Consider the following 288,358-nt stretch of genomic DNA (forward strand, 5'->3'; position numbering starts at 1 on the left):
GGTGAATTCCTTTCTTGACTATGATTCCCAATTAGAGCTTATGGTATTGGTTTCTTTCAAAACTCCAGTGTGAACAGTTTTATAGCTGCAGGCCTCCAGCTTCTCCCTTCCAGATCTTCCAAATGGCTCTTCTCCATAAGCAGTGGCCTTACCATGCCTTCCTGGGTTGGCTGTATCGGAGTGGTGGCCTCTGACAACCTAGCATGAGCTGATCTATGGGTGTGCTGAGTCCACGGGGCCCTCTGGCCCGGGGCACGGAGGTGGCTCGGCAATGCTAGTCATTATTCTCACCAATCACCAGCTGTTTGGCAATGAACCCTCCATGGCAGCTTTCCCTCAGGCCTTTCCTTCCGGCTCTGCTTTTTGTCCTCTGGCAGCGCCCCGGAGGGCAGCTTGAGACCTTCCACAGCGGTGGGCACTGTGCCTCTTCCTGAGTGGCTTCTTGAGGTCTTGTGCTCTTTTCCCTGGGATTCCTCCCCCTGTGACTCGCCCAGCTTTGCGCCCTTGTACACGGCGCCCTGGAAGGGATTTTGCAGCATGGATTCCTAACACGCTCAGATGATCAGTCACCCAGTTCCCACCATCTTTTGAGGATATCTTCTCCTATCCCCAGGCCCTCCTTCCTGCCACTTCCCGGGTCCATTCCTGCCCCTGTCCCTAACCCAGGACATCCTCTCCGAGCTGCACAGCTGGACAGTGGTACCGAGTAAGCCCCATCATTAAATGGCTGCTGTTCTCAACTTTGCATCTCGCTCCTCTGTGCTGGTGCGTCCTAGAAACCTGATAAGGGCACTCGCCCGCCTTCCAACTCTCTGCTCCCCAAACACGGGCTGCTCCCCGGTAACCGCCCCCCCCCCCCCGCCGCCATGCAGCACGCTGTCTAGAGGGAGCTTTTGAGAGCCCGTACCTCTGATGGTCGGTGGGGACCCAGAGAGTGGCAGGTAGGAGGGGATGAAGGGAAGGATGGGAGAGGGCAAGGAAAGGAGCACCGCACATGCTCAAGTTCAAGAGTTCCAGACGACGCCAAACAGGAACGGACATTCTACAACGTCTGCTCTTGTGGCCGGAGCAACATGATGCAGTGGCAGCATCAGAAGCTAGAGGAGGGACCCCAAACTTGGAAGAAGGTATACACGTGGCAAGTTAAAGAACGGAAACAAAACACTGGTACTGTTTTCTGTAAATCTCAACTTCACGTTCTTTTTGCCTTTTTCTTTTTCCTCAAAACTAAAAATTGGTCAATTAAAAAAAAGAAGAAGAAAGGCCAGAGCCACAGGCAGGGCACAGGAAACAGACTCTTCCCCACTGCCCACTCCCCTCCCTCCCCTGGCCTTGGCCTCCTGGGGTGAGGTCCCGTGGCCAGGCATTGGTTTGGAAGTGGCTTCATAGTCTTGTTATGGAAGAGTCCTTATCCTGCCCGTTCTGTTTGTGGTCTTCTAGGAAAGAAAAGAAAAGAAAAAGCTTGTTTCCAAAACATACATTTGGGATTACCCACAAGAATTCAAGAACGGAGTCTCAGTTTCCTCACCTATAATGAAAAGGATACCATTCCACCTCCTGCATTTGGCAAAAGCCAGCTGTGAGGAGCAAATGAGGTGATGGAAGTAAAGAAACTCTGTAAATGGAAGGTGGGCACAAAGATCCTAGCTACGAAGGAAAGCAAGGGGGCAAATCCTGTGGCTTCGTGGAGCTCCTCTCCAGGAGGGAGGACCGGGATAATGAATCTGTCTTTGTTTTTCTGTTTTTGTTTTTTAGTCTATCTTTTCCTAACTAACTCACAGACAGCACGGAGAATTACCTAAGGAAAAGGTATAGTGCTGGGTTAAGCACAGAGGCTGTGGGTATACAGGTTTTGGTTCAAGTTCCTTCATCTTCATCTATAAAATGAGGATAACCAATTTGTCCCCAACCTGACCAGGGTGTTAAAAGGTTGAAAGGTATGTAATGTATGTGAGCGGCAGAGCACGGCGCCTACAGAGGCAGGTGTTGGTATTATTATGACGTTCATTTAGGCTGACGGCTAGCGTTGTGGGTTCCCAGCAGGTATGCCTGGAGTTGTGGGCGACTGCACACGTGCCTGCTAAGGGTGAAAGTGGAGTCTCCGGGTGCACCCAGCAACCCATGCAGGAGGCCTGCCATAAACAGGCAGATTGCCCCCCCTCCCCGACCCTACACAGAGGAGGTGCTGCAGGTGCTCTGGCACAGACGGGCCACAGTGACTCACAATGGTGGAGATCTGAGGACACAAAGCCGTTCCCTATACCTTCACCCAGACTCTATCCAAGATTTGTGGGGAAACTCCAAAGGCCAAAGTACAGAAAAGCACACTGTAATTTGGTATCTACGAAACCTGTGGCACTTCTAAGACAACGTAACAGCCATATATGTATTTTCTCCCATCATGTAGGACACACACGACCCTACTCACCTACCCTCCCTGGCCTCCTCCAGACGTGCACACACTCCACTGGAGCAAATCACTTCTATGCTGACTGTTTTCACACCTCAAGTTTATAAAAACTCCTAAATCTACCCTGAATAGTCCCACCGTGAAAACCACACTCTGAATGGTAGCTACAGCTCACCAGAGGCCTCAAGAAAGTGCTGACCAATGTCCGCCATGAGCAAAGCCCTTTAGTCAACAGCTTCTTATTTAATTTTCATAATAACCTTAGGAGGTAGGCGTCGATTCTGCCATTTAAGAGATGAAAAAGGGAGGCTCACAGAAGTAATCTTCCTAATATCATACAGCTGCTAACAGTAAAAGCTAATACCTGTGTCAGGTCTCAGGCAGGGGCTTTATGTCTATACATTAATTTAATCCTCACAAAAGCCTTATGAGATAGGGGCCATAATGACCCCCATCTTATAGGCGAGGAAACTAAAGCACAGAGAAATTAAGTAACCTGACCAAGGGCACACAGCTAATTACGAGAAGGCCTAGCGTTAGAAGCCAGGTAGCCATTTTCTTAACTGGACGTGAGATGTGAACCAGGGTCTGACCCCAAAGCCCCCATTCTCTCCACCCTGCTGATGAGCCTACGGACTTCTGCCCCCCAGGAACTTACCTGTCGGCTGTGTCCTGGGCTGGATATGCTTGAAGGACTGGATTGTGACAAAGCTAGGCTGCTATTTTTCCCAACCTGAAAGACACCAGTGAAGCCCTACTCAGACACGGGAGCCAGCTTGGGAGAGACCCACCGATGCCGAGAGTCGCCAGGGGAAAGGGGGAGGCTGCACGGTACCTCGCGGGCTCTCCTCCCGTTGTGTGGAACTCGTGTTTCCATCTTAAACGGCAGAGAAAACGAGTATGTTTCAGGGGGGCCTTGATGACGCCCCCCTCATCCCACAGGGAACGTGGAATGGAGGGGAAATCTTAATCCGCTTCCCAGGTGCGCAGACTGCAAGCTTCCGGGAGGAGGCCCAGCTTTTGCACCTGTGACTGCAGTCCCAGACCCATCTCGTCTCGAGCCCTGACTCCCCTGGACCAGCTGGGAATAAATGCCTGCGTCTTTTTCTGAGTCAGTTTTCCCGGCACACTCCTTGCTGTTCCTAAGAAAAATGGCAAGAGGCATGGGTCTCCCGCTTCCACTGGGAGCCTGAGCGGGCCGGTCCTATGACGCTGCCCTGGGGGCGAGGGGGCGTGGCCGTCGGGCTCCTCCCCTTTCTCGTGATCGAACCTGGGCTCGCGGTGGGCTGGAGTACGTTACGGAGGCAGCTCCTATGCAGAGTCCATCCTCTACTTCAACTCGCCTTTGCGTAAAGACGTCTGCCTTACGTTCGCAGTCTTGTTTTTTGTTTAATATCTCTGCGGCAAATTCTGGCCTTACACCGCCCGATACAATTCAATAGATCCCCAGTTAGTCCCCAAAGCACGTTTACCTTGAATTTCTCAGTCTCATGCCATGCCTCTCCCAATCTCCTAACAGAATCAGCACAGATTCCAAAGGCCTTCCCCCAACACCTGGTGACCCTGGCCAAAGCCTTTTCTTAATGGCGTGGTGACAGGCACCCAGGTATCAGCTGCATTAGAGAACCAGTATTGACTAGATCCAAGGCAGCCATTAAATTCATCAGCTCTTTTTGATTTCCCTCCTGATGAGCACTCTCTGAAGGAGGCTTGTCTGCTCCTTTCATCACTGTTTTTGACTAATCTATCATGCTTACTAAACATTTCATATGGTCTTGGCACACCAAAGAATCAACAGTGGCACATTTACTCAATACAGAGGCACAGAGGTGAAAAAGTCCAGACCCCAGAGCCAAATTACTTGGGTGTAAATCCCAGACCTATTATTTACTCGCTGTGTGACTTTGGGCACATTGCTTAACCGTCCTGTGCCTTGGTTTACTCATCTGTAAAATGGGGGTAATAACAGGTGAAGATTAAATGAATATATCAAGTGCTTGGAACAGAGCCCATCCCATAAGTAAGTGTTAGCTGCTAGAACTTCATCGAAAACGGATGACACTATAGCCTTGCTGCTCAGGGTATGGCCCGCACACCAGTGCCGGGGCACTGCCTGGAGCCTGTTAGAATTGCAGACTCTCAGGCTCCGCCCCAGACCTGCTGACTCAGCACGTGCATTTTACTGAGACCCTCCAGTGATTCATGTGCACATTCAAGTTTAGGAAGCCCCGGATCGGCCCTCCATCCTGAGACCTGGAAGTGGCACCGACCTGTAGTTTAGTCTCGGGGGGACCCTGTGGGTGCTGGTCCCCTCCCCTGCACCCCTGGAACTGCAGATGTGTGCGAGTACCTGGGCTCTGATGAGAGGACCTATGTCCATCCCCCATTGCCACAACCTTGGCCTCAGTTGCAGCTTGCCTGGCCCTTGAGATCCAAACTTGCTGTTTCTTGTGGGTTTACCTGTGTTTTGTGAATCCCCCTCAAGAGGTTGTCTTCATGAAGTTTTAACAAGTCTCACACAAAGATGATGCAAAACGTGAAAACATCTTTTAAACAACTGCCTCTCATGTCTCCAAAGTCCCCATCCCCAGGCGGGGCTGGCCCCACTGCCTTCTGTGGCTGTCGGCCTGGGGCTGCTGCTACCATCCGTGCACGCTATCCTGGGAGGTCCCTCTCGCTGGACTCAGCTCGAAGAGACCCCAGGCTGTTCCCCTACCCGCCTTTGCTCCCTCCTCTACACACAAACAGTCGGGTGGGAGGGCTTCCTAAGCAGCCTTCCCAGCTCGAGAGGAAGACTAGACTTGAGGATGAGAACAGGGCTCGAGGGAAAGAAGCACGGGTTCTTCTTGGATCATGTCCCATTCCCCCAGCTCCCCTCACGGTACACCCCCCCTCTGTGTACAGTGGCCTTGAACACTTCTAGGCCGGCTGGTGTGAGCTGCAGTGATACTTTAGGAAGGAAAGGGTTATCTTAGGAGTAGGAAGCCTGGTAAAGTGAGAAGAAGAGTCACCGGAAGCATGCGCTCCCACCCCCCAGGTGGGACCCAGGTCATCATTTAACCTGGCTGGGCCTCAGGTTCTTCCTAAGGGGATGCCAATAGATCAGATAAAACTGCTTGGCAATAGACCTCTTCAATGATATCGTCCTCAGAACTCCAGATATACAATAGAGTGAGGTGATGGAACTCAGAACCTCTCTGTGCCTCAGTTTGCTCATCTGTAAAGTGGTGATTACAACTGCATCAACCTCGCTGGCTTGCTGTGAGGATTGAATGAGGTGATGCTCATATAGGACTCAGCACAGTGCCTAGTGTGTGGGCACTGCAGGAAGTATCTGTTAGATAAATTGCTCTGAGAGCAGAGGGTGGAACTGCCCACGGGGAGAACGAGAATGGGACTCATGCTTGCGTTACCTGTCTGGGTCACCTGCCTGGGCCACACAGCTAAGGGGGGTGGGGGGGCGCTGCCCTGCTCCCCCTCCCACCATCCCCGGGCGGTGCCAGAAGGCTCCTGGAAGGACGGGTCCCTTACCTGCCGAGAGGAGGTGCTGTTAACGGGATCGGGCACCGGTGCAAGAAGGCTGGGTGGGTTCTTTCTGTGAACGCTATTCATTCCAGGCATTTTAGTGATTTTACAGGCTTTGCTACTAGAACTTGAGTTCTTACGCTTTTTTCCTTCTGATTTGTCAAAAGAGAGGGGCAGAGAAGACACGGCATTGTGTGAGGCCAGAGAGAGGTCCCCTGCAAGGGAGGGCACAGAGAGGGGACAGGAGTCACTGCTGCTGCCCCCCGAGCCCATGTGTCTCACTAGGTCCGTAGGGCCGCCGGGCAGCGAGGTCCGTCCTGAGGGCTCCAGTCTGGCACTGAGTGGGCTCACCCCGTTGTTTGAGTTGTGCACAGACAGACTGTTGTAGGGAGGGGCTGCCTGATAGGAGTTCAAAGCTGAACTGGCATTCAAAACACAGTTCTTTTTGTGGGGCCCTGATAACGGGGACGAGAGGGATGTCTGCAGGGAGACGGAGGGAGAGGGGGAAGTCGAAGACGGCGGCTTCCTCTTTTTGTTACTTGGAGACTCGTCGCTACGGGCGGACAGGTCTTTGACTTTTGAGGATTTGCTGGTTTTGGTTTTGGATGGCTTGTGGGATGGGGAAGGGATGACAGCTGGTATCGGGGACACGGCGGATGGGGCCTTGAAGGTTGAGTCCATGATGCTGAGGGTTGCGGCCACATGAGGGAAAGCTGTGGTGTGTGACATGAGGGCGCTCGGGTCCGGCGATGTCACAAAAGCTGCGTTGGGGAGCATGGCTGATGTCATTATGTAAGAAGAGGTGAGTCTCGAGCTGATGGGAGCTGAAGGAAGATACACAGCACTGGGGCTGCTGAAGGGCTGTAAAACGGAGGCTGGAACAGGGGTGGTGATGTGGGCTGCTGGCGAGGGCATGGGGCTATCTGCCGCAGGAGGGATCTTCCTGAACATGAGAGAAGAGTGAAAGAAACGGTGAGAAATAGGTTTGGCATCGCTCCAGAAGCTCGACTAAGTGTGAGCATCAGGGCTACAGAGAAAACCCTGGCGGAACCAGACAATGGAAAATGAAGCCTTGAAGGATGGCAAAATCTGAATTATGGCCCTTCCCTACAGTGTCCCCCATTGCAACATCCAGCAACCTAGTTTTAATCACTTTCAGGTTTTCAGATCCTTGTCTCCACGCTTGGCTACTGGATAATGGCTGATTTGGGGTCATGAATAAAAGGCGAATGTTATTTAGAATCGAAACTTCCCCAGCAGTATCCCCCTCTGTTGTTTTCTCCCCTGGCAGTGATGAAGGTGAGTTTTAATGAGAAGGGGTCATTTCACATTCAGGTCCTGGCTTGAAGTAAGAGGCGTGAGGACGGGGCTTGGCCACCTGCACACGTGGGCCGGAGCGTCCCCTGGGCCCCTGCAGCCCCTGCCCCTCAGGGCCTCCCACCCCTCCTGTGCCGTGCCTCCCCACCCTGCTCTTGACGGGAGGAGATCTGGGAGTCACCTCTCTCCTCACAGGCCAGAGTCCCCCTGCCCTCGCTGCCCGCAGCCTCTGGGTTACCCCGTAGAGAGGCACTTCCACGTTAGCTCCCGGCGGTTGGCTCTGTTTTCTTCCCCCATCACCTCACCCTGCCTCCACGGTCACTCAGGAGCTATCTTTGGGGTGTGGCTGTCCTTCAGCAGGTCTTCCTGTCCCTCTGTTAGGAAGGGGGAAGGGTACAGGGACCCTCATGGATTCAGACAAGGGGATCAGGAAATTCTAGCTTGCTCGGAAGATAAGTGCAGGAGAGCCTGTGAATGGGGCGGAGGTCTTCCCGAAAGCTGGGGGCACCTGGGAGCAAGGTCCCTGCCGCACGCTCCGTGGAGCCCAGGCCAGCCCCGGGTGGTGGGTTACTCTGGGGGCCTCCCTGCAAACTCCGTCTTTTGACGTGTGCTGGAAACAGCTTCTACTTCCAAACCGTGGCTTGGGGCCATGTTGCTGCTACTCTGGGGGTCCCCAGAGGGGCCCAGGGGCCTCCGGGTCACCATGTCCCTGACTTTTCAGGAAAGGACACTGACCTCAGGAGCCAGGTGAATATTTTCAAACTGGTTCTTTCCTGTTTCTCACCTCGCTCCCCACTCCCTGTTTCTGCTGGAAATCATGTTCCCTGTAGCTGGGCTCCCCAGAAATAAGGAACGAGCTCTGCTTCGTTCAAGAGCTTCGAAAACAGCTCTTGAAGGCGGGCAGGTGTGAAATGGGGCCTCCCTCCTCTCCTTGGAGGCCACCCTCCCAGCGGCAGCATCGAAACGAGGCAGGGAGCGCTGGAAAGAGGCCCTGCTGAGGAGGAAATGCCTCTCCTAGCCCTGCTCTGAGGATGCAGTTTTCTGCCTGCAATTTGGTGAAGCCCATGGCTTCCACCTCTAGGGTGGAATCCAGAGGAAGCCTTGAATATATAAGCGCAGTGTCTTCGAAAACATCACACTGAGGAGATCAAATATAGGAGAAAAATACTGCCAAATCCACTGTGGCTGTGACGGTGTTTGAAAATCTATTTTCTCTCGAGCCTAAAGAGGGTAAAAGATCCTGTCAACGCTAAACTGGGGTTCCATTAGTAGTACTTGTTGCAATGAATGAATGACTGAATGAATGGATGGATGGGAGGGTGGTGGATGAGTGAGCAGGTGACTTCTCAGCAGCGACATAACTATGCATGCCAGGCAAGGACTCCCATTAATCAGATCGGAAAGGTCTAAACACGCCCTTAGAACTGTCTGGCACTGCACAACCCCTTCCTAACAGCGCCAGGGCCCATTCCTCAGAGCGTGTGGTGCCAGCACACCGCACCGTCTCCGCTGGCCACTGATTCCTGGGATTCTCTAGGCATCCCACTCAAGTCTCTCCTTCACTCAAGTTTCGTACCAGATTCTCTAGGCATCCCACTCAAGTTTCGTACCAGATTCTCTAGGCATCCCACTCAAGTCTCTCCTTCACTCAAGTTTCGTACCAGCTAAAGTATGGATAGGAGTCCATGTGGGCGGAGGTTTGGCAGTGACTTGTAATAAAAAGTTATTTACAAATACCAGATGGCTCATTTAGAGAGGACCCCAATCGATGACCTTAACTGGGATCTACTCTGAGTGTCCTGATTTGTTGTTTTCCCGTCGGAGAGAGTACACATCCAGGTTGCAGCTTGTGCTGACCGGCAGAGCTGAAGTCCTCAGCGTGCCCTGGCTGACAGACACTCAGCACCGGGGTGGATGCTCTTTTTCTGCAAACTCTCTACCTCTTTGCTTCCTCTCCCCACTCATCTTTAATGGACAGCAGAGTCAGGAGGGGAGAAGGGGTAAGGGAGAAGCAGGGAGAGGGGCATGTGGCAGCTCACTGTCCCCGGGGACCCCTTCCCCCCACGCTAGACAGTTAATGTGCTTTTCCAGGTGCCAAACGGCAGTGGATTTCAGCTTGGCGGGCTGTGTCCCAGCTGAAGCTTTGCACGCTGGCCTAGGGAAGTCCCATACAAAAGCCCACAGATGCGAATAAATTCCAGTGCCCATCCTCCCCTGCCAGCTGGCATGGAGATCCAGATGCTGACCTGGCTGAAAGAGAATACTGTGTTGGCGTCTCCTGATGCAGAGTTAAATGCTTGTTAAAGAAAAAAGAGTCTTGGCCGTTCCTTTTCTTCCTAATGTCTTCCACGCCCCCATCGGCTGCCATCCCTCCAGGTTCGGGCCCGTCGGGGCCTGGGGTTTGGGCAGTGAGGTTGAGAGGGCAGCGGGGTGCTACGCTCTGCAGAGTTGACACCCAGGCAGCCCCAATGTTGCTCAGTGACAGCAGATTGGTTAGGCAAGTCCTGAAAAGGGGGGAGGGACCTGATGCCCTGTGGCTCGGGTTTCTGTGCCTGAGGAGGAAAGGAATATGGACTTGAGCTGACAGGACACCAGGCAGCGAAATACAGATCAACACATTCCTTCCACGTGCCCGGGATTTACACTTCCACAACACAGGAGAGCACAGAGCTGCAGAGTCACCGGCGCTGGCTGCCGTGCTGGGGGACCCGCGCAGAGGGATAAGTCACCAAATACCGAGAACACAGTAACCCCGCACGCAGCCCATCGGGTGCTCTTTAGAAAGGACACAGGTAGATATCGGGGTGCCTCGTAGATATCGGGGTGCCTCTGAGACACACTGGGCAGTCGCTTAAGGGAGAAGAAAGGATAAGCTTCTCTTGTGGCCCTTTCCTACTTCACAGCAAGTGTCAATGTGTTATCGTCCCAAGTCTGCTATGAGAGCTGACTGCAGGCACAGTGGGGCTTACTTCTAGAAGTTCTGGAAGCTCTTTGGGCATCGTAGTGAATAGGCGCTGGGAGGCCATCATTGCCTGGGAGAGTGGAGCAGACCTGGGAGAGGGGAGGTTTTGAATTCTGTTCCCATCCTACCCTACTTCTCGGGAATGCCTTCCTGGCCTCGCCTGGGCTTCACTGGGGGCAGGGTGAGGGGTTTAGCGTTGGCTCTCCTGGACCATCTGGGCCTAGAGCTGAGGAATCCATGATTCTGTGGATTATGAGATCTTAAAAGTTCACCTTTGCAGGACTGGGGGCTGGAGGTAGCCAGGGGCTTGGCCTTGCATTACCAAGTGGCCGGAATGGCAGCTCCTTACATGCTATGGTTTGAGAGGGTCTAGCCCGTCACCCTGTACAATAGCATTTCCCTAAGTCAAGAAGGCTTTTCCCCTTTTCATGAATCTATTAAAATGTAAATACATCGAGAGGTGTTGGAGAATAAACGGACCATAGAGAAATGGGACATAAGCTGGGTTTAGGGTAGAGAGAAGTATGCACAGAGGTGAGGAGAGAGGCCTATAGGGAGGTGGGAAGGGCCAAAGACAAGCTTAACCAACTTGGCAACATGGCCCCTGATCTGCCCTGTTGGTTGCGGTACGTACTTTTTCACAGGACATTGAATAATTACAAGTTGGTCCATAACCGTTAGGAAATTTTTAGTATTGACACTGTAGCATTAACATTACAAACTGAAGCGTATTCTTAATATCCTTAGATGGTCTTAGTCATAGCAAAAAGGCCCTTTAACACTGTTAAATAAACGAGGTCTTATCTAATCCCTTTTCATTTAGTTTAGAAGATTACCAACACAAAAGGGATCTCCAAAGAAGACAAAGCACACCACACACTGTCTCTGAAAAATACAGGCAACCAAGAAGAGGGGCTGACATTTAAGAATTAATCACGAACCCCGATTTCAGAATCATTTTGTTCAATAAAAAACCAACTAGTGGGCTTCCCTGGTGGCGCAGTGGTTGAGAGTCCACCTGCCGATGCGGGGACACGGGTTCGTGCCCCGGTCCGGGAAGATCCCACATGCCGCGGAGCGGCTGGGCCCGTGAGCCATGGCCGCTGAGCCTGCGCGTCCGGAGCCTGTGCTCCGCAACGGGAGAGGCCACAGCAGTGAGAGGCCCGCGTACCGCAAAAAAACAAAACAAACAAACAAACAAAAAACCAACTAGTGACATTCATTTAGAAAGCTGGGGTTCAGATAGTTGTGGAGCAGCTCAGATCTCATATTGCACAAAAATCGCTCACTTACTTCCACATCTGTGAATTCAAGTGTTTTTCTACCATGGAGTTTAGTGCGAATCGAAAACGGTCCCATCTTCTATCAAACACATAGTACCCTCGTCCCATGAGGCGACTCCCGAATGAGCAAAACTGTCAGGGGGAAAACAAAAACCATTTTAATGTTGATTACAGGTTAATAAGCTAATATAAGCTCTACACAGAAAAATAACATTTGCATAAAAACACACAGGGGTACAGTTTTCCTCAAAATAAAGAAGCAACATAGTACCGAAGCCGAAAATATTTCTGTGCTGCTTCAGTTTGAGCTCCTAGATTTTCGGCAGAGCCCACAGGGTGACTCAACAATAGTGACATTCAGTCTTCTGTAGCACTGAGGGCTACCTTCTCTATACCTGGCATTGAGCCAGTATTTCAGGTTGAAAAACCAAACCAGACCAAACCCAAACCAACAGCAACCAGTAGCCGGGTAGTGTGTGAGCACCACGGGCTTGTTACAGGGGTCATCTTCTCAAGGAAGACGGGGGTTCCCTGCTTCCCATCACGGTAATGGGAATGGCTGGTTCTGAGCTTCTCCTGCCAGTGGGTCCTACCGTCCCTACCTGCCATCAGCGGAGCCGGCTCCCTCCCAGCGGGGCTGAACTCCCTCCTCTCCTGGTGCCGTCTCATCTCCTCTCCCATCGGCGCGTCCAGGCTGCCCTGGGACACACCACTGCCTCTGCGCCCACGCTTCTGCTGCCCCCTTGGCCTGCCTCTGTCCCCTTCCGTCTTCTCCCGGCCAAGTGCAACCCTCCCCTCCCTCAGGGCCCTGATTAAGACTCCAGTGACCTTCATCTGACTCACCTTGCCGCTCTGAACTCCCACAGACACCTACACATACTTCATTACATTCCACCTGGGAATCGCTACGCGGCTGTTTTACATTATACTGAATGCTTCTGTGCCTGTCTTGATGATTATAAACGTATAAAGGTCAGGGACCCCATTCTCTTCTTCCTCCTCAATATGAGGAGAGTACAGATTTAGGCTAAAGGATGGATTACAGAGATAAGGTCCTACAAAGTGTTCAGAGCGAACTATCACACTTAACACACCGGGCTGAAATAGGAGCAGTTAGATGTTTGATAAACGTCATTTAATGATGATGTTAGGACAACCAGAAGGCCAGCAGACAGAAATGTAAGAAGCGGCCTCTGAGAAGGTGACATTTGCCTGGTCAGAGCTCAGGCGAGTCTGCAAATATGACTCTATAACTCAACTGCAGCTTTTCCCCCTCCCCCAGGCCTCTCCCAGCAGCTCCCTGGCCTCCATCCCAGACACAGTGCTGGGTTGGCACTCATTCCACAAATCCTTCCTGGAACCAGCCTTTGGAACAGTTCTTAGGAGGAAACGCGAGACCTTCCCTTTGTTTTGTTTCTGCTTATGTTTGGGGTGGGGTTACCCTAAAATCTTGCCTCCCATCAAATCTGGTACTCCTGATGAAAAATTCTTTTCCGCACATTAAGGGCTTACTGGCCAAGTACTAAAACATACAAAGGGAGTTCTCCCGCGTGGAAGCCAGTCCCCAGCAGCATGTGGGAGCCGGTCCAGGTCCAGACATCTTTTCTTCTTTCATCTCCTTGCTAAAGACACCCTGAGCAAGTGTTCATTACAAAAATTGATTTAATGTATCAGTTGGCCATGAGAGAAAGGACAAAGCAAAGAAACAAATCCACGGCCTTTCCATTTAAATCAGCAAAACATGAAGGGCACACAAATCTGCCAGGCTCTGAGCTGAGCTAATCCACTGTAGCCTGGCGGCTTGTCATTTGGACAAAGATCTTGATGTGCTCCAGAGTCTGGCCTTCTGGTAGAGAGCCTTGTCTCACTTTCAGACTTGGAAGCTGGAGGCCTCTTACTGTCTGTGCTACCTATGTCTCTAATTCAACACAGATGCAACGCTCAGTGCCCCAGAGGCTCCTGTCCTTGGTCGCCTATGATGCCCCGGGTAGGGCTGTAGATCCTCGCTGCACCGGCCACCGTGGCAGACCCTACTGGTTGCCAAGTTCATCAACTGCTACCCCACCCCCAGCTCTCCCTGCCTTTTCCTTGCTAACAGAACCACACTTTTGTTCTGATCTCTGACACGGAGCAGTGAGCAGGGAAGGTAGGTCTCTCCCCAGAACCTTGGGATGAAATCATGGCAGGTTTCATTCGGTGTTAACACAATCCTATCCTCCTCTGCCACTGACTGGTATAGGGCTGGGCACATGACCTACTTCTGGTTGATGGAAGGGAAGGTCTGCTGGGGGTGCTCATAGGAAGATTTTTCTTCCCTAAGAAATGACATAAGATAGCATCTTAGAAGCAGACTCCCTTTTTGTTTGTCCCTTACCCCCCTTTGTAGAGTGCTACTGGGTGAGGATGTGATATTGGAGCTCGAGCTGACACATCCAGACTGTGCGTGAAAGGCAAAGAGGGTGGCAGAGATTCTCCCTCAGCAGCAGGACATTGAAGAGATGCTGAACCGAGCCTGGGAGCACTCACCTCTCGACGCCTTGTTATACGAGACAAGTAAATGACTGAAGCGCACACACTGTATGAGTTGTTTCCTATTACTGGCCATCAGAAGCATTCCTGACGGTCCCTACTTTTGTACTAGCCAAGAGGCAAAGTCTCAGGCTGTTGCTGAAGTACAGGTCACCATCCTCCCCAGAAACAGGAAGTGAATTTGGCCTTCATTCATCACGCTGATAGAAGGCAGGAGGGACTCACTCTATCGTGATGCACGGTTGATTTCACCTACACAGTTCACGCCATCTTGGGACAGTCAAAGCTAATCTTGCAGGGCTCAAGCTGGGAACAGAGCAAACCGGCTATGGGGTCCGACGTTCCCAGCCTCCCTGGATTCGGCTCTGTGATGGAAGCACCAGGCAGTCCCTTCTTAAGTGCCCGTAGGGCAAACACAAACGAGCCTCCAGCTCATGCCTCCCTACACCACCCACCTCGATTTCAATGACCTTCTGAACTGTTAAAGTGGATTCTTTCAAGGAACTGGGAAGAAACTGATCTTTTCGTTAATCAGCAATCACGCGGACATGAAATGCTTCCTTCTTTCCTGCACACACACACACACACACACACACACACACTCAGATCTGGTGCTATATCCTCACACCTACTAATAACAATAAAACTCAGAACCAACAGGGGAGCAAACCAGCCAGCACTGGCACCTGGCACACTGCTCAGAGACAGTTTCCAAGGCAGGTGAGCTAGACCGACTCTTGAAATCAGAGGCTCCCCGTGGATGGGCAAGGCAGGAGGGTCAGCTCCCCATGCTCTGCTATCAACACCGTCTCTCGAGCATTATCGCTTCAAGGTGGACCACAAATACTCAGGTGTTTAAAGGATTAAAATCAGCTGGAGCCCTTACCTTTCCTTCTGTGATTTTCAAGGGGATTTCTAAGGTAATCATTCAACCTCAGGGGAAGCCCTTTCGTAAAACACTGTCCTGGAGGCCTGTCCTTAGGAAGGATGCCATTGTAGGACACAGTCACCTAAATACTGCAAAGTACAGGGGGAAACAATGCCTGGATGGAAACAGAAGGGGGCCTACCGCAAGAGGTCTGGGGTGGTGGGTGGAGAAATGACAGTCTAATAACTTCTCGGATTCGTCGGCTCCGTCCATCTCCCCTTCATCACTTGACAGTCGGCTGGCGAGGTCACCTCCAACTGGGGGTAGAGGGGGTTCCGGAGTGTAGCCACTGTGATTTGAAGACGTGCTGCTGCTTATGCTATTTGCAGATGATGGTCTAAGGGCAAGAGAGAGCAAACAGAATAAACTTTTCTGAGGGAACAAGATCCACCCAGTTTCACGGAGCTCGGAAGGCAGACCAATTAGCCTTCCAGATACATTAAGGAAGGCGGATCAATGGCAAATCTGCACAAGGGGGAAATTCAGGCTGAGAGGGTTAGCAGCGACCAGCTCTCTACAGGTTGGAGCTGAGGCTCTGCCCTGCTTGAATCTGGGCATCAGGGACAACTCCAACAGTGTAAGAGCAATAGAAAATACGAAAATAGCAACCAATGTGACAGAGAGTTAATTTAACTTAAAACGAATCTTCTAGAACTCAGTTACAACTATTCATTCATTTGCATGTAAGTAATTTGTACTTGCCCTGAAGTTGTTTCTCTTTGAAAGTGGACCTGATGGGAAGATCAACCAGATAAATAGGTTCAAATCAATCAACAAAATATCAGTGATGACAAAAGACAGCCCTACACACACAGCTACTAAACTCTGGCTTTATGAAATTGTTACCATACCGGCCTGAAAAAATGTTTTGTCCCAGCCATGGGGCCACAAGTTCCTTTTTCCCCCACAGCCAAGCCTGTTTCTTAATATATCAAACCACATGTAGTTTAATTGTGTCTTCTGAGGATGATTGTTTCCGTTTAATTTTTGACAAGCCTCTAGACCCACAGGCTGGCATGGCTGACTCAACAGTAGGTGTTGAAGAAATATGTTTCTCAATGAAGGAATGAATGAATTCTATGTGTATAACCAATCCAACAGATCTCATCTCAGTTACGGCTAAGCTTATAGCAAAGCAGCATCGGTCACAGTAAGAGGTGGTAGTAATGCTTCCTGAGCAGTAAAGTGCAAAAGGAAACAGACACATCAGGAGAAGAGTTAGAAGAACCGTCAGAGCTAGTTGTTAGTTGTTTTCACTGCTCTCCACTTTCATGAGGTGATTGACCAGGGAGAAAGATTGGGTGAAAAAGAAGGTCTGGAGAAAAAAAAAATCAGGAGCTTAAAAAAATAATAAAAAATAAATAAATAAAAAGGTTTTCTGTGTTCTGCTTTGAAAGCTGCCCCTTAAGTAACACGAAGCACCTTTCACTCATGCATCTCCCTTCTCCCTCATTTTCACCCTGGATTCTTTGTTGTTTTGAAATCTTTCTAGGTGTCAAAGACCTGAGTTCGAACCAGATCCCCAAAGCACGGTCATGTAAAAACAAAGCCACAAAGGTAGAAACAACCCAAATGTCCATCAACAGATGAATGGATAAACAAGACAGCTCTACAAACATAAGACACTAAACTATGGCTTTATGAAATTGTTACCGTACCATATATCCACACAATGGAATATTAAGTCTTAAAAAGAAAGGAAATTCTGGACTTCCCTGGTGGTGCAGTGGTTAAGAATCTGCCTGCCAATGCAGGGGACAAGGGTTCAATCCCTGGTCTGGGAAGATCCCACATGCCACAGAGCAACTAAGCCCATGCGCCACAATGACTGAGCCTGTGCTCTAGAGCCCGTGAGCCACAACTACTGAGCCACAAGCCACAACTACTGAAGCCCGTGCGCCTAGAGCCCGTGCTCCACAACAAGCCACTGCAATGAGAAGCCCGCGCACCGCAATGAAGAGTAGCCCCCGCTTGCCGCAACTAGAGAAAGCCCGTGCACAGCAACAAAGACCCAACACAGCCAAAAATAAGTACATAAATAAATGTTCCTTTAAAAAAAACAAAGAAAAGAAAGGAAATTCTGACACCTGCTACAACACGGATGAACCTTGGGGGCATGATGCTAAGTGAACGAAGCCCATCACAAAGGACAGTTACTGTATGACACCACGTGTACGAGGTACCTAGAGTAGTCAAATTCACAGGGACAGAAAGTACAACAGCGGTCCCCAGGCGCTGGGAACAGGGAGTTAGTATTTAATGGTACAGAGTTCCAGTACTGGATGATGAAAAAGTTCTGGAGATGGCTGGTGATGATGGTTGCACCACTATGTGAATGTAGTTAATGCCACTGAACTGTACACTTAGAAATTAAAATAGTAAATTTCATGTATGTGTACAATGCTGCAAATAAAAAAACCCCATAAAACCCCACAAACAAGGCCACAGGTAGTTTTCCAGTGTAATTACAACAACTCTGTTGGTATGATAATTTATTATTGACTATCACCTTCCCACCCTTATGAAAACAAAGATGCCATTCATTCTACACGTTAAAGGTCTATAGTCCAGAAAACACAACGCCCAGGTGCATTCCCTACACTCCTGGGTCAGAAGGGACAACAGCCGTTGCCTGTTTACAGCTGAAGACCCAAACGGTAAAACAATTTTGATAACATCAAAACATATAAAGAAAGAAAACAGCATTCGTAATCCTGCCACTCAAGATCAAGTGTTACTTCCATTTTGGTTTATATCCTTCCAGACCTCTTTACTGTGCGAACAGGCACATGCACTTTTTTTAAACATCTTTATTGGAGTATAATTGCTTTACAATGGTGTGTTAGTTTCTGCTGTATAACAAAGTGAATCAGTTATACATATACATATATCCCCGTATCTCCTTCCTCTTGCATCTCCCTCCCACCCTCCCTATCCCACCACCCCTCTAGGCGGTCCCAAAGCACCGAGCTGATCTCCCTGTGCTGTGCGGCTGCTTCCCACTAGCTATCTATTTTACATTTGGTAGTGTAAGAACTGGATCACATTGTACATACTATTATGCTTTTTTTTTAACTTAGTGATGTTGTAGAAATCTTTCCATGTGTAGAAATCTATCATCATTTTAATATTCCCCAGTATAGTATTCCATAATATGGACATATCATAATTTATTTAACTACGCTATTGATGGACATTTAAGTTGTTCCCATACTTTCTGGTAGACTCTTTTTGAAGCTTTCCCCACCATATTAGGACCTCCCTATCCTGCGGGAGATAAAAGCCGGATTTTGTTGTGTGATACTAGTACCCTAGTTACAAAGGAAAAGATCTTTACTCTCTAAAGATGCATTTGGAAATTTAGGGTGAAATACCAAGATATCTGCAATTTACTTCAAAACATATCAAAAAATGTAGATGGGGCTTCCCTGATGGCACAGTGGTTAAGAATCCACCTGCCGGGCTTCCCTGGTGGCGCAGTGGTTGCGCGTCCGCCTGCCGATGCAGGGGACACGGGTTCGTGCCCCGGTCCGGGAAGATCCCACATGCCGCGGAGCAGCTAGGCCCGTGAGACATGGCCGCTGAGCCTGCGCGTCCGGAGCCTGTGCTCCGCAACGGGAGAGGCCACAACAGTGAGAGGCCCACGTACTGCAAAAAAAAAAAAAAAAAAAGAATCCACCTGCCAATGCAGGGGACACGGGTTCGAGCCCTGGTCCAGGAAGATCCCACATGCCGCGGAGCAACTAAGCCCATGTGCCACAACTACTGAGCCTGTGCTCTAGAGAGCACGTGCCACCACTACTGAAGCCCGTGCGCCTAGAGCCCGTGCTCTGCAACAAGAGAAGCCACCGCAATGAGAAGCCCGCGCACCGCAACGAAGAGTAGCCCCTGCTCCCCGCAACTAGAGAGAGCACGTGTGCAGCAACGACGACCCAACGCAGCCAAAAATAAAAAAAATAATCAATTTATGAAAAATGAAAAAGAATGTAGATGAAGTCAACACAGTGGCAAAATATTAAAACTGTTAAAACTACGTAGGCAGGTATTCATTATACTTTTCTATTTTTCTGTACATGGGGAAATTTTCACAACAAAAAGTAAAAAAGAGAGAAAAATAAAAGAAAGTGAGTTAGTAGTACAGGCGTGTGCAAGAAAGTGGCTGAAGAATTCACTGTTCAATGGGGCGGATGGATCGAACACATGCATCTCCTCTGTCCCAAAATAGTACAGTCGTAGTAAAGGGATAAACAAGGCATTAGCTCTGAAGAACAAAGAGATCAACAGAACTGTGGTGATCATCATGGTGATGACATCCTAGTCTCCATTTAACCCCTTAAGTAATAATGGGAATCTCATTCATCTCGTTAATGATTGGTTTGGGAAAGTGCATGAGAAATAAAAGAAAATGTATTTTTTTGCGGTGTGGGGGGGTGGCTTTTGCAAAGATTTTTCTCACTTTTAAAAAGAGAGGGCTTCCCTGGTGGCGCAGTGGTTGAGAGTCCGCCTGCCGATGCAGGAGACACGGGTTCGTGCCCCGGTCCGGGAAGATCCCACATGCCATGGAGCGGCTGGGCCCATGAGCCATGGCCGCTGAGCCTGCGCGTCCGGAGCCTGTGCTCCGCAACGGGAGAGGCCACAACAGTGAGAGGCCCACGTACGGCAAAAAAAAAAAAAAAAAAAAAAAAAAAAGAGAGAGACACAAGGAGGGAATTCCCTGGCAGTCCAGTCATTAACACTCCTCACTTTCACTGCAGGGGCCTGGGGTCGATCCCTGGTCAGGGAACTAAGATCCCGCAAGCTGCACAGTGTGGGCACAAAATTTTTTAAAATTAAAAAATAATGGGCAAAGGACCTTACTGTATAGCATAAGGAATATCAATATCCTGTGATAAACCATAATGAAAAAGAATATGAAAAAAATGTATATATATGTATAACTGAATCACTTTGCTGTCATTAACACAACATTGTAATTAAACTATACTTCAATAAAAAATAAATTTAGGGACTTCCCTGGTGGCACAGTGGTTAAGAATCTGCCTGCCAGTGCTGGGGACATGGGTTCGATCCCCGGTCTGGGAAGATCCCACATGCCACGAAGCAAGTAAGCCCACGTGCCACAACTACTGAGCCTGCGCGCCTAGAGCCCGTGCTCCACAACAAGAGAAGCCACTTCAATGAGAAGCCCGTGCACTGCAGTGAAGAGTAGCCACTGCTCTTCGCAACTACAGAAAGCCCATGGGTGTCAACAAAGACCCAACACAGCCATAAATAAATAAATAAATTTATTTTTAAAAAAAGTTTAGGGCTTCCCTGGTGGCGCAGTGGTTGAGAGTTCGCCTGCTGATGCAGGGGACACAGGTTTGTGCCCCGGTGCGGGAGGATCCCACATGCCGCAGAGTGGCTGGGCCCATGAGCCATGGCCGCTGGGCCTGCACATCTGGAGCCGGTGCTCCGCATCAGGAGAGGCCACAACAGTGAGAGGCTTGCGTGCCGCAAAAAAAAAAAAAACTTTTTTTAAATGAGCAAAGGACTTGAATAGACATTTCTCAGCAAAGATATATAAATGGTGCCAGCAATCACATGAAAAATGCTCAACATCATCAGTCATTAGGGAAATGCAAATCAAAATCACAATGAGTTACCACTTCACACCCACTAGGACAGCTATTAAAAAAAAAAAAAGAGACACAAGGAAAAGGTGGTCTCCACCTTCATCTGGACCTTTTTCCTCTGGAAGTGCTGTAGCCATCTTGCTAATGACATTGAAGATGAAGCCAAAAGATCGAAGAGGGTGGAATAAAAGAAAGCCACAGAAGGAGAGCCAGAAAGAAATCATAAAGATCAGATCAGAAATAAATGAAAAAGAAATGAAGGAAATGATAGCAAAGATCAATAAAACTAAAAGCTGGTTCTTTGAGAAGATAAACAAAATTGATAAACCATTAGCCAGACTCATCAAGAAAAAAAGGGAGAAGACTCAAATCAATAGAATTAGAAATGAAAAAGGAGAAGTAACAACTGACACTGCAGAAATACAAAGAGGATCATGAGAGATTACTACAAGCAACTATATGCCAGTAAAATGGACAACGTGGAAGAAATGGACAAATTCTTAGAAATGCACAACCTTCTGAGACTGAACCAGGAAGAAATAGAAAATATGAACAGACCAATCACAAGCACTGAAATTGAAACTGTGATTAAAAATCTTCCAACAAACAAAAGCCCAAGGCCAGATGGCTTCACAGGCGAATTCTATCAAACATTTAGAGAAGAGCTAACACCTATCTTTCTCAAACTCTTCCAAAATATAGCAGAGGGAGGAACACTCCCAAACTCATCCTACGAGGCCACCATCACCCTGATACCAAAACCAGACAAAGATGTCACAAAGAAAGAAAACTACAGGCCAACACCACTGATGAACATAGATGCAAAACTCCTCAACAAAATACTAGCAAACAGAATTCAACAGCACATTAAAAGGATCACACACCATGATCAAGTGGGGTTTATCCCAGGAATGCAAGCGTTCTTCAATATATGTAAATCAATCAATGTGATACACCATATTAACAAACTGAAGGAGAAAAAACGTATGATCATCTCAATAGATGCAGAGAAAGCTTTTGACAAAATTCAACACCCATTTATGATAAAAACCCTCCAGAAAGTAGACATAGAGGGAACTTACCTCAACATAATAAAGGCCACATATGACAAACTCACTGCCAACATTGTCCTCAATGGTGAAAAACTGAAACCATTTCCACTAAGATCAGGAACAAGACAAGGTTGCCCACTCTCACCACTATTATTCAACATAGTTTTGGAAGTTTTAGCCACAGCAATCAGAGAAGAAAAAGAAATAAAAGCAATCCAAATCGGAAAAAAAGAAGTAAAGCTGTCACTGTTTGCAGATGACATGATACTATACATAGAGAATCCTAAAGATGCTACCAGAAAACTACTAGAGTTTATCAATGAATTTGGTAAAGTAGCAGGATACAAAATTAATGCACAAAAATCTCTTGCATTCCTATACACTAATGATGAAAAATCTGAAAGTGAAATTAAGAAAACACTCCCATTTACCACTGCAACAAAAAGAACAAAATACCTAGGAGTAAACCTACCTAAGGAGACAAAAGACCTGTATGCAGAAAATTATAAGACACTGATGAAAGAAATTAAAGATTATACAAATAGATGGAGAGATATACCATATTCTTGGATTGGAAGAATCAACATTGTGAAAATGACTCTACTACCCAAAGCAATCTACAGATTCAATGCAATCCCTATCAAGCTACCACTAGCATTTTTCACAGAACTAGAACAAAAAATTTCACAATTTGTATAGAAACACAGAAGACCCCGAATAGCCAAAGCAATCCTGAGAAAGAAAAACACAGCTGGAGGAATCAGGCTCCCTGACTTCAGACTATACTACAAAGCTACAGTAATAAAGACAGTATGGTACTGGCACAAAATCAGAAATATAGATCAATGGAACAGGATAGAAAGCCCAGAGATAAACCCACGCACATATCATCACCTTACTTTTGATAAAGGAGCCAAGAATATACAGTGGAGAAAAGACAGCCTCTTCAATAAGTGGTGCTGGGAAAACTGGACAGCTACGTGTAAAAGAATGAAATTAGAACACTCTGTAACACCATACACAAAAATAAACTCAAAATGGATTAAAGACCTAAATGTAAGGCCAGACACTGTAAAACTCTTAGAGGAAAACATAGGCAGAACACTCCATGACATAATTCACAGCAAGATCTTTTTTGACCCACCTCCTAGAGAAATGGCAATAAAAACAAAAATAAACAAATGGGACCTAATGAAACTTAAAAGCTTTTGCACAGCAAAGGAAACCATAAACAAGATGAAAAGACAACCCTCAGAATGGGAGAAAATATTTGCAAATGAAGCAACTGACAAAGGATTAATCTCCAAAATTTACAAGCAGCTCATGCAGCTCAATATTAAAAAAAACAAACAACCCAACCCAAAAGTGGGCAGAAGACCTAAATAGACATTTCTCCAAAGAAGATATACAGATTGCCAACAAACACATGAAAGGATGCTCAACATCATTAATCACTAGAGAAATGCACATCAAAACTACAATGAGATATCATCTCACACCGGTCAGAATGGCCATCATCAAAAAATCTACAAACAATAAATGCTGGAGAGGGTGTGGAGAAAAGGGAACCCTCTTGCACTGTTGGTGGGAATGTAAATTGATATAGCCACTACAGAGAACAGTATGGAGGTTCCTTAAAAAACTAAAAACAGAACTACCATAAAACCCTGCAATCCCACTACTTGGCATATACCCTGAGAAAACCATAATTTAAAAAGAGTCATGTACCACAATGTTCACTGCAGCTCTATTTACAATAGCCAGGACATGGAAGCAACCTAAGTGTCCATCGACAGATGAATGGATAAAGAAGATGTGGCACATATATACAATGGAATATTACTCAGCCATAAAAAGAAATGAAATTGAGTTATTTGTAGTGAGGTGAATGGACCTAGAGTCTGTCATACAGAGTGAAGTAAGTCAGAAAGAGAAAAACAAATTCCGCATGCTAACAGATATATATGGAACCTAAGGGAAAAAAAATAGGTCATGAAGAACCTAGGGGCAAAACGGGAATAAAGATGCAGACCTACTAGAGAATGGACTTGAGGATATGGGGAGGGGGAAGGGTAAGCTGGGACAAAGTGAGAGAGTGGCATGGACATGTATACACTACCAAATGTAAAACAGATAGCTAGTGGCAAGCAGCCGCATAGCACAGGGACATCAGCTCGGTGCTTTGTGACCACCTAGAGGGGTGGGATAGGGAGGGTGGGAGGGAGGGAGACGCAAGAGGGAGGAAATATGGGGATATATGTATATGTATAACTGATTCACTTTGTTATAAAGCAGAAACGAACACACCATTGTAAAGCAATTATACTCCAATAAAGAAAAAAAAAAAAGACTAGGTTACCAAAAAAAAAAAAAAGAAGGAGAGCCAACCCCTGACCTTTGGGGACTGGTGCCCTTTCACCTCTGGACTTCTTGTCACCAGTGGTAATTACTGAAGTGGTTAGTAAGCAAGATTTTCTGCTACTTGCACCTGAAGTGTCCCAAGAAGTGTGAACAAGAGATTTTACCCTATTTTTAGAAGACAGACTGTGGCTGGAGAGTGTTAACTGATGGGAAAGGAGCTGACCTACCACAGAACCTTGAGAAGCAGGGCACCTGGAGCAGCTAGAGCTGCACAAGTCATGGGTGAGGTGAGGACCAAACATAGCGAGAGAGCTGAAAGGCTCAATCTTCTGTCGTTGGACCCGCAGGTCATCACTTCTACCTCGCACGGTCACGTGACTTTCCACTGCCCCTGCCAGCCCCCTCGCCCTCCGATCAACCCTCAAAAAGAGAAACTGAACCAGAGGGACTCTAGACGTGGGGCCCCCAGGCTCAGCAGAGACCAGGAGGAGGCACAGGGCTAAAAACAGGAGGACTGTGGGCTGCCCCTGGTCAGATCCTCAGTTGGCACTGCCAGAATGCCTACTGCCAGGTACGTCAGCAGGCAGGATTCTTCCCTCCGGAAACTGAATGGCCCCGGAGAAAAGGCTTCCACAGCTTGCCTTTGGGAATATTCCAACAAAAGGCTGACTGGTGACATGATGACCTTTTGGTTGACAGTCCCCCAGAGACCTCCAATGAGCCTGTTAGAGCCTCTCTTTTAAATACGAGTGGTTAGAGATAACCAAACATTCCCAGACATCTCCAACATGAGCTGACCAACCAAACAACAAACACATGAACACATATATGAAACAAACTTGGGGGAAATGAAGATAAAGGAAAAAAAGAGGAGGGACTTCCCTGGAGACCCAGTGGTTAAGACTCTACCCTTCCACTGCAGGGGGTGTGGGTTTGATCCCTGGTTGGGGAAATAAGATCCCGCATGCCGTGCAATCAGATAGAAAGAACCAGATCCTAAAATTTAACAAGTAAATCGTAAACTATTTAATATACAGTTTTGAAGAGTAAAGTAAAAAAATCTTTTAGAAAGTGGAACAAGAGATTGAGAGACAACAGGAGAAAAGAGGTAAGAGGATGAAGAGGTCAGAGCAAATGATCCAACATCCAACTAACAGGAAGTTAAAAAAGAGAATAAAGACATAGTGGGGAGAAAACTATTTAGCATGTAACATGGGAAAATATCCCAGAAACAGGTGTTTCCAGGTTGAAAGGATCTACTGAGTACCTAGTACAATGAATGAAAAAAGACCTACATCAAGGGGGATCCCTGGGAAATTTCAGAGCCCCATGCTTCAGCAATTAAAAATGGAATCAGAATGTTATTAAACTTCTCAATAAAAACCTTCGATGCCAGAAGCCAATGGAAAAATTGTCTTCCATCTTCTGTAGGGAAATAATTCTCAATCCAGTTATAGACTCAGAGAGATGATCAACTAAGTGTGAGGGTAGAATACAAACATTTTCAGGTGTATAAGGATTCTAAAAATTGACCTCCCATGTCCCTTTTCACTGGAAGCTAATGGAGAAGATAAGGAGTAAACCAAGAGAGAAGGTGGCAAAGGGATCCAGGAAACAGGTGCTCCAACACAGAGAGGGTCAACAGAGTTCCAGGATGGTAGGAACTACTGTTTTTCACTCTAACCCTTTTAGTACTATTTAGTTTTTGAACTATGTGTCTATACTATGTTGATTTTAAAAAAAGAAGTTTCGTTAAGAAAAAAAATTTTAGAACAGTTGAAACACTCCATGGTAAGTTCTAGTTGCCAGACAAAAGAGAGGAGACCAGGGGAAGAGAACTGTGGAGAGTAAAGCTGAGCATGAAAACTGCGAGCTGCAGAGCGGAATCAGCTCTGAGAGCCAAGACAGAAACATGAAGGAAGGACGCTGGGCACATGTGTGCACGTGCACAACGGGAAGGAGCTCTGGATCTCCGGATCTCCTCGTTTTTAGACTTGTGTCCCTCAGGACATGGGCACCCTCCTGGTGATGACGGAATGGTGGATGCTTTCAAGACCTCCTCCCAGCTCTGATCACTGCCCTCCAGGGTGGAACCTGGAGGGATGGAGTGCGCTGGGACCAGCTTGTGTCTCAAAAAAGCCAAGGCTTGGAGAGGATGATGGGGGAATTAGGCAACTGGCCATGAGAAAGTGTGGAAAAAGTCTCGCAAGTGTTAAGCTGCCGTCCAACCTTTCTTCCTCGGCACTACATTACCCCTCACCCCTCCACTTACCAGTCTGGTCTAAAGACAGTGCATGTGATGATGGTCCCTGTCCAGTTACACCCAGAGAAACTTAAAGTCCCCTAACCCCCACCACTTTGAGGAAGCACGAGCAAAACAACTGACCTTAACTGAGTCCTACCTGTACGTAGGCACGTCACATACCTTTTCTCACTGGAGCTACCCTACTGCCTTAGGTGCGTGTAACTATGACCTACATTTCTCAGATGAGGACGTTGGTTGCCAAGCTAATAAAAAGTGGTCATGAGACTTGGTTCTGCCTGCTTGACTTCAAAGGCCCCCCTGTTGAGAAACGAGTAGGAAAAGCCCAGGGACAAACAGAAGTCAAGGAGAGAAATGGCTTCCACTTTGGCGATTACACCATGTCATGAAGTAGCTTTCACTCCAGACTCACCTCTGCCCTTTGTCAGGTATCTAGGACCTTCGGCCTCTTTCCCTGCCGCCCTTGTCAGTCTTAGATTCACTGGCATTTGCCAGTTTATACTTTAAGGGGAGATGTGTGAGCATCTGTGAGACAGAGGGGGATGTGCCCAGATCTTGGCAGCAATTACCTCCACAGCTGACCCTTCCTCCCTCTGCTGCCCCCCTTCCCCCAACCCCCGCGCCTTTCCAACAGAGTCCTGATGGCTTTGGTTGGCCTGGTCATTCATAGCCCTTGGGCTCTGTGGGGCAAATAATGTTTCCTTAGAGTTGGGGGCAAAGAAACAGAGCATACTGGTATGGTATCCAAGGGCCCCCAGCTTGAAGGACAGAGGCCAGGAGGCCAGGTGAATGGAAATCAGGTAGCGCTGAGGCCTTCACGGGCTCCCACTGCTTTCCCATTGACTACCACTGACCCCTACTACCAGCTACCATGAACTGAGTGCTTATGATGAGCTTGGTATTTTATCTCACTTAATTCTCCTTAGCTCCGTCTGACAGTTGAGCAGTTTGAGGTCAGAGAGGCTGAGAGACACGGCCACGTTCATCTAGTTAGCAGACAAGGAGTTGAGCCTTGCACTTCCAATCCTGTTCCAACCCTTGCTAGCTAACTTTCACTTTTCCAATCCTAGACCCAAGTCCCTCTTTTAGGAACCCCTGACAGGATGGGTTGCAACTCAAAAATAGGAGAACTGGAATATTTTCAAGGTTACCGAAACTATATTTAAGATATAAATTCACACACTGTTAGCATTTCCTACAAGAGAAATTCACGATTGGGAAGGGATAATCATAATTCCATTCATGTGTGACATTTTTTTTTGGCCCATTATAGATAATGAGTGTGATTGAAACATCTATTATATTTACATCGTTAATATGAGGGAAATAACTGCTTTAAGTCTTATGTGGGTATGTTTACTTCTGATCATGCTTTTTCGATCTCTGATGGCATGGGGTCTCATGTGAACCTAAGACAACTGAAAAAGGACGTTATTTCCCACTAACTGTGGAACAGAGTTCACCCCTGAGTTTTCTGGTGCGTTGAAAAGCGTCCTCAGAAATTATTCTCTTACCAACATTTGTAATGTGCTCCTTGGCCTCCCCTTTTCCTTCAGAGACATTCTTTTCTGCTGATTAACCTCACCCTCTCTCTTTCTTCTATTTCCCTAAAAGAACATAAACACCTGGCATTTCTCTATTGACAAACATTCCCCTGAAAATTAAACCAAAAAAAGGAACAGAAAGAAGCAGCTCTTAAGGCTCCATTGTTGCCTGTTTCATTTTTTAACGGCTGCCCCCAGCTTCTCTGTTAAGCCAGGTACCACTGCTTGGGTGCGAAGTGCCTGCATCAGTCAACATCGATGGAGAAATGTATAATAAAAGAGTTTTCAAACTGGGGTTCCCTGGAGTCCTTGGGGAAGCTGAGGTGATCCCTTGGATGGGCTGGGGGACAGTGGGTTCTGGGTACACGTGTGATGAGAGCAGGGCTGAGCGGGCTTCAGGTGGAGGCAGGTCTGCTTTTATATCGGGTACCGTGTAAGGTTCTGTGGGAACAAAAAAGTTCCATCGCCACCAAGAAGTTTGAAAGCTACTGTAGATAGAATTGAAGCCCCTTCCAGAAGTTTGGAGCAGAACTGTGTCCCCAAGGGTAATATCCTTCACCAACATCTGGCATCACAGTGAGAAATCATAAAACGATCTTGGAAAATGAGGGGTGGCAAGGACAGCGGTCAAGTAAACAGATGACGACAACCACCCGACAATGGTTATGATGATGGAGATGTGTGGGTGGTGACTCCATCTGACTCCGTCTGACTCCATCCATCCCCCCAGATGCCTGAGGCTGAGCTTGGTGATTCCAAGAGAGGGGCTCCAGGTGCCAAACTGGTCAGGCTTGCACCAAAGTGTAAGGCATGAGAGATCCTGGTAGGTCAGTAACAACTGTCATCAAATATTTGCTTTTGCTTTAAAAATAAATTCCTTCCCCTTCTTTTGTAACTATATTCTCTTAATGCCTACTTGCTGACTGGACAATTACTCTTTGAGACTCACAGTGTATGCATTAAAAATCATCAGAGGGGACTTCCCTGGTGGCGCAGTTGTTAAGAATCCACCTGCCAACGCAGGGGACACGGGTTTGAGCCCTGGTCCAGGAAGATCCTACATGCTGCAGAGCAACTAAGCCCGTGCGCCACAACTACTGAGCCTGTGCTCTAGAGCCCGTGAGCCACAACTACTGAGCCTGTGTGCCACAATTATTGAAGCCCGTGCGCCTAGAGCCCGTGCTCCGCAACAAGAGAAGCTACCGCAATGAGACGCCCGCGCACCGCAGCAAAGAGTAGCCCCCGCTCGTTGCAACTAGAGAAAGCCAGTGTGCAGCAAAGAAAGCCCAATGCAGCCAAAAAAAAAACCCCAAAATCATCAGAGGATACTAATATCTGCACTTATATTGTGTTATTAATGTTTCCTTTTTATGATGCTATGGATATTTGAGTCTCATCTCCTAAACTCCAAATTCTTGAAAAGCAGGATCTAGTTTCATTCATCTCTGTGCCCCTGCCTGAGGGTAGCTAACACAGTACCTTGCTTATGGAGCAAGCACTCAATAAATATTTTTGAATGAGGGTTTCCTGTCCTATCACCTGGAAATTGGTCTGTGGCTCATTATGGCACTCCACTGCCTGTCAAAACACACATACATGGATTTTCAATCCAAGTGGAATTTTTTTTCTCCCTCCCTCTTTTTTTTGGCCACGCCGCATGGCATGTGGGAATCTTAGCTCCCCAGGCAGGGATCGAACCCGTGCCCCCTGCAGTGGAAGCCTGGAATCCTCACCACTGGACTGCCAGGGAATTCCCCCGGGTGGGTTTTGTTTTCCATTCTTTCCTTTCTGTCCAGGACGACCAAATAAAACCCCAAAGAGGTGGCTCAGCTTTCTTGGTATGGAGGGAAATGTAAGGACAGACAGCCCTGTCGCGGCAATTTTCCCTTTACCCTGACCATTGGAGAGTTGTGGAAAAAATTCACAGAATATCATGGCAAGTGGGCTCCTAAGCTGTGCTGACTACCCATCCCCCCAGGCTTCCCCCACTCTCTGCTCCAGGAATCTTCAACTAATCTAAAAACTCAGGTGACCAGAAAGTTGCCTGGTGGTTGAGCGTCACCCTTTCAGCTATTTATCTCTAGCTGACTCTGACTCCGGGAAAACACATCCTGGCGGATACAGGTCTGCTATGGAGGATGACGATCTCGGCAATGACGACCAGGTTGAGGATGACAATGGTGATGGAAGTAACATCCACTGAACGCTACGTGGCAGGCACTGGGCTGAGCCCCTCACACCCATTCTCTCCTTTCAACTTCACAACCACCTCCCCAGGTAGGACTCTAACGACTCCCATTTCACACGTGATCCGACCACACACGACCCAGCCAGGCAGGGTCACTTGACCACGGCCTCAAGGCTTCTATCGCCCAGGTGGGACTTACCTAGGAAGCACAGAGTTAGGTGGCCTGGATTTTGCAGGGGACGCGACTTTAGGTTCTGGGCCCAAGCTCCCTGAAGATCCCGGCAGCGAGTCCTGCGCTGGCCCGGATGGGTTTGGAAGTACTTCCCTTGCAGAAGTCAGGAGATGCTCTTTATCTTTAACTTCTTTTTCCCGGGACTTGGCTTTGTGTTCCGCCAGAAGGAGGTCAAACTGCTTTTTCCGGCCTGGGACTGCCCTCCGATGGCTTAGTGAATGAGTCTAAGGAGAAGAGAGACGGAAAGCACAGCCTCTTTGATCAGCGCATAAACCTGCTTCCCCAGGCCCTCCATTTCAGAAACAGCAATTCATGGGAATTTAGAGGTGCTTGAAAAGTCAACTTCAAGGCAACAGCTCCTGTTCTGTGGCTGGGAAGAGGCGGAGACCACACAAAACGCAACCGTGCCCTACGCTCCTGGCGTTAAGAAGCCAAAGCTTCCTCCAAAAAATGGCATAAGATGACGAGCTTCAGCGCAGAACCCATGAGAACCTCTCTGATGAAAGGCAACGGTGAGGGCGTGCTGGAGTTAATCCAGGTGCAGGTGGGAGGCTTGCTTTGGCCCAGACACACAGAGCCACCAAGCAGAGAGGGCCACAGGCTCCATCCCAAGAGGCACTGGCAGTTCAGTATGAAATACGGGGCTGGGGGCCACCCACTGGCGGCCGCCTTGGGTCAGCTGTCCCCCGGCCACCCCGCTGTGGCTGGATCAGGGGCACGGCGGCGGCTCGTCCTCCCCTCCGGGGCTGCCTTTCAGGGCGCTGCCACCGCCGCCGCGCTGCTCCTGCATACATTAAAACGTAGCAGGGTTTAGAACCGCCTGTGAGTGCCTATAAATACAATTTACTGTCTGGCCTCACAAGTAACAGGGGAAGCCTATTTTTTTATTTTTTTTTTTCCCTTCTTAAAAAGCCAGCCAGCTTGAGGCAGGCGCTCTGCTACCATGGAAGAGAAGAAAGCATTTCCCTTACAAAGAACAGCTGGGGGTCATGTCGAGGCTCCACACCCTGCCGTGTGCAGAGAGTGGCATGCAAACATTTCGACAAAGGCCCCAGCGAGAGCAGGAAGTATTTTTTATGGAAAGAGAAATACCTTGCAGGTGAGGGATCTTGTGCAAGGTTTCTTTGTCTCGGGATCCAATACTCCACAGTGTTTATTTGGGTCAAATTCTCTCTCTGGTTTAAGAAACAAACAAAAAATATAAGAAAAAAGGAGACTAAATAGGATTTGGCATTAAGACCACATTTTTAAAAAAATGCACATTTGCACCAACAAGTGAGACATTGTCAGGCAATCTGTTTTTTTTTGGGTTTTTTTTTCCAACCGGCTGCTAAAATGCTTCCAGAACCGCTGGGGGAAGATGGCGCTCCCCTCTGAACCCAAGAATTCCCAAGTCCAGCGGGAGGCGGTGGGGAGCAGAATGTACAGGGAATGGGGGGCGGGGGTGGGCGGCGGAGGGAAAGGAGCCAGATGCTCTCACACCTTCACTCCAAACGATTCCCCCCGGTACCTTTGGGCAGAGGTGGCTGCAGACCAGGGAGAACCACCTGAGGCCCAAGGGCCACTTTCCGCCCCCCCCGGGTAGCTCCAAGAATACATCACCCACCCCTTCCTGCCCTGACTCCCGAATAGTTTTAGCCGTTTAAGTGGGAGATTATTCCTTGACACGTCAGTGTGACCTGCCTGTCTCAATGCTCTGCAAAGTCCTCAGCACGAGGCTTTCCACGCAGCCTTGCCGGCCAGAAAAATCATTTCCCGGATTCAGGAACATATAGGCAGGGGCAGGGGCAGGTGTGGGCTTTACACTGAGGCTGCACCTGAAGGTGCAGAGAGGGCAGGGCCTGTCAGTGTCACAGTCGCTCCGCCCCTGGACTGAGGCCTGATGCTCCACATGGGAACAAGCCGGGTCCCTCGGGGACCTGCTGAGGGAGGCGGGCTTTCCCCAGCTCCTGCCTTCCCGCTGGACTCCTGACGGCTCATGTTGGGGTTACTTCTAAGGAATCTGCTCTTTTTAGGCCCATTTTGGATCCTTCACCCCTTCTGGATTACAGAAATGCTCTCCTCCCCTGGAAAACGAGGGTATGTGCGACAATCTCTTAAGGACCCTTCAGGCTTTCAAGTTCCACCTCTTGATGACCTGTGCCATTTCTGGAAGGCACCCAACAGACACCTGAGTCCTGCAGGGCAGGAATGACATAGCTCTTCTGAGCATCCAGGGAGACGGGCAGCAGCATTGGCGGGTGGGTGGATGGGTGCGCGGGGGGTGTAGATATACTTGGTGGAATGTCTCCTTAAGGGCCTCCAATGGTTGCAAGCTAAAAAGAGGTTACCTTGCCTGAAAAACTGCCTGAACTTGGTGGAGTAAGCTCTGACCATAATAAATGAACGCACTCTATTTTTAAAAGAAGGTTTGGGAGCTGTGGAGAGGTTGCAACAGTGGTGATGATGATGTTTGCAATAAAACCGTTCTCATATCCAAGACAGATTTCCTGGTTGACTATCAGAATGCACCCTGCCTCTTTCTTTTGCTTTTGTCTTCTTTGTTTAAGCTTCATTTTTAAGAAAAGAAAACTGCTAGGCCTGGAGATGTTCACTTTCCTACGAGCCCTCTCTGCCCACCGAGGAGGGTCTGGGTGCCAGGCTCCAGGCCGCCCGGTGTGAGTTCTTTCCCTTGGGCCTGGCGGAGTCAGACCCGTGCCCAGATCCACACTGGCACTCGTGCTGGCCTGGAACTGAGCAGGTTGTTTGGCTGGGGGTAGGAGCTGGCTGCCAAATGTGAAAGTGAGAGAGAAATAAGCAAAAGACCCAATAAGACAAAACCACCAACAAAATGCAAAATCCCCAAACACAAAAAAATGCCCGAACAACTTCAGATTAAGGTGCCGGCTGGAAGCCATGGTCATACTTCTGCCAGGAGGAGGAAGCCCGGCCTCACTGCGCCCAGCCAGGCCTATTGGATTGCCCCCCTCTGCAGAGTGAAGATGAACTTTCCCTGCAGGGAGACAGCCAGGAGTGGGGCGGGGTGGGGGGGGGGCTCCGTCCACACAGTGAGGCCCCCGCCCTCAAGAGAGCGCCAGGCTCTGCCTTTCTTTCTGGACAGTGGGTGGAAAGGACATGGAGAGATTTTCAGGGTAAAATAACTCTGTCATTTGAATGCTTTGGGCCTGAGGTACTTTTAAGAAGTAAACTTTTTAAAACTGACAGATGTAAGATAGAGAAACTGAAACACAGATAAACACAAAGTAGAAAATGAAAATGACCCACAATTCTTGGGGCGCTTAGGAATTATGCTCATACCAGAGGACACAGCTTCACTTTCACAGGGCAGCTTACCCTGTACGGTGGACCCATGAACAACGTGGGTTTGAACTGTGCAGGTCCACTTACACGCGGATCTTTTGCAATAGTACATACTGTAGTTCTACATGATTGGAGGTTGGCTGAATCCGCAAATACAGAGGAACTGCAGATACCGAAGGGCCAACTAGAAATTACACAGGGATTTTTGACTGCGTGGAGGGTCGGCACCCCTAATCCCCGCGCTGTTCAAGGGTCAACTGTATTTTCTCTTTTCTGGTTGACATTTGATAAATGCCCAGAGTGTGTGAAGAAGTTATAAAGTTTATAGCTTTTCTTGTTCTTTTAGAGAAAGTAAAACTGCCAGATTTCCTTCTACAACAATCCCAAAGCAAATATCACCCACTTGGGGGCCCCTAAGTGCAACCATTGTCTTAAGGACTGGCCATGTGCACCTTTCTGGGTACCCTGAGGTACTCAGGCAACCAAGTAGATTGGAGAGAGGCCCTTCAACGCCCCATCTGCTGCGCCAGTCCAAGCGTTCCCAGATGGAAATTCCAATCTGCTTATGTGGGAAAGGCAGCTGTAGCCCCAGACCACAGAATCAACCTGGAAACCAACGAGGCCAAAGGATGGAGATGGGCAGACAGCACCAATGCGACTGTCCCAAGCCTGCCCTGAGCTACTGGGAGATATCACGGTGGATTGCCCGACTCTGCTTTCCGGAACCCAGGGGCAGTTCGGCCTGTCAGTGTGAGGACAAGACCCTCCGAATCCACAGACTGCTGAGGGGTTGCAGAGCCTCCTGCCTCGGGGTCACTAAGGTAACTGCTGCTCAGTGCTGAGCCGAGAGAGGTACCGCATCTGGCCTGGGATTAAGAGAACCAGTTCTCCCCTGTATTTTTAGGGGCGGGGGAGGTTCCTGTTTGCAGGTAAACTCCGTGTCTCCCTTAAAACGAAACAGACCTGCTCAGTGATAAGAAAGCATCACTCTCTCGTTCTGGACGCAACTCAACTGCAATCTGATCACGAGCCAGACTCGAAGGACACAGACACGTACCTGAAAGTCTCCTGTAAGGCTTGTTGTTGTTTTTGGTGCCATTTTGGTGTTTCTTGTCTATGGTGGCAGACAGAATTCCTTTGCCATTTAAGATCTTCTCTGGGGAAGGTGGCACTGACTTGGACATCAAGACCGGCTTAATTACAGGTGGGGTGGAGACGGCAGAGGATGAGGTGGAGCAGAAAGTGACCGCAGTAGTGGTTGCAGAGTTCATTTTGACATTGGCACCATCTGCCTTCACTAGGTTAGGAATTTTCTCTAAACTGACTACGGGAACCGGAACACTGAAAAATAAATGAACAAACACACACAATTGCCTTCTTTGATTCATCTGGTACGCCGAGAAGATATCCCTGCTTATCGTTATCAGGACACTTCCTTATCACTTATTTATACTCCTCCTATACTAGAGCAGCAGGATTCCAGTTCTGACGGGAGGGAGATGCACGCCTTGGAAAGGACCAATAGCGGGTGTGAGGCTGGCACAGCGCCAGGGATGGCATCAGAACTGATTACCTCCTGGACCGGTTGTCCCCGTAGATCCTGCAGCTCCCCCCTTTCTCAGTCCCTTTAGTCTGTAGTCTCCGAGACGGCACCTTAGGCAGAACAAGGCGCCTGCTGTGAAGCTCAGGAAGCGATGCTGTCTGTCCACGAAGGCCGCTGTGCCACGGAGCCGCGTGCTGAATCACGCCCCCTCCCTCCCCGCGGCTCGGCTGGTCTCCCACCCAGGCGATCGGGCCTGACATCTGTTTAGCTCGGAGCTCACACAACACGGAGGCATGGCTGCGGGCCAGCGTGCCACGCTATACACTGTCAGAGGACTTCTGGATCACTCATATCCCGGGGATGGGCTCAAATTGAGTGAGCCGCCATGGAACATTATCTAATATTCCATTTTAGGCAGCTAGTTATGTAAATAGGCAATTCTCAAGGCTGGCAGGTGAGAGGATGAATTTTAAGAAGACAGAGCACAAAGGTGTTACGTTTGCTCTGCAGAGTCTGTCACCTTAGCCCCACTTCCCTGCCATTTCTCCTGCAACGGATATGCATTTGATTTCTGTGCATTTCATGCTGGATGACCCTGTGTCTGGGGGGCGGTGGAGAACTCTGTCTCGGGGTCTGAAAAGATGAGATGAGATGAATAAGCTTGGTTTCGGTTCCTGAACTAGATTCCCCTTCCTCCTTGCAGGGGGGCAGGATGTGAACAACTTCAGCCCCCCCGAGTCATTTCTGAGATGACAGTGAAGCCGACTTAGCTCTCTGAATGCCAAATGGGCTAGAAGAGGGCTTAGACATGCCTGCAGACCATGGAGGACATGAGAGACAGGCTGGTTTTGCAGTTGAGGAGTCTTATCTGCCCACATGGCTGGCCGGCTCTCCCTTCCCTAAGATTCATCCACAGATCATTTCTTTGATCAACTTGTTCATGACATTATTTCAGCAACCCCTCAGCCCCTGCCCCTTTGCTGACTTTGGAACAGGATCCCGCGTGTTATTTATAGGCCTTTGCTAGTAAGCAGGGCACTCAGGGGTGGAGCAAAACGCTCCCAGACTTGAGACTTCACCCCAGGACCACGTGCTTTCTTGTCCCGGGGAAGCGTGCGGTGGGACTTCGAGTCCCACGTGAGGGGAAACTGGAACAGTGGTTTTTAGTTAGACACCAAGTCCCTGACGGTTCAGCCTTTGATGAGTGTTTCAATCACCGAGATATAGCTGCAGTGCTGCTACTTTCTAGTTAATGGCAATTCTCAAAGCACTCCCCTATCGCTGAGGAAGAGCACAAGAAGCCCTTGAAAAGTCAGCACACTAAGAAGCTGCAAAGATATTACCTGGTGAAATTAGTGCTGCATTCTTGATTTCTTCCAAATGGTAAAAAATGCAAAGCCAAGGGATTATGGAATTCGTCCAGGCTCATTCCTTCACTCAATTTTAAAAGACACAAATTATAGAAACCAGAGTCGCAAAGAGATGTTTGTACACTTTGTTCACAGCAGCATTATTTACAGTGGCCAAAAGGTGGAAGCAACCTAAATGTCCACTAATGGATAAATGGATAAACATAATGTGGTATATACATACAATGGAATATTATTCAGCCTTAAAAAGGAAGGACGTTCTGACACATGGATAAACACTGAGGACATTATGTTAAGTGAAATAGGCAAGTCAGAAAAAGGTGAATACTGTATGATTCCACTTGTATGAGGCACATAGAGTGGTCAAGTTCACAGAGACAGAAAGGAGAATGGTGGTCGCAGGGGAGTATCCAGTTTAGCGATACCATTTAGCGGGTATCGAGTTGCAGTTTTGCAAGCTGAAGAGCCCTGGAGATGGGCTGCGCGACAATGTGAATGTACTTAATACTCCTGAACTGGACTTTAAACATGGTTAACGTGGGAAATTTTGTTACATGTATTTTACCATAGTTAAAAAAATTTTTTTAATGTACAAACCAAAAAAAACCCCCACAAATTACAAACTCATGTAACTTAAATTATACTTCAATATCCTGACTTTAAAAATACATATTGGGCTTCCCTGGTGGCGTGGTGGTTGAGAGTCCACCTGCCGATGCAGGGGACACAGGTTCGTGCCTTGGTCCGGGAAGATCCCACATGCCGCGGAGCGGCTGGGCCCGTGAGCCATGGCCGCTGAGCCTGTGCATCCAAAGCCTGTGCTCCACAACAGGAGAGGCCACAACAGTGAGAGGCCCGCGTACCGCAAAAAAAAAAAAAAAAAAAAAAAAAAAAAAAATTATAAGAGCCTGCTTAAAAAGCTCTTGTTGATTTATCTGTCACCCTTGTTTTGACCTGCAGACTTTTATTTCTTTAGAAAAAAGTTAAACTTCAAGTGTTGATGTGAACACATGGACTAGTAGCCAGGTGAGAGGATTCTCTAGCACGTGTGGGGTCTCCTCTGATATAGTTCCTTGTGAAGCCAAGTGAGTTCAGGAAAGGAAATTAGGACCTTCACGCTCCAGATCCAGCTCTTGTCCCATGAGCCGGTCTGAGTTGAGTGCTGAGTACTCATGAGCTTAGCAGAGATATGATGTTGGGATAGAATGATCCAGAGCAATTAGACCAAGTGAAATAAATTTAAAAACCGAGTCAAGTGGTCCTCAGATGCTCACAGTACAGCCTGTGTTTCTCCCCTGAGGTCACGGTCCAACTCCAGCAAGTCCCTTAAGGCAGATACGAGAGCACAGGTGCAGCGGGTCCAGCCACTGGAACGGTGCCACGTGACTCACCTCTTTGATGGTGATGCTTCTTCCTGACTGCGTGTTAGTGACTGAGCTTGAGCCAAGCCGGCGGATATGTGTGACTGATCTCCTAATTTGGGATTTTCTCCACTACTTGAGCGTGGTCCACTCACACCCTCTACTGCCAACGCTTCCGTAACTCCAGCTGGACTTCAGTCCCAGTGCCCAGAGACAGGATGTGGGACTGAAGTGCATCAGAAACAAGAAGGGAAGGCTGATGTGTGGTCCTCTTGGATTGGAATGGGGGGTGTTAAGGAAAGAATGTTTCAAAGGGCTCCAAAGACCAGGTGAGGAGTGGAGCCACGGCGTAAACGCCCCTGAAGCCAGGTAAGCAGCCACTTGGCACTGGGAGGAGAAGGAAGATTGAGTTGCTGGGGTGGGAATTCTGAGGGTGTCCACTAGCTAAGGGAGAAGGGCTACAGACAGACAGGAGGACAGACTGCGGACCATCTCTGATCCTTTTTTTTTTTTTTTTTTTTTCCCGTACGCGGGCCTCTCACTGTCGTGGCCTCTCCCATTGCGGAGCACAGGCTCCGGACGCGCAGCCCCAGCGGCCATGGCTCACAGGCCCAGCCGCTCCGCGGCATGTGGGATCTTCCCGGACCTGGGCACAAACCCGTGTCCCCTGCATCGGCAGGCGGACTCTCCACCACCGCGCCACCAGGGAAGCCCTGATCCTTTTCTCTTTAGCATCCATTCTTTCCCCCAAAGGCTTTGGGCTTCCCCTCTAAGGCGACCTGCTTGTGGCCTGAGTTGAGAAGGTACTTCTGCTGGGTGTTAAGAGAAGACAGGGAAGCAGGAAGCTCAGTGATAGTAGCAAGGGTCAAACACATCCTCAGGAGAAATGAGAGAGAGAGAGAGAGACAGAGACAGAGACACAGAGAGAGAGACAGAGAGAGAGAGACCTTCCTAGTTAACCTCGCCACCCTCATTCCCCAGCATAAATGTCAGCCACTGGTCCAGCTGAGAATTCAGTCTCCTTTCTTCACTACTATTGGCAACAGCCCCCAGACCCCAAACAGATGAACAAGGAGCAAATGATCGCAAGAAGGTACCACACGATTTGGAAAGCCAATCCCAGAGGTTTGATTGTTTTCAGCCCTGGCTAACATAAGACAGTACTGAGAGCCCCAGGTCCTGTGTCACTTACATACAGACCCCCGCGTGTGTGAGGGAGCGCAGCTGCCCTAACCCTATCACCGCAGGACTGCCTTCTCCTTTCTCCCATTGGCCCTTTTCCCACTCCCCTCCCTCCTCTGCCATCACCTCTCCCAGCCAATAAGTACAGTGTTCCAGCCTGGGCAGCAGACCCTGAATAACAGGCTCACTTTTTTTTCCATTTGGAAAGAAGCCAAAAGATTCTGACCCCTGATGTCACAGTTTGAGCATCTCCCACTTTGTGTCAAATCACAGGAACCCCAGCACCTCCATGTGCTGCTAGGAGCTGGGAGGGGTGGAGAACTGGCAACACCCAGATGACTAACTAAGCAATTGATTAGCCTCTTTGCTTAGTTCCCCTGAAGTTTAACAAAAGCCCCTCAAGTTCCTTCCCTTTCAGTCTTAAGGGATGCACTTATACACTCACAATTAGTTGTATTTATCAACTCACTATTGTCCTTTCTTTGAGGAGTAAGGTTTGAAAGGGAAAAGACGTGTCCCCACTCTTTCCCTGCTGCTTTCATAATGACTGTTTTGTTTGCTTGGGATGAACTCTCTCAGGGAGCCCAGGGCTGCAGCTTGTCCCCCTGCTGTGTCTAATATACTGGGAGCACTTATCTCCTTGTTGTCTCTGCGTCTCTGTCCCGAGTCCCCAGAAGGGATCCCACAGCCGAGAATAGTCCCCCCTCATCTTCCTTGCTGGATCTACCTTGCTTCTTTATGCTGCTTCGGCTGCCGGCGTCTTCTTCCTGGGTGCTTGGCCTGTCTGAATTTACCTTTCTGGACCAAGGAGAGACCTCTGGCTTTAAGAAAAATGGTTCTCCTGGCACCAGGTAGATTCCCCTCCCCGCCCAGTGATGTCTGCAAAAGAGCAGAGGTGGAGAATCTTAAGGTGCCGTTTCGAGGGCCACCAACGTGTTGCGGGACAAGCTGCTCTCCCTCCAGCTATGCTTTCCTGGCGATCATGATTTATCCTTCCGTCATCAACAGATAAGCCTTCAAAGAATGGTCCAGGGGCTTCCCTGGTGGCGCAGTGGTTGAGAGTCCGCCTGCTGATGCAGGGGACACGGGTTCGTGCCCCGGTCTGGGAAGATCCCATATGCCGCGGAGCGGCTGGGCCTGTGAGCCATGGCCGCTGAGCCTGCGCGTCCGGAGCCTGTGCTCCGCAACGGGAGAGGCCGCAACAGTGAGAGGCCCGCGTACCACAAAAAAAAAAAAAAAAAAGAATGGTCCAGAAAATCTTTAGGCCTGCAGAAATCATTGCCAGCCCTGTTCCACTTAGCAGCACAGGGGAAAGATGGAGTTCACAGGCAGGAGCCTGAAGACATATGGTATTTGTGCTGTAGGTTACATGTCTGGTGAGAGTTCTCAGCTGTCTGATTTCTTCCCACCAATTCCTTCAACTAAGGCCCATGAGCCTGTGTTTCTGGTCTGGCAGAATTTTGAGGATCTCTGACTCACTGGCTGATCCTTGAAAGGGTCATCTCACCCAGCCTCTTGCCTTCCAAGAAGGGATAGTAGGTAAGTCATCCCAAAGCAAAAGGAATTGACCTCATCTTAAAAGGCCCTCAGAGAAGGAATTCTATTTGGCTCTCTTGGATGCATTTTGGGGGCTGCTATCAAGCCATTAAGTCAAATTTGGATTCTTTAAATTGAAGGAATACTTGGGACATTCTTGAAGTCTGGGAGTCAGGCAATCCCTAAGAATCAGCCTAAATAACAGAGCTGTAAAGTCCTATTTTGGTACAATAGACACAGGAAGTGCTATATAAATCCTGACAGATGAATGCATAGTATTTTTTTCAATCTGGAAAACGTTTGGGAAGACTTTCAGAAAGCCAATTTGTCAACACCTGAAGCAAACAGTAAACAGGGTAATCAACCACCGAGCATGGGAAATAAGGAAATCTGCCAGATTAATATTATTCTGTGGCTGAGTGTCAGGCCTGGTGGGCAGAGAGGAAGCAGCATGCATAACCTCTCCTGGCCTTTGCACAGTTTTGGATGCCCTCCCACATAACACACCCCCAGCAAGCTGGCAAAATGTGGTTAGACCACACAGCTACTGGGGGTGAGTGGCCCTGGCAGCAGAGGCAAAAAAAGATTGGTTAGCAGGGTCTCGTGCCAGCCCAGAGTTGTACCCACAGGAGCTCGCAGGGGCCCATCGCTGGCCAAGAAGATTAAAGTGTGTCAAGAAGATTCATCAGTGACTTGGGTGATAGGTCAAGATCTCATCCATCAGTTGGGGGAAGAGGCGGTGAGTGGCTGGGAAGAATGATGTGGGACTTTCCCTTAGGAGGCAGGGGGACATGAACAAGCTGACTCGGACAAATTGTAAACGTGGCCAGAGGCAGGTAAGATCAAACCAGGGAGAACACGTAGGGCTGAGTTGGGGGTCTGTGCCTTGTCATTGTTCTGGTAAGGTCATAGGATGTGGAAGGTGTTGCAAGATAATTTACGATAATGGTTAGGAATACAGGCTTTGAAATCAGACAAACCTAGATCCAAATCCTGCCTTTTCTATTGCTAGATGCATTATGGTGGGAAAGCCATCTGACTTCTGTGGGAATTAAAAGATGGCGGCCAGCCTGGCAAGTGGATGAGCGCTGGCCTCTGTTCCTCCTCACCTCCTCGGCAGGATGGCCTCGCCGTGCAAAGCCCAGGCAGGCATGTGAGGCTGCCCTGCCTGGCTCATCTCAGAATTTCACTACTCTGGCTTCAGCTTCCTTATCGGTAAAATGAAGGTCATGACAGGTATTTGAAGTGATGAACCGAGATAATACATATACAGCGCTTAGTGTGGTGCTTGGGCACATAGTTGGTCCTCAATACATTGTAGCAAAAACAAAAAGGGGGAGAGGATCATGCCGTCCCCTCTCCCTACTGCCCCTGATGCTTCTGGGGTGCAAGTCACTGTCACGATCAGAACTTTTTGTCCTCTTAGCCCTTCTGGTCCCATGATGGGGGGAGGGGTGGAAGAGGATGTGGGGGGCACGAGTGGAAGATGGGTGGGAGCAGATGGCCCTCCATATTTACCCAGAGTGGAGGACCACTTCTTGGGGGTGCAGAAGGGGAAAGACAGAGCTGAGTAAGAAGCCTTTCCAGCCTCAATCCCTTTCCAGGAGCCCTCAGCCCTACTTCACCATCCCACCTGCTTCTCTGTCTCTGGTCTCCTAGGCACTGCCCAAGCCTGGACTAGTGGTGAAAGCTCCCACCTGCATACACATTCTAGAAGAGTGAGAGGAACTCCAGCCTCCTCTCATACGAACATGTAGTGTCCTGCAACCCTGACTTGTGTGAGGCAATGGGGGTCCTTGCTGGCCCTAAAACGCCTTCTGGAAGAAGAACTGTATGTGCCCCCTTCTAGGCTGCTCCGCATTCCCTGGAAGCAGGAAGTCCCAGCATCAGCCTCTGTTTAGTGTCTCTGGCACTTCTGTTAATCAGGGCTTCCCAAGGCACGGAGCTCAGAAGGTGGTCTCCGAACCCAGTGAGAGATCAATGGGCACTAAATGCCTTGACATGCCTGGGGAGTCATAAGACCCCAAGACCGTGGGAAAAATCGGCAAGCCAGAGGAGAGAGGAAGATAACGAAGGGAAGACAGAGTCCTGGGACAGTAGGGTACATGAAGCTGGACAGGCTGTCTCCGGAGTGCACTGGGGACCAGCCTGCCTGCAGAGGTGCAGCCCCGGGCAGTGAGTCCGGGTGGAATTTAAGACAAGCCCAGACCAAACCAACCCTACCTGCTCAGTGCCTTTCCTTCTACATGTGAGAACGAAAAGCCTCACAATGAAAATGAGTACCCAGTGAAATTCTCATCAAGGCATAAACGGTATCAAGGGCCTTTGAGGGCAGGATGTGAGATGAGAGGGATCAGGAAGCAAGTGGATTCTGGAGGGAGCGCTGGTGCAGGGCAGAACGGAGCCCCCAGCGCCGGCCCAGGCCACACTCGGCTCAGGAGCTGCCAGTGGGCGCGCTCCCGCCTGCAGCCACCAGAGGTCACCGGCTCCCGCTGCTGGAGCTACAAGGTGCCCTGCCTGCCGGGCCTAGCCCTCGCCTTCCAGAGCCCGCGCGGCCAGCACCTTCACTGCCTCCCTCAAACCCTGCAGCCAACACCGCCCCCGAGGGAGAGACGGGACCCGCACAGAACATCTTCCATCCCCCTGCCAGGGAAGGCGGGCAACCGGGACCGGGGCTCAGGCCCTCAGCTTCTGCTTTCAGGAAGCTTGTTCTGAGCATAGCATCCCGGGCTGCTGTCAGCGCCCCAGCCTCTGCTCCCAGCTTCTTGCACACGGCCACTTCCCCAGGAAGCATCTTTCCTCTCGACCTCTTCCTCCTTCTCCGTATTGGAATCCAGAACTGGGCAGGCAGCCCCGCACCCAAGCCACCTCCATCCAGAAGGCCAAGCCCTACAGCAGACTCAGGAAATGCTTTGCCCCGAATTAAAAACACTTTGTGTTTTTAAAAAGCTCTACGTTAGCAACATCACCATCCAGTTGGAGACCTTCCCCCGTGTTGTCACCCTTTCTGCGTTACCACTTCAGGCCTCGTCCTCACCGTCATCACGGCTTGCCTGAACCTGTATCGAAATCCCATCATCATCCAGCCTCTCTCTGGGCTCAATCCACCTCCACCAATGCAAATCCGACCCTGCTATCCTGCTGCTTAGAAGACTTTGTGGGCTCCCCACTGCCCAGGGGACCAAGTCCAACCTCGCAGCTGGCCCCCGACGGTTCCCGCCCCGGGCACCTTCTCCCAGCGCCTCGCGGGACTCTAGCTCCTGGAACACTGTGTCCGTTCGCCTGGCTCTGGGCCTTTGCGTGGGTGGGCAGCTCCCTCTGCTGCGGTGCCCGCCTCCCTCCTCAGGGTGAACACGCCCCCATCTGCCCTGATCCTGGTGACGGGACCTCTCCTCCCTCAGTGCTGGCTGTGCGTCCCTTGGTCTTTCTGCCACACTTATCACCACAAAGAGCAAGGTTTTAGCTCTAAGACTCTGTGGCCCGGCCAGACCATGAACTACCCGAGGGCGGGGAGCTGGACCAAGTGCATACATCACTCTGGAGTTATCCCAGCGACATACATACTATTTAGCACTTAGGCTCAATCAGTGTTTGATGACTGACTCAATGTTTGCAGTGAAGGTTAAATCACATAACACACTACGAAGCAAAGCAGCTCTCTAGCAGCACAAATGCTTCAGGAAAGGACCAGCCTTCAGCTGTCTCTCTTCCTGGTAGAAGCGCCATGGCGATGTCAACACGGCGGGGGTGTTGTCGACCTCCCCCCATCCCTCACGCCTCTCCCTCGCCCTTGCCAGGCACACACTGAGCACTGCTAGGCGCTGGGCGGTAGGCTGCGCCCACACGGGAGGTTGTGTTTCCTCCTTAATTTATAGATGAGAAACCTGAGGCTTAGAAAGGTTGACCCAGGGCATTCGTTCAGCAAAGTGAAGGACGAGAAAGGGGCTGAACTTCAGGGAGCTCTAAGGGCGGGGATCCTTATCACAGCCCCAGCTCCATCCCTATCCAGCTGCGTGTGCCACCTCAGGGAGCCACTTCATCTGTTTCCTCATCTCATCACCGAGTAGCCTTGAGGCTCAAAAGGGAGTGGGGCTATTGGGATTTCCCTGGCGGTCCGGTGGTCCGGTGGTTAGGACTCTGCACTCTCACTGCTGAGGGCCTGGGTTCGATCCCTGGTTGGGGAACTAAGATCCCACAAGTCTCCCGGTGCTGCCAAAAACCAACAAAAAACAAACAAAAAGGAACTGAAAAAAAAGGGAGTGGGGCTACGAAGGCATCTAAAAATGACAATGTGCTCTGCAGATGTGAGGGACCACGGTTACCAACCTTCACGGCTCAGACTCTCTCTCTCCAGTCAGGCCACCTCTTTTCTCTCCCCAGCTGTCATAGCCTGTATTTTCCTTCCGTAGACTCTGGTCTCTATTTTTGAGCACTTCTGTGACTTGACAAGGTCAGTTGAATTTACACCCAAGGAGCTGTCCATTGTTCTTCTGAAACTCAGGGAACAGGCAGCACTTAGATGCTTAAGCTCCAGGTGCCTCCCTGTCCTGGCAGGGACATTACCCCCTCCGGATGCCTGAATATCCTAACCTGCCTCCCTGCCATCCTCGTACCCACCTGCCCTTTCTATCCTGTGGCTCATCCTGCAGTCCACTCACCCTCCCTCCCTCAGCCTCTAACCCATTCCTACTCCCTTGATACCCACACCTGTACCACTAGGGGCAAAAACTGCCCCCCTCATCTCCTGTGTGAGGGGCTGGATCTGTACGTGGGAGTCCAGGGAGGGACTTCTGTGGAACGCCACACCACCTCCTCACGTCCCTTCTGCGCTGGGTTTTCCTCATAGGGTCAAGCGCATCCTGGGACACGACACGCAGGGGCTGTGCTGTGGTCATGACTGTAACTGCGGCCTCTAACTGAAAAGCAAATACCTCTCCCTTCTTGCCAGAGCATAGAGGGTTTTTCCTTTTTATCACCCAGGACCTAGCGCTCTCTTCCTAACTCTAATAAATTGTAACGGAGAAAAAGAATGCCACGATGGAAAACGGCACCCTGATTTCTCCTCGAGGACTCAAAAAGTCATTATTTATACCTGTTGCTTCCTTTAGCATCTCTGCGAGGAAGAAGGAGGAGCAGCTGTACTTCACAGACCCCTTCCTTCGTTCACTCACTCCTCGTACATTCGTTTATGAAATATCTGCTGGACACCAGATTCCATGCTACAAAATGGGCATGCAGCAGAGGGCAGGCGAGGATAGAGATGCAAACAAGTACCATGTATGATGGTACCTGTTAGAGTGGTATCTTGAGTGTTAATGGGAGCTTAGAAGAAGGAGCATCTCAGTCTGTATAAAAATCCAGGAAGGCTTCATGGAGGAAGTGATGCTCATGCAGAGATTTTAAGTATGTGTAGGGACAGGCAAGGAGCTACAATGAGATCGGGACACCTGGAAAATGAAATGAAGGGGTTAAAACATTGGCAGTAGCCGTTGGACAGGTGGGAAATGCCAGATCATATATCTACCTCCAAAGGGGTTGAGCTTCTGTGGGCAAATAACCGAGGGCCACTGAAGAATACTGAGAAGGGCAGGGGCACTGCAAGAACCCTGCTGAGGGATGTGGGGTGGTCGGAGCGGTTAGGTCACCTGGAGGGTCTGCTGCAGCCCTTTGGGTCTCTAGAATTTTCCAGCCTCAGCCAAAGTCCTGAGGTCACTCCCTACGTCCTGTGGGAGCCATCGATACTGAGCCGTGGTCTTGCCCCCAGTTCACGCCAGCACCAGGCAAGAGCCACAAGCCAGCCTCGTTTCTCCCACGGGGCCTCGCAGTTATCACTTCCTTCTCCATAAAGCGGCGGGAGAGCTTCCAGAGCGCTCCTACTGCACAGCCTCCGCCGCCCAGGAGCACACGCCTCCCACCCCGAACACCCACAGGAGCCCTACCTCTGTGAGAAGGGGGACCCCTCCTCCACCCGCCACCGGGCACTTGCAAGGAGACCCGGGAGCTTGCTGATTTTTCTCTTGCTCTGGTTCATTTTCCTTCTGGAGCAGCAGGCTCATCTTCTGCATTTTTAATAGCTGAGCACATTTAGCATTCAGCACACAGTGGGCTGATAAGGCCCAAAGGGAAGGCAGCAAGCCACGCACGGGAGGAAAACCTCCTCCCCGCCCCCGCCCACATCAGTGGCTTTGCGGATTTGAGCTCCCCCATCTCCCACCGCGCTGGACCAGGGTGGCTGAAGTGGCAGCTGGTAGGAAAGTCAGACCGGCTGATGCAGACCCCGTGTAAGGAGCTGGTTCTCTGGATGAGCAGCGACTCATAAGAAAAGTCTGAGACCCTCGTCCGAGCTCAGAAAGAGCCGGTCGTAATTCTCTCTTGACTTCACCTGGGAAGTCTTACCCACCTCCCTCCACCTTTACGGGCTCCATGGGCTTCGGGCAGGGTATTCTCTGGCCTCTGGCTCCCCCAGGGGTGGTCCCCATGGGCAGGACGGTGAATTAGTGGAGAAGGGCTCTGAGAGCCTGGGAGCTGGGCAAACCGTGGGTGCTGCTAGGCAGATCTGCAGGGGACAAGGCTGGTAGCCCAGGGATGCCCTGTTTCCCCCTTTCTTCTAATGCAGTTACTTTTTAACCTCTCCAGGCACAGAAGGGAGAAAACAACAAATCCACGGACCATTTAACCTTATGTGAGACGGCAGGAGGTGGGCCTGAACTTAGGAGCGGTGTTTTATGGCCGGACACGTGAATTTGAGCTACTTGGAAAAGGGCGTGTTGCTAACCTGCTGTTAATCTCATCTAAAGGCCACGGCCCACCACCTGCAGACACGGCTTATGCTTTGGCCTTTAGATGCAGAGCTCCTGGAAGCAGGGAACAGAGTTTGGGCAGGGGATTCTCTACATGGCCAAACTGGGTCCTCTGGGTCTGCCCCCACGAAACCCCTGGCAGCAGCAGGCGAATGTGAGAAAGCAGAGAGTTCCTTCCACCTTGGAATTTAGCAACTCCTGAGGGGAGGACAGCATTAAAGAGACCCAAGGAGCCACCTTCACACACCTGTGAATGAAAGAACCAGAGAGTTCACCTGGCCCAGGTGTCCAGATTTGTGCTGTCTGATACAAGAGCCACGAGCCATTTGTGGCTACTGAGCACTTAAGATGTGGCTGAGGATCTGAACTTTAATTTTTATTTAATTTTAATTCATTACAATTTAAAAATAGGTACTTGATTCAGTTATAAGAAAATGTTTTAAGTATGTTTTGGAACAACTTAGTATGCAAATCTATTTTATAATCGCTGTTTTTTTTTTAATGAAGTCTAAGTATGGATCAAGTATTTCCAGTGATAATTTGGTGTCCAAGTTGAGATGTGCAGTAAGTATAAAACACACACAGGATTTTGAAACTTAAGAAAAAAGAAAAAAAAAAGAACAACCTATCTCACTGATTATATATTGAAATAATACTGTGGTTAAATTAGATTTAATAAAACAGTGCTCAAAATTAATTTCACTTGTTTCTGATCACTTTTTCCAGCGTGGCTACTAGAAAAGTTTAAATTACCTGTGTGGTGCACATTACATGTGATTGGACAGTGCCAGTCTAAACAATTCTAGGTAAAGGGTTAACCATCTCCAGGAATGGAAATCTTATGATGCTTTCCAATGGTCAGATCCATTTCATTCACTTCAACAAATATTTACTGACAAGGGGACTGTGCTTGCTGAGTGTGAGGACCTGCCATGTGAGAGGCCCCGCAATCACCACGGAGCAGGAGGAATACAGAGGTCTAATCTACAGCCCCACAGAACGGGTCCCGGGTAAGGCAAAACCGAAGTGCAGCGGGGGTTCAAAGGAGACGCCAGTGCATCAGGTGGCCGGCAACAAGGAAGAGAATAAGAGAGAAAGGCTTTGAGGAGAAGGTGGTCCCTGGGGTGGGCAGTGAGAAGCGGTCAGGGTTTGGGCCAGGAGAGAGGGGACAGGATGCCGTGGAAGGAACCCTGCTTCCTCCGGTTCCTCCCCTCCTCGGACCCCATTCTCCAGGGCCCTGCTCTTCTTAATACGCCACATATCTTCCCGGGAATCCCCATCTGTATCACGGCTTCAATGCCTGCGTCTACGCTGACAACTCTCAAATCTCCATTCCCAGCCCATGCCTCTCTCCCGACCTCTGGGCCCAAACACTCAATGCCCAGCGGACATCTCCATGTAGATATTTCTCAGATACCTCAAACTCCGTGGACTCCCCGGCTGAACTCATCCTCTCCTCTCCACCCTAGACTCTGGCCCTTTCTGTCCTTCTCTTGAGGAAGTAGCAGGACCAGTCACCCAGCTGTCCAAGCCAGGAACATTACCCTAAACACGTCCCTTGCATTACCAGCCCTAAGACAACCAGCCCCAGAGTCCTGTGGGGTTTTCCTCAGTACCTCTCCCACCTGGCCCCTTCCACACACGTCCACTACTGCTGCCTGGGTCCAGGCTGTCACCATGCCCCACCTGCGTTATGCAAAAGCATCCTCACTCTTCTGGCTGCTTCTTTTTTTTTTTTTTTTTTTTGCGGTACGTGGGCCTCTCACCGTTGTGGCCTCTCCCATTGTGGAGCACAGGCTCCGGACGCGCAGGCCCAGCAGCCACGGCTCACGGGCCCAGCCGCCCTGCGGCATGTGTGATCTTCCCGGATCGGGGCACGAACCTGTGTCCCCTGCATCGGCAGGCGGACTCCCAACCACTGCGCCACCAGGGAAGCCCTCTGGCTGCTTCTTCAGTGGCCCCTCATGCCATCCTTTACACTGCTGTCGGGGGGTCTTAGTACAATGGAAAACTGCTCCTCTAACAGCTCCATGCAGCTTTCAGGGTGAAGCCCAAATTCCTGAATTTAGCTCATACAGCAGAACTTTATAACCTGGCCCTCATTCACCTACTCAGTTTCAGCTCCTGCCTCTCCCCACAAGCAAGTACTTCTGCATGTTCTGTTCCCCTTGCCTGGAACACCCTCCCCATTTCCTTAAAAAAAAAGTTTTTTTTAAATTGTGTTTAAAAAAAATATATCTCAATCATAAGATTTACCATTCTAATCCACTTTTCTTTGTCTAGGTTATTCCTATTCACCCTTCAAATTCAGCTCGAGTGCGACCTCTTCTGAAAAACCTTTTCTGAGTCCTCAGCCTGGGTTAGGTGCCCTTCTGCTGTGCTACCAATATCTTAGCTCTTACCACATTGTATTCTGTGTTAGCTTATGTCTCTTTTTACAGACTCCCTAGGACAGAGTGTGTGTCTTTTTTTTTTTTTTTTTTTTTTTCTTTTTGCGGTATGCGGGCCTCTCACTGTTGTGGCCTCTCCCGTTGCGGAGCACAGGCTCCGGATGCGCAGGCCCAGCGGCCATGGCTCACGGGCCCAGCCGCTCCGCGGCATATGGGATCCTCCCAGACCGGGGCACGAACCCGTATCCCCTGCATCGGCAGGCGGACTCTTAACCACTGCGCCACCAGGGAGGCCCAGAGTGTGTGTCTTATTTAATGTTGTATTCAAGGGCACAGTGTACAGTTGTGCAGGTTACAGACTGCACTAGATGCCTGGCTGAGGAAATGAGTAAGAAATGAAGACCATTAGCCAATTGTGCACTCTGGTCCAGGGCTGTATCCAGGCCTTTTTCTAACTTGCACAGAGGCGCCATAGGTGCCAAGCCCTGTATATCTTCAGGGCTTGTTATAGAGCTGGCACATAGTATTATAGTAGGTGCTCATTAAACGTTAAATTGAATAAAGAGGATGGATGGTTTAGGCAAAGGGACCAGGGGAAGACATGGAGGGGACGCTGGAGTAATGGGATGTTACTGAATGATCAAGGTTGGATTAGGGGGGTTTGCAGTCAGTTTTTAGAGGGTCCTTATAGATACACCTCCTCCTAGATGTAGGTGCTTGGCTTTTAAAGGGGAACTCAGTTCTGGTTCTGCTTTTTTTTTTTTTTCCCCTTTGTGCACCCATTGGAATAGATTCTACAATATATAAAGGGCTGAGACCCTAACTCTTAATTCAGTAGACAGTGAGGAACCTTAGAGAATCTTTGAGGACTGTGTCTTAAAAATCACAAAATATTCAGGCTTGAAAATAAGACTCAGAGAAGTTAAGTGACTTGTTCAGGGTCACACAGAAAGTTAGTGGCCGAGCTGGGCCTTGAACTGGCTTTCCTTGCCCCTCCAGTGCTCCTTCTTCCACGCCGCCCTTTGGGGAAGGCTCCCTGAACTGAGGCGGGCCCTGGAAGCCCCCAGACCAAATCCTCCCAGCCCTCCAATAGGAGTCCCCAGTGACGGTGGGCAGGGGATGGGCTGACCGGAGGTGAGAACGGGCAGGAGGTTGCTGTGGTCAACGCTCAGCCTTACTCAGCGTGCCTCCCTTGATCTGTCTAGATATCTACCTACTTGAAGTTGGGTAAATTGCCCAGGAGCTTTCTACTCTTCACACAAGGTCAGTGCTCTAGTTTTTGGAGGCCTTTTTTCATGAGGGCTTATTTCCCTTCTCGCAATCCTTTTGGTTGCTTTTCTTTGGACCCTGGCTAGTTTTTGTCAGATTCTTTCAAAACCACCTTCTGCCGCTAGCTGAAGGGGCCTTGCGCATAGCAGGGCTTAGTAAGTGCGTGTTGAGTGGGTGTGACCCGAACGTGGAGGATGATCTAACCTGAGCGGTCTCCCTCGAAGCCTTGCCTCCTGGGAGAATTCTTGGCGCTGCATCTCACCCTCCTGGGACCACGTTTATCAGTTATCATTTATTGCATTCATGCTATGATCTTCCATGACCCCCGAGTCTCCTTCTGACTTACTCCCCATGAGCCCCCTGCCCAGCTTTCCTCATTTAGCTGCTCTATAGCTCATTTCTAGACTCTGAATAAACGGTTTTATCCTTTTCCATTTTCAACTTCAGTCTGAGTCTGAAGAGCCATTTCCCTACTTTTTCCGGGAGACTGGGCTTCTCAACCGGTACTCCTGGCTATAGGGACTCTGTCCTTCGGCACACGTGATAAGAATGATGACAAAAACATTATCATCAAATATTTATTGAACGTGTTCCCTGCTCCAGACATCACGCTTCCTGCTTTTATAAAAATTAGTTCACTTCATCCTCACAAAAATCCTGTGGGGTAGAGATATCAGTAACCACATTTTACAGATGAGGAAAACCAAGGCACCCCAAGGTCACCCACCTAAGATTTGTATACAGGCAGTGATACAGGAAGCACTTACATCAGGACACCAGATGCTGCCTTGGCAAACAACCTTTCAGGGGCTCTCCGAGGTCACCCTAAGAAGGACACTCACGCTACCAGCAGGCAGGCCCAGAGGCCACCAACTGTCACTCTCAGGCCAGGTCTTCCCTAACCAGCTATGTCCTTTTACAGCACAGAGATCCTAACACTCAAGAGAACAAAGCTCGTCCGGGAGCCCTGGCTGCGTGACAGGTGCCTCCTCTCCTTGACAGCCATGTCTAAACCTTTCCTGTCCATCACAAGAGGCCCCTTAGTTGATCTGGCATAATTAGCTCTTTACAAAGTCATCAAAATTGCCGGCGTGCAGTGACACACCAATCGATGGCTGATTTTAGTCCACAGCTTTCCCAGCTATGAATGTAAGTGTAATTACACGTAAGAAAGTGTAAGAAACGTAAGAAGTGTAAGAAGACATCTTCTGTAGCATGAATGAACAGAAGAGGTTTTCTCTTTAGATATATAAACGAACAGAGCCCACACTTATCCCTCGTCTGCCTTCACGAGGCCAGCAAGATAAGGCTAGAGGCTCTGTACTAAGCCGGTCCCTAAGGGTTCCAAGTCGGGTCCTTGGCATTTGAAGATACTCATCTTCTGCTTCCTGTCCTCATTTTCACTTTGGTTTCCTATCTGTCCATTCCACAGGTAACCTTTTCTGACTTGTCGGTAAAGACAGAGATAAAAAAGTGAATTAGGGCTTCCCTGGTGGCGCGGTGATTAAAAATCCACCTGCCAATGCAGGGGACACGGGTTCGAGCTCCGTTCCGGGAAGATCCCACATGCCACGGAGCAACTAAGCCTGTGCGCCACAACTACTGAGCCTGCGCTCTAGAGCCCGGGAGCCACAACTACTGAGCCTGCGTGCCTAGAGCCCGTGCTCCGCAACAAGAGAAGCCACCGCAATGAGAAGCCCGCGCAGAGCAACGAAGACCGAACGCAGTCAAAAATAAATTTAAAAAAAAGTGAATTAAAAGCCTCTGATTTTTCACAGTCACCTGCAACCAGCCCTCTCCCACCCCATCAGGTCGCAGGCAGCGACATTCCCTTTGGATTTCCTTTCTTCCTTCCGCCATCAGCTCCCAATTACCTGCCTCTGCTGGCAGCTTCTTCACAGAGTGCAGACCAGGCTGCTCGTGATGGGAAGCTCTGCGGGGGGCCTGCCTTCCAGGGCCCTGCGCAAGGACCAGGGCCTCAACTCCCTGCGGGGCAGACTGGCTGTGCTTTTGATTATTTATACCAACACTTCTGTTCACTGGGGTGGAAAATTGAGAGGTGACCGTATAACTGAGCAATATTTCCGTTACCCTCTTCTTAGACACAACTTGCCTCAGCTCTCAGGAGTGGAAAAAATTCCCCTGTCGGGCAGACAGTCCTTTAAGGTGGGTGCCCTGTTTCTCCTGGTATTTAGGTTTCTCATCCCATCATTTTGGATTTCTGTCTCTTCCCTCCCCACTTCCCCAAATTCCTGGACGTGATGCCCAGGAACAAAGCCGCTGGGTAAACACTGTTTCCTGTGGTGACAGGGACAAGCAGCGAGCACCCGACACTCACCATGCTTTGTCCCTTGATCCCTTAGCTGAAAAGATTGTGTGCTGTTTGCTGCTGGAGGTTAGGAGATTGTCTTTGGGCGTTTTGAATGGCTTTGAGGAGCTGCTGGCAGAGGTATGGCCGCTGAGACAGGCTTTTGTTTTCACCTGTACTAGTGACGTCCGGGCATTGGAGGGTGGAGACGCCGGAGAGGGAGAAGGTCTACACATTGAACCGTGTCTTCTCTCTACAGGGGGAGAAAGAACAGAACTCAGCACATCATCTGTAGCAAGTGAGTCACATGCATACGCGTGTACATAACAGGCAAAGGGGAGAGTGCTGATCTTGCAGTGTAGGTCCCCGAAGCCTCAGTTCTGACCTCAGTTCTAGTTTGCTTGACATCATATCCCACCAACTAGCAGTGATTACCTTCTGAATCTCTGTATCAAGTGGCAAGCTGAACTCACACGACAGTTCTCGCGGGAGGCATTTACCAGGCGGTCCTTCTGCAAAACCACTGCCACAGGACTAGCAGAGGGGATGCCCCGTGTCATGGGAACGTAGTGAGAGAACCACACAGCCCAAGCCATCCCCAGACAGCCACTCAGAGGCCACATGGTCCCTCGGGGCAGTGGGGAGGGTAGGACTTTTCACATAACAAATAGCAATTTCTCAAACCTGACCCCTAGCAGGAGCACTTAAGTCACAAGGACTTGTGACATTCAGCAGGGCTGAATGAAAGGGTCTTCTAGATCCAGAAGGTGGGCCAGCATCTGTCCACACGCCCCTGTGGCCTCTCCAGGGCTCAATGAGGTCCAGGGCCACAGGTGCTGGGCCAGGACATGCAGGAGGATGTCAACGCTGAAGGCAGAATCCACAGGTCTGGGGCCTGGACGTGGGCAGCCCCTTCCTGGGGCTCTAAGAGAATACCAGCGCCCTGGGAGACATGCCCCACTTGTTCACCCTCGTTCGGCTCCTGTGGTCTCGACTTGATGGGCAGGATAAGAATGCTGACCAAGAGAGTAGGTGCACGAGGTAAAGCTCTGGTGTACACCCACTACGGTGGCTCCTAACTGTTACAGGGGAACAGATGTGACAAACGTTAAGGACCCTTCCCAAGAAAAATGCCCCAAAACTCTGCATACAATTACAGGAAGGAATCCCGAACCCCCAAAAGACAAACGCTCTGAAATCCTAAGTCCGCTCTGGCTCCCTCGCACCTACTACAAAGCCTCACATATAGTCAGTGCCTAATTACTATGTGTTGAATAAATCAATGAAATTATAACAGATCTCCTCATGGAAGGACTAGAGATCACAAAGCTGGAGATCTGGGTTGAATGTGATAACGAAGAAGATGGGGGCCAAGATCCCACTCTCCCTCCATCTCCGAGCTGAGTCCCACTTTTCTCATTAGTGAGGCATTTCTGGCTGCTGTTCCAGGTACCCTGGAAAGAAAGCCAGACTGACTATGGCTACGAGGGACAAGCCTTTGGGCTTCCTCTGCACTTCCTGGTACCAATGGGCTGCCAGTTTGTCTCCAAGCCGACTGCCTCTAATCCTGTGATGAAGCGGGAATTGGGGAGCAGGGGAAAGTGGATTTTAGAGGATCATCTGATTGCTGGGTGTTTTTGCTTGGCCAGAGTTCACAGGTTGCCTGCACTGAATAACTTTACTGGGGAATCTTTCTTCACTGAATCAGAGGAGACCTTGCATACATGCTCAGGTCCCAGAGCCATCCTGTTCAAGGATCTGAAAACCAAGAGCTAGTTCCAGGGCCTCTGTTTTGATGTAGTAGAGAGAACCCTGGGCTAGGAGCCAGGAGATCCAGGCTCCAGTTCCAGCCACACCACATTATTAGGCCTGGAGTTCACCACTTAAACTTTCTGTTTCCATGCCTTTATCTGTAAATGAAGTGGGTCCCTAGATGGCCTTGAAGGCCTTTTTCTACTCCATTATCATAAATACAAGGCATACTTACACCTGATCCTTCACTTCCCATCTCTCGTGATTCCTGAATGTCAGAGCAATAATTATAGCACAAGTATTGAAATATTTTACTCAGGCAGGATCTTCCTTGGAGGAATTCATCCTTTGTAAAATTGTACTGGTCTTTACAACCCCTCTGACACGGGCAGGAAGCAGCCAGCCGTCTCCACCCTCCTCAGGACTGACTGGCTAAAGAAGACCCAGAGAGGCGAGGTGACTAGCCAAGGTCAGGGTCAGTGGCTATGAGAGGAATGGGGCCTCTGTGCTATGGGCAGGGGCTTAGCTGCTTCTCAGGAAGGCAGGAAACGGGGTGTACTGTGACCAAGATGTGAAGCCAGGGAATTCGGAAGCACAGGACTTAGAATCACTGAAGGTTAGAACTGGATCTTAAAAGTCAGCTCATCCCATCTGCTTGCTGATGGATGAGTTTATCACTTAGAGAGGTTATCAGTTACCAGCCTGCAGGGCAAAGCTAGTCGGTGGCAGGGTTGAGTTCAGAACCAAGGCTTCTCACTTCAAATGCATAGTTCTTTCTGCCCTTCAGAAATGTCTTGCTCAGCAATTTTTTTTTTTTTTTTTTTGGCTGAAGTTTCCAAAACTAAAACAAGACTTTGATTTTTACCACTACTGTTTTGGATTGCTCTGCAAACTTCATTCACTCATTTGCCCTCGTGGGCTCAAGCTGGCAGAGGGGGTGGGGGAAGGGATATGCAGAAGTATTCCCCCATTCTGGAGAGATAAGCCTTCATAATGAAGAGAAGTTTTATTTTGCTAAACTAAGAGTGGAAAATAATACCAGTAAGCAAAGATAAATCACAAAGAAGCGTGACATTAAGGACAAAAGGAATGGGCGAGACCAGGGGTTCCCAAATCACCTCCAGAGAATTACGATTAGTGACCCTGCCAAGGCGTTCTGCTGCTAAACTCACAGAAAAAATTAAATCAATGGATCAGCCTTCTTCTTGGTTTTATATTTTAGTCCCACAAATTTTTCTTGAATGATCAATGGAAAGAACAAGTTGCGAACGAGAGACTATTCATCAAGTTTGGAAGACAGTCCTTTACCCTTAGTTCGTTTTGTTTGGTTTTGGTTTTTTTACTGTGAGATTTTTGTATGGTAATAAACAGATTGAAGCAGCATTCCCTCCTTGTGAAACTGTTTCCCGTTGACCAGACTGAATTAAATCTGTCGCTACTTCAAGGTATCCCACAAAGAGGACCACACGTCTGTCCCCTCAGCTTTGAGAACGAGCTTGCCAGCCTCCGGTGCAGGCGACAAAGCCTATGTAAGAAGTTAAAGTGGGGAAACAGGGTCAGAGTGATAGGAGCTTCACTCAGGAGGTGAGCATCACACTCACTTCATTTGGCTAAGCTTTTGAAAATGCGTAGAACTGATGTCCGGGTAGGAGAGAGTTACTAGATTTTTCAGAAAGATGTTATTCCTATTCATTCTGTGTTTCTCTAGCCTGTGAAGACCCGCCTGTAGGTAACTGTTGGAGAGGTCAATAGGCTGGTGATGGGAGAAAACAGTCTTAGTTTCTTGTAAAAAGATGTTGCCAGGCAAGTGGAATGTCTCTGGGTAAAGTGTTCCAGATGTACATCACAATCATTCTGATATAAGAACTCACCTACTTTGGGCTTACTCATCCCCGCCCTGCATGCTCCCCCTGCATTTTGGTCAAGGGGCTGCTTTAGGTAGAGCCCTATAATTATTCTAATTCCATTTGCCTTGCCCAGAAACAGTTTACAGAACATTTATTTTTTACTCACTATTAAAATATTCTACAGACTGAAGCAATCTTAGAGAAAAAAACCCTTTCTCTCCAGATCTTCTCATTCTCTGTTCATGTATATAGATGCATTAACAAAACAGTAATCAATTGATATTTTGGACTATTCTTTTTCAACTAACATTATTCCATTTCTATGTTTCTAATTCCCATATATTGGTCATTTTAAATGGTTAGGTAATATTTATTCACTGACATCATGCTTTAGATTACTTAGCTATTCTCCTACCACTTACTGTCTGGCTTTTTTTTTCTTCCTTTCTTTTTTTTTTTTTTTTTTTACAATTTAGTTAAAAAGTGATTTGAGATTGTTTCTTTGAGGTGTAGTTCCCAAAGTGAAAAAGGTTGCGATAGTTTATAGCTTTTGCAACACCTTTCTTTCCAGATCGTGGGACAGAAAGACCAAACCAATCTATTGTGCTAATGTTGAATGTGAGTACCACTTACCTACTGAAGTGAAAACAGAAAATCACTGTCAGGCCACTCACGCAGAATTAAACGTCCACTACATCAATAACAACCTCAGTGACTGACGTGGGATCAGCAACCTCTGGTCTCACCCCTTCTGTCCTTTGGCCAATAGTAATAATAACTTATTAAGACTTTCCCATGTGCCAAGAACTCTACTAAATACTTGAATTACCTTAGTAATTACCTAGTATTTAGTTCTTACAATACCCTAAGAGAGGTACAATTATTATATCTGTTCTACAGACGAAGAAACTGAGGTTAGAGATTCAAGTTGACCAAGTTCATGGAGCTAGGAAATTGGATTTGTGGATGTCTTCAGAGCCTGTGGTTTTAACTCTGAGCGCTACCACCTTGAAATCCTGGAAGATGCTGCCGCACACAGGGAGAGCCTGGAAGGCTGCTGGACACCTCCCCTCCCCATGGAGTACGGGCATTTCAGCAGGGCACCTGACTCTCCTAGGGAGAGGGGGAAAAACACCTAATGTGGCAGCTTTTAAGGTACCCATCAGCCATAGCCTGAGACCTCAACCCCAAAGAAATGACCAAAGAAAGGAAAAACCAAATCCTTTTACTTTTTTTGCATTTCCATCACAGGAAATCCAGAGCATGGCCTCAGCCACTGGCTGTTCTAAGACCACTTGCTTCACTGTGTACAGCCTAACCATCCATGAGGGACTCCAGGGTGCAATCCCAGAGACCAGCTGAGCAGGGGGCTTGCAGACACCATGTGGGGAGCCCTGGTGTCTCCACAATCCTCTCGCCTTACTACTCTCCACTGGGAAAAGTCCACCAGGTTCTCAGGCCATTGCATCTCAGTAAAAATTCGGAACCCTCCCCTCCCCCCATGCTTATTCACTGAGATAGTTTTATACTCACAGCATCAGTGTCCTGCATTTAAAACCTCAGCACAGACGCCTCACGAATGGCTGAGCCGGCCGCCAACACCCAGTGTGGTTCCCTGTACCAGTTTTAGAAAGAACGCATTGGGAATTTTCCAATATGGTGTTTAAGGGATCAATCCCCGCCCCGCCCCTGCCCCCAACAGAGTGTGCGCACCACAGTCCCTTGTGGCCCGACACGCTTGTGTAAACTCACTTGGGCTTAGGCCAGCTCCTGGCTTGCTCATTTGACAGTGCTGAGTCTCTTTCAGCCCTCACCTCTGAGAGCAGGTGCTTGGCAAATCATTAGCCGGGTCCTATTTTATCAATGGATTCTATCTGCTTTAGTAGCTACGGTCAGGATGCTTTCCATAAAGGACAACCCTGAACTCCAAGGGACCTTCCAAAAGTAAACTGGAGCCAGAGGGTGAGGGGCAGAGCGCACACCCTGGCCCGGGGAATCATGCAGGAACCACGCTAGCTGTATCTTGCAACCACTTGGTGAGGGGGTGAGGCAGGTATCCCCCCATTTTACAGCTGTGGAAACTGAGGCAGGTTGCATTTCGGAAACCTGTCCAGGGTCTGTTAAGGCTCGGAAGTGGAGAGAGCAGGGGTAGCATCTGAGCTGTGGTCTCATTTGCCACAGTTGTAGCTGGGCACTAAATATAGTGCCATGGTGGTTAGAGGGGGGATATTGAATCAGCTTTCCTCAGCAGGGGAGGAAATGAAGACACAGGAAAGTCAAGTGACTAAGGCAGGCAGCAAGTGGCAGGCAGAGGCGTGCCAAGCAGCTCCTGTGCCAGGAGTGCTTGTGAGCTGCCCAGGAGCGCACTCCCTCCTCGGGCTGCGGTGCCTCTTTGAAAGCTGTCAGGGGGCTTCCCTGGTGGCGCAGTGGTTAAGAATCCGCCTGCCAATGCAGGGGACACGGGTTCGAGCCCTGGTCTGGAAAGATCCCACATGCCATGCATGGAGCAACTAAGCCCGTGTGCTACAACTAATGAGCCTGCGCTCTAGAGCCTGCGAACCACAACTACTGAAGCCTGCGCGCCTAGAGAAAGCCCGTGCACAGCAATGAAGACCCAACGCAGCCAAAAATAAATAAATAAATTAAAAAAAAAAAAAAAAAGCTGTCAGGGCCTGAGTGGCTGGGGAGGTGTTCCTTCAAGCACGGGTGCCTGTCACCAGTTAACTTATACTAGTTCTTCTTTACCCCTCTTCACTGGCTACCCAGATGGGCAACACACACCACCTGGGGCCCTTTGACAAAAGCCACTGTGGGCCGGTGCCTACACTGCCCGTGCCAGCTCAGTTCTCAAATCCCCCTAGGCTTTGGGTTGGTTTCTCGGCCATGTGGTCACTCTGTGCCCATTCATTCAGTTAGGAAGAGAAGCAGCATTCCTTGGGTGCCTACTATGTGTCAGGCACTGAGCAAGCTACTTTTACACCTACCAGCTCATGCAATCTACCCAACAACCCCCTAAAGTGGATACTGTTAGCTTCCTCGTTGTAGATGGGGAAATTAAAGCTTAGCAAGATTATGAAACAAGGCCAAGGTCACAGTGACCTTGGCAGTTAGAAGGTGAGCCCAGGCCTGCCTGGCCCCAGAGTCAATGCCCTTTCCACCATGCCACCCTCTGGGATACTGTCTTTCCTCTACACGTAAGCAATACAACTTGTCTGAAGATTCTAACAAAGCGTCCCCGATTTTCAGAGCTGGCCCAGGATACAGCTCTGAAGTTAGATAACTTGGGATGCTTTCTACATCTCCCTCTCTGAGGCATTCCCCCACCCCACCTGCACTCTTCTATTGGTTAGTTATACTAAGGTATACATTTCTGGTATCAACCACTGCTGGGTAGGATTTGGGGAGTCCCAGGGACTTTCCAGGGCCCTGATGTATTTCCATCAGCCCCCAAGGATGCCCTCACTAGACGTTTAACCTAGCTGAAGGAGAAACCCACCTCAGCAATATAGACCAGTGGGGAAACAAACACATGTACACACTGCTGGGGGTACTTCCAAGGGATGACAGTTCTCTGGAAAGCAACCTCGTGTTGATGACATCGGTTCCAAAGCACTCACAGGGCTTCCCTGGTGGTGCAGTGGTTAAGAATCCGCCTGCCAATGCAGGGGACACGGGTTCGAGCCCTGGTCCGGGAAGATCCCACATGCCGCGGAGCAAGTAAGCCTGTGCGCCACAACTACTGAGCCTGTGCTCTACAGCCCGCGAGCCACAGCTACTGAAGCCCGCGCGCCTAGAGCTTGTGCTCCACAACAAGAGAAGCCACCGCAGTGGGAAGCCCTCGCACCGCAACGAAGAGTAGCCCCCGCTCGCCACAACGAGAGAAAGCCCGCGCACAGCTACGAAGACCCAACGCAGCCAAAAATAAATAAATAAACAAATAAAAGAAATCTATTAAAAAAAAAAAAAAGCATTTGATCTGGTAACCTGGTAATTTAGTCTGGAAAATAGACCTCAAGGAAATATCCCCCCGCCAAGAAAAGTTCAAAGATATTCTCAGCAGCATTGCTTACAATAGTAAAAAATACCATAACCAACCTGGTCTATGATAAAACAACTGAAAATGACAGGTATGAGGGTTATCTCCATCTAAGGAAATGTGTATGTGAACCAGTACTACCCAAATTCACAAGAAAATTTATAATATCACCAGTATATGCAAACACTAATCATTACTTTATAAAAATGTAAAACATTTAACATATATATATATGAATATATAACATAGATAGAAAAGGAAAAAAGGGAAGGATATAGGATGCCTCTATTTTTGTTAAAGTTGCTTTTTAAATCCATAAAAGAAAAACAAACAACAACAACAACAGAAACACTAACACATCCTTAACCAGAGAGGCCAAAGGGGAGAAAACAGGTGCAAATACAAAAGGAGGAAAGAGAGAAAAGCATGTGTTAAAGTCACACCTCATTCATTCATTCACTCATTTTTTTAAAGCATCTCTTTGGCACCTACCATGCACCAAGCACCGAAAGATAATGGTGGTGATAAGCCAGACACTGCCATGGCCCGAGGGTTCCCTCAGGGAGAGGACACACTCTCCAGGTCCTGGCTGGCCACCACTTGGTCACCCTGAGAGTAGAGAACAGGGTCCCCTCTGAAGGTGGGCTGCCACCTGGAGGACCTGAGGCCAGTGAACAGCCTGCCTGCCCCATGGGACAGAGCTGCCATCCTCGCCTTTTACTGCCCCAGCGATTCCCGTGTGTCTGGAGCCAATATGGTAGTGGAGGCATTGACAAGGAGTCCCACCTTCATGGTATTAACTTCTCCGTCAGAGTGACCTCGGCCCCAACCACCGACATACCCACTGTGCAAGTCACATGAGCGTAAAAACAGAACCACCACAGCTAAGGTGAAGACCGGTGGCTTCCAGCTTTACGATAAGCTGTTGGATTCTACCTTAAGATGGCACAGCTGATATCATCCCCGCTCCAGGGCCACTGGAGGGACAGGAGTGGCAGGCAGCCGGAAGCTGGGCAAAGCTGGGGTGTCTTTGGTGGGAAGATACAAGAACGGGGATTCCCAGTGTCTAAAATACCTGAACAGCTGGGCCGAATCTTCCCAAGACTCTCTTGAGGCCACATCAGTGGCCTTTGCCCAGGTGCCTTGGGCTAAGCACATGAAAAGCCCTGGGCCCTGTCACAGGCATGCGTGGTCCACGCCTCAAGGAAGGGCCGCAGGATCCTGAGGCATGAGGTCGGGAAAGAGCCCAGGCCACTATCCACCTGAGACCTCCTGGTGCCGCCCAGGGCTCCTCTTCTTAGGACAGCAGGACCAGGGCTCCCAAATCTGTATTTTTTAAAAAGATCCCAAGGTAATTCTCTTGCTCTACACAAGCTTCGGGAGTCACTGGAAATGTGGACCAAACACTGCTCTCTTTGGAATCAGAAAGATCTGGGCTCAAATCCCAGCTCTGTCACTCATTAGCTCTGTGATTTGGGCAAACAACTTAACCCCCTGAGCTCCAGTTTCCTTACCTATACAGTGGGAACAATAATGCCCACATCATAGGGTTACGCGTGGGACAGGTGCCCCTATAGTACATTGAGGCCCCCCATCTTAGCACAGGTCCCATGCTGTAATTGCTGGTTTACTGGTCTAGGCGTCCTGTCACTGGACACACGGAGAGCAGATGTCCTGTGCCCTCTCTCGTCCCTGGCATTCAGCCCAGGGTCCGGCCTTGGTAGGCACTCACTACAGTATCACTGTTGAAGAAATGAGAATGTGAGGATCGATAACACATGGGAGGTGGCTGCCCGGGTGACAACTCACAGTAGGCACTCCACATAAGTTCCCCTAACACACACAAATGTAGATTAAAAAAAATACAAGCAGTAGCTTTCCTAAGGGGGCAGTTCCCTACCTTCTCCCTGCCCCTGAATTAAAACTATCCATTTACAAGAATCCTACGGGAGCACAACTGTTTAAGAAATATTGGCTGAGGAAGGAGAGGCCAGGGCTGCTGGATTCCTGTCTGTACCGACCTCCAGTTTCAGGAGTGCAGGCCACAGTCTCTAGAGGCGCACAGTCCCAGCTCACTGTGAAGCTCGCGGCGTCCCCCAGGAGAGGCTTCTGTGGTCCGACGGCCGTCACAAATAACGGAAGCATTTCTGTTCTCCTTGGAGTGGCAGTTGGCAGTGGCAAACAGGAAGCTGTCTTGAAGCAGGGTGTGGTTCTTTCTGTCCTCTCAGTGTACATGTACGGAGACACCGCTTATTTTGCCCCCTCCAGTCCCCTTCTCTTTCCTTCTGCTCCTTTTTTTTTTGAGGAGCAGAAGGTCTGAATTATTTCGGTGAAAACACAGCTTTTTACAAGATTGAAGACCAACCATCACCACCGTACAAACGAAAACCAAGGGTAGGAAGGAGTCTAAAATACAGCAAGGGTCTATTTCGCTACCATCAGCTACTTGCTGGGGACACCGAGTGAGCCCCCGGCTGTGCGTGAGTGGGCCTGAGCCCTCCCTCGGTTTCCCCGCGGGCACGCAGGAAACCAACCCCGCTAGAAACCAGGCCAGGTGCGCTGCCAATCGTGCTCGGGCGCCGCCAGTCCGCCAGCTGGCCGGCCACCAGCGTGGACTCAGGGACCACTGTGTGCACACACCGGACCGAGGACCATCCGCGACGAGTAAAGAAGGAAAAACCACAGGTTGCCAGTTTCCAGCAATTTTTGAAGTTTGAGTGAGAGAGACCCGAAACATTGCTGAGCACCGCTTGCATATAAAAATGACCAAGAAAAATCAGTAGCGAGTAGGTAAATGCATCAAGTGTGTTTGGAGCTGCACATAAATGCAGAGGACTGGTGGGGACGGGCTGGTCAGGTTCAGTGCAGCTGCTTCCCAGGGCTAGGAGAGGTGTGCTAGAAAATTTTCCACCCCACTCCTCCCCAGGCCCCGAGGCTGGCGCCTCCAGAAGGCCTGTCCAAAATAGACGGGTCCCCAACCCAGCCTCCTACTCCGGACCTCGTCCTCAGGCAGCAGCTCTCCCCACTCCGCCTCAGCCCTGTCTCAGCGCCAGCCCACAGCCCAAGGGCACCGCCTAAGCTCCGCCGCGGGCTTGCTGAATGGATCGTAGGCCAACAGCACGCTCTGCTTGCCGTGACCTGGGCCCAGCCCCACGCCATCCTGTGTGGCAAGCGTGCCCTGTGCTCACACTTACACATCCCAGGGAGACAGCCTCGCTGTTTGGATAAGGGGGCTGAGCCCGGGACACGCTGGGCAGCGCAACTCGTGCGAGCCGTTTCCTGGCTCCTGGCTGAGCGCCCTGGCCAGTCAGAACGCACCGCTTCCCCTTTAAGAGAGCACGCCCAGATGCGATTAGGGAAAGGCAGAAAGAAAAGCCCGGAAAGACCAGGGTCGTATCCCGAATTTGGCAGATGAACTCAGGCGCGCGCACGCGCGCGCGCACACACACGGATCTGAGCAGCCTCCGTATGGGAAGGGTCAGGGCCTTCCTGCAGCCCGACTGCACGATGGCCCCTGCAGGCTTCCCCGGGGACCAGGCTGAGGCCAGGGGCCCACGCAGCCCGCAGGGGCCTCAAGCCTTTCTGCCTCCTTTTCCCTCAGGGCCTGTCTGCCCTGATGGGCAGAGTCCACTGCAATACCCAGCACTATGCTTTGGAGAGAGTAGAGACGTCATTATAAAGATTGAAAATTACTTTTGTGGGACATTTTAAGTATGAATTCAAGCGGAGAGTTTTCATTCATTCCTTATATTTAGAAAGTTTATTCCCTGATCTTGGCAAGGGATAGTAGATTTGGGGGGGGGGATGTCTAAAAAAGACAATGGGTCCCAAAAGGCCACATGCTGTATGATTCCACCGGTACAAAATAGCCAGCATAGGTAAATCCATAGAGACAGAAAGCAGATTAGTGACTGCCAGGGGCTAGGGAAGCAGGGAGCGGGGAGTGACTGCTTAAGGGGTACAGGGTCTCCTTTGGGGGTGATGAAAGCATATTGGAACCAGGCAGAGGTGACGGTTGCACAACACTGTGAACAGACTGAGTGCCACTAAATTACAATTCAACTGAGCGTGCCCCCTGCACTCAACACCACCAGAGGCGTGGACAAAACACCTAGGCCACCCCTCCGGCCTGACCTCTGGACACACCCCTACCCTCACCCCAATAAGGAACAAGCTCATGCGCCCCCCTCAGCGAGCAAGCAAGCAAGGGAACCTGTTGCTTGATCTTGTTAGCCCCCTGCTGCAGCAGGGGTCCCAATAAAGCCTTGCCTGAAAAAAAAAATTACAATTCAATGCTTTAAGATGATTAATTTTGTTATGTGAATTTCACCTCCATTTAAAAAAACAGCAGTTTAGTGTGTTTTAGGTATTTTTATTTTCTTTTATCTTCTACTAGGATCTCTCCTATGTTTCATCCAACGTTTCTTTGTAAAACCTGCCTATTACCTGATAAATCTTAAGTTAACCCTGGCGGAAGAGTATACGCCTTTTAATAAGGAAAAATAAAAACAAACCTCGAAGAGATAAAAGCTTTCCAAGACTCAGAAGTAAGCCTCTACTGGAGAATTTCAGATCATGGGAAGATGGCATCATCTCAGACCATGGCACGTAAGCTGGGCAGTGCTAACTTGGCCTTTGTAAGGCTGTCTCGGGTTGGGACCATCTCCAGCAGCTTGATCATATAACCAAAGCCAGAGAGAGGGAGTCTCCCATGGGAGAACTATTCAAGGAGAACATGATTTTGGGTCTCTGACTTTGGGCTTCCTTTTCCCCTGTCGCAGAGAGAGTTTCTTCCCAGAATATAGCAGAATCTGTTTCTGGCTGGGAAAGGGCTAGGCCGCTTGGCAAAGCAGGACTGGTTTCTACAATTCCATTTCTTTGGAATGGAGCCAGTGGGAATGAGGGGGTGTGACTCGACCACCCACCCAACCCAGCCCTACAGAGAGGGCTGGAGACCAGGTAAGGCTGTGCGCCGTATCCTCCAGACTCTAGGCAAGAGAGTCAAGGGCTCATGGGCACACTTCCCCTGCTCAGGGGACTGTCAAGAGGAGGCCTGCTGAATGTTGCAATGCTCAGAAGAAGCACAGATGAGAGAGCAGGCTCTGCGGCCCGGGAGCCTGAGTCTTCCCAGAGACAGCTGTGAGCGACTTTCCTAGTATCTGTTTGCTGAGAGTGCCAGGATGACCTGGGGGACAGAGATGTGAACAGCTTCCACGCGCCAGCTCTCCCAGAGCCCTCTGGTCCTTGTGAAGTACCTTCCCTTCCCTCTTGCACTGTTCTCTCTCCTCATCTCAGGCGCCTGGTAATAAGTAGGTGGACTAGGTTTTCAGCAAACAGATGGCTTAAGAAAATAAGATGGGGACTTCCCTGGCGGTCCAGTGGTTAAGACTCCACACTTCCACTGCAGTGGGGGCGGGTTGGATCCCTGGTTGGGGAACTAAGATCCGGCCTGCCGCGTGGGGTGGCCAAAAGAGAAGAAAGGAAAAGAAGATGCAATATTTATACTGCTCTGGCATCTGAGGAGCCGCAAGTTTAGAACCTTAATGCTAAACACAAAAACAGGCTGGCTCAACCCAATTAAAAAATGGGCAGGGACCTGTCTGGTGGCGCAGTGGTTAAGAATCCTCCTGCTAATGCAGGGGACACGGGTTCGAGACCTGGTCTGGGAAGATCCCACATGCTGCGGAGCAACTAAGCCTGTGGGCCACAACTACTGAGCCTGCACTCTAGAGCCTGTGAGCCACAACTACTGAGTCCGCGTGCCGCAATTGCTGAAGCCCACATGCCTAGAGCACGTGCTTCGCAATGAGAAGCCCACTCACCGCAATGAAGAGTAGCCTACGCTCGCCGCAACTAGAGAAAAGCCCGTGTGCAGCAACGAAGACCCAAATGCAGCCATAAATAAACAAATTAATTTTTAAAAAATGGGCAAAGGACTTGAACAGACACGTTTTCAAAGAAGATAATCACATGAAAAGATGATCAACATCATCAGTCATCAGGGAAATACAAATCAAAACCAACAAGATACCACTTCACACATACTAGGATGGCTACATATATAAAAAACAACAACAAAAAAAGCCCCAAAATGGAAAATAACAAGGGTTGGTGAGGATGTGGACAAACTGGAACCTTTGGACACAGTCTGTGGGAACGTAAAATGGTGCAGCCTCTATGGAAAACAGTATGGTGGCTCCTCAAAAAATTAAACGTGGAATCACCATATAATCTTGCAATTCTTCTCCTAGGGTACACACCCAGAAGAACTGAAACAAATCCCTGTATGTGAACGTTCACAGCAGCACTATTAGCAATAGCCAAAAGGCAGAACCAACCCAAGTATCCATCAATGGATGAATAAATAACAAATTGTGGTATATACATAACACTGGAAAATTATTCAGCCATAAAAAGGAGTGAAGTACTGATACATGTTACAACATGGATGAATCTAGAAAACATTACGCAAATGAAAGAAACCAGGCACAAAAAGTCACATATGAATTCTATTTACATGAAATGTCTAGAATAGGTAAATCTACAGAGACAGAAAGCAGACTGGTGGTTGCCGGGGACCGAGGGGAGGGAGAGGGGGAAATAACTGCTTAACGGGTATGAGGTTTTATTTTGGAGTGATGAAACTTCTGGAACTAGACAAAAGTGGTGGTTGCACAACACTGTAAATGTACTCACTGCCACCCAATTGTTCACTTTAAGATGGTTAGTTTTACGTTGTATGCATTTCATCTCAAAAACAAAAAACCCCCAAACTCTGCAGAAAGTAAGGGCCAAGACAATCCACAAACAGAAAAATCAGTTTCAGAATAACTGAGTTACCTTCAAAAGCCTTCTTGGAATCACCTAAAGGAAATAATCTTTAGGTTAAGGTAACTAAGGCGACCAGCAGGAGAGAGCACATAGGCACTCACTCCAAATCGGAAGTCCCTAAATGTGACCGATTCAGGTCCACAAAGAAGTGTTAATTTGTCTTGAACAGACAGCTGCTCCCACCACCCCACACACGGGCACGAAGGCTGCCCTGGCCACTTACAGATGGGACTCTGAGGCACAGCTCCCCTCTGCCAGCCCCCTCATTCCCGATACAGCCATCACTTCCACCGAAGAGACTCAGGTCTTAGACCATGAGGTTGGGACAGGGTCACAGACTCCCAAAAAGCAAGAAGAAACCCCACAGGTAATCGTTCTCTGCTACCCGCTGCTGGCCCCTTCCAGGGCTGTTAGCCTCTTCAGAGCTGTAGCCAAGGGGTCACCCAGCCTGGCTTCTTCTCCACTGCAGGCCCCGAGCTCTCCAAGTTCACAACAGGCCAGAAAGCACCACCGCGGGACAGTCTCCCCTACGTGAGCTGCTCTGTGATGCCCGCACATCCATCCCATTTCTGCCCTGTGGGGGTCACCTTGAACCAGTCCAGTTTCCCTTCCATAGGACACCTTGCCAAATGTTTGTTCCCCGAAACCTCTTTCTCCGGGATAAATACTCCCAGACATCTTTTAAAATCACTCCTCACAAAAGGTCATTTTCACTATTCTCCTGATCTCTGGGTCCCCTTTGGCTCTGACTGCGCTTCCTAAACTGTGCCACTCAGAAGGGAGAACATCACAGGTAAAGTCTGGGCAGCTCCCAGCTGTCTGTTCTGGGTATCATTCTCCTGTTAAGGCCACCAGACATCCAAGCTAGATTTCTTATTTCTTTAAAAAAAAAAAAAAAATATTTATTTATTTTATTTGGGGCTGCGTTGGGTCTTCGTTGCTGCGAGCGGGCTTTCTCTAGTTGCGGCGAGCGGGGGCTACTCTGTTGCGGTGCGTGGACTTCTCACTGCGGTGGCTTCTCTTGTTGCGGAGCACAGGCTCTAGGCACGTGGGCTCAGTACTTGTGACTCGCGGGCTCTAGCGCGCAGGCTCAGTAGTTGTGGCGCACGGGCTTAGTTGCTCCAAGGCATGTGGGATCTTCCCAGATCACGGATCGAACCCGTGTCCCCTGCATTAGCAGGCGGATTCTTAACCACTGCGCAACCAGGGAAGCCCTAGATTTCTTATTTCTGAGGGCTGCATCACCCGAGTCTTATTTCACATGCTTTACTGCCAAGCTGCTTATCCACAGGTGTCCTTTACAAATGTCATCTGGTCGGAGTCAGTCCACTGCTCTGGCCTCGGGAGATCTTTCTGGACTCTGACTCATTAATATAACTCTTCTCTCTCCTAAATCTACTGCTTGAAAAATTGGATAATCCTGCCACTAATGCTATTCTTCTTCCAAATCCTCCTTTATAATGTGGAAGGGGACAGGGCCAAGCGTGCAACTCGATCTATCCCCCAGGGTGACAGCGACCTGTGCACAGTACTCCAGAGGTGTGACTCTACTGAGCTACCTGCCATTCAGGGCAGGTGTGTCACTTGGCCACACTTCATCTTCACTGGTACGGATCCCATGGATGACTAACAAATGAGGCTGACAACAGCCCTCCTGCTACCAGCGGTTGAAGGACTAAAAGAAAAGCTCTTAGCAGTGCCTTGCACACGGTAGGCAATCAAATGTGCCTTTATAACTGACAAGAAACACAATGATAGAAGAAAACCGGTTTTCCAACTCCCAAACTACCCTCCTTACTGGCAACCAAGTATAGACATTAGGCAGCTGAAATCGATACAAAAAGAATCGGTGCCCAAGGGCTGGTGTCTGAATCCCCACACCCTCCTTCCAGAATCTCCACGCTCTGAGGTTAATAATATCACCCTTCCAAGGCTATAGGAAGGAGTCAATGAGATCAGGCATGTAAAAGAGGTTTAAAAGTTGAGTCAGGCTATGCAAACATAAAAGAAAAGTATTATGATTATTACTGCTATAAATCTCTCCAAGATACCACTTCCACTAGCAGAAACCTGCCTGTTAAGCCAAGGAAAAACCGACACATGCACTCAGGCTGCCAGAAGGCAGGTCTTTCAGCTCAGAGCAGCTGAACTCCTGCAAAGCAACTTCCCTTTCCCAAGGATGGCAGGACTGAGAGGGTTTGACCAATTCAAATGCAAAAGCCCAAGGGCGAGGATGACTGGGAAACTTTTCAGTATTCACTGCCATCCTTCTCCAACACAAAGGCCTGTGGGTTCCCTTCATGGCCCTTCATTCACTCTGGCCACGAGGTTATCTATACAGTGGGATGGGGGCACCCGTAGTCACCGCTAGCTGAGAGGCACACAATCCGACACACACCTCCAACCTGAGGCCTTCAAAAGGTCAGTCTCCAATCCCATCCCAGCCTGACAGACAGGAGGAGGAAAAGGGGAGTGTGACAGGGGCCCCATCCATAGGGGCAGATTGGAATCAAATCAGAACAAAGAGTTTCTTAACCTCTGCACTGCAGCTGGTGCATCCAGTTTGGATGGGGGCACTGAGAAGGCGAAGGTCTGATGGATAATGTGCGTGCCGGAGCTTGGGCTCCCCAGCTCCACCGTGCAGGCTGAGCCCCCATCCCATCTTTATACTGGGACCAAAGGGCTCGACCTGTCCCCACCAGCTCAGCGGGGCTACCGTGAGAAAGCACAGGCCACGCTCTAAACCGTGGAAGACCGAAAACAAGTCTCATCGTTATTCTCCGCAAGGTTAGAGGAAAAAACTACACAAAATACAAAATAAACCACCTCACTTTATAGAGATGAGAGAAACATGGAGGAGAAAAAGAAATCCACTCGTGGCAGCCCTGGGCAGTGAGAATTATGTCACGCCTCGGCCTAGGTCACATATACTACCTTGGAAATTTCCGTTTCGACTGTCCATTTTCATTTCATGTGTTAAGTTGGTGATGCTGGGGTGGGTGGGTAGTGGTGAAGTTTGTCAAGGAGGGACCCACATACCTGGATCAGGGGAGACTCCCTGCTCAGAAGGCCTTTCACAAGGCCCAGATGATGGGCCTTTGTGATTTGTTTGGTTTAAAATATTTAAGCCGAGGCCCAGTGAAGTGTCTCATTTACGACGTTCTTCCTGGACCATTAGACGGGGATTCCACACTCTTACGCTGATGAACGTGCTACGTAGCCATGCAAATTCCGGGAGCGCAGACACGGAGATGGGAGGTGCTCAAGGTACGCTCTCAAGGGCCGAGTTAATTACACAGCCATTCAGGGGGCAAAGCAGACCAATTTTTAGCCGACTGTCTGGTAAATATTATGGGAAGCCTTTTCATAGAGTGCTAATGCGGGCTTAGTGATTTCGATCGTGCCTGGCTTCAGTTCTCACGCAAACACGCACGCGGTCCCCAAAGATGCTACCGCCAGAGCCAGAAAAATCAAACAGATTTCAGCCAATATGCTATCTTGCCGTTGAATATTCTTATTTCCTTTTAGTACTATAAACCCTTCAGTATCACTGTCATTTACATGAGGACAAACTGGAAAACCCACTCACTTTCCAGCGACCGGTCTTCCTCTGCCCCTCCCCCAGGCTCTCGGCAAGTCCCGCCGCCCGGCTTCTGGGCCGGCTGCACTGCTCCCCAGGGTTGGACAAAACCACCACCACGAACCCATTTCGGACGTTTGAAACAATACCCAATCACTGCATCCATTCTCCCAGAGCGTCCCAGAGGAAATGGCATCATTACTTTCATTTTACTCCGTTTGTGACCAACCAAAAGCAAACAACGCGTCCTGAGACAATTATCAGGGTATCTGATGTCGGCGGCTGGACAGTATGCTCGGGAATGTTATCAAATGACCTCGCGGAGAAATTAATTTTCAAGAGCTAAAATAACCTTCTGCTGCACATGCCCGGCCGTTTCTCTAAATGCAGAAACGGATTTCACTTTCAGCAGTTAGAAAACTCTCAGGCATGCCCGTTTTTTCAAAAAAGTCTATAAATAACCCAGGATCAGCAAAATTTATGCAAAACATCCTGCTAGAAGAAATGTAAACTAAAACCACTTACAGAGAGACTCGGGCTGCCAACTTAATCTGATTCTACGACGACTGTAAACACGTTGCACTTTTGGAACCTGAAGCGATCCATATTAGCACGGATGCCATCACAGAAAAGAAAAAGAAAAAAAAGGAAGCAACCGCCCCCTTCCCACACTAAACAACAACAAAAGCCCGGCCCCCAAACAGAGCACCGTGATTCGGGGTTCGGGGTTCTGCACGGTCCAGGACCCGACGGCTGACCAGCTGCAGTCAGTACCAGCTTGCACACGCCAACTGTTTTGACTACAGGCACTTGTTAAACACAGAGTTTCAGGTCCTACCAGTTGGACACCAGAAGTTCATAGAACTGACCCAGTGCCAAGAACAACAAGCCCAGAAAGCGAAACGGCTGCCTCGTGCGCCGTAGTTTTTGTTAACTGTTTATGCAAGCCCCAGAGCAATTGGGTAACAATTAAGACAACCAAACTTAAATAACAAAAGCAGAAGATTACCACCTCGAAGGAAATGTAGATGTTAGCAGATAAAGGTCAGACTTCAACCGAGTTTACTGGTGGGGTGGGGGGGGCGGTTTCGGAGAGAACCGGGTGGGGGGAGGGGCAGGTGTCACATGACGAACTGCGGTTATTAGCAGAAGGAACTGGGTGCTTCCTTGAAGCATCTTTTACTTAGAGGTTGACTCAGATTTTGCAAATGCTGAGGCCTTGGTACGCATCTGGGGTGATTGCAGAAGCACTGGAACTTGGATGTTGGTAAATCCCATAGGAGAAAAAAAGGGGCGTGCCGAATGCAGTTTTTGAGACTCGGAAAGGGACTTCCAAGTTCCCTGCTCGGTGCAGCGAGGCCACTGAGCCACACAGGAAGCAAATGATTGAGGCACATAAGAAACAAATGGAGGGATAGCGTCCCTGGGCTTCTCTGATCTGGTCCTGACAAAGGTTTCCCTTTCCTCTTTGAGGTTAGGGCTGCTGTAGCCAACCTTCCTCCCTCATCCAGACTGGAATCCGTGTTCTCTTACAGGTAACAGTGAATCGAGTATTTTCATTTGGCAAAAATAAAATAAAAAGGAACACTTAAATCACGTCTTTAACAAAGTTTTTCATTTCTTTCCCAGAATGCATTAAGCACTATTTCATTTTTGGACCAAGACAATTGACCAGACGAAACTTTAGAATTATCTGAGCATTTGAGAAAAGTGATTTCCAAGAGAATTGGGCTGCGAATGTAAGAGTGAGAGATTTTTAATTGCTGAATGGGTTCAAATCTAACCTCTGCCCCACCCCCTTCCTATCTATCTATCTATCATCTACCTATCTATCTATCATCTATCTCTGATTTGAATAATATGTTGCTCCTTCCCCACTCCAGAGGTTTAGGGGAAAGTAATGAGTAGGTGGAAACAGGTTGCTTATAAAAACCATCGTAACCACAGGCCAGGTTCATGTTTATTCTGGAGAGTAAATGTCGTTCCCCTGGTTCCGGGGGTCACCAGTGCAATGTGGTGGATATGAACCCACACAGTAGCTGCGCCTTCCCTCCCAAAGGAACCTACATTTTCTTACAAACTATATGCAGACATGGTTTCACTGGGATCTGAAACGGAGCCGCCCTGGAGTGAAAGCCAGCAGTTTGCCTGACGGATCCAGAGACAAGAGCACAGGCAGCTTGCAGCCTCCCAGACAAAGGAAGGCGAAGCGGGGGGGAGATGTTGGGGGAGGGGGAGAGAAGAAGGAGGGAAGGGTCGGGTGGGACAAAGTAAGGCTCACACCAGCCCCCGCCCCCTGGATTGACAACTGACTTCTTAAAGCGACCCCAGAATCTTGTGAGCCAGGCCTCTCACTTAGAACTCCACGGCTTACGTGTCTCCTCCCTGCGCATTCTATTATTTGATTCTCAGAAACATCCTAGGAGATGAGAGAGGGCAGGTATGATTATCCCTATTTAACAAAGGAGGAAAACGGAGGCTCAGAGAAGCCTTGGTCTCAGCCCCACGAACGGTGACTGTGCTGGTGTGGTGCTTTATTGCCTGCAAAGCGTTTTAAAAGTAGTGGGCTTTATTATTCCCATTTTCACAGACAAGTAAACTGAGATTTTGGAGAGGCTACAAATCACATCCAAGGCCACACTGCAAATCATCAACAGCATCAGGTCTCCTAACTCCTAACCCAGTCCCCCCTGCTTGCCTCTATCATGTTTCCAGAACACACAATGATAGAGCTGAAAAGGCCAGTAAAGTTGTTTTATTATGAAAGCACAGCATCTCCCTTGATTTTCTCAAACCTCCCTGTCTCCATGGTTTTTCAGTTCACAGATTGCAACTCCCTGAACAAGGAGGTTTCCTCTCCACACTGTGGGGAGAGCTCCGGCCTTCTGCACTCCCGAGCTATTATTTCAACGCAGAGCAAACACCTCCACCCAGTTTGCACTCTGTCTTCCTTTGATTTGATTAGTTCACCCACGTGCTAATCCCTGGCTCCTCACCTAACCCCAGTCTAAGCAGCCACCGCAGCGGATGCCCCAGCAGGCCTGCCAAGCTGTATATTACATAGCCTGCATCTCCAAGGTGTGCCGTCTCGTATGTAGAAGGGATCTGGCTACATCTTTTCTCCAACATGTGTTTCAAAGTTACGCTTTTGCTGGGTTCTTTTGTTACAGAGGCTGATGAAAATAATGGACCAAATGAAGGCTGTCACTGTTAGGTTCCTTGCCTGTGCCAGGTGGACACACTCCCAGCTTGACAGAGGGTGACATTAGTATTCTATGACACCCATGAGCGGGCTCATTGTAGGTCTGGGGCGTTTCCTCTGAGGAGATAGGGTAGTGAGTTTGCCGTGGGGTTTGTAGGAGTGAATGGGGACGTTTGTCAGGAACCCAAGCACTCAGAGACATGATCAGAGATGCCAAATGGGGACTGCAGGACGGGAGAGGTCAGGAGGTGATGATCAGAAAGTTCTAGAATGTTTTGCTGCCACTTTATGAACCTACCTCTCCCCCTTCTTTCTCCCTGAAAACACAGCACAACAAAACATAGGACCAAAAGCCAGGGAAGCTGGATGCCAAGGTGGACTTCATGTTGAATGTCACTAAAGCAGCCTAGGTCATGAAGACTCATCAAATCCACGTGCCTCTGTTGGTGGGAGAAGCTCTGTGATTAGATGCAATGCACAGGTGGCACCTCCCACCGGTTTATTTGAAGTTGTTTTCGTAACCACAGGACATTTGCATCCATGCTGCCTGAAAAGAATATGGGGCCTGGGTAAATCAGAACAGTCTCAGCAGGAAAACTCGCTTGCTTACAAGACACAAAGTGAGGAGAATACTTCCACGTACCTTGTGACTCCTCTGAGCACAGAGATCTTTTTTTTTTTTTTAAAGTAGGACAAACGGTTTGACAAGCACTGACATATGTAGGGAAGACAGGATAGGCTATTTAAAATCAGAACTCCTGAAAATCTGAGAGGCATGGCCTCCAAATCAGTAAAATTAGTGACAGTGGGCTAATAGAGGAATATGGAATATTAGCGTTAATTAGTTGTTGTAGCTGGTACCGGTGTGCTTAGGTAGTTCTATCATAGGCCAGACAAACAGCACTCTGCTCATGGATATGGTGATTTTGGGAAGGCTGGTGAGTACAGTACATCCAGCCCGGAGGACGACAGTGATGGAAACAAAGCTGGGGTCCCCTGCCCAGGCTCTGGGCATTTAGATGCCCCTCCAGGGAAGGGAACTGCATCAGAGTACATATACAGAGAAGGAACCTGGGCAGGACCCAGTACGGTCTTAAAAACATGGCCTGGATATGTGGAGAGCTGGTCAAAAAAAGGACGGAGGCCTGAGCTGTCAGGAGACAGAGAAGTAAGGTAAGCATGGCCATGACTGTGGCCGCCATTGGCTCCAGAACTGACTTCACCCCTGATGTTGCCCTGTAGACTTCCAGGTCAGGACCTGTGGCTCAGCTGGGCACTCTTCACTTTTGCCCTGTTACCTGGGTTCATAGGGACTGGACCAGGCTGCCCGATCGTACCTGGAATTGGCTTTTGGCCTAATCCTTTGTAATGTGGACTCATGACCAAAGCCATGGGTACAGCTTTGCACATATGGGGCCACAGACCCTAGATTCTTCAGGAGAGAGCCAGTTTCAACCAGCCTTAGCTGGTACTGCACCACAATTAGAAAAAATGACTTTATATTTAAGGTCAGTAAATGTGGGTTGACTAAAGTGTGAACCAATGGACCTCATGTTCCTTGAGGGCCCATTGTGAGTCTCACTTATCTTTGTCATCCAGTGCCTGGCCAGAGCCTGGAAGGCTTGCTATATGTTTTAAATAAAGGTTTTGAATGAATGAAGTTCCACTTAATGTGAACCATCATGAGAGATGTATACCTTATTAGGTACACCTGGAAGGTGAATATCTTTTTGTTAAGTATGTATAAAATTTGGTATTTTAATTAATTTTGTTTTCATTAATTGTTTTTTTTAAAGTACAATGTTTTATCTTATTATTATTTTTTCAGGTTCCCTTTTTTCCCCCCCAGTCAAAGTTGGTATTTTTAAAAGTTGTACTGTGGTTCAAGTTAGGGAGAAGGTAGAAAGGCTTTCCACTTAAGAGTAAAAATACTAAATCTTCAAAAAAATTGTAGCCACTTTGTAACAGGAATCTTTCCAAAGATCTTCATTCTCTTGTACTTTGTCCTCTTAAATGGTATCCTTTGAACATTATTTGATCTTTTTTTTTTTGATAACTCAAGGTCACTGTTAAGGGCATTCATTTCTATACTTTGCTGCAAAATAGTGATATCAGGGTCTACCATAGCTTTCAAACTTTTGGACCCTGATCCATCTTAAGAAATGAATTTTACACGGCAGCAACCTAGTATGCACATATGTATGGGATAAAAATTCCAAAAGGTAAGCTTTATCTTTACTAAGTGAAAACCACTCGAACATTTTCTCTTGCTCATTCCACGGTTTAAAATGTCGGTCAGGGATCCCTGAAGAGATCGCCCCACCATCACGAGGGGTACCTGTGGCGTACAAGCACCAAGACAGCACACGGGGCTTTTGTCCCTGCACAAAAAGGGCTTCAGCGTTCCCACTTTCGGCCTTTTACTTTTTCCTCTGCATCTGGCGCCACTTTTATTTTGTCAGGGCCTGACTCCACAGTCCTAGTCCACAGAGTTCTAATTTGCCAAACCTGGAAATCAGACCATCCAGCTTGCCAGTATTACATCTAAACTAAGTGTAAAGTATTGCTCCATGAAAGCCTGCGGCGTGCCCCATGGATGCCTCGTGGGGCTGGGTGTTCTTATGTGCTCAGAGATCCTGGCGGGGCTCCCAAGAGCTCTGCTCAGTGGCGGAGTTCCTGACACTGAGGTGTTACTGGATGCGCCATGTGTAAACGCCTGTGTGTGAACGTGAGTGTTTCTCCTTTGAAAGGAGTATTCTGATGACTGAGCCTCAGGCTGGAAGGGCTATTGAATAACAGAGGCTCCTGGCAGCAACGTAGCTTCGTGAACGACCAGCTCTGGGCTCCAGTGTATGAGGAAGTATTCCCTAAAGTAACTGACCCTACTTCAGGCAGTTTGTAACAATGCAGCATTTCCATTTGGACTCTGAGCTGCCCTTTGCCCTGTAATTTACAGCTCCTCCTAGAGTATACTTCAGCTCTAAGGAGTCTTCTCAGCTAAATGCAAACTAATATGTATATGAAATGCCTCCTGGTGGAATTTTGAAGTGGGGTGTGCGTGCGTGCGTGCGTGCGTGTGTGTGTGTGTGTGTGCGCGCGCTGAGGGGGTAGATATATTGATTTTTAAAAATTACAGCAAAGGGGGTAGATACTGTGCCCTTAAAGAAACGCAGATAACAAGCAATCAGGCACTGGTTAAATAAACTATTGGAATGCTGGGAAGCTATAAAAATGATGATGTAGATCTATATTTACTGAAATGTGTCCACAATAATCGTAGACGGAAAAAAAAAGTGGATTTCAAGGCAATGTCTATAATAGGATTCCACTTTTATTTTTTAAAATATAAAATATATGCACACAGATACACATGTACAACACACAGACAAACACATACATATAGAAAAAAGACTGGAAAATTTTACACGGAAATACTTTTTTTTATTTCCTGATATGTTGGCAGTTTTTACAATGCACTAATTTTATAATAAGAAAAAAAAGCAATTTCACTTTGAAAAAGTAAAATTCTACATTATTATGCAAAACAGTACTTCTGTTTGGGGGCACCCCACCCCATTCTCACCTCGTGACTGTTCCCATGGGAACACTGGCTACATCCACGCATCCATCCACAGGGCAGCACACACAAGCTGAGCTTTCACACTCGCCTCTCACTAGTTACGACGTCTCCTCACACTTTTGAAAGAGTTCTACTCATATATAGAGGGGTAAGTTGAGTCTTTATTGGAAAATTTTCACATTAATGCACATGAAGGCAAAGGAAAGGCTTGTGGTTTTACTTTTAAGGGTCATGTTCTCTTCCCTGATGGAATTAGGGGAAATGTAAATCCCCAAGCAGATGGCTCTGCTAGTCACCTCTCTGGCAGAAACAGGCTACCGGTATCTCCATTCTCCAGGAAGACAAGGAAAGAGCTGACGCCATCTGGATTCTGAAGCTAGTTTTCTTCCAAGCCAGAGTCGATTCAAGGCATAAACCGACGTTGGATTTAACAGGAACAATCCCTAACTTGTGTTCTCTCTACAAAGTGTATTCACATCCAAGGGATAACATTCACCTTCATAGTGTATTCACATCCAAGGGATATCGCCCCCAAAAATGACTAGGAAGGAGGGCAAGCAAGTGTGTTATTCTCAGTTGACAAATGAGGAAAATAAGATTTATCAAGGGGAGGCAGTTTGCCCAAGGCCACCCTATTAGAGACAGGCTTCAAACCCAGTTCTCCTGGGTTTGTTCTCCATGTTTTTTGCCATTGCATTCTCTCTATAAGCAGAATAACCATATAGCTATTATCCTAACTGGACACTTTTGAAAGTAAAAAGCGGTGCATTTAAGCATGGGCCCCAGAGCATCAGGTACAAATTGTGACTCTCCCAGGCAAACCAGGACTTATGGTCACTTTAGATATAATCCGGCCCTCTCCCCCGCTGCTCCCCCCATCATACCTTTTGAATAGGAGAGAGAAATGGAACATGGTTACATGTCTAATTTACCTTAAAGCACTTGGGTGCGTACATAAATAAATACAAGAGAAAATAAGAGTACTTGAATGTAGCTGGTGTTTTATTGTGTTATGAACCAGTTGGTCTAGGCTGTACCTCTAGGGGTGATCAGCTCACATGCTATGAAGAATACAAAGTCTGGATTCGGCAGCTGCTATAACCCGAGAAGGTCACACTCCAACACTGGCTCCTTTAAGTCCTTTGGCTCTTTGGATAAACGTTCTGAACATAGAAAATGGGCTTTTGTTGCTGAAACTTGTGACTTAGTATAATGAACGCTAGAAATGGGTTCTTACTGGTAAAATTCAAGGTGTTCAATGCATGTAGCCTGGCAAAAAATCTTTAGCGACCTCCCTACCCTTGTGTAAACAGGGCACTTGAGGCTGCCCTGTGTGCAGCTGTCATATTAGGAGGGTTGAGGACAGCATGGTGCTGACTCAGGGAAACAGTCCTGTCTCTGGAATATTGCTGCAGCTGCCTTGAGGGAACCGTTTCTACAAGGTATGGTTGGAACAGCTCGATGGAGAGAGGGCTGGGGCTTCATCAAGTTCACCAAATAGGTTGAGTGAACTGTTTTCTCCCTACCTGATAAACATTTGTGTGATAAATGCCTGTACCTGCGGCAGACTTCAGTCTAACACTCTCATTCGTTACCGCCTGGTGGCTAGGCTGTTGGGTAGAAGCTAAGTCTCACCACCTCAACCTATTTCTACCAAAAAGAGCCAAGAGTTGTGCGTGGTCAAACCAGCCCAGGTCAGTCCAAACCAACATCCCTCTCGGGGAGGCTAACACAGGTAGATTTCAGCACAGGATCCCTTAACACCTGGTCCTCTTTGCCAGGTTATGAGCTTCCTGAAAGGGAACACCAGCTCTGTCTTGTTCACTACTCGAGCCCTTAGCCTCACACAGTGCCTGCCCATAAAAAGCGTGTGATGGGTATTTGTCCAGTGAATGGGTAAATGAGTAGGAATTCTGTTACTTCTAGAATCGATTTCATTAACTGTAAGCCGCGATTGTTTGTTACTCCACTGAGGGCAACTGACCCTCAAAAATCATAATCCATTGCTTGCCCCGGATTAAGTTAGTACCTTAAAAAGCAATAGATAAACTGGTATAAAAACCACTGGGATTACCTTGTTTTACTCCTCACCGAAATGTGATGAGATTGGTATTATCATCCTCATGTTCAGATGAGGAAATCAAAGACCAGAGAGGCTAAAACTTAAGTTAATAAAGCCAGACCCAAGCACGCGCTGCTACCCAGAGGTGGCCGTCACTCAGCTTTGCAGGGATTTTTTTCTTTTCTTTTCCTTTCTTTTCTTTCTTCTTCCCCCCACCCCCGTTTTTCTTTTTCTTTTTCTTTTTTTTTAAACTACTTTTACTCTGCTTACTTTATATCATGCTATTGAACACACATCTTTTTGGCACTTCACCTTATTATTATTTTTTTAAATTAATTGATTAGTTTTTATTTTTGGCTGCGTTGGGTCTTCATTGCTGTGCCCGGGCTTTCTCTAGTTGTGGCGAGCAGGGGCTACTCTTTGTTGTGCTGCGCGGGCTTCTCATTGCAGTGGCTTCTCTTGTTGCAGAGCATGGGCTGTAGGCGTGTGGGCTTCAGTAGTTGTGGCTCGCGGGCTGTAGAGCGCAGGCTCAGTAGCTGTGGCACAGGGGCTTAGTTGCTCCGCGGCATGTGGGATCTTCCCGGACCAGGGCTCGAACCTGTGTCCCCTGCATTGGCAGGCGGATTCTTAACCACTGCGCCACCAGAGAAGCCCTCATCTTATTTTATCAAATGTTTTTTTCTGGGAGGAAAGCTGGATGGATGTTGGAATATATGAACCAGCTTTCTGGCTCTTCTGCTTTTAATTATTTGGATTGACACGTGACACTGAGGGATGTCTAATGGCCTCTCGTGTCTTTGAGCTGCGGGAGAATCTACCACAGCTCTGCTGGCCTCCAGGGCCCCAGGCCCTCGGCGGCTCATCCGATCCCCTCCCCATCCCCCCACCCTGGACGACTGAGAGCCTTTGTTTTCTGCCTCTGGGCGCTGGTGCGCAGGCTTCTCTCCCTGGAATGCTTGTCCACCCTTTTGTTCTTCACCTTGGCTAACTCTTTGTTATTTTTCAAGACCCAGTTCAAACATGACCACATTTGGAAAACCAAGGAGCGCCCTGTCACCCTGCACCTCTGCAGGTCTCACGGGAGTCCCTTCTCAGTGCTCCCAGGCACACTGCACACACCTAGCGCGTGGCTCTGGAGCCACCGATGGACCCGCCTCTCTCTTCCTCTGCGCCAGCAAGAGCCGAAGTCAGGGGCCTTGCCTTAGTGCTGGCGCGCAGCAGGCACTCAAAGTGTGTTAGAGACAGTGAATGGATAAATCAGGAAATAATTAGCCAACTCACAGGAAAGCACACGAAAACGCAGGGGTCAGCAGGCCAGCAGTTTCCAGAGGTCTGAGGGCCAGCTAACCTTAATTACTTGTTTTAGCCAGTGGGCTCCGAAATAATTTTTGAAGCCTAAGGGAATGAGAGTGGGTTTTTACGAGAGGCAACAGACTATTTAATTCTGAGCGCTTGACTCCCTTGCCTGTTCTAGAATAAAATCTCTGGAGAGATTTTCCCAATGCAGCTAGGTCCCACTCCCTGATGCTGGGCCAGCCGCTGGCCTCCCCTTGGGGGCTTGGGGTGATCAGAGAGCACCCACATGACAGGCTGCACTGGCAGCTCACAGAGCTCTCGCCGGCTCTGGGTGCCCATCTAAGCCAAGAAGTTAGCAGGTCCCAGATGCAGGCCAGCACATGACCTGAGCAGGGCCACAGCTTGAGCCAACCGTGGGCCTTCAGCCTAATGAAATAAACAATTCCCAGCATAGCCTGACCTTTCAGAATGTAATGCTTTCTAACCGCACTGTGTAGATAAAAATAATTTAGTGATTTCCTCCCACTAAACTCTTGGGCACAAACCAAGAAATCTGCAGTGTGGCTGCTCTGATGCTACTGTACAATTGCAAGTATTTAGGCTTCTCTGGGTTCTTATCAGTGTTTATCAGCAGGGATGCACCTGGCTTTTTTAAAAAAATTAATTTACTTATTTATTTATTTTAAAAATTTTTGGCTGTGTTGGGTCTCTGCTGCTGCGCACGGGCTTTCTCTAGTTGCAGTGAGCGGGGGCTACTGTTCGTTGCGTGCGCGGGCTTCTCATAGTCGTGGCTTCTCTTGTTGCGGAGCATGGGCTCTAGGTGCACGGGCTTCAGTAGTTGTGGCACGGGGGCTCAGTAGTTGTGGCTCGTGGGCTCTAGAACGCAGGCTCAGTAGTTGTGGCACACTGGCTTAGTTGCTCCACGGCATGTGGGATCTTCCCGGACCAGGGCTTGAACCTGTGTCCCCTGCTTTGGCAGGTGGATTCTTAACCACTGCGCCACCGGGGGAGTCCCGCACCTGGCAGTTTTGGTGGGATAATTCTTCCCTGGGTGGAACCACCCCATGCACTGCAGAGGGTTTAGCACCTCTGATCCAATCGACGATATGACAGCCTCAAAATGCACATTTTCAAGCATTCCTCGGGGTGAGAGGAATTGTGAGTACTGGGATGCCCTGTGGGGTTAGCTGTGATTCATTTTGCAGCAGGAGAATCTTGGAAGGACTGCAGAGGCCACGCAAACCAGGGGTGGGTTGGGACAAGGCCCAGGGAGTCAGAGCACCTGACCCAGGGGATACTCAGACCAAGCGCTGTCTTTGGGAGAAACCAGAGGTCCTGAGAGCGGTGAGGATGCCTGGGTGCCTTGAATGAAGAAGTCAGGCCAGTGAGGGAGTTGGCCTCACAGAAGCAACAGATTGGAGACTGAGCAGAGGTCAAAGTGGTACAAAAGGGACAAAGAACGAGCGGGGAGAGGGGAAAAGCCAGGGCAACGGCTCTGAATGTCAGCTACAGTCAGCATCCATCTCTCAGCCTTCAGGGGCATATGTAACAAAGGGACCCAGAAGGCCACTGATTCTGGACAGCACTAAGGCTTTGAAGGTTTCATGTACCAACGAGCTCTCCTCCCTTGCCTGCTCTTAAGAGAGCAATGGCAACCCGACAGCCACCCTATCACTGCCACCAGCACCTCTGTGTCACATCCTGCAAACGTGACCCACCGCAGACAACTCCCCAGTCACTCAAAGTGACCTTCAAGGGCATCTTGATCACAAAGGGGGGAGAAGCTCTAAAGCCAGCCAGGGAGAAAACCCCGCCAAGGCGCCGGGTAGGGGAGCCATGGGCACAGGACTCAGTGCCAATCATGCCCGTTGAACGGCTAGATGCTCAACAGCCCTAGTAGGGGGGCAACGGGCAATGTTGCCGGGAAGCTACTTATTCTTTTGTCTCATCTTCCTCACTTGTTTTAAATGTGTTTTAGCTTTTGCTCTGTTGTTTGCACCTTTACAAGCAGCCCTAGGTCCTTCTGCAACAACGCCGGGTCTAAATAAATAAAGCGAAGAAATAAGATATGTGACGGCACCGTCAGCACCGCCAAGCTGAGCGTGAAGTGTGTGGGCTCCGATCTAGGAGCCAGGAGGTGTTCTGCAGAAGTGGTGCAAGGAGGAGGGGAAACTCCCCGCGTGTCCTGGAGAATATAGAGGAGACCGGCCTGGACCCTGGAGCCTGGCTCCTGCCTCGTCCCTGCATCGAGGAGTCACAGGGCCTCACACAATTTACTACCAGCTCAGCCTCAGTGTCCTTGTCTTTTTTTTTTTTTTTTTTCCTAACATCTTTATTGGAGTATAATTGCTTTACAATGGTGTGTTAGTTTCTGCTGTATAACAAAGTGAATCAGCTATACGTATACATATATCCCCATATCTCCTCCCTCTTGTGTCTCCCTCCCACCCTCCCTATCCCACCCCTCTAGGTGGTCACAAAGCACCGAGCTGATCTCCCTGTGCTATGCGGCTGCTTCCCACTAGCTATCTATTTTACGTTTGGTCGTGTATATATGTCCATGCCACTCTCTCACTTCGTCCCAGCTTACCTTTCCCCCTCCCCGTGTCCTCAAGTCCATTCTCTGTCCTTGTCTTTAAAATGAAGGATTTGACTGGATGACCTCAAAGGTCTTTTTATGCCCAAGCACTGCAGCTCTAAGTGGCGCCCACACTTGGCTCTATTCTTTCCCGATACACTGCACTTCTCCAAGGGAAGTGGGCCCATCAGGGCTCCTTCCAGAAATGTTTCAGTGTGTGATGACAAATGTCAGTTGTACCAGTCACCTGAAGAGATAACTGGTCACTCCAAAGAGATTAATGCCCCATGAAAAGAAATTGGGGCACTACTCATTTGGGGGTGTGGGAAGCCAGGCTTTCATTGGAAAATTTAATGATCAATTTTCCCATTGTAAAAATGGGATAAAGACATTGGCCTTTATCTCCATCCACTGATCAGGTAGTAAGTTCCCTCTTAAATAAGTTCTGTTATGGAAGGTAATACCACATCTGTTTGTACAGTATCTGTGGCTGCTACAGCAACCATTATTAACAATCGAAAGAATATTATTAAGCATATGCCCAGGAAATGGAAGCATTGCTAATGTTCTTGGACATTCTTCTCGTAGCTGTCCATTTAAGACTTCAGCCTTATTTTGGCTCACAAACCCGAAGTCACCATTCCTACTTGTACACAGATGGCTTCAGACACCTGTTGCTTTTAGGGCACCTGGTTCAAAATGTTGGAGAAGAGTGCCCTATGGCAGTGCTTCTCGAGCTTTAGTGTGCACATGGATGACCTGGGGGTCTTGTTCAAATGCAGATTCTGATTCTGTAGGTCAGTGTATTAGTCATGCCTTTTTATTTTTCTGTATTTCTGATGCTCTGACATCTTAGGGCCTTGCTGACCCTGGGCTGGCCAATTTCTACAGATAGGAAAGGACGCACACCTGCAAGTGTACTTTTCATATGCAAAGCGACACATCCAAAGCTCCCCACCCCTCCCCTCACAACCAACTCTTTTATCCAGCTCCTACCCACCAGGCCACTACTCCCCTGCCCCAATCACCCCAGGGTCGGGTACCAGACAAATGGAGACAGCCCCTGCGTCCCAGAACCTGCTTCAATTATTCAATCCAGCCAATCCTAAGCCTGCTTGTTCCGCCTCACGCATTCCTTTCCGTGGAAACCACAATCAAGGCCCTTGTCCATGTTTTCCCCACTCCCTCTGCCTTCTGACTGACCCAGGTGCTTCCCTGTGTGGCCCTGCATGCCTTGGGATGCCAAGTCTCTTGGGAACTGTGAATAACAAAGTGTCTTCTCAATGGCAATTATCTCCTGATCTCTTGGCCTCACCATGTCTGAATCATAATAAAACCTACATCTTCAAACAGCCAGGGGTGGGGCCTGGTGAGGCTGATGCTGCTGATACGAGACCGAGACCGGCACTTGGTGCAGGAAGGCTCTACATTACTATGCTCCTGTCACGAAACAGGGTGCTACAGCTGGGCTCTGAGGGGAATAACTGCACTGTATACATACATGTCTGACTGCATCAGAGCCCAACGTGCTGCAGGAATGAACTGGGCAAAGTGGCTGAGGCCACTGCAGAGAGAGCCCTGGGGATAGGTGCTAGCGCTTCTGTCTTCCTTCCCAAATGATGTGAGATCATGAAGCCTTCCTAGATAGAAATTAAATAAAAAGCTGCAATGAAAAAGGAAGCAGGGCCCGAGGCCCTTAAACTATAGCAGGCACAGTGCCAATAAGGGTGACTCAAGGCCCAGGGGAGAAGTGTTAGGACTCCCGCAGGCCAGCTCACGTATGATAGCTGTGTGCTATCTAAGCTGTCTGATGTGGGTCCTGGATGTCAGGCGTGTATCCTCAGGAAACCTGTCAGGAGGCCCTAGAGGCCTTCTAGGGTAAGCCTTGAGGACCAAGCAACTTACTGGTCCCCACAGCAGGAAGCTATCCAGGTAGCCACCAGCCTTTCTGTCCAGAGGCATATGAGGGCTCTGCAGACCTACCTCCCCTCCTTCAGGGAGACTCAGGGCTTACAGAAGTGGCCCAGATAGGATCTCAAACCTTTTGACTCTAAGGCCAGAGCACTTTCCTCCATCCCAGGACATTGTGGCTCCATGTGTTACTAATATAAGCAAATCCTGATGAAGAACTATCAATTGTAAGTACTTCACATGGCTTATCTCATCTAATGCTCACAATTCTAAAAAGTAGCTGCTATTTAAATCCTTATTTTCAGGATGAGTAAGCAAGTCCACAGAGGCTAAGTAGCTCGCCCAAGCCACCCTCCAATTGGTAGGGTCAGAACTTAAATCCAAATTCTGCATCCAAGAGCCTTTGCCTGCCTCCATAGCGAGGGCAGCGTTATTCCAGGTGGAGGCCTCGGATGTGCAGCCTCAGCACCACCTGACAGCAAATGGTCTCGCCCACCTACAAGCTCTCCAGGCCAATCTGCTGCACGCTGAAGTTTGAGAAGCCCTGTATCAGAAGCAAACCTGATGGAAACTCATTTCCCGGGTAGTTACAGCACAAGTGTAGCTCTAACTACAGGTTTCCCTGCTTAGCCTAATGCTCCGTGAGCCAGCTTGGCGTGCCAGAAAGAATAGGCACGGGTTCAAAACCCAGATTCGGCAGAATTACCAGCTTGGAAACTTTGGGCTAATAATTTCTCTAAGCCTCCTTTATTCCTCATCCGGAGAATGGAATGTAGTATCTACTTCCTACGGTCCATGTGGTCATCAGGTAAGATAACTAGATAAAGTGCGATGCCCCATATCTATACCCAGGAAATGCTCTGAAAATGGCAGCCCCAGTGATTCCTCAGAGCTTCCCAATTTTCTAAAATGCATGTCCTTTTGTATCATGCTTTACAATATATGAATCTTGAATTCCTTTGGTGGCCAAACTGAGGGCAGCTTTCAGAAAGATTAAGGAAGCTATAGTCTTGGATAGCTGGAGTAGTGAGCTATCCAAACAATGCCTAAAGGCATTAAATTAATACCCATGTGTGGCTGGGGCTCCCAGTACTGTCAAAAACCCCAAGGGTGGGGGGAAGTGCTCACTGGAGAAGGGTGGAAATTCACATTTAAGCACTAGCTCTGTTTCTATCTCTAGTCCCTGACTACTGGTAAAATGGTTAGCACTGGCATGTTTATCAAAAAACATACCCAGGGCTTCCCTGGTGGCACACTGGTTGAGAATCTGCCTGCTAATGAAGGGGACACAGGTTCGAGCCCTGGTCTGCGAAGATCCCACATGCCACGGAGCAACTAGGCCCGTGGGCCACAACTACTGAGCCTGCACGTTTGGAGCCTGTGCTCCGCAACAAGAGAGGCCGCGACGATGAGAAGCCCGAGCACCGCGATGAAGAGTGGCCCCCGCTTGCCACAACTGGAGAAAGCCCTCACACAGAAACGAAGACCCAACACAGCCATAAATAAATAAATAAATAAATAACAAAACATACCCAATCCCATAACCCCAGAGGTGGAGCAGGGATAATGGTGGTGAAAAATCAGCTCTAAGCATAGACCAAATACTGCAATGATGACCCCAGTCCTTTCGGGGCCAAACCAGCCATCTCCAGCCCTATAGCCCTCACATCTCTGCTGTGGCTGAGGCACCCCAATCAGACACCAGCACGCTCAAGGCATAGGCAAAGAAAAGGGAACCCCCCTTCCCCAAAAAAAGAGAAGGAGAAAAAAAAGAAAGGATGTGGGAGAGGAAGAAGGCAACCTCAGGGAACAATGATGCGGTTCCTAAGCAGCCATCAAGTATGCTTTCCAATTGGGAGAAGAGGGTATAGGTAGAATTTAAAGGATTTTTTAAAAGATTAAAAAATACTAGATCTATTACATAAATTAAAATCCCATTAGGACATGTTAGTCACTCTTCATATCTTCAATGAACGGGTCCAGGCAGCAAAATGAAAACCTGAGCAGACCTTGTGTTTCCCTTATTCCCTTCAGGATTTGGGGATCTCCACAAAGGCAGTTAGTCTGTTTTGTATGGGGGCCTGCTATTTTCTGATCCTTTTAGATTTGGGTGCGGAAAAAAATTCAAACCCATAAAAACTCCAAAATCAAAGTGGGTTCTCATGTACCTTAACTCTGGCACTGCTATCAAGTTATTTGTTCATGAAAATTTTTAAAAATCTAATAATTATATAAGCAATGAGTATGTAATAAAGAATTCAGAAAATTCAGATATGAATGAGAAAAAAATAAAAATTACTCACAGTCACTACACCTTTTTGTTTAAAGATATGCATAGATACATTTTTTTTTTTTCCCTGCGGTACACGGGCCTCTCACTGTTGTGGCCTCTCCCGTTGCAGAGCACAGGCTCCAGACGCGCAGGCTCAGCGGCCATGGCTCACAGGCCCAGCCGCTCTGCGGCAGGTGGGATCTTCCCGGACCGGGGCACGAACCCGCGTCCCCTGCATCGGCAGGCAGACTCTCAACCACTGCGCCACCAGGGAAGCCCGATACCTATTTTTTAAAAATGTGATTGTACTGAGCACTTTGTATTAAATGCTGTTTTCTTCCCATCATGAGCATTTCTTTATGTCATGAAATATAAAAAAATTATTTTTAGAGGTCTACTTAGTATCTAACAGCCTTTACTGTTTGGCATTCATATTGGTTCCAATTTTGTTTTGCTATTATAGATAATTCTGTACTTAACATCCTTTAAGTAAGTTCTTGCACACATTTCTATATATTTTTTATATAAATTCCTAGAAGAAGAATTTTTGTTTGCAGGCCCTTGATACATGTAGTCAAATGCCTGGCAGAAAGGGAGTCCCTATTTACACATCCACCAGCTCCACAGTCTGTTTCTCTCCTTTCTCACTAACACTGGGTATTATTAATTTCTAAACATTTACCATTTGGGACTTCCCTGGTGGTCCAGCGGTTAAGACTCCACGCTCCCAATGCAGGGGGGCTGGGTTCGAATCCTGGTCAGGGAACTAGATCCCGCATGCTGCAACTATGACCCGGCCCAGACAAATAAATTAATTAATTTTAAAAAATTTGCCATTTTGATAAGTGAAAAATACTCTGCTATAATTTTTATTTTTACCAGTGAGGTTGAACATTTTTCATGTCTGTTGGACACTTGAATTTCTGCTCTTATGAACTGCCTATTTATACCCATTCTTTAGTATCTTTTCTTTTTTGTCATTAATCTGCAAGAACTTTTATGATAGTAAGAATATAAACAACTTAAAATCAGGCCTTGAAAATAATTCTTTCCTAATAAGACTTAAACCCTTAAGTGGTTAATAACATCGTGCATTAAAAAGTTTTTCTTGACAGAGGAGAGGACATGGGGGAGGTAAAGTTTAAATCAGATGAAATAATCTTTGTCGCCCAAGCTGACCCTGGAATTCTCTTAAAATCTCTCCCTTTTTAAAACAACAGCAACTACAACAAAGCACCGGACAAACCCATAACGACAGGGTGATCTCTTAGGGTGAGACCTGTGCCTAAGCTACGTAGCCCCCACGCCCTCCCGGGTAATCTTGCGGCAGGACATCAGTTGGGGGAAGAGCATTCACGCGGGCACCTACTCACATGGCGCCAGCCCCAGTGGCCACGGGAAGGGCAGGGCGTTTTGCAGAGGTTCTTTTTTGGATTAGAGCCAGCGAGTCAGTGGCCCGAACTCTGAGTTCCTGTGTGCCACTTGGCATGAGCTGAGTGATCCGAAAAACCCATAAAAATGATCCACCTCCACCTTCAGGGTGGACAGGACTTAAGATTTCAGGAAGCTACAACACTGCTTGCTCGACTCACTGTTCCAGCAGCAGGGCCTTATCCACCTTTTGGTGTGGCTGCCTGAGGGCTCCCCGCAGAGGCGGGCACAGACCTGTAAACTCTGGAATCTCCCAGGCAATGAAACACCTCTTCACACACAGTTTGCATCTCGGCATTTGCTAGCAGGAGGAGAAAATGTGGCCGTCCTGGTTGGGAGGGTGGAGGGCGACGACTGATGGGAGGCACACAACCACCCTGCACTTGGAGCAGACCCAGGTCACTCCTTGCAAGGCAGGTATTCAGGTTGGATGCTTACCATTCACATGGGCTCTGAGTCTGCCAGGGCATACGTCCCGGTTCCGACTCTTCAAAAATAGAACAGGAAGTCCAGAACAGAAGGAAGGCTGCAGCACAGGAGTACAGAATGGAGAGGAAGGGTTTATCTTGTGTGTGGGGGTCTCCGACTAAGCAAAGGAGCACCTGCTCCAGGTACAGAAAGACATCACAAACAGGTGAATGGAGGCCGGGTATCACGTTGCCTGCCGCATTTCCATGTTATCTCCAGATTCCAGGATAAGCAAGAACGGGACACAGACCAGGCTCCAAGGGTCGCCAGGCCCATGAGCCTTACCCACTACAAGAGAGATCTTTCTTTTCTTTGGTAATCAGTAGTTGAAGGACAGGTAAGTGAAAAGAAGCTGACGAAAGATAAAAAGGAGCGGATGGCTAAGGAGAATGTTTGGTATTTTGGCCTTTTGGGCACTTATCCTGCCCCCCGCCCCCCCCCCCCCCCACCCCCACCACCCGGCCATCTCTTCCACTAACAGACCTTGTTTTTCCTCTGGGGAACACCCTTCTCCCACACTCAGTCCACGAGGCGTCCACGGGGTAGACCCTGCCCCACCTCTGAGGGCTTGGGAGGCCCTCTCCAGGGAAAGTGGGTAGTTTTTACAATCATTATCCTAGGCATTTGTGTAAGGCCTTATAGGTTAAAGAGCTTCCATATACAACATTGCTACCTGGGGCTCTGGGTCGTTCTGGTTTCCTAAATTCATGCATAACCTTGTCACTTGGTTCTCTAGGTTAGGATTCCAAAGCGCCCTGCGGCACTAACTGAACCCCAGAGAGGGAACCTAGGAACTTTCGCTGTAAGCATCTTGGCCACAAGTGATTTCACTGCAGAACTAACTGGCCGTAAGGCAATCTTGACGTAGAATATAACATAACTGGTTGACAGTTTGGTTTGACAGTTTGGTTTGAACTGGTTGACAGTTTGGTTTCATTTCTCCACTGACGCAGGACTCTCATTTTTATATCACATAAATCTTAGCCCTCATAATGGTCTATACGGTGACCAGTAGACGTGTGGTCTTAAAATAGTGGATGAGAACCATTACGTATATCGACTCAATAGAAAATACAGTTATAAAACTTGTGGGAAGTGTGAAATAAAAGCGTGTAAAGCTGACTGCAGACTAATAAAAAATGGTAACACATCAGTTTGCAAATCCCTCACTGATTTGAAGATGCAGAGTTGAACCCATGCTTTGCACAGAACTTTGGAACATGTATCGATGGACATGTGATAGTATACCAAGAACACACAACAGTGGAGAGGTTTTCACAATGCAACCCAGAGCTCAGTTACCAATGTGCCTCCTAGTATTTGGAAACTGATACCTCTCCCAACGAAGGAAGAAATTTTAGTGAAAAAGACAAAATGAGTTGTGATGCTGAATGAGGAGACGAATCAACAAGCAAAAAAAAAAAAAGTATAAAATACTGTGAATGAAAGACTTGGAAGACAAGTGCTTATGTACAACCCACAAAATAAAATCAGTTACTTGCGCAGTATTGCCATGAATCTACACACATTTAAAATGTATTCAAATATTTTGTATTTCACAATAGAGACTAATTTTGTTACTCATTTTTTGTTTCATTATGTGTTTTAATGTTTCTCTGTTGTGTTATTTAATATTGTTATCACAGCCAATTAGTTATGCAGTGAAAATGTTTGCAATGAAAATGCCTACGGTGAAGATGTCTACAGCCAAGATGTTTATGGCCAAAATACCAGATACACCAGAGACATACCCTAGGGCTTCTGCTTACACTGGAGCAGAAGCAAGTACAGTGGACACTGGTCAGGGGTCTAGGCCTTCTCAGAAAGGAGGACTAAGTCTAGGAATGATTAGATTACATTTTGGGCGAATTTGACATCTATTTATTTATTAAATTTATTTATTTATTTATTTATGGCTGCGTTGGGTCTTCGTTGCTACACGCAGGCTTCTCATTGCAGTGGCTTCTCTTGCTGTGGAGCATAGGCTCTAGGTGCGCAGGCTTCAGTAGTTGTGGCTCGTGGGCTCAGTAGCTGTGGCTTGTGGGCTCTAGAGCGCAGGCTCAGTAGTTGTGCCGCATGGGCTCAGTTGCTCCGCGGCATGTGGGATCTTCCCAGACCAGGGCTCGAACCCGTGTCCCCTGCATTGGCAGGCAGATTCTCAACTACTGTGCCACCAGGGAAGCCCCGGCAGGTGGATTCTTAACCACTGCGCCACCAAGGAAGTCCCTGGCATCTATTTAAATTGGGGGTGTTCCTGGAGCTTATGGGGGAGATGGGAAGACTTAGGATTTGGCAGCTCCGTAGACAGAGGAGAGACTAAACCCCACAACTCACAGAAGCAGCAGTGGTATAAGGAGTGCACAGTGCTTCTGAAGTAGATTTCTGCTTTTCAGCAAGTGGTAGTGAACAGGAAGAGCCACTGGGAAGGTCTGGCCAAGAATGTGTTCAAAGACTGAGCTGCCAGAGAGCCTAGGAAAGGGGCCTCTCTTCAGCCGTGCCGCAAACTCTAGAGTCTTCCAAAAGCCAGGGTGACTGGATAGTCCCTTAAATGTCTTCTGGCCCTATAACTACTAAAGCCGAATTGTATCTTAAGCTCTAAGAAACTTGGGGTCATGGGCTGGAATCTAGAACCTGAAATCTACTTCTTTAAATAGTGTGAACACCGCTGTGGAAGCCTGACATCTCGATCCTGGTACACCCTTGGACCACAGTTATCCTCAGCGCAGGTGGTTAATTCATTAATACCTGCAGAGCGTACACTTGAACGGGCGGAGCCCACATGGCTCTTTTCTGATTTAGCAATCCGGGCACCTGTTCTTTGCCTCAGAGGAGCTGGTGTCTTTCGGGCATCCACTGGGGAGGCCCAGGGTGTCCTCCACCTGTGTGGCAGAGCCAAAGCAGACCCTGGCGGGGCTGCCATGGGCAGCCCTGCCTGCCTCCACTTGGGCAAAGCCCCTTGGCAAAGGCCTCCTATGGCCTTTGCGTTCTCTTGGGACCTCAGGCTACAGGAACTTCTCCTCCACGCGCGTGGCTTCTCTGTCCTTGTTCTGACCCCACAGAAATCCTCTGTGAGGAGACCCTTCACCCACCCCACAGTATGGGCAGCAACGACCACAGGCACCCAAGCCTCTGGGTGCTGAACGGCAGGGCCAGGACGCAGCTTCAGATGTCAGCGGCCTTTCGGCCCTACCTTTCTCTCTGTCCGCTGGGCAGTCAGCTGGCCCCGGGGAGAGAGGACACATATAGAGAGTCACAGGGTGACAGGGCATGGAAGCCAGCCCGTATCTCTGACTGCTGATGCCCACCACACCCTCCAGCTTCCCACGAGGGCAGCAGAAGAAGGGAGGAACTGAAGGCCCGATTCCCATAAACGTACGGCTAGGGGCAGGGGACCGCAGGACACGGCACCAAACTGCTGTAATGATTCCCGGATCATTCGGCACAACCGGCTTTGAAGCAGCTCATCAATAACCATCCTATCCTCCGAGGCCACCAAAAGGCCTGCTGCAGGCCAGCTGGAGAGCAGCCAGCCTGGCCCCGCAGATCCTGCTCGCTCACGTGGCGCATCTCTCACAGCCACTCCTGCTGGCCTCGCCGTGGGGGGAGGAGGCCTTGCCCCAGAGCTGGGGGTGGGGGATGATGGGGACAGGACATGGGCTGGCACTGACATGGGGGTCATTCCTCTGTGACCTCATTTTGAAAAAACTGTGAACACCCCAGACAAGAGGGGAGAACCGTCCCAGTGGGGAACTTGGAAGAATTCCCAGGGGCTGGCTTGGCAGCCTCAGCCCACTGCTCTGTCCTGCCAGACGCAGTCCACAGGGTCCCGTCTTCCCGTTGGATGGCTCCTCATCGTGAGACCACATGGCCCGCTATGGCCTTTCCGCAGCGGCCCCTCTCAGATCCAACTCTGACTGTTGCACTTTTGGGAGGGAAACTCTCAGGCAAAACTCGTTTTGGAGAAACTTTTTACACTAATGAGGACACGGTAGCCTAACTGATAGTACAATAGGGTCTTTCTCCTAAATCCGTACCTCTAAGTTTGTGTACTCTTGGAAGGGAGCGGTGTTCCCTCTTTTTAAGAGGAGTGTGTCTGTGTAAGCATGTGTGCCCGCACCTGGGTTCCCAGCTTTGCTTTCACTCTGCTGCATGTCCCAAAGGTAATGGTCACAGGTAGTGGTGATTCTGCTTCATCACACAAGCTCCTCTTCATAGTGACTTCAAGATGCATTTTAATTCAGTAACGGACACTGACCTACCCTCAGACATTAGGAAGGCAGAGCTGGGAGGGAGACAGACCGACAGAGGGAGCACGTGCGTATGCCTGCACATGCATACATATTTGCAGTTGGGTCTATATTAAGAAGATACAGAACTACTTCTAGTTTTCCAGCATTGTGGCCCCAGGTCTCGACATTCTTGCTCTTTGGCTGCATGAAATGGGGTATATAATTTTGTGTTGGGGTGTCCTCGAAACGGGGCTAAGAGGGCTCAGGGTTACACAAACCTGGGTTTGAATCCTGATTCTGCCACTTGCTAGCTATTGGTCTTTGAGCAAGTTCCTTTTCTCTCTGTGCCTCAGTTTCCTCATCTACAGATTGGGAATAATGAGAGTCCTTCTGCAAAGCATTGCCGTGATGACTAAGTAAGCTAACATACACAGTGCACTTAGAAATTTTCCTGGCACATCGTATGTATTCAATAAATATTTGGTATTATTTGTATTATTATTTAACAAATAGCAGATGGTATTATTATAAATAAAAAGGGGTGGAAAGTTGGACTGAATCATACCTCAGGTCTTTTGCAGCTCTGAATTCCCACAATTTTATGGTATTTTTTATGGAAGATTCAATGGCTCCTTTGAAGGAAGACACCAGCCAGAGGGAAAGAGGCCACAAAGAACTCAGGACGAGGCTGCTCATCCAAGTCCCGGACCTTGTAAATGCATTTGGTGGTAAAGCCCATGTGTTTCAGGTTGGCATAAACCAGGATGGCCTCCAGCCCCGTAGCTCCCTCCCTGTGAATGCTGCAGAGGGAGGAGGTCAAAACTCTTTTTGTTTGGCCTGTTTGTAGATTCTAGCTCCACCCACAAGCTGCAGCTCCATTATGCTGGGCTGTTTAGCTGGGCTATGGGGTTAGAGCTAACAGGCTTCATGTGTCCACCCTGCCACTTAGCTATTCTACTGGCTGCCAGTAGAGTCGCTCAGTGTCCAGGCACACACAAAAACTGTTAGAACGAATAAATTTAGTAAAGTTGCAGGATCAATACACAAAAATCCGCTGTGTTTCTACATACTAATAATGAACTATCAGAAAGAGAAATTAAGAAAACAATTCCATTGACAATTGCATCAAAAAGAATAAAATAGCTAGGGATGCACTTAACCAAGGAGGTGAAAGACCAATATATTGAAAACAACAAGACAAGTGAAAGAAATTGAAGAAGACACAAATAAATGGAAAGGTACTCCATGCTCATGGATTGGAAGAACTCATATCGTTAAAATGTCCATACCACCCAAAGCATTCTAAAAGATTCAATGCAATCTGTATCAGAATTCAATGGCATTTTTCACAGAAATAGGACAATCCTAAAATTTGTAGAAAACCGTAAAAGAACCCGAACTAATCCAACTAACCCGAACTAGCCAAACTAATCCTGAGAAGGAAGAACAAGAGGAGAGGTATCATGCTCCATAATAAAAACATAAAAACAGATACATAGCTCGACTGAACAGAACAGAGAGCCTAGAAATAAACTCATGCCTATACAGTCCATTAATTTATGACAAAGGGGCAAAGAATATACAGTGGGGAAAGGATACTCTCTTCAATAAATGGTGTTGGGACAACTAGACAGCAACATGCAAAAGAATGAAGTGGGACCACTTATACCATCCATAAAACTTAACATAAAATGGATTAAAGATTTGAATGTTATCCCTGAAGCCATAAAAGCCCTAGAAGAAAACATAGGCGGTAAGCTCCTTGACATAGGTCTTGGTGATGATTTCTTGAATCTGACACCAAAAGCAAAAGCAACAAAGGCAAAAATAAAAAAGTTGGACTACATCAAACTCAAAAGCTTGCACAAGCAAAGGAAAATCATCAACAGAATAAAAAGGCAACTTGCTGAATGGGGAAAATATTTGCAAATCATATATATATGATAATGGGTTAATATCCAAAATACATAAAGAACACATATAACTCAATAGCAGAAAAACAAATAACCTGTTTAAAAGATGGGCAGAGGATCTGAATAGACATTTTTCCAACGAAGACATACATACGGCCAACAGGTACATGAAAAGATTCTCTACCTAATTTATCACCAATGAAAGGCAAATCAAAATCGCAAGGAGATATCACCTTACACCTGGCTATTATCAAAATGACAACAAATAACAAGTGCTGGTGAGGATGTGGAGAAAAGGGAACCCTTGTGAACTGCTGATGAAGCCACTAAGGAAAACAGTATGGAGGTTCCTCAAAAGATTAAAAATAGAACTATCATGTGATCCAGCAATTCCACTTCTGGGTATTTATCTGAAGAAAACAAAAACACGAACTTGAAAAGATATATGCACCCCCATGTTCACTGCAACATTATTTACAATAGCCAAGATATGGAAACAACCCTAAGTGTCCATCAATGGAAAAATGGATAAGGAAATTGTGGTATGTGTATATATATATATATATACCATTATATATATAAATAATGAGATATTGTTCAGCATAGAAAAGAAGGAAATCTTGCCAGCGGCAACAACATGGATGGATCTTGAGGGCATTATGCTAAGTGAAATAAGTCGAAGACAAATACCATATGATCTCTCATATATATGGAATAAAATATAAATATGTACACATACACACACATCCCAAACTCACAGATGCAGAGAACAGATTGGTGGTTGCCAGAGGTGGGGGGTAGATAAATGGGTGAATTGGTTTTGTTTTGTTTTTTTATAGTTTAAGTAAATATAATTAAAAAGATTAAAAAAAAAAAATTTGTCCCATTGGCACTTGACTTTGCTGCGAAGCCGGGAGGAACAGGAGAAGGGATACTTGTCAAAAAGGCTAGATTTTGGAAGTGAAAGTCATTGCTCAATGAGGGACTGGATCTTCCTTTGATGGGAACAGAATATTTGGGTTTAAAGCCTTCTCTTTCAAGGGAACCAAAAGATGGGGTGTATTAGTTCCCTAGGGCTGCTGGAACAAAGTACCACAAACCGGGTGTCTTAAAGCAAGAGGAATTTATTTTTTCATAGTTCAATAGGCCAGAGGTCTGAAAGCAAATTGTTGGCAGGGTTGGCTCCCTCTGGGAGGATCTGTTCCAGGTCCCTCTCTTAGTTTCTGGTGTCACCGACCATCCCTGCCAGTCCTTGGCTTGGGGCTGCCCCACTCCAGTCTCTGCCTCTGGGTTCACGTGGCTTTCTCTACCGTGTGCCTCTGTCCAAACCTATCTCTCCTTTCTCTTGGGCTTACAGCCCACCTCATTCCAACACAGCCTCATCTTAACTGTGTCTGCACATGCTATTTCCAAATCAGGTCACATTCTTAGGTAGGGGTGGGGAGGATTTAACCATATTTTTTAGGGTGCACAGTTCAATCCACTACCCAGAACAAATAAGATTCAGAATACAGCGTTGAGGAGAAAAGGAAGAGAGAGTTTACTGTTTGGCCACTGATCAAACAAGAGAAATCCCCTCCGCCCTGAGAAAAGCTAGAAAATAAAAGTGGAAGCAAGCAGACCCTGGCCATCTCTGCACTCCCCACTCCAGAGGCATCTGGGGCAAATTACAGGACCACTGGGAGAATGAACCCCCATAATTAGTATGCAATGAAAGCTGCTCCAGAAACCTTACAAAGAAAATCCTTTTTTTTTTTTTTTTTTTTTGAATTCTTCCTCACCTCGTCCTCAGATGGCACCGTCTCTGCCTTCCCACACTTGACAGGTTATGTGAGTGGAGCCTCTTCGGAGGAATCTGCTCTTGGCATGTGAAGCACATACCTGATTCTGATTAATCGGAATGGGGACATGGTGAGCAACTTTTTAATTTAATTTTTCCATTTCTAATGAACTAGCGGCACAGCAAGTTATTAGCTTGCACACATCCGTCCTAACTCCCAATCATCTAGGCAATAACTCCAGGAGCACAAAGAAGGCTGTGAGAGGGAAGCTGGGAATGCTGCACACCTGGCACGTGTGGAAGGATTGAATCCACTGTTCGTATTATTTTAGGATGCTTAACAAACGCCTGGTCCTCCAGGTAGCACAGAAAGTGCCTCACTCGCCATTTAGTGGGACCAAACCAAGACTGAGCCAAGGGTCAAGGCCATGGCTGGTGGAGATGGTGTGAGCAAACGCAGGGCAGCAGCATGCCACCCTCACCTCTGTCCCCTTGGGGCCGGGCTTCATGCCTGCCGTCTGACATGTACTCCACCAAACAGGAAATGAAGGTTCAGAGATGCAGTGTCCAACTCTGCAGATGCATCCTGGACATTTCCAACCTGCCCGATTAACTGGATGGCAAAAAGGCATCCCAGTGCCCAGCTCTTAGCAGATGATCCCACATGATGGCTGAATGAGTGAACTCAGGAGCTTCCTACTCATCAGAAGCATATGCGAGGCCAGGAAGAACCTCACCTTGCATCTGCCATCGTGGTGGTCCTTCTGTGCTCTGGCACCCCAGGCCCCTGTCAAGCAAATCAGGAGCTCCTGCAGATTCATACAATTGCTGTAGCGTCTACTTAGAATCAGTGACTGAGAGTGGATAGACCACTATACCACAATGTCCCTCTTCTAATAAATTAACTATTAACATTTTAGAAACACTTGAAATCATCACAGCATGAGGTTCTTTTAAATAACACACAATGAGTCTTATTCCCTAGTTACTATTCTCTAGGGAGAAACATTAAGACAAATTAAAAACTAGCAATCTGATCCTCTTCTCTGTCCCATTCAGCCACAATATAAAACAAGAGGTTTTTTTTCTAGCTTGAGTATACTGATGGGTAATTTGACAGTAGCTGTTAACAATTAAAATGTGCATCTCTATGCTTCAGCAATTCCTGGAGAAACACTTGCATATGTACAAGAATGTTCCTGCAGCACTGCTGGTAACAGCAGGGTGAAAATTCTATAGAATGAAACTCACGAGGCACAAAGCCATACACAGACTTGAAAGACATCCAAGTTGAATGGTTTGGAGAATATCAAGTTGCAGAACTTATGTACGATACCATTTATGTTCAAACATATACAGCAATTAGTCATTTTCTATGGGTATATATATATATATATATATATATAAGTGGATATAAATGCAAGAGAAAAGCATGCACAGACACATCCCAGATGAAGAATAGTGTTTACCACTAGAAGGGGAGCTTGGCTTGGAGTAGTATTAAAGGGGACTTTAATTTGTATTAATGTATTACTTGTATAATGTAAGAATTACTTAAAAAAAAACCTCAAGAAAATAAAATGAAGTATGGGGCTTCCCTGGTGGCGCAGTGGTTGAGAGTCCGCCTGCCGATGCGGGGGACACGGGTTCGTGCCCCGGTCCGGGAAGATCCCACATGCCATGGAGAGGCTGGGCCCGTAAGCCATGGCCACTGAGCCTGCGCGTCCGGAGCCTGTGCTCCGCAACTGGAGAGGCCCGCGTACCGCAAAAACAAAAAGAAGTATGATCGTACTACATTGTTTCTCATGGTGGTTGTTCTCTGTGAATTTATTATCTAAGATAAATTGATATTTTTTCTGACATAAAATGTAAATTAAAGTGTGCCCTTAGGTCTCAGGAAGGAATGCAGATGGTGACAAGAGACGCTAACTGTATTACAAATGTATGAAACCAACCTCACTGAAAAGGGCTGGGGAGAAGTGCTGACCTAAGTAGCTTTGGAAATGAGTCGGTAAGACTAAAGGCACATCAGCAGTGTACTCTCACTGACAGAGCTGTTTCCCATTTGTACAGATAAGCAAGGGGAGGAGGCTGGAAGAATCCATATGGGAACAGATTAGAGTTGGAGACATCAGCATGAACTCATGTTTACCTCAGTATAGGTACAGGTGGTTACTTATAGAAATACGTATAGATGTGTATATATACACAGGTTAGTAGACACACACATATTTTCTTGCTCTGTCAGCTGAGAGGGCCTAGAAGTAACAACACTCCAGTAGCAATATATTGGTTTCAAATACCATTCTTCAATCAAAGGAACCAGGACTTCTTGGAGAAATGGCTGATTCTAGGAAGGGGCAAGATATACAAGAGAGCCTGGGGTATCTTGTGCCAGAAAGTAAAGAATTGCTCAGGGGCTTCCCTGGTGGTGCAGTGGTTGAGAGTCTGCCTGCCGATGCAGGGGACGCGGGTTTGTGCCCCGGTCTGGGAAGATCCCACATGCCGCGGAGCGGCTGGGCCCGTGAGCCATGGCCGCTGAGCCTGCACATCCGGAGCCTGTGCTCTGCAGTGGGAGAGGCCACAGCGGTGAGAGGCCTGCATACCACAAAAAAAAAAAAAAAAAAAAAAAAAGAATTCCTCAAAAAATAAAAAACCCTACAATAATGGATGGATTTCAAAAGGACCCAGGAGCCAACTGAAAGAGCTCCCAATGGCCAAAGCTGGAACAATTTGAGTAAAACAAATAAAGCAGTATTGGATTTGAATCCAAAATATAAAGACCCATGAGTCCACATTGATATAAAGAAATAAGTGAATAATAAACAAATGGGGGAGAAAGAGATTTCCTTTTCAGAAGCATTCCAAGGAATATGTGTAGATACTCCATCCTTAATGAGGGAGAGCACAATTCCCATTCCTTAAGTGTGCACTTCCTTCCAAAGAGTATTGTACAGAAAAGTGGACAGTGGAGAAGCTTGACAAACAGACCTCAGCCAAGTGACCCAGGGCAACATCAACGCTGATAAACCATGCTGACAGTGTGATGCTGATGACGCGAGGGAAGGGCACCTCTGTGGTCTTCACCCCTAAGACCCACAGTCCAAATCTAATCATGAGAAAAAATACCAGACAAATTTCTAGAGGGGCTTTCTAAAACTACCTAGCCAGTACTCCTCAAATCCATCCAGGTCACCAAAAGCAAGGAAAGTGCACAGCCAAGCGGAGTCTAAGGAGACTGAATGTAATGTGCTGCCCTGGATGGGATCCTGAAACAGAAAGACATTAGGGAAAACGAAGGAAATTGAGATAAACTATGGACTTTAGTTAATAATAGTGGATCAATATTGGTTCAATAATTGTAAAGTATACCATACTAATGTAAAATGTCAATAACAGGGGAAACTGGCTGCAGGGTATGTGGGAACTCTCTGTATTACCTTCTCAGTATTTCTGTAAGTCCAGAACTGTCCTAGAAAATAAAGTCTATTAGAAAAAAACTGTTCCTTTAATGTATACATTACTTCCTATTCTTTCTTTTTCTTTTTTTTGGCTGCGTTGGGTCTTCGTTGCTGCACGCGGGCTTTCTCTAGTTGTGGCGAGCGGGGGCTACTCTTCGTTGCGGTGCGCGGTCTTCTCATTGTGGTGGCTTCTCTTGTTGCGGAGCACGGGCTCTAGGCGCACAGGCTTCAGTAGTTGCAACGTGTGGGCTCAGTAGCTGTGGCTCACGGGCTCTAGAGCACAGGCTTAGTAGTTGTGGTGCACGGGCTTAGCTGCTCCACGGCATGTGGGATCTTCCCAGACCAGGGATCAAACCTGTGTCCCCTGCATCAGCAGGCAAATTCTTAACCACTGCACCACCAGGGAAGTCCCCCTTTCTTTCTTAAAAAAAAAAAAAAAAAAAAGCCAAAATCTACGTACTGATTTCAAATTTACAAGGATAGATCAAGGGATTTTTAACTTGAGAGAGATTTTAGGACTAGGAGGCCAACCAGCTGAGACTACAGCTGGAATGAATTTGTAGTTTGATTAAGTATTTTGGGGCACTTGACCCCCAAGGTCTTTGCAGCACTCGGTGATGGCCACTGAGGTCTTGGCAAACCATGTGTGCAGTTTCCCTAGAATGAGCATTTGTAAGTCAATGAGAGCCAACTAGAGCCGGTGTTGGGTGGGGATAAGGTCATTGCAGCCTCGTGTGTAACTCTTGTTTATCCTGTCTGCCCCCTGAGTCATCCCACTAGCTACTGGTTTATTTTTATTTTTAATTTTTTGGGCCATGCCTCATGGCATGTGGGTCTTTGTTCCCTGACCAGGGACTGAATGCGCCCCCTGCATTAGAAGCGTGGAGTGTTAACCACTGGACCTCCAGGGTAGTCCCTAGCTGCTGGTTTAGATGTGGGCAATAGCTGGTGAGAGCTAGAGCAGGGAAGGCCTGTGGAGACCCATCACTCTTCCGCTCAAAATCCTTTAATCTCCTGGAACTGTCTGCCACGTTTACTCCCCGGCAGTCACACTGGGCTCCTAGCTGTTCCTCAAACCCGCCAAGCACGCTCCTGCCTCAGCACCTTTGCACCTGCCGTTTCCTCTGCCTGGAATGCTCTTCCCCTGGAAAACCTCATGACTCATCCCCACCACTTCTTTTGGGTCTCTGCTCAAATGTCACAGTATCAGAGAGACCTTCATGGCTAAAATAGCAACCCGTTCATCATCACTCTCTTTCCCCTCGCTGGCTTAATTTTGCTTTCTCCGTACTAATATGTTGTCGATTTAGTTGTTTCTTATCTGTCATTTCCAAATAGAAGGTGATTTTGATGAGAGCAGAGAGTTTACCTTTTTTTGTTTACTGTTATATATCACTCATACCTAGAATAGAAACTAGTACTCAGCAGGCACTGAATAATATCTGTTGAATGAATACATGAATGAATGGGAGACTTTTATAATAATTTGGTGAAATCTGGTGAATAATATGTTGATAAATAATAATAATTACAGTCACATTGTATTTCTCAGCTCCTTCTATTCTTTTTTTTTTTTTTTTGCGGTATGCGGGCCTCTCACTGTTGTGGCCTCTCCCGTTGCGGAGCACAGGCTCCGGACGCGCAGGCTCAGCGGCCATGGCTCACGGGCCCAGCCGCTCCGCGGCATGTGGGATCTTCCCGGACCGGGGCACGAACCTGTGTCCCCTGAATCGGCAGGTGGACTCTCAACCACTGCGCCACCAGGGAAGCCCTCCTTCTATTCTTTAAAGCTTAGAAAGTTACCCTTCTTCACAAACTCTTGTTTTGGTACAAAAGTATATGCATACATAAGTGGATTATTCATTCAACAAATATTTATTGAGTGGGTCCTATACATCAAAGCACAATGGTAGGCACCACGGGTACAAAGGTGAATAAGACCCAATTTCCAACTTCCAGGAGCTCCATTCATTCATGCATGCATGCATGCATGCATACATCCATCCATTCATCCATCCACTCACCCACCCAATCCTTTTGAGGCCCTGCTAATGGTCAGACATTGCATGTCTAACCAGTATTAGGTACATCACGTTGTCTTTCTCTCTGGATTGTTAACCCTCCTAATAGCAGAGAACTGAATAATTTAGCTGTAGCTCTGCCACTAACTAATTATTTGACCTTGAAAAATCATTTGACCCCGAAAAATCATAATTCTCTGAGTATTAGTTTCCTCGTCTGTAAACAACGGTTTGAGACCCCCTTGACAGCCTGCCTCACAGCACTGCTGGGAATGTCAAATGAGATGATCCAAAAATAAATGTGCTTTCTACACCATGAAGTACTAAACTCATGGAAGGGATTCTCAGCCAGTAAATGTTAAAAACAAAACTAAAACCCAAACAAACAAAACAAAACCTCAAACTGAACCCTTTGCTCAGACCATTTCTCAGGGGCCACACATCACTCAAAAATTCTATGGTTAAGCAAAATTCAGGATAGGCAGCCCAACTCCTGTTAAGGTAATCCTTTGCAGATTAAGTAGACCATCAGTAATCTTTGGTTAACACCTGATTCAAGCATGTACCAGCTCTTCCCACCCTCGTCCCCTCCAGCTGGTGGTCTGATGTCTATTGTGTGCTGTTCTGAAGCTTTAGCAGCCCTCCGTCTCCTTTTATTTATTTATTTTTAAACCTTGACTTGTATATATATGTCCATGCCACGCTCTCACTTTGTCACTACCAAAGGTAAAATAGATAGCTAGTGGGAAGCAGCCGCATAGCACAGGGAGATCAGCTCGGTGGTTTGTGACCACCTAGAGGGGTGGGATAGGGAGGGTGGGTGGGAGGGAGGGAGACGCAAGAGGGAAGAGATATGGGAACATATGTATATGTATAACTGATTCACTTTGTTATAAAGCAGAAACTAACACGCCATTGTAAAGCAATTATACTCCAATAAAAATGTTAAAAAAACAAAAAACAAAAAACCTTGACTTGGCTGGCTCTGGAGTTTCTTATAAGATGGAGCTTGTTAGTAAATGAAAGTGTTTCCTGAATGTTGACATATAAACATCATTGACCAGTCCAGGCCCTCTTCAAAGGGAAGATATTGTAAGTCTTCCAAAGTCTAATCAAAGTGAATAAGCAGAGAGATTGGGGGTGGGGTGGGGTAGGAAGGAGGGGAGAGAACATGAGACAAAGCACGGAGGCAATGGAGCAAGCAGAGAGAGGATACCTATGAGAACAGCCTGCCTAGAGCCGTGACTGCATTTCTCCATAAGCTCTGGAATTTCCTACACTGTCATATTTGTGCTCTCTTCCTGATGGGGTACATGACATTGTCAGCATTAACTGAAAAGGTGGAAGCTTTCAGACAGAGCTGGCAAATTTATTCTGTGGAAACAAAGACTCACCCTTCCTCTGTGTTCTCACCTATAAAGGCTAAAACAGTTTCAAATTAAATACCTGGAAGAAATTCTTTTTCCCTCAGCCTCTTTCCTCCTAGATGCGCATGTCCTGAGCTACAATTACAACATCTAAAATAATAACGATGGTATCCGCTGGCTCCCCTTTATAGAGCCCTTGGCTCTGAGCCAGGCACGGTGCTAAGCATTGTAACAGGCATTGCCAACTGCCAGCGGCCCGGGAGGCTTCTCTGCACTGAGACTCAGTCTCTCTTTTGGGACTTTCCCCCATTTATTTCAGGGTCCAGAACCGTCTGCCAGTTATGTGCCTGCCGATGGAAGCTCAGCCCTGTCAACATGCTGTCTCTCCTTGTATCGTCTTCTTTTTTTCTTATGGAAAAAATGGAAACATACAAAAAGAGAACAGTACAGCAAACGCCCATGTGCCCACTACCCAGTTTTGACAATTAATATTTTGCCAATTCTATTTCATCTATTCCCAACTCCCAACTGTTCCTTTTAGGGAGTATTATACAGCAGGTTCTTTTTTTTTTTTTTTTTTTTTTTTTTTTGCGGTACGTAGGCCTCTCACTGTTGTGGCCTCTCCCGTTGCGGAGCACAGGCTCCGGACGCGCAGGCTCAGCGGCCACGGCTCACGGGCCCAGCCGCTCTGCGGCATGTGGGATCTTCCCGGACCGGGGCACGAACCCGTGTCCCCTGCATTGGCAGGCAGACTCTCAACCACTGCGCCACCAGGGAAGCCACCCCCCCCTTAATTCTTAACTCAAGAATAATATACTCAAATGGTAGGCTGTGTCTAAACTCTCTCTCTCTCTCTCTCTCTCTCTCTCTCACACACACACACACACACACACACACACACACACACGAGTAGGCAGCAGAGAAAGCCGCATGCTGCTATGTGACCTAGTGGCAAGTTGCCTAACTTCTCTATATACCCAAAGGTGAGGGGTTCACCTGTAACGTGAGGGTCATAAGAGTCCCTATTTCATTGAGTTGTCATGAAGGTTAAATGAATTAGTACAAGTAAAGCAGAACTGTGTGTCTAGCACAGGGTCAGTGATCGACAAGCATTAGCTATTATTATAATGGAGGAAGTTGGAAAAGCTTATGGTCTGCCACGTTGGAATGAGAAAGAACATGTATTCAATAATTACCAATTTGGAGAGGAGTAAAAGGATTATAAAAGCATTGTATGTGAAAATCTATGGGAATGCATTTGAAAAACTAGAGGAAATGGAGAATTTCCTAGCAAAATATAAATTATCAAAATCACCCCCAAAGAGGTAGAACATCTGAACAGACCAATAATCACAGAACACTTTAGATAGAGTTTAATAAAAAGATACGCTTTTTAAAAGCCTTCATGGTCTTGTAACTGAATACTATGTAGTCTTCAAAAAACAGGTATAGCCTTTCTTATTCAAACTATTTCAGCCCCTAGAGTAAGATGAAAATTTCCCTCGATTCGTTTTATGAAGCCAACATGACCTGAATATTCAAACCTAAAAAGCACATGTCTCTTCTATCTCAAAAGCTTTGAGGAAAAAAATGACCCTAACAAAGAAAGACGGGGAAGAAAGCAAGAGTCGTACACGACATGCTCTCGCTTGAGCAGTAGGTCTCCACCTGGATGCGTGTAAGAATCACCTAAGCAGCAACAGGACCCACTCCCAGAGATCCTGAGCTTATTAGCCTGGGGAAGGGCTGGGCCATGGATACGTTTTCCAGCTCCCCAGAACCGCCGCTTAAGGTAACTAGAAATCATAAATGCACAAGCCTGGTTTATGGTTCCAAGCCAGCCCAGCCCAGCAGCAGAGGGAGGAGAGACTTTCCACCAATCCTTTGAAGTGACCAGAGCTAGAAGAGGCAGCCGTTGGCCACAGACATGCCAAGCCTCCCGTCAGAGCCTAAGGGGTTCCACAAAGCTGCAAGCGTCCTGTACTCAGAGACCAAAGACCTAGCCAGGAACAAGACCACTCATATTTGTGAGTTCTGAGCCAGCAACCTCGCCTGCGGCAAAGGAAGGCCAGGAAAGCCCACAGAGAGTTTTAACCTCTGGAATCCAGTGGGATTTTAATGACAGACCTGTTCATGATCGTGCTGGAAGGTCACTGAGCCCACGTGGTGAACAGTCCCGTGAATAAATAATTAGCAGTGTGTGCGCACCATTGATCCACGATTTTAGCTCTCCCCTTTCATCCATTCCCAGTTCCTGGATTCGGCACCAGCGTGCACAGCACTGTAACTACCCGCGGCTGAAGCCTCATCAAACCATCCTGTTAGCACCACGGAAGAGAGAGGGATGCCGGGTCCCACTTCTCCAGAAGTTGGGGTTCCCTGACTGGGACTCTAGGGTCTCTTTTGACCACCCATCCTCCTCAGAACCCAAGACCACCCTGTTAGTTTCATCATCTGTCTTCAGCCCCAGTCTTAAATGTAAATCTTGTTTCTGTCCCGTGCTTCAATAATTAATAACAGGGCAACTTGAACCATTCTTACCATAAGACAATATAAAAAGGGAACAAATGAGTAGATCGTTGGCTTGGGTTTGGTTAATTAATATAGGAGCAATGCAGGGAACTCCCTGGCGGACCAGTGGTTAGGACTCCGTACTCTCACTGCTGAGGCCCTGGACTCAGTCCCTGGTCAGGGAACTAAAATCCCACAAGCCCCATAGTGCAGCCAAAACCAAAACACAACAACAACAAAACCCCACAAATACAGGAGCAATGCAAACTCTATCCCTGTGTATACCACGCCACCTCCATCCCCAGCAGGAAATCCCACTGGGCTCTCACAGTCACTACATCATTAAACAAAGGGAAAGAAAAGATGAGAAATGCCAAGGGCTGGTGATGAAATGGTGCAACGTCTGGTATTTGCTTTATAATACTCCCTAGGGCTTCCCTGGTGGCGCAGTGGTTGAGAGTCCGCCTGCCGATGCAGGGGACGCAGGTGCGTGCCCCGGTCTGGGAAGATCCCACATGCCGCGGAGCAGCTGGGCCCGTGAGCCATGGCCACTGAGCCTGCGCGTCCGGAGCCTGTGCTCCGCAACGGGAGAGGCCACAACAGTGAGAGGCCCGCGTACCGCACAAAAAAAAAAAAAAAAAAAAAAGGAATTAAGGGGGAGGGGGAAGGAATAACAACCATGTGGGAGCTGTGGGTCCCTGCTCAAAGCTCTTAACTAGGGCATATGGTCTTTTAAGAGTTCTGTGGCTGGAAGGTGACAAGATTCCACTGACAGAGTGGCCCAGAGGCTCCGGGCTGTGAGCCCCAATGATTAGATGCGTTCTGTGCTGTGTGACCCTTTTGGTGACTTGGTCCAAGGTCACCTGACTGCCCTGAAGACTCACTCAGACGATGAGAGAAGCTTGCATCAACACTGCAAGGTGGACAAGAGGAGGTATGAAGAAAATAACTGCACCTCCTTGGAAGAGGGGAGTGGTCGTGACATTCTGCTCAGAGCAGCGACACATTGTGCAACTTTTGTATGAAAAGATATATTTAAAAGATCTTCCAGGACTGGCTCTCTACTCCTTCCAGAATAAAATCTGAACTCTTCAGTGTGGGCTTCAAGGATTTCCACCACCTGGCATCAACTGACGTTCTAAGCCAATCGGCTACCGCTCTCTGCAGGCACTCCTGCAGCATCAGTCAGACTAAACTGCGGGCTGTTGATGTTCTTGTGTGTCTGTCTCTGTGCCTTTGCCCATGCTGTTCCCACCACCAGGTATGGATTCTCTTTGTCTCTGGAGGATCCAAATTTGATGAATACTTCAAGTTCTAGCGTGTCATAATACTGTTTTCAATTCTCTCCTCCTGTAAGTAAATTATATCAGCACTGACATACAGCTTACCATGAGTGCCTGCACTTTATATTTGTTAACTCATTTAACCTACAAAACAACCCTATGAATTAGGTACTACTCTTGTCCCTATTTTAGAACTGGGGAAACCGAGGCTCAGTAAATTGTCCAAGTCCACACAGCTAGTAGCAGAGCTAGGATTTGATCCCAGGCCACGTGGCTCCGTGCTCTTAACCCCTCTGCGTAGCACCTGTGCCTCTCAGCAAGCACTAGTTATAGTGACCTTGGCACGTGCCTTACGTCCCCTACAGAACAGCAAGGTCCCCCAGGAAAGGCTATGGGTGTGAGCCTGCTGTCCCTCTAGAGGTGCCCTGATTATTTGCTGATGGATGGAGTTAAGCCAGGGCTGTTGGTGGCATTGCCACCTTTATCAGGAACCTTTCAGAGGAAAGTGCAGGTCTCGGTGGATGGGCTGGGGAGGGCAAGGGGGAAGAATCTGGAACCAAGGTCCTTGCTGTTGAGATACTTAAAAGTGTGGGTAGGGAGGCCAACCTTTGATAAATGACACAGTGGAAAATCACTGCTGAAGAGTAAGCAAACGCAAATCCACAGAGTACAAACTGAGGCAGGCAAGGGAGATGCTGGCAGAGGTGAGGAAGCCTGCAGGTTCTTGGGGACCTGGGGCCATACCTAAGGCCCTGTTACACAGAGTGTGGTCTCCAGACCAGCAACAACGGGGGAGCCTGTTTTGAAACGCAGAATCTCAAAGCCCCACCCAGACCTTGGAAGCAGAGTCTGCATTTTAGCAAGACCCTCAGGGGAGTCATATGCATGTTAAAGTTTGAGAGGCACACCCAGAAGGCCAGACACTCAGGCCCACCCCCAGAGGCTGTAACTTAATTGGTTTGGGGTGGGGTCAGGGCATCCATATTTTTAAAAACCTTTTCAGGTAATTTTACGGCAAGTATTCTGGGTCAGGACCTCAGCTTAGGCTTTCCCTGGAGACCTGTGGAATGGAAAGATAGAACAGAGGAGGGCAAGGGACGGAAAATCCCAGCTCTGCCACTAAGGAGCTATGTGACCTTGGGCACGCCACTCAATGTCAAATGAAGAAGGTGGCTTAGATCAGTGGTTCCCGCAACTCAGAATCAGAAAATACACATTCTTGGATCAAGTGAATTTTAATTTGTGGGCCTGGGCCTGAAGATTTGGCATTTTAAACAAATTTCCTAGGGGCTCCTCATGCAGCTGCAGGGCACCAGTTTTGGGGGTCAGTGGACAGATGACCTCTAGGTCTCTTGCTTTAACATTCTATGCCCTTGGAGGAGCATTTTGCTCCAAGTTCTGAAAGCAGTGATAAGTACATGTCAGTACAGGGCAGTTGAAACACTTTTTGTCTGCACTGTAACTCACGGTAAGAAATATAAGTGCTTTTCATGGCGCTCCTATATATACATATATATATATATATAATTTCCAAAACAGAAATTTCATAGAACATTGCTTTCCCTTACTATGTGACCTACTCTATTTTCTCTTTTCTCCTCTATTTTATTTTTGAATGCATCACTCTATTGATTTCATGATCTACTACTGGGTCTACTATCTGTGAGAGAAGGATGATGACTTTGCCAGGGCCAGAAAGCCAGAACCTGTAAGCATTGTCTGGTAGGGGACATCCAGCTCCATGACGACCAGTCTAGCCCATGAAGAACCCAAGGGGCAGCGGATCACAAAGCGTGACACTACAAGAAAAGGGCATTGGTTGGGGAAGTCAGAAGTGAGAAAAGGGGTTAGTGGAAGGCCAGAGGAGTTTAGCAATAACCACAGAGGCAATGTGCATGACTTTAGCTTCTAGACCAGAAAGGATCACAGGACATTTACAGCAGTGGTTCTCAACGCTGGAAATACATCAGAATTACCTGGAGCACTCTTGCAAAAAGCAGGGGTACCAGGCCCTACTCCCAGAGACATCAAACCTCCAAGCCAAAGTTCTGCCAAGTGATTAGACTCTGCCTCTGAGATGGAAAACAACTGATTTATGAGTTAAAGAGCCAGGGTCACTCCAACAAGGGCTTAATTTCCAAAATATATCAACAGCTCATGTAATTCAATAACAAAAAAACAAACAACCCTATCAAAAAATGGGCAGAAGGCCTAAGTAGACATTTCTCCAAAGAAGACATACAGATGGCCAATAGGCATATGAAAAGATGCTCATCATTGCTCATTGTTAGAGAAATGCAAATCAAAACTACAATGAGGTATCACCTCACACCGGTCAGAATGGCCATTGTTAAAAAGTCTGCAAATGACAAATGCTGGAGAGGGTGTGGAGAAAAGGGAACCCTCCTACACTGTTGGTGGGAATGTGAGTTGGTGTAACCACTATGGAAAACTGTATGGAGGTTCCTCAAAAAAACTAAAAACAGAGTTGACAAATGATCCAGCAATCCCACTCCTGGGCATATATCCAGCCAAAACTATACTTCAAAAAGATACATGTACCCCTATGTTCGTAGCAGCCCTAGTCACAATAGCCAAGACATGGAAGCAGCCTAGATGTCCATTGACAGATAAATGGATAAAGAAGATGTGGTACATATATACAATGGAAAACTACTCAGCCATAAAAAAGAATGAAATAATGCCACTGGCAGCAACATGGATGGACCTAGAGATTATAGTACTAAGCGAAGTAAGTCAGAAAGAGAAAGGCAAATACCATATGATATCACTTATATGTGGAATTTAAAACATGACATAAATGAACTTATCCACGAAACAGAAACAGTCTTACAGACATAGAGAACAGACTTGTGGTTGCCAAGGGGGAGGGAGGGTGGGAGAGGGATGGATTGGGAGTTTGGGATTAGCAGATGTAAATTATTCTATATAGAACTGATTAACAACAAGGTCCTACTGTATAGCACAGGGAACTACATTCAGTATCCTGTGATAAACCATGATGGAAAAGAAAAAGAAAAAAAAGGAGGTAGGGTCACTTAATACAAAACTGTGGGTTCTTTCATTTCTTAATTAAGAGGTTTCCTATCTGTGAAATGGGGATACCAACACCTGCTTTAGCAGTTCGTCGTGAGGATTTTTTTTTTTTTTGCTGTACGCGGGCCTCTCACCGCTGTGGCCTCTCCCGTTGCAGAGCACAGGCTCCGCGGCCATGGCTCGCGGGCCCAGCCGCTCCGCGGCATGTGGGATCTTCCGGGATCGGGGCACGAACCCGTGTCCCCTGCATCGGCAGGCGGACTCCCAACCACTGCGCCACCAGGGAAGCCCCGTCGTGAGGATTAAACAAGATAAAGTGAGCTTCTCTGTGAATCCAACTCCCTCAGTGGACTAATGAGAACACTAAGCTCCAGAGAGGCAGGTGCAAGTTCACAGCTGGGCAGCAGCAGAGCGGAGATGACGCTCGGCTCCAAATGCTAATTCTGCCGTACCATGGGGCTGTCTCTGGATACAGGAAAAGAGCCCAGAGAAAACTCAAATGGCTCCGAATAGCCCCTTTTCCTCTTTCCCACACGGAACTTCAGCCCGAGCACGGGGCCAGTGGAGAGCCCCTCACACAAAACGAAGCCTTAGTTTTCTTTACCCAGGACCAGGTCATACCCCTCCCTGCAGCATGGTCCAGGCTGGGCTTTCAACGTGGTGCTGATGGTGTTTGATTTTTTTTTTTTTTGTGGTACGCGGGCCTCTCACTGTTGCGGCCTCTCCTGTTGCGGAGCACAGGCTCCGGACGCGCAGGCTCAGCGGCCATGGCTCACGGGCCTAGCCGCTCTGCGGCATGTGGGATCTTCCTGGACCGGGGCACGAACCCACATCCCCTGCATCAGCAGGCGGACTCTCAACCACTGCGCCACCAGGGAAGCCCGATGGTGTTTGATTTTGATGCATTTGAGCTCAATGTTGTTTTCTGATCACAGCATTAGGAATGCAAGATATGCCTCGTGGCGAAAATGGAGTCGGAGGATGATTTTTCGCCCCCCTGTGTGGAAGGTGAGTGGGAACGGGAGGTGTGGGGTAATGCATCAGCCAACTGGAAGGCAGTTTCCATAATTGGGACACGAGGGGCTGAGGGGCTGTGAACGTTAGGGATTCAGTTGTGTCCCTCTAAACAATGTTGAAGTCCTCACCCCCAGTGCTTGTGAATGTGACCTTATCTGCAGATAGGTTCTTTGCAGATGATCAAATTAAGAGGAGGTCCTTAGGGTGGGACCTAATCTAATAGAACTGTGTCCCTGAAGAAGGGAATTTGGACACAGAGATAGACAGATACACACAGGGAGAACACCATGGTAAGATGAAGGGAGAGACTGGGGTGATGCACCTACATGCCAAGGAAGGTCAAAGGCTGTCTGCAGGGCTTCCCTGGTGGCGCAGTGGTTGAGAGTCCGCCTGCCAATGCAGGGGACACGGGTTCGTGCCCCGGTCCAGGAAGATCCCACATGCCGCGGAGCGGCTGGGCCCGTGAGCCATGGCCGCTGAGCCCGCGCGTCCGGAGCCTGTGCTCCACAACGGGAGAGGCCACAACAGTGAGAGGCCCGCATACCGCAAAAAAAAAAAAAAAGAAAAAGATTGTCTGCAAACCAAAAGCTGGGGAGAGGCTTGGAACAGACTCTTGCTCGCAGCCCTCAGAAGGAACCAAGCCTGCTGACACCTTATCTCAGACGTCCAGCTTCCAGAACTGTGAGACAATCAATTCCTTTTGTGGTACTTTGTTACAGCTGCCCTAAGAAATGAATACGGTGAGTGTCAAGATTCTTGTTCAAAGAACACATTGTCATGTACGGAGGCAAGGAGACCCAATTGTCTCCACTGGAGAACCAGAGCTTCAGAAGAGGAAGCACGTGCTGTCCCATGAGTGGCTTTGTCTGGTGCAGGAACCTAGCCTTGAGAAATAGCCTGTGTTTTAAGTTCAAGATTACTAGTCTCTTCATTGGTGTTCTCAAATATGCCTGGGTATGAGCAAAATCCAGTTTTCTCACTGACCTTCTCATCAGTACAGTAGGCAATTACTCTTACATTGTACATAATATATGCCAGGCACTTTTGTAAGTGCCTTATGTAAACAAAACTCACTTAATTTTCACAACAACCCTATCATGTAGGTAACTATGATTATGCCCATTTTACAGATGAAGAAACCAAGACACAGAGAGGTAAAGTAACTTCCCCAAGGCTGCACAACTAGAAATGTTGGAGCTGGGATGTGGACCCAGGCAATCTGGCTCCAGAATCTATGCCCTTAAACACTACAAAAAATGGTTACCACTTGCTGAGGGTTCATCCTGATGCTATTCTAAGTACTTACATTCCTAACCTATTTCACATTCACAACCATTCATGTAAACTTTCAGACTGTTTATTTTTTCCATATTCATACTTCCAGGAAAGCTACTTCCATTCCGAATGAAAAAAAATACACCACTTCCCATACACATACATACAGTCTGGTCCCTCCAACAAAACAGGTCACTGGCTGGTGATCCTATAGCTACCCCTAGTGGATATCTCCCAGTGTCCACTGCTTTCCTCCCCCTCTCGACACACCCATGCCCATCCCAGCATCCAGCCCTGATCCTCCAGCTAAAATGATGAAGCGAATGCTTCTTTGGAGACAGCCAGTCTCCTAAGGCCAAGCTCACTGCTTTCCAAACGAGGATTTGTTGGGGTTTTTACTTTCCTGGTTGGAGATGAATGGGACTCAGCCTCCCAGCCACTGTATGTGATTTATATTTTGGTACAAAATAATAACTCTTGCTTTTACTGAGGGAGTCCAAGAGGGGGAAAGGAACGGCAGGAGAGCAATGCAGAGGAGATGGACGGAAAATACAGGACGGAGACGAGGAAAAACCAAGGATGACTGTGCATCTGTGCCAGGAACTGGGGCCAGGAACGCAGCACACTAGGCCCACTGCCAGAAACTGGCAGAGGTCAGGCAGTCTGCTGCAGAGCTGGACTTGAACCCAGCACTCCAACCGCTGCACCAGGGGTGGGCGGCGCAGCCTTGCTTAGCGGTTCCTACAAGAATGAAGTCTTCTCTTCGAGAACGCTCGGCTGGGTAAGGAGGTGATGATCGCCACCGCATCTGTCAAGTCCGCAAGGCAATCTTTCCGAGATTCCACGTGCCCCTGCGGCCGACACTGAAAAGGCAGTGACGGTTGTTGAGGTTTCTTCGCTTTGGAGGTTGACGGCCACGCCGTGTCACACGCCGCCAGGCGGTGCCCACACACATGCACTTGGGCCTTCTGACTCCTGGCCCACTGCCACGAAAGCTCACGATGCCAGAGGCAGCAAGGCTTCCTCTCAGAATCAGCCAGCAAGACGCCCTGGCGGTTACTGGTTCCCTCTGACTCTGACAACTTCTGAGGAAATAGATCTTTCCGCCTCAGTAACAATATAATTGGCCTTTGAATCTCTGCAAATTATGCCCTCGATGACAGCAATCCTGGATGTTAATCAACTATCAATCACTGACATGAGTGGAAAATGGAGCTAGAATCTTTATTCAAGCCTTGTTTTTGAGCAAAGCCAAGCAAGGGATTTTGGAAAAAATGCTATGAGAGATTTTGAAACAGCACAGTTGAGAAAGAGTGTGAGCTGGAGGCCTGGGCATAACTCCCAGCTCTGCCCCTAAAGGCACGTGCTCCCCAGGCCTCAGATCTCCCATTTGTAAAACAAGAGAAACATCCTCATCCCTCAGGTCACTGCCCACTCAGGCCTTACACAGAAGCAGTGATTTATCAGACACACTCAGAATAACGGGGGAGAATAAGTCTACTGGGGAGAGGGCCCCCTTTCTTGCCAAAATGTTAGCTCAGAATGTATTTCACACATGCCCTGTCCACACCAGGTGCATGTTCTCTTTTAAACCCCATCCAAGCTTCTCAGAGATCGGGTGCTCACCCAAAGGGCTGTCCTGGTCTCTGGTCATCCTTGGCCCAACTTCCCAGACTCAGATCTTACCCCCTTTTAAAGAGCCTTCCACCCTCCAATGAAAAACGTGAATCTAACCGTGAGGAAACATCAGGCAAACCAAATCGAGGGGCATTTTACAAAACACATGACTTGGAGTCTTCACAAGAGTTGAGGCTGTGAATGGCAGACGGAAGGATGATCCCTGAGTAAAGGAGACTGACTAGATATGCTGACTAAACGCACAGGTCATCCTGGATCTCTAACTTTTTTTTTTTTGCTATACAGCATAATTGGCAAAATTTGAATTAGGTCCGTATCAGTGATATTCGTTCCCTGATTTTGATAACTATACTACAGTTACGTAAGAGAATATCTTTGGAAATACACATTGACATATTTAGGGGTAAAGGGACATGATATTTGCAACTTACTCTCAAACAGTTCAAAAAAGTATAAAATATATAAAAAATGTAAAAAAAAAATATATATATATATACACACCCGTATGTATGAGGAGGAGTGTCTGAACTATTTTTGCAACTTTTCTCTAAGTTTGAAATTACCTTCCCCCCACCAACCCAGAACAGCATTCCACAACTGATTGCACTGTTTCCCTTTCACTTTTGCGAATGTCCTTATAATGTGTATTTTTTTTTCATGTGGGTGGTGTACAGGAATTCTTTTTGTACTCTTCATACCACTTGACTTACGGGCAAACGATGTCACTGGAAGGGTCCTCTGAGATCACCTAATTCAAACCCTCCAGGTGATGCGACCAGGCCCACGGGAGGGGCCTTAGGCTGGTTGTCACGCAGCTGACAGTGCCTGAGCTGACCCTGGATTCCAGGTCCTGACCCCAGCCCAGCGCTCTTTCTTCTCCTTCACACGGCTGCAAACAAGTGACAACTGTGACAAGACATCGATCCCCTCGGCCTTTGGGGCAGTGGTTGGGGCCCTGTCAGGATGGGGCTGGAGGCCCTGGGGTCCTTCTCTCTGTTTATTCCAGAGGAACCATGGAATGAAAAATGCTGGGCAGCTGCTCTAATCTCATCTGTCCCCGGGGCTCTAAGGACCACCTATATGCTAATGAGCCTCAGACTTGTCTCTCTGACCCTGACCTCTGTCTGAAGTCCACACTCCTATATCCAGCCATCTGCCAACGCCTGCCCATGGAATTGGCACGTCTAATGTAACACGTCCAACACCAAGTGCTAGATTTCTCCCCTCCCCTGCTTTCCCTTATCTCAGTCCAGCACCACCATTCACCCAGTTGTCCAGGCCCAAACCCAAGGGCCACCCTTGGGTTTGGTCCAGGCCCAAATCCTGCGGTTCTCTGACACCTCACAGCCAAACCACCTGCAGATCCTATCAGCCCACCTTCCAAGGACCTCCAGAACCTGCTTTTTCCCAATTCCGCTGTCACAAGCCTGACCCAGGCCACCGTGATTTCTTGCCTGAACTTCCCCAGGCACCTTCTGATGGTGTCTGACCCCAGCCTTCCCCTTTCCACTGTGTGTTCCCCACCCAGGAACCAGCATGAGCCTGTCTCTCCCCAGCTCAAGGCTGTCCAAGAACTTTCGTCTCACTGAGAATCAAACCCAAGTCCTTACAAGGGTTTAGCTGACTGGGCCTCCCTGTGTGGGCCAGCTCCTTTCGCGCCATGCTTCACCTACAGCAGCTCAGGCACCCGGCCCTTTGCTGTACAGGAGCATGACCAGCTAAGCGTGCGCCAGCTTCAGGGTCTTCCCCCACGGCCCCCTCTGCCCAGTATCCACAAGACTCTGATTTCACGCAGGGCCTGGCCTCAAGCCTCTTCACACAGGCCTTCCCTGACTAGCTCATGTATAAGAGCACACCCTGCTCTTCCTCACACTGACTTTTCTTCTCCTGGCATCACAGGCTTATTTGTTTACTGTTTCTATCCCCTTCTAAGTTCCTAGAGGCTGGGAATCTATTTGGTTCCCCCTGTATTCCAGCCACGGCTTGGCACATAACAGGAGCTCAATATATATTTGTTAAAGTAATGAATGAACCCATTAAGTCAAAAAGGCAAGGAGCAGAACAGTGTATATACTGATAATACACACCCGTTTATTAAAAAAGGAAAAGAAACAAGCACATCTATGCTTGCCCATCTTTGGGAGGATTTAACAGCCATGGCCTCTGGGAGTGTGAACGGGTAGCTGGGGACAAGGGGAGAAGGGACATTGGCAGTGTGGACCCTTTTGGTACCTTTTGAATTTTTTAGCAAGTACCTGCATTACTCATTGGATGAATTAAAAAATATACATACATATATCAAATCATTACATTATATACCTAAAACAAATACAATGTTCTGTCAATTATATCTCAACAAAAAGTCCCCGTGTAACAATTCCTCCCCCAAAGTGGTGTAAGGGACACTTCCACCAGTATGTGAAAACATATATAAAATCACGGTACACAAATTCCATATGTCAATACATAACTTAAGAAATGACTTTCTGGGACTTCCCTGATGGCGCAGTGGTTAAGAATCCGCCTGCCAGTGCAGGGGACACGGGTTTGATCCCTGGTCCAGGAAGATTCCACATGCCGTGGAGCAACTAAGCCCGTGTGCCACAACTACTGAGCCTGCGCTCTAGAGCCTGTGAACCACAACTACGGAGCCCACATGCTGCAACTACTGAAGCCTGCCTGCCTAGAGCCCGTGCTCCGCAACAAGAGAAGCCACCGCAATAAGAAGCCCACGCACTACAACAAAGTGTAGCTCCCGCTCGCTGCAACTAGAGAAAGCCTGCGCGCAGCAACGAAGACCCAACGCAGCCAAAAATCAATCAATAAAAAGAAAAAGAAAAAAGCAATGACTTTTTTTCATTGTAACACCGTTCAATGTAGTTTATCATAACTCAGGTTAAGAGACATTACATCTTGTGCCTATAGTCACAGTTCTCAGAAAAATCCCACGTATGCAAAAGTCCGTTAGAGACCTAAATAAAAAGTAACTGAAAAGAGGACTAAGAAAGAAGAAACAAAGGCAGATCAGCTTGGGCTTCCCTGGTAGCACAGTGGTTAAGAATCCACCTCCCAATGCAGGGGACACGGGTTCGAGCCCTGGTCCGGGAAGATCCCACACACCGCGGGGGCAACTAAGCCCGTGTGCCACAACTACTGAACCTGTGCTCTAGAGCCTGTGAGCCACAGCTACTGAGCCCACATGCCACAACTACTAAAACCCACCTGCCTAGAGCCCATGCTCCACAACAAGAGAGGCCACCACAATGAGAAGTCCATGCACCGCAACGAAGAGTAGCCCCTGCTCACTGCAACTAGAGAAAGCTCGCGTGCAGCAACGAAGACCCAACGCAGCCAAAAATTGAAAAATAAATAAATAAATTTAGGAAAAAAAATATAAAAAAGGCAAATCAGCTTAATGGCTTACTTGTGGTTTAAAAAAAAATATATATATATAATATGCATATATTATATATATATATATAAAACATATCCATACCTCCCAACCCCAAAGTCCAGCCTGGGTGGGGCAATGACTTTTCCAGGTCTTGGAGTCTTATGACTCTCTGTTGGACCTGTTAATGTCCTGGCCATCCACAGTCCTGATCATAAAATAATTATGAGAAGACATGGTCAGAGCAGACTTAGCTTACGTTTGTGAGAAGGGGCAAGAGGCAGTGGTGGAATGCTGGACTTGGACTTGGAACACCTGGGAGAGGGGCCCAGCTCTCTCTCTGCTTGAGGGACTCTGGGCAAATCACCTGCATGGCTTCAGTGAGTCGGGGCGTAACAAGGGGGTATAGAGGCTGGATCTCGGAGGTCGCTCCAGCTTTAGCATTCTGGAGTTCCATTTGGATCAGATGTTACCTGCTGGACCACACAAATGGACAGACAGGTGCTAGCCTCTGCGATCCATGGAGACACAACCCCTATGTCGCAGGGATACTCCTACTGGACACTGATACAGCTGCATGTCCTCTTGGCTACCTGAGCTTGGGGATGACTGAGCCAGAAAGCTGAGGCTCACCCTCGTGCTTCCAGAGGCTTCCTCCTCAAGCCTGGGGCTTGAGGCTTTTGCACCTCTGCATCTGCCAACTTGGATTACCAAGGGAAGTGCTCTGGGCACTGCTGCACATGAGCTGAGGAAAACAACCTGGAGCCGGGCGTGGACAGGGTTGCCTCTGTGTCCCCAGAGCTGGGCCCACCCTGGGAAATCAAGGGCAATGTCGGGTGGTTTTGTGAACCAGAAGGGCAGACTAATTAAGGTGAACTTCCCTTTCCTCAAAAATGCTGGCAAGAAAAAACTGTGCAGGAGAGCTCTCAGTGAGTTTGGGGAAAGGCCCTGAGTTGGGGAAGGGTATGGGAGTGGGAGAGGCAACTCGTGGACATTGGACATCAACTCTCAAATGATCTGTAGGAGGGGAAGGAAGGAAATGGCGCGGATGCTCAGGAATTGGCCTCTCACTTCGGAACGCCCCATGTTACTGTTTTCCTTATTAGATTTGTCTTGCTAACTATTTTAGCAGAAACTAATGTGAAGATAGGTCTGTGCATGCCCTCTGTGCGTGCCAGTGAATTGGTGGAGAGACGTTTAGGAGTGTGCTGGGTTTCAGAGGGGGTTCCCTGTGGAATCAAGGAATTCTCTCTGGATAGTCCTCCAAATCCAGTTTAGGGTATGGTTACTGTCTGGGAGAGGAAGAAAGGGTAAAATGAAAATACTGCAGTCAGAAAGAGAAAGACAAATACCGTATGCTAACACATATATATGGAATTAAAAAAAAAATGTCATGAAGAACCTAGGGGTAAAACGGGAATAAAGACACAGACCTACTTGAGAATGGACTTGAGGATATGCGGAGGGGGAAGGGTAAGCTGTGACAAAGCGAGAGAGAGGCATGGACATATATACACTACCAAACGTAAGGTAGGTAGATAGTGGGAAGCAGCTGCAGAGCACAGGGAGATCAGCTCGGTGCTTTGTGACCGCCTGGAGGGGTGGGATGGGGAGGGTGGGAGGGAGGGAGATGCATGAGGGAAGGGATGTGGGAACAGATGTATATGTATGACTGATTCACTTTGTTATAAAGCAGAAACTAATAAAAAATAAATATATATATATAAAAGAAAAGAACATACTGCAGTCAAACGAAAATGAGAAAGAAAATATGTCTTTCAAAAGGAGTCTGATGATGACTATGGTTTGATTTTCTTAACCAATACTTGCTTTTAAGTCTAATTCTGCCCTTCTTTTGAAAACTCAGGAGTTCTAGACTTTGAAGTTGTCTTTTTGGGCGGGAGGCGGGGGGTCGAAGGTGCACAAAGTTGTCACAGTAAGAAAAGGGCCACTAAAAGGGGCTGTCAAAACTCCATCTCTGGATATTCAAGAAGACATGAGACAGCATTTAGGCTGGTGGATTCAGATTGAAGGAGTGGCAGAATCACCCACAGAATGGGGGGTGGATGGGTGGGGTGGGGCCTGCACTTCTTTATTTCAAAAAGCCCCAGAGAGGACCGTAATTCAGTCCAATTCTCTGCTGTCTGTCACCTCTGAAATCCCCTCCCCCAGGTCCAAACTCCCTGCTGAGAATGACTATTGAACACATGGCCTAAAAAATGAATCAGCCTGTGAAGTTTCTCCCTGCACTATGGTTATAAAATCTTACTGTACCTGTAAGAGCTGTGCCCCATAGGAACCTCCTAGGCCTTCGAGTGGAAGAACTGAGGCTTTATCTTTTTTTTTTTTTTTTTCCTATTTAAGTGCATGCCAGCACAGACTGTATAGACTGCAGGCACTTCAGAAAACAGCTGAGATGGAAAAGTCTGTCTTGACACCAGAGGAAGATGAAGTCCCCATTTCCCAGCTCCAGGGCCTGCTCTGTCATCCACCCATTGGCACTTCAAACCATGTCTTTTGTGAGCAGCTAAATATGACAGATAATATAATTTTATATTTACAGTTGTTACACTTTCAAAAACGCCACCTGTATCCATCACCATTCTCCAAATCCGTAAGGGGGCCCCTCACTGCTCCTTAAAAGAAAGCCCTCACTCTTTGAAAGTGGCTTTTCCTTTTTCTCAGTTGGCGTCCAAAGCTTTCAGTGGTCTGGCTCCAAGGTGATCTTCCTAACTGCCCTCTCCCATCCCCCCTGCAACCTACTTCTATCACTTCGAGGCCCGCTTCCTCACTGTTTCATATTCCTCTTTAATGTGGTAATGACTGCAGGGAATTGTGTCATTAGGATTATGGATACATCTTAACTATTCCCCAGTTGCTGAATTTTTTCCTGTTCCTCTTCTCTGAATTTTGCCAGGATGGGTGCAAGGAATCATCTAGGCCAGTGGTTCTCAGTTCTGGCCAGTCACTGGAATATGGGATTATCGGGGGTGGGAGGAGGGGGGACTGACTTTTTTTTTTTAAGTCGAGATATAACACGCATACAAGAGATGCTACAGGGCTTTCCTGGTGGCGCAGTGGTTGAGAGTCCGCCTGCCGATGCAGGGGATACGGGTTCGTGCCCCGGTCTGGGAGGATCCCACATGCCGCGGAGCGTCTGGGCCCGTGAGCCATGGCCGCTGAGCCTGCGCGTCCGGAGCCTGTGCTCCGCAACGGGGGAGGCCACGACAGTGAGAGGCCCGCGTACCGCAAAAAAAAAAATGAGAGAGAGATGCTACAAATCACAAGCGTGCCACCTGATGACTTTGGATGTACAAAACACCCTCATGTAACCAGCACCCAGATCCAGAAACAGAAGCTACAAGCACCTCAGAAAAGCTGGGGTAAAGGAAGCTTTTTAAAAAATTCTCATTTTCGGACCCAATCCTTTGAGATTCTGATTCCGAAATGTGAGGTGAAGCCCAGAAATGTGCATGTTTAAGATCTCCCCAGGGGTTTCCCACGCACCATCAGGCTTGGAGTCCACCAATCTACCAAAGGTTTCCAAATTGCCCCTCAGGTGTCACCCTGGGGGTTGGCGGCAGAGACAGGGAGACGTCAGACCTGCCTTCCCCTTCAATCAGAGCCGCGGGTATCTCTTTCTTAAACAGGATCTCCCTCTAGATAAGAACAATCCCTTAATCCTCAATTCCGAAAACCACCTGTATCAGTCGGCGTTCAATCCAAGAAGCAGAACTACTGGATGGATCTGAACATACATGTATATGTACCTGTAGATCTACGGGTCTATTCCAGTTATTGGAGCTTTTGCAACAGCAACTGCTGGTTAAATGACCTCTATGAGGCTGTTGTTTTTGCATCTGATGCTGGAGCATGAAGTCCACAGGGCAGGCAGAGGGAAGAAAAGAAGGATGGAAAGTGGCGGAGACCAAGCACAATCTGGAACCCACAAGCCTTAACTGGAACGCCATGAAGATGGACTGAAACTCCTGTCCTTGTTGCCTTTGACTTTCATGCTATGCATGTCCCCCCAGAAGCCGGGGCCCTTCATCAAGGAGCTAAACACACAGACCTGGCGCAGGAGTCGGAGAGGCTGAAGGAGGATCCGGGGAAGGTGGAGCAATTGCAGGCCTGGCTGCTGCCCGTGACACCGAGGTGAGCTGCCGACAGGCAACAACGCATGTGTTACAAAATGGCTGCTGCTGCCCCTCCGTCCTCCAGATCTCCCCGGATCTCTCTGTCTCCAGCCAATGAGCAACCCACAGGACAGGGAATTCTGGGAAATGTAGTTCAGCCCAGCCAGGAGTCAACACCTGACCCGCCACCATCACCCCTCTGATCGTCGATTTTCAAGCTTGGCTGCACATTGGAACCATGTGTGGCATTTTAAAACTCTGACGCCAGGCCTGCCATCAGGATATGTGAAAGCTTCCCAGGTCGCCCTAATGTGCAGTCGAGGCTGACAGACCGACGTGAACCTCAGTGCTATCCCCAACCTGGGGCCACAAACAATAAATTCTACTCTCGTTTTGTCCTAAGAGGAGCATTAAAAGATCTGGTTATTTTTCTGAAGGTCCTAAAATGTTGTTTTTCTCTTTACCCTACCTTCCGGCACCTGTCTGTCCTGCTTCTTGAACCTAGCCACAACCCTCCTCAGCACCCTGGCTGCAACTTGGACGAAGCCCTGCTTGGTCATCCTCCTGGTCTAAGTGGATCACGAGCACGGTGGGCAGACCCTGAGATCATCCCAGAGCCATCAAGCTCAGAGTGAACCGGACTCTCAGAGGTTTTCACCATTAAGCTTCTAAATAAAGCACCTCTTCCTCCTAGGCATAGGCTAATTAAGTGACTATAACAGCAAAGCGGTCAGTGAACACTTAACCACTGTAACCTGAGCCAGTGTTGGCAAGAGCCAGTGCCGTGGGCGCGCAAGTCGTTGAGCTGCCACCGCTGGGTCCTCCTGCTTTTCTTTTTGGCAGTGCCGCACGGCTTGTGGGATGTTCCCCGACCAGGGACTGAACCTGGGAAACGGCAGTGAAAGCCCGGAGTCCTAACCACTAGGCCACCAGGAAACTCCTGTTGGGTCCTTCTTAAGGATGGCTGAAAGAGGAGCCCAAGAGGGGCCACTGCAGGAGAGGAAGTGGGAAAAGAGGTGAGGGCTGGGAATAGCATGGGTTCAAGTTCCCGCAAGGCCACTAACTAGCTGAGGAGCCTTGGACAAATCACGTGATGCTTCTAAGCCTCAGTAGCAGCCCTGCCTCCTGCATGGGGTCATGGAGAGTATCAGCAGAGGCAAGAGATGTGAGAGGGCTTGGGGGGAAGAAAGTCCAAAAGCACAGACATTTGTGCGTGCAAGGCAGCAGTGTTAACTCTGTTACAGCACTGGTGTCAGGGAACGGTGATCTAGCTTATGGATTATTTAGATCCTTGCTTTCCTTTTTCTATCTATGATGTGGTTATTTCTAATGAGGTCTGCTGAAGTGTGGGACTCACACCGTTAGTTAAAATAAGGGCTTTGGGATTTCCGTTGAGTTTCTATTATTTAAGCTCTCCCCCTCCTCCCCATTTCAGCAGACAGTGAAGACTGCTGGGCCACGCCAGTCTATATTCTGTAAGTTTACACAGAGAGAACCTTTCTACGAAACAACAGCAAAATAACCTTTCACGGCATCTGTGTGAAATAAAACAGGGGAAGGACCAGGCAGGGCTACAATATTTTTACTGACCCATATCTATTGTTTAAGGTAGTTTTCTGTGACTGAATTAGATTTGAAGCTCCCTGAGGGCAAGGGCTGACTCTTCATCCCCCTTTATTTGGATTTGCAACAGGGCCTAGGGCAGTGCAGCAGAAAGGATATTGGACATGGGAAGCCCAAGTTCCAGGTTCTAGGTATAGCCCTGCCCCTCAAAAGTCATTTTAATCCTTCTCTCGGCCTCAGTTTCCTCCTCTATAAAGTAGGAGCTACCAACTTCATGGGATTTTTTTTTTTTTGCGGTACGTGGGCCTCTCACTGTTGTGGCCTCTCCCATTGCGGAGCACAGGCTCCGGACGCGCAGGCTCATCGGCCATGGCTCACGGGCCTAGCTGCTCCGCGGCATGTGGGATCTTCCCGGACCGGGGCACAAACTCGTATCCCCTGCATCGGCAGGCGGATTCTCAACCACTGCGCCACCAGGGAAGCCCTTCATGGGATTATTGAGTAGTGAGAATTTAGACAATGTGTGGGGAAATAATTCTGTGACCCCAAAGTGCTGTGCCAGTGGGAGAAATGTGATAAGAGCTGTCACTTCTCAAGAATGAGATGTTGGCTGATTTTCTCCTTGAGGACAGGGAGGCACAGAGCAGGGCTGGTCAACCCTGGGCTGCAGATGAGGAGATGCTCAGGGGTGGAGGTGATCAGGAAGGTGATGTCCCCAGGGGCCTGCAGAGCGACAGTGGTGGCTTTCTCACTGCCCACCTGTGCTCCCTCTGCTGCTGCAAGCTGTATGTTGGCCCGGTCCCTTGTTTATTCATTCATTTGTTCATCAAGTGTTTACTGAGCATCTACTCTGTGCCAAGCCCTGTGCCAGAGGTTGAGAATTGAATGGTGAGCAAAACCAGATGAGGTTCCTTCCCTCACGGAGCTGACCTACCCTGCTGATTCCCAAACAGGTTTGGACTCAGGCTTATGCACTGACGGAGCTGGACAAATAGCTTCATGAAGCCTCAGGGGCAGATACAAATGTTGTGTTCTAGAGAGATTCTAGATTGAAGCTGAAAAATATCAACACGTTGAGGCCAGGTCTGCTAAGAAGAAGAAAAAGAAGAAAAGGTAAATTCCCACCAACCCCCTTTCGGGTCTTCCCTTACTGGGCTCCCACCTCAGGTTTCCAGAGTCTTGTTCTTTCTGACGCCACCCTCTACTGAAACAGACTCTCGTCTACCTTATTCACACTAAGTTGGTAAATGCTTTGGTGAAAGCCTTGAGGTAAAGGAATGATGTCCCAGCTGGAGGGACAGGTCTGTCAGAGGTCACCCTAAAATCACACTAGGGTGGCCACTTCAGACTGGCTTTTGCAGGGACCACAGAGGTGGAGAAAGTGGGGGACTAACAGCGGGGGTAAGTAAAGTAAGCAAACCCCTGTGGTATTTATTTGTTTATTTTATTTTATTTTTTGGCTGCACTGCGCTGCTTACAAGATCTTAGTTCCCTGACCAGGGATCGAACCCAGGCCCTCAGCAGTGACAGCCCAGAGACCTAACCACTGGACCGCCAGGGGATTCCTCCCATGGTCTTTAAAGGTGACCCCAGACCAGGGAGGAGTAAGGGCAGGAGCGATGCAGTTGTTGTCAGGAGTCTAGCTTTTGATTAGGTGAGGAGGGTTTGCAGGGCCTAAGCCATTACGAAAAGCAAGAAACTAGACAATCGGGCTTCCCTGGTGGCGCAGTGGTTGAGAGTCCGCCTGCCGCTGCAGGGGACACGGGTTCGTGCCCCGGTCCGGGAAGATCCCACATGCCGCGGAGCGGCTAGGCCCGTGAGCCATGGCCACTGAGCCTGCACGTCCGGAGCCTGTGTTCCGCAGCGGGAGAGGCCACAGCAGTGAGAGGCCCGCGTACAGCAAAAAAAAAAAAAAAAAAAAAAAAAAGCTAATTAAGAAACTAGACAATCAACTGTATAAATGAAAGGGGCCTTCAGCAACCAGAACCCAGAAAACTTCCACCAATCGACACCCACGTGCAGCAACGAAGACCCAACGCAGCCCAAAATAAATAGGTAAGTAAATCGACACCCACGTGCAGCAACGAAGACCCAACGCAGCCCAAAATAAATAGGTAAGTAAGTAAATAAATAAATTTATATATATATTAAAAAATGACCCTCTTTTCCTTCTTTTTTTTTTTTGCGGAACGCGGGCCTCTCACTGTTGTGGCCTCTCCCGTTGCGGAGCACAGGCTCCGGACGCGCAGGCTCAGTGGCCATGGCTCACGGGCCCAGCTGCTCCGCGGCATGTGGGATCTTCCCAGACCGGGGCACGAACCCGTGTCCCCTGCATCGGCAGGCGGACTCTCAACCACTGTGCCACCAGGGAAGCCCTCCTTCTCATTTTTGACTAAACCGCCAGACAATCCCACTGGTGCATTTCCCACTGGAATTACAGGACTCCTCTTCACGAGAAAACTAAGACATATTTTATTATAAGACACACCCCAAAGCCAAATTCCTGAAAGACTGTAGGTAATGTGAACTCCAAGCGGACTCATTAAATGAAAACTTTGTCCTCCAAAATAAAGCACAGACACTCAAACCCACACAAAACAAATGCATCACATTGGGAATGATTAGAAGGCAAACACCCTCGTAGTGGATACCAGGTGGAGGAAGAGAACCTTGCCGGCCACCAGGGCCCCTCTGTGCGTCTGTCCCAATCGCAGCCCCTCCCTCCTTCCAAAGTAGCCACACTCTTGACTTAGGGTCTTTACAGTAAGTCCCTACATACAAACCTTCAAGGTGCAAAATTTCAAAGATGCGAACGTGCGTTCACGTGTCCGATCGTGTAAGTCAGTTCACGTGTCAGGCGTGCACTGTCATGTGTGTGCATCCTCTACAAGTGGTTGCGCTTTTGTGTGCTTTACAGTACTGTACAGAGTACAGTAGTACAGTATCTATATTTCAAGCCCAGGATGTCCGGAAGCAAGCGTAAAAGCAACAGTGATTTAACAGGTACAGTGTAGCTGATTGTGTTAGTTGGGTACCTAGGCTAACTTTGTTGGACTTACAAACAAACTGGACTTATGAACGCACTCTCGGAACGGAACTTCTTCGTATGTAGGGGACTTACTGTATTTCCTTGTGTTTATTTATGGTTTTATCACCCTAGTGTGTATCCTTAGACGCTGTTGTTTAGTTTTGCCCTTTTAGATGTCTTTTAAGCTTCTTTCAAGTGACCACTTCCCTCCATCTATTTCCCATACAGTTTATCTGTTGAAGACTCAGGCTGTCTAACCTGCAGTTTCCTGCTGTCTGGGTTTTGCCCTTGGTGCATGCCAACACATCCAAGAGCATGTATTCTTAATGCAAATAATCACCTGTTTAAAAAAAACCTGTATGCAAGCTATGTTCTTAAGGAGGGCATGACCCACCATAATCGCTTTCTCATGAGTGTGTGGGCAAAGGGAGCTCTCACAATAGAAGTAATGAAGCAGGGAGAAAAACGTGATCTGGGGGGAGCTCTCTGTGGAACTAGTGATTTTTGAAATTTTTTTTTTTGCAATTGGAAGTGACCGAGGAATGCTTCTCTTTAATGTCTTCCACTATAGTTTGCTTTAGTAGGAAACACATTTGCAATGGGCTCTGGAATCACGTTATGCTCCAGGGTCCAGGGTTGTATCCCATTAGGTTTTATCAGAGATGATTGCATAATAGAAGCCTGGATGTAGTAAAAACCTAAAGAATCTAAACCACTAACCAGACTCACCAAATGTAATAAATATAAGTGATAGATGAAAGGGAGATAGATCTGGCCATTTACTTATGGTTTGGAGAAATAAAAGCAAGCTTTAAATTTTTTTCTTTAATCTTAGCAGGCAGTCACATGAACATACTTATTAGCATTTTCAAAAGGCTTTATCAAATATTGACTTAATAAAGAAATGTATCCACTTAACGGTGACCTCCAGACACCCCCGGTAAGTCCAGGACCCTAAATGATATGCTCCAGGGCTATGGCACCCACACAATGGACAAAAGAAATGAACAGTGTCGTACTCGGAGATGGAAGGTTTTTTAACGCTTAAACTTAAATACGTATGGGGACTGTTTTGATTTGCACAGGGAAAAAAAAAAAGCTCCCAAACTGATGGATACAATAAAAATATTCAAAAGTCAAGGACTTCTTAAAATATACACACTACTATATATAAAATAGATAACCAACAAGGACTTACTGTATAGCACAGGGAACTATACTCAATATCTTGTAATAACCTATAACGGAAGAGAATATTTAAAAAGTATATATATATTTATATGTATATGTATAACTGAATCACTTTACTGTACATCTGAAACTAACACAACATTGTAAATCAACTATATTTCAATTAAAAAAAAAAGACGAGAGATAACAACAACAACAAAAGTCAAGGCACTCTTCAAACCCAACAGGCCACAGACACAACCTTTAAAACTTTACTACAGGGCTTCCCTGATGGCGCAGTGGTTGAACGTCCGCCTGCCGATGCAGGGGACACGGGTTCGTGCCCCGGTCCGGGAAGATCCCACATGCCGCAGAGCGGCTTGGCCCGTGAGTCATGGCCGCTGAGTCTGCGCGTCCGGAGCCTGTGTTCCGCAACGGGAGAGGCCCCAACAGTGAGAGGCCCGCGTACCGCAAAAAAACAAACAAACAAAAAAAACAAACTTTACTACAGCATTAGTTGTACAGCCACAAAAGGGGCCTGAAAGACACTGGGGGGATAAAAGTAATTAGACAGAGGCCTTAACTGGTCCCATTCTGGTTCTCTATTCTTCTTGCTTTCCTTGGTTCTTTTAGGGATTGTATTTGTGAAAGAAATCAGGAGTGTGCATCCTCCTCACTGTTAGCAGTGGGGCTGGGAAGGAGCAGTGGTGGAAGATAATCAGAAGAAGGACTTAGTGTAGATTTGACAGCCAGACTGATTTCTCTGCTGGGCTCAGGAGTTTCTAAAATCTGCTGGTAAGATTGGCTCCTGTTCTTAGCGTGTAGATGCTAAAGTGGTTTCCAACCCTGGTTTTTACAACGCTCTAGGGCATTTCCAATACAATGTGTGTGTTTAAAATTCTCAAAACCAAATTAATCTGAATTCGCTGAAAAGGCAAATATGATTCAGAAGATTTTTTCTTAGTTATTGTCTGGTTCACCTTTCTGAAACGCTTCATACTCCTTCTTGGAACTCCTTCCTGCCTGGGCTCTGTGACCGTGTTACTCTGATGTTTCAAGTCTAACCCCTTGCCTTCCTGGCTGGTTCCTGCTGCTGCTCCAGGCCTCATCTCTGGATCACTAAAAATTCCACAGAGCTCTTCCTTGAAGGCTTTTCTTGTCCCTGCCCCCCAGCTCCAGCCCCCACCCCAAAGCCCTTCATGGACTCCTCAAGATTTCCAACTCCAGCCTCTAAGAGCTCCCCGCTGTACGAAATACCCACCATGTGAAATTTCTCAAGGGGAGGCTGGGCTGGGGCCCAGCAGTGATGCTCAAAGATAGAGCAGAACTTGGAAAGGGAGTTAAATCTACCATGGCTTCCGGGCTTCTATGAATTCACTTCTCAGGCTGGGTTGGGCTCGGCCTAAGCACGTTACACGCATTATGGCATTTAATCTTCACACCACCTCTCTGAGGAAGCACGATTATACCCATTTTCCACACTTGAGATTTAAGCTAGGAGAGGGCGGGCGCTAGTTGAAGCAGAGCTGGGCTGTGAGCCGTCACACTCTTCCGTCTGAAGCAGGGGATTTTGTCCTTCCGTCTCTGGACAAACAGACTGGCTGGATCAGGGCCTGGCAGGAAGGTGAGTCCAAGCCGCCATGATGCAGGAGTAACCAATCAAAAGGACTAGGAGCTCAGCTAGAGTGTGTGCGAGTGTGTGTGTGTGTGTGTGAGTGAGAGAGAGAGAGTGTGCGTGAGAATGTGTGAGTGTGTGTGTGAGTGTGTGAGAGTGTGTGTGTGTGTGTGTGTGTTAGAGTGACTTAGTCTGCGTGGAAGGTGGTGGTAGGTAGTGAGGTACGATCAAAGAGACAGGAAAATGCTCACAGGAACGAGCGGTGCCCTCAGATGGATCTCACACCACAGGTCCCTGCCTACACATACAGCCCTATTCCGACTAGAACGCAGGGAGTTAAAAATGAAACAGCCCTTGAAACGGAAACCAAATTATCCATGGCAATTTATTAAATAACTAAGGTTTTCTAGGCCTTATTAAAATAAATGTTTAGTGTATTTTCTTATCCTCTGACGTTCACTTCTGCGCTTGTCAGCACCTGCTGGCAGCAGCTGGAGTAATCTGGCCAATTTTGCTGTATGTGCAAATCAATTTGATTTCCCCCCAAAAAGATAAAAATCAGTAAAGTGATTAAGTTACAATTAAGGCATGTCATTGAAAGCACAGATAACAAGAAAAGGCTGAACAGGACACGCCCTGAGGTCACCACTGACTTCCTTCTACTCAAATTAGATGATTTTTCCCCTCATTCTTCTTGCCTGCTCTACTGTATAGGATATTCCGGGTGATCACCACTCCTCCTCCTACTTCTGGAAATTCTCTCCTCTTCTGGCTTCCATCGTGCTGTCCTTATGCCAGGTTCCCTTCTTGGCTCTTGTACTGGTTCCATAAATGATAATCTGTTCATCCATCCATCCATCCATCCATCCATCCCTCCATCTTACAGATATTTAATAACCCAGTGTGCCAGGCACTAGGAAAAAGGATGGGGCATATTTATGCCTGGTTTTACAGTTGAAAATGCTTTTATATTATTTCATTGATTTCTTGCTACAACCATGTGAGGTGGCTATTGGTACCTCCATTTTACAGAGGAGGAAACAGGTTCTGAGAGGATCTGGGATTTATTCATACCAGCATAGCCAGCAGATGGCAGAGTCTGGACAGGAATTCAGGTTTTCATGCCAGTAAGAATTCCTAATGGCATTCTCTTACATACTGGTCAAGTAGAATTTTGCAACTAGTGTCATTATTATTCCTAATTAAATGTCATGATGCAGTCAATACATATCTATTGAAACTGTGCTAGGCTCTGGGGGATGCAAAGTCTGGGTCCCCACCCTCATAGAACTTGTGGCCTAGTAGGGGAGACATTAATTATATATTTACACCACAAACATTTGCTTTTAAGGTATGAGGGAGAGTGGACCTAGTTATGAAAATCAGGAAGTCTTTCAAGAGGAAGTAATCATTAAGATGCATTCTGAAGGATGAGTCAGAGTTTTGGGAAGAGGGGATGAAAGAAAATCATATACAGAGAAGGAAAAGCACGTGCAAGGGCCCTGTGGCAGGAAGACCCAATGTGCTGAAATTTTAAACGCCAGCTTGACTGGCATATAGAGACTGAAAGGGAGCCCAGCACAGGATGTGGTTCAGACCATGCAAGACTTTGTCGCCATGACAATGATTTTTACTTTTAGCTTCAGAGCAATGGGTAGACACAAGTTAAGAGAGTGACATGATTAACTTCTTTGATTCTAACTTCTGTGTGCAGAATGAATTGTAGAGGAGCAAGAGTGGAAGCAGGGAAAACAGCTGGAGGGCTTCTGCAGTTGTCCAGGTGAGAGGTGATGATCGCTCGGACCAGGGTGGTGGTGGTGGAAATGGTGACAAGAATCCCACGGGTGCTCCTTGCTCTGTTCCAGCCCATTTTCTCCCTAAACCCTGTCACCAGAGCGTGCTCACGAATTTGCAGTACGTGGAAGCTTGTCCACACTTCAGGGCTCTGCGGGAGTCTCCTCTCCCAGGAAGCCTTCTCCAGATAATGCTAGTCCTCCGAGATCTTTCAGAAGTTGAGTCTACCTTCCGTATGGTTCCCTTCAAACCTGCTTCTTCTCGATGGCTTGGCTGTTCTCCGATCGTTTCCTGAAGATGCCTTCATTTCTCTTGTCTTGCTTTCTTCCTTTGGAAAGTAAATGCTTTGTTGGCATTTGCTGAATGGTGTCAACAGGGCTCCTCTGGAAATGACATTAGTAAATGATTACTCATGCCAAATGCCTTTTTTTGTTGTTTTCTAAATTAAACACTGGTTGCTTTAAATCCGTCTTCATGATCTTGTTCTATCGAAACGTATGTCCCAATTTTTCAATTCTTTCCTCTAAACTCTTTTCCATATATCTCCTAGTAGAAAGCAGTTTCAGGGGGAATGGAGTGTGTGGGGGGGTGCGGTCAGCAGGGTCATTAAACAGGAGCTATCTGACCAGAATTCCTATGCCTCTGAATGGGGAATTTGATTAATCCTTTCCACAGGCACCATTAGTCATGCCTTGATGGAATCTCATTTTATAGCCCTTAATACAGGGACCCAATTTATCCACATCACACTGTATTCTAATACTTGTCATCCAAGTTATTAGCTATCTCCTTCTCAGTGTAAAATCATCAGCCAGTTTGATTAGCTTATTCCCTGGGGATGATGGGGAAGATAAGAAGAGACACAGTACAACATTGACCACCAAGGGTTTGGCATCCTCAACAGCAGACAGCTAAGTGGAATCCACTTACGGAGCTGGGATGGCCACATAAACACCTGCCCCCCGTGAGAGGGTGTCTGTGTGGTACCCAGGACCCATAGCCACAAAGGGTTGGCCGTGGTCATGCCTGGTGGCACTGAGCCCTCATCCTGAGTGGGATCACTTCAATAAAAAAGAGTGAGGCGGGCTTCCCTGGTGGCGCAGTGGTTGAGAGTCCGCCTGCTGATGCAGGGGACACGGGTTCGTGCCCCGGTCCCACATGCTGCGGAGCGGCTAGGCCCGTGAGCCATGGTCGCTGAGCCTGCGCGTCTGGAGCTTGTGCTCCCTAACGGGAGAGGCCACGACAGTGAGAGGCCCGCATACCGCAAAAAAAAAAAAAAAAAAAAAAAAAAAAAAAAAAAAAGAGCAAGGCTTCTCTCCCTCCTGCTTTCTAACATCCCCTGCCCCCCAAATATCCTTCCCGAGAGGAACAGCTCAGAAGAACAGCTCTTTATTCCAGGACATCACTGCGGCCTGAAATCCCTGTTCTTCCCGTCCTGGGGACCTGGCAGGCAGAGAATCTAGAAGGAGACGCACAGCACTGTTTATCGCTCTCTCACCAGCACAGAGTTGGCTCTAAGCAGCCAGCCTCTTCTCCCTCTTCTCTGGAACCAAGCCTGAGCCCTGGGGCTCAGAGGTGGCTTCAGTCCTGTCTGAGGAAGAGAGAAGGGGCCCGCGTGACCCCTATGGGATGGTGGGCTCAAAGCCCTCAGAGAGTTTCCAATGCCTTTTCCCCTCCCCTACCACCCATCCGCAGCTCAATCAGGCAAAACTCCCTCAGCCCATTCTGGGGTCCTTTTAAAAGCTCCCACCATTTTTCACCAAAGATCCTTTATCAATCACCCTCGTGCTTTTCTGAGCCCGGCAAGAGGAGGATGAAAGAGGCTCTCTCCTTCAGGAGGTGGAGCCTCACTCCCTTCCCCAAGACTATGGGCTGGACCTAGGGACTGGCTTCTTCTAATGGATAGCATCAAGCACAAGTGGCTGACAGTGTGTCACTCCTGAGAAGAGGTGACAAACGGCCTTTTGACTCCCCCGCCTCTTCCTCAGATCGTTGGCTCTGAGGGCAGTGAACCGCTATGCTGTCAGCAGCCCTACGGGGAGGCCTAAGGTACTGAAAGCGAGAAACCGAGGCCTCCTGCCACCAGCCAGGTGAGCGGGCCACCCTGGAAGTGGGTCTTCCGGTGCCAGCCAAGCCTTCGGATGACAGCAACCCTGGAAGACAGCTGGACGGCAACCTCACGAGAGACCCTGAGCAAGAACCACCCAGCTAAGCTGCTCCCACGTCTTGACAATAAATAGTTATTGCTTTAAGTGGCTAAATGTTGGGGTCACTTGTTACGTAGCAGTAGGTTACTAATACACTCTCACTACCTCAGAGGAAGGCTTTGGTCCCCTCCTTCCCTTCAATTGCCTTCTCAGGTTCCATCTGGATCTCCTTTCTGTTCAGGGAGTCTGATGTCCCTCTGGTGCGCTCTACTTACTGTCTGTCCCCGGCCTCTACTGTGGGTCCCCACAGTCTCGAGGGCTCTTTCCCGACCAGAGGGGGAGGTAAGGGAGGAGCTCCCCCGTGGCCTGGGTTTGGAATTCTAGCTCCTTGCCTACGATCCAAAGTGACATCTGGCATTAGGAGAATGACCCTTTGCAGAGAGCAGCCTTCCTCAGGCCACGCAATTCCCTCGTCTGTGAACTCGGTGGGGCTTAATGACTTGACTTAGGCCGACAGGCAGCAGGAAAAGACTTTGCAAAATAACCAAAATAACGTGTCCCCTTATGTATCATATGCACCTCTCCTGTACCCTTTCTGCTCACCTGCAGCTTCTGCAAAAGGTCATGTCTCGTTTCAACTTTGCAGTTAAGTGCATCTGACACTAAGTGTGGATTCCAGAACTGGATGGAGATGTAATCTGGCTTAAATGTTGCAAGGTGCACCCCGCTACCCCAGCCCGCTGGCTGTGTCCTGCCACAGTCATAAAGGAGGAGGAGATCCCGTTCTCGCTTCTCTCATAATCGTACAAGAGGCACAATGTAGCTTTTGATAAAAAAATAATTCAGGCAGCTCTTCCATCTGATCAAACCCTAGCAATTTTATATCTCAGTTCTACGGGGCAAGGTCAGACAGTTGTAGATGTCAATATTTTGGAAGGCTTGGAAAAGTGGAGTGGCCCTCAAAGCAGTGGTTCTCAAAGTACAGCCCCTGGGGGAACAGCATCAGCATCACCTGCTGGCTTGGTGGAAATGCAAATTCTCGGGCCCGACCCCAGACCCACGGAGGCAGAAACTCTGGGGGTGGGACCCAGTCACCTGTATTTAAACGAACCCCTCCCACCACCCCAAAGGAACAATTCTGATGCACGGCTAAGGGCTGAATATCACTGACTTAAAGGATTAAATATCTACATCATTCATTCATCCATTCATTCATAAGACGTTGACTGAGTGCCTACTATTTGCCAGGCACTCTGGGGCGATGAAGCGGAATTGGAAGGAACTCCTTCCTCAAGGATTTCATAGTCTTCCCTTCCCTTGCTTTGTGACAAAGCGTGAGAAGAGAGCGGAACTCGAAGACCCTGATTCAAGGAATGGAAACCACTCCTTACATGTAAAGAGTCTTTTCAATGGACAGGAGGCACACCAAAATTGTTTTTTTTCCAGGAATGATCATACTCTCAAAATAGTAACTTTTCTAAAGTAAGTAAATGTGTGGGTTTAATATATCATGTACAGCTGGCTCAGCCTTTTTAGCTTAAAAAAAAAAAGATTATGTGATCTCACCATGAATGAAATGCAGAATTACCTTCAAGATTCACTTCGTTTTGTGCCTTTTTTTTTTTTTTTTTTTTGCGGTATGCGGGCCTCTCACTGTTGTGGCCTCTCCTATTGCGGAGCACAGGCTCCGGACGCGCAGGCCCAGCAGCCATGGCTCACGGGTCCAGCCGCTCCGTGGCACGCGGGATCTTCCCGGACCGGGGCACAAACCCGCATCCCCTGCATCGGCAGGCGGACTCCCAACCACTGCGCCACCAGGGAAGCCCTGTGCCTGTCTTTTAATGAACAAGCTATTCTGTTGTTTCATCATCTTCCATGAAGTCACACTTCCTCCCCTCTTTTTCTGTAAGTAAGATGCCTTATTCAGCCTTAGAGCTAAGATGTATCGTGCTTCCTATGACTGGGCTCGATATCTCTACATTTGTTAACTCAATTTGATCCTCCTCAACCTTATAAAGTAGATGCAGCAAACAGTCTATAGGTGAAGAACAGAGGCTGGAAGAGGCAGGAACAGGAACCCAGACCCACCTTTGTTTTTTTTTTGTTTTTTGTTTTTGTTTTGTTTTGTTTGCGGTACGCGGGCCTCTCACTGTTGTGGCCTCTCCCGCTGCAGAGCACAGGCTCCGGACGTGCAGGCTCAGTGGCCATGGCTCACGGGCCCAGCCGCTCCGTGGCATGTGGGATCCTCCCGGACCGGGGCACGAACCCCTGTCCCCTGCATCGGCAGGCAGACTCTCAACCACTGCACCACCAGGGAAGCCCCAGACCCATCTTTTAACCCCACACAAATTATCCTGTGCTGTCGTCGAAGCCCCACTGGGTCATTTTGCTGCTCATTAATTGGGGGAACATAAAAGGAAATATAGCCTCCCCTAGAAGACTACTAGTATGAAGCACTGGCTAAAGCTCAATTGGGGGATTTATTTTTAAACATTAAAGTTCACGCTGCATTCCTCCGTCAGTACCACGGGTCATGAGGAACTGGCCACCAACTCTTCCTGGTCACCGGCACCGGTGGCCTGTGTGAGAATCTGCTCAATGCTCAGCAGATCTCGCTTTGAGAAGATGCTCCACATTGGTTCCTTTCTCAGGCCGCTTCAGTGACGTTCAAGGATTCACTGAAACACTATTGGGGCAGATCAATTTCCTGTGGTTAGGCATGAAGTTGAGTTAATCCAGCCAAGCCTGAGCCCTTGGGATGATGGATGCCCAGTTAACCCAGCTGCTGCAGGGGTGAAAGGTATCACTGGTGGCCACAGAAGAAACCAAAGCTGTCTGGCTGGACCAGTAACACACTCAGCCCCTTGACACAAGCACAGGGCCTGCCCTGGCCAGCCAAGTTCATCCACCACACAGGCCTAGCGTTCAATTACGGGGGCGTCACGGTTCACCCACGAGGCAACTAAGAGGCACCAGGAGACCGCTTCTGCCTGTTGCATTCTTGGGAATAACCCGGTGACTTTAGTTTTATGCAACTGAGAGAATCTGAAGTCCACGTGGGCTGTGTAGAAGACCACACAGGTATCTTTCAAGCCACATACAGAGCAGGCAACTTGAGGTGAACCCAAACACACCCTCCTTCACCATCGGCTTTCTGTAATCAAGGCTTTGTGGAACATCAAGTCCAACCCCTAGTTCTAATTCAGGGGTGCTTGTCGGCTTCTGCCGAGACACTGATTTGATGAGTGGCATTCCATGGAACTACAGACAGGAGATGCTGAGCTTCCCAGTGTTATGATTTATTTCAGGATTCTGAAATGGGGAACGCACCTATCGATGGCACACTGGAGGCTGGGAGATTCTGAGAGAGCACTTCACGCATATAAATGGCACACGCGAGGAAACAATTTGCTTATGGTTACAGTGCCGAAGCTGGGGACCATCCCATTGTGCTCACCACCCTCACGGAGTGATGGCTCCACGGGAAACCGCTGGGATCAGATGATCCTGCATTTGGACACCCCTACGCCGCCCCATTTATCTACCTGTGACAGGGACAGTGCTGGAAGAGAATCAAAAGATGACAAATTGTTTCTGGTTTTAAAGGAGCTGTTCAGGCTGGGTGTACTCCCGGGGGGAACCAGGTTTCATGCCAGCAGCCATCACTTCATTCTGTTATGAGGCCACATTTTGGCAAACACCAACCGGCAGATGATTGCTATCTCCTTTCACCAGTGGATTTAAAGACACTTGCTCTGAAAGTCTGAAATCCAGCCATTCTGAAGATGTGTACAGCACAGAGCAGACCTGCCCACACACTGCTGTAAGGCAGGATGGCAGGCATTAGACAAGAGTTCCAGATGAGAGGGATTTTTTTTCCCCATGTTGAGGCAGACAGATAACAGGGGAATGATTTTGTAGGATTCCACAGCAGAGATACAATATCAGCAAATGACTCTGGGAAAGACTGCCTTGTGTAAGGAGATAAAAATTCCTAGGATACTGGCCACTGGAATCTGCTTTTGTGGATACAGACCTCCCTCCACCCCAAGCTTCCAACTTCCCTGGGAGCAGGGAGAAGGCACATTGGAGTTTCAAGATGGTTTCAAGACCCGAGCATAACCTGAGCCCTCCACCATGCCTCTGCTTACAGCCGGTGGTCCAGCCAAGGCTGGGCATCATTCTGGCTGTGACCCGTCTTCCTTCTTTCCAGCTGATGCTTCCTCTCTGGGAAGGACCATATAATTCATGGTTGATACACTCAATCCTCTGGAGGTGAACGCTCCTCAGCCCATCCACTTTGTGTTTCTTCTCCGCCATGTGCTGGAATTCGCAAGGCTGGAGAAGTGTCTCGCTACGCTCACATATACAGGTGCCAGGTGCCTATTCTAAGCATTGTGCTGGTATCTACTCATTTTATCCTCCTGACAGTCTTTGAGACAGGTACTAATAGTATCCTCATTTTGCAGATGGGGAAACTGAGGCACAGAGAGATTGAGGCTTCGGCTGAAGGTCACCTAGCTGGTCCGTGGCAGAGCCACAGTCACGCCCAGACAGCTTGGCTTTAGACTCTGGCTGGCGCTAACCCCTTTGCTGCTACCTTTCCAACACAACCAGCCTTCAAACACAGCAGCTGAAGCCCACGTGGGTCCTGGTTAGGCCAGGCCTTTCTCCTTCCCAGGCCTCTGGATTCAGTGGATGCCCGGAGCTGGAGCACAGAGCCTGCAATGTGAAAAGACACAGGCTCATCTCCAATCCCCCTGACTGGTTTCAAAGTTCCGGCCAGACGTCCAAACGCTTATTCTGTGTTTGTTTGTTTTGAACATTCCACCATGATGCCCCCAGATGCTTCACAGACGGTCTCTCTGTTCTCCTTCCTTAGGCGAGCATCTGGACCCCTCCCCGCACACCTCCTCCCACCTCTGGCAACACTCCTGCTGCCAGGGACTGATGTTCCCTGCCTCACCTCATTATACATTTCAGCTGAAAACTCCTATTTTCCACGTGGCAGCGAGGAGTATTTATAGCACAAGTCACATGCCAAGGTGTTCTCAAGTTTATCATTTGGAATAATAACTTTGGAGCACAGTCACCATGCCCATTCCACAGATGGGTAAGGAGAGGTGGGAGGTCACAGCAAGGTTTCCAAGGAGTCCTAAACTGCCAGGTCTCTTGAGCCACTTCTATACAATCCTCTCTCCAGATTGCTTTCTCTCATCTTCCTGTTTAACAAACTTATCGAAGGCCTGGGAATGAGAGATGCTCTCAAGATCAGGTCGTACTGTATCTGTGTCTGCACCCCAGTTCCCAGAAGACTAACGAGCAATCTAAGGTCCAGTGGCAGGAACATCAATGCTTAGCTTTCTGCCAAAACCCATTCTCATTAGTAGGCTTACATGCATGAAACACATATGTGGAGCTTTCAGTCTGCACAATTCTCTCATCACCCGTTACAACTAATCAGAATGCTGAGCGGATTTATTCGCATGCAGAACACAATGAACCGCCTTCAGCGTCTGCTGAAATGACTGTAACCTTCTTCTGATGGAATCCTCAGGCCAAGAAATGAAAAGGTAGATCATAACCTTATAGGCAGACTGAATAATAATCCTTCAGAGTCAACACTGTAAGACTGTTTTTCAAATAGTTATTAAAGAAAGCTCGTGGGGCTTCCCTGGTGGCACAGTGGTTGAGAGTCCGCCTGCCGATGCAGAGGACATGGGTTTGTGCCCCAGTCCGGGAGGATCCCACATGCCGCGGAGTGGCTGGGCCCGTGAGCCATGGCCGCTGAGTCTGCGCGTCCGGAGCCTGTGCTCCGCAACAGGAGAGGCCACAACAGTGAGAGGCCCGCGTAACACACATTAAAAAAAAAAAAAAAAGATAAAGAAAGCTCAGATCCCAGGTGAAAGAGATTCGAGAAAGCCAGAGGATGTGTTCATTGCCCGGAGCCTGGAATTAGAAACTCCAAAGGTTGGAAGTTTCATAAAGGTGAATTTGCCTCCAATCGTGGACACACTATTCGGTGGCTGCTGTGCATTTTTTTCACTGGGGTCTCTGTTTAGGGCAAATGCCCTGGGGTGAGCGTCAGGAGTCCTGAGGACTAGTCCCGGCTGTGCCCCTATCGGTTGTGTGACGTTAGGAAAGTCGCTAAACTTCTTTGAGCTCCCAAATCTGGGGAGCCAGCCCCCAGCAGTCTACCTTACTGAGTTGTTACTCGAATCAAAATGAACACGCTATGAGAGAGTGCTTCGTAAAGACGCTGTAGATATTTCTAAAGATATATGATCACCCTCCAAAGGCGGTAGTGAGAACAGAAGTCTCTCATCTCTGTTTTCAAAGGAATCACCTTCTAGACAGACTGCTGAGAAGTGGCATTTGGGAGTGCGACCGCGGAAGACCGTCTACGTCACAGGATTCAAAAGCAGGCAGGAGCGCACTGTTTCACTCGTTCACCATCTCTGCTTATGTTTGCCCTTGAGTCCTTATCTCACCATCCAGTGCGATACTTGGAGTACTTAACAGGCACCCAGTGGGCGCTCATACATGTGAGACAAACCAAAGGATGCTAGTCTAAAGATTTCAGTCCTTCTGGTGCAGAAAGGTCATCCGTGGGAAAGAAACTGGGGGGATCTCTGGGAGCCTGAGCCTAGGGTAACTAGCCAACTTGGACTTGGATTTCTGGAACAAACTGGTCACTCGACCTGAGCGTCATATTTGAATATGCAGTTTGCCTCCTCCCAGCTGGCAGGGAATAAAGTATCTGAACTACGGGAAGTCTGGTGGAAAGCATGTGTGTCTCTGAGTTTCTAAAGAGTTTATCCCTAGAGATTTATAGCCTGGGCATTTCCCCTCTCCTTTTGCCCCTATTAGTTTCCATTTCCCTAGCTGACACCATCTTTTCACCGTCAGGAATCCAACAGACTCACATCCCTTCTATTTTTCCTGCATCACATTATCACCTCTAAGATAGATCCCTGGTCCCTGCTGGTGGCTTCCTGCCACTAGCTAAATCTCCTACCTAACAGCTCAAAGCATTCGGTGCAAAACTGCAGCCTTCAGCAGGGCTTGGACCTGGAGCTGCTGGGCTTGCCCTGTGCAACATTCACCAGGAACACACGTGTGCTGCAGAATTGCCATCTGGATCGAGCACTGACTGGTGCACACAGCAGGGAAATGACATTTTGGGCCAGTGAGGAGATGGGATCAGTGGGGATTTCCCCTTTAAAAACTTACAGCAAAAGCCTGCCTGAGACTATTCAGTATTCATAAGTGGAAAGCAGAGATGGCGTTTCTGTTCCGCCAAGAGCAATAGCTATTTATCATAGCAAATGACTGAAATAGTTATACGTACAATGCTTTACTCAGTGCTGTAAATTACGGTATACAGAAGATTAAACTTAAGCCTAATGCTACCCTTGAGCTTCAACAGCTGAGTCCTATAAATGGGTACCCGTTAAGAAGACAGAACCTTTTTCCTGGTTACTGTTTAAAAGTGTATCTCTATTAAAAGCTTGTCTTAGACATAAATTACCAGGAAGCCTGCCCCTGGCCCCAGGCAGGCTCTTCCTCGGGGCACTGACTCACAGAGTCACATCTAAATGACACAGTGACAAGCCTGAGAGTCAAAGCATGTGCTGTGCTGACCTCCAGTGGGATGGAGGTAAGAGGGACTTTGCATGGGTCTGAACGAGCACTTACTTCTGGCTCTGGGCCAGGAGAGGGGTGGGAGGGCTCTGCAGGGCCTTAAGGAGATCTTCAAAATTGAAACGATCCTGAACCCCATCAATCCAAAGAAAATGCTTCTTTTGGAATCTGCCGTTCCGTGAAGTATCAAGGAACCTTGACCTGGAGCCGAAGCCCCACTTTTAACTAACTACATTTTATTCTCCAAGCACTTGCTCCTCAAAGTGTGGTCCATGGACCAAAAGCACCAGCATCACCCGGGAGCATGTTAGAAACACAAACCTGCTGAATTCAAATCTGCATTTTAGCAAGAACCCCCCAGGGGGCTTATATGCACATTAAATTTGGGGCATCAAGGGATAAGTAAACAGGTGTTAACAGGGAGGAACCCCTTGATTTTCACACTGGAAATCATTACAAGTGACAAACAGGATTTATGGGAACAGGTCCTAAGAGTGGGCTGTATGATTCTGAGTTCTCTTTTGTCCAATCCTACTTCAGAACATTTTCAGGAACTTGAAAGGTTTTTATGAGCTGGGAATGAATGTATCACTCTGAACTAGAGATATGACCCGAAACACCCCAGGGTGTAAAACAGAGTGAATTAGCAAAAAGTTCATGCTTTATAAATCAATCAGAATCCTCTTGGGAATCAGGAGGCTGAGAACGCATGGCAATGTTTTGAGCCAGGATTTCAATTCTTTGTTATAATTACCAGTTGACTTTAAGTGGGATATGTATGTAAAAATCTATGTTGTTTGAGAAGATAGAGATCCTGAACAACCGTATTCTTTATGAGAAAAAAATTATCATTCAGTATACATGTTAAAAAACCTAATGCACTAAATAAATAGATAGATTTAAATAGATAGATAAAGAAATAAAATAAAATCTATTGTGGCCAAGCTAGCAGAGGGAAAAATGGCAAGACGGTTAAGAAAACTGCTAATTTAAGGGAAGGCAGGAAAGGAGAACAAAAACAAATAAAATGCAAGGTACACAGAATGCAAATTAAAAGACAGAGATAAGTCCAAATATATAAAGTAATCACAATAAATGTAAATGGATAAAACTCACCTATTAAAAGACACTATCAGATTGGACTTTTAAAAAGCCAGCTATATACTACTTACAAGAGAGACACCTAAAACAAAATGACACAGAAAGGTTGAAAATAAAAGATTGGAAAGAGATAAGGCACATACACATTGACCAAAAGAAAATTAGGTGGCAATGTTAATCAGATAAAATAGGACCTAAGGCAAAAGCGTTAATAGGGACGAAGACTCCACCACTAAAATGACATGAGTCATAAACTTACATGTATCCAATAGCACAGCCTGAAAATTGTACTGCAAAAGGTGTTAGAATTTCAGGAGAGACTGACACACAACCATAATAGGAGACTTAAAACTCCCTTCTCAGAAACTATAGACCAAGCAGACAAAAATGGTGAGGATAAATAGGATTTGAATAACAAAATAAACAATTAATATACGGAACCCTGCACATAAAAGAGAGATTATTCCAGTGTTCTAATAACATATGACACATTAAAAAGAAAAAAGCATGATCACAAAGGAGATATCCTAAGTTATAAAACAGGTAACATAACTTTCCCTGGCCATCACAAATGAAACTAGAAATCAAAAATAAAACAAGGGGCTTCCCTGGTGGCGCAGTGGTTGAGAGTCCGCCGGCCGATGCAGGGGACATGGGTTCGTGGCCCGGTCCGGGAAGATCCCACATGCCGCGGAGCGACTGGGCCCGTGAGCCATGGCCGCTGAGCCTGTGCGTCCGGAGCCTGTGCTCCGCAACGGGAGAGACCACAACAGTGAGAGGCCCGCGTACGGCAAAAAAATAAAATAAAATAAAAAATAAAACAAGAGTGAGGGGCCCCCTCACCACCCTTTACATTTGGAAACTAAAACTACGCTCCTTAATTACTACTTGGCAATGATGTGATTTTTTTTTTCTATGTGTGGCCTAGTTGCTATGGGACCAGGTTAATTTATATGACATTTGTCATGGGTATCACCAGAAACAGGAAACTCCCCAAGCCATTATAGCTTCATTATTTTGTACTTTGAACTCAATTCTAACCCAAAGGGAAGGTGAAGTACCTGACTCCAGGAAGAAAAGAACGGGTGTGCGTGGGTTAACTACAACCTAGTCGTACAGCACCAGAAGCTGCTCTTGGCCCATTCCCCAGACTGTGCCCTATTCTACCACACTATACCCATCTCTTGCTGCTAGCCACTACTGGCTGGACGCAGAGACTGTCCTAGAAGTGCTCTAGTCACTTGGGAAACGGTGCTATTCAATTGATGTGGCATCCTACAATCAGTAGGGTTCTGGAACCGAGCAAATTCTGTAGTTAACAGTTTACATGGGACCTTCTGTCTGCTTGTTCACAGGGCCAAGCACTTCTTAAAAATGATCGCGGAATGCTGCACAGGAGACACACAAGAAAAATATAGGTCCATGTGTCCCTGGGGTAGAAAGCAGTCCCCCTGAGAACCACCCCCCCCAAATCAATCCCAAACCAACCACTTCCTCTGGACTGTGCCGTCAGTTCAACACAAGTCCAGTGCTGGCTGAATAATGAAAGAAATATTAAAAAGAAAAACACCAAACAACCTAAAAAGAATAGAATGCAGGATGGGGTGATACTGATCAAATCACATTGATGATAGGTCTGCAAGTTCTGTGGGCCAGCGGGGGCGGGGGAGATGGAGCAATAAGAAAATAAAAGAGAGGCCCAGAGCTCCTCTGCCTGTGCCATGGACACCTGTGGTGGTCAAAACAGCCCCGTGGTTCCCTGGCTCACAAACAAGCCACAGAGTGGGGGCAGCTCTCAGGGGACCGCCCCCCCTGCCCTGGGCCTCCTCACTGGTCTCCCAATCCCTCTCAAACATCACCAACACTGCCCCCCATTAAAGAGTATCCGAGGCAGAGGTGTGTCATCAGCATAGAGGCTTCCCACCAACTACCCCCTCGGGTGAGTGTCACAGTGGTAAGCACATGACACGGGCAGCTGAAAAAGTGGCACAAGAATTTTCAGAGCTGCTGACCAGATCCTTCCTCCTTCAACGCTCCGGTGACTTATTTCATACGCACCTGGAGAGAGTGCCGCCATCAGACGATGCCCTAGAGCTGACTGTCATGGAGGTCACTGAGTCAGGGGTCAGTTGGGGCTGGTGTTAATGGGACCTCACTGCTGGGGACTAGGCAGCAGGGCTCCTGATGGAGGTGGCTCATTTGAGAGGGGTACCTAGGGGGTGGGGACAGCCACTTAGCGAGACGAGTGGAAAATTGCAGCCACCGCACCAGGGAAGCCATACTCATCTGAGAAAAATGCATCTCTGGAGAAGCCTCAGGAATTTGAAGAAATAATTCCTGGGAGAGAAAAGCAAAGCATCTACGATGCTAATAAACAAGCAAGTAACAGGGTTAGTCAGAAACCAAACCTTAGACAGAAATCCATAGTTCCAGTTTTGTAAAACAAAGACCAGAGTTGCTTTCTCTGGAAAAAAAAAAAAAAATTCATTCCATGTGAAGTAAGATTCATCATAGTGAAATTGTTTACTTATTTTTTCATTATTTACTCCCCTCGATTTACATTTTCCCCCGGATGTATTTATTTCCCATGCGTCTCCTACACAGCAATTCCCCAGTGTGCACTCATTTTTCAGTAGTGCCTGGCCCCATGAAAGACCAAAGGAAAGGCCTTGGGCAAGCTCTTCACTACAGGATTTCCTCAATTCCAGTATGCCACCGATGGTAAGAGGCCACATCAACTTAACAGCACCTTTTCCAGAAGAGAAAAAAAAAGCCCTGCCATAGTAAATATACACATGATATGGGAAGAAGCACTTGGACTTTAGAAACAATAGGGCTGGGAACCTTCTTTAGAGACTCCCTGCCCACCCCCCCTACCCCCGCTCCCGCAGCCCCAAGGTGAGCCTCTACACGGTGCCTTATATGTGACACTTTGGGAGGGACCTCTCAGTGACCCCAGGCAAAGCACTCAGAATCAGCTCCCTGGAGCTCCCCTGGTGGCACAGTGGTTGAGAGTCCGCCTGCCGATGCAGGGGACACGGGTTCGTGCCCCGGTCTGGGAAGATCCCACATGCCGCGGAGCGGCTGGGCCCGTGAGCCATGGCCACTGAGCCTGCGCGTCCGGAGCCTGTGCTCCGCAACGGGAGAGGCCACAACGGTGAGATGCCCGCGTACCAAAAAAAAAAAAAAAAAAAAGAATAAGCTCCCTGAGCGAATACTCCAGATGTTCTTCCAAAAGGAAAACTGTGATGGTGGAGTGGCAGTTTGGATGGGAGTTGGGCTCCAGCATTAGGGCACGAGGTGAAAAGGATGGATAATCAAGCCCACCTTTGAAAACCCTTCCACTCATAAAGTACAGTAGATATGGTTTGGGGACAGTGGGCTTTCTTCATGGCCAGTTTCTCCTCCAGGATTGGAAAAGACCTTTGCTTCTCTGCTTGGACACCAGATGAAGGAGTGGGCTTGTATGTGGCACCGCATTATTAATCCAAAAAAGTGCATTATTATTATTATTATCCTCATCATCACCATCACCCAGTGCTCGTGGCTGAACTCTGATAAATTAAGAGCGATGGGACTCCAAATCGAAAGAGGTGCATTTTTGTTTTTTTACTGCAAGACCTCTGAGTGCTTTGATGGACTAATAGCTGCCGAGAACCTCCAGAGGGTAATCTGGCGTGTGGTCTTTCCCGAGCACGTGTGTGCCCCCCAAACTCCAGCTCTCGGAGCACAGATGCACTACCATGGGGAGAGAACACTGCTTCGGAAACCCTGTTCTGCTCACTGTTTCGCATGGGGACAAGGCCACAATGACCTTTCGAATCAGTGCTGGCAACATTCTTTGCTCGGATTTAAATAAAGCGATGGCTGTTCCCCTAATTTTTCTCGGTTGATACAGCTCTGAGGAATGGAATGGAGCAGCCCATACAGCGAGGACAAGCCAGTGATGAGTCAGAAGCCGGGGGTCATGTTACAGTGTCAGCCTTCCAGAACTCAGCTGTGGTCAGGGATCAAAGGAGCAGCCTCACCCGTGCTCAGTGAGGAAGGGCGGTTCCCCTGCATCAACCTCTCCAACTGTACCTGAATAGAGACAGTCATTCTCTTTGAAGGAGCAACATCTTCTAAACGAATGTCCTCGCTTACCCATGGCATTTGGCTTACTCACAACTGGGAAGCCAATTTCCTTCCATGCTCACTTTCTCCCTCCTTTCTTCCAAGATTCATTTTTTAAAAAGCGTATTGAGCACCAACTGTAGATCCAGCATTCATCGTGTTAACTCAGGGAACACAATGGTGAGCACGATGACAGGGCTCCTTGAAATGCCTAGTCTGGGGGGTGTGTCAGTGCGTGCGCCTGTGCATGCAACAGGGGTGGATAAGTAAACGAGCATTTGCAATGGCTGTCATATATGCGAATCTTGGTAAAGTGGGGAGTGCCAAGAGATTGGGATTGGAAGAGTCCTTCTTTCTCCCTGTCTGGGCCCCAAGTCAGAAAATGTGCTCCAGGCTGGGACTCAGGGATGCAAAAGACACAGCCTCAGCGCTTGGGAGCTCAGTACCTAGTGCTCACAGGTGACTGCTGCACAGTGATCGGTGCCATAGGACGGGGGGATGCAGGGGGCACAGGGACCAGCTGACAATTTAGTCGGGTGGTAGCTGAGCTCAGCAGAAATGTAGAAAAACACTTAGGGTGTTGCTAGCCTAAAAAGAGGTCTATCAGTGATGGAAAAATGAAGTCATCTGTACTTGGAAAAAAAAGCCAAAGACATTAAAATGGCTATTGTCAAGGTCAACAGCAGCCTTTAGTGGCAACTGGCAACCTCTTCTCTTTTCTCCTCTCACTCAACCGCTTGGCATTTGACTGGCTCTACAAAACACTTTCTTCTCTTGGCTCCCATGTTGTCATCTTCTGCTGCTTTTCCTACCAGGTCACTGGCCATTCCCCTTCTAACTAACCCTAAATGTTGACCTGTCCCTTTCCCACCTCAGTCCACCAGCAAATGCTGTCAGTTACATTTCCAAAATAGATCTCAAGTTTATCCTTTGTTATCCATCTTCACAGCTATGCATCAGTCCCTATGAGGTCTCCCAGGCTACAAGCAGCCAGAGTGACCTTCTAAAAACACAAACCAGATGATGTCTTTCCCTCACACAGGGTCCTCCCGTGTCTTCTCACCACACCTAGAATGAAGCCCGAACTTTGGGCTCTGCCCTACAGGGCTCTACAGTAATGGTCCCCCCCACCTCTCTGAAGCCCTCAAACACACCTCACCTGGTGTGCTCTACCTACGGCTCGATCGCGTTATTGTTTATCAATACATTATTTAACCTACCAGAACACAGGCTTCAAGAAACCCACACTTTTTTTTTTTTTGTGGTACGCGGGCCTCTCACTGTTGTGGTCTCTCCCATTGTGGAGCACAGGCTCCGGACGCGCAGGCTCAGTGGCCATGGCTCACGGGCCCAGCCGCTCCGCGGCATGTGGGATCTTCCCTGACCGGGGCACGAACCCGTGTCCCCTGCATCGGCAGGCGGACTCTCAACCACTGCGCCACCAGGGAAGCCCTAGAAAACCCACACTCTTATTTGTCTCACTCACCACTGTATCTGCAGCATTAGAACAATGCCTGGCATACAGTAGTTGCTCAATAAATATTTTTAAAATAAATTAACGAATCAAAGCTATGTGACTCTGGAGAATGTAATCCAAGAGATTCAGCCTTCAAGAAACAGGCTTGAATGAGATTATAAGTTTTTTTTTTCAATTAAAGATGAATTCAATAACACTAAAGTAAAAAAAAACACTAAAGTTATGAAGATCTTCTTAATCTATCTCTAAATTTGAGCTGAACCATTATATCTGCTATGTTTTTTTTTTTTTTTGGCCATGCCACGTGGCATGTGGGATCTTAGTTCCCCTGACCAGGGATTGAACCTGCGCCCCCTACAGTGGAAGCAAGGAGTCTTAACCCTTAACCACTGAACCACCAGGGAAGTCCTTGGTTTGTTTACTTGTAAAATTTTACCTGGTTCACAGAAACATGCAAGAAAAGGGAATTCCATTGAATTTAGAGGAAACCATCTACTGTTTGACGGGGGGAGCGTCTCATGGATCTGCTCATTTGCTGGAGATGAACAAGAAGCTACAGATAGAACTGATGGTGGTACTCACTCCACCTCTTCTGCAAGCTTGCTTCTTTTTACTTTTTGATATTTAAAGGTCTATGCAAATGCTGTGGCTCTCAAAACATGGACTGTAACTGACTTATGCCTCCTTTCTGAAGTCCCTCAAAACTGTGCCCAAGTTCTTTACCTAAGCCAACAAGCAGACAAGGTCAGTGGGGCAGGTTAGAAAGATGAGAAAGAAACAGGGAGCTCAGGTGCCCCCAAGCACTACATTTAGTCTCCAGCATCCTACAGGGGACCAAAACAACCTTTCTGTATGGAAGTGTAGTTACACTGCTGCAGGGAGTTTGAGATCCAAAACATTGAACGAGTACAGTGGTTAAAGTGATCTAGAGTCAGACATAGATTAGAACCTTGGTTCCGCCACTTACATCAGTCTGATTTTGAGGAAATTTCTTAAATCCTCAGAGTCCCCCTGTCCTTGGCTGTGAGATGAGAATACTACGACCATAGCACCTTAGGGTGGCAATAGGATTAAATAACAAAAAGCTTAGCATATATACGTGCTCAATACGTACATTAGCTTTATTGTTGTTTTTGGAATTTTTGTCTGCCATTAGCAGAGAAAAAAGAAAAGCCAGGGTTTGGGACCAGGTCAGCCTGCTATGTCCTAGACACACCTTTGATTCTAATTTGAGCTGCAGTAAGTTCAAAATACAAACATTTGAAGTGGAGCAAAATGTGGTCCCACTTTATTATAGATTCTTTCAGTTGTAATGCTTGATTTAAGGCAGAACCATTTGTTAGTCCGTGATTTTTTTCCTTAGAGATCTTCTTATTATAGGGCTTTCCTTAGGATCTCTCGTATGACTGCACTTTACCAGGGACAATGGAAAGATGAAATAAGAAGAAAGAACAGCAGACATTGTTTCTGATCGTAAGGAACCTGAAAGATCTATCAAGCCAAGAGTTAATTCTGGATCGGGGATCCATTCATCAAATTAAGGTTAAAAAAGAATCCCACTAACAAAATCAAGTTTGCACAGATGCACTTGTTCTCGCCAAGTCTTATTAGTTAATACTGTCTGACTTGACAAAGAATATGTTTGATGAGACCAATTTACTTTAATTATTTTATACGTCTCTGGTATAAATAATCTAGTCTCATAAAAGACAACTCACAATAACAACAACAGAAATTTAATCTCAACAAACACATTCAACTTAATTGACCAAAAACTCCAGCCCTGCTCTGTGGCAATCTACACTTTCAGAAAGGAAGTTCTGGCAGGATAATTAGCCGGTGATGATACCCGGGAAGCCCAGGGGCCCTGACATGGGGAGGGGCTGACTTTCTCTAGGCCTCAGAAGCACAAATGGTTTGTTTCCTCCTCAACCAGAGGTCACCCGGAGATAGACAAAATAAAAAGAACAATTGCAGGAAACCTTGGAACCTCATTAATGAGGCTTCCATGTGTGGCACTGATGGGCTCTGCTGCTCTTGGTACCCACCCAGCATCGGCATCTGGATGTGGACGGGAGGGATGGAGGTAACAACCTCCAGCAGCCAATTGCTGTCACTCATTTATTTTGCAGCTCAGCCCCTTTGCTTCAGCTCACAGTTCATTAAATTCTACTGCATCATCATCAACATGCAAAATAGCTACTTGAAGGGCATTCAAAAATATAATCAGAAAAGGGAATAAAAAGCCCTCTCTGAGAAAGAGGGACAAAAATTAATCCTCTCTTGTCTACTGAGTGACAACTAGGTTCTTTGGTTCTAACATGTTTATTTTTTAAGTACCAGTGACATCCAAGGATTATCTCTGTCTGATGGATGGGGTGTGGGGCTGTATAGTTCTCTGCTTGGAGGGTGAGCACCAAATGTGGCTGAAAAATTCTGAAGGCTCTGTGTATATGGATGGGTTATTTCTTTTGCCATTTTTCCCCCTTTTTTGATTTTGAGGTGGGGAGGACTGCAACTTTATGGACTTCTGCAACATATCTTGTTTTATGCTTTGAATATGACTGTGATGGGGAAATTATCCTGATGACCCGTGCACACACACTCATTTGAATGTGGAGGAAAACTTAAATATAGAAAAGCACAAAATATGATAGGACAAATGGAGATGTTATATTTTAGGGCAGTGGTTTTCAACTGGGGGCAATTTTGTCGCCTAGAGGACACTGGCAATTCCTGGAGACAGTTTTCGCTGTCATGACTGGGGGTGGGGGCTGCTACTGGCATCCAGTGGATAAAATACAGGGAAGCTGTTCGACATCCTACAACACACAAGACGCCCCCATAACAGAATTATCCAGCCCCAAATGGTAACAGTGCTGCTGCTGAGAAACTCTTCTTCATGGTAGTTCATTAGGTAAATATACTAGGAGGTAAGGACAGAAAAAAAATCATAACTCCTTTCATTTAGGCAAATCATACAACTCCATAAATGCCCAACCCAGTGACAACACCACAGCTTGGATCCACCTATTATTCTTCCCTTTACTTATAATATTTCAAATTGATTAAACATATGCAACTACTAAAAGTAATAAAAATATGTTTCCATTGCAGGTATCTTGCATTTCCTAGTTTTTTTTTTTTTTTTTTTTTTGCAGTACGCGGGCCTCTCACTGTTGTGGCCTCTCCCGTTGTGGAGCACAGGCTCCGGATGCGCAGGCTCAACGGCCATGGCCCACGGGCCCAGCCGCTCCGTGGCATGTGGGATCTTTCCGGACCGGGGCACGAACCCGTGTCCCCTGCATCGGCAGGCGGACTCTCAACCACTGCGCCACCAGGGAAGCCTGCACCTCCTAGTTTTGAGCTTGTATACAGGCTTGTGGACACAGATGGGACCCCCCCCCCACTCCCACACACACACATGCACACACCACACACAGAGGATTCTTTTCGGAAGAAATGGCAATACCACTCTCTCTGGGCTGAGGTTGGGACCCACAGCATTGACACAAGAGGAAGAGTCACAAATGTCACCTTCACACTCCATGGTAATCATAAGTGAATATTCTCTGGGAAAGATTTCATTATAAATCTCTGTAGCTTATCACTTGGTTAACAATAGCTTAACTGTTTTTTTCCTAAAGCAAACTTTGTTCCACCACTGTGCTAAGTACTTCCCACATGCGAGTTCCTTTAATCATCACAACGATCTTACGAGATAAACTACGATCCCATTTTAAGAATAAGGAGACTGAAGCACAGAGAGGCAAAGTAACCTGCCCAAGGTCACACAGCTAATAAGTGGAAGAGCTGGAACTTGAATCTAGGCAGACTGACCCCAGGGAGGCTATTCCCCAAAACGAGGCTGCTACATCGTGTCAGTGCGTCAAGCCACAACTTGGGCTGGACAGCTATGAGAGATAGGGATGCCTGCTGAATGGGATCAGGACGCCCAAGGCAAGGTTTTTTCTGTTTTCCCCTTTTCTACGCCTAAATAACCTCATCAACTAACCTAAGGGACTTCAGAAACAAACCAATTCCTCAAAATCCTAGATCTCCTGGGTAGAGGTTTAAAAAGTATCCAAAGGGCCCGTGTACAGAGGAAACAGACCTAAGGGGCCCACACAGACAGGGTGGCACAGAATATGGCCTGCAGGGAGCCCCTACCCCTACGCCAAGCAGAGGGTCTCCTGAGCAGTGGGCATGCCTACTTTTTACGTCTCGGACACCAGCTTGGGGTACAAAGTCAGGAGCAACAGGAAAGCAGACGGCCCTGGGAGCGGGGCTTCACATGACCCCCATACGGGGAGGCAGCCAAGGCCAGATGGACCTCAGCAGGGACCCCAGAGAGACACTGGGAGCTTCACGGTAGTTCCAAAGGAGCTGATACTGGGGCCCCATGTGAATGTAAACCATATTCATAAAGGCAGATCCTCAGAACTCCTGGCAATGTAATCGCCTTCAGGCCAACAAGTCCTGCCTCAGGAGTGTGGGAAGCCGAAGATGAATCACAGGCCAGAGTCCGCAGGCTGACCTCTGTGCACACATCCCCCGAGACAGGGAGAGAAACGAAGGCAGGAAGCACTTGACTGAATTGGTTTTCCCATTTTTCATAAGAAACATTCAACTTAATAAAAAAGAGCCATACTTTATTGACAATAATAGCTACCCTTTCTTCATTTCCTTACTATGTGCCAGGAAACTACTTTATCTCTGCTCCCCATAGTAGCTCTGCAAGGCAGGAACTATCGCCTTCATTTTAGAGGAAAAGGAGGCTCAGAAAGGTCATGTAATTAGCCCAAGGTCTCACAGCTAGTAACGGGTCCGTTTGACTCCAAAATGCATGATTTTTCCACAATGGTTTTCACTGTTTCACATTACTGTCAACCTCCAAAGTCCTCAGAACCAACTGCCTACACACACACACACACGCACACACACGCACACACACACACACACACACACACACCCGTTTTTCATTTAACTTAACCAGGTCACTGAAATCTTGAAGGCTGCCATGCCTCCATCTCTCTGGATACGTTATGATCCTTAAAATCAGGAGCCGAATCACAGGTGCTAAGAATGAGCAAGTTGCCAAGAGAACACAGGTCCAGTCCCCTGTCATTTAAAACGGTGACAAGTCCAGGGTCCAAGGGCTGGGCGAGGTCAAGCTGGGATCTGGCCCCAGGTGTGCTGGACCCTGGGCTGTGTCCCTCCCACCGCACCTCAGCTCTGCTTCCCGGGGCCACGGCCGGTGATGGATGAACTCATTTCTAGGTGCTGGGAATACAGAGCTGAAAAGGTACATCCCTAGTCCTGAGAGCATCCTAGAAGCTGGCGGATGTGCTGAGACAGTCCACAGGTAAGTGAAGTGCACGGCAGAAGGTGGGAGGCGTTGGAGGACCAGGTTCTATGGATATGAAGAGGAATGAACCGCATCCCGCTGCCGGCCGTGGGGGCGCGGCATGGGGAGAGGAGGAACGAACGCGTGCTCTGGGCGCGCCTGCAGGAAGGCGCCTCTCGCCGGTCATTCTGCACCAACAACTCCCCCGAGGCAGGCCGCGCACCGATCTTACGGACCAGGTGGAGAGACAGGAGGCCACCTGCCTGAGATCACGCAGTTAACGAGGGAGTCATGTGACCTGCTCTGCCTGCCTCCAAAGCCCATGTTCTCTCCACTTTAAAACTCCAGATGCTGCTCTGTGGAGCCCTGGCGGGTTGAGAGGCCAGGAGGAGGCCAGGGACCCCAATTTCAACCTCTTTGCCTCTGCTGTGTATCTATATCCATATGTGGGTTCGACAGCTGAGACTCCGTTTGAGAGAAAGCTCTGCCGCTAACAAGATCGAGTTTGAAGCCCTGTGCTGTGATGTGTTACCTGGAAGGCAAGCGGGTCAGGCCTTTGAGTTTGGGCCGGGACAACAAGGGCATGTGACCCACGCTGGGAGGCAGTGAGGGACAATGGCTAAGCAAGCAGGCGAAGCACGCGCTTCCCTCTCTCTGGAGCGAGGCGGCCTGCGTTCAGAATCAGGCTTTACACCTGCGTAGCTTTGCAACCCTGGGCAAGGTACTCCTAAGCCTTAGCTTCCTCAAGTTCAAAATGGGGGTAACATTGGTACCTACTTCATGGGGGTGTTGAGAGAATTAGGATTACATGTTCAAAGATAAAGAAAGCATATAGCATGGCGCCCGGCACTGAGCACACTGCCATTCTCGTTAACTTGTTGATGAGAGCGAGGCTAGTCTTAGGAGGTAAAAGAGCAAAAAAGGAAACACTATGACACTATAGGAGGAATTTTTAGGGCAACTAAGAAATCCTCACTGTCCCCGGAGTGTTGCTCTGGTTCTGAGCTCTGCCTTGTGTTCTCCTGCCCTTGATAAACGCGGGCTGCGAATCTGCGGGACACGCACCCGAAAGACGAGGGAGGCTTAGGGGCCTCCATCTGCTGAGATGTGGCCATGTCCCCATCGCTGCTTGTCAGCTGATTCAGCAAGAAGCTCAATGGAGACGGGGTTTCGGGGGATGAGATCGGTAACCCCAAATCCCCAAACTAATTTACTGCCACTGTTCAGGAGATGGCCACAAAACCCCTGGCTCTCCCCCTAAGCTCAACTTGCTCCTGCACCAAAAGGCCTAGGACAGAGGGAGGCACGTGTCTCAGCCCAGCCGAGCCCCAGAGGCCTCCTTCGCTAGCTAGGTGAGGCCTTGCCTTGGGCGGAATTCTGCAGGGCACAGTGGGGTCCCAGGTCCCTTTTAGGGGGGACCTCCTGCCAGCGAGTTAAGTTCCCAGAGAAGGTTCTGACGGCTTCTGGGATTTCTGTCTTGTTCACTGCTGTGCCCCAGTGCCCAGAACAGCAGCACATCCCATGAACGAATGAATGACCATCCCTTTTGGCATCTTCATGAGACAAACAGAAGCAGGGGCCACGGAGCCTCCACAGTCACCCCCTGACCCAGCAGTTGGGTGGGATCTTCTCGCCACTGCTCTGCTCTTGACTCCCTCTCCTGTCACCCCAGCTGGTAGCACCACTGCCGGGCCTCTGACAGTCTCCCTGGGAGAGGTTGGACCTTTTCTCTCCTCCGGGGAGAAGGAAGGGTCATTTGCTACAGAGCATCAAGCAAGAAGATCAGCTCGTGCCCAGCACACGACTTGCTCCTGTCACGCTCATTCTGCCAGAAACGAAAACGTTAGAGCTGGAAGCGCCTGCGGAAGTCACCTCTCGTGGAAGAAATGAGGAAACCAAACACTGAGACATCTAGCAAGGAGCCCCAAGTCCCAGAGCTGGTGGCCAGGAGGGGCAGGAGACCTGGCCTCTCAACAGAGCTCTTTGTACGGCACTTTCTAGGAGCCTCTATGCCTGTGCAGGTCAGAAAGTCTCAGAAGCCTCGATTCTCTATATATTATAATCACAAAACACACCCAGAGTTTACACACAGACGCAGGTTATACATATATATGCAGCTATGTAAATGACATATAGGTATATACATATTCATAAGTGATATTAGGATATATATAACTATTCTATAGTCCCAAATACATTTACTAGAGAGTTTAGATAATAAGCCCATCTCCTTTTATTTTATATCTGTTTATTACAGAATGGTGATAACTGCAGTGGGGTAAAATAAGAAATCCTGAGTGTGAGAAGGGGAAGCGTGTAATTGGCAAAAGCGTATTTGATATTATAATTGCTTTGATTTTTTTTTTTTAGGCACAATATTTAATGTGCTTTGAAATGTAATGGTAAAGAAGGGCATTTGGATTTTACGTTCAAGAGAAAAAGAGGAGAGTTTAAACCAAAAGACTGGGAACTACTGTTCTGGAACTCAGAGCAGATGACAACAGCTTTGGAAACTGGCTGGTCCAACGCCCCGTGTGAAGAGAGGAAACCTCCACTCAGAGAGGTTAAGTCACTTCCTGTCTCAGGTCAGTAGCTGCTTATTTGCTATAGGGGAGCAACCTCGTGGAGGTTATCTGTTGTAAGTCCACACGGCACCTGCACTGAAGGAGACCAGCATTTGCCGTGGAACAGCTGAAGGGAATTTCTCACTTCAAGGATGTAAAGATACAGAGGGAAAGTGAGTTCCCAAACAGGCCTGGCTTTTTTTAAACAAGGATGATTCTTGGAAGAGGAGAAGCCGAACCTGTGGCTTTGCTACACGCATTTCTCGGGGGCAGCACTCCAGTGGTCCCACACGGGACCCACCCCTCCTGTGTGTCCATACAGGGAGACTCCACCGTGCCCTCTCTCAGGGGGACCCAATGTCAGGTTGCGAGGCTGCAGGAGGGACTGCTCGAGCCACCACTGTCCCTCCCCTTCGTCATCTGCAGAGGCCACCACCCATCTACCTAAACAATGGGGGGCTTTCTCTCTGGTGTCCCGGCAGCACTGAGCGTGCAGGCAGAAGGACTGCAGCTCCTAAAGAGGCAGCCTGGGAGCCGAGGTAGAGCCCCAGGAGGAATTCACCCACGGCCTTGGGCTAAGACAGCCCCAGGGCCAGACCACAGGAGACGGTTCCTCCCTGATGTCGGACACTGGCCGGTGCAGGAGTCCACTTACCGCAGTGGGACTGGAAGACCTGCGGCTTGACGACCTGGTTACAGGCACTGCACACCACGAGGTAGAAGTCGTCGTGTGCTGGGTAGTGGCCAAACAAGTGCATATCTGTGGGGGAAAGGAAAACAGGCTGTTTTGAAAAAGCAACCAAGTCTCAGAAGGTGGACGGTTTCTTCTTGGCATTTCCTCGAGGACAGTTTTCCAAACAAGACGCGCAGAAAGCCAATCATCTTTACGAAAGGGAAAGCAGTTTGTCCTAATGCAGCTCCCCACTCTCAGGGAAGCCCGTGACTCAGAGAACCCCTCCTTATTTTCCTTGCAAACAGACGGCTACCCCTGTTGGTTTGGTCAGCGGGGTTGGGCTGCCTGGAATCACATGCTATGGGGAGTGACCCTGTTCTGAAAGAGGGCCCCGGGGTTAGCTGGGACCCAACGAGGCTCTAGTCATTTTAGGATGGGGGAGCTCCTCCAAACCCATTTCAGCGTAGGCAGAGCCCTCCCAGGTGAGTGACGGGGCGAGAAAGCCTGGAGAGACAGGAGTCATCCTGGTCTCGGCAGCTGCCTGGGTTCCCCATCACCTGCGGGAGACTCCAGGGTAAAAGGAAGTGTCCAGACAAGTGGCTTGTTGGCTGCCTTCATTATCCATTCTTTATGTGGCAAAGATTTACCGAGTGCCTAAGTGTGCCGGGCACCGGCCATGCTGGGTTCCAGGGATAACTGGTGAACAAGAACGAGTGCCCTGCTCTGCTGGAGCAGAAAAGAGAAGAATTAACCAGAATCACACAAGTCATCACTTGGTTGTAACAGTGGTACCTCCTAAGGAGGAGATGTACAGGGTCCCATGAGCGTGTGTGGCAGGTAGACCTAACCTTGTCTGAGGCACTGGAGAGGCTTCCCTGAGGAGGGGTTAGAGAAAGAAAAGGCCAGGGGAGGGAGAGGGAAGTTCCAGGTCTGCCGAGGAAGGAGATTCTGTGTCAGCAGAATCTCTCTTGGCTGGAACAGAAGAACAAGGCGGGAGCCCAGAAGGTATAAGCCTTGTGGACCAAGGTAGAGATTTTGAACCTGACTTTAAGATCAGTGGGAAGCTACTGAAGGTTTTTAAGCAAAGAAGTGACAGAGTCAGATGGACACTGTTAGAAGATCAGTTATGTGGCCTACGAGACACAGTCACGTAGGTCCACACAAAAACCTGCCCACGCATGTTCACTGTAGCATTATTCATAACGGCCCAAGGGTGGAAGCAACCCAGATACCCATCAACTGCTGAACAAATAAATGAAATGTGATATATCCATACAATGGGATATTATTTGGCCATAAAAAGAGTGAAGTACTGATACCTGCTACAACATGGATGAACCTTGAAAACATATGCTAAGTGAAAGGAGACAGTCACCAAAGCCCACGGATTATATGATTCCATTTATATGAACTGCCCAGAATAGGCAAAACTAGAGAGACAGAAAGCAGATTCATGCTTGTCTTGGGCTGGGGGTGGGGGGCCCTGGAGGGAACTGTCGGACAATTGCTAAAGGCTACGGGTTTCTTTTGGGGGTGATAAAAATGTTCTAAGATTGACAGGGGTGATGGCTGTACTACGCTGTAAACATACTACAAACCACTGAACAGCATGCTTTAAACGGGTAAATTGCATATGTGAATTATGTCTCAGGAAAGGTGTGTGTGTGTAGGGGATCAGTTTGGAGGATTCGGTGGCCATAACTCCTCGCCCACCGTCGGGTGGAGGGCACTCTGCCGGCCCCTCCTTAGCTGACTGGCTCCGGGGCCACTGAGAGCAGGGCGGAAAGAGGAAATAAAAGACACGTTCTGCATGAAAGTCTTTGCGTCACAGAGCTGAGCTTCCTCTCCCCAGCCCCCCATGCCCTCGTTTTTTAGACTCAACCTGTGTCTTGACTGAAAACCACCAGGCGCACAATGGTTCCCCCAGCTGCAGGGCGAGGCCACAGGGAAGCCAAGCTCCTTCTGATTCAGGCACGGCTCATTTATAAGCCAACACAGGCTTCCCGTGCAGCCCCGATGCTTAGAGGGAAATGGAACCAACACACTTGTCACGCGGCCGGGAGCCAAGACCCCCGCCCCAGAGGAGGCTGGACTGGAAGGGTGGGAAGGGCCCCCATTGCTGGGTGCCCTCCACGTGCGAGCATCTGTGGCTCTGGTCGCAGCCCATCATTTCCCCTCTAGGACTCGCCTCTGTTTCCACTCTGACTAAGACATTACCGGAGGGGAGCGTTATTAGTCAGTGCCTGGTAGGCGGAGGCCTGTGGAAAGAGGAGGCCTGAGAGAGAACCCAGCTGTGACAAAGGCCTGCGGCGTGGGGAGGCCCAGGCCGGGCCCACCCAGCGCGTCCGGGGCCCTTGCTTCAGCGCCTCCCAGCGCACAGAGGATGCACCCAGTCCCACATTGCTGACACCACTTCCGCTTTACATTTTATTTACAGATTATTTTTATAATATATAGACTTTTTTTTTAAATAACAAAAGTGATCCATGTTCTCTGAGGGTACATATGAAAAATACAGAAAAGCCAGAAGAAATTAAAAAAAAATCACTGGCAATCTTTATTAACACTTTGCATCTCATTTAGATTTAGTCACATTTCTATCCAGGAACATGTGAAACCAGGAGCTGGCAAGGGCTAAGACATTTATTTATTCAACAGCATTTCCTGAGCTGCCTTCCAGCCTTTCTGCAATAGATCAGGCTATAAAGGCATGAAAGAAATGCATTAATTAAAAAAACCAAAAAAGCGCATTCACAAAAGTTTCTTGAGCACCTACTCTGCACCAGAAGCTGTGTGGAGTAAGGGAGGCTGAGAGGTGTGGGCGAGGAACGCACCTCTGCACCTTTGTCGTGCGCGCCTGAGGACGTGCCCAAGGCCTGACAGGCCTCCAGCTGCTGTCCCATTTCAGGATTCCTCCAGGAACCTGCAGACCCCACCCACTACACGCACCTCTAGGTCAAGAGTTGAAGGTGAAGGTTAGGCTGGTCAGAGACTGGCCACCCTGGGGGTGTCCTACTCTAGGCCCTTCACTGCACTGGGACTCTCCTTGGTTTCCTCCAGGGCAGTTTCAACCATGCACACGTCTGCTCAGAGCGTGTCTCCTGTGGAAACTGAGAGGACCTGCTGGCCTACTTGATTATTCCTTGGTGATCAGACCTTAGAATCTCCTCAACAGGCTGCCCAGGCTCTGGGAGAGCCTGGCAGATGGGGAGCAAGATAAGGGCACCTGGCTTCTCAGAAGAACCACCACTTCGCGGGGCCAGGCCATCTCGGTCCATGTGCTGTCTGCTTGGGGATGAGGAAGAAAGGCTGGGGAGAACTGGAAACTACTATGTCTGGCGTCAGGCTAGGCATCCTATTATTAATTCTCTCTCTCTCTCTCTCAATTTACCACCCAAATAGAGCTTGCAGCTCACAGTTTAAAACAGGGGTGTGTTGACGTGGGCTTGTACCAGCTTTCGAGAGCCAACTGTGCAAGTACCCAACTCGTTCAGTGAGATCAAGGTGGTAACTTGAAATCAGCCCTGGTGAGAATATTTACACCACGGAAATGGGCACTACAAATCTCTTTTCTTTGGAAAGCCGCGTTGCGAAACATTTACCAGTACACCACTGAACAAAGATGGGAAGAAAAGGGAAAAGTGAAACCACCTGTAATGACACCACCTCGGGATAACCACTCTTGGCATGTTAAGATATATCCTTCCAGACTTTGCTATCTCATAACATCATCTTAGTTAATCCTCATAACTAACCCACAAAGTTGCTATCATCCCACTTACCAGGCAAGGAAACAAAGGTAAGAGATCCCAAGGCAGTGATCTTTAAAGTAGGATGAGATTCCTACTCTACAGCCCACGCTCCCATCTCAGCAAAAGGCCACATGTTTCATAAGAGCTAGATCTCATTTCAAAGATGAAGAAACCAGTCTGGAACGCTTCCATGGATGATTAACAGGCTCCGAGGGAGCCTCTGGCGTTTGCACAGGCCTGGGGTCAGAAGGAGGGATTTAGAGCACAGTGTCCTTTGCTTTGCTGTGCAACTTCAGGGCAGGTGCCTAACCTTTCTGAGTGTCAGTTTCCTCTTCCATAAAACGGGGCTCACAGTTCTTGCCTCATGGGGTTGCTGTGAAGGCTCATAAAAGCTGCCTGGCTTTGTATTTTCTTCCTCCAGGGATTCGGAAGAACGTGTGGAAAAAGCTTTAGTCAAGGTCTTCTCCCCACTCCAGTGGGAGAGTTGCTCCAGCCAGCACATTCTTTGACTCTGCTGCGTAACCACTCACAGCCAGCCTCCCGGGGAACCTCAGCGTTCCCTCCAACCTGCAGAATTTCCTGTGTGTGCAAGTACACCATTGCGCACTGTGTGGACAGATGAGGGCTGAGGGCCACTGGGAGGACACTCTCTAGGCTGTGGTCAGGCCCCGAGAAAACGTGCATATAGGTGACGGGACTGTGCCCGTCACAGTGTTCATCCATCTCCCAAACAGACAAAGCCACGCCTGTCTGTTTTGCCCCATTTTGCCCCTGCAAATGAATCAACTGTTGATCAGAGAGATCAGATAGTACCACCATGGCACTGTCACAGAGGTGACCTTAGTCATCCTCCTGGCCTGATTATGGGCAGGGTGAGAGCAAGCTCCATAGCTCCATTTTGCAGATGGGGAAACAGAGATACACTTGCTTCTAGGTCAGTATTTTTTGTTTTTTGTTTTTTAACCCCAACTCACTATACACAAATACATACCTATTTTATCTATCTATGTATCTATCTACCTATCTATCCACTCATCCATCTATCCATCATCTCTCGTTGGAACATATACATTACACTCTGATATGTTCTGGTCTACTCATTTTATTTTATTCTGTTCTATTTCATTGAAAAAAATGCTCACTGAGATCTTTTTTTTAAATTTTATTATTATTTATTTTATTTATTTATTTTTGGCTGCGTTGGGTCTTTCTTGCCATGTGCGGGCTTTCTCTAGTTGTGGTGAGCGGGGGCTACTCTTCGCTGCAGCGCGCGGGCTTCTCACTGCGGTGGCTTCTCTTGTTGCAGAGCACAGGCTCTGGAGCGCAGGCTCAGTAGTTGTGGCGCACGGGCTTCGTTGCTCTGCGGTGTGTGGGATCTTCCCGGAATAGGGCTTGAACCCGTGTCCCCTGTGTTGGCAGGCGGATTCTTAACCACTGTGCCACCAGGGAAGCCCAGCTCACTAAGATCTTGAAATTAACTTCTTGACCCTTTAATGGGTCACAACTCAAAGTGTGAAAAACACTCTTCAAGGCAATCCACTGAGTTAGAGGCTGAGCTGAGCCTGAGAGTTAACTGGGTATTTACAGAGGTTGGAGCTGGTCCTTAGGAGTCACCTGGGAGTCTGAAGCCATGAATTTGTGCCAATTATACTCCGGAGTGTGCCGTGCCAGCTCACAGGAGCTGATTGTATCTCTTCCTAACTCTGTATTCAGTGAGGCATGTTGGTGGCCTGAATCAGCCAAGGTGGGAGTATTTACACCATGGTAATCAGCATCCACTACAAACCAGGGCTGCTTCTCTTGGAGAGCTAGCTGTGAAAATATTTACCAGCACACCACTGACTAGCACCCACCATCACTCCTCCCTGGATCAATTTCCTTAGCTATAGAAATGGAGAAAATTATATCTGTCATCTGCCACACTGGATGCAGAAAGGCTTCTGTGCACTTGGGAGGAAATCATTACATTAATATAAAATTATGGTAATGATATTGATCATTAACCCCAAAACATACGCACAACAGAGCCAGGTAAACATACGGATCACTTTCTGTATCAACTGAGCACAAAAAGGCTGCTACTTGTCCAGCTCTGGTGGTGAGAAGGGGGCTGGGGGAGGGGGAGGGGGGGATGTTGGAGTGGAGAATTAAGTTCTCTTCAACGTCTGTCAACTTAATGCTTACTCTTTAAGGGCTATTCATGGAGATTATTCACACATTAGGCTCAGAGTATTAAATTAATGCTGCTTATACATGGATCACACACAGGCTATTCTCAGTGCCCCTATTTAAAGCAGGCAGTTCTTTACTTCTTCTCTTCCTTTACTTCTGGTGGAAGTCTCATCTGCAGCAGAGTCAGTCGTCAATGGCATTCATGTTATCGTCTTCGTCTGGCATCCTAGGCCTGCCTCCCCATAGCACTTAGGTTCCCACAGGGCTAGTCCGGCTCTCACAGCTTCAACTCCCCTGAACACCTCCCTCCCACACCCCTTTGCCCCTCTCCTCTCTCAGACGGCAGAGGAGGGATGCAGGGGACAGAACCCAGCTGGGGTGGAAGAAGAGAAAGTTTAGGACACCAGAATGGTTCCTACGAAGGTAAAATAATAACTCTGTGGGACTTCCCTGGTGGCGCAGTGGTTAAGAATCTGCCTGCCGATGCAGGGGACACGGGTTCGAGCCCTGGTCTGGGAAGATCCCTTAGATGCCGCAGAGCAACTAAGTCCGTGCGCCACAACTACTGAGTCTGCGCTCTAGAGCCCGCGAGCCACAACTACTGAGCCCGTGTGCCACAACTACTGAAGCCCGCGCTCCTAGAGCCCGTGCTCCGCAACAAGAGAAGCCACGACGATGAGAAGCCCGCACACCACAACGAACAGTAGCCCCCGCTCGCCACAACTAGAGAGAGTCCGCGCACAGCAACGAAGACCCAACGCAGCCAAAAATAAGCAATAAATAAATATATAAATTTATTTTAAAAAAAGAATAATAACTCCGATTTTCTGGTGTAGTTGATAACCTGCTTCTTAAGTCAATACTGCAAAAGAAATTGGCAGAATGGGAGCAGCATTTTATAAACAGCTTTCCGAGGGGAACACTTCCGACAAGGAAAGTCGTGAGTGTATTAACTTTCCTTTATATCCAGTATTCACTTCGAGAAAACGGCTGAAGTAAAGGAAAAGGCAGGGTGACATGTCCAATTTGCTATCTGTACAGGACTCGTTTCTAAGATGGGAAGACAGCTGGTTTTGTGGCTTCAGGATCACACTAGATTCTGTGCACTTTTGCATTTGTCCCTGGACACGTTCCAAAGCTCAAGACTTGGGCATTAGGAAGCAAGAACTGGTGAGAGCTCAAAAGATGAAAAACTTAAGAAAGAGTGATTCTTTCCCTTTGCAAATGGGAATGCCAAGTCAAGCACAGGCTGCACAGAGAAGCAGCTAGAAGCAGACTAGCTTTGAAGGCTGGGGGACAGCTTATCAGCAATCAGTGATGCCTGTGTTCGCTACAGAAGATCCCGCAGCGGGAAAAGGAAGAGAGCAAAGCAGACAACTTTGAATGTTAGTTTCTTGGGGAAAAAAAAAGCCCCAGAAAACAGACTCAAGTTTCCCCCAAAGTCTTTTCTGGGGTTGTGAAACCACCCTGGTTGTTATAGGAATTATGAAAATGTCAAGGTAGCATACGCCTCTAGTATAACAACGGTTTCATACACTTTTAAAATTAGGCTTCCCTTCTGAATGGACTCTAAAAATACAAGGTAATGATAAACATTGAGATTATGTGATTTCAACGCGCGGAGCCGTCTCCAGGAAGGTAAACGTGAGCCTCTGCCCGTGGTGGGTAACGGATCCACAGACCTTGGTGGGACCTACGGATGTGACAAGCCTGTGATGATGGCTGGAGAGCGGGTGCCACTGGACTTCCTTGGAAAACTACCAAAAGGATGAGCTGGGCAGGCAGTGGCTTTGATGCGAGGGCTTCCACTTACATAAACTCAGACAGGAGATGACTGGGAAGAACAGTAACCGTGGTTCAAGGACACACATGGCTGCCCCCAAGCATGGATTCACATCCGGACACGGCTGCCACTCAGTCGAAGCACCTTTCACACTGGGAGAGGCTGGTCCTAAAGGCCTTCCTTTCTCCCATTAATCTTAATACACTCATTATACAGTTTTTATTAATGTGTCTTTTCTCTCTGCTAGTGGAATATCCAGCTCTATTTTAATCACTTATGTCAAATGGAAAGCATGAGGCGGGGGGGGTACCTTTCTCCTTGGCTCTGATGGCGCGATTCTATGTGTCCCCCAACTCCCCTTAAAGTCACAGAACAAAACAATTTGGGGTCTTCAAAGCAATGACCTCAGACCTGACACCTCCCACTCCCCCAGCAGAATGTTGAACTCCCCTCGAGGAAAATCCAAAAAGAACAAAATGTGGTCCCTTTCCGTCTTTCAGATCTCTGAAAACCCGGGGCCTGACTGTGAGGGCTTCATGGAATCTGGAAACGGAAAGGGAAGCAGGAAGATTAGGAAAGCAAGCAGCAAGCGGCGCGGGCGAGCTCTCCGGCATCAGCCAGGGCTGGCAGCAGGCACAGGGCCTTGCTTCTCTTATAAACCAAGGACTCAGAAGCCCCGACGTCTTCCAGCTGAGGCTGGGCCACAGGGCGCTCCCTCGCCAGGCTGCAGCCAGGGGCGGGGCCTGGAGCAGGTGGACGCTCCCCACTCTGCCGCCTGAACCCGACCCCTTGCACCTCCAAGCCGTCCACAAAGCCCCCACGAGACAGCCCATCCCCCCCTCTGCAGGAGATGGGCCTCTACAGACGGCCGCTCACGGTGTACGGAGGACCGCGGGCCGCACGGGGTCCCAGGGGGGGGCGTCCCCCGGGCCTGCCCCTCCCCCAGCCCCCCAAGGAAGGGAGAGAGACTGGGCCGGCTGGCCTGGAGGTGATCGGAGTCCAGAGTTGAGAACAACAACTATGAGAGGCGGGCCTTGAAAAACACAGCGCCTGAGAGCTGGGCTCTGGACTCAGGCAGCCTCGAGTTCAAATCCTGCCTCTGTCCGTTGGCACCATAACCCCCTCTAAGCTTCTGTTTTCTCATCTGGGGTGAAACGACGTGTTTGTGAAGGGACTGGCACACGGGGAGGATGTAAAAATACAGCATGTTATTATCTATGAGCTTCTGTCTCCCCAACTCACCAGTCAACCCTCTGGGAAGCCTCCTTTGCAGGAGCCCAGAGAGGAGGTGGGATCTCCTCTCCCTCCCGGCCCACCCTCGGCTTTGTGACCAGAGCTTTCTTAGGGCTGCACTGGAGTCACCGGTTTACACCCCTCCCACCACACTGGCATCTTCCTGAAGACAGGAATCATGACTTAGTGCCCTTAACATGTCCACAGCCAATCAGTCTGGCGCATGGTGGCCCCTTAATAGATGTTAATTAGCTAACTAGGCTGAAGTTCCCAAGAAGTTGATTTATTTCCCACATTCCTTCATTTTCTCTTCTGTTAAAGGGGCAAGTTGTAGACGACAATAAATTGCCCTAATATCTATGTAGCTAACTAAGATCACAAGGTCAATGATTATATCTGTCTGTTCATTCTGGGTGGGAGCTCCTTGGAAGACAAGCGCTACGTGAAGCTACGAAGGAGGTGTGCGCGGGCAGCCACTGTCGTGCACCTGTGGTGGATTCCTGACCCCAGAGTGCCAGGCTCATGAAGGCTGGCTCCTTCCTCCCCGGCAAACATAGCTACTCCGCACTCCACCCCGCCCCCACCGCCCGACCCAGAGCCAGTGCTTGGGGTGGGCTTAGGGGGGCTTCCTGGATGCTCCCTCTGGTCCCATTTTCTATTTCCTCACCCTGGGGCTGCAATGGGTCTTGTACATCAGGGCGGTGGGTGATGCAGGGCCTGGAAGATCCAGACTCCTCCCACCCCTTCCTGTTTCAGCTCTGGACTCAGCAGCCAGGCTGAGCCCAAGGCACAGTGAGGCATCTCAGCCCATCCGACAGAGGGTCTGACTGGCTGCTGGGCAGTGATGACCCTGGTAGCCGAGAGAACCATTCTGTAAAGGGCTTCCCTTTGCCCATGTCTGGCTTAGGCAACAATGCCAACAAACTGCCCCTAAAAATATTCCCGGGGTGTCAACCCAGCCCCGGTTCTCTCTCTCAAGCACCTGCAGGGACACCTAGGCTCCTCCCCTGTCCAGCAGACACATCCCTGTCCATCATTCCAGCCTGGCGGGCTGGTGGCTTCTGGCCTGACATCCCCACCTCTGGCCAGCAGGACAGATGAGGAACACGTAAGCACTTTGGCTGGATGCTGAGTGCTGAGGAGGTAACCTGGCTAAAGCACTTCTTACGGCAAAGGTTGCTTGGGCTTAGAGATGAGCTGCGTGGACAGGACACCCCCATTTGCCCCTCACCAAGTTGGCCCCCGTGCCCTGGCCCAGCCAGGGAGAAATTCTGTGTAGGGGACAGGATGGGTACAGCACGTTCAACGAGGGCCTGGAAGTACAGACTGCTTAGTTCACTCTGATTCTGTTAGAGAGAGAAGAGAAGCATCAACATATTGGGGAAAGTTCTAGTCCCTTCCTGGGCTTTCCTGCCTTGTGACACTTAAAGAGTAGACAAGTGGAGGGGTCTGCGATGCTTTGGAAAGGTCACACGTCATCACAGGCTCCTTTCCTTCCCAGGCTCTCCTGCCTGGGTCATTTACAAGCTTAAATGCTCACTTAAATCTTTATGTCTGCATTACCATCCACCTGAGAACTACAGTTGAGATAATATTTGTTTTCATAAACCCAGGAGGCCTCCCTGGGCATTTTTCCGCAGTGCTTCCTCAGTGGGCCTTGCTTTGTTTCTCTGGAACAGGCTTTTCCTCCCCTGGGCCTCCCTGGTCAGAGAAGTTTCAGAGCTTGTCTGTGTGAGGCCAGTTTCCAGCTGATTTGGGGGTGACTCCTCCCACCTCCATCCCGGGGCATCTCCAGGGTCCAGGTTGGGTCCCCTGGCACAGTCTGTGATGCCTTTCCTCTTTCCACCTCCACTCAAGAGAGACCTCTGTGACGGGGAGGTAGGTGCCATATTTCAGGGAACAAGGCAGTGGGTTTGGTCAAAGAGAATTTCCAGACTGAACAGAACGGTGCTATTAAGAACAACTTAAATGGGTCAAGGGAAATCAATGAAAACATCTCTTTTCATAGGAGATGGTCCACTTTCTTGTGGCAAGCTGAGTCTGGAGGATAGACTAATTGGTCCCTTCGTTCCCTTGCAGCTCCTCAGTTACAATGACTGGTCCATCAGGGAGTGAACAGGAGAAGAATGGGTGAGGAGGAGGGGAAGAAAGGGAGGATGCCACACCCATGTTACAAAGGAAATCCCCTTTGTAAAGATAAATAAATAGAATAAATAGATAAAAGATAAATAGAGCATAAAATCTGAGTGGTTTATTCTTAAGAAGAGTTAGTGAGGGCTGGCTATCTCTCTATCTATAGAGATAATACCTATATAGAAGATAGCATCTATCTCTATCATCTCTATCAATCATCTATCTTGACAACAAGGACCTACTGGATAGCACAGGGAACTCTACCCAATATCCTATAATAACCTATATGAGAAAAGAATCTGAAAAAGAATGGATATATGTATATGTGTAACAGATTCACTTTGCTGTACACTTGAAACAAAATTGTAAATCAACTATACCCCAACACAAAATAAAAATTAAATTAAAAAAAGCATCTACCTTGATCTATCATATCTATTCTATCCCTATCTCTTTTTGTCTCTTATCTCATCTACCTGTGTGTCTTATCTATCATATCTATCTGTCTCTAATCTCTATCTTTTTATCTCTGTCATCTCTCTTCCTATCTTAGGAAGCACTATAGTTTTTTTTTTTTTTTTTTTCAGTACGTGGGCCTCTCACTGTTGTGGCCTCTCCCGTTGCGGAGCACAGACTCCGGATGCGCAGGCTCAGCGGCCATGGCTCACAGGCCCAGCAGCTCCGTGGCATGTGGGATCTTCCCAGACCGGGGCACGAACCCGTGTCCCCTGCATTGGCAGGCGGACTCTCAACCACTGCGCCACCAGGGAAGCCCAAGCACTATAGTTTTGAGCACTGTGGTTCTGAGGTGGACTTAACTCAGTCTCAGCCTGTTTTATTGCTACAAATGCTACATTTTTGGGTGACAAGGCTGAGACATGGCTTTACAAAAATAAATAAAAATTTTAAAAAGAAGGAAAGAAAAAAGAACCTAGACAATAGCAAAAACCATCAGCTGGTTTTCAGGGGCTGCACTGTGAACTGCCTGGGACAGCCACATGCACAGCTCCATCTGTTCCATTCACACGGCAGGAGCCAAGCGGAAGTCCTCCTTGAATGTAGCCTTCTCTCTGAAATCTGAATAGACTGTAGGCTTCAAAAAAGGCTGCTCTGAGGCACACCTCTGTCTGCCATCTTGCTTCTTGAGAAGCATGGGCCCAGAGGTTTTCATTCCATCTTGAGGAAAACAATATAAAGAGCCCGGGGCGAAGGAGCGGGCCGGGGGTCCCAGGCTGTCCTCGGGAGTCAAACCATGCGCACCGAGGGCTTTCACAGCACTGCTAAAACCAGAGCAACGATGAAAGCAGCACTTCCTATTGGGCCTTCCGTCACTGTTTAGAGATTAATTTAGAAATGGACTGGCAGGGCCAGGCACTTCTACCACAGGGATGCTCCACCCCTCCCAGCACAGCGAGCTGGGTGATTTCTTGGATGACGTGTTGTGGACCACACTGAAAGCAGAGTCCATGACGAAGCCCACCAGCGGTGCCTTGTGAATGCAGGAAACGTGACATTTTTATGTTTATTTACTTACTTATTTATTTATTTATTTTTGCGGTAGGCGGACCTCTCACTGCTGTGGCCTCTCCCGTTGCGGAGCACAGGCTCCGGACGCGCAGGCTCAGCGGCCATGGCTCATGGGCCCAGCCGCTCCGTGGCACGTGGGATCTTCCCGGACCGGGGCACGAACCCGTGTCCCCTGCATCGGCAGGCAGACTCTCAACCACTGCGCCACCAGGGAAGCCCCAAACGTGACATTTTTAAAGGCACAAGCAGAGGCCTCCAGGAGACTGCCCCACGGCAGGCCTCGGCTATCAAGGTATTGCCACGAATGCCATGCGGAACATGCAGTGGGGGGTGAAAGGTCACGAAGACGCCCACCCCAGACATGCCAGCCCCTGCTCAGCGGTGAGGGTTCTGTCAATGCTCCGCTTGCAGATTCAGGGACAAAGAAGAGGTACACACTCAGAATCTGTCAGACTGTGGCCAGGAACGCGAGGCAGTCCCAGGGCTTGGGGGTCCTGGTGAGTCCCAGGCAACGGTGAGCTGATTCCTATTCAGAGCACTTACAGCAAGAGACCCCTGGGTCCTATGGCACTTGTTAGTGGCTCTGAGTGCAAAGCAGAGTTGGCTCTGGCCATGGTTTATCCGTAACTGGCCAAGAGACGGTGATATTTTTTTCCCAAGGCCGTTTGTCAAGGGTATGGAGCCCGCGTGTGCCCTTCAAAGATTACAGTGATCACCCAGACGATGCCGCCAGAGCTCAGAGGTAAACGTGCCATTTGGCTCTGTTACGAGACGTGTTCACTTGGCATACCCAGAGGGCAGCGGCAGGAACTGCTTAATGTCCCTGGGAATCAGTGTCCAAAGCATTCAAGCCATCGGGACAGCTGGGCTGCAGGAAGTTGTTGACAGATATCCCAAAGCATCCCCCTGGGAAAGGGGGGCTTACAGGGGAGCCAGAGCGACTCCAGCTGGACCTGCCACTGCACCCGTGCTCGTGAGGGACAGAAAGGACCTTTGCTCTAAGAAAATGAAAAGAAGTGTTTGAGCATCCATCACATCCAGGCTGCTAAAACCAGTCACACACACCTGGCAACGACTCAGATGCGCTGGTGCCTAAAGCCGGCAGCCTTCTGAGCACAGAGGCCCCGGTTGACAAAATCCACCATAGAGAAGATTACCGAAAGCTATTTGAATGTAATGGAAAATAGGATCGATCAGCTGGAGGAGAAAAGTCACAACGTCTTCAATCACAAATCAAGCATGAAGCTGGTTCTGTGCCCGAGGAGAAAAGGCACAGACTCTCGGCGAGGTTCCCGAGACTCTGGGATCCAGCCCTACCCTTGAGTCCCAGGTTCAGCTTCCACCACGTCCTCCCCCATCACTGCCCTTCCTTTACCCCTCCCTCCACACTCACCTTCCAGGCCAGCTTTAGTGCAACCTCCTCCAGGGAGCCTTCTCTGGTTCCCGCAGAGACAATAACCCTTTCTCTATATTTGCATAGTCCTTTGCATTTATGGCCACACTTAGCCCACTCTACCTGGTGCTTACAGATAGATACACCTATCTTCCCCCATTTGTCCACGAATGTTTTATATACTGACTCAGACATTTAACAGTTAGATACTGAGACTGTCAGAAACAAACTCAAATGCTTAAAAGAGTGCCAATGCCTCAACCGCCTAACTTTAGACGAAGGAACCACCCAGGAAACAGGTGGCGTGGCTGCAGGGCTGTGTGTGGGATGAGCAGCTCACTCCCGCCCTGCCCTCTGTGCAACACTGGCCAAGCCACAGAGCCTCTCTGGATGTGCATTTCCTTTTCTGGAAAATAGTAGCATATCTTCCCCGCAAGGTTGCTGGGAGGATTAAATGAAGTGAGTTACGCCAGTGCCAGCATCTTATAGGCATTCAAATGCCCATGAAATCAAACTGAACTTTAGCCTGAACTAGCTAAGTCAAAAGTCAAAGCCTCGCAGAGGAACAGTATTTTACAGAGACAGTTCAGTGTCATGCTTGGAAGGCAGGTTCTGGAGTCGGCTTGCCTGGATTTTAATCCTGGCACCACCTCCTTGGAAAATTCCTCTGGCCTCAGTTTCCTCATCCACAAAATGGGGATGGTAATAATAGGATGGTTGTCAGTATGAGATGAGGCACACACATTTGATGTCTGGTGCTTGGAAAGCTCTCAATAAGTGTTAGCTATTACTATGATCTGGAATCTAATTTTGCATGGTGGGACTTTAAGAAAACAATTCTGTTTCACTGGAACAAAACAGTGAGTGTTGAAAATGAAGTCATTATGTTAAAAGCCACCAGAGCTTGAACTTTCAGTCATGGAAGCCACAGGGTGAGTAAACAGTAGCTGAGGATTTCTCAAGGTGTGAATTTAACCTGTAACTTGGGTGTCGAATGTAGATGCCTAGACCCTATCCCAGATCTATGGAGTGAGATTCTCTGGGGGTGGAGCCCAGGAGGATGCACTTTTAGCAAACTCCTCAAGGTATGTGATAAACCCAAACAATGTGTCCAATCACTATCCTATCATGGAAACTACTAACATGGAGACACTCACCAGTACATCCAGTCTTAGTTGGGTGATATGGATCCTCTTGTTGGTTAAAAGGTTCTCTTGCCCAAGGGGTAGGAGTTTTCTGTACATGTAGGGGGGCCACTGCGGGTACCCCTAGCACGTGGTTCAGTGTACCCCTCTTAGGTACCTCTACTTGTAAGCTCTTTGGATCTCTGAGTCAGGGACATAGTCCAGTAGTGGTCTGGAGCCAACTGCGTACCTCTCTTCCCAACTCCACATTTAGCCACTTCACATTCGTTGTTTGAAATTCACCATAGTGAGAGTATCTGCACCCTGGCAAGGCAAAGCCTACAAATCAGGGCTCTGAAATTCGCGCAGAGAGCCAGTATACCAGCGCTCCACTGGTTCTCTCCCATAATAAAGTTCCATGCTGGAACCCAGACTCCATCGAAAGTGGCCCAGCGCACTCTATTTAGGTCCTTGGATGGATTGGGGCCAGTTAAAGCCTGGTTTCTGAAAACCCAGGTAAGCAAGATGCTAATAGTGTTTTGATGCCTAGTCCTCATGGATTGGCTCAGGAGAAAACCTGCTTTGTGCTCTGCAGTCGTATCCTAAGCCCCAGCACTGGGCTGGCCATCCAGCAGATCGCAGTCTTGATACCCAAGGGGAGTGGGGTCAACTTGGTGTGGATGCTTTGGGGCCAACCCCTCATCACTGCTGGAAAAACACCCCGGTTCTCCTGAGGACTGCCCAGTGGCCTCTACCTGCAGGAAACCAACCCACAACGCCCAGGCAGGGCAGAGATTCCACGATAAATCTCCTTCTCTTCCCTGAGAGTGGTGGTTCAGGTACAGGGGTGGCCCAGCTAAGCTTCAGCCCCAATCCCCAGCCTGCTGTTCAGACCCAGCCCCCCAGCTGCCTTTCAAAGGGTCACCCGTTAAGGGCCGTAAGCCCTGCAGTCAGCCCCGTTTCGGCAGATACGGCTGAGGGAAACATACATGTTTCCTCTGAATTTCTCCACTCAGCAGTCAGGTGAGTCAGGGAGAACTCAATCCAATTTCTCAGGAAATCCTACTACGCTCCAGAAGGACACGGTCTGAAAAATCTATTTTTGTGCTTTTATTTACTTAAGGCCTGCAGGCCTGGGGAAGCTTTCTCATGGTGCTATCAAGCTGCTTCTCACTTCCCAGAAAAAAAGAAGATCCCACCTTCCTGGAACACAACCGGCCCTGGAGTGGCCACACGGCCTTCTCCTCCAGCCCCTACAGTCCTGCGGCCAGTCCCCCAGGCTCAAATGCCGTCTGCCCTGGGGAGAGTGGCTGTAGGAAGACACTTTCCCAGAGCGCCTGCGGCTCTGGGCCCTTGATTCCCGGTGGCAGGAGGCTCCCTGCAGCAGCCAGCACAGCCTGCCCGTCCCAGGGCCGCCCAGAGCTCACGTAGTTCTGATTTCCTGGTTTAAATGCTGTTTTCGATGTAGATGCACAGGCTATTTCCATGGGGTTCGTGCCTGCTATTCTAGAGGCTTCCCAGTGCAAACTGCCTGGGGGCAGGCCCGGGTCTCTTTGGACAGTCTCATCTTTCCAGAAGAACCAAATGCTCAGATCAGAAGACAATGAGCTCCGTGTACTCAGGGCTTGGTAAACTTCGACCTCGTCCCAAATCTGCCTCTGTGTCAAATCTACCCCGTTGGGTCGCTGTCCAGCCAACTTCAGTGTGGACCCTTAACCGGACCCCAGGGCAGGCCACACACCGCACCCTCCAACTGCCAGCAGTGGTGGGTCGTAGAGGTGCCCCAGACACTGTCCTGGGGGGCCGGGGATGGGGGTGATGGAGGGGTGAAGTCATACGTGCATTCAATCTGCATGCCTTTTCCAGGAATGGTTGAAGAGGCCCTCTCCTCTGCCCTGGCTCCTTCCTCAGCTTCCCTGGCACCACGGGCTGCTGGGGTCCCCTGAGTCAGTGCCCCACGGCTGGCCGTCACCCCAGTGACCTAGATCCCATCCAGTGGAGGGACCGCTCGGGCCCTGGCTGTTGTGAGAAGACGACAGGGCTCAAGTGGTATCTGGGGCTTCAGGCCTCAGTCAGTAACTCGTCAAGGTGTGAGACCTCTCTGGGTCCCCAGAGCGCCCCCTTGCTCCTGCCCCGGCCGGTGATACAAGGCGGGGGGACCAGGTGTGTGGTTCCATACCTGGCTGAGTGGCAGAATCTCTCAGCTTTTAAGGTACAGATTCCTGGCTTGTAGCCAGACTAACTGACTTAGAAACTCTAGGGGTGAGTCCCAGGAATCTGGATGCTGGAACAAAGCTTGGCCTGTGATTTTGATGTAGCTGTTCAACCCAGCACCGGGCTAGACTCCCCCAAAGGTCACTTTCCATAAAAACAGCCTATTACCTTACATACTTTCACCATTTTTGAGCCGAGAGGGGGAAGGGAAATCACGGGGTTAAGAAACGTCTGCTGACTTGCCTCTCCAGCAAAGAGAGGCACGAGAGGGGAGAAGAATATTCAGGCCCCTCTCTGGCCCAGCTGAGTGGCCTCCAGCCAACCACAGAAGGCAACTCAGGAAGGCGCCACCCCAGGTGAGGGACGGGTGTCACTCTTTTCGGGTTTCAGCAGCACCCCTTACCCAGAACTCCTTGGGTAAAAGGAACAGGAAGAGAGCGGCCCTCAGCAAGGGCGCCTGGGCCCAGGCACAGCCCTGGGGCTGGACAGGTGTGGCCCTGGCCTCCTTTCTGCCCGGGAGACCCCGTCAGGTCCCCCAGGCTGCCTTCCCCTCATGGACGTGCCAGGAAAAGCCCTTCAAGACAAGCAACAGCCATGCTGAGACCAACTCAAACCAGGAAAAGGCAACCCTAAGCCCCTGATGTGAATGGCTAGGAAGGGCCTGGCTGTCTTATCTCTACAAAAGCCTGATGAAACGGGGCCCTGTGCCCAGCTGTCCCAGGCGCTTGCGTGTCTGAGTAAAGAGCCTGCACATCCCATCCTGCACCAAACAAGATGCAGAACAGCATTAAGTTCAGAGCAGAGGGGAGCTCTTGTCGGCGAGGAACGGAAATGCCCCCACTCCCTCCTCTCATCCGAGACGAAATCAGCCTCCCCTTGCAAGCAACAAGTAAAGGGGAGAACTTCTGGGGCAGCTCTAAGAAACCATCTGCACGCTAACCTGACGTTCCTACAAACACTTATGCCATGTGTTAGGTGCCGGCCAGGGTCTGAGCTATGCTAGAGTCTTAAGGGGAAAACGTATTGATAATATTATTGAAAACAACATCCATCACAGCAGCCAACATTTGCTATCATTTATTTATTCCCCGCTAGGCACTGTGCTAAGTGCTTTACGCTGACTGTTTCATTTAATTCTCACAGTAGCCCTGCAAGGGCAATGGTCTCTCCACTGTCTAGATAAGGAAATAGAAGCTCAAAGAGGGGAAGCTATTTGCTGCCAGGCTCACAGCTTGGAACTGGTGGAGCCAACATGTGAACGCTAGTCTGCTGACTCTTCCCTCCCAGGCATTTCTGCCTTTGCAAAGAGGACGGAGGCTCGGAGGAGAGGAGACCGGCGGGGAAGTGACAGGAACAGGTAGGGTTATAAGCAAAGGCCTGTGGAGTAGCATTTAGCAAATGTCCAGGGACTGATTTATTCAGAGGAAGTACCGTCCACACGAGGGTGCAGCTAGGACAACGGACGCTTTCAAAACAATGAACGAGCCAGACAGTAGAATGTACTGGTAGAATAAAGGGCTAAACTGTGCCAGACAATTAGAGAATAGGACAGTATGAAGTGATGTGGGAACCTAGCAGAACAGGCAGAAAGGGCAAAGGGAGCTGGAGGAGGGAGCAGTGAACTCGGGCCAAGGTGGCAAGGGCTTGCTCTGAGAGGGTGGTCCTCTGTGGGCAGAGAGAAGATCTTGGCAGGGGCCCCTGGTGCTAGAGGCAGGAAGCGGGGCACCCACGCCTCCTGTGTGGACGCTGGCAGCTGATGGCACCCGTGGTGATTCAGTGCAGGGAAGAGGAGACCGCTGGGCCCACTGAGCGCCATCATCAGCTCCCGTACCCACTCATTCCATTCATTCATTCATTCATTCATTCAATCAATGCTTATTTATTGCCATTACTAAATGCCAGGCACTGGGGTTCAGAGAAATGAATTCATTCCTGCCCTCAAAGAGCTCCCTGTCATTAAGGGAAGCTGGCCCACAATTCACTATGACACATGGTGAACAGGGTGTGTACAGAGTACAAAGGAGGGAGAGCCGGGCTGTGGCAGGGGGTGGGGGTTTCCCCAGGATGATCCCAGAGGCGGGTCCAGACAGATGAGCAGGAGTTCCCAGGCAGGCTAGGGTGGAGGAGCGCCCCAGGTAGAGGGAAAGCAGAGCAGTGAGATGGTGTGGTCTGTTCAGGGTACCTCAGGTAGGTGAGTGTGGCAAAGACGAGGGTACCGGGACGAAGGGCAGGAAATGGGGCCGCAGAGGTGGGGAGGCCAGGTTTTACTGTGTGTGCGTGTGTATGAGAAGGAGAGGGTGGAGAGTAGAGATGGAGTGGGTGTTTTGGAGGCAATGCTGAGCTTACTGGGACAAGCCTGGAGGTGAGGAGACTGCTTTGAGGAGGGTGCTGGTGTCTGACCTGGGGGCAGTGGCTGCAGGGATAGACAGGATGAAGGACCCAGAGGACAATCAGCACTGACCCACTGTGGGAAATGACCTGCAGCTTTCTGGCTTGGGATACTGGGAAGAGGGGAAGGTGGATGAGAATACAGCAGGAGGGCATGCATGGTGCTGTGGACTGAATGATGTCCCCCCAAATTCATACGTTGAAGGCCTAACTTCCCTCCATGTGATGGTATTTAGAGATGGGGCCTTTGGGAGATAATTAGGTTTCGATGAGGTCATGAGGATGGGGCCCTCCTGATGGGATTAGTGCCCTTACATGAAGAGGAAGAGACACCAGGGTTTGCCCTCTCTCTGCTGTGTGAGGACCCAGCCGTCTGCAAGCCAGGAAGACGGGCCTTGCCAGGAATCAACCATGCTGACAGTCTGATCTGGGACTTCCAGTCCCTGGAACTGTGAGAAATAAATTTCTGCTCTTTGAGACACCCAGTCTACGGTATTTTGTCTGGCAGCCTGAAGGACGAAGACAGATGCGGCAGTTATGTTTGTTTTGTAACCTATTGAGTTTGAGCAATTGATTGGCAGTTTAAGAGGCAAACTGGGGCCAGAGAAAGACTGAGACCATCATAAGCACGTAGATACCAGGGGACATGGTGGGGGTCAGCCTGTGAAATGATGCTGCTGACAGCAGGACTGAGGATGGAACTTGGGAACATCAACCAGGAAAGGACAAGAGGAGGGGAAGGGGCCGGTGCTGGAAGCTGAGAAGGGACGCTCAGAGGGGCCGGCGGTGAGCCACGACAAGGCACTGAGGAGGACGCAGGCAATGGAGTCCAGTGCACGGAGACCTCAAGTAAGAAAACGCTGCAAAGTGTCCGATGCCTGACAACGAGGAACAAAAGCTCTTTTGGGGGCAAGGTGGGGTGTGGAAGTCAAGTGGTCACTGCTGGGACATGCAATCAAGGAAGGGTGATTGGTTTGTTTTGATTTTAAATAAGGTTTGGATCTGTAAGAGGCCAGGAGAGCCTTCTTTGCCCCTCAGGGGTCTTCACCTGGCCTCCTGCAGTTCACCACTCAGACGCACCTCCTGTGCAAGGGAGACCCCCGCCCCCTCTCTGCCCAACCTGCCACCACAAGTGCCCCTGAGCTGCCTGCAGCGACAGTGGCTAGCACGGGTGCCAACTGTGTGCCAGACACTGTGTTCCTTCACAAACGTCACCTCAGTCTTCGGAAAGAAATGGTGAAGGAGGCTCGCTCAGGCCCAGTTTACAGGTAAAGAAACTGGGCCTCAGAGAAGCGAAGTCACCAGCCTATAGTCACACTGCTAGCAAGTGGGTCAAGACCGCCATTCATGTTTTCCTCAAAAAAGCCGCCCTATACTAACCCTGCACACTCCCATACAGCGACAAGATAGGACACACCTTTGACAAGCCACTCCTGGGGCAGATCCTCGCAGGAATGACCCCCAGTGTGTCTACTGTTCTGCAGATCCATGCCCCTGGGTGTTCCCCTCCCACACGATTCTGGGCTCGATCATGCTACGTGCCTTGGCCAATGAGACAATGGCAAATGTAACTCAAACAGACAGAAAGCACGTGTGCACTGGGGTTTGTCTGCCCTCTCCTGCTGCTCTTTGGAACCCTGACGCCTCACATGAAGCAGGCCAAGCTGGCCTCCATAGAGTGGGATAAGCCGATCCTAGTTCAACCAGCCTCCCAACCACCAGACAGGTGAGTGAGGCCATCCTAGACCATCCAGCTGCAGCTGAGCTGTCCACACCAGGAAAACTACCCTGATGACCCACAGAACCATGATAAATGATGTTTATTGTCTCAAGCTATCAAGTTTTGGAGTTGTTTGTTCTGCAGCAAAAGCTGACTGATACAAGTCCTGAAAGAAGGTCCAAAGCAACTTCTCCTTCCAGCTCGGAAGTAGTGGAGGCGGATTCTAGGATCTCTGCAGGCTCCTTCAGCTATGGAAGAACCACCCAAGAATACAACACCACCCTTGGCCTGGAGGGTCCCAGTGCTTCCAGAGGGAGTGGGAAAAGGGACAGTCTTCTGTGTACCTTCCCTCTGGGATGCACGGTGGGCCTGCCCCCAACCAGCAGGCAGTTCCTGGCAGGTGCCAGGTTATTTGGGGACAAGGTGACACAGTAGCATGCTTCTGTCATGCTGTCCCCAGCCTAGTGTTTTTCCACTGATGAGAAAAGGAGGAGATCATCTCTTTAGTGAGCGCTATTGCAAAGGCTTCGAGACAGCATTTCATCAAAGGGTGCTGGAGGGGCTCTTTCGGGAGACGCTGCAAAACCCAGCCATCTCCAGCTCCACTTAACAAGGGGCTTGCTGTTTCCGTTTCTGGAGAGGCGTAAAAATGAATGAGTAGCCAAGAAAGCTAACCATCATGATCAGTGGCACTTTGATAAGGTGACAAAATCACTCCCTCCTCCAGTGCGAGTCCACTCTCATGGCTAACTGTTATGGGAAGGAAGCATCGACTAATTCGAAGAATCTCTAGGTCATGAGAAAAATCAGCACCTCAAATGCCTGAGCAAAGAGAATTCCTTGTTAAGAAGAGAGAAAACAACAGCAACAAAAATGCTAGGGTGTCACTTTCCCCAAGCATATTTATAAAGGGAGGAGGAGGGAAGAATTAATTAGGACAGGAGCTTCTACCCAAACGACAAGGAAGATGCAATTATTTTTGCTGCTTTTATAGACCAAGTGCCCCTTCCAGGTGGGGACAGATGCCGGATGCCACCCACCATTTTAAAAAATGACTTTGAGGCTTTGCTAGTTCTAATGATGCTTGAAACAAAGATGGTTCTTTTGTTTACTCCCTGTTTGCAAAGCCCCAGCTGCCCATCAGAACACCATTGACTGGATTATTTATTTCTCATTGCCCAACCTATGGGGTATAGAAGAATTTTTACGGAGCCAAACCGTGAGGCGTTTTCTCCCAAGGGGGTGTGGATGTGCCCCTTCAGTGCTGTAGAGCATGGCCTGTTAATCCGCTGGGTTTTGACAGATAGGACTGATGCCTAACTTGGGGTGGGACAAAGGCTCTGAGAGTCAGAGGCTCGATTTTTGTCACTCCCTGCCATGTACAAGCTGTGAGGTCTTGGGCAAGTCCCTTAACCTGAAGAAAATTCAATAAAACTACAGGGTGGGTTAGTGACTAATGAATTGTTGCCCTTTACTTATTTACAAATAAGTAAATTACATGAGCTCTACCCTCTTTTTTTTTTTTTTTCGGTAAGCGGGCCTCTCACTGTTGTGGGCCTCTCCCGTTGCGGAGCACAGGCTCCGGACGTGCAGGCTCAGCGGCCATGGCTCACAGGCCCAGCCGCTCCGCGGCATGTGGGATCTTCCCGGACCGGGGCACGAACCCGTGTCCCCTGCATCGGCAGGCAGACTCTCAACCACTGCACCACCAGGGAAGCCCGAGATCTAACCTCTTAACAAATTTTTAAGTATACAGTACCATTAACTATAAGCACAATGCTGTACAGCTATCTCTAGAACTTTTTTATCTTGCATAACTGAAACTCTATACGCATTGAATGGCAACCCTCCATTTCCTCTCCCTCCAGCCCCTGCCACCACCACGCTACTCTCTAAGAGTTTGACTACTTTACATACCTCCCGTAAGCGGAATCATGCAGTTTGTCCTTCTGTGGTTTATCTCACTGAGCATAATGTCCTCAAGGTTCAAACATATTATGTTCTTATAAATAACACTGACATGGCACTCACTGTTTCCATGGCAAGTAGTTACATATATAAACTCATGTAATCCCTCAAAAATCCTGTGAGGTAGAGTATAATTATTATCTCTTTTTGAGACACAGGGTGTGAAGTAACATGCCCAAGCTCACCTGGTGTGAACATAATAAACATGGCGTTGTTTCCATACACTTTAAAATTTCTATGTTAGCAAACAGGCTAACGGAGATACTGAAGTCCCTGAGGATGATGGCAAAAGATGGGACAAGGAGAATAAACGAGAGGCGGTGTCTGAGGGATTCATCCTTGTGTAGCTGGAAGTGGTCCTTCACAGCTTGAAAGAAGGGAGGCCTTGGAGCTGGGGGGAGCTGGGTTCAATTCTGGCTCTACCCTCTGCTCCAGACACTTGGGAAACAAAAATGAACAAAACCAACAAACCCCTGCCTCGTGGAGACTACGTCCTAGCCGGGGGGTGGGGGGGTGGGAGGGTGGGACGGACAAAGAATAAACAATAAATACTTCAAATAACGTATAGTATGTGGGGGGGGAGTAGTATGGAAAAAACTGCTTGAGCAGATAGGGGATTGGGACTGCTGGTGGGAAGGCTAGCTGCAACTTTAAAAAGCGTATCATTGAGAAGACAATATTTGCCAAAGACGAAGAAGGTGAGGGAGTCGATCATGAGGCAGGAGGATATCTAGGGTCCCTTGCTCCAGGCAGAGGGAAGAGCTAGTGCAAAAGTCCTGAGGTCGGGTGAACCTAGGATGTACGAGGAAGAGCAGGAAGGCCATTGTGGTTGGAGGGGAGCAAACAAGGGCCAGGCTAGAAGGTGATGAAGCCAGAAACAACATGGGGAATTGGCATGGCGGGGGGGGGGGTGACACGAGGATGGCAGTGGTGACTCTGGGTGACATAGTGCAGCGTCTTGAGCAGAGGAGTGAGGTGATCTGAACGTTTGGCTTTTGTAGTAATCTGGGTGATGGTGGCTCAGATCAGGGAAGCAGAAGTGGAGGTGGGAGAAGTGGCTGGTTGGCTCTGGACCTAACCCTAAGGTACAGTCAGCAGTGTTTCCTGGTGGATTGGGTGTGGGGTGAGAGAAAAAGACGGGAGTGAAGGATGACAGCAAGGATTTTGCCCAGAACACCTAGAAGAGTGAAGTGGCTATTAGCTGAGAAGGGAAGGCTGTGGATGCAGCAAGTTAGTGGCTGTTATGGGTTGAACGGTATCCTCCAAAAGATATGTTGAAGTCCTAGCCTCAGTATGTGTAAATGTGACCTTATTTGCAGACAGAGTCTTTACAGAAGTCATCAAGTTAAGATGAGATCATTAGGGTAGACCCTAGTCCACTATGACTGGTATCTTTATAAGATGAGGAGAAGAGACCCAGGCATGTACAGAAGGAAGGTGATGTGAAGACACAGGAAGAATGCCCTGTGACAAAGGAGGCAGAGATTGGAGTGATGTGTCTCCAAGAAAGCCAAGGATTGCTGGCAACACCAGGAGCGAAAGAGACAAGCCTGGGGCAGTTTCTACCCTACAGCCTTCAGAGACAGCCTGGTCCTGCCAACACCCTGCTTTCCGACTTCTACCCAGAATTATGAGAGAAGACACTTCTGCTGTTTTAAGCCATCCAGTTTGGGGTACTTTGTCGCAGTAGTCCTAGAAAATGAATAGAGAGGGAAAGGCTAGGAATTGTTTTCAATACATTAAATGTGGAGATGCCAAGTAGACACTGGCATTTACGAGTCTTGGGTTCAGGAGAGAAGTCCAGGCTGTTGATAGACATCTGGGAGATGTCTGCAGAAAAAAAAAATTGTAACTATATGAGGTGATAAATGTTAACTAAACTTATTGTGGTAACGTGACAATAGATACATATATCAAATCATTATGTGGTATACCTTAAACAAATACGAAGTTATATGTCAAGTGTATCTCAATAAAACTGGGGAAAAATACTAGTTTTCAGGCTTTGCTTTCTGTTCTCCACAGACTTCAATGAGCATATTATCAATATCTTTACTCAAGCCATAAACACAACACTCAGTAGGGCAGGGGCAGGTAAGGATCCTGTAACGTTCCCCTAGAGTGGTCTCCCCGGCTTAGTAATGGCCCACTTGTTCAACAGATATTTATTAAGCATCTATTGTGTGGCTGGCAGTGTTCTAAGAACCACTGAACAAAACAAACATCCCTGTCCTCATCAACTTACAGTCAGGTACAGCCTTGCAATCTGCCACAAATCTATCTACTTGCATGATTTTCACAACGAGACTGTCCTCTTATCCATAGATATTCATGAGAGACTTTGCTCAAAAGCCTTGTTAAAAGCAGGGAGACTGTGCCTGTAACATTCCCTGCCCTCTCAGCCCAGCAGCCTCTCAGACGGGGAGATGGTGCTTCTCTGGCGCGCGCAGTTTCTAGTAAACCCAGGTGGGCTGCTGGATCACCGCCTTCTCTTCTAGGGTTTTTTTTTTGTGTGTGTGTGGTATGCGGGCCTCTCACTGTTGTGGCCTCCCCCGTTGCGGAGCACAGGCTCCGGATGCACAGGCTCCGGATGCGCAGGCCCAGCGGCCATGGCTCACGGGCCCAGCCGCTCCGCGGCATATGGGATCCTCCCAGACCGGGGCACGAACCCGTATCCCCTGCATCGGCAGGCGGACTCTCAACCACTGCGCCACCAGGGAGGCCCTCTTCTAGGGTTTTAACAGTGCAGACCTCTCCCCTGGTCTGTCAGTTCTGGAATTAGTTTTCTTTCCTTTCCAGAAAACCAAAAAAAATCGACTACTTTTAGTCTTCTGGGACTTCTCCTTTTCTCTGATTCTGCCAAGTTCACCAAAAGCAATTCGATCTCGTCTTTTTTCAGTATCCTAGAACATCATTTTCTGGACCCCAAATCTGAACTTAAAAGAGCTGGGTCCTCTCTGATAACTTCTCCAACTATCCTGAACTCCAATTTCCTCTTATTGGTTATGAATCCCACCCTTCACAGTCTGCAAATCTTTCTTTCTTTCTTTTGAAAACTTGCAAATTATTCGATTAAGGCAGCATACATTCCCCTAATGAAGCATTTCTTGGAAGACCTTACCAAGTTCTTGAAAGTTAACATGTACTTACAAGCCGTGGGCAAGATGTACTGTCGATGTCATAAAAATACCGTTAAGTCCAATTTAACTTGGTTGACGTTAATTTTGATCCAATGATTGAGCATTTAAAGTTAAAACTATGTAGATATTACTAAGTTGTCCATTTAGAAAATCTTTCTTCTTAATGGCTTCCTGGCCTCAATCTTCTCTTCCCGCATTTCATGTTCTATAAAAGCTGTCTTTCCCAGACACGCTGTCCTCAGGATATCTTCCTAAGGTAGACCGAGTCTGCAGCTCTCTCCATACCCTGTAGCCTCCCATCATCACTGGGCGCTCAGACCCCGCCCTTCAGCACGCGCTCTCTGCCCAGGGGCCTTCCCTGCCTGTCTAGTGGTTCTTTCCTCACTCAGCTTGCAACCATCATCCACAGCAAGGCCAGCAACCATGTTGACCTGAAACTGACTGGCAGTTCCCTGCTCTCGTGCCAGAAAACTTTAGAAAACTCTATAGCGTTGCTGCCACTGAACTTGAGGTGGTGACAGTAACTGTGATGATGAGGATGTGGAGGAAGGGGCGGCTGGGAGGAGAAACGATCAATTCAGTGCTTTCTTGTCCGTTGTTTTCAGGGTCGAGGTCTGAGGAATACGAAGCTAGGATGCCCGCGTGTATTTGGCTACTGGATTACGTTTACATATACCTGCAGGTTTATAATAGGTATTTTATTACTACTGGACCTTCAGGTGGGGTTTCGTTGGATTGTTTTTTCTCCCTGCTTCTTAATTCCTCCCTCATTTCAGGGACTCATGGACTCCAGTGCTTAGAAATCCTTTCAAATCCATGTGAGGAAGGATAAGAAGAAATGCATGAGAGAGGAAGGCAGAAGCAGCAAGGGCCTGACGGAGCTGCAGTGACTTGATAGTTTAAAAGATAACGTTTTAATTTGTCTCTCACCTCCTCACGGCTAGACATTCAGAGAAGATACAGAAAGTGTGATGTAAAAATAAATTCTTCTTGAAATAAGAGGAGAACGTTCTGAACTGCTTCTTCCTGGGGCTTTGTATTTGCTACCGTGTTTCACAGAAATTGCTAGTCTAGAACAATCAGTTCACAGGGCTGTGACTAAAGATCATTTCCCGGGGACAGATGAGGAACAGAATCGCTGCTGGGAGCGGTGGAGGGCTGTGGAGGGGGCGGGTCCTTGCCAGGGCGGGCCCTGGATGTCCTCCCACCTCTCCGTCCCCACTTCACTTTCCTCTCTTCGGGGGAAGGAGAGAAATCGTTCTGAGAGGCGAGTAGAGGTGCCCATTCCCTTTCTCTCCGACATTCTGAGAACTGCTCATTTGCGCCTGGAGAACCAGGCATTACGGAGTGAAGAGTGGGAGAAGTGGCAGGTGTCAGGCCATCCGAGAGTCAGAAACCACGGACATCGCACGTTGGCACTTCATACTTGTTCACTTCGGCAGAGGTGTCGTTTCCCTCTAAATGTTCTACGCTGAGATAATTTAGCTTAAAAAAAAAAGGATTGTTTCCTTGAAATGTGGCTGATTTGACCACATGTGTTTATCTCCTTTCCCTCTTAACTCCCTGGAAGAATATATTAAGGCTATTAAAGTGGTTGAACACTGAGCACAGAGACGTGCGACGAGCCCGGGGACGCCCTCCTGCAGGGAAGGCACGTGGGCTGGAACCGCCCCCGTGGGTCCGCAGTTCAGTGTGCGCATGCGCAGGAAGCAGATCAATTTCCCACACGGGCCTGGAAGGCTCAGGGCTGGAGGCCCCCGTACCTTGGAGGGAGTGGACCTGGGAAGGGAAGGGATAAGCAGGAGGGTTGGTTGGAGGCTGAACAGACAGAGGCTGGACTTAGTCCCTCCCCTAGAGGTTCCCTCTACCTTTCCCCCACCTCTGCCTCAGCTCGGTCAAGGAAATGAGAGCCTTATTCTCAGGAGAGACTGCTCCAGGCAGGTTCCTGTCAGCGCAGAAGATGGTGCTGGATGAAAACAAGGAATGAGGTGAAAGTCTACGTCCTGAACAGCGGACGGAGCACCAGCCACTGCCCTCCACGTCTTATGCCTCCCAGGCAAGAGAACCCAATGGCCCCATGTCCTTCAGGGGACATGAACTAGCTCCCTGTTGATAAGAATCACCAGACGTTTGAGGAAAGCCTCCTCAAATGAAGAAGTCAGACCGAAATCATCAGGAAAGTGGAACGCAAAGAAAACAACCAATTCAGGAAGAATAAGAAAACAGAGAGAGAGAGAGACCCTATAATTAATATCACCAGTGATATAAGACATTGCATCCGGGAAACAAGGGTGCTCTGAAAAAAGAATCAGAATAGGAAGAACTCCTAGAAATCAAAAATATGTCAACTGAAATAAAAAATTCAGTGAAAGATACTGGAGAGTAAAGTCAAGGAAATAGCCCAGAAGGTAGGACAGACTCATAAAAGGATAGGGAATAAGGAGAAAAAAGTAAAGGGCTTAGAGATCAGTGTACGTTGGCCCTCATTACTACCAGGGAGCTCCAGAAAGAAGGAACAGGGAACCAATCAAAGGGATCATTTGGAACATGAACACATTCTAGAGTCAAAGAAAGGCATCTTCAGATTGAAAGTGCCCAATGAATGGCCAACTCAAGGAACAGGCCAAAAAGAAAGGGAGGAATGAAGGGAGAGACTGAGGGAGGAAGGAAGTTGGGAGAAAAGGAAATAACCATCCAAGGCATGTTATTGTGAAGATAAAGAGGAGATCTCATAAACTTCCAAAGAGAAAACGGGTCACATTAAGGATTCAGCATGGGGCTTCCCTGGTGGCACAGTGGTTGAGAGTCCGCCTGCCGATGCAGGGGACGTGGGTTCGTGCCCCGGTCCGGGAAAATCCCACATGCCATGGAGTGGCTGGGCCCGTGAGCCACGGCCGCTGAGCCTGCGCTCTGCAACAGGAGAGGCCACAACAGTGAGAGGCCCGTGTACCGCAAAAAAAGGATTCAGCATGGCATTAGACTTTTCATTAGCAACACCAGAAGCTGGGAGGCAGTGGAGTGTTACCTTCAAAAGTCAGAGAGGAAATCATTTTCAACTGAAAATTTTATACCCAATTAACCATCGTTGAGGTTGAAGCAGGAGAAAGACATCTTCAAATCTATGTGGCCTCAAAAATGGTTGCTTCCCATGCACCCTTTCTCAGAAAGCTGCTGGAGGACATGCTCTCCCCAAATAAAGATGTAAAGTAAAAACGAGGTAGAAATGAGGTCCAAGAAAAACAAGGATCCAAGACACAGAGGCACAGTGAAGTCCCCGGAGGACACCTGGAGAGGGACAAGCGTAGATGGAGCAGGAGGATCCAGGAGGGGCAGGGCACTGAGAGATGATAGGATGCTTGTGAGCATTTGGCAAATGGCACTGGTAGGCATTGGATAGCTCTACGGGGCGTTTGGGAAGAACATGCAACAGGCATGTAGTAAACTAAGCAATCTTTTAAAGGCAATTACTAACTTTGAGAAAAAAATCTGTATACAAAAGAAGCATAATTCCAGTATAGTTGGTTCTCTAGTGAATAAAATTGAAATCATCATCATACTGTAAAGACTGACCACAGATTCCGTCCCACTTTATGTCTAACTTTCCTGGGAAGATGGGGAGGGGAAGTGAGGGTGGGGGGTGCCAGGAGGCCTAATTCCTCTAACAGGAAGTCAGTCAGCAACATGTAAAACCTATACGTGAGGAAATGCAGCATCAGCATCTAATTTACGGAGGTCAAGGGAATTCCCTTCTGGTCCAGTGGTTAGAACTCCACGCTTCCACTGCAGGGGGTACAAGTTTGATCCGTGGTCAGGGAACTAAGATCCTGCAAGCCACACGGCATGGCCAAAAATATATATATATTATTTTATGATTACTTTATGGAGGTCAATACCAGAAGAATTAGCTAAAAGATTCTAAAGAGGTTGCTCTGGGGAATGGGTCTGGGGGGGCGGGAGAGGGGCTGAGAAGGCCACTGCGGACTCTTAAACCATGTTTTAAATACAGCTCTGATAAAATAAAACTTAGGTTAAAAAATAATGTATTCCCTCGAAATTTTTATATAAGAAAGATTTTAATAGGGAAAATGGAGTGACAAAGCAACCCAACATGAGGGAGATTAAGGTGGAATAGGACACAGAGGAAACATTACAAAATTCTTAGTGTGAAATGGTTCAGATTCAGAACCCAGAAATGTGATCTTCCAGCTGCTGGAAACTTCCAAGCACAGCACTTCTGTAAAGCCATGCTCCTTTCTCAGGCCTGGGGCACAGGGACATTACACATCCCTCAGGGAGGGGATCAACCACGGAGAAGTTTCCCCAAATCACTCTCACCCTCACCACATCTGTTCTCGGCCCAAGTGGAGGCCTCCGAATGGTAAATAAGTCGGCTTAGACTTGCCTCCAGCTGTGAGCCAGAATGTTCAGGAATGTTTTGGAATGTCTGCTTCTTAGGCAGGAGAAGCCAAGAACTCTAGGAAACCCGCAGGGTGGGTAGCTGGGTAAGATGCAGCTGATGACAGGTGTCACAAACAGTGATTTCTGAGTTTAGAAAACAATCAAGGGAGAACAGGCATGGGCCACTTATCAGCATTTTACCCCAGCTGCCAGAGTTCATGGTGAAAGTCAACCAGCAAAGGAAAGCCAGGCGAAGAGGGTGCAAATGACATTTTATTTAACTGAGAGCCTGTCCTCCTTAAGGATTACAGACAGAGAAAGGCAACGTTTCCCCACCCAACTGGGAAAGTGTTAAATTTTGGTGTTCACTCTTTCATTTCCAAGACCTGGGAGTGGGATGTTTATTTTACTATTTCTCTGATGTATTTAGAGACCCTAATGAAGGCAGAAAGTAAACAAACATTGGATTGAAAACAGAAATGTCAGTATGCACCTTCTACCTGTTGTTGATACAGGAGAAGGCAATTTTTATACGATTGAAACAATTAGACATGAAGATTGCTGTTCGCACACCACATGAGAATGGAAGCCTATTGCCCAGCACACAGAAGAAACCACTGTCGTTTGGTGGTTTCTTCTGATTATATTAAATGCTTGGATGCTAAATGTGCTGAAGTTGGTAACTGCACTGAGGTTACATAATAGAATAGTCCTCTCCTTAGACGCATTACAGTAGTTGGTCAAGTACTATGAAAAATTAACTTGCCTTTGAATGGTTCAGAAAAATATTACCCGTGACTATTAAAAAAATATATAAATATGTATCTGTATATTTCTGTCATCCATGTATATATGTATGTGTGTTTGTATCTATTCATCCTAAAAGAAAACAATATAGCAAATAAGGTAAAATGTGAACAATAGTTGGATTTGTATAAAAGCTGTAGGGTGTTCTTTGTACCATGGTTCTTGAAATTTTTCTTGTAAATTTGACATAATTTCCAAATAAAAAGTTTAAATAACACAAAATAGGATGAATGCTTGGTATCTCAGGTGAAACTGTGAGAAAATGACTGATGCTTTCACAGACATTCCAAAAGCATCCTGGGTGAGGGACAGACGCCAGACCCGAAATCTCACAAGCTGCCTGGGCTAAAATCCTTGTCTTTTGGAATAGCTTTAGAACTAGCAAGCAGTCTTAGAATGTTCAAGGTGGAGAAAAACTTGTCTTTCAGGCTTAGTTTGACTCTGGAATGGCTCAAATTCAAGGCTGCACAACGCAGCTTTAGTTCAAAACAAAGGAACCATCCAGCTGTCTTACCAACTTCCAGATAATTCCAGAAAGGAGGCTCTCCAAAACGCTGGGTGCTGTTGGGTAAGTCTGCAGCATGCATCGAGGCCAGCATGCATTAGGATAAAGCTGCATAACATGACTCATACTGTACCCAAGGGGAAATGCTTTACCAGAAAACTGGGGTACTGGAGCCAAGGAGCACCTCAAAATATTGCCGCTGGAAGACTATGCCTGTATTCATCCCTTATTGCTAAACACATGGGTAGCTAACCTTTCACATTAAACTTAACTTGATTTTTAAACTTCAGGATTGAGGCTACTCCTGGTGGGGTGAGAGGGAAAAGGGGAAGCAGCACATGGGTGCATTTAAGTGACTACAAAAGTCCTCTCTCAACACAGGTGGTAGTGACGAGAGCATTGGCCTCGTATAAGTTTGTACATGTGTTTTATGAAGTTTCCTGCATCTGTGGTGGATATTTCACAATAAGTATAGTTTAAAATCAGAGAAAAGTAAAAACGCTAACTTGTTTTTGGAATTTTTAAAAAATAGTTGTGTCCCATTCAAATGTCCTCTATCCCATCTGATATGGATGCCTGTAGGTCACAGAAATAGAAGCAAAGCCTTTCAAACTAATATTCAAGAAAATATATTACTTCCTGGTATGAAAATATATTACTTCCGGGTACAAATGTACCAGCAAGTAATATACTGGCCTACAATTCATACTGGGGTACAGATAACTGATAGCTTAGTGTCCTTCTGGAGAGCAAAGCTTCTTGGAAAGAAGAAAGCAAGAAAACGAGGGGAGGGGTATGCGATAAGGGACCACCCTGGGCAGTAGGGGAAGGTGCTGGCATTGCAATGGGAACGGCGAGGCTCACCTGGCCCCTCGGTGAAGCTGGGCCCCTACTTAGATGGACAACAGCCATGGTTCTCAGCATGCTAAGGCTCAGACGTGCAGCTGCCTTCTGCTGGGCTATGGATGTGAAAGACTAACACTTTCCTACTTGCATTCCAGCTTCAGAGTGCAAGGACGGTTTGTTTTGATTTTTTTTAAATAAATTTATTTATTTATTTTTGGCTGCATTGGTTGCTGCGCACGGGCTTTCTCTAGTTGCGGCGAGCAGGGGCTACTCTTCGTTGTTGTGCGCAGGCTTCTCATTGCGGTGGCTTCTCTTGTTGCGGAGCACAGGTTCTAGGTGCGTGGGCTTCAGTAGTTGTGGCTCGCAGGCTCTAGAATACAAGCTCAGTAGTTGTGGTGCACGGGCTTAGCTGCTCCATGGCACGTGGGATCTTTCCGGACCAGGGATCGAACTTGTGTCCCCTGCATTGGCAGGTGGATTCTTAACCACTGCACCAGCAGGGAAGTCTCTTTTTTTTTTTGCGGTATGCGGGCCTCTCACTGTTGTGGCCTCTCCCGTTGCGGAGCACAGGCTCCGGATGCGCAGGCCCAGCGGCCATGGCTCACGGGCCCAGCCGCTCCGCGGCATATGGGATCCTCCCAGACCAGGGCACGAACCCATATCCCCTGCATCGGCAGGCGGACTCTCAACCACTGCTCCACCAGGGAGGCCCTTTTTTTTTTTTTTTAATTGCAAATTTCCCTCCATGTCCTTGGAAGACTCGGCTGTAACCCGCCAACACATCACCTGTTGCTGTTTTAAGATTCCGTGCTGGGCAGTGGGAGCCTGGGGTTCTATCCCAGCTTGGCCCCAAGGAAGCGGCTAGACTGGAAGATCTCTAGGCTCTTTTCAGCTTTGGTCCTCTTATAACTCCATAAAAGATGGGTTATATGGATATCTGAGAGAGGTGAGTGATCCTCAGAGGTGAAAATATACAACTCAGCTCAACAGGGTTAAGGGTAGAGTGGTTAGGAGCATCCATGGGCTCTGGAGACAGAGGGACCTGGGTTTGAACTGTGGCTCCACCATGACTATAGGTAAGTTATTTAATCTCTCTCACCTTGAATTTCCTTATCTGCAAAATGGAAATGGACACGTGAGGACTGAGGGAGATCGTGCATGTGCAGGCTGGCAGAGAGGACGTTGGGGCCCCGTGCGGTTCACGGTGCTCACTGCCACGGTGCTCACAGGGCTTGTATGAACTGGTACTCAGAACATTTCATCTTCCCCTTGCGTGACTAATCCTCTGCTTTGCCTGGTGCCACAGACGCAGTGTTGCTACACTGCGGCACTGCACGTACCCCATGTGTGTAAGCCCCAGACACCTTCCTGTGCCCTGGAGACCTGCTGCCAGGCAGCCCGCACGGCTGTCTGGTGGAGGCCATGGAGCCCTTCTGTCTCCACGTGAGCTGGACACACTGAAATTCAAGTCTCACGGACACGCTGGTGCTTCTCAACGAGATTTACTTTTCCCGTATCTATAATGTCTACAGAAAGCTGAGCACTGCACCCTTGGAGCCGCTGGGAAACATGTGCTTTTCTGTGACTGGAGAGGATGCTGTCGACTCATTAGTGTAGGATTTGGGCTTGGGGTTGCTTTTCGTTTCTGTTTGTCTCTTTAAGGAAGAGTATAGGAGACGTTCACTGCTTCGCTTGCCCCATTACTGCTTATGATGGGCAGGAAGGATATCTGGATGGTAAAAAAGCACAGCTGGCTGGAGCAGCAGAGGGTGGCGCTCGGGGGAATGAGGAGGCCAACGGGTCACACAGCTCGGTTTGCATGTTGAGCGCTCTACAGTTGATCAAATATCCTCAGATATGTCAGCCTATCACTTGCCCGGCCACCCTATGAAGAAGACTGGGAACCTGCAGTACAGTATTTTTATTACCACTTCACAGAGGAGGAAACTGAGGCCCAGGATCAAGTGGCTGGCCCAACATCCCGCGGCTGAGTAATGGTGGAGGGATTACCAAGTCCTCGTCACCACCCTCCCGGCAGGTTGTTTCTAAGGGAGGGTCAGGTGCCCAATGTGATCCACCAGGGAGGGGAAACTTCAAATTCTAATTATTAGTTTTTCTTCTTCTAAGATTCATACTTGATTTTTAAAGTGCAGTTTTAGGTTCACAGCAATTCTAGTTATTTTTAGCTCACCCTTTTAACTTCAAATTTTATCTGTTTGTCTTGTAATGCTCCTAATATATTATGAATTATAATTATAAAATAGTATATGCATATAATTTATAATTAAATACACATATGTTGGGGTGCCAGCTCCAAAAATTTTAACTGATAAGAGCGCAGGATTGGGCTTCCCTGGTGGCGCAGTGGTTGAGAGTCCGCCTGCCGATGCAGGGGACATGGGTTCGTGCCCTGGTCCGGGAAGATCCCACATGCCGCGGAGCGGCTGGGCCCGTGAGCCATGGCCGCTGAGCCTGCGCATCCGGAGCCTGTGCTCCGCAACGGGAGGGGCCACAACAGTGAGAGGCCCACGTACCGCAAAAGAAAAAAAAAAAAAGAGTGCAGGATTGAAATAGCTTGAGGAAGAGTCTTACTAATACTGGAAATTAACAGATCATTCTGCTCCTTTCTCTTCCTTTTACTATTATTCATGACTCTTGGTCAGGAAATTTTAATGCTGTGTATTCTTCAGATTGCTCCACAGCCTGGTGAAGCGATAACCTTGATTTTATAAAGAGTCATAGAAAGTGCTTCCTATCTCCTCCAAAGTCTAAGGCTGATCTGAATCATCTTTCATTGTGAAAGGATTCCCATGATATGCAAACATGGCGGTTCCCAGCTCGTCCAGCAGAAGCACCCCACGTCTCCAGCATCATTTGTGACCAATTACAAAACCCAGGGGCACCCAGGTGGTTGCACATGGGTTCTTGAATCATAACAAGCCCAAGCTTCTTAAAGTTTACGTCACTACAGTTGCCATTTGGTGCCATGAAGAGCATGGCATTTCCAGTAAACACAATATTGGAAATTTAAGAAAGAAGGAATTGTATCATTTGCTCACTGCTCTATTCCGAGCAGTGCCCAGAGCCCAGTGGGCACGTGATCGCTCTTTGCTGATTGAAGGACAGGTGGACAGACTACCCCTCGCTCTCTTCTCTCAACCAAGACACCCCTAACATGACAGCAAAGTGAAGAGAAAAAGATGAACGCAAGAGAGTGGAGGTGGGAGATATCAACAAATAAGTAATGTTTTTTTTGGAAGACAAAAGAAGAGTGATCACTGACTGGGCAGAGTGGAAGAAACGGTGACCTAAATGTCTACAGAAAGGGAGCTGGATGCAAGGTGAGCGGATCTGCCTGGGTCATATCCCTCGGTAGGCTTGGGAGCTGGAGACTGTACACCTCAGATCGTGGAGCGATTTGATGTAGGCTATCTGAAAGTCTGAGGGTGTATTTTCTAGGGAAATGGATTGGAAGAGGCTCCAGACTAGTGGACAGGAGGCTTGGTGATGGGACAGGATAACAGGCAGGCTAAAAACAGAGGGATGGAGAATGGCTACACTAGAAGGTGGACCTTGGTCCCCGTCCCCCATCTGCTCTCAGAGCACTCTCCGGGCTTCAAGAAAAGGTCTCCACACATTGAGAACTGAAAATCCTCCAAAGAAACAGTGAGTTTGCAAACACACTCCACCTACACAGCAGGCCACCTGTCAAAACCGCCACTGACACACCCAGAACGTGAGCCACTGTGCTCTTAAATACAAATGCCCGAGGATCAGCACACTTCTGAAGAAAGCCACCAACAGGAAAGAGACTATGACACCTGCCAAGAAGAGAGGAACGTGGGAGCCACACAATGCGTAGAAGAAAACTTCAGAAAAGCCCTCATTAAATAACATCCTCAGAGCAAAACCCAAACCAGGATGCAACGGTGAGGGAACAATCAAGAACTCTTGGAAATTAAAATTACGATAGGTGAAATAAAAATTTCAATGGAAGGTTTGCAAGATAAAGTACAGTAACTCTCCCACAAAGAAAACAAAAGGCAAATACAAAGTAACAACTGATAGTCTTTAAAGCAATAAGATCCAATACCTGACAAATAGAAATTCCAGAACAAGAGAACAGAGTAAATGGGGAGGAGGAAATGATCAAAAGACAATACGAGAACACATTCCAGAACTGAGGAACATGCATTTCCAAATTAAAAGGGCCCACCTGGGCAGCGCCCGCTCAAGGGATAAAAGAAGACTTCCACAGCACATCATCAAGAAATTTCAAATCAAGCGACAAAGAGAGGATTCTAAAAACCTTCAGGGAATAAAATAGGCCACACACGAAGGACTGGTACCTACTATTAAGAGTGACATGAGAACCAGAAGACAATACAAAAATGGCCTTAAACTCTTCACTGACGATTATTTCCAACTTTGAATATTTTATAGCCACCAATTTTTAATCAAGTACAAGGGCAGATTAAAGACATTTCAATATTTCAAGGACTCAAAAAACTTACCTTCCACGTAGAATCCACTTGGAAGGGGGGGTTCTAGCAAACAGGGAGTAAATCAAGTAGGGGGACCAGGCCAGCAGCTACTGGACTTGCCAGGACGATGGGGAAGGGAGGCCCCAGGAGTGCAACAGCAGGCTGGGTGTCTAATGGGGCTCCAGAAAATACAGGGGAATTGATGGATCATCTGATGTCTGGCCAGTTGGGAAAAAAATACTGATGGGATAGGTCCAATCTCATGGGCAAAATTAAGGATACATATATAGAAAATAATGCAAGTAAAAACCATGAAGCAATCATCAGGACAAGCAAAAACTTATCTACGACAGGAAGTGTAAACACCAGTTTCTAAAACTGATAAACAACGATGTAGCCAATACACATATTTTAAAGACACAGGGAGGTAAGTACTCCTGGGCTCTGCAATGAACAACACAGATGACCGTCACTCTCCATACCCTTACTCTTCATCCTCTGGAAGTAAATACATTTGGATATTTTGGGGGGGATCCGTTCCTCACTATCTGAACTCCCACTACTTACATCTGAAACCGAGAAACCAAATAAACTTAGCTCATACGATGCCCCTCATTTTCTGAACTTGTTATGTGACTAAGGAACTAAACAGATTTAGACACTGGATATTTACATAAGCTTAATGTAACCACAGACACTTAACCGGGAGCTGTGACACAGCCGTGTGGAAGGGATGGGGAAAGGAAACTGGAGTGGAGGGGTGTGAGGGCCAAGACCCCTCTTCTGTAATTGAAGGTTCACAGAAAATCTCTGAAATACCTAAAACTGATCAATGAAGGAGTACTCACATGATGTGTTTCACAGAGATATAAACCAGAAGAAACAGCTAAAAAGAGTGAAGACTGGTTTCTTCCAGGGGGACAGGAGTAGGAGTGGATAGAGATGGGGCAAGGCACTGCTCTTTGATGAAGTCTTTTAGTGTTATTTGGGGTTGAAACTGCGCATGTATTACTTAGAGAAGAAAAAAGCACATTAAAACATTTAGTAAGAACACCAGCCTGGAGACCTGGGTTCTGGCCTGAGGTCTGTCACCAGCTAACTGTGTAATGTTGAGCACAACACTTGTTGATCTCCTGGCCTTGAATGATTCCCATAAAACAAGAAGTTGGGGTCCTTCCCAAGTCTACATTTCCATGACTGCATGATCCTAGTGTACAGATTCAGGTTTTCTCTCAATGTTGGTGGTGTCATCCAAGCTTGCATTCCTGGACCGCGACTAATATTATTTAGCACTCGTGTTAAGAAAACAGCATTTTATTACACTAAAAAAAAAAAAAATACACCCACAGTGGAAGCCTTTGGGAAGAACTTGCAATAAGAGAGGCTTGTGGCTTAAGGAGAAACAGAGGAAGGTAAGCTGCTGCTCTTTTGCAGAGGAGTATGACTTGGAAGAAAACACAGGCTGGTCAAAGAAGAGAACACAACCTGACCACTAGGAAAAAAGGAAGCCACGATCGTCAAACAGACAAGAAGGGTTAGACCAAACAAGGTCTAAGGTAGATGTAGGGGAGTGACGGAATAGAACCTGCCCAAGGGACTTACATGAGCAGAGAAGTCTTGGGGGTCAATGATTTTGGCAAAAGCATGCGACTGGAGACGTATATGAGCAGAGAAGTCTTAGGGGTCAATGATTTTGGCAAAAGCATGCGACTGGAGATGAAAGAGATGAGAAAGGTAGAAGCTGTAGTATTTTACCAAGAGATTTAAAAATGCTTTGCCTTTGGAGATAGAGAAGTAGGATGCGTTCCCAAAGTAAGAAATGAGAGAGTGTGACATGGAGGGCAAAGGTTGAAAAAAGGGACCACCTGATCTAAGGGTATCCCGGAAACACAGCATCTCAGAGTGAGGCCACCCTGGACGTTCATTCCAACCCGTGTCTAATGCATCCAGAACAGAAGGAGAGGTTGAAGGGGAAAGGTTGAGGACGTTCTCTCTGCTAGCATAAGTCAGCCCTGGTGATCAAGAGTACAGAGAAAAAGCCGGTAGTCAGAGTGGCAGCCGTATTTGTTTAAACTGACTTCTCTTGTTGGATTCTGAATCTCTTTCCAAAATAAACAGTGTACTTTCTTCAGGTCCAGGCAGTAAAGTTCATTTTTATGTCATTCATTAAACACTGAACCATTCATTAAAAAAATAAACATTTTAACTGAGGTAAAATAAACCATTCATACTTAAGGACATAGTGCTTTCTCATGTCTTTGATAATAGCTAATGTTTGAGTACTTCTAATCCAGTGACCGTTCTAAGAGTGTCACGCAAAATCCCTTGTTTAATTTTTCCAACAACCTTACAAGGTAGCTACTATAGACCCACAATATCTTATCCCAAACTCTTGGCTCACTGGGCTTCCCGAATCAGAATTTATCAGATTTTAGTAACGTAACAGGTACATACTAGTTAATATCCCGCCAGAGTCTGGGGCTACATTCTGTAATCAAAACTAGCAGTATTTCTGCCGTGAAACATAGGAATAATCATACTAATCTAGATAAATAAAGAGTATAATAAATGCCACGTGTCAGTTCTGGTCAGATTTTGATGCCATAGGAGTGTGCCTCAAACTCAGGGGAAAAACTTTCAGTTTTCAGAGTATTGGGGTTCCAGAAATGCAGACCCCACATAATAAGGCAGTGCTATTATGACTATTTGATAGATGAGGAGACCGAGGCACACAAAAAAATTATGCAACTTGTCTAAGATCAGCCAGTAGGTGGTGGGGTCAGCAGTTGACCCCAGGCAGTCTGGTTTCAAACGTAGGCTCTTAAGTGCACTGCCATATGGCTTCTCTGTGCATGGCTTATAGTTTAGGATTGGGGTTGGCGGAGGGCATACATTACATTTTCACCATACAAGCAGTCAAGGAACCTGGGATCCACATCCCAGCAGAGCCCGGCTGATATGTAAGAGAGCCAGGTGACACGAATGCTTCCCATCCCTGGACAACAGGGAGACTGACTTGTTAGAAGACCAAGGCTTGCAGTTACATAAGCTGACCATGAACTAGAAAGACTCAGCACACAGAGCACCTTGGAGAGGACTGTGCTTGCTTTGAATTCCATGGAAAGGTTCAGATGAGGAGAATACAGAAAAGTCTCAGGTGTAAGCACGTAAATATGGTCAGTGAGACGAATGAATCTGAATGTGAGACTTGAGAAGGTATTGAAGAGAAATAACCACAAGGGTTGTTTATCAAGCACATCCTATATGCCAAATACTGTGCTAAGCACTTTATACACAATATCACGTTTTACCCATTCAACAACCTTTTGAGGGAGGAACATTATTATTCCCATTTTACGGAAGAGGAGGCTGAGGCCAACCTCACACGCTTCACAGTTTATCAGAGGCAGAGCCCAAAGGGAGGAAGGAGCTGGTGGGAGGAGAAGCACCGGGTTTAGAAGCTAGAACACTCACCGAAGGAAACAGGTTGTGAACTTCACTGATTTCTACAGGAGAAACACAAGGGTTCTGTTGGCAAGGATATTCGCAGCTTATGCGATGAGAGCTATTTTCTGTTTAGACACTTTTCAAATTATGTCTTCATGGGATAATGCCTTTGACAGAGCAAATGAAAAGAGAATTTAACTACTAGATAAGCAGTCTTATTTGCTTTTTTCACAAGGGAAGATGAGCAAATATGTAGCTTCCGATCTCCAACTTGGAGAAGGCAATCAATATCTTTGACAGGCTCAGTTCTCGACTAGCAAAGTGAAAACACAGCCATTTCCCCATAGAGACAAAGTTCCTAGGGACCCATGTGGAGGAGGGAAGAGAAACACTTGCGGGATTTTGTGATAATTTAATACTTTTAATGAACAGAGATAAAAAAAAACCCCATAGATCCACACTCACTGAGAAATCCACACCACTGCCAGCTTCGCACTCCTCAGTGTTGACCAAAACTGTAGACTTCAGTGCAAACGATCAAAATGCACTTACCAGAGTAAGGCTATTTCTGCTAGAGGGGAAAACACTAAAACTTCCTTTCAGGACGGGCCAAAGACAGAACATTGTTTACATTCCAAGCAAAATCACAGGCACTTAACAACTGATGTTACAATGACCGTACAAGGACCTTCTCTGGAAAGAAGGGACTAAAAAGAAAACATCCAGTTATTACAAACTGCTGCCTGAGGTTGGGGAAGAGACAGCTTTTCTGAAACCTTCCCCACGGGAAGGCTGTGAGGGAGCTGAGACGCCCGCTCCGGTGCCCGGGTTCCCAGGAGGAGGTCATCAGAAGAGTCCTTCTTGATGACGTTGCCCCAAGAGCCTCACTCAAAGCTGGCGGCTGCAGCCCCACTTTACCGACGAGGAACAGGAGGCTCCGGAGGTGAAGTCACCCGTTCCCGGTCGTGCCAAGTATCGGAGGCGGAACCGACACCGAGGTCTGTCCCCACAGCCGGGAACCCTCTGGCAAAGCTGGAGGAGGGGCTGGAGGGACAGCCAGGGGGTCTTCGGCCCTTCTGATCCCACCCCCTCAACTTCAGCCGGGGTTCCATTTTATCAGTTTCATTGATCAGCCTTTTGCTTCAGATTGGTTTTGGGAACATGGTCCTATTCTGTAAATAACATCGTTGACAACAAAGATGACGCCTGTGAAAACCACAGCCCTGCGCCTGAGGCGAGCCTTGAGTTGTGACTCGAAAAGTGTTTTACCTTCTTCTCTCCCACAGCCCCTGCGGGGGAGTGGGGTGTGGGGTGCGACCGGTGGTGACTGCGGAAGGATACATGTCACTGTGTGGGAAATGTTATACATACCTAATGTGTGAATTGGCAACAGAAGATAACATCTGAGTCATAAAGCAGCCCTACATCAAAACAGTAAATCAAAAGCAAACAATGTGGGAAAATAAATTCCTGTATTCTTACAGAGCCTGTGTTGGGAGGATTCCCATCCCAGGGCTCTTAGCCCATAAATCAACAAACACGTCCCTTCTCTAAGAGGCAGTGAGAACCAACATTCCCGCCTCCGCACAGGGAAAGGGAGATTAGGACAGTGTGTGCCATGCCCCACACGTCCACTGGCCCTGGGGACTGGAGTGGGCTGCGTGACCTGTGACCCCACTTGCGAAGAGTGTTTTATCGTAGACTGTTGTAGGGTGAACATTTTAAAGGGCAAGGTTCACAGAGCTGTCCTAGTCAGACTTTAGAGACATTGTCAAGTCCAGTGCTTCTCAATCCAGGTTCCCAAGGAGGCCTGGGGTGCCTCAGAAGTATCTCGGGGTTCACCCCAGGGCCACCTGCCCATCCTCCTTCAACCAGAAAAGTTTCTGTGTTTTCTACAGAGGGCTCTAAGTAAGGTGTGGATAAGAAATGAGGTGCTCTAGTCTACCCTTATCATATCATCAATGAGGTGACAGAGATGAGGCTCAGAGAGGGAGAGTAAGTTGGGCACCGTCACACAGTTGGTTGATGGTCTAGCTCCAGCCTGCCTGCTCAGTGCCCTGCCCCTTTCACCACCTTTGTTAGCAGGAAGGATTCTGCTTCAAAGTAACTGAATAAATGTGAATACCATGTAGTCTCACCACTGCAGCAAGAAAGGCTGAAGGCTCCTCAGGCCCATTCAGAAGGTCTCCTAAACAGCTCAGGGAAAATCACGAGGGATTTAGAATGCCTTCAAGAAAGCAACTGCTTGTGGTAATGGCGATTCCAAATTCCCAATTTCCAACTCTGTGGGCTGAGCTGAGCGACAGGTGGACAAAATCATTATGTAAGGAACATCTGCCAACATCCATAAAGAGAAGGTTGTGGGCCAGGAAGTATGAAGAATGCCCTGGAAGACACTTGGTTAAATGTGGCAGATGGATCACCATGCTTAAGTCTACTCTCTCCTGAAGCCCTACTAAAATGACAGTAAATTTAATTTTTAAAAAGCATAAACTATAAGAACAATGTAAATAAGAGAGGAGATAAGAGTAGACCCAAGATGCCAACAAAATGTTGGATGATGCTGGAGAGCAGTTGGACAAATGGCAAAGGACTTAGTAAACCTCAGCCAGTGAGTGGGATGGGGTGGGAGGCGGATTCAGGCTAATTTGAACCCTAAAGGTCCAGGAAAGTCCAGGATCGGAGGCACAGGCTACCTAGAAAACAGGAGTGAGGGACAGGCTAAAAACAGCAAGTTTGCTGCAATGTCTGTATAACCTGATACGCTTTGCCTCTCTCTGGCTAAAGACTGTAGAAATCAGAATTGTTTAAGAAAGGACATGAAATAATAGTACACTAGACAGGCTTCTCTGTACTAGGCAGGTTTCTCTGGTGGTGCAGTGGTTAAGAATCCACCTGCCAGGGCTTCCCTGGTGGCGCAGCGGTTGAGAATCTGCCTGCTAATGCAGGGGGCACGGGTTCGAGCCCTGGTCTGGGAGGATCCCACATGCCGTGGAGCAACTAGGCCCGTGAGTCACAACTACTGAGCCTGCGCGTCTGTAGCCTGTGCTCCGCAACAAGAGAGGCTGCGATAGTGAGAGGCCCGCGCACCATGATGAAGAGTGGCCCCCGCTTGCCACAACTAGAGAAAGCCCTCGCACAGAAACAAAGACCCAACACAGCAAAAATAATAAAAAATAAATTAATAAACTCCTACCCCCAACATCTTCTTAAAAAAAAAAAAAAAAAATCCACCTACCAATGAGATCCCACATGCCGCGGAGCAACTAAACCCGTGCACCACAACTACTGAAGCCCGCGCACCTAGAGCCCGTGCTCTGCAACAAGAGAAGCCACTGCAATGAGAAGCCCACGCACCGCAACGAAGAGTAGCCCTGCTCGCCGCAACTAGAGAAAGCCCGCACACGGCAATGAAGACCCAATGCAGCCAAAAATAAATAAATAAAATAAATATATTTTTTAAAAAACCAGTACACTAGGCGACTCAGCTGTGAGTAATACTTACACGGTCATAATGATACAAGCCTCCATACTGATTTAGTGAACAACTGCCATGTAACTATATTGGAAGGAAGGATGGAGGAGAAGTGCTTGTGTGGAGGACCTATCAAAGAAATAATAACTTCCATGGAATATCTTCCATGAAAGTTATTAGATAATATTAAACTTAAAAATATCTAGAAATGGCAGGGAAAGCCAGTTATATATTTTAAAGTATAGAAGAAAATATCACGAAAAATAGTGAAAAGTATTCTGGAAGTATTTGCATCTGGGGAGTAGAAATCAAGGACAGGGAGGAGATTGCTGATTTTTCTTGCAAAACGTATAGTATAGTTCGGGTTTTGATAAAAATAAAAATTTGTGATGCTAGGCCAAAGACTTGCTAACCAAAGGAAGAATTTTTACTGACAACACTAAATTGGATTTTTTCTTCTCTGCAGTAACCTCTTTTCTTTTAACATCTTTATTGGAGTATAATTGCTTTACAATGGTGTGTTAGTTTCTGCTTTATAACAAAGTGAATCAGTTATACATATACATATGTTCCCATATCTCCTCCCTGTTGCGTCTCCCTCCCACCCTCCCTATCCCACCCCTCTAGGTGGTCAAAAAGCACTGAGCTGATCTCCCTGTGCTATGCGGCTGCTTGCCACTAGCTATCTATTTTACGTTTGGTAGTGTATATATGTCCATTCCACTCTCTCACTTTGTCACAGCTTATCCTTCCCCCTCCCCATATCCTCAAGTCCATTCTCTAGTAGGTCTGCGTCTTTATTCCTGTCTTACCCCTAGGTTCTTCATGACATGTTTTTTTTCTTAAATTCCATATATATGTGTTAGCATACGGTATTTGTTTTTCTCTTTCTGACTTACTTCACTCTGTATGACAGACTCTAGGTCCATCCACCTCACTACAAATATCTCAATTTCGTTTCTTTTTATGGCTGAGTAATATTCCATTGTATATATGTGCCACATCTTCTTTATCTATTCATCTGATGATGGACACTTAGGTTGCTTCCATGTCCTGGCTATTGTAAATAGAGCTGCAATGAACATTGTGGTAAATGACTCTTTTTGAATTATGGTTTTCTCAGGGTATATGCCCAGTAGTGCGATTGCTGGGTCGTATGGTAGTTCTACTTTTAGTTTTTTAAGGAACCTCCATACTCTTCTCCATAGTGGCTGTATCAATTTACATTCCCACCAACAGTGCAAGAGGGTTCCCTTTTCTCCACACCCTCTCCAGCATTTATTGTTTGTAGATTTTTTGATGATGGCCATTCTGACCAGTGTGAGGTGATACCTCAATGTAGTTTTGATTTGCATTTCTCTAATGATTAGTGATGTTGAGCATTCTTTCATGTGTTTGTTGGCAATCTGTGTATCTTCTTTGGAGAAATGACTATTTAGGTCTTCTGCCCATTTTTGGACTGGGTTGTTTGTTTTTTTGTTATTGAGTGCAGTACCCTCTTAACTCATTCCCCTGGCTCCAGGGCCAACTTCCGAGCATATTAAGCACATGCTCTGCCAGGGTCATCTTCTGGCAGTTCCATGTGATCACGTCACCCTCAGTTCAAGGCCCACGTGCTAGAAGATGAAACCCACAGCCTGGGCCTAACAGCGCATCCACAGCTTTCTCCTTGGTTTCCCAGCCTGGCCCTGTGCCCCTCCCGGGTGGGTATCCCTGGCCCAGGACCAGTCTGTTCCTGACTCCTTTTCCTGTGGAGGGAGCCAGCCATCCCCTCTGCAGGCAGGTCTCACCTCCTGGTCAAGGTCTTCCCCAAGTCCCTCCACCTGACTCTAGGAAAGGATCCTCCCCCTGTCCTGGACAAAGGCTGCCCTGCATGGGGCCACTTTCCAACCCTCAGCACACTGGCTGCGTTTCCATTTCAATTTTCTAATCATTTAGGCCTCAGCACAAAGGTCAGCTGTAGTTTTCCCTACCCACCCTACCCATGGCATTACCCTTTTGGATTTCTTTCAGAGTAGATTTTACCACCTGGGATTATCTTGTTTACCTATTTATTGTCTGTCTCCCTCTTACGTGGGGCGAGGGCTTTGCCTGTCTTGTTCACCGTTGTATCCTTAGTGCTGTGCCTGGGGCATAGTAGGTGCTCAATAAATATCTGGTGATGAATGAATGAATGCATGAAGGATTAAAAAAATGCACCCTTTGGTCCTGTTGGACATAATGGGTCAGTGCGCTCTTTCTCAGCCCACTTGACACAGAAATCCATTCCCACTGCTTCACTCTCCTGTTGAAGTCGTCCATGGCCTCCAGTCCACTAGTTAATTCTCATCTCTCTCTGCTCCTCGGCAGCATGTGATAGGATCCATCACTTGATCTGGAAACACCAGGAGGCCATACCCTCCGGCTGTTTCCCCTTCCGCACAGCCCCGGCCTCTGATCCAACCTCTCTCTCCTGTATTCACCTGGGTTGTCCAAGGAAGTGTGTGTCCAAACTCACAACTGTGAATACTAGCCCACAATACCTTTTCTGCAGTTCTGAAATCCAAAAGCCCTAAAACCAAGTTTTTACATAACTTTGGTGCCAAAACTTATCTCATGAGGACTCCAGATCCCAACTGACATGAGGCAGTTTCTAGTCTTTATTTATCTACTGAAGTGTGAACATTATAACTTGTTGTAGACATACCTGTGTGTTTGATTACAGGTGATGGCTCAGATCTCAATGGGAGCGTTAATTGATTATCTTTCTAAAATCTGAATAGAGCTGAATTCTGAAACCCATCTGCCCCGAAGGGGGTTGCATATGGTCCTGCACCATCTGGTCACCGATGACACTCGCAGAAGCAGTTCTGGCCACCCCTAACCCACGCTCATCCAGCCCCTGCCTGCTTGACTCTCAAGGGTCTGAAAGGTGAAGCCTGCAACCTGCACTCAGCGTGTCCAAAACAGAACTCCTGACTTTTCTCCTTCCCACAGGTTCACCGGTCTCAGTTATGCCCCCATCACGCACCCCAGCTGCTTGGACCAAGAAACTAAGAATCATCCTGAATCTCTCTCTCCACCCCCCAGTCCTGCCTTTAATGACTCAGGAGGTAGGGTCAGCTCCAAGGTATCCTGGATGTGCCCACTGCCAACCACATTCACCGCCACCCCCAGGGTAAGCCTCCCTGCTGGCTTCCCTTCCACCCTGACACCACTAGAGCTGATTCTCCACAGAGCAGACAGAGCTTTAAAAAACTGAAGTCAGATCAAGTCATTCCCTTGATTACAACCCTCCAAAGCCTTCTCTGAACGCTAGAATAAAACCTTAACTCCTGCATAACCTACAAGGTGCTCCATGGCTGGGCTCCTGTCTCACACTCGGACCTTACCTCCTACTACACTCCATCTGACTCAGTTTCCTCCAGCCATGTAGCTGCCCTCCTTTGCTGCCCCAGGGCCTTTGCACCTGCTGATCCCTCTCCCCCAGACTCTTACCTGTTTCTCTCCTCATGTCATTCAGTTCTCTGACCAAATATCATCCCCTGCCACTCACAGCCCATCATTCACTCTCCACCTCCTTGCTGCATTATCTTTGGTTTACTGACTCTGTCCCCTAGTAGACTGTAAGGTCCATAAGGCTGGGAGTTTTGCAGTTTTGTGAGCCACTGACTCCCCTGTATTTAAGGCATAGCCTGGCACATACTACATGATCAATAAATACCTGTTGAATAGAAGAATGAATAATGTGCGCATTGTATACCATCTGGAAAATAAAGAATATAATGAAGATAATAAAATTATCCCTAGAATCCCGCTGCATAGATACAAACTGATCCATACACAAGTATGTGTGTTTAACAAAAAAAAAATAACCAACATAATTGGTAATGTTCTACACATCTTGATAGGGATTTGAGTATGCATTTGCCAAAATTCAATAACTGTACACTTAAGGTTTGTATATTTCATTGTATGCAAATTTTCCCTCCAATGAAAAAAATTATAAACAAATACTGAACACTAGTTAATGGTATGCATGCCGAAGTACTGACAGGAACGTGTACTGATGTCTGCAACTTACTTTAAAATGCATAAAAAAATAAGATGGCTTATTGAATGAATAGAAGGAAGATAGATAGATATGTATCTATCATATATCAAATATATATTTATCATATATACGAGAAAGCAAATATAATAAAATGTTAATGGTAGAACTAGTAGTAGTTCTAAGGGAGAGTTCACTGCGAAATTCTTTCAATTAGGCTGTATGTTTGAAAATTTTCATAATAAAATGTTGGGAAAAACTAATTCGGGAACATACTGATTACAGTTTGTATCCTCCGTGGTTCACTGAATATTTTATTGCATTTTCCCGTATCATCACTGTCTTTTTTTTTTTTTTTTTTTTTTTTTTTTTTGCCGTACGCGGGCCTCTCACTGTTGTGGCCTCTCCCGTTGCGGAGCACAGGCTCCGGATGCGCAGGCTCAGCGGCCATGGCTCACGGGCCCAGCCGCTCCGCGGCATATGGGATCCTCCCAGACCGGGGCACGAACCCGTATCCCCTGCATCGGCAGGCGGACTCTCAACCACTGCGCCACCAGGGAGGCCCTCATCACTGTCTTTGAAAGCATGGTTTCAAATGGCTGTGCAGGATGCCCCTGGATAGATGAACCACAACTTACTGAGCCAGTCTCCTATCTTTGGACACGCAGACCATCTTCAGTTTTTAACTTTTGTCAATAATAGAGTAATGAAAATCCTTGTCTATACATCTGTGTGCATAAGTATGTTTATTTACTCATTGTACACTCCCAGAGGCGCAATCACTAGGGTCAAATGTCCTAACATTTTAGAATCCTCATACATATATGCTGCTCACTGCCTTCTTGAAAGGTAGTCATTGAATAGGGATATTCTTATTCTCTGGTGAGTCTGTAGATTTCTTAAGGCAGAGGAACTGTTCTACTCTGTGCCTACCACTAAGCCTAGCACCATGTAGGCACGGGGGAAAATATCTCAGATTACATCAAAAGAACATATGACCAGAACTAATTCTGCTGTATGTTGGAGAAAAACGGTGAAAGATACTCTTCTTTATGGGAAATCTGAGGCTGCCTGGCGAGGAAAGGGCTTCAGACAGAAGGCAAGGACTGAGGTCTGCCTGAGACCCATGATGTCACTAGGAACCTAAGACCAAGTGTTCCAGGGTTAAAGGAAGTCTCTGGGACTCACTGAAGAAATTATGGTTCAAACAATGGAACGTTCTGTGGCCTTTAAACAGAGTGAGTCCAAGCCATATGAACTCTGGTGGGAAGATGATTAGGCTGGATGCTAAGGGGAGCAGTGAGCAAGATGCAGAATAGAGGGAGGGGCTGCATCCTCAGGGCTGTGCGGGCCAGGGGAGGTTGACTTCTTTACTCCATGCCCCTCTGGACAGTGGGTTGTTGTTGGCTTTTTAAACAATTATAACTTTCAAAAAAAGGTAGTTCCCAGAGGTAAGGGGGACAAAGTTGGTGGGGACTGTTCTTTGAGGCCACTATTTGGATTGAGTATGTCAGTGTTCTGGCTAAGCCTTCACTATACTAGCATTTCAGTCTTAAAATTTACCAGAGCAGAAGTTCTCACCTTACAAACTGGTTTTGTTCCCCAAGTTCATTTGTAAGTTCTTGTTTGGAACTTGGGATATATTTCCCTCGAAGATGGAGGCAGTTTCTATTCTGGTGGGCAAGATCTTTTCTGACCATTCATGAAATCAAACTAGATCTGATTTTCATAAAGGGCAGTAAAACACTATTGACAGAGATCATGACGGGGACTTTCACAGGACTGGTGACAGAGGCTATAATTTTTCTTAAAAAAAAACTTTCTAGGGAAGTCTGGCTAGTGGTACCCTTATTTCTCCACCCCCCTTTTTATTTCTATTAAAGAGGGAAGAATAGCAGGTTAAAGAAAAAACCCTCAGAACTTTCCTTAGTAACTGGCTAAGGGATGAAAGTGGGAGAGGAAAGAGGTCTTAAATAAATGTGTGAGAAGAAGATCCTTCTGAGGTGATGTGATCCAGTGAGCAAGGGGCCAAGGGAAGGAGGGGCCCGCATGGGCTGCACCCCCAGAATAAAGCAGAAGAAAGGCAGTGACACCAACAGAGGTAGAGCCCAGATCTGTGGGGCCTGAGGAGGAGGAGTGCGGGATGAGGCCTCAGAGATGAAGCCCACAGGGAACTTGAACCCTCCCGTGAAGAGAATGTGTCTACGGCACAGGCCTCAAGGGCAGCAAAGAAATATTCTTGAGCCTCATGTATATCAACAGAAATGCGAAACTTCCAATGGTCTGGAACTGCAGTAGGTCCCAATCCCACAAGCACTGCCCTTGGATCACTAATCAGTTTGCAGATGACAGTGACAACCGGGCAAATGATTGCCAGTCAATAACGTACGTTTCTATCACACGGAAGAGATAATATATTTAGCTGAAAGTCCTATTCCACCAGGAGGACATGAAGTCCCCGCATCACACAAGAGCTGCAGGGTCACTCAAACGACCAAAAATGATCTGAGGACCAGAAAAACAACTTAAGAAATAAGATGAATGTGTTAAAAGCCCAGGAGAAAGCAATAAGGAAGAAAAACAGGATGCCAGTATTTAAATGCTATGGCAATGAGGCCCCCTGTGCATGGCGGAGGGTGATACTTCCAGAGCTGAGGTGAAGGAAAAGTGAATTACCCAGTGACAGATGGCAAACACAGGCAGGTGGCATAAGGATCTGCAACAGAAAGTGCTTCACTAAGGGAAGGCGGTACCTACCACACCTCTGCCGCCTCCACACCAGGCCCTGAACAGATACTCGAAGAATATCTGTGGATTTGAGGTTACCTTGAAGGCATTCATCAGACCACGGACTGGCCTTCTTCTGATTACCCGCTATTTCTTCAGATCTACAATGTCGTACTTTACGTACTGGTAAGAAAAAACTGACTGATCAGTTAAACTATGACACAGCATGAATTTTTAAGACGCATCTCAGCTCTAGAGATGTTAGAATTGTGAAACTAGTGGGCATCTTAGAAGCATGAAAGATGGTAGATTGAAAAGATACTACCTGTTTGCGGAAGGGTGCACGAAACTATGACAACACGTCTCCCTGCCTCCCCCAGACCCCTCTCACCAGCACCCACGAGAGGAGGGCCTGGCATGTAGCTCCATAAGATGCGGGGAAAGCTGAGAAGCAGGTAGATGCATGGAAGAGGGATCCACAGAAGAAAGGAGGCCCAGGGATATAACGACTCCCTGTCGACCTGATTTACAGCCTCCGTGGAAGGTGAACTCGGCCACGGGGCACCGGTCTCCGGCCACTCGTCTCTGGCCACCCTTCTCCGCTCACACCGTGAGCCCAATGGCAAGCATGCAGCTTCTGTGGGACCAATGGTGGGCGCGCCAGGCCCCGGGGGACGTGTGCCAAGTGCTTGCCTTCCTTGTGAATGCACATGGCACCCAAGCATCCTCTCATTCTCTCGCTATGGTGCAGGTCCTAAAAGCAGGGGTCGGGCTGCACAGGAAATGTGTTTGCAAAGAATGAACCAAGTCTTCTCCCTCAGAAAATAGGCTCCCTCCAGCCTCCTTCAAGGGAGTTGGAAAGGAACGCTGCCCATTTGCAAATCAATAACTTACAGTGGCTGTGTAGACAATAAAGCACTAAATGTGATGCTGGAGGCCTATAATGGCTCAGTGTTCGAACACAATCCTGCCCTCCAAGTAGCAGACGAGGATCCACACAGGCCTCCTGGCTGCGTCTGCCTGCTGCCGCACCGAGGGCTGGCGGTCTGTCTGCCTTTCTTTCTTTCTTCTTTTTTTTAAGGGGGGGTTGGAAAATCAGAAGGCTACAGCTGAGACAGCTGCCAGGAGCCAACGACTCTCGACATTTTACCACTTCCTCCTTTTCACAGCTATTTGCATGAGGGTTGTTAGGAAAACACCTATTCCAGAAGGGAGACAATTTAATGGAAAAAGCATCTCAATCATTCACTTTCAGCCAGAATCTCACAGACTCAGAGGCACTTGACAGGATCCTTGGAAATCAGGAGAAACAGCTGCCATGCAGGCCACACCCCCAGGGATTTCAGCCTTTTGGTACCAGGGGAGCAGCCCATGCGGAAAGATCTGTTAGATTCTGTGAGACCCGGGCAGGAACAGCAGCTGGGAGACCAGGTAATAAAACGGATCTCCACCCTGCCTGGATCAGCCCCTGTTCAATCTGCAGACAATAAAAAGGGCCTGGGGCCGGTGACAATTTTCCCCTGAAGGTTCCACATCCTTCTAATTACTCTCTGAGTCTGGCACCGGAGCAAGAGCCCTGGGCCATACAGCGATGACCTGGACTCCTGAATCCATGGGGACCAAGCCAGCTGGGTCTCTGGGAATTCAGGGGTGAGCCACTATCAACCCACTTGCCCCATCTGAAGGGTTAGCGGGGACACGGCTCTGCTTCCTATCCATTCGTGCGAGAGAGCCTCTGAGGAACCCAGCTCACCCTCAGCAGAAAAGCAAAGGAATCCATTTCCTCATGAAAGGTAATCCCTGCTCAAACATGCATTCCTCACATTAGACAAAATCGCTGAAGCACTCTTTGAATCGCCCAACTTTAGGGAAAGCCAGCCCCAGCGGGAGGCACCCCTGCAAAGCAGCAACCAAATGAGCCAACGACATCTGGCACATTCGGCTGTGGGTGTTCTAGATACAGATGCAGAGGTTTTTTGCCTTTTGCACGGGCCAAATGGCATGCTCTTATGGGCAGCGGCTCAGCCGAGAGAGGTTTCTAGGAAGCTGTTGCTGCTGCATGAAAGGAAGGAAGGAAGGAAGGAAAAGAAAGAAAGAGAAAGAAAGAAAGAAAAGAAAAGAAAGGAAGGAAGGAAGGAAGAAAGAAAGAGAAGAAAGAAAGAGAGAAAGAAAGAAAGAAAAGGAAAAAAGAAAAATGAAGCCTCTGGATTTTGTTCACTTACAATGAATATCAAAACGTGGCCCTAGAAGATGGTCGCCTGGTGGCCTGGCATCTCTCCTTGGCCTAAGCACTCCAAATCTAACATGGGGATTTCCGAGCCTCGGCCCAACACACTTTTCGCCGGACCTCACTTCCAATTTGTTGGGCACATGGGTATAATTGCTGGCAGCTTCTGCATTTGGACTGGGTTCCAGACGGTACCTGATTAGCACGTTATGAGTCTGTTTTGGCCAGTTGGCCTATATCGGACGGTCCATCTGGGGCATTCGTCAGTTCAAGCAAAGGGCAGAAGGAGATGAGTCTTTTTGCCTCCCCCGCCCCGATCTCAGCATCCCCAGAAGACAGGGAAGAGCTTCAATACCCCACGGGGGGCTGGCAGCCTTAGGTCCAGTCCTGCGCGCAGGACAGACAACACTGACGCGTCTTCATGCCCTCCTTGCACTCAGACAGCCTGTGAACACCCGTGGAAAAATACACCTATTGAGCACCTACCACGTGCCAGGCACCGGAAAGAAGAATGGACATGAGACACGGGCCCCGTCTTAAAGGAACCCAGAGCCTGCAGGGAAGAAAAGGTGAATAAGAAACAACGATAATGCGTAACAGAGCCACCTGAAACGTGCTAGGAAACAGATGATGGAGGACTCGGTTAATCACGCATGTGGCTGGGGGCCGGAGGGGTCTGAGCAGAGTGACAATCAGCTCTGAATTTTGGAAAAATGATTCTGGAAATGGTAAGACTAGACTGCGGAGAGGCAGTGACTAGGAGGGAGGCCGGTTAGGAGGCTGCTGTGAAGGTTCTAGAGAATGAGGGCGTGCACCAGGGCTGCCGCTGTGGGAGAGAAGAGGAGGAGCCAGAGCAGGAGCGCTTCCGGCTGCAGGCAGGAGGGGAGGGAAGCCTGCCTGGGCCTGCGTGCGCACGGCTGGGTTAGTAAAGCCTGCGGCACTGAATGTCTCCATCCAGCCTGTCGACATACCAGCCCTCTCTGCCGCATTTTCTGAACTTCCTTGATCCTCAGATTCACCTCTGCTAGAATCTGAGCAACATGCTGGCTTCCAGCTGTACCTTTTCTATCTTCTCCAGATCACGCATCCCGCAGCCCCGCCCCCAACAGCTTCCAAACCTCCCACCCACCCAAGTGTCTAAGGGGGTGTCATGGAGCCTCCCTGTCCTTCTCTGCATCTCCAGGGGCTCCAGAACCAGCAGCCCCAAGAAGGAAATGGGGTGTACTCCCTGCTTGATCCTCTGCACGGGCCCCTTTCCAAATACAAACCACAAATAACTGGCTGGAGATGAGTACCCAGGGTGACCTGCTCCAGCTGGTAGCAGGAGTTCCAGGATCCACCTGGTCTACCTCTACCCCCGAGTCTGGCCCTGTGGAGTAAGGTCAATCTTGGAGTCTTCCCCGAAACTCTTCTGGGGTATTTTTCTGTGACCAGAGAAATCTGGACGTGAGGTGACAATCCTAATTTCTCTGGTGAAGTCCAGAAGAAATGCACTGAGGGGGGGACTAGGATAGATCGCTGGGCCAGAGGAGACCCAGGTATTTTTCCTGTAACTCTAATTGCTAATATCTGAGGCAGGAGTAACTCTGGAGCTGCCTGTACTGGATAGTGTTTACGGTCATAAGAGGATTTCCCAGTGTATAACTGCATTAGATCCCTACGACAGCATGGGAGGTAGAGGGGTTACAAACTCCTAGGAGGAGAACATGAGAGCATAGATTCAGTGGCAGATGCCTGGGTTGGAACCTGGCTCTGCCATTCACTGACTCTCTGACTCTGGACAAGTATTCCACTTCCTCGTGCCTCAGTTTCTCCGGATGGGAAATGGGACTACTACTAATGACTAGCACAGAGTGAGCACTTTATAAGCATTTGTTAAAGAAAGTTCTCCACTTCAGAGATGACTTAAACACAGTGCTGACAGGCTGAGGAACTTGCCTGAGGCTGCCAGGCTGGAATGTGAGGTAGAGAATTAGAATTCTTTGGCTCCTAGGCCATGCTCTTCATGCTGCGTCAAGCTACTCTGGGAAGCCCCCACTCTCCGGCAAGCTCCTTAGCCTTCCTGCGAAAGGGCCTTTACAAGGAATACAATGTACATCATCATCCTACAGCGATGACTATTAAAGTAGAGGGTATCTTTTTTTTGAAGGGTATTATTGAGATAAAATTCATGTAACATAAAATTTATCATTTTAGCCACTTTAAGTATACGATTCAGTGGTTTTTAGTATATTCGCAATGTTGTGCAATCATTACCGTATCTAATTCCAGAATATTCACCACCCCAAAAAGAAACCCTGTACTTCCCCATTCCCCCTACACCCCAGCCCATGACAACCATTATCTACTTTCTGTCTCTAAGTTTACTGTGGACATTTCATATAAATGAAATCATATTATATGTGGCCCTTTGCTTCTGGCTTCTTTCACTTAGCATAACATTTTCAAGGTTCATCCATGTTGTAATGTGTCAGTACGTCATTCCCTTTCATGGCTGAATAGTATTCCATTGTAGGATATACCACCTTCTGTTGACCCATTCATCAGTTGGTGGGCATTGGGGTTATTCCCCCCTTTTGGCTATTGTGAACAGTGTTTCTGTGAACACTGGTGTATAAGTTTTTGTGTGCACTTGGGTATATACCTAGGAGTGGAATTGCTAGATCATATGGTAACACTATCTTTAAGCTTTTCAAGGAACAAACTGCTTTCCACAGTGGCTTATGCCGTTTTACATTCCCACCAGCAATCTACAAGGGTTTCAATTTCTCCACATCCTGGCCAACCCTTGTAATTTTCCTTTTCTCACCCTCCCCCAAATATATATATTCTAGTCATCCTAGTGATGTGATGTGATAGCTCATTGCAGTTTTGATTTGCATTTCCCTAACGATTAATGATGTTGGGCATTTTTTTCATGTGCAGTACATTTTTATGTTCTTGATATTGTGGTAACTGATATAAAAGATATGAAGTCTTGGGCCCCTTTTCCTAGATGAAGAGGTGGGCTCGGTGGATGTGTACAAAGCCGACCCACATGCATATGGCAGCAGGGAGAACTAACACCCAACACACAGGTTCCTGTGTGCAGCAAGCAACTGGTGGCCTCCAGGGGTAAGGAGGGATCTGGAACTTTGCACGGGCCCACAAAAGCTTTCACATCCATCATGGGCCCATCCTGCTCTGTTCCTCTCACTGATTATGGGGCACATCTGGTTTTGTGGGCCTTCTTGACTGCCTCCACCTTTAGAATGGCAGCCCAACTTCCTCCAAGGGCCTGAAGGTGGGATTAGCAAGAGGCTCGGAGATGCTCAGCTGGTAAACCAGTCGCAGGCCTGAGCAAAGCTGGGGAGCTAAGGAAATGTCACATGACAGATACATCTCAGAAGCTAAGGGAGCAGACAGCCTGAAACGCCAGCCAAAGTCCGGGCCGGGCACCTACTGAAGCAAAACCCTCCTGTGGTACAGGGGCAGCAAAGTGGGTTGACTGATACACGAGCGCTGTGAGTTTTGAGCCAGTCTGCCAAAAGCAAAGGCAGACTGCAGCTGGGCAAGGAGGTTCCTGAAAACAGGCCACTGGCCACCATGGTGAAGGATGGTTACCACAAATATGGGTGTCCCTGGCCCCATGTTGCCTCTTCTTTTCAATGGTCTTCTGGCCATTTCATCATTTTCCAGGGCCTTCTCCAGAAACAAGAGAGAAGAAAGACACCAGTGCATGCTCCAGCAGCTCCTGCAGGTAGGTATGGCTAAGGGAGTCAGGCTGAAGTCAGTGGACCCCTGCTCTATATACTATTGTGCGATAAACTGCCCCAGTATTAGTGGCTTAGAACCACTAATTCTCTCATGGGTTTGTGGATTGAGTGGACTCAGCTGAGCAGCTTTTCCTTAGCACCAGATGTCAGCTGAGGCTGTCATCAAATGAAGGACCTACTGGACTGGATGCCCCAGAGGGCTCATTTACAGCTGGTACATACTGCTGGTCATCAGCTGGAAGCTCAGCTAGGGATGTCCACTGGAGCACCTACACCCCAAAGGGCCTTGGCTTCTTGCAGCATGGCAACTGGGTTCTAAGAGGGAGTGTCCCAACAGTGAATGTTCCAAGAAACTCAGGCAGAAGTTGTAAGGCTCCTATGACCTAGCTTCAGCTGTCACATGGTGTCACTTCTTTTGGTCAAAAGTGAGTCACAGGGAACCCTTCCCACCTCCATGAGGCCAGTATTAACCTCCCAGACAAAGATATCATAAGAAAAGAAAACCACAGATCAAATCCCTTATGAATACAGATGTATAAATCCTCAACAAAATACGAGCAAATTCAGCAACATATAAAAAGATTATACACATGAACCAGTGGAATTTATCCCAAGAATACGAGAGCAGTTCAATATATGAAAAGCTACCTCTGTAATACACATTAATAGAATAAAGAAGAAAACCACATGACCATCTCAGTGGATGGAGAGAAAGCATTTGGCGAAATCCAACACCCTTTCAGGATAAAAACACTCAATAAAGTAGGAATAAAAGAAACTTCCTCAACTTAAGGGTATTTATAAAAAGCCCACAGCTAATATCACACTTAATGGTGAAAGACTGAAAGCTTGCTCTCCAAGGTCAGGAACAAGACAAGGATGTCCACTCTTGTCATTTCTATTCAGTATTGTACTAGAGGTTCTAGCCAGGACAATCAGGTAAGAAAGAGAAATAAAAGGCATCAGATTGGAAAGGAAAAAGTAAAAGGGTAAGCTGCGACAAAGCGAGAGAGGCATGGACATATATACACTACCAAACGTAAGGTAGATAGATAGTGGGAAGCAGCCGCATAGCACAGGAAGATCAGATCGGTGCTTTGTGACCACCTAGAGGCGGGGGATAGGGAGGGTGGGAGGGAGGGAGACGCAAGAGGGAAGGGATATGGAAACAGATGTATATGTATAACTGATTCACTTTGTTATAAAGCAGAAACTAACACACCATTGTGAAGCAATTATAATCCAATAAAGTTGTAAAAAAAAAAGAAAAGAAAATCCTAAAGAATACATACACACATACACACCCCACACAACTATTAGAACAAAAAGTTTAGCTAGTTGCAAGATAAAAGAACAGTATAAAAGAATCAACTGTATTTCTATATTCTAGCAATGAACAATCTGAAAATGAAATAAACAATTCCATTTTCATCAGTATTGAAAAAACAAAATACGAATAAATTTAGCTAAAGAAGTACAAAAACTTGTACACTGAAAACTACAAACAATGTAACTGACAGAAATTAGACCTAAATACATGGAAAGACATCTTGTGTTCCTGTACTGGAAAACTTGACATTGTAAAAATAACCGTACTTACTAAACTGATCTACAGATTCAACACAATCCCTATAAGCATTCTATCTACCTTTTTGCAGAAATTAACAAGCTGCTCCTAAAATTCACATGGCAATGCAAGGGATCCATACTGGTTCAAGCTGAAACAATCTTGAAAAAGTGCGAAGTTGGAGGATTCATATGTCCTAGTTTCAAAACTTATTACAGTAATCAAGATAGTGTGGCACAGGCATAAGGATAGACGTATAGATCAGTGGGATAGAACTGAGAGTCCAGAAATAAGCACTTACATCTATGGTCAGCGGATTTTTAATAAGAGTTCCAAGACAATTCAAAGGGGGAAAAATAGTCTTTTCAACAAATGGTGCTGGGACAACTAGATAACCACATGAAAAAGAATGACTTTAGGCCCCTACTTCACACCATATACCAAAAAAAAAACAAAAAAAAACAAAAAAACCTCAAAATAGATCAGAGATCTAAACGTAGGAGCTAAAACCATAAAACTCTTAGAAGAAAACATAAGAGTAAATCTTTGTGACCTTAGATTAGATAACCGTTTCTTAGATATGACACCAAAAGCAAAAGCAACAAAAGAAATATTTGATAAACATGACATGATAAAAATTAAAAGCTTGTAAACTATTTAACTTCTTTATTTTTATTTTATTGGCCACACGGCACAGTTTGTGGGATCTTAGTTCCCTGACCAGGGGTTGAACCCAGGCCATGGCAGTAAAAGTGCAGAGTCCTAACCACCGGATGGCCAGGGAACTCCCTAAAAGCTTTTGTGCTTAAAAGTATACCATCAGGAAAGCAAAAAGACAACTCATAGGATGGGAAAAAATATTTGTAAATCATATATCTGATAAGGGACTTCTATCAAGAATATATTAAGAACTCTTACAACTTCATTAAAAAAAACCACCTAATTAAAGACTGGGCAAAAAATTTTTTAAACATTTCTCCAAAAAAGATTGCCAACTTGTGCCAATAAGCACATTAAAAGATGCTCAACATTACTAGTCATCAAGGAAATGCAAATCAAAACAACAACATGATGTTGCTTCACACCCACTAGCATGGCTATAATAAAAAAAAGACAGACAATAACAAATGTTGGCAAGGATATAGAGAAATTGGAACCCTCATGCATTGCTAGTGGGAAGATAAAATGATCCAGCTGCTTTGGAAAATAACTTGGCAGTTCCTCAAAAAGTTAAGCACAGAGATACCATATAATCCAGCAATTCCACTCTTAGATATATACCCAAAAGAAGTGAAAAAATATGTCCACACAAAAACTTGTACACAATTTCAAAGCAGCACAATCTACGATAGCCAGAAGATGTTAAGAAAACCATCAACTGGGCTTCCCTGGTGGCGCAGTGGTTGAGAGTCCGCCTGCCGATGCAGGGGACACGGGTTCGTGCCCCGGTCCGGGAAGACCCCACATGCCGTAGAGCGGCTGGGCCCGTGAGCCATGGCCGCTGAGCCTGCGCGTCCGGAGCCTGCGCTCCGCGGGGGGAGAGGCCTTAGCGGTGAGAGGCCTGCGTACCGCAAAACAAACCAACAAACAAAAAAAACCATCAACTGATAAATGGATAAACAGAATGGGGTATATTCATACAATGAAATACTATTAAGCTATACAAAGGAATGAAGTCCTGATTCATGGGGCAACATGGACGAACCTTAAAAGCATTATGCTGAGTGAAAGAAGACAGATACAAAGGGCCACAAATTGTACAACTCCGTTTATATGAAATGTCTAGAATAAGCAAATCCATAAAGACACAAAGCAGTGTGGCGGTTGTCAGGGGCTGGGGGGAGGAGGGAATGGTGAGTGACTGCTAAGGGGGATGAGGTTTCTTTTTGTGGTAATTAAAATGTTCAGGGGGCCTCCCTGGTGGCGCAGTGGTTAAGAGTCCGCCTGCCGATGCAGGGGATACGGGTTCGTGCCCCGGTCTGGGAGGATCCCATATGCCGCGGAGCGGCTGGGCCCGTGAGCCATGGCCGCTGGGCCTGCGCGTCCGGAGCCTGTGCTCCGCAACGGGAGAGGCCACAACAGTGAGAGGCCCGCATACCGCAAAAAGAAAAAAAATAAATAAATAAAATAAAATGTTCAGGAATTAGGTAGTAGCATTGTTTGCATAATTTTGTGAATATGCCAAAAACATGGAATGACACACTTGAAAGGGGTGAATCTTACAGTATTATGAATTATATCTTGATAAAGCTATTATTAACACACACACACACACAAATCACAGGGTCAACCAAGTGCAGCAGAGAGCGGACTACACGGGAAGGCACATTCACTGCAAGGGCATCTTTTTTTTTTTTTTTTTTCTGTATGCGGGCCTCTCACTGTTGTGGCCTCTCCCACTGCGGAGCACAGGCTCCAGACGTGCAGGCTCAGCGGCCATGGCTCACGGGCCCAGCCGCTCTGCGGCATGTGGGATCTTCCCGGACCGGGGCACGAACCCACGTCCCCTGCATCGGCAGGCGGACTCTCAACCACTGCGCCACCAGGGAAGCCCTGAAAGGGCATCTTTAAAGACCAGTTATCACATACTCTCCAACTTGCTACTCTTTGTGGAAGTAGCTGAGGAAGTCCTGACTCGTAAAAGTATGGTTTACCCTGAGAATGAGAGCTAGCTTGGTAAAACAGAAAGCCTGGGTAGCAGAGATGGGCAGATCCAGGTTCAACTCCTGACTGCCACTCAGCTGTGTAAGCTCAAGCTAGGTACTTAATTCTTCTCTGCCCCAGTTTGCTCAGCTCTGCAGGATGATAGGATTAAAAGGCTAATACATGCAAAGTACCTGTTAAATAATAGTTGTTCAGTAAGTGATAGCTCTTATTCTTAGTTCTGTCTTGTCAGCATAATTATTAACACTGGTGGCTCTTGCCAGCATTCAGAAACACCTACCATGTGGCTTGGGAATTACCTGGGAATTTCTATTTTCCTAGCTATTTGGTTCTCCAGGCTAGATCAGAGAGTCACACAAGTTTGGATCCATAAGATTTCCTAAAAATCATATGATTCACATATAAATAACAGAGATGGTAAATTAGCTTTAATACATATACAGAGGTCTTACAAATCAATAAGAAAATGATTAAGAGGCCAGTAGAAAACTAAGCAAGGACTATGAAAAAACAAATCATACAAGTACGCAAGTGGATAAGCATTCCTCTTCCAAACATTTATACTATGGAAATAATCATGAGCGCGTGCAAAAATTTAGCTACAAGGATATTCATTTATTGATTGCAATATTATTTTTAATAATGATAGGCTAATCTTTCTTTAATTTTTTCTTGGTGTATATTTTCCACAATGATCCTGTACCACTTCTGTTTTTTTTGTTTTTGCGGTACGCGGGCCTCTCACTGTTGTGGCCTCTCCCGTTGCGGAGCACAGGCTCCGGACGCGCATGCTCAGCAGCCATGGCTCACGGGCCCAGCCGGTCCGCGGCATGTGGGATCTTCCCGGACCAGGGCACGAACCCGCGTCCCCTGCATCGGCAGGCGGACTCTCAACCACTGCGCCACCAGGGAAGCCCCCTGTACCACTTTTACATCAAGAAAAGAATTCTTTTAATAAATTTACTCATAAAGGCCCCAAACCCTCCACGAATGGCCACTCAGTGTGCCCAGCCTAGAGCATTCAGCTCCTCAGCTGGCAGACGATCCCCTCTGCCACCTTCCAGTCCCTTCCTCCTGCAGCCCAGAGGGCGTCCTCAGGGCCAGCTTGCTGCTTCCTGCTCCTCTACGGCTCCTCCCCCTGCACTAATCATCCGCTCAGAGAATCACGTGATCTCTCAGCACCTCCATTCCCCCACCTGCAGGCCTGCCGCCCCTCCAGCCCCCAGAGCCCAGCACTACAGAGGAACGCTCTGCTGAAGTTGGTGGCACCATTATTACCAGTCTACTGTCAGCCTCTGCAGGGCCTGGCGGTGTGTGATCCCGCTTCCCTGCCAAAGAGGGGGGAGCCTCCCCGACACACCAGCACCGCCCAGAGGCCTGTCTCCACCTGGTGACGTGCAGGTAGGAGCAGAGGGCCCTGCAGAAAGGAGGCAGCTGAGCCAGACCCCTCTGACCCACCTGAGACACGCCGCCAAGTTTTAAGGGCAAGAGGGCAAGGCTGGGGCTTCCCTGGTGGCGCAGTGGTTGAGAGTCCGCCTGCCGATGCAGGGGACACGGGTTCGTGCCCCGGTCCGGGAAGATCCCACGTGCCGCGGAGCAGCTGGGCCCGTGAGCCATGGCCGCTGAGCCTGCACGTCCGGAGCCTGTGCTCCGCAACGGGAGAGGCCACAGCAGTGAGAGGTCCGCGTACCGCAAAAAAAAAAAAAAAAAAAAAAATTTAGGGCAAGGCTGCTTGTCCCCCAGAATCTCCACCAACCACTGAGGCCAGGAGCCCGCTGGGAGAGGCGCTGGTCTGTGGGTCACAGGAAGCAGCCTCTCCCACTGGGTGGGGGCGCTCTGCGGTTCTCAGCCCTGCTGAGGTGTGCGGTCGTTTGCCTGCTCTCGTCACGGTCCCCTCCTCCCGAAAGTGCTGCATGCACATTTTCTCCCTAAGTGAGGCTGACACACACACTGGTTCCCGGAGGATGTTCAGGTCCCAGGATACCAGTGAGCGCTCCGGAGTCTGCGGTCACTTTCCCTCACACCTTCTCTTCTAAACTTGCAAGGAGACCAAACCTAGCCACTCCTTCCTCCTCTCTGCCCCTGCTATTCTCGACACTTTAAACTGAGTCATCCTGACCGAGAAGGCAAATTCACACATACTTTCACATGCTGGGGCTACACCAAGAGCTTTCAGTGTTTTGTAAACTTTCATGCTTTATCTCAAAAATGAATGGAAATTTTGCTTTATATTCTATGTTTGCCCTACTATATTTCATTAATTCTAAGCTGTCCTTTCCCCCCACACACTGTAACATCTTTAAAATTCGGGTGGGTTCTTAGCATCTATAGTGGCTGTAGTTTAAGTGGCAGGTTTTTTTTTTTCCCCTATGAAATATAATGATAAAAAAGTAATACTTTCCCCTAGCAATCTTGGAGTAGAACTGGTGTTCTGAAAGATGTGCCAGGTTTGCACACTGCCGGCTCCTTGCTTAGGGCCCCACTTCAAGGGCCATTTCTAGATGGTGTTTCCTTATGCTATGAAGTCCAGCAGCATCCAGAACACAGCCCCCTGCCAAGGCATGTGCCTCATTCTGAACGATGCCCCGTAGCCCCTACTCTCGGAAATACTCAATGGCAACAGAAGGAGATGTTTACTGAGCATTTATGACGGGCTGTGAGTTGAGCTCAGTGCTGCAAGTTCCCTTCATTCAATCTTCCCAACAACCCTATGAGGTTCCTGTAATCATCCCATTTTACAGATGGGAAGATGAGACTCTGAGGGGTGATGTGACTTCCCAGGACTGCACCGAACCCAGGTCTCACTCCAGAGGCCTAGCACTGACCCCTAAGCTTCCAGATATGCAGTCACAGAACAAACATGGGACTTCTGCTGTCGAACATTCCAGAACCACTCGGGACCCACGCGGCCTGCCCTCATCGGCCTGCAGAAGAGCCCCTCTCAGGGCCTCCCCTCCTGGCTCGCCAGTCTCTGTACACGCCCTCCCCAGGAGCCCTGGTGGGCAGGGTGAGCTGGGGGACCAGATAAAGTCGGCGCCCAGAGAGAAGGAAAGTCGCTATCGAAAGAGACAGAAAGTGGGTCTCGGCCCGCAGACACTTCAGTTCTTCCTCCTTCCTGTTGCTGCCTTCCTCCTGACCCATCTCTCCACCTAGAAGCTTCCAAACGTACCTTCCCACAATACCTCCCTCCCTTCGCTCTCAAATTCTGGCCCATTTTTGCTCACCCTACAATTCCTGCACAACCCAGCAGTTAACTGTGGAAACTGCCGGACTTCTTAGACCCGCCCCCTCTGCCAGGCAGCAGTGACAGCTGCCATTTCCTGACTGTCAACCGTGTGCCAGCTCTTGAGTTATCCTTAACCCTCCTTAGGACCAAGACTATAGCCTTAAGTGAGCAAGCTGAGGCACAGAGAGGTAAGGTTAACTTGCCCAAAGTCACACAGCAAGCAGGTGGTGAGGCCAAGATGTAATCTAAGATCTGCCTGCAAAGTCTGTTCTTCCTTCTCCACCAACAAGGTCCTCTACCAGTATCAACTAAACGCAGGCCTGAGATTCAAAGGTGGCTTCTTCATCTAGCACACCGCGTTATCTGTCTCCCTCTGTATCTCTGTCTGTCTCCAGGTAAAAAGCCTGCATACAAATGTCAGTAGGGCTAGATTTTAAAGTGGTTCCGCTACGGAGGTGTCTCCCCAGGCTTCCGCCCCATCCCAGGGAGGACTCTTCCTCAAAGGAGACTGAACGGTGTCACAAACCCTAAGACCACAATTCATCTCTTAAAGCAGCACACACATCACTTGCTTACCTGGATCCCCGTCCCATGTAGCTCGCTCCACGGTTATATCTGGGCATGTGTGTGTCTCCCCCCATGAGCTGTACATTTCTATCAATACCTTTTCCTTTGAAAGGCGGAGGGAGTGCCATATCTTTGAGGGGCTTCTCAGGGAAGCCCCAGAACCCCTCCTGAGGAAAAGAGGGCACAAACAAAATACACCCTCATCCTCCGCAACTCTTCACGCCATTGGAGGGCTTCATACACGACAAGTGAGAATCCCTGTTCTGTATCCGTCCTACACACTTAGCAGAGGCTCTGCAACAGTGCTGAAGAATTTTATTAAGGAGATTAATAAAACTCCACCACCATCTTTGATCTGAAAGAAGGCAGCCGTTTGCTTTAGGCCACTTTGCTCGAGGCACTTGCCCTGTCTCTCCCTCCCGCGGTCTCTGGACTAGCCTCCCTTGTTCTCTGAAGTTCCACCGTGGTCTTGCTCTAGGCTCTGAGCCATCAAGCCTGCTCTCCGGCCCCCATGCCATCCACACCGCACCCCCAGAGGCCGACTGGCTAAGGTCTGAATGTTTGTGACCCCTCAGATTCACATGTTGGAATCCTAACACCCACTGGGGCGGCCTCTGGGAGGTGACTGGCACAGGAGGGCGGAGCCCACATGAGTGAGATTAGGGCTCTTCTAAGAGACCCCACAGAGCTCCCCAGCCCTTCGTCCAGGGGAGGACACAGTGGGAAGCCTGCAAACGGGAAGATGGCCCTCACCAGACCCTGACCCACGCTGGCACCCTGATCTCGGACCTCTGGCCTCCAGAGCGGTCAGAAACGAATGCCTGCTGTTTATAAGCCACCCAGTCTGGTATTTTGTTCTATCGGTCAGGATGGACTCAGACCCCACCCCAAGCCTCTCCCCGCCTCTCCCACCGCACTTTGCTGGCTCTGTGCCCCAGGGACCTTACCATCCTACCCCCTCTCACACATGACGCTCGCCAGGCCCTGCCCCTGCAACTGCCCAAGGTTGTCCTGATTTCGGGCAGAGGGAGACCCAACCCCAGGAATCCTCTGCACTAGCCTCTGCCCAGCAAAGTGCCTCCTCTTTCTTGCCCAGGAAGCAAAAGCAGCGGTGGCCACGTGCAATCTGGCCTCTCAGATTTTCCGCCCTGGCAGGGCTCCTCTGCAGAGTAAAACAGCCTTGGGCAGATGCAGCTGACAGGGTGTCACAGCTCCTCCGACCCCTCAGCTGGCACACCTACACGGGGCCTCCTGCACATGTATTCCTGGCAACTCTGACAGAGAGATGCACCTGAGCTGAGTTACCTCGGAAGGGCTGAGGAATCATCTCGGACAAAATGATTCTCTCCAGGCCTCCGTCTGACTCCATCTGACACCCACGTCCAGAGCAGCACCAGTCACAATGGCCCAAAGGGGCAAACAGCCCAGTGTCCATCAATGGAAGAATGGACAAACAAATCGTGCTACATATATGCAATGAAATATTATTCAGCCATAAAAAGAAGGAAATTCTGACACATGCTACAGTATGGATGAACCTTGGGGACATGATGCTATGTGAAATATGCCAGTCACAAAACACAAATACCATATGATTCTGCTTCTCTGCAGTACCTAGAACAGGCAAATTCTTAGAAACAGAAGGTAGGGGAGAGGATGACAGGGCTGAGGAGAGGGGGGAATGGGGAGTTATCGTTTAATGCGGGGGTCCCCAACCCCCGGGCCGCAGGCTGCTACTGGTCCGAGGCCTGTTAGGAACGGGGCTGCACAGCAGGAGGTGAGCGGTGGGCGAGCGAGCAGAGCTTCACCTGCCTCTGCCCACCGCTCCCCACGGCTTGCATACCGCCCGGACCACCTCCCCACCCCCCAAGCGTGTCTCCACAAAACCGGTCCCTGGTGCCAAAAAGCTTGGGGACCACTGATTTAATGGATACAGAGTTTCTGTTTGGGATGCTGAAAAACTTCTGGAAATAGACAGTGGTGATAGTTGCACAACATTGTGTATATACTTTGTGCCACAGAATTGAACACTTTAAAATGGTTAAAATAGTAAATTTGATGTTAGGCATATTTTTAAAAGTTTAAAAATTAAATGTGAATTCTCTGGTGGTCCAGTGGTTAGGACTCTGGGCTTCCACTGCAGGGGGCCCGGGTTCAATCCGTGGTCTGGGAACTAATAAGATCATGCATGCCGTGCTGTGTGACTGAAAAAAAAAAAAGCATGTAAAAATTAAATGTGCTCTATACTGTGACTTAAAAAAAAAAAAAAAAGGCAACAGCTGCACCTGCCCTTACCTCACTTTGAAAAGATATGAGGATTTATTATACTTCCCGTAAGAGCCTGAATCACCAAGAACATGACCCCAGTACAAAATCCCCGGGCACCACACCTCCACAGGGGCCTAACACCTTTGGACACGTGGCCATCTGAGACCCCCCTGGATGAAAGGTGCCACATGAATGTAAACATCCCCTTCTCCCTGCCTTTCCCTCCACCCACAGGCAGCTGGTTTCCCCAGGAAGGCCGGGCAGCCAGGCTCATTCTGGGTCAGCATCAACTACCATCCTGTTATAAATCCTTCCCCACAAAGCACTGGAGACTGGTCCTCTCGCTGTGCCAAGAAGTCTTTTCTAACCATCTGTAATCCATTCAAAGGCACCCGGCAGGAAGTGGTAGCAAGGAAAACCCCTGCACAAGGCAACGGCTGGGACCACCTCGCCTCTCACTCTCGGCCAGCAACAGGAAGTCCTCCTTTCTCGGGACACAGAACATCTGTGGGAGCTCTGAAAGCTGCCGGGCGTCTGTCAGGGCCTAAATGGGCTCGAGACAGATGCATGCAAAATTTGGTCAGAAACGCAGGCTGTATTGAGTTTTTAAATTAGCTCCGAAGAAAACTCATTTGAAAAACCAAAACAAACCCCAGACCCTAAGAAGGGGGAAAAAAAATATGAAAACTAACCTCAAAAATGCTTTCTTCTGATTTCTGCGGACAATTAGACCACAATTTCAAGTAGTTCCAGTCCCTCTCATTGTGGCTCCCCCTCCAATCTGGTGTGGTCAGCTGCTTCTTCCTAACAGTGAGAGCTTCATGTTTTGGCACTACAAGCTGAACCCCTCAAAGCATTTCAATGGTGAACCGGGACTGGCCTGTACAGGCTCACAAGAGCAGATTATTAAATTTTCAGGAATTTGGTGAGCCAATTAAGAAATGATTAAAAATTATATAAGCTAAAATTAAATGTATTATATTTAAAAAATAGAATAAATACTCAAAAGTTACCACTTCTATTCACCTTGCTACATTTTACTATTATCTATGCTTTGAGCAGGGGTTGAGAACTTTTTCTAGAAAGGGCCAGGTAGTAAATATTTTAGGTTCTGAGGGTCTCTGCTCAGCCATTCCACTCTACCATGGTGGTGAGTGCAAAAGTAACCAGAGACAATACATACATTACTCAACATGGCTGTGTTCCAATAAAACGTTATTTTCAAAGCCAGGTGACAAGGATTTCACTGATGGGCCATAGTTTGCCGACTGCTGCTCCTGAAGTTCTTTACATCTGCTCTATCTGCACGGAGGAGGAAATCCTAAGTTAAGTGTTCTAATGCACATCTCTTCCCAACTCTGAGTTCAGTGATAGCATACTGATGGCTTGAAATGTGGTGACAGGAGAGCTTACACCACAGAAATCATCAAATGCTACAAATCAGGGCTTGATTTATTATTCGATTACCTAGTTTTAAGAAGGTGACGGAGAAAAGTTTAGTAATGCAAATTTAAAAGTATATCATGTCGACAGAGAATACACTGGTGGTTGCCATGGGGGAGGGGGGTGGGAGAGGGATGGACTGGGAGTTGGGGATTAGCACATGCAAACTGGTATGTATAGAACGGGTAAACAACAAGGTCCTACTATATAGCACAGGGAACTACAGTCACTATCCTGTGATAAACCATAATGAAAAACAATATGAAAACGAATGCATATATATGTATAACTGAGTCACTTTGCTGTACAGCAGTAATTAACACAACATTGTAAATCGACTATACTCCAATTTTAAAAAAAAGAAAAAAAGTATATCATGTCAATAACTGTATTTGAAGAACACACAGAAGTGAGGCCATATTCCCTTGGTAGTACTTGAGAACTATTATCCAATTCAGCAAGGAAGTCACTCTTGTCACCAACAATCAAGCAAAGTTCCCACATACATCTTTGTTCTTTCACTTTCATCTTCCCCACGGACTTAAATGAAAATATCAACCAGCACTTCTGTCAGATGGACACTTGTTTGTCAATTTCGACCTTAGCTCAGCCAGGGGCATAAGAATTTGGCAAAAATCAACAAAAGATTTCTGTGAGAATCAACTAATGATATGAAATTTACCATGAAGAGTATTAAATATTGAGTGATATATAAATTGTATGCTAAACAGCCTTTTTTTTTTTTTTTTTTTTTTTTTTTTTTTGCGGCACGCGGGCCTCTCACTGCTGTGGCCTCTCCCGTTGCGGAGCACAGGCTCCGGACGCGCAGGCTCAGGGGCCATGGCTCACGGGCCCAGCCGCTCCGCGGCATGTGGGATCTTCCCGGACCGGGGCACGAACCCGCGTCCCCTACATCGGCAGGCGGACTCTCAACCACTGTGCCACCAGGGAAGCCCCATTTCTCAATATTTTTAAACTCATACTCTACCAACCAAGATGTGGTCATACTTTGCTTCCGAGCTTTGCATACAAAGCTCACTCTAGCTATCTAGAATTTCCCAACGATTATGGGTTTTCACACTATACCTGCATCTTACTGAAATATGCCCAGTCCTCGCCGTCACCCTCCCTAGTTCAAACCATGGGTGTTCAACTCTTTACTCTGAAAACTGGTAATTAGAGGGGGAAATGTAACTCTGCCTTTTTAGGAGGAACTTAATAGTTCATCCCTGTTGATGAGAAAGAGGTCTTTGTAGATGAATGCCAGCCAGTAAATGTAGATCAGAATGACAGAACTTTTTGGTTTTTTTTGGCTGCACCACGTGGCTTGTGGGGTCTTAGTTCCCCGACCAGGGATTGAACCTGCACCCTCGGCAGTGAAAGCGAGGAGTCCTAACTGCTGCACTGCCAGGAAATTCCCAGAATGACAGAATTTGAAAATGACCATTCCACGACCCCCAAAGAAATAACTGATCCAGCAAGGATCATCAATGGAGGCTAAGATGATTCCAAGAAATTCCTTTTTGGGGAACACAGTTCTCACTCGGTGCCAGAGCATAACCTACAGAATGGCATGCTAATTGCAGAAGGAAAACATATCTTTGCAGTAGAGGGGTGGTCACCACCTTTCCAAGTGATCCATACCTAATAATGGGACCCGACATCATGTGCTCCTGATGAGATGTTTAACGAAGCCCTCAGAATCACCTGGACGTATTCTTTCTGAAATATCGAGCCTGAATCTGAGACTTCAGCTCTTAACTTCCAGTATGGAGGGAAAACAGGGCATAGAAAAAGACGGTAAATGACACCACGAGGAAGTGATCAGACAGATCAGAATGGGAAGCAATTTAAACAGCAATGTTTTATATATGTATATACAGAAATATATACATATGCATATATTGTATATGTCTATACATATACACACACACATCCATGGGGGGCACTCTTCTAGATTTAAAGTGACTAAACAGACATAAAAACCAAATGGAATGCATGAACCTTGATGGGATCCTGGATACATATTTAAAAAACATCTACGTAAAAAAGCAGCTATAAACTTTTTGAAGGGGGCGGGAACAGACAATGGGGGAAATTTGAATACAAACCGAATAGTAGATGCTATTAGGGGATTACCACTAGCTTTCTAAGTGTGATACTGGTATTATGATTATGTTGGAGAATGCTTTTATTTTTAGGAGATGCATGCTGAAGTATTTAGAGGTGAAGTGTCACGCTGTCTGTGACTAACTTCAAAATGGTTCAGCAAAAACACACATACATATTTATATAAGGTGAGGCTCTGAGAACTTAAGTGAGTAGCTCAAGGTTACACAGTCAAGATGTGTCGAAATGATAAATATTTAGAGGTGAAGTGGCATGATGTCTACAACTGATCTTCAAAGGATACAGAAATATATATCTTTATAAGAAATCAGATAAAATGTGAACTGATTTTTAACTCTAAGGGGTGCATATAGGAGTGACCATGGTACTATTATTTCAACTTTTTTTATACATGGGAAAATTTTTAATTTTAACATTAAGATGGTGGGGCAAAAAAGAAACAAGGCTGCAGGGGGTTGGGTTTATCAGCAAATCCGAATCGAGAAACTTCAGGCTGCTCAAAGGTGTCTGTGACGCTGGGCCCAAACTACAGTGCTTTTGCACTGCATTTTCACCACTGATGTAGGAACTCACGGAGGATCCTGGGGCTGCAACACCCTACGCTGAACTGGGCCTTTTTGCATGGTGGCTCCAAATAGTCACCTTAACAGAAACTTCAGGAGGCCTGCCAGTTCTTAGAATCTCAACAACTTCAAAAAATCAGGTGCTAAATCAAACTCACAGGTCATCTCCAGACTGCTTTTAAAAATGAAAATATAAATGTACAGTTGTTTAGAGGATATGGAGTTTCAGTTTTACGAGATGAAAAGAATTCTGGAGATTAGTTGCACGACAATGTGAAAGTACTTAACACTTCTGAACTGTAGCCTTAAAAAGGGTTAAGACGGTAAATTTTATGTTATTTGTATTTTACCACATTAAAAAGAAAAAAAAAAAGAAATAAAAATACAGGTCTCACAAGACACGTACCTGAAAACCAAACTGTATGTCTAGCTGAATTGTAACACTCTTATTAGTTGAAAATAAGTCAGGAAAGAAAAAGGGATGACGTGGTCCCTCCTCCCGTCCCCCCAAATCCACAAGATTATAATGCAGTTGTGAAAATAATACATCAGGTGAGCAATGGAATGGCCAGGAAGTGTACGATGTAGGGGCCAAAGTGCATGATGGGTACGGCCAGCAGCGTGGGGTCCACAGGAGGTACGGGCTGCACGCATCCTGAGAAGCTGGGGAAGCTCCCGCAGAGTGTTTGGGGCTTGGGCCCTGCAGAACGAGAGAAAGGCAAAGACCAAAGACGGGCACGGGGCTCGTAAGGGGCAAACCGCCTGTCAGGATTTTAAGGGACTGAGGCACAGGGGACCTGGAACACTGCATTAACTGTGGTCAATGGGGAAGTGATGATGGGTTTTCATTCAGGAACAACCTGATAAAATGTGACTTTTCGGGAGATTAATTTTGAATTGGTATGCTGGGAAGACAGAGACAGGGAGGCCAATTAAGCAGCTATTATAAAAACCTAGGTTGGCTATGAGGTGGGCTAGCCTGGGATGGGGGCTCAGGGCCAGGAAGGATGGGAGAGAGGCAGGGGACTGCTCTTATGGGGAGAGGGGGAGGGGAGGAGGGAGGGAGGGAGGGTCTTTCTCGAGCTACTGGCTAAGGGAAGATACAAAGAAGGCTCTGCACTTGCACTGGGTCTGGGTGGGTACTGGGGGTGCAGTAAGGATGCCTGTGAGGGGCTGTCCAATGCAGTAGGCCAGAGGCATGAGCAAGGAGAAGGGTGGGCTGCCACAGAGCAAACCCTGGAGGGAAGGGGGGAGCTGGGAGGGGCTGGCAGGAGAGGCATAAAAGTGGGCATCACCGGGCTTCACTGGTGGCGCAGTGGTTGAGAATCTACCTGCTAATGCAGGCGACACGGGTCCGAGACCTGGTCTGGGAGGATCCCACATGCCGCGGAGCAACTAGGCCCATGAGCCACAGCTACTGAGCCTGCGCGTCTGGAGCCTGTGCTCCACAACGAGGGAGGCCGCGATAGTGAGAGGACCGCGCACCGCGATGAAGAGTGGCCCCCGCTTGCCACCACTAGAGAAAGCCCTCGCACAGAAACGAAGACCCAACACAGCCAAAATAAATAAATTAATTAAAAGTGGGCATCACCAAAACTTTGGAAAAGAAAATAAGGTGTTCAAAAAGCTCAAGGGCAGTCTACTATCTAATGAAATCCCCAATAATTTCGTTTGGAAAGCAAACAGCCCCCTAATCGGTCCAAGGCTGGATTATTCTATATTGGGTTTGCACAGAACAGAGCCATCTCTCTTTTCAAAGGTCTTCTGCCGTTACGTGTTTGGTCTGAGCCTCTGAAAGTGGCAGGGCTCACTTGAGTGCATTTGCCCTCCTTCTGCAGAAGACGGTGAGAAAGGACACAACGGCCAAGGTCAAGGGTGTAGTGCCAAGGAACAGAAGCCTGGAGTCTGGGGACGAGGCTCACAGGGTGGCCGAATGGAGCCAAGCTCACCCAAACGTGGCCGGCTTCACTTTCCCAGTGCTCCCCTTTCTTCCTGACAGTCTGCGGCAGATTCCGTCACGTGGGAAAGGTGTTCCAGCCCACGAGCTCTGGGCCTCTACAGGAGGATCAAAACACCGGCCAGCAGACCAAGCGACTAGGGCCCATCAAAGGTCACCTGAAACCCCACACTGATGAGGGAACTGAGTAGGAGGGACAGCGTTGAAGAGGAAACACATGTCGAGGGCTCCCCTCATCTCTAAAACCACTGAGACAGGGCTTCCCTGGTGGCGCAGTGGCTGGGAGTCCGCCTGCTGATGCAGGGGACACGGGTTCGTGCCCCGGTCCGGGAAGATCCCACATGCCGCGGAGTGGCTGGGCCTGTGAGCCATGGCCGCTGAGCCTGCGCGTCCGGAGCCTGTGCTCCGCAGCGGGAGAGGCCACAACAGTGAGAGGCCCACGTACCGCAAAAACAAAACAAAACAAAACAAAACAAACACTGAGACAGAGAGAGAGAGAGAGAGAGAGATCTTCATCCAGTTCCTTGAGGATCAGCCAGGTCCCCACGTACAAAATGCTAAGTACCCTAGGGAGTAGGTGAAATCCAGAGTCACGGACCTGAACATCACCACGTCGCCCTACCCTCATGTGGAAGATGCATTCTGTGCCTCTCTCAGCCAGTCCAGTCACAGACTCTTCTTTGTCACTGCCCCTCAGAGCCAGTCACAACTAGGGTATCTCTGTGGCTGAAGAAGGCAAAGGTCTTTCACACCCACTTAGCAGGCGCATTGCCCATCAATAGGTCACCTCTAACCGGAGGGTATTGAAAAGGAATCTCCGTTCCATCATCCAGAGGAGCACACCCTTCATGAAATCACTAACAATCCCACTGCCAAGAGGGAAACTAAAAAGCGGCCTAGAAGATGTTCAAAAGGGGGAAAAAAAAAGAGAAATCATCACTGTAGATAGATGCCCCTGGAGTTGCTTGGCAACCATCTCTGCTAACACCTTCTCCCAAAAAGGAACAGTTTAAGTCAGCTCCTGAGATTTCCCTGAGGCCAGTGCTCTGACCACAGAGGCCCCAGAGCTGGGGCCTGGGGATGAGAAAGCATTTCACTGAAGGGGAGACCTGGGGCCCCATCAGCAGGCCACAGGCTTACACACATGAGGGGGAAGAAAACTATAACCATTTTGCTTAAAGAACATGCTCTTTGAGGCAAGGCTGGTACTAGGGTGAGGTGAGTGAGGTGCTCAGGGTGCAGCATTTAAGGAGGCCCTCGCTCTGCATTTGCAGGAGCCTGTGTGTGCATCTTTAAATGTGTGTTCTGGGGGCCCCGCCGGCCTCCCCTTAGTCCTAGCCCTGCTCCTAGGGCAATATTATGACACGGTGCTTCAGAGTACTGCCTCTGGAATCAGCCTGCCTCTGGGTTCAAAGCCCAGCTCTTCTCCTTCCCTGCTGTATCACCTTGGGTAAATCACTTCACCTCGCTGAGACTCAGTTTCCTACTCTCTAAAATGAGGTTGATACAGGAACTGCCTTATAGAGTGTCATGAGGGTTAAGTGAGAAAAATGCACATTTGGCTCTAAGTCTGGCACCTTCTCAATGCCCAGTAAATGGCGGCTAGGATTGTTATTTTTAAAAACACATAATAAAAATAAAAATAAGAAGAAGAAGAAATTTTTAAAAACATATAAGCAGAACCCCTTAAACTGGACCTACGGAATCCAAGTGTCTGGGAGTGGTCCTGGTGCCTCGGCCTTTAAAGAGCTTCGCAGAGGATTCCCAAGGTGGGCAGGGTCGAGAGCCACTTCCTGTAACCAAAGTTCAGTCAACATCAGAGCCATCTAGGGAGCGTGTTCAAATGCACATTCTTGTGTTCCACTCTGAGTGCTTCGGATTCAGCGTCACTGCAGTCTGGGATGCTAAGTACCTAGGTGATTTCAACACAGGGTCCCCCAAATGACCACACTTTGGAAAAAACTGAAACTGACTTGCCCTTGAAAACTCACAGCACAGGGACATGGGTCCAACTCTTCTTGTTTTTCTTCCTGGCATCCTTAAAGCATGAGGGACAAAATATTGACCAAAGATGCCTAGTGAGTCAAGGCACACTCCTGGAGCAGTAAGGATGCCGTCTGTCCCCTGGAAGTGGCAGCTCGGCTAAGGCAAGGAAGAAGACCCAAGTGCCTGGTAAAAGCGACAGCCATCATAAGAGAAGCTTACATTATTGAGTACCTACTGTATGCCACATAGCATCTCATGTGTTTCCACATCGACCCTGAGAGCTGCTATTATTCCTATTCTGAAAATGAGGAAATTGAGGCTCAGAAAAGTTATCCTATTACACAGCTACTAAGTGGCTGAGTCCAGATTTAAATAATGCTCCATGAAGCTTCTAAGCCTGCAATGCCAATGCACTTTTGTGATAAAATATACATAACATAAACATGTACCGTTTTAGCCATTTTTACATGTTCAGTTCACTGTCGCCGCCATCTAACTCCAGAACTTTTTCATCTTTCCCAGCTGGAACTCTGTACCCATTAAACACAAATTCTCCACTTGCCCCCTCCCGCAGTCCCTGGCAACCCCCATTCTACTCTCTGTCTCAATGAATATAACTCCCCTAGGAACCTCGTAGAAGTGAAATCATATCGTATTTGTCTTTTTGTGGCCACTATGCTCTGAAAAAGAGCTAGACACCACCTTGGTCTGATCCAACCAAACTAGGAATGTGTCTCAACCATCTTCCATATCCTGGTCAGTGTCATCAGTTTGGATGTCCTGTCTCCCCACCCCCAACCCAGGACTCCATGACCTATTGGTGTATTGCGGCGGGGTCACAGAGCTCCCCTGCTCCCACAATCCCCCAGCCAAAGGGGTCCTTGAACTGTTAATGTTCAGAGAACCACAACTGGCGTCACAGAACAGGTACACTGATAACTGCTTCTACGTTCAAGGAGCCCGTCACTGCGTCACTTTCATCTTCCTGATGTTACTCTGTCCTGCCCTAGACAGTATTTACTTGGTTTCCTTTTTTCTTTAAGCACCTGATCCCTGAAATTGGCAAGCAGAATTGTGTTATGAAACCACAGGTACAAAGATAAAGCATCCACATAAAAACAAAAGCTTTCCCCACAGTGGAATTCCAGCTTGACTTAGAGGCAACTGCGTAGCCAAGTCTAACGCTGGCATGGTCAGGGTCCTCGGCCTCAGCTCACTTGCAGGAAGTGCTTTCCTAGGCTCTCAGCATTAGTTCAAGGGCCTCAGGATCCAAATCCAAGTCCATTTGGCTGATGTGGCCAATCTGAGCTCTGCCACAGGAGAGAGAGCCAGCCAACCAGCATGAGCTGGGAACCCAACCTCGGCAGAAGGTCGCACCAAGAATTTTAGGAGAGAGAGAGACACACGGAAGTCAGTCCTTGACATTCAGTTTCGACAATTCAGAAAAAGGTCAACCCACTGGCCAACCCTCTCCCTCTCCATCAGAGCTACCTTTGATTGCTGCGGTCGTGATTGGACTCCCAGTGGTCAAGCCCTGGAGATGCCCCCATGGTCCCCGCGAGGCAAGACCGGCGTCGGGGCTCCCAAGAAGTGACCCACAACACTGGGGGGTGGGTGTGGATGTCCCTGCGGCCCTCTGCAAGGAGAGGGGCAGCCTCTCCTCAAGGGTGCTGCCAGCCTGGGGCAGGGGCACGCAGTCATGTGTAGCTGCTCCTCTGACCTTTCTAAAGCCATCTGTTTGGCTCTCTGTGGCGCAGGGGTGTGCTTCAGCCTCACCCCTGTGTTCTAGGATCTTCTCCAGTGGTGTCTTGTCCATGAATAGTTGGTAGTAGTTCTTGTGAGGAGGGGCAAAGTCGGGAACGACCTATGTCACCATCTTGGTGATGTCACTTCTACTGCAGTCACTAAATGATCCTCGTTTCCAGACATGAACACTGGGCCACCTCAGAGGATGGGGTCCTTGGATAAAAGGGATTTGATTAGGACAGGGTCTCCCTGTGTCTGCTGCTACCATTTTATGTCTACTTCCAAAGGATGTCATGAATGAAACCAAGCGTCATGAATGAAAGCTTAGCCCAAAGGATATAAACACGATATACACAGCAAACCAGGCAAAACCCAAATCTGCCTCACTTCCCTAAATCACTTCTGAAGCGGAGATAGCGGGCCTCTGTGAGCCACTGGCTAGAGTGAACGTGGCCTTCCAGGCCTAAATAATGCCACAGACCACTCGGCACACAGGCCAGAGCCCTCAGGAACCCGATCCTCCTCTGCCCTTCCTATTTTCTAATCCTTAATGTGGAAATCCTGAAACCAGCCGCTTTGCTCTCCATCACGTGGATCCCCATCTCAGACAAATCCCATGGGTAATCAACTGCACAGAACACCAGTTGTATTTCCAGCCTGACTTTAAATATAAACTGAAATCCTTAATGCTTCACAGTGACGCTTTCGACATCAGGGACCCTCGTACGATAAATGCCATCATTATCCAAATCGGCGCCCTGGGGTCTCCTCCACCCGCAGTGACGGAGGGCTGGGCCACCCGGAATTAGAACCTGAATCTCAGTGCCGTCACCATTTACTACAGAATGGACACAAAGGTTTGGAGGGGTCGTCTCGGAAACCTTTGGAGGAGAACTCCGTGAGGGATGGAGTCTTCTCTCTTTAGATGCTCCCAAAGGTGGCACCGTGTGGGGGACAGGCACAGCTCCACGCTTGCCTGCTAAGTATTCAGTAAGGCTGCCTCACCGGGAACTTAGGCCTAAGAAACAGAAAGATGGTAGCAGAATATTGTTGAGTCTATTTTTCTTGTGTTCCTAGCCTTTCCGGCCTCACCTTACACCACTGATTCTCTATCAGGGTGATCTGGTACGCTGCCACCCCATCCCCAGGACCGTGGGCCATGTCTGGAGACATTTTTGGTTTTTTCAATTCAAGGGAGGGGTAGGTGCCACTGGAATCTAGGGATAGAGGCCAGGGATGCTGCTAAACATCCTACAACACACAGGACAGTCGCCCACCTTAAAGAAGCAGTGTTCCTGCTGAGAAACTTTAGACCACTCTCTGCTTTGCTATCGTCACACCAGCAGCAGACTTTTTAGTTTCTAGAACACTCTATATTCTCTCACTTCGGGCCTGCACACGTGTTGTTTCCTTTAACTCCGTCCCACCCAGCGCTGCATACGGATAACTTCCATTCATTCTCCAGGTTTTGGCATAAACAAGATTTCCTCAGGGAGGCGTTCACTGAACCCCTCACCTAAATTAGGCCCCCTGCCATGCTTTCCAACAGTACCCCAATGTTCCCTTTCAGAACACTCACCACGGTCGCCACGACTTTTTTAATGTCTGCCTTGGCTGCTAGGATGGGAGCGCCACAACGCAAGGGCTGCGCTTTTTCACTGCTATCCCCCCAGGCCTAGCCCAGTGTCCCACTGTCTGTCTCAAATGCACGAAAGGGGCCAAGAAAGCAGGAGGGGGTATTAAAAAACTAAGCAAGACACCCAGGGGCTTAAACCATCCTCCCATTAAGCAGGCACCAAAAAGACACGGCAGTAGCTCCTCGTGAACTGATGGGGACCACTCCCTAAGATAAATGGAAAGGGCAAGACACTAGGCAAAACTTATAGGATGCTCTCAGCCGTGTGGGGACAGCAGGCAGCAAAAACTATCTATGTATCTCCTTGAATGCACATAGACTATCTTGGGAAAGACACACAAGCAACTGGGGACAAGGGTAAAAGGGAGACTTTCTTTTCACTGCATACCCTTCTTAACTTTGTAACATGTGAACATTATTTTTAAAAAAACAAGAAGCATTTAAATGAGATAGAGAGAGGGAAATAGTCTACATTTTCCAGAGATAAAAGCATCATTCTTGTAGACTGACATATGATGAGAACCCAGCACAGGGTAACCGTGCCTTCTGGAAGGAGCCAGAGCCACATTTTCTCCACATGAGAACCCAGGCACATGGAAATACTTGTATATATAAAGAGATAGTCATTTTAGAGGCTTTGTATTTTCAAAACTAGATGGTGCTGGAAATCCCCTCCTTCGGCTTTGGTTCTGGCACTCCCCCCACCACCCTCCATCGGCGGGATGCAGCTGTGAAGCTGATTCATTGTCCAAGCCCTTCTCCTCCTTTTCATCTTTCCTCCCTACCACCTTGAGGCCACTCTGTCTCTCATGTCCTTTCATCCCAAGCACTGGGCAAAAGAAGAGAGATGATAATGAAGCGCCAAAGTGAACAAATGTTGCTGCTCGTTAGCAACAGGGGAGGAAGGTAGGCTTAATGGAGAAAGAAGTTGAAATGAATGGCGAAGAGGAGGTTTATCGATATAATCTGTGGACTTGGTGTCTTCCTATCGCCTATTAGCAGAGATAATGGAGTTGTGTGTAGGATGATAAAGGGGAACTGTCCGCAGTTTACCAGAAATCACCACCACTTGTCGCTGGCTTCCCTGGCTTGGATTCTAAGAACCCTCCATTCTTACCAGGTCAGTTGCCATCTTTACTCCGATTTGCTCCCATCCAGCCATAAACGCAAGACTCCTAGACTTGAGTTGAACACATTCCCATGTTCCGTGCTTCCTCCTGTGGTCCAGCCTGACTCTACCAGCATCTCAGGAGAACAGCAAACTCTCACAGTCACAGCAAGATCTTACTGGCCCCTGAACAGTTTTCAAATTGGAAGCATTCCACAAGTTTACCTACATCAAATCGAAACACCTGGGAACACTGACACACAGACAAATGCCCGAAGTAATGAGGGTAGGCTTCCAAAAGACCCAGACAACGACCCATTGAGGACTTTCTATGTTCACTGATCAGATTAAACAACTGATCGATTATTTAAAAAATTATTTTTTAGACCTCCTGGTCCCCAGAAAGAACTTTGTAAACCTTTCTCAGCCATAAGCCCCAAAATGCCGAAGTATTTTTCTCTAGCTCTTGATAAAAGTTATCAACGACTACATATCAGCTGTACTCCATTAAAAGCATGGATAGCACAGAAATCAGTTTTTAAAAAATCCTTAGCTTTATAAAAGTATAACACGGTTTACTCTAAAAATGAAATTTCTGATTGAGTATATCTTTTCTGTTCATCACTGATTAGTTAAAAATCCTAGTTGGTTATAATAATAAAATTTTCTAGAACTAGCTTCATTAATACATGATGATGATAATCCTAATAACATCTAAAAAATAATAAAGGCACATATTCATTAAGCACTTACTTTGTGCTAAGCCCTTTGTATTATCTCAGTACATCCTTACAGCAACCCTGTTATTATCTCCGAACGTGTATAGTCCAGGACACTTACGAGCTATATGCACCTGGTCCTTATTTATGAATTGATGTTCTTAAAAAAAAAAGTTCAGGTGAGGCAATTAGAAAAGGGAGACATCTTTCTAAATCACAGAGCTTTTCCCCAATTAGCTTGAAAAAAGTCTTCCAATAAATCTATGAAGCTGGAGTGAGAAAATTATTTTAAAAGGTTAGCTAGATGAATGGCCTTGGAATTTTCTATCATAATGGCAGCTCACATATTAGATTAGGCTGATCAGGTTTCTGGGACTCCTCCTCTTAGGAAATCTCAGTGCTTGATGGATCCAAGCTGGCTGAGGTCAACCCCCTCTCCACTATGGGGAATACATCACCCTGGGCTTTGGACTAAAACCCTCAGTTTTCTCAGAGTCCTAAAGGCCACATACCATTCACAAACTATTTGCAGCACAATATGCTTTTGTACGAGATGCAGTGAGGTTTGCCACCAAGAGATTATAAAAGGAGAAAATAAACCCAGGATGTAGTAGTGTAAGATATTTTTAATGTGAGGGCTTGCTTTTTTTTTTTTTTTTTAAGTTTCTTCAAAAAACAGCCTGTCTAGTATGACTGCATCTCAAATGTAGGTACATTCAACAGAGAAACTTAGGTTCAGAGGTCTCAAAGGGACCTCAGGAGACTTTTAATCCACTCCCTTACTTTACAAGAAAGAAAACAGGCCCAGACAAGGGAAGTGATATTCCCAAAGTCATATACAGGATTAGGAAGCGGACTTAAAGTCCTCTCCCCTGCTCCCTTCACCACTTCAGGATGCCCTCAATATAACCCCACATGACCACACACAAGCACAGAATTAACAACACCTTCTGAACCCAGGTGATGATCTGGCAAGGTTCAAAAGTATTTGCCAAATTCCTCTTGACCATAATTTTAGCTAACTTCGGATAAAATAATAACATGAATGTGAAGACTTTACTACAGAAATTTCAAAGCATTCAGTTAACATTTCATACTGATATAGGTGGAGAACTGAAGTAGAAAAAGGTTCAAGAAACGCAGAAGGAATTATCTTTCAATAACCAGGTTGTTCAAAATTCTGCAAGTCCTTCCTGTGTCTTCTGAAGCTGTGGCCAGATGGAGGCAGAAGGTAAAATGATTATTTTTTCACTTTCCCAGCCTAATTTTTTTCCCTGAGCTTAGTCTATAAAAAATATCATATCACAATGTTCACAGCAGCATTATTCACGATAGTCAAAAGGTGGAAACAAGCCAAATGTCCATCAACAGACGACGGATAAACAAAACACGGCATGTACATACAATGGAATATTATTCAGTCGTAAAAAGGAATGAAATTCTGATACCCGCTGCCACACGGATGAACAATGAAAGCATGATGTTAAGTGAAAGAAGTTGGACACAAAGGGACACATATTGCAAATATATAGTATCTAGAATAGGCGACTTCATAGAGACAGAAAATAGAACAGAGGTTTCCAGGGCTCGACCCTGGGGGAGGGGGACTGGGAAATTATTATACAATGGAGACAGGGTTTCTGGTTGAGATGATGAAAAAGTTCAGGAAATGGATGGTGCTGAGAGTTGTACAACACTGGGAATGTACTTAGTATCACTGAATTGTAGACTTTAAAATGGTTAAAATGGTAAATTTTATGTTATGTTTATTTTACCACAATAAAAAAAGTATCAAAATCTGGATCATATACCTTCATTTCTTAATTGGAGTTCCTAAACTTTATCTATTCATTGCTATTAAAGCACAAATCTCAAGACCTGCCTACTGTTGATGACACCCTGGTCAGTCTATGTATGCTCACATACAGAGAAACACAATCACACCTAGGCCATGTTTTGTCCTGCAGAGATCCATCCACAACCACATATTCATCCTGAGACCTGCCACACGATGGCTCCAACAAGGCCAACAGCAACACTAAGGCAACCAGTGTTTCTGGGGACTTTGGCAACCAAACACCCTGACACCAAGTCTCAGCTCAACCTTTAAACTCCTCACCATGGCGAAGAGATATATAGTTCATATATGTATACTCTATCCATAAAGAAAATTGTGTGCACATGCCAGGAAGACCTCCAGGAATTGCTAACCCAGACCTGCTCCACCAGGCCCACGAACAAAGAGATTTCAGCCCATCCATGGCTATTTGGTGAACTCAGCAATTGCATGTTACACTGAACAGTGGGGGTCCTTAATGCAAATGCATATCATTAGAAGCTAAATCTTTGTACCTTTACAGGAAAACGATATAACAAGCGGGATGTACCACTTGTGACTTCTGAGGAAAGGACAGCTTTACTTTTTTTTTTTCCTTTAAAGAATCTATTTCTCATGAGGCAAAGAGAATCTGAGAATGAGAGTTTTTTGAAACAGAAGCCCAGAGAAGGGTGCAGAATGTGAGTTTTGTGTGTTATAGTCATAATCTATCACGCAGGTCTGAGAGGTGCCAATTCTGGGCCATACCACGACCTTTATTCAACTTTAAAGGTTTTTACAACTTCATCTTCTTTCGTGGAAACCTGTTCATTGCCACCGGTCTGATAACTGAGTCCTGTAAGCGTTTAAAGATGTTAAGAGTTTGTGAAGAAAAACAATCTCCAGTGATACTTCCCAATGCCAACACACATGGACATTGAGCACAAATAAGCTGCCACTTGTAAGAAGGCCACTTGACATCATTCCCTTGTGCATCCTAAAGACACACGTCAAGATCACACTAAGATATTTAGAAGCAAACATCTTTAGAATGAGGTTTCGTTCCCAAAGTGCTTAATTAGCAGAAACATTACGCTAGAGCGCTGTCCTTGAATATGCATGCATTTGAACCTCCATGTCATTTTTTCTGAAGCACAAATTCTCCTCTCACTGGATGGTCAGGAAATGATTGGGCACAGAAAACCGACTGTCTGAGGTGTGATCCACAAAATGAGTTCCATCTTTCCAAGCAGGTTTCAGCTGCCTACCAGGGTGACACCGCGGTTTATGAGGGAGACCGTTCTTTTGTGTCTAATGGCCTTTTCTCCATTCATTTTGGATGAGCCAGGCTCCTATGGCCTAGTTATGGCTGAACTCTTTCAACACTTCCTGCCAACCTCTTCTGCCCCCTTGCACCTCCTCCCACCCCCAATTTCAGCCAACCACGTTTACAAGACACCAGTTAGTAAATCACAATTCAAATGAACCCATCCATTTGTTCAGCAGAAAGTGGCCTCTGGAGTTGCTCCATGTGAAGCCCACAGGTCAGAGTTACATATGGCAGGCTTGCAAACGCGAATAGGCTATGATTTATTTATGACGACCATGTGTGTTTGATGCCCAGTTCCAGTAGGCTGTGGCTTCACTCGCCTGCCTCCGCCTGGGATGACCTAGCTACTCACTGTGTCCCATTTCAGGTACTGTATTTCCATTCCACGCTGGGGAAGCAGAGATGGGTGACCGGCTGGGGGCTGCACACACAGATGCCCCTAACCCTGCACACCACATAACAATCTGTGACCAAACACAAAGCGTGCCAAATGTAACTTGCTGCAAAGGTTTGCCACGTACCATGGCTTTCAGGGGAGAGTGGAGAAGTAGCTGCTGGGATGATTGACCACATCGGGTTCATTAAATTGTTGTGTATTTACCCATGAGGAAGGCTGGGGTGCTTGTGAAGGGAGCCCCGCTCCTCATTTCAGCGATTTCCACCCCACACCATTTGGCAATGATGCTCCAAAGGGGAATGGCAGATATGCACCAGAAGGTCCAAATGTGGACTCCAGCTGAAGTGCAGGAAACTTCTGCCGTCAACAACCTCCCCGCCTCTACCCCCCAGTTGTATTTATACTTTGAAAGAAGTTAACACGAAGCAGTAGTCACCTGGGCGTGCTCAATTTTTGACAAGCCTTAGTCACTCTGTACCCAGCAGAACAATTCACATTATAGTCGAAATCCTGTGAAGATTCTGCCACACATGCTAACACTAAGATGCCAGTAGCTCCACTTACCTTCTTTATTAAGCCTCATAACCTCCCTGCTTTTTCCACCCTCTTTTCCAGCCTCTTCTAAATCTACATCTGCAGATGAAAAAGAAAAGGAAAAAAGAAAATAAGGACAAAAAGAGAAAAAAAGGGGGGGAGCCAAAGTCAAGGGGGGGGAGGGAGAGTGTTTATTTGCAAACAGATCGATATAGATACTGGATATGAAAATCTTTCAAAAATTGACAATGCAACATTTTCTCCCAAGTCCGTATTTCCATCTACCTGGCCCAGATAGGTACCAAAAAAACTATGCAAGCAGCAACAGAGTAGCCTTTTGAACGGATACACCGTGGGGCTGTGAAAGCCCACCCCGCGGGCTGCCACGGGGAGCGGGCACAGACAGACAGACAGACAGCCCTGGCAGCATGGCCTCTCTCTGTGCATTGATGATCTGTCTCTGTGTGTATTTATTTAGAGAGAGGGAGAAGCATGGAGGACACCGGGGGCCACTCTCTCTCCACACACACACTTTTTCCCAGTGGCTCTAGGTGAATGGAAAGGTTACAGGGTAATAAAAGGAGGAGGAGGCGGTGGGGTTCTTACTGTCGGAGCAGTGTAATTTGGCGGCGTCGATCCAGGAGGACCAGGGTTTGCCCAGAAACGCCTCCGGACTGGGCACTTTGCGATCCAGTGTCGCCATTGCTCTTCCTTCTTGTTGCTTTTTCCCTGTTCCTTCGGCAGCAGCAGCCGAGAGACACGGGATTCGAGAACGCTCCGACGTCATCTTCGGAACGTTCCGACATTGAGTGTTCTGAAAGGGGGAGGGAGGGAGGGAGGGAGGCAGAGGAGGAGGAGAGAGCGAGGAGGAGGAGCCGGCGTTCAGCGCCCGGCCCGGCTCGGCTCGGCTCTCGGCGTCCGCCGCCGCCAGGGGCACCAGAGAGACGCCCCGAGGCCCGGCGCCCGCACGCCCGCCGCCGGGGGCGGGGCCGCGCGCCGGGACTCGAGGCTGCAGCGCCCGGCCCCGGGATGCTACGGCGCCGTGGCCACCGCCGGCACCCGCGAGCCGGGGTCGCAGGGGCTGGGCGTGCGGGCAGGGGTCGGGGATGGCCTGAGAGAGGCGCGACTTGGGGCCGTGGGAAGGACAGTCTTCCCCGCAGAGTTGCGCTCGAGGACGGAAAGTTTTTGCACGGAGCCCCTCCAGCGCGTCCTTCCCTCGCCGGTGCCTGTCGCCCACGGTGAGGCGCCCCCGCGAGGATCCCCGCCGCTTAGTGGGGAGGGGCCGAGCAGCCTCCTTCCCCGACGACCACCCCAAGCCAGGGAGGGGACCCTGGTGACCTCTCCTCCCAGCCACCTCTCCCTCCACCCTGTCTTCTCTTTCACGGTGGACCTTGGGCCGTGGAGGATTCTGCGGATGCCTTTGGGAGCTGAGACCAGTGGGTAGATGGAAGTGGTTCTAAAAAGCAGGTGAGTTTGGGGCGAGAGGAGCTGCCTTCCCATCTCAGACGGCGGGGCGTTCAAAGCTCAAAACGCAGGGCCGGGGTCCCCCCAGATTCTCCGCGCGACGCGTGTCTCCGGCTCTCAGAGAACCACTGCGTAGACTTTGCTCCAGGATCACGATAGTGGGAGCGCGGACTCACCGACTGTCGGAGGATGCTGCTTAGCGGGCCAAGCCCCTGGAGCCGTTTCCAGCGCTCCCCACTGTGAGACGAGGATGGCCCGGATTAGCGCGTGCAACCTTCGGCCAGGAATCTGATTCCTGGGAGAATTCACTTCAGGCTTCTTTGGCCAGCTAGAAAGGAAGCGTTAAATTTTCTCTGGATTTTGGACATTTGAGGCTTTGAGATTTCCCCCCCTCTCCCTAGGGGTTGGCAGCAAAGGCCTTAGAAGGTCTTCTGGTATCTCTTAAAAAAAAAAGTCATTTAATTTACTAGGAATTACCTAAAATATACGGACACTCCCCCCCAATCGATATATTTCCCTCATTTCCCCCAGCACCCTTTTAGTTCTTACAACCTCTGTTTCTGCCCCATGGCTGAAGAGCATGGATTTGAAGTTGCTTTGTACTGAGGTCTGCTGTGCCTGTCATCTTATGCTCCTGCACTTGGCATCCTGTACCTCAAAGCCGGGTTTAGGATGTACTGGGCTCTGGAAGCTGGTTAGAAAAGTAGTGCTGTACTATTCACGATGTGAAGAAAGGAAGGCCTGAACTTTGATGGTCCCATGCAGGTGGAGAGGAGGAGACAGGTATGAGAGACACTGTGAAGAAAGGCCTCATCAGAGAGTACGTTGTATGACTGGATTTGGGGAAAGGGAGAGAGAGAGCTCAGAGGTAGAAGTAATTAGATCATGGAACATTTTCCTCTTCCCCTACAGCTTTCCAATTTTCCTTCCATTTTGGTGTTTATTCCTCATTGTGCATGCAAGCGTGGTAGGCAGCCTCTAAGATGACCCCAATGACCCCCACATCCTGGTTTACATGCCCTGTGTGATTCCCTCCCCTTCTCTGTGGACTGGCCCTAGTGACTTGCTTCTAACAAATAGAATGTGGCAAAGTGATGTCCCTTCTGAGGTTAGGTTCCAAAAAGACTGTGGCTTCTGTCTTGTTCACTCTTGCTCTCACGGGCCTACTCTAAGGGAAGGCCACAGCTTGCAGTTGGGAGCTACCCTTTGGAGAGGTACATGTGGCAAGGAACTGAGGGAGGCCTCTGGCCAACAGGCCATGGGGAAGTGAGGATCTTTGTTCTGTACCCCGTGAGGTGCTGACTCCTGTCAACAGCCACGAGAGTTTACAGGTGTGTCCGCCTCCAGTCGAGCCTTGAGATGAGACCACAGCCCTGGCCCACAGTTGTGAAAGACCTTGAGGCAGAGGTTCCCAGCTAAGTCAAGCCTGTATTCCTGATCCACATAAACTGTGAGATCATTAACGCTTGTCATTTTAAGTTGTTAAGTAACTTGTTACATGGCAATAGGTAACTAATACAGAATGGTTTGGGTGTAAAGTGATGGGTTAACAAAAAACTTCCTAGAAAAATATGTTTAACAAAGGACGAGTCTGAGCAACGTTCCCTTGTTCCTCTTTTGAGCCTCCTGTGAATTGTGTATCATCCTTCTCGAAATTTTTGGCCAGCTTTGTGCAGCTAGTTTACACTAGTATCTCCTACATGCTGAGTATGGTAATTTATCTTTATCCTTTGGTACTCAAGTTTCTGCTATTTAAACTCAATCACTACTTTATAGAGAGTTCACCAAGGACAAGGTCATGATGTAACTGTTGGAAAAAAGTCTTTAGTGACAGCGATGCCACCACACTGGTGGCTGTTACAACCCTACCCTCCTTGAGGTATGTGGAGGGTACAGTGGTGAAGGGACTCAAGCCCAGGGGCTGGGAGTCAGTGACTTGAGCTTCCAGAAAATTCTGTCTCCTCTCCTGGGAGCCACTTTAAGTCACTCAAGAAAAATCAAAGCTTGTTTATCATCAGGGAAAGTAAAGGCATCTAAGGTGCAGAAGAAACAAAGCCATGGTTCACTATTTTAACATTAGTTTACTACCCCAGCTGAGTTTCTCAAGTTATTTCTGCCCATCACCCTGAAGATGATCCGACAGCCCAAATATTATTCCCTTCTAGCTGGGGGGATTTTAGTTTGCAACATAGTAAAGTATGGGCTGGAATCTAAAAGTGATTTGGCCTCTCTACAAAACAAGACTTTGGATACCATTACCATGTTTAACTGATAGAACACGTACACGTTATTGCAGTTAAGAGTTATGAGGTATAATTGTAGTTTCTACTCTAAGCCTTCCACAGTTTCTCTGACTATGGAGATAATAATACCATCTTTGTGAAACTATAACCCACCTATGACTTCGTAACTATGGATAACATGGCTGTCGATTAAATTACACCGCTGGGAGCCAGAGAATGAAGAAGGCATTGCTCATCCAACTACTAGATTTTTACACTTGACTTTTGATGAAAATTGAGGTCAGTTGGGAGTAGTACTGGGGTCAGCATGGTGCATATATATTGTTATATGCATGTCTATACTTATATACCAACTATGTATATGGCAAATTTATTGCAGACTTGAATTCCTTTTGGTAGTAAATAGTCACAAATATTATTAGTGACAACAAGAATCTTATACATCCTTAATAGGAATAAACTGACCTGCAAAACAGTAATTTAAAGCACGTTAGTATAATGTCTATGTGATAAAACTGTCTAGCAAAGGGGTAACACCTTCTTCCCGCATGATTAATGTTTAGGAAGATAAAAGGGGTGTAAATATTTTTATTGTTTTATTATCTTTCTTAGAAAAATGACAGCGGTTGGTTTAATTAAAAAGGAGACTCTCCCAACGACCAAATAAAGAAATCAGCTCAATGGAGATGACAATGGAAAAATACCTATTTAATTTGAATAACACCTGGTTCTGGGGAAATGTGCATCAAATACGGAGCCAGCATTCGCTTAGTGTGATTCATGTGCTGTTTCACCACATTATTGAAAAGAAGAGAGGAGGGAATATTAGCTGTCTCATTTGAGGATATTAAACTCCTGCTGGGGTTGAGGCGCTGTGTGCGCACCCTACTTCCTACCTAGACTGATGTTGGGAGTTACCTGGAGGCGATGAGGGGAAAATGACATGTTCCATTAAAATGAGGCATCCCTGGAATTGTTTGATGTGCTTTGCTTTAATTGAATCCATCTATCCCATCTGCCACTCTTTTCTCTAACTTTATTTTCCTAACCCTCTCTCTCTGAGAATTGTAATTTGGGGGGAAATTTTACACACGTTGTTGCCTTTTATACAAAGCTCCCTGTATCTGGAGGGCAGATGTACTGTCTCCCTCACCTTGTTAGATTAGGTTGCCTGCCTCTTCCCTGACCCCTGTGTGTTGGATCAAATAGGACTGGGATAAGAAGACCCCTAGAAGCACCAGGAGTAGGAAAGAAAAGGGGAATTCCAGGCTTTTTGTTACTGGTTTCAATATAAGACCCTAGCCACGTGCCTGGTCTGAATAAACATGGACTCTATTAATAAATATCACTACAAAAACATGACGTTTGCATTCTGGCTGGGGCAGAAAAGCCAACATGGGAGTGTGTTATCTCGAGGTAGAGCTGCCATGAATCCCCTGGCAGATTCAACCGCGACTTTGGTCACTTGGGGCTCCCCAGACTGGCTCTGATGCTGCAGGCTGAGGAGACCTCTGCTTCCCAGAGTGTGGTAAGCCCGGCCCCACCCCTAGCCGCTGCTCTTTCTTGGGGGGTGGGCAGGAAAAAAGATGGCTTCTCTTTAGCCTTGCTGTAGAAATCACTTTGAGCCCTTAACCTAAATATAAATAAAGACAAATCTAACGTTAATGTACACAAATTAATCGGAACGAAACCTACCCACCCCATCCAAACTCACCAGTAATATAACTGGGGAGGCAATGCAGGTGGAGGCCAGAGCACAGGCTTGAGGTTGGCAGGTGTGAATTAGAACTGTGCTTGAGTCATGTGCTCGAGAACCTTTCTTAATCCATCTGACCCTCAGTTTCCTCATCTGTTAAATGAGTACTAAGGCTCTTTTCTTCAGATGGTTGTGAGGATTAAGTGAGATTCTGGATATGGAGCCCCCAGCATAGGGCCTGTAAATGTTTGCTATGATTATTACTTTGGTCACAATGCATCCTGTAGACAACAGCTGCCAGTCAGAAACAGGCCAACCCTCTGACGCTAGAAGGGCTCCTATGGTCGCTTCTGACAAGGTCCTTCTCCTTAGAAAGAAAACTAAAGCTCTTCTCTCTCCTTTGTATGAGGCTGCTGCCCGGCATCAATTGGTGGAGACTGCTTTCTGAAACTTCTGCCTGGAACTCCATCCTGACAGGGACGTCAGGGCAGGGTAGATATCCCTTTGTTCTGGGAAGACCCTAGAAGACCCTTTGGCTGTGCACAAGAACTGCAAAATCCAAAGTGTGACTGGATACAAGACAGTCTTTGCAAGACAATGTAAATAGTTGTCGTAATAGTAAAGGGAGGGGACTTCCCCGGCCGTCCAGTGGTTAAGACTTGCCTCCCAATGCAGGGGGTGCCTGTTCGGTCCCTGGTCTGGGAGCTAAGATTCCACGTGCCTTGTGGCCAAAACACCAAAACATAAAAACAGAAGCAGTATTGTAACAAAGTCAATAAAAACTTTAAAAATGGTCCACATCAAAAAAAAAAATGAACTTAAAAAAATAGTAAATGGACTGGGGTCTCTGCAGATTATTTTTTTCCTGAGAAAAATTTATTTTCTTTTGTAAAAGAAACAATATTGAATTCTAAAAATCATGTGTAAATGTGTTCTTATGAGATAGTAAAACAATAGAGAGAAGTGGAAAATTCTTAGAATCACCCCCTTCAAACGTGGTCACTCCCCTGCCCCCAGATCACTACCATACCCCCATGTCTGAAGGCATTTTTTCATACCATTTTCTATACATTTCCCTCCTATATAGACTTAGCATTACAGCTGTAGATGGTATTGCTGTGTGTGTGTTCCTTTCTATTTTTTTAAAACATGAACAGCATCATTTTGTGGAGATACATACATATATGTGTATATGTGCGTATATATGTATGTATATATATATGTGTGTGTACTCATATGTATGTAGATATATATGTGTGTGCATATATATATATTTTTTAACCCAGTTGAGAAAGAAGCCTTGCATGAGCATAAACAAGATTGACACATGCAACAGACCATTATGTGGATATTTTTCTGCAATTTTCTTTTTTCACACATACTATTACATGTCATTACATAGGGAAATCCCTCATTCTTTTTTTTTTTTTTTTTTTTTTTTTGCGGTATGTGGACCTCTCACTGTTGTGGCCTCTCCCGTTGCAGAGCACAGGCTTCGGACGCACAGGCTCAGCGGCCATGGCTCACAGGCCCAGCCGCTCCGCGGCATGTGGGATCTTCCCGGACGGGGACACAAACCTGTGTCCCCTGCATCGGCAGGCGGACTCTCAACCACTGTGCCACCAGGGAAGCCCCCTCATTCTTTTAAATTGCTCCCAAGTATCCCATAAAATGTTCCAGATTCTATTTATTATCTTATTGACAGCCATTTAGGTTTCTGGTTTTACAAAAAATAGGCTGATCAACATCTCTATTTTTATATATGCTTTCTAAGCACATGGGGGAGTATTTCTACCTGAAAGTAGAATTGCTGGGCATGTACATTTTAAATTTTAATAGTTCTGTCAAATTGTCTTCTGAAGTAGCTGACTACTTTATACCCCCACTAGTAGCACAGGAATGTGCCCATTTTTTCACGCCCTAATTAACGCCTAACATTTTCAAACATTTTAATTTTTGCCATTATTACGGTAAAAATAGCTTATCTATTTTGAATTTCTAGTATGTTTCTGAACATTTGTTCTTATGTCCATTGTATTTTCACTTTGTAAATTGCTGCTAGTATCTTTTGATGATTTGTTATTGGTATTTGTTTAGATCTTTTCATTGCTATATAGGAATTCTCTATACAGCCTAGATTTAGGTCTCTTGTCTGTTTGAAAATAATGTAATTTTCCAGCTTGTTGCTCTTCTTCTTCTAACCTTGTTTATGGCGTATTCTCCATACACTTTTTTTTTTTTCATTTGGATGTAGTCAGATGTATCAGACTTTTCCTTGAGGCCTTTTACTTTTTGTGTCTTTCTTAAGAAGAACTTCTCTTCTCCCAGGTTATAAAATATTTTTGTGTATTTTTTTAATGCTTAATAGGTTTTTGTGTTTACATTTAGATCTCAGACATTTTTGGTTAAATAAAAATTTTTTTTTAATTTATTTATTTTTGGCTGCGTTGGGTCTTCGCTGCTGCGCATGGGTTTTCTCTAGTTGTGGCGAGCGGGGGCTATTCTTCGTTGCGGTGCGCGGGCTTCTCATTGCGGTGGCTTCTCTTGTTGCAGAGCACGGGCTCTAGACATGTGGGCTTCAGTAGCTGCAGCACGCAGGCTAAGTAGTTGTGGCTCGTGGGCTCTAGAGCACAGGCTCAGTAGTGGTGGCGCATGGGCTTAGTTGCTCCACAGCATGTGGGATCTTCCCAGACCCGGGCTCGAACCCATGTTCCCTGCAGTGGCAGGCAGATTTTTAACCACTGCACCACCAGGGAAGTCCCGATGTGAAATAAAAAATTAATTTTTGATCTTTTTCCAAACAGTTACCAATTTTCCCGGGCATATATTGAATAATTTATCCTTTCTATAGAGATCCATTATATACTTACTTTCCAAATATATGGGTATGTCTTTGAGCTGTTTTTTGTTCCATTGCTTGAACTGTCTTTTCCAGCCTTAATTCCTCTTTTTTTTTTAATTGAAGTATAGTTGATTTATAATGTTGTATTAGTTTCAGGTGTATAGCAAAGTGATTCAGATATATATATTGAATATATGTGTGTGTGTATATATTCTTTTTCATATTCTTTTCCATTATAGGTTATTATGTTGAAGATAGTTCCCTGTGCTATACAGTAGGTCCTTGTTGTTTGTTTTATACATAGCAGTATATATCTATATCCCAAACTCCTAATTTATCCCTCCTGCTTCCCCTTTGGTAACCATAAGTTTGTTTTCTATGTTTGTGTGTCTATTTCTGTTTTGTAAATAAGTTCATTTGTATCATTTTTTTAGATTCCACATATAAGTGATATCATATATTTGTCTTTCTCTGTCTGGCTTACTTCACTTAGTATGGTAATCTCTAGGTCCATCCATGTTGCTGCAAATGGCATTATTTCATTCTTTTTTATGGCTGAGTAATATTCCACTGTGTGTATGTATGTGTGTGTATATATATATATACACCACATCTTTATCCATTCATCTATTGATGGACATTTAGGTGGTTTCCATGTCTTGGCTGTTGTAAACAGTGCTGCTATGAACATTGGGGTGCTTGTATCTTTTTGAATTAGAGTTTTCTCTGGATATATGCTCAGGAGTGGGATTGCTGGATCATGTGGCAACTCTATTTTTAGTCCATACTGTTCTCCATAGTGGCTGCACCAATTTACATTCCCACCAACTGTGTAGGAGGGTTCCCTTTTCTCCACACCCTCTCTAGCATTTATTGATATTATTTGTAGACTTTTTTTTTTTTTTTTTTTTTTTTTTTTTTTGCGGTATGCGGGCCTCTCACTGTTGTGGCCTCCCCCGTTGCGGAGCACAGGCTCCAGACGCGCAGGCTCCGGACGCGCAGGCTCAGCGGCCATGGCTCACGGGCCCAGCCGCTCCGCGGCATATGGGATCCTCCCAGACCGGGGCACGAACCCGTATCCCCTGCATCGGCAGGCGGACTCTCAACCACTTGCGCCACCAGGGAGGCCCTATTTGTAGACTTTTTGATCATGGCCATTCTGACTGGTGTAAGCTGATACCTCATTGATTTGCATTTATCTAACAATTAGTGATGTTGAGCATCTTTTCATGTGCCTGTTGGCCATCTGTATGTCTTCTTTGGAGAAATGTCTATTTAGGTCTTCTGTCCATTTTGGGACCAATTCCTCTTTTAATTACTCCTGTTTCATAATATTTTTTGCTGTCTTTTAGGGAAAAAATGTTTCTTTGCCATATGTATTTAGAATACTCTATCTTAGTCCATTTGAGTTGCTGTAACAAAACGTCACAGACTAAGTAGCTTAAGAAAAACAGAAATTTATGTCTCAGTTCTAGAGGGTGGAGGTCCAGGATCGGTGCAGGCAGATTTGGTGTTCAATGAGGGCTTCCTGCTTCTTAGATGGTACCTTCTCACCATGTCCCCACATGGCAGAAGGGGTGAGCTAGCTCTCTGGGGTCTCTTTTATAAGGGCACTAATCCCAGCTATGAAGGCTGCACCCTCATGACCTAATCACTTCCCAAAGGCCCCACCTCCTAATACTGTCACCTTCAGGATTAGGACTTCAACATATGAGTTTGCAGGGGGAACACAACCATTCAGACCATAGCACTCTTATCTCTAAAAAAGTATTTTTTATTCCTGGGAATTGTGTCATATGTGTTGTTGTTCACCATTTGTCATAAGACATTTCATGATGGAGACTGGGCCAGATCAAGTAGATCACTGGAAGCCTTACTTCATTACTTGTTCACAGGGAACCACAAAGGTGGATCCAGTGGCTACAGCCAGCTTGGATTCTTGGTGAAAGCCTCCCCCAAGGTGATTTTCCAAACCAAATATCTCAGACTTAGGGAAACGAGTTGTTGAGAGATTGTCTTTCAAGTATTCTGAAAAGGCCAACCCCTGTGGGTAGTGGGTGAGCCTCTGTGTGGATATTCCCATGTGTCAGTCATCCTGGGGTGCTGGGGGGTGAAAAGGAGCCCCGGGAAATGAAGGCTGGAGGAGAGGGAGGGAGCAGGCCTGAGACAAGCGCTGGGCCCCTGCACTTCCCAGACGGCAGAGGACTGACTGTCCCCCAGGTGGTGGGAATGAGGCAGGTGAGAGCCTTCTGCAGGCTGGGAGCCGGTCAGGTAGCGTCCAGGTGGGAACCTATCTTGGATGACCTGGATATGACTCTGGAATCCTTCAATCCAGTATCCATCCATTCATAAGGTTTTCTCTAATGTCATTTCCCTTGCTTCCTTCAAGATTTTAAATGACCTGGTCTTAGGTAGCTGTGTTGTGGGAAATTAAGTGATGGGCTTACGTGGAAGCCATGGTAGCAAGGTTGAAAGCTGCTATCTTCACTTCATGCCAGCCCTGTGTGGTGACCATTATTCAAGAGAAGATGGCAGCCCCTGGACTCCAGGAGGTGGCCAGGTACAGAGTGAGCAGGGGGATGCCTAGGTTGCAATGTCTCGGGTCAGCCCCCAGCAGTCCCTAACACCTTTCCTCCAGCCCCGGCCCCCATGAGGAAGAAATCCTGAAAATGAGAGGCCAAGGTTTGGGTTATATTTATATGACAGGAAATAGAAGCCTAGTGTCTTTAAGGTCATGCAACCATCATTGTGGAACTCAGAGCTAAGCCCAGGTTTGTTCAAACAAAGTCCCTGTTGTTTGAAGGCCAGATTGCTCATAGATGACTACTTCTCAAGAATGATTCTAAGGCTGTAAATTTAAATTTCCACATAGGCCAGTGTTTCTCAACCAGGGATGATTTTCCTGCCTCCCCCTTTTCTGCCCCACCCAACCCCAAGGACATCGGCAAAGCCTGGAGACATTTTTGGTTGTTGTGACAGGGAGGGGAGGGGTTCTAATCCTATCTTGGCATCTAGGGGGTGGAGCCCAGGGATGCTGGTAAACATCCTACCATGAGATGCAGACATCTCCCCATCAGTGAAGATTTATCCAGCCCCAAATGACAGTGAGGGGGTCCAGAAACCCTGATGTAGGACAATGGATTTCCAATTTTCTTTTTTGTGTCCAGAGGATGAACACCTAACCCTGTCAACTACTTTGCCATCATGGGCTTCTTTCATCACACAGACACCCAACAAGGGGGGGGTTGCTGTGAGAGCCATCATCGCTACAAGAAAAACTCAAATCGTTCCACTTTCAATATATGAAAGCCAGATTTTATTACTGGATGAATTCTGTTTGTAGAATCGAAGAAAGTGTAAGCTCTCTATCTTAGGGATATAGTTCTTAGGCAATAATCAAGTAATGTGGACGTCTCTTTCTTATTCTCTGAATTCTTTACAGACCATTGCTTTCCTCTTCTAATGGGAAGGCTGATCAGCGCTAAGACACCCATGCTAGATAGCTCTTATTCCCAATTTATAGATGATGAAATTGAGGCGCAGAGGGGAAGTAAAACAAAGCACAACTCCCTCGCGCTGAAGTTATCAACCCCCTGGCCAGGGTTACTGCATAGGTTGTGCACTGCACAGTTGGGCCACTTCTAAGGGACCACCATTCACATCACAGACATCATAGACGTATTGTGACAGTCTTCCTGGTGGATGGCACTAAAGTGCCTTGTTCTAACAAAATCAGGAATATGAAGACTATTTTCTAACAGATGGAAGTAAAGTTTCTTGGAGAAGGTGTGCCTTTTCATGATACTCAATGTGGTGCCAGATGAAATAGCAGAAGGAAGGGGATTGTTGGTCCCTCTTTGTCTATGTTAACAGTTCAACTGGGAGTTTTAGTTTTTGCTTGAACAGAGGTCACCCTCCCTTGCTGACCACGTGTGTAATTGTCAAGTATTGTAGAGTGAGGCAGGTTACAATGAACGCATTTGAGTTGGCAGATTTCCCAAGAAGACTGTCACGTATGAGAAATATGGTGCCTTGAGTGTTGGAATAAATAAAACGATATTGGTATCTAAATTTGGTTGTTCACACTTCAGGTACAGTTTAAGTCATCTTAAGGCTGGAGGAAGAGACGTTGACATGTATATCACTTTAATAAGTTTGGCAGCAGGAGGTGCAAAGGGTATCGTTTCAAGTATGGATTGACCTGTGATTGAATAGCAACGTGTGTTGCCTAGTTTGTTATCGATGCTAAGGAATGGCAGGTTCTGGACTCTGAGGAGGGAGAGGGCAGATGTTGGAGCACTGGTCGACTGATGGGCTCCATGATTTGGCCCTGTACAGGGAGAATCAAGATACAAGTAAAGGGCTTCCCTGGTGGCGTAGTGGTTGAGAGTCCGCCTGCCGATGCGGGGGACGCGGGTTCATGCCCTGGTCCGGGAAGATCCCACATGCCGCGGAGCGGCTGGGTCCGTGAGCCATGGCCGCTGAGCCTGCGCGTGCGGAGCACAGGAGAGGCCACAACAGTGAGAGGCCCGCGTACCGCAAAAAAAAAAAAAAAAAAAAGTAAAATATTGTAAGATGGGACTGATAGTATTGCAGGTGTTAACAGAGCCTGTCCGAGCTTCCATCTTTTACACCTACAGAACCATGTTTAACACAGAGACAGTACTCTACAACATAACTGTCCTGTTTACCTTTGTTCTGAATCTTTACTGTGCCATTTCATGACGTTTTAAGGGAAGAAAGACTTCACCGGTTGCCGCATTGGAGAAGGCTTTCGTTTTTCCACCTATGCAAACACCTTGGCATTTAGACACTTTGCATAATCGACATAATCGCCTCTTTTCATGCCTAGCAACCACCCAAACTGGGCTGGGAGGCGGAGTATATAAAGGAATGAACAATCCCCAGTTTATGATCGGAATAAGAAAGGTTGACAGACTGACCTTGCCTGGCCACATGCGGGTGGCCTAGAATGTGAGTAGTTGTGCCCACGAGGAGCTCACAGACTGGTCTGAGGGCGATGTAGGTGCAGTCAATAACTGGCGAACAGAATAGCCGGTGAGAAGGTGCGGATCCGCTGTGCAGATAATAAATGCCTAGGTGTTTCAGCAGGACAGATTGCTGTGGTGGGTGGAGAAGGCCTGGGAGAGAGGAGGAATTTGAGCTGGGCCGTGAAGGACTGGGAGATATAAATAGCCGGGAGGGAACAGAGTGACGGATGGGGACAGTGGCCATCTTAAGTAAGTGCCTCAGGTCACAGAGAATAGTTCCCTAAAACAAAGCTCATGGTGGAAAACAGGCAAGGCAAGAAGGGATTTGGAATCAGGAAGGGTTTAAAACTGTTACACAGTGTTTCCAAGATGAAAATCTGCAGTGTGAGAGAACGTGGGTAATAATACTGTGTGTTCTTAGTCAAATGGCATATTTCTTTGAGAAATACTATTTAATCAAGAACAAATTTCTAAAATTAGGGCTCTGTGGATCCAAATGAGCTAATGAGGTGAGAAACTTGAAGTTTTCAGGGTTCTTTGGCCATCTGGCCAGTATGTTTAGAAATTGCACCCAAATGTACTGATAAAAGGGCAGTCTCTGTGGTTTACCTTTAACGCTCCAATACTGGGTCATCTTCAAAGACAAGTTCCACAGACCTTCCACTCTAAGCAGGCTGACCAAAAGGCTGAGATTGCCTAGGGAGTCCCGGATTATGCAAAATTATTAATAGCTTCCTCTTCCAGTCTCAAAAGTGTCCTTGTTTGGGTGATAAATTGTATGACTACCCTAATTCTAAGTGAGCCACTTTGGACTTTTTTTTGCTTATTCTGTGAATCCTCAGTGGCCAAAAAGGATGCTTCCAGCTTAAGGGTATTTGCCCACATGTGCATTCTGTCTTTTTGAAATGTTCTTTTCCCTTGCATGTAATGCAATCTTTGCAAAAACTTCAGAAAAAAACCCCAACATAAATAAGATGAATTATCAAAAATCTGGAAATAAGTGTTAATACTTTGATATAAATGTATAACTCTATTAATTTGTCATATATTTGTATATTTTTAGATCCTTAATCTCCAAACCAAGCCACTTTATTTGGAGTAGCATTCCAAATATAAATACATAGATATGGCTACTACATAAAATTATATATTTAGAACTATATACTAACATAATCAATATAGATAGACGTAGATGTAATGACATTTTAAAATAATCACTTTTAAAGACAGCATAGTATTCTAATGAAAGGTTGTTCTTAAACTATAATGTATTTAAATCCTCAAAATGGGCAGAAGACCCAAATGGACATTTCTCCAAAGAATACATACAGCTGGTCAAAAGGCACATGAAAAGATGTTCATCATTGCTAATTATTAGAGAAATGCAAATCAAAACTACAATGAGGTACCACCTCACCCTGGTCAGAATGGCCATCATTAAAAAGTCCACAAACAACAAATGCTGGAGAGGGTGTGGAGAAAAGGGAACCCTCTTGTACTGTTGGTGGGAATGTAAATTGGTGCAGCCACTATGGAGAAGAGTATGAAGGTTCCTCAAAAAACTAAAAACAGAACTACCATATGATCCAGCAATCCCACTCCTAGGCATACCTCTGCACAAAACTCTAATTCAAAAAGATACATGCACCCCAATGCTCATAGCAGCACTATTTACAATAGCCAAGACATGGAAGCAACCTAAATGTCCATCAACAGATGAATGGATAAAGATGTGGTATATATATACAATTGAATATTACTCAGTCATAAAAAAGAATGAAATAATGCAGCAACATGGATGGACCTAGAGATTATCACACTAAGTGAAGTAAGTCAGACAGAGAAAGACCAATACCATATGATATCACTTATATGTGGAATCTAAAATATGACATAAATGAACTTATCTATGAAACAGAAACAGACTCACAGATATAGAGAACAGACTTGTGGTTGTGGTGGGCTGGGGGGAAGGGAGGATGGATTGGGAGTTTGGGGTTAGCAGATGCAAACTAATATACAGAATAGATAAACAACAAGGTCCTACTGTATAGCACAGGGAACTATATTCAATATCTTGTAATAGCCGATAATGGAAAAGAATCTGAAAAATAATATATGTATATATGAATCACTTTACTATACACCAGAAAGTATCACAGCACTATAAATCAATTATATGGCAATAAAATAAATAAATAAATTTTTTAATCCTCAATTTGAGGCATTTAGGTTCTTTTTTATTTATTAACAATATTGTAATGAATGTTTTCTAAATCTTCCCACACATTCATGATGATCTAGGATGCTTTCTTATAAATGAAATTGATAAGTAAAAGGGGATATGCATTCAAAAATTTTTGATTGTCAAACTTAGCCAGAATGTGTGAGAATTCCCACTCATGGCCCTATCTGTGCTGTATCTGTTATTCTTTTTCATTTTTTCAGTCTGACAGGAAAGAATTTCATCTCTTGGTTATTTGAGTTGTACCTCTGGTTGTTGATGATTCATATTTTTTTAATAAATTGCTCATTTTTCTATTAGAGTGTTTACCTTTCTCTTATTGAAATGTGAAAGCTCTTTGTATTTTAAACAAAGTAACCCTTTGTGTTATAAGTTGCAAAATTTTTTTCTCCTAATTTACTATTTGTGTTTTATGTATGGTAGATTTATATGTGTGCATGGACATGTGTAGATTCAGAAGTCTTTACTTTTTGTACAATTATACCTACCCGTCTTTCCCTTTATGTTGTTATGTACTTTTTTAAAGGACTAGGTTTTCAACAATTAACCTGAGAAATTTTCTTAATTTTATCTGATGCTCTCAAACCCCTTGAGCTCCTTATTTCAAACTTTACAGGGTAGGCACTGTAGATAGATGAGACATACTTTTTGTTTCCGTTTCCATGGTTCAGTATATCTCCCAGAAGGGGTTTAGTCACTTTACAAATTCACAGATAAGTTACTGCAAGTAAGAACTGGTGATATGCATTCTTTTCCTCAACCATAAAACACGTATGCCTTCCTTCATGAAAAGCTGTAATGGGAGTTAGAAGGGACTAGTTGGTTTAGATTTCTGCCAAGTGAATCACTGTCCCATTGATAGGCTTTATAATTGCACGGATGTCTTCTCAGGAACTGTGGCACCAACCCAAGGTTCCAATACACAGTCAAGGGAATGCCGCAGACAGTCATAGCTCCCCCGAAGCAAGCAGCTTTCCATGGAATGTTGTTCCTGGGCTTCATGGCAGAGTTACTCTTCTGTCGTAAGGAGGGCACTCAAGGCAAATGCATGTCTACTCCTAGCTGGGACCGTTGTGGCTGAGCTTGTATCCACACTTCCACGCTGGTGTGCTGGGTTGAACCCCATGTGAGCCTCAAAGACCCCTTCGTCATCTCTGAAGTTAGACCTAGGCATCTTGCTTTCCCCTTGGCCCTCTCCGTGCCTGTTTGGCCCTCCCGGTGTTTATTCTTGGGAGAGAAGAGATTCTCCCCCACTTACAGACCTCATGGAAGTCCCCTTTCATCCAAGGCCCTCTTCCTGTGGGGTGGAGGAGGGGAGGTCTTGAGCACCAGTGAGGGTTGAGTGTAAGATCTATAATCACCACCACCATGATGCTGAGATAGGGCACTTTACCTCTGTTCTCGGCTGTCAGAGCGTTTCCCCTGCTGCTCAGCAGTGGGGCCTCCAGGGCCCAGCCTAGCTGCAGTTTCGGGGCACCAAACCCCACCAGCTGACGGGTTCTCAAGAGAACCCCATCGTGGTGGGAGTCTGGGGATGGGGACCAAGGTCCCACCCCAAGAGGTCTTTACTCTCTGGTTTTGCCAAGGAATTACTAAACAGTAATCCACGCAATAACTGTAGAAGACCTGCTCTAGCAGCAGGGAAGCAGGTTTATGATGCCACTCAGGGGACCAGACCAAGGATTTGAAAGTAGTTTTTACTATGGAATGACCCCATTATGGATTTGAGTGGCCCCTTCCCCGGGTACTATACTTCTCTATGAAGTACATCAGGGGTTCCCTCAATCAGGGGAGGATAAATCAATTTTCCTTGTGCCTAGTCACTGCCATTTGGTCTCCCTCTCTCGATACTCTTTTTTTTTTAATTGAAGTATAGTTGATTTACCATGTTGTGTTAATTTCTGCTGTACAGCAAAGCGAGTTAGCCATACATCCTCTCTCCATACTCATTCAGTATCACAAAAGCCAAAGAACTAATTTGGCTACAACACAACCCTCCTCAGAGTGCTGGGGAGGGAGAGAAATCAAAGACGAGCAGAGCCCAAACCCTCTCTAGTGGGCAAGGCTCATTTGTAAATAATTTTAGTCTTGTTACCCATTTGATAACCATATATCCTTCCCAGTGGGTACTGGCAGCATGTCAGATGGAGATCACTTATGAAGAGATTCCTCATTTTCCAAACCCATTCTGGCTTCTCAAGAATCTGTGAACTGGGGAAGCCAATGATACTAAAGGAATGATAGGCCCCTTTTTTTTTTTTGCCCCTTTTGGGTGCTTGGGTGGGGAGTGGTAGAGCAGAATAACATCTTCTGTGCACTTATTCATTCAAGAAACATTTACTGAGCTTCCTCTGTGGCAGGCAGTACCAGAGAAATGGGAAAGAGAAATCCTACATATACCATCTGTCTCGATTTTGCAAATACATTTTGCTGGGTCACTATTGACATCTGCAGGAGGATGTCAGGTCCTAACCCCTGAAACGTATGGTAAACATACTTTGCAGATGTGATTAAGTTAAGCATCTTGAGTTGGAGAGATGATCCTGAATTATCCAGTTGGGCCCTAAATGCCATCACATCTATCCTTTTAAGAGGGAGGCAGAGAGATTTTACAGTGACACACACAGGGGAGAAGGCAATGTAAAGATGGAGCAGGAAAAGATTTGAAGATGCTGGCCTTGAAGATTGGAGTGATGCAGCCACAAGCCAAAGAACTCTGGCAGCCCCCAGAAGCCGGAAGAGGCAAGGAACTGATTCTCTCCTAGAGCCTCTGCTGGGAGTGTGGCCTTTTTGACACTTCAATTTTTTTCTTTTTGTGGTACACAGGCCTCTCACTGTTGTGGCCTCTCCCACTGCGGAGCACAGGCTCCGGACGCGCAGGCTCAGCGGCCATGGCTCACGGACCCAGCTGCTCCGCGGCATGTGGGATCTTCCCGGACCAGGATACGAACCCGTGTCCCCTGCATCGGCAGGTGGACTCTCAACCACTGCGCCACCAGGGAAGCCCGACACTTCAATTCTGGCCCAGTGAAACTTCGGTTGGACCTCTGGCTTCCAAAATTGTAAGAGAATGTGTTTTTGTTGTTTTAAATCCCCAAACTTGTGGTAATTTGTTACGGCAGCCCCAGGAAACTAATACAACATCCTTACAAATAAACATGGGTCTAGAAGACAATTTAGGCAGGCAGTTATCTGACCAACTCTATTTATTGTTCACTTGGCACATATTTATTGAACTGCAATGTTCCAGGCACAGGAGATAAAGTATGAATAAGCTGACAGTGTCCCCACTGACACTGGGGAGGCGGAGGGAGCCGGTAATAAAGAGGTAAAAAAAATATATTAAAAAGGTAATTTTAGGGGCTTCCCTGGTGGCGCAGTGGTTGAGAATCTGCCTGCCGATGCAGGGGACACGGGTTCGTGCCCCGGTCCGGGAAGATCCCACATGCCGCGGAGCAGCTAGGCCCGTGAGCCACAGCTACCGAGCCTGCGCGTCTGGAGCTTGTGCTCCGCAACAAGAGAGGCCGTGATAGTGAGAGGCCCGCGCACCGCGATGAAGAGTGGCCCCCGCTTGCCACAACTAGGGGAAGCCCTCACACAGAAACGAAGACCCAACACAGCAAAAATAAATAAATTAATTAATAAACTCCTACCCCCAACATCTTCTTTAAAAAAAAAAAAAAAAAGGTAATTTTAGTTATTGGTAAGTGCTTTGAAGAAAACAGAGTTAGGGTAATGAGGATTTGGGGAGGGGGTATTTTAGACTGGGTAATAGGAAGGCCTTTCTGATGAGATAACATTAGAGCTGAGTCCTGAATATCTAGGAGGAGTTACCATCTTGGGAAAGCTTTCCAAGTGGAGGGAGCTGGAAGTACAAAGGCCCTGAGGTAGAAATGAGCTTAATATGCTTGAGCTTAATCATGCACAGAAAGACCAGATTCCTCCAAGTCAAACTGGAAAGCCTTCTCTTACAGAGGGCTGCAGGGTTCTGTTGGAGGCCCTGACCTGTGTAGTTTTCTTTGTTTATAACTAAATTGGAAGTAAACATATAAGTCATATTTATCAAATATGTGGGTAATACAAAGCTGGTAGAACTTGTACTGGGTTAGATGTCAGGGACTGGGTTTTACTGTACCTTGGCAGATGTGAGCAAAACTCCAAAGATTCCTGACTTGGGACTCAAAAAAATTACTTGCCTAAATCAAGAGGGGGGAACCCAGCTTGAGTGCAGTACTTGTGTGAAGGCCCTAAAGCTCAACATCAGCAAAGAACCTGATGGGACTGTTGTATAAAGGGGAAGCACTTTTACAGGTTTTTAAAGTACGGAGTACAGTTCAAGGGAAGAGGTAGCCACAGGCTTCTGGAGTGACGAGTGGGTACCACGATTTACGGGGTCATAGAAACAGTTCATTCATTCATTCATTCATTCCACTGATAAATGTTTAATGAGTACATGCTATGTGCCTGGCACTGACTAGGTTGTGGGGAAATAGCACTGAATAGGAAAGAAGCATTTGCTGACCTCAGAGAGCTTATATTCTAGGGAGAAAAGAGACACTGTAGACTTAATGGTGTAATTATTGTCTGTTTCCCTATATTAGATTATTTTTCAGGTTATAAATTATTTTATAGTAATAAAGTAGCAAAATCAAATATTACAGAAATGTATGACACAGAAAAGAACCCCCTTCCCCAGTACACTCATCTTCTTTCCCCAGAGATAGCCACTGTCAATAGGCTTGGGCATTTTTCTCCAACTTTTAAAAATACACATGTAATATATTTTGAAAGCATAAAAAGGGAACCATACTCTTTTTAATTTTTTTTAGGTTAATGTATTTTAGATATTCTTCCATATGAATACAAAGAAATCTACCTCATTCTTCTAAATGGCTGAGTAAAAACTCCATTTGATGAATGTACCAAAGTTTATTTAGCTAGTGTCTTATTGATAGGTGTGTGTATTGTTTCCACTTTTTCACTATTGTAAACAATGTTGCAAAGAAGATTATTCTGCATATCTTTTTACATATGGTGGGAGTATTTTTTTCTAAAGGATAAATTCATAGAAGTGGAAATGCTGACTCAAAGGGTATGAAAAATTTAAATAATAGATGCTACCATATTTCTTACTACTCAGGTTGTACCTGAATGAGTGTGCAAATCAGGATGCATGCTTTCTTGTAGCCTCAGCAACACAGAATATTAGCAGTGATTTTAATCTTTTCCTGTCTGATAGGCAGAAGATAATATCTTGTGGTTTACATGAACCACTTTTGGCCTGCAACTGAGAATAACAGTTAGGCAGGGATGTGTAGGTCAGCTATGTAAGTCAGAGAGGCAGAACTGCTGAGGTTGGAAATTAACCAGGCAGAGGTGGGGTGAGGGGTGACCAAAGCTCTCCAGGCAGTTCACATAGCACGTGCAAAGGCCCTATGGGGAGAGGAAGTCTGGCATATCAACAGGACTAAAAAACTTCCAGGGGGTTGGGGGCAAAGAACAGAGAGCAAGGAGGAAAGTAAAGAGGGAGGCAAGGACCAAATCTTGCTGGGCCTTGGGGTTCACCATAAGGGTTCTGGTCTTTATCCCAAGAGAAAAGGGCAGCCAATGGAAAGCTTGGAACGATCTGACATGATCAGATCAGCATTTTGAACAGATCCCTCTGGCTGCTGTGTGGCGAATGGATTAGGAAGAGGGGAGAGTAGCTATTTTGGGAGTCCAGGTAAGAGATGATGGTAGTCTGGATTAGGGTGGAATCTGGACTAAGCTGTAGCCTAGACATGGAGAGAAGTGGGTAGATTTAAGAGTTACTTAGGCCACAAAATGGATAGGAATTGATGCTTGGATGGGCTTGGATTGGGGAGTGTGGAAGAGGGTGGCATCCTGGAAAACTCCCAGGTTTGTAGATGGGAGTTGTCATCAGGATGATGAGATGTCAAAGGACCAGGTGATGATCAGCCTGAAAAGTGAAGATCCAGAGGAAAGAATTGCTTTGGAGAGCAGCCACTAGCCCACAGCTCCATCCAAGGCCAGAGACCATGTGGTTCTGCCCCTTGGTCACAGCCAATTGGACTGGGAGAGTGCCATGATTTGGCCGGCATGGAAGCCTGCCCGTGAAAGGGACAGTGCCAGAATGAGCTGATGAGACCCCCTTCAGGGAGTTTGAAGAAGAACCCAAGTGAGGGGCAACATTTGGAACTCGGGGAAAGAAGAATGGTCATGCAAAAAAGGCAGGAAGGGAAAGTCATGAGTAAGCCAATGTCATGAGGAAGGAAGGAGGAGAGAAGAGAAAAGCCAGTGGAGAAGTGGCTGAAGACCCATAGAGCAGTAGAGAGGGGCTGATGGCCCTCGACCCTGAACTCGGCCCGGTGGTTAAGGGCCAGCTTTCCACTTGAGCAGATCGAGGTTTGATTTCCCAGCTCTGATGCTGATTAGCTGGGTGACCTTGAACAAGTCACTAAACTTCTCTAAGGCTCTGCTCTCTTCCCTCAACTATAAAATAGCACAGTATTTATTTATTGGGCTTGTTGTGAGGATTCAACAGATACACGCGAGAATGGGAGATTTCTGCAACACAAAACCACTAGAGAACCATTATTCAGAATTGAAAGTTGAAAAAAAACTACAAATCAATGAAAAAGACAGCCATCCCAAAAGAAGTACAAGCAAAAGGTTTGAACAAGCTCTTACCCAAAGAGGATATTAACATGGCTTAAAAATACATGAAAATATTATCAACCTCAATAATAATAAGGGAAATACAGTGAGATTCTGCATGCAGCAACAGAGACGAATCATATAAATGCAATACTGAGCAAAAGTATCAAGACAGAGATGAATGTATGAAGTATGAGTCAATGTATTTAAAGTTAAAAAAACAGGCATTAAAACTACAATTAAATACTATACACACATATCAGATTGGCAAAATTTGAAAAATCTGGTAATGCCAAGTATTGGTGAGGATGTGGAGCAACATGAAATCCATACGTTGCTGGTGGAAATGTAGACTAGTATAACTATTTGGGAAACACTTTGGCATTCTAATAAAACTGAAAACATGTACATCCCACAACCCAGCAATTCTATTCTTGGAGATACATATCTAAGAGGAACTCCTCATGTACACTAGAACATATACTCAAGCATATCCATAACTTTGTTCATGGTCTCATGCTAGAACCAACACAAATATCCATCAATTGTAGAACGAATAAGTTATTTTGTGATATAGTCACAAGTGGAATACTATACAGCACTGAAAATGAATGAACTATGTTATAGAGAACAGCATGAATGAATCTTATAAACACAATGTTGAACCAAAGAAATAATACATAGTATATGCTTCTACTCTACAATTTAAAAATAGGCAAAACTAAACCATAAACTATATAATGGAGTTTGTATTATAGCATATATTTTTGAGCAAACTATAAAGAAAAGTAACAAAGTGATTACCACAAAAGTCAGAATAGTGGTTGCTTTTGGGAGAGGGGAGGGCTCTGGGACCAGAAGGGGATACCCGGGGGAGGGGTATTCTGCAGTGCTTGAAGGTATTCAATTTCTTCACTGAGGAGGTAGTTATACAAGTGTTTGCTTTGTGATTGTTCGTTATGCTGTACATTTGTTTTGAACACTTTAATCGAAGAGTATTTTATTCCACAATTTAAACAGATTTAAAAAAAAGATAGCTAACACTTGTAAAATGCTTGGCATAGTGCCTGGCCCATATTAAGAGCTCAACAGATGGCAATTTTATTTACTGTTATAACCCAGTTGTTAGAGCCATGTTGTATCCTAAGCAACCTCCTAGTTCCTGGACTGAGCTCTAGCCTCTGTGAGGCCTGGCTCTGTGGTGGAGCTTCTGGACTTCTCTGTTTCCTAGGGTGGCGCCCAAATTAACCCCTTGACTTAAGACAGTGCTTCTCAATTGATACGTTTTGGTTTACTGCATGGCCTCAAACTCTTCCTGAGTGTGTGGCCAAATTTTGGCAACATGTAAGACTTTTTTAAAAAGCATCTCTGTTGTTAGGCAATGCCAGAAAGCAAGATTGCTAAACTGAGCACCACTGTGAGGTGGTGCACAGCCGGAGTCCAGCCTGCTGCAGGTCAGAGGTCAGGGGTCAAAGGTGGAACCCCCTGGCAAGCTGGTGCCAAAGAAATGAGAACACGTGAGAACTTGGTCTATAGAGGAAGTAAGGTCACACCCAAATAATAGGGATGCAGAAGGGGACCAGGTGAATCCCAGGACGGCTGGATGTCATTTAAAACCCTTGAAGCGTGTAGCCCCCAAATCTAGCAATCCACAGAAAGGTTGTCAATCACTGACTAAGGTCATCTGAAATGTCTCTCTTCCTTGCAAGCCCGATGACAGAATCACCATTTCATAGCTATTGGAGGGGCTGTTGTGTACAACAGCTCATTATAATAATAGCTAATAATTATGGAGTGCTGCTCATAAGCCAGGCATTGTGCTAATATTTCAGCCTTATTTCCACCCTAGGAGGTAGGTGCTCTTATCATCTCCCTTTCAACGGATGAAGCACAGAGGAATTGAGTGACTTGCTGAAGGTCACCCAGCTGGCAAGGGCTAGAGCCAGGAAGAGGGCTCTTCTTATTCTCTGATTCTAGAGGGAGGGCACAGCCCAGTGACTGGGAGTCAAATGGAGACAGGTTTTGCTAACAACAAGCAAAAATGTCCTACCAGTGGAATGGGGAGTTTTAGAGAACAGCAAATTCTCTCTCTAAGCAGAGGTGGCAAGATGGTTTAGGTTTTAGGAGAAATTCCTGCACTGGGTAACAGGTTAGACTAAATGCCTTTCAAGGTCCTTTCAAAGAACCCCAAATTGTAAGTCTGGGTCTTGGTAGAGCTTCTAAATGGGGAGGGGGTGTATGCTAGACTATCTGCCTATCTTCTTTTTAATATGAACCTCCAAACTCCAGTGCATAGTGTGGTGTGTAAGCTGTTTGAGTTCACTTTCATATTGATGTTCACGAACTTCCTCAGAACTCTGGGGCACAGGAAAATTATTTTCCCTGTGGGGTTGTTTTCTTTTAGTCTTTTAGCTGGACAGTAGTTGTAAAGGGCCTTTCTGACTGGCAAGAAAATACCTTTCTAAGCTTCAGAAGAGAAATAATTTGCATTAAACGTTCTCCCACACTTACTTAATTTCAGACCTGAGGTCTTCCTATGGACTCTCCTGCCACACCTCCCACGAATGGTGTGTGTGGTGTGAAAATTCCATGTGCAGCATTAACAGTGGCGTTTGATAGCATTGGGGCTATTTAGAATCTGCCCTTTAGACTGAAATGATATATCTGGCTTTGTTTCCAGGGTTACAGAAGCTTTTGTAGTCTATTTCCATGGCTGTGTCCCGTGGAAATGCATTACTTTCTGCATTTCAGAAAGCAGAGCCTCTGCTCGCACCCTCCAGGATCATGGAGGCGTACGGCAGCGTCTCTAGTTAGAGTTGGCTTTGGTTGAGCCTTTTCCATTACCTGGTGAAACTGACTTTATTTTTTTTTAAAAGTAGTTTTAGGTTCATAGCAATATATAGTAGAAAGTACAGAATTCCCATATACCTCCTGCCCCCATATATGCACAGCCTGCCCCACTATCAGCATCCTCTACCAGAGTGGTACATGTGTGACAGTCGATGAACCTACCCTGACACGTCACTATTACCCAAGGTCCACACTTTACATTATGGTTCACTCTTGGTGTTGTCCATTCAGTGGGTTTGGACAAATGTATAATGGCAGATATCCACCGTTAACAATATCATACAAAGTAGTTTCACTGACCAAAAAACCTTCTGTGCCCTGCATAGTCATCCCTCTCACCCTCTAACCCCTGGCAACCAGAGATCTTTTCACTGTCTCTGTAGTCGTGCCTTTTCCAGAATGTTGGAATCATGCAGTGCAGAGCCTTCTCAGATTGGCTTCTTTCACTTAGTAATATACATTTAAGGTTTCTCCATGTCTTGTTGTGTCTGGATAGCTCATTTCTTTTTAGTGCTGAATAATATTCCATTGACTGGATGTACCACAGTTTGTTTATCCATTCACCTACGGAAGGACATCTTAGTTGCTTCCAAATTTTGGCAATTGTGAATAAAGCTGATATAAACATCCATGTGTAGGTTTCTGTGTGGAAATAAGTCTTGAATTCATTTGGGTAAATACCAAGGAGCACGATTGCTGGATCATACGGTAAGAGTCTATTTAGTTTTGTAAGAAACTGCCAACCTGTCTTCTGAAGTGGCAGTACCCAGGCATTCCCACCAGGAATGAATTGGGGGATGCGGAATGGCGCTTCACATTCTGGCCAACATTTGGTGATGTCAGTGTTCTGGAATTTGGCCATTCTAATAGGTATATCGGAGTATCTCATTGTTTTAGTTTGCAATTCCCTAATGACATAAGAAGTTGAGAATCTTCTCATATGCTTATCTGCCATCTGTATATCTTCTTTGGCGAGATGTCTGTTTATATCTTTTGCCCATTTTTTAATCGGGTTGTTTGATTTCTTATTGTTGAGTTTTAGAAGTTCCTTGTTTTGGATAACAGTCCTTTATCAGGTGTGTCTTTTGCAAATATTTTTTCCCAGTCTGTGGCTTGTTGTCTCATTCTCTTGAGCATGTACTATTTTAACAGCGCTCTGCTATACGTTGTATGGGCATATAAAACATATTTAAGACAGAATTTCTTACTTTTAAGTTGTTTATCGGGAAATACCTATTTCCTGGATGCAGAAAGGTGCCCATTGCTTCTTTTATTGGTTACTAGTGAAGCTCTTAAGTGGATCATGGGAGTGGTAAACACTCTAGAGAATTGGTATATTTGGGAATTTGCTTGGATATTGTTTTGTGTGGTGAGAGTTCCACATTAAATCCTATTCCACTGGTTTAGGTATAGAGAAACCTGAGACTCTGACTTGTTTGGGAAGACAAAATATCATTCGTATTCAAAGAAATGTTAGTGACTGATATTTGTATATCCTTTTACATTGCCACTTTCACCGATACGACCTCATTTGGTGATTATGAAGTGACTTATTCAAAGAGGAAATATGGCAGTTTGGCTAAGGGAAAGAAATTTTATTTTATTTATCTGCCTTTTTTTACTTTGAAATATTTTAAAATATTTCACAGAAGGGGATCATTTCTCAGTAGCACAGATTCACAGGTAGTACACCTCATATGATTTCACATTTGGAGTCAGCATTTGCTTATACTTAATTACATAATATCAGCAAATGAACATAATATGCTTCAACTTAAGCGAACATGCTTAAAACTAAACAAAACTCGGGAATTCCCTGGCAGTCCAGTGGTTAGGACTTAGCGCTTTCACTGCCATGGGCCCAGGTTCAGTTCCTGGTCGGGAAACGAAGATCCCGCAAGCCATATGGTGCGAACAAAAAATAAAATACAAAATAAATAAATAAACAAAACTCTTCAGTGTGTCCGTTCAACTAAGATCCCACAAGCCTTATGGTGCAGCCAAAAAATAAATTATAAAAATAAATAAACAAAACTCTTCAATGTGCCCATTCACAGGCGAAAAACAGGGCCTGAAGACCCAGTGTGAATTGGGTATCAGATACGTTCAGTCTGGATGCACTACATCAGTGCTAATCAGCTGGTACCAAGGTCATTTTGGAGCATAATATCCCAACTCTAAATCTTCAATGAAAAGGAAATTCAGACACTGAGCCAAGCAGTGGAAGCACACTAGTGAGACAGTGTAATTTGTTAAGGCAGACAATGAGCTGGATCCAATATCTAGGATGGGTGCTCTCAACACTCTGTGCAGACCCAAAGAAAAAGAAATAGTCCACGTGGCCAAGTGTGCATTCCTCAGAGAGCACCAGAGGGCAAGACGGGGCCAGAAAGAGAGGGGACCAGTGTATCTTTTTTTTTTTTTTTTTTTGTGGTACGTGGGCCTCTCACTGTTGTGGCCTCTCCCATTGCGGAGCACAAGCTCCGGACGCACAGGCTCAGCGGCCATGGCTCATGGGCCCAGCCGCTCCGCAGCATATGGGATCTTCCCAGTCCGGGGCACGAACCCGCGTCCCCTGCATCGGCAGGCGGACTCTCAACCACTGCGCCACCAGGGAAGCCCCATATCTTTTTTTTTTTTTTTTTGTGGTATGCGGGCCTCTCACTGTTGTGGCCTCCCCCGTTGCGGAGCACAGGCTCCGGAAGCGCAGGCTCAGCGACCATGGCTCACGGGCCCAGCCGCTCCGCGGCATGTGGGATCTTCCCAGACCGGGGCACGAACCCGTTTCCCCTGCATCGGCAGGCGGACTCTCAACCACTGCGCCACCAGGGAAGCCCCCCATATCTTAATGGATCTTTTCTGAATCTTCACCAATCTTCCCTGATTGACACTGAGCACAGTAACAGGCAGGCAAATCTCCAAGCCTCTCTAAACCTCAGTTTCCCCATCTGTAAAGTGATTAGGATCCCACTATCTACCTTTCTCCAAAGATCAGATGTGATGGTGCATGTATGGTTGGCACACAGCGAGCATTTAATAAAGGCTAAATAATAAAGATGCTCATCCTTCCTGATTCTCGGATCCTATTCCCCTACTTGTGTCTTTCTCTCTCATGCTTGTTTCTTTACCTGAAGCCTCAGAATCCTCTTCTTGTTCTACCCCAGTATCTGTTTCTGTGGTACAGATGAACCTATTTGCAGGGCAGGACTAGAGACGCAGACGTAGAGAACGGACGTGTGGACGTGGTGTGGGGCGGGGAAGGGGAGGGTGGGATGAACTGGGAGATTTAGATTGACATTTATACACTACTATGTGTAAAATAGATAGCTAGTGGGAAGCTGCTGTATAGCACAGGGAGATCAGCTCGGTGCTCTGTGATGACCTAGATGGGTGGGATGGGGGTGGGGGTGGGAGGGAGGTCCAAGAGGGAGGAGATAGATGTATACATACAGGTGATTCACTTCATTACACAGCAGAAGCTAACACAACACTGTAAAGCAATTATACTCCAATTAAAAAAAAAAAAAGAAATTCTTCTCAATAAATGCCCCATGTCTATTTCTGACCTCATTTCTAATTTGCCAGGGTAACTTTCTGTGCCTGGAGGTGTAACAGTAAGGGAAGATGACACAGGAGGGCCTAGAGGAGACGAGTCACTGTGAGGGTTTGGGGGAAGAAAGGCTGATGTGGGCCTCCCGGGCCGCAGCCTCACCTCTGCTGAACAGGTGTCGACCTCTTGTTCCCGGGCTGAGTCACTCGGAAAAGGAAGAAGAATGGTCTCTATTTGTTCATGTGATTTTACATCAGAAACACATCCTCAGTTCTTAGGTCTCAGAGCTCATTTTTCTGGGTACTGCTTAGAGTTAAGCTTGTGGCTTTATTTAGTTTGGAGATTCAAAGGTGAGGCTCTCTGTCTTGAGCTGAGAAAGCCACGTCCAGCTGCATCTAAGACAATTTGTCCTCACCCTCCTCCCTCCTCCCAGCCTTCCCTCCTTGATTTGGCAAGGCTGGAGGAGCTGGGAGGATTTGCACGCAGCTTCCGATACAAAGGGCTGCCCCTTGCACATCCTGGAGGAGACCACAGTTTCCCAGAGCGCCGCTTACCATTAAGTCTTAATAATCAGGGAGAGGATACTAGTTAACATCAACTGCCAGCCACTCTAAGCATTTTACCTGTATAGTGATAGTAACAGCTAACAGTTAATATGGTGCTAACTATATACCAAGCATAGTTTAAATTATTTTATAAATATTAGTTTATAATATTTATAATATTTAAGTACTGTTATTCCCCAGTACTTCCCTCAAGTAATAACTACCAGCATCCTCATTTTATAGATGAAGGAGGGCTCAGGAAGGTTCAGTAACTTGCTCTGTGTCATTCAGATAGTGTCAGAGTCTGAATTCAAACTAAGATCGTTGGGTTCTGTATTCTTAACTAGTATCCTACAGTACCTCCCCAGGAGGCAGTTTTAGTAGTATTATCATACCCACTTTACAGATAAGGAAACTGAGGCACAGTGAGAGGAAGTAGCCCTGAATTCAAAAGCAGGCAAGAGACTCCAGAGCCTGGGTCTTATGGGCCATGTCACGCTACCTCATCCAGGAACATGTGGGAACATCTCCCGACCCTGCACTTCACACGGGGAGTAACTGAGGACCACATGCGATCATGTGAGTAATCTGGAACAACTAGCAGCATGGCGCAGAACGCACACCCCATCAGTCCTGGTGTTGCTTCTGGGGCCTGAAGGGGAGCGGGGGAGGCAGCCCCTGAGGTCAACAAATTATGTCTCTGGCACGAGGAGCAGAATTCAAGTGTGCTTTTGCTGCTTCCTGATCTCTTTTTTATTTCACCCGAGGGCAGCTGATCACGGTGTCCTGGAACTCTTGGGGGGCTTCGAAGCAACAGACACCAGAGTCAAAGTCCCACTAGTTAAATAAGGGAACTGGCAAGGGAAGACATCATTTTAAATGTAATTGATTGATTGATTTACACCATGCCTTGTTTCCGAAAGGATTTATGACAGTGTACAGAAATGCCTCACGTGCTGGGGAAGAGCATCATTTAGGCTTGTGTGACAGTGAGTCTGGGATTCCCACTCTCCTAACTCCCCTCCCGAGGGACCTGGACAGACCCATCATCTGTCCAGGTTTTTAATCTTTAAATTAGAAACGATGCCTTCCTAGTGAACTGGGCAAACAATGACGACAGTTCACCTAAAGCTCCTAGCATAAGGCTGGCCCACAGGAGGTGCTCCGTGGATTGTCATTATTATTACCAGGCAGAGAATGATGCAGCATGAGGAAAACAAAGGGGCAGGGTCATAAAATGAAGCCAGATGTGAGACCCGTACAAAAATACCCATCACGAAGTCATACTCGTTTTTTCAGGACCAGTGGGAGGAGAGACACCCGGTTGTTAAATCATTTGTGGCACCCATAAGAGTGAAACCGTTCTCCGTCTGGAGAGCCGGCTCCCCAGGCTTAGATGGAACGATCTCTCTTGAGTCCTTGTAACGAGGACACTGCAATGTTATAAACAGTGTCTTTGACAACTTTACAGTAAGCCTAGTGACAAGTGCCAATGGCTGTCCCTTAATAGAGGCTAATGGAAACAAGGCACAGCATAATCCAATAGAAAGCGTTCCGCTGAGAGCTGGCGTTATAGAGTCCAGGCAAGGCGCTCTGGGCTGTTGTGACTTAACCAGGGGCGATAAGAGCTAATGCTTACTGAGCATTTCCAGGGCCAGTGAGAGTGCTGAGCCCTCGGCCCTCATGTAAGTCCTACAACAACTGCAAAAAGGGATGAGCCATGGGATTGATAATAGGATCATCCCATTTTGCAGTTGAGTAAACTGAAGCCCAGAAAACAGGTTAAGAAAGCTGCTCAGGTCACTGAGCTCATGATTTGTAGCCAGGCTTCACACCCAGGCTTCAGAGCCTGTGCCACTGCCCCTCAGTCACTCTGGAACTGGTTGGACTCAACCTCCACGGGATGGTCCTTGTCAAACCTTAAGCAGCAGTGAATTCAAGAAAAGGTCTAAATCCTGATGAATTTCTGAGAGGCAGATGTTCTGCGGGGCCAGTTATGTGGACTGGTGTGCTTTCCCCCTCAGCCAAGATGGGATGGGACCAACAGACTTGTTCAAGGGCTTGAAGTGAAGGTGCTTAGAAAAGGGAGGGCAAACAGGGGAGCAGGGCCAGATCCACCTCAGAAAGGGACCTTCAGTCCACTGGTGCACAGACACAGGGGTGATTGAGGACCCAAAGTTCTCTGTGTATCATGGCTATAATAAGTTTAGTCTGCAAAAGTGTCAGAGCAGTTAGGTTCCTATTTTGGCTATTTCAAAAAAAAAGGAATACAGTAGTTCCCCCTTGTCCATGGGGGATACATTCTAAGATCCCCAGTGGATGCCTGAAACCACAGATAGCACCAAAGCCCATATATACTATGTTTTTTCCAATACATATATAACTATGATAAAGTTTAATTTATAAATTAGGCACAGTAAGAGGTTAGCAATAACTAGTAATAAAATAGAACAGGTTTAACAATATACTATAATAAAAGTTATGTGAATGTGGTCTCTCTTTCTCTCTCAAAATATCTTACTGTACAAATTTAATGCCTTTTCCATCTTAACTAAGCACTGATCAACCACTGTGGCTGCAACTTCTGCAGTTTGAGATGCAACAGCAAAAGTAGCACAAATTTCTTTTTCATTTTTCACAGTTACATGGATAGAAGATTCATTCTTACCAAAGATCTTAGCACCCTCAGCATATGATTTTTTTTTCCTTCCTTATTAAGTCGAGAACTTGCACCTTTTCACTTAAAGGAAGCACTTACGGCTTCTCTTTGGCATACCCGAATTACCAGCATCACTACTCTTGGGCTTTGGGCCATTATTCAGTAAAATAAGGGTGACTTAAAACACAAGCATTGCGATACTGCGGAAGTCAATCTGATAGCTGAGACGGCCACTGAGTAACTAAGGAGAGGATATGCTGGACAAAGGGACGATTCACAGCCTGGCAGGACAGAAGCAGATGGCTTGAGATTTCATCACTCTACTCAGAAGGGTGCACAATTTAAAACTTATGAATTGTTTATTTCTGGAATCTTCTATTTAATATTTTTGGACTACAGTTGGCTGCAGGTAACTGAAACCTCGGAAAGTGAAACCACGGCTAAGCAGTGATGGTGGGGGCGGGGGCGTGGAACTACTGTATATGGTAACCATAGGATACTCAGCACGGTAAGTCCCCTACATACAAACGAGTTCCGTTCCGAGAACACGTTTATAAGTCCAATTTGTTCATAAGTCCAACAAAGTTAGCCTAGGTACCCAACTAACACAATAGGCTATATAGTACTGTACTGTAATAGCTTTATAATACTTTTCACACAAATAATACATAAAAAACAAACACAAAAAAATAAAACATTTTTAATCTTACAGTACAGTACCTTGAAAAGTACAGTAGTACAGTACAACAGCAGGCATACAGGGGCTGGCATCCAGTGAACAGGCAAGAAATAAAGATACTGTATTACTGTATACAGTACTGTACAGTAAAGCACACAAAAGCACAACCACTTGTAGAGGCACACACGTGACAATGTACGGCAGACACGTGAACTAACTTAAGTGACTGGACACGTAAATGCACGTTTGCATCTTTGAAAGTTCGCAACTTGAAGGTTCGTATGTAAGGGACTTACTGTACATATTCCTTTTATTAGGATTTTTGCCTAGTATATTGGATCCCCAAACTATCTCGCAGGAAACATTCCCAAATTCCTTTCTTCCCTCAGATAACCACCATCACAGCAGAATGATCCAGAAAGGCCAAATAGAGCATCGTGCTGTTTCCGCCTGGTAGACATTTCATGGCTATAATTGTAACACAAGCAGGACTCTGAGTGGTCCAGCCTTCTGGGCTCATCCTCTTCTGTGATCCAGACTAATCAGCAGTCCCATCTCCCCTTCTGTGAAAGCCAGGCCTTCCTCAAGATTTCCCAAGACTGCCCCTGAGGACTAGTGGTCTCCTGGCTCAGCCCACCACCCCTGTCCAGGGCTGTCAGGGCCTGGGGGTGACTTCCCTTTCCCTACCCATGTCACCCACTGCCACATAGGGACCCAGTTCCCTTCTCCTTTGTGCCTTAGGCTGCATACGCAGCCCACCTGGACTTGAAATTGGGTCTAACGCAGAGGAACTGGAGCACAGCAGAGTATAGACAAAACGCCCTGCCCCTTATCGAAATCACACGCCCTGGCTTGTCACTTTCTTCGTGGGCTTGCTCCTTCCCAGGAGCTGCCATCAGACCAGCTAACTGCTTCCTCCAACCCCTGAGTTCCAGTCACTTTCCTACAAAGCAGAACTGATCTCATTTCCCATTTTCCCCTTAACCTCCCAGGCCATGCCCAGAGCTTGCCTTTCTCACCCAGAGTCTCATCAAGGGTCACGTGATATGTTTCTTCACTGTAAGATAATTTATGTCCTACTATGTGAATGTGGCCACAGTAGTGGTTTTCAATAGCATTTCCCCTGCTATATCATATATATCAGAGCTTACAGAATAGTTGCGAGTTAAATTTTTGCAAGGTAAGGACAAAATAATAATATAATAGAAATGACCAGAAATGAGTTTTCAAGCCATGAAAAGACATGGAGGAAACTTAAATGCATATTTCTAAGTGAAAGAAGCCAGTCTGAAAAGGCTACTGTATGATTCCAAGTCTATGACATTCTGGAAAAGGCAAAACTGTAGAGACAGTCAAAAGATCTGTGTTTCTCAGGGATTGGGAGGAGAGAGGGATGAATGTGTGGGGCACAGGGGATTTTTAGGACAGTGAAACGATTCTGTATAAAACTATTATGGTGGATACATGTCATTATACATTTGTCCAAACCTGTAGAATGGACAACACCAAGAGTGAACTGTAATGTAAAGTATGGACTTCGGGTGACAGTGATGTGTCAATGTGGGTTCATCGACTATAACACACGTACTCTCTGGTGGAGGTTGTGTGTGTGAGGCGGGCAGGGCATGTAAGGGAAATCTCTGTACTATGTGGTCGATTTTACTGTGAACCTAAAAAACGGCTCTCAAAAAATAAAGTCTATTTTTTTTTAAATGACCCCAAACAGAAGATGGCCACACAGTATGATAAAGTAAGGAATGGTGATGCCAAAACTAAGGGAGGAGAAGGGAGGGCTGTCAGCTGGGATGCCCCGCCTGGCTCTCGGGACAGAAAGTGAAGGGCTGAGGGAGTCACAAGGGATGGACCGGCTTCGAGGAGTGGGGCATAGGAGGAGGGGGTCCCTGGGAGGAGGACAGGCTGAGCGAAAGCGTGGAGGCAGCAAGACACACGACCCACTGGACCGAGGGCTGAGCAGACTCCAGGCTGGCAGGAAAGGCAAGACCCTCCCAGGTGAGGGCAGAAGCAGACCTCTGACTGCAGAGATCCTGACAGTTCTTTTCTGAATTTCCAAAGTGAACATGTTGACGGCGGTTCCCCACGTAGGAGACACTCAACAATGTAAACTGCTGGGCTGCAGGTCTCTAATGAAGTCTGTTTTCTTACAACACGTGTCTGTTTATACAGAGAGCTGTGAGAACTGGAAGGGGTCGTGTCAGCCGCATCTTGCGTACCAGCTGATCTCAGTGACGCTAGCATCCTGGATCCCGACACACGGGGTGTGGTTACTGATCCACCAGGGAGGCTGCCCAGGGCCGTACCGCGCTGCTCCGAATGGGTTTCATTTGCAGTGTGGGCCCACTTGACCTGAGTGAAGGCAGCAGAAATGCCTCGGGTTGAAACGCCACTCCAGTGTCGGTTATGCCAGAGGTTCCCAAACTTCAGCCTGTGTCTGAGTCACCTGGAGGGCTTGTTAAAACAGAGTTTCATAACTACCTACCCCCAGATCTTCTGATTTAGAAGATCTGGGGCAGGGATGGAGAACTGGCATTTCTAGCAAGTTCCTAGGTGATACTGATGCTGCCGGTTGGCGATCACACTTTGAGAACCCCAAGTCTACTCCAGAGCCCATTGTGAACTTAGGAAGCGTTTTCTCTCCAGTTCCTTTTTCTGCAAAAGGTGTGCCCTCAGGAACTTCATATGTGGGGAGAAGAGTGAATGGACGCATAAAGATGGAAACAGCCCGAATGACCACCAACAGATGAATGGATAAGCAAAATGGGATCCGTACATACAACGGAATATTATTCAACCATAAAAGGAATGAAGTACTGAGTCTGCTACAACATGGATGACCCTTGAAAACTTCTTAATGAAAGAAGACAGTCACATAAGGGTACCTATGACATAATCCCATTTATATGGAATGTCCAGAATAAGCAAATTCTTAGATAGGAAGCAACCTCGTGGTTGCCAGGAGCTGGGGCGAGGAGGGAACAGGGAGTGACTGCTGATTGGCTTTCCCTTTGGGATGATGAAAAAGTTCTGGAACTAGACTGATGATGGTTGCACAGCATTGTGATTATACTTACGACCACTGAACTGTACACTTTAAAATGCTTAAGATGGTGAATTTTACATTATGTGTATTTCACAACAATAAAAAAAGGACACGAGTGAATGGAGTATTCTAACTCAAATCATGGGGCTAGTTGAAATGCAAAGGGCTAAATTAGTGATTTTCAGCCCTTAGTGCATGAAGAATCACTGAACGGAGGAGGGGAGTGGTTATATCATTCCCTTGTCCTAGCTGTACCTAAACCAATTAAATCAAAATTTCTGGAGGTGAGGTCTAGGCATCAAAAATTTTAAAATTCACCCCCAGGTGATTCTAAAGTACAACTGGGATTGAGAACATGAGCCTGAAATCTCAAGGGCCAAATGGGCTGATGACCTATGTTCAAACTGACCTGAACTTCATCACAGACAATGGACCTTCATCATCTTTTCCCAAACTGGCTTGGAAATGGTATGTAGAGTAGAATGAGAAGGCTTTGAATCAGTTTGAAAATTGGGCTCCACTACCAACTAGCTGTGTGACTTTGGGCAAGCCACATAACCTTTCTGAGCATTTGTTTTCCATTTCATAGGGTTTTTGTGAGGCTTACATGAAACAGACCAGTTTCTCAGTTATAACAGTGTCAAACACTGTATGGTCAACATGCATCTCTCTGCATCTCCTTCTAGACCAGAAGAGAGATCCAGGGCCTTATTTGTGGGAAAACCCTACACTGCAGTATCCTGTACTATAGGTTCAATTTTCTCCCCCAACCTGAGAGAAGGGACACATTTAGTTTGGGAATTAGTGATAATGGTTTTTCGAGTCTATAATACATATGTAAGTGGAGGAGACGGTGAGCCTGGTAGAAATCCCTTCTGTACTCATGTTCAGACTTTCTTTTGTGTACCAAGCTCTATAATGATGTAAATACATTCTAAGATAAAAGTGGATAAAATTCACACACAAATTCCCAGGAGTAAATAAAATCATTCAGATTTTTTCACGTTTCTGTTCAGTCCTTACTGGTAGGTAATATAGACTATATATATATTTCTTTTTTTTTAAATTGGGTTATAGTTGCTTTACAGTGTTGTGTTAGTTCCTGCCGTACAACGAAGTGAATCAGCTATATGTATACATATATCCCCTCCCTCTTGGACCTCCTTCCCACCCCCACCCCAATGCCACCCACCTAGGTCACCCCAGAGCACTGAGCTGAGCTTCTTGTGCTATACAGCAGGTTCCCTCTAGCTATCTGTTTTACACATAGTAGTGTATATATGTCAATCCCAATCTCCCAGTTCATCCCACACCCCCTCCCGCAACCACACGTCCATTCTCTACATCTGAGTCTCTATTCCTGCCCTGCAGATAGGTTCATCTGTACCATTTTTCTAGATTCTACATATATGCGTTAATATACAATATTTGTTTTTCTCTTTCTGACTTACTTCACTCTGTATAACAGACTCTAGGTCCATCCACATCTCTACAAATGACCCAATTTCATTTCTTTTTATGGCTGAGTAATATTCCATGGTATATATGTACCACATCTTCTTTATCCATTCAACTGTTGATGAGCATTTAGGTTGCTTCCATGTCCTGACTATTGTTAAATAGTGCTGCAATGAACATTGGGGTGCATGTGTCTATTTGAATTATGGTTTTCTTAAGGTATATGGTCAGTAGTGGGATTGCTGGGTCATATGGTAGTTCTATTTTTAGTTTGTTAAGGAACCTCCATACTGTTCTCTATAGTGGCTGTATCAATTTACATTCCCACCAACAGTGCAAGAGGGTTCCTCTTTCTCCACACCCTCTCCAGCATTTATTGTTTGTAGATTTTTTGATGATGGCCATTCTGACTGGTGTGAGGTGATATCTCATTGTTGTTTTGATCTGCATTTCTCTAATAATTAGTGATGTTGGCATCTTTTCATGTGCCTCTTGGCCATCTGTATTTCTTCTTTGGAGAAATGTCTATTTAGGTCTGCTGCCCATTTTTTGATTGTTTTTTTTTTTTGATATTGAGCTGCATGAGCTGTTCATATATTTTGGAGATTAATCCCTTGTCAGTTGCTTCATTTGTAAATATTTTCTCCCATTCTGAGAGTTGCCTTTTTGTCTCGTTTATGGTTTCCTTTGCTGTGCAAAAGCTTTTAAGTTTCATTAGGTCCCATTTGTTTATTTTTGTTTTTATTTTCATTAGTCTAGGAGGTGGGTCAAGAAAGAACTTTCTGTGATTTATGTCAAAGAGTGTTCTTCCTATGTTTTACTCTAAGAGTTTTATAGTGTCTGGTCTTGCATTTAGGTCTTTAATCCATCTTGAGTTTCTTTTTCTGTGTAGTGTTAGGGAATGTTCTACTTTCGTTCTTTTTCATGTAGCTGTCCAGTTTTCCCAGCACCACTTATTGAAGAGACTGTCTTATCTCCATTGTATATTCTTGCCTCCTTTATCATAGATTAGGTGACCATAGGTGTGTGGGTTTATCTCTGGGCTTTCTATCCTGTTACACTAAGCTATATTTCTGTTTTTGTACCAGTACCATACTGTCTTGATTACTGTAGCTTTGTAGTATAGTTGGAAGTCAGTGAGCCTGATTCCTCCAGCTCTGTTTTTCTTTCTCAAGATTGAATGCTTTGTCTATTCAGAGTCTTTTGTGTTTCCATACAAATTGTAAAATTTTTTGTTCTAATTCTGTGAAAAATGCCACTGGTAATTTGATAGGGATTGCATTGAATCTGTAGATTGCTTTAATACAAAGGATCATAAGAAACTACTACAAGCAACTATATGACAGTAAAATGGACAACCTGGAAGAAATGGACAAATTCTTAGACAGGTACAATCTTCCAAGACTGAACCAGGAAGAAACAGAAAATATAAACCGACCAATCACAAGGGATGAAATTGGAACTGCAATTAAAAATCTTCCAACAAACAAAAGTCCAGGACAAGATGGCTTCACAGGTGAATTCTATCAAACATTTAGAGAAGATCTAACACCCATCCTTCTCAAACTCTTCGAAAAATTGCAGAGGAAGGAACACTCTCAAGCTCATTCTACGAGGCCACCATCACCTGATACCAAAACCGGAAAGATATATCACGAAAAAAGAAAATTACAGACCAATATCACTGATCAACATAGCTGCAAAAATCTTCAACAAAATACTAGCAAACAGAAGCCAACAACACATTAAAAGGATCATACATCATGATCAAGTGGGAATTATCCCAGGGATGCAAGGATTCTTCAATATACGCAAATCAGTCAATGTGATACACCATATTAACAAACTGAAGAATAAAAACCATATGATCATCTCAATAGATGCAGAAAAAGCTTTTGACAAAATTCAACACCCATTTATGATAAAAAACTCTCCAGAAAGTGGCCATAGAGGGAACCTACCTCAACATAATAAAGGCCATATACGACAAACCCACAGCCAACATCATTCTCAATGGTGAAAAACTGAAAGCATTTCCTCTAAGATCAAGAACAAGACAAGGATGTCCACACTCACAACTATTATTCAACATAGTTTTGGAAGTCCTAGCCACAGCAATCAGAGAAGAAAAATAAATAAAAGGAATACAAATTGGAAAAGGAGAAGTAAAACTGTCACTGTTTGCAGATGACATGATACTATACATAGAGAATCCTAAAGATGCCACCAGAAAACTACTAGAGCTAATCAATGAATGTGGTAAAGTTGCAGGATACAAAATTAATGCACAGAAGTCTCTGGCATTCCTAAACGCTAATGACGAAAAATCTGAAAGAGAAATTAAGGAAACACTCCCATTCACCATTGCAACAACAAGAATAAAATACCTAGGAATAAACCTACTTAAGGAGGTAAAAGACCTGTACTCAGAAAACTATAAGACACTGATGAAAGAAATCAAAGATGACACACACAGATGGAGAGACATACCATGTTCTTGGATTGGAAGAATCAATATAGATAATATATTTTTATTCAACTACAATTAAGGCATAGGTACAATTTTATATTCTGTTTTCTTCACTCAGTACTGTATCTTCTGCATTTTGTTTCTACTGTTCATTACTTACATCCTAATAGCTACATAGTATTTAATTGTGTAGCCTTACTATAATTTACTTTAATGTTCCTCCATTGTTAAGCCTTAGATGACTTCCAAAATTTCAGTATTAGAAATTGTGCTCAGGGAATTCCCCAGCAGTCCAGTGGTTAGGACTCTGTGCTTTCACTGTCAAGGGCCCTGGTTCAATCCCTGGTCAGGGAACTAAGATCCCACAAGCCGTGTGGTGCAGCCAGAAAAAAAAGAAAAGAAACTGTGCTCAATGAAAATATTTCTGCATGTAACTTTTAACTTCCTTTGGCTTTTTCACTTAAAATTAAATTCCCATAAATAATGGGATCAAGGGGTCTGAACATTTTAAGACTCTTGAATGCACCAAACTGCTTTGCTAAAGGACTGTATCAATTTACACTGTGGGTATATCATGTTCAACAACTTGCCAGCACTGAATTTCATAATTTGAAAGAGGTTTACAAATTGTACAGCTATAATGTAATTTAATGTAAGATAATAAATTACTGCGTCTGACTTTTTGGTATGCAAAACATTCCTTCCCTGTTCCTTTGCTGGTAGCATCCCCACTATTTTGTAAATTGCCGGAAGGCAGTCTACAAACCTTGTACGTCAGAGAAAATCAATGATTACTTTTTGAAGCAATGAATAATTCAGGCAATCCCTCTTCCCAATAATTCTTAGGTTTTCTAATAGCAGACTTTTTAAAAAAAATAAACTAAATTACACTTTATTTCACTTATGTTGGCAGCCTCAGAGAGCTCTGTTTGCTGGCAAAACATATGAAGACTTTCACTCGTTGGGAAGGGGACCTCACCACACCACAAAACGAAAGCAGCTAAATCATTGCTCTTTTCCTCCAACCTCTCTTTGCACTCCCATCTCCTTTCCTCTCGACACTTGAAGAGCCAGCTCAATGTAAAGCAAGGAAAAGCTATTTGTAGAGTGCATGAGAGGAAAACGAACACAAAGAGACCCTTCCTAAATGACTGAGCTTACTTTTCACTCTCTCAAGCAGGAGGATTGTGCACGCCCAGATGATAGCATTTGTACTTTGGTACCCATCAACTGGAATAGTTCTTGGTGATGAAAAGCTGCTTTGTGTTCAGTAAAGTTTCAAATAACTATGTATATATTTTATTAATTACAATAGTGTCTACATAAATTTCAAAATAGTAGTAAAAAAATTATGCAGGAGACCATTTTATCCAGCTACACACAAAGTTTGGTGCACATTTGCATTCTCAAGTTTTTAGGTGTCCTCCTCTGAACAGGATTTGGGAAATGCTGCTCCCAGAATAAGGTAGTATCCCAATATTATATATAACCAAGAGGTACTTACCTAGTTATGATGACTAGGAAAGTGGCTGTCATTGCAACTAGTACTTTGCTGGTTTTTAATACTCTAAGCTGCTCCCCACTAGGTCTAGGAACTCCTCGTTAATTTTTGAAGAGGGTTAATTTTCAAAGTCTACTCCCTGCGTGTTCTCCTTCTTCTCATCAGTGACAGCAACAAACAATTAATGGCACCTGAGATAACATCTTGCTGCCCGAGATAACATCTTCCTCCAATTAAAAAGTAACAAAGACTGCACCTCTCCTCTGTTTCCTTCATTGGCCATAGCATCCTGACATCTCTCCCTGTGGCCAGTTTTGTCTAACACGTAGCTCATCTCTCAAAATGGAATGTGTCAAACGTTCCTAGTGGGGAGGGATTATTTGTAACTCTGGTTTTCAAAGGACATTGATGCTAGTGGTTTGCAGGAAGTTGATATATACCTAGGGGTCCCCTTGTCAGAGGGCAGCAGGGTCTCCATGGATCCAGGTCATCTCCTGGATGAGGAGTCCTTGTTTCCTGGCCATGCTTGGGTTGTCACAGGGATGGGGGCCGCCTCTTATTTGCACTCTTTCCCATTTCCTACAAAGACACTCTGGCCCTCATTTACCTTTGCTTCACTCTTTAAAATTCAACTCAGTAAGTATCACGTCGTGGATTCTTGAACTCAAGGTATCAGAGAGGTCATCATCCACTGGTTTCTCCTTTTCATCAGACTCTCTTGATGAATTTTTCTAAAATACATATTCTGGTCCCCACAGAACCATTCTGGTTCATTAGGACTGTGTGTGGACACAAAACCTGCATTTTGTAAAGCTCTCCTTGTGCTTCCGATGGTACGCCTGGTTTCAAAACCACTCACCTAAACAGGCTCCCAGGGCAACACTCCCCTGCAGATCGTCTCTGGCAGGTGCTTATGCAGCCTGCACTGGGATTCCTCCAGCCACCAGGCACACGCTTCCTTTCACAAGCAGCCTGAGCTGAAGCAGTCCCTCCTTACCGTGACTTGAAAGGCATTTCCACCACAAAACTTTCACCCTATGGGTCTCAGTTATGCCTTTTAGAGCAACACAGAAAAAAGTCATTTGCACTTTTCCCCCAAACACTTGAAGACAGCGACTGTTTCCTTCTCAGGATCTCTCTTGCCATTTCTGGGTTCTTGGTTGTCCACCCATGAATATGGTTGGAGCGAGTTTATAGTGAGTTTAAACAAGTCTTTTAGGTTGTCTCTCAGGAGGACTTTACGCAGCAGGTATCTTTCCAGTGTTAGAGATGACTGAGGGCCAGTCAAGGTGAGTGACCTGCCTCAGTTCCCACAGCTGATAAGTAGTTGAATTAAAATTTGAACAATCTGTTCGATTCCAAATTCTACACTCCTTTTTAAAAAATTAATTAATTAATTTTTGGCTGCATTGGGTGTTCGTTGCTGCACGTGGGCTTTCTTTTTATTTGAGGCTTTCTTCGTTGCAGTGCGTGGGCTTCTCACTGTGGTGGCTTCTCTTGTTGCAGAGCACGGGATCTAGGCGTGCGGGCTTCAGTAGTTGTGACTCGCGGGTTCTAGAACGCAGGCTCAGTAGTGTGTGGCGCACGGGCTTAGTTGCTGCGGGGCATGTGGGATCTTCCCAGACCAGGGCTCAAACCCATGTCCCTTGAATTGGCAGGCGGATTCTTAACCACTGCGCCATCAGGGAAATCCCAAATTCTCTACTCTTAACCAGCATATTATGCTCCCAATTCTTCCTTTGTTTTTAAATGCAAGTAAATAGATGCTAAATGAGTGTTAAATTGAAGTGTATAAAATTGCTCCTCCAGGTTTCCCTGGTGGCACAGTGGTTGAGAGTCCGCCTGCCGATGCAAGGGACACGGGTTCGTGCCCCGGTCTGGGAAGATCCCACATGCCGCGGAGCGGCTGGGCCCGTGAGCCATGGCCGCTGAGCCTGCGTGTCCGGAGCCTGTGCTCCGCAACGGGAGAGGCCACAACAGTGAGAGGCCCGCGTACTGCAAAAAAAAAAAAAAAAAATTGCTCCTCCCGATTCCGCTCCCTAGAGGCAGCGGCTGTCAGATTTACAAATTCCCTCTTGCACACACCACTGGGAGCTGGGTGTTACATTCACAGCAGGGGGGGTCCCTGCCTCCTTTGCCATGGACACCATCTGAGCAGCCTCGCTGCGTGGTAGGCCTGGAGCCCTGAGTAGGTCTCTTTGCTCACTTTGAACTTAGAAGCAAGAAAACTCTTATTTTTTGGTTTGTTTTAATAAACTACTGTGAATTCAAGTTTCACTCATTTTGAACCAAATGTGACCAACACAAGAAGGGTCCGAGAGATGTAGTGTTTCTGGCTTTGAAGGTAAAGGAAGGGGCCACGTGCCAAGGAATGCAGGAGGCCTCTAGAAGCTGGAAAAGGCAAGGAAACAGATTCTCCTGTAGAGCCACTGGAAAAAATAAGGCCCCGCCCACACCTTCATTTTAGACTTCTGCCCTACTAAACTCTAAGATAGGAACTTTGTGCTGTTGAAGCTGCTACATTTGTGGTCATTGTTAACAGTAGCAATAGGCAATGAATCACTTTTTATAGAGCAGAGGATTACTAAATAACTTATTTTGAAAAATAGAACTGTTAAGAGAATGAAATATTCATGCTCACTAATCAATGCATTCTTAGCTTGCAGACAGTTCTGTATGAAGCCAAATTGTAATAAAATTGTTTCTTGGTGAGCATAGGAAGCTTGCTTAGTAATTAGGCTGAGTCCAGAAGGCTATTATGTCTGCTTCTACCCTTTACTTACCTGGGTAGGTGTAAGGCCTCTGAAAGTGTAATCTGGTACGGAACATACCTGCCAAGAACTGGCCTAGTGAGTTCGGCAGCAGTCCTGCATGACTGTGGTATTAAAAGCCTTCTAGATGTTTCATAGCCTTAGCTCCCTGGTTTTATTTTTTCAAAAAGTGGACCGAAGAAGATGGATGGAAAATAAATCATTGTGAAAAACTTGGTCTTGATGAACTCTTTGTAGGGGCAGTGGGTGGGTACCATGGAACCTGTACCCCAGTGTACACCAGTGTCAGGCTGGTGGCTATGCCCATCATGGGCAAAGAGGTCAGGATCACAGCTTCTGAGGACTAACTCTGTTCTCAACTCTCAAATACGAAATCATTAATGGCCTTGAAATTCACGGTGTTAGCCTTGGCTCAGATGAGAATGCCCCTGAGCCTTGCCAGGTTCTCCAACGTCCCTCAGTAGACCATGGCTGGGACACTGGGAGACGGAGCTCAGTTGACAATGCCTTCCTTTGCTGTGGCATAGCTCCTACTAGATAGACTCCCAGAAGGCACTGCTTCACCTTCACAGAGAAAAGATGTAACAGCTGCCACAAGGGGCTCTGGAGCTCTGCCCACCAGTTCTAACTCCTACTGGCTAGCTAACCATTTGTCCACTTTTTTTCATTTAATAACAGCTTTATTATGAACTTGACTTCACATACAAAGTTAGAAGGGCAATTAGACTTAACACGAACTCATTAAAAAGTTTAAATAGCATGTTGTAGATATGTACCATCCAAACTTCCAGAAGGTATTTAAGCTGGTAACAGATCTTGCTACCCATTTTCGGACAAAGCAAATAACAGCATTACTGAACCTGGCTCCCAGACAAGTATGGACCACCTGCTCCCATGTCTTAGGGAAGAGAAGCAGTCATGATACAGGCATTGCGGGTACACTCGTTCATGAATAGTTGTTCGTTCTAACAATGCCAGAACTTTTACTCGCATTTTTTACTTTGGGAGGAAGTCCATGACTGTTGCTCTTCTTCTGCCCTTTGAGAGCTACCACTCAGGGCATTGACATAATACCCATTCGTTCCAAAAGGCACCGGAAATGGGACTACAAGCCTCTTCACAAAGCAAAGCACCTCAGATTCATAGATGGTATCCCACACTGGTCTCTAATTGATCTTAGACAGTATGACAGCCTCACTTCCTGGAAGTGATGAAGATGTGGTCTCCTCTAGATGCAGCGGAAGAGGCCCCTAGTTCTTCCACTTCATGGCTCAGATTGCTATGATTGGGCCTTGAGCCAGGACAAGGCTCTGATTCCTGCCGCTGGGCTGGGCTGGGCAAGGCATGGCTGGGTATACGGGGGTGCTAAGGGTAGAGTCAAAGCTAGAGATAGGAATAGTGCTGCATAAGGCGCTGGCCACCTTAGAATGAGGTTGGCAAGTACTTGGTCAGCAGGCCTGGGAATTAAGACTGAGGGCAGGACTAAGAGGAGGCCAAGGGAGGAGCATGCATACAAAGCCAGGCTGAGAAAGACCTGAGACGGAGCTGAATCCAGGTAAGTGCACAACAGGTACGTGGAGGTCGAGGTGGGAGGCAGTGAGGAGTCACTGTCAAGGGCATTTTTCACCCTCATGGAAGACCTGAGTTGAATCCTGTCCTGCCAGTTACTCGCAAGGCGACTTGGGTCAGTTTCCTGAAACCTGTCCCAGTTAAATCATCTCTAAAATTGGAAAAATAATAATATGTATCCTGCAGGTGACTTTAAGAATTAGAAAGAATGTATATGAAGTATCTCACACACTATTTCTTCAATTGGGTGCATGGGTATACTTTGAGGGGCCCAAATGTTCTCTACAAAAATTTTATTTTCTGTTCTTAACTGTTTAATTTTTAAACACAGACTTGATTGATTCGAGCAGTTTTAGGTTCAGAGCAAAACTGAGTGGAAGTACAGAGTTCCCATATGCTCCGTGCCCCACGCAGGCAGAGCCTCCCTCACCATCGACATCTCCCCTATGAGAGGGTATATTTGTGACAATCGATGAACCCACACTGACACATCATTATCACCCAAAGTCCATAGTTCACATTAGGGTTCACTCACAGTGCTGTACATGCTATGGGTTTGGACAAATGTACAATGACGTGTATCCACCATTATAGTATCATACAGAAGAGTTTCGCCTCTCTAAAAATCCTCTGTGCTGTGTATTCATCCTTCCTTTCCTCCCCCTGCATCCCTGGCAACCACTGATCTTCTTACTGTACAGCTTGGTCTTTTCCAGAATGTCATATGGTTGGAATCATGTAGTACATAGTCGTTTCAGATTGGCTTCTTTTACTTA

General features: G+C 47.3%; 1 protein-coding gene across 8 annotated transcripts; it reads right to left on the minus strand.

The window, feature by feature from the left end:
• Positions 1-817: 817 nt before the first annotated feature.
• On the minus strand, positions 818-243,121 carry ATXN7L1 (ataxin 7 like 1). 8 transcript variants are annotated; one of them, XM_060107824.1, is made up of 13 exons: positions 242,941-243,121; positions 242,365-242,433; positions 157,412-157,516; positions 53,299-53,521; positions 34,567-34,850; positions 31,302-31,384; positions 30,177-30,433; positions 15,096-15,291; positions 11,508-11,629; positions 9,499-9,804; positions 5,942-6,878; positions 3,069-3,143; positions 818-1,433 (listed from the first exon to the last, which is right to left on the minus strand). In XM_060107824.1, the coding sequence occupies exons 1-13, from the start codon at positions 243,119-243,121 to the stop codon at positions 1,395-1,397; spliced, it is 2,877 nt and encodes a 958-aa protein (XP_059963807.1). In that variant the 3' UTR covers positions 818-1,394. The 8 variants fall into 8 exon arrangements, with proteins under 8 accessions (XP_059963807.1, XP_059963806.1, XP_059963810.1 ...); XM_060107823.1 differs by having other exon boundaries at positions 818-1,436; XM_060107827.1 differs by lacking the exon at positions 9,499-9,804.
• Between the last annotated feature and the right edge of the window lie 45,237 nt (positions 243,122-288,358).

The sequence above is a fragment of the Mesoplodon densirostris genome, chromosome 9 (assembly GCF_025265405.1).
Source record: "Mesoplodon densirostris isolate mMesDen1 chromosome 9, mMesDen1 primary haplotype, whole genome shotgun sequence".
NCBI lineage: Eukaryota > Metazoa > Chordata > Mammalia > Artiodactyla > Ziphiidae > Mesoplodon > Mesoplodon densirostris.

What these genes read in the sequence shown, in the direction of transcription:
- ATXN7L1 (XM_060107822.1), bottom strand. Translation starts at nt 243,121, where the DNA reads ATGACGTCGGAGCGTTCTCGAATCCCGTGTCTCTCGGCTGCTGCTGCC. An exon ending in TTGAATTCACAGATGTGGAA is followed by an intron (nt 9,805 to 11,507) that starts GTAAGTGAGCGA and finishes TTTCCTCCTCAG; the next exon opens with GCACAGAAACCCGAGCCACA. An exon ending in CAGTATTCTCTTTCAGCCAG is followed by an intron (nt 6,879 to 9,498) that starts GTCAGCATCTGG and finishes TCTCATGTTCAG; the next exon opens with GAAGATCCCTCCTGCGGCAG.